The sequence below is a fragment of the Scyliorhinus canicula genome, chromosome 10 (genome assembly GCF_902713615.1).
Source record: "Scyliorhinus canicula chromosome 10, sScyCan1.1, whole genome shotgun sequence".
NCBI lineage: Eukaryota > Metazoa > Chordata > Chondrichthyes > Carcharhiniformes > Scyliorhinidae > Scyliorhinus > Scyliorhinus canicula.
Genome location: NC_052155.1, coordinates 106,770,354 through 106,990,328, shown reverse-complemented (window position 1 = coordinate 106,990,328; position 219,975 = coordinate 106,770,354). Strand labels below are relative to the sequence as shown.

The 219,975-nt window shown below is 47.7% G+C and overlaps 1 protein-coding gene across 5 annotated transcripts; it reads left to right on the top strand.

Annotated features, from left to right (window-relative positions):
* Positions 1–23,390: 23,390 nt before the first annotated feature.
* On the top strand, positions 23,391–197,866 carry mybl1 (v-myb avian myeloblastosis viral oncogene homolog-like 1). 5 transcript variants are annotated; one of them, XM_038809506.1, is made up of 16 exons: positions 23,391–23,703; positions 62,105–62,166; positions 62,586–62,657; positions 68,998–69,090; positions 89,571–89,791; positions 96,488–96,674; positions 96,808–96,876; positions 97,565–97,669; positions 127,691–127,936; positions 133,143–133,517; positions 134,446–134,588; positions 151,102–151,216; positions 166,384–166,500; positions 166,631–166,738; positions 173,050–173,199; positions 194,783–197,866. In XM_038809506.1, the coding sequence occupies exons 2-16, from the start codon at positions 62,110–62,112 to the stop codon at positions 194,906–194,908; spliced, it is 2,184 nt and encodes a 727-aa protein (XP_038665434.1). In that variant the 5' UTR covers positions 23,391–23,703; positions 62,105–62,109; the 3' UTR covers positions 194,909–197,866. The 5 variants fall into 5 exon arrangements, with proteins under 5 accessions (XP_038665434.1, XP_038665435.1, XP_038665438.1 ...); XM_038809505.1 differs by having other exon boundaries at positions 23,392–23,703; positions 62,105–62,210; XM_038809507.1 differs by lacking the exon at positions 97,565–97,669 and having other exon boundaries at positions 62,105–62,210.
* Positions 197,867–219,975: the final 22,109 nt, after the last annotated feature.

Sequence of the window (219,975 nt, the reverse complement as noted above, 5' to 3'; positions counted from 1 at the left end):
TCAGGGCCCTAACCATAGAAATGTAAAGGGCCTTGCTACAATTCCTTGCGATTTGACCTCTACGGTCACGTGGCATTAGTGCCTCTTTGGAGATAATGAGGTTGCTGCTATTCTGAAGGTCAGAAATTGCTTTTGTATGAGTCATAGCCAGCCATGACTTCAATCGTTTTAAAGCCTTTGTCCAGTTTTTAAAATAATTTTATATATTAGCCAGCTGATATATATGTATTATCAAAGCAAAGAGCAGGGGTGGGCATCCTCCAGCCTAGGGGCTACATGAGGCCCATCAGGAGTGTGGGCCACAAGATATTTTGTTGACCGTTGCTCATGCACAGGGTTGGCACATCCCACTGGCTTCCATCCGTTGAGCGTTTTTTCTACTGAAGTGATACACATGTAAAGCAAGGGCAAGTGAGGTGCGTGCTGATTGCACACAACATTGACTGTGAGGGTTGTGTGCTCTCTGCATCCAAAGTGCAAATATTTTTTCTGTTTATACCATTAGAAGTTGATGACATATCTAGTGGTTAGCACTGTTGCTTCACAGTGCCAGGATCCCAGGTTCGATTCCCGGATTGGGTCACTGTCTGTGCAGAATCTGCACGTTCTCCCTGTGCGTGGGTTTCCTCCGGGTGCTCCAGTTTCCTCCGAAAAGTCCCGAAAGACATGCTGTTAGGTAATTTGGACATTCTGAATTCTCCCTCTGTGTACCCAAGCAGACGGCGGAATGTGGCGACCTAGGGGCTTTTCACAGTAACTTCATGTTAATGTTAATGTAAGCCTACTTGTAACAAAAAAAATTATTAATATATAAATGATTAAGCATTTTCTATAACTTATGAAATATCTGGTGTGTATTAAATGTAATCTTATTCAAGGGTCATATTTAGTGAACAAGCCTGATTTCAATCTTGCGGCCCACTGATATGAAGGATGGTCACTCATGTGACCCCTCACCAGCCTAGGTTGGGCAACACTGCTATAGAGTGAGGTCTTAGCTCCAGGACAATGTATACTTGAAAAATAAAGCAATTGCAAGGCAATGGAGAAAATGTAAGCCGACTTGTAACAAAAAAAATTAGGGGCAGCACGGTAGCATGGTGGTTAGCATAATTGCTTCACAGCTCCAGGGTCCCAGGTTCAGATCCCGGCTGGGTCACTGTCTGTGCGGAGTCTGCACGTCCTCCCCGTGTGTGCGTGGGTTTCCTCCGGGTGCTCCGGTTTCCTCCCACAGTCCAAAGATGTGCGGGTTAGGTGGATTGGCCATGCTAAATTTCCCTTAGTGTCCTAAAGATCGGTTAATTGGGGGGGGGGGGGTTCTGGTATAGGGTGGATACGTTGGCTTGAGTAGGGTGATCATTGCTCGGCACAACATCGAGGGCCGAAGGGCCTGTTCTGTGCTGTACTGTTCTATGTTCTATGTACGGGTCTTCAGAATAGCAGCAACCTCATTAAATAAACCAAAGTTGTTATTCTTACTCTCTTTGGGCTCCCCAGGTCCTTATTGAAGTGACCATCCTGCAGCCCTACTTCCACAACCATACCTTAAGCGTTGTCCCACATTGTATAATCTTACAGTAGAGAAGGAGCAGCCAATCACACCTCTACGTTATATACAACTCGGTAGACTACTGGGTCTCTCCTCAGTCGGTGCTTTACTGGCTGACCTTTTATACATAGTTGAATGGAGTTCCCCCGCTTCTCAGCGGTGGAGCTCGTACTCTGCGAAAACTACGGGGATAATCATTCCCATCCTGTAAGTCCTGTGCGGGATATTATATTCCTCCCCTACAAAGTCCGAACACACACTCGACGGCCGATAGGGTGGAGAAGGAGGAACAGGTGAAGGACATTGGACCCTCTTTGGCTCCGGTGAAATGTCAAGCCCGAAGCGCCTGATCAGGCGGCGTATACATCGAAGAGGAACGTCTGCGGCAGGAATGCCGTATGGATATTAGTCACTTTTTCGTGTTGACCAGGACACCAAGAAAGTTCCCTGCTCTTTGAAAATAACATGGTCTCATTTTTAAGTTGATCATAAACAATAAACAAACATAAATCTCATCCAAGGGATGACACTTCTAATAATGTCGCATTTCCTCAATACTGCATTGAAATAACCTAAGCTATTTACTCCAGTGCTGGACTTGGCAACTGATTTACTCTTGTATGTCTGCAAAGTATGTCCCTTTGTCCCTCCATGTTCTCTCCCCTCCATTTTGTAGTCTCTCTACTTTTGCATCATTCACTTTTCGCTACTTCTGTTTCTCTTTCCTACGCCGCTCTGTCACATTTCTTTCACTTCTAGCTTGCTATGTTCTCTTTTTTTTATACTTGCCCTCTTTCCCCTATGCTTTTCAGTCTCTTTCATCTTGGTTTACAATCTCTTTGCCAGAACATACAGATTGAAATCAGACCTTAGAATCATAGAATTTACAGTGCAGAAGGAGGCCATTTGGCCCATCGAGCCTGCACCGGCTCTTGGAAAGAGCACCCTGCTTACGCCCACGTCTCCACCCTATCCCGGTAACCCCAGGCAACCTTTTTGGACACTAAGGGTAATTTATCATGGCCAGTCCACCTAACGTGCACATCTTTGGACTGTGGGAGGAAACTGGCGCACCCGGAGGAAACCCACGCAGACACGGGGAGAATGTGCAGACTCTGCACAGACAGTGACCCAAGCTGGGAACTGAACCTAGGATCCTGGAGCTGTGAAGCAACTGTGCTACATTCAAATTATGACCTTGAGCCATATTCAAATTAGATTGGCAAGTTTCAGCCACCTGTTGTGTGCCCAGAGGCAGCATGCTGGGAAAATGGACATCACGATCAGGTAAGGTGACCGAATTTACAGGTCAGAACCAGGACACCTTGAAAATAGTTGGGAAGGTGCTGCTCCTTGATAGGCGATAAATGCAGGACTCTGGGGGAGGAGTATTTGAAGTTACGAGGTTAGGTGATGGGATTTCCTGGAACATGTCTGGCCAAGGTACCTAATTATTGAAGATAGCAGTTATGGACCAGAGACTTTGTTTTGATTGAATTTCTGCCTCATTTGCTTGATAAAAGGAACCAAGGCTTTGTTTGCCACAAAATTCCAGAATCCTGTATTCTAACTACTGTGCAACGCATGATGGTAAGATCAATATCCATTTAAAAGTCGTGTTTATTTTCATTTGCACACTGGCTCTAACAATAGATGTTTTCAGCCAGGGTTGGACTTTAAACTAGCAAACACACCTCAAGTGGGAGATTTTGTTTGCACCAGAGCTGCAAGCAGGTGAACATGCGATCTTTCAATGAGATGTTTGGTCGACATGTCACAACTCAACAGAACTTTCCCGTCACCTTCCTCTGTGCTGATTAGAGGTTTACTGATGGGCGTTGTCTAACTACCTTTTGGCTGATTCCCTCCCAGGTGGACAAGGAGAAAATTGTAGTACGTCATGTGGGTAAATTACCCCAAGTAAATCATATAATTTACCCCCTGAAACTCCTATAAATTATGCCCATGCCTCTTATAAATCAATGCATCGCCCATTGGCCTCCTGCTCTCTCTCACTTCCTCCATGGAAAGCATGATTTGCCAATTGGAGCATTCTGACAGAATAACGAATCAGGGCACTGGAAGGCAAAACAACCAGGGCATTGAAAAACTGTCCCATTGAGAACTAGTTCATTTTGAGGGAAATAAAAGTTTGTTCCAGGTGCCAAATTTAGTAGCGGTGAGAAACATTTCTGAGCACGTGGGAGCATCCCAGCACAGCCACTTAACACTTAATCATCAGTGATTGGGCAGTATTGTATGCTCAAATACTAGTGCTCCGAGTGTTATGTCTTTATTGAACTGACTGCAAAATGGCTCCCCCAAACCTGTGCCTTATGGCAGAGGTCACATGACTACAGCAAACCAAATAAGACGTCATAATGATTGCATTTTGAAACCCAAACATCCCCATTTTCAAAATAACCAAATTACAAACTTGCATGCGCTATTTCATGTCTAACTGTAACATGTGAGTTACCCATGTGACCCTTATATCATAACCATCTTGTGCATTAACAAACTGTTCATTATTCTCGTCAATTGTTGCACACGCATTGCTTGCATAGTCGTTAAACCTTGCAAGTCTCTTAATTGTATGCGTGCATGTTGCCATTGATATTTATCTTGGTGATGTTCCCTCTCCAGGGAGTGTTGTTCCCGCAGCACCTGTTGCTATGGTAATTGTTTCTGTTGTTCCATTTCCATTGTTGGGGACCAGTGGACCTTTGGGACTGATGGTTGCTCTGTACTCTGTGAAGCTGGTGAGATCCCATTTTCCTGATCAGCCTCCTCCAGTGAGGGAACAGCTTCTGTAGTTGTTTGTATATGCCCTGTGGTTGTACACGTATATTTAGTTGTTCACTTGCCTTGCAGACAATTGAGGCGACAACTGCTTTACCCAAGTCCCAAGTTGCCATGGGGGCTGACTCCTGTTGAGAGCATTGAAGGTTTGTACCCTGACGGGCTCTCCAATGTTCAACTCTGGAAATGTTTTCGCAGTTTTGTCAAAATGATTTTCAGCTTCCTGTCATTTCACCTTGATTTTTTCACTCATGCCTGTTACTGCTACTGGTTTCAGCAGCTTTTTTGGCTCAGAAGTGTAGTTCCGGTGCAATGTAATGTTAGTCTTTGGACTGGACTATTTTTCAGGCCTTCTCTGCTAAATTTGCTCGATTTCTTGATTCCTTTGGCGATGTTCACTGCTGCTTCAGCCTCCCCATTTGACTAGTGTTGAATTTCCCAATCCTTTGTGAAGAGGCTGAATTCTCCACTCATGAACAGTGGGCCGTTGTCACTCATCGCAATGCCTGAAATATGCTTTCAGGCATTCTACAATCACACTGGTCATCGTCAAAATCAGCTGGTGTAACTCCCAGTAGTTATATTAGTAATCTACAGTGACAAGATAATCAATTTCTTCCAGAATGAAGATGTCTAATGTCTACTTCATCCATGGTCTGTCTGGGATGTTATGCACCAAGAGCGATTCTCTGGCTTGCTTAGCTAGGTACTCATTACAAGCAATGCACTGGCTGATGTGGTCTTTAATTTCACTCTTCATTTTTGGCCAGTAGCTTGCCTTCCTCAAACTTGATTCAATTCTTTGATGACTTGCATGCATGTGCTTCAGAATCTTAACTCTCAGTTTCTTGGAGACAATGACTCTATTTCCTTTGTACAAGATGCCACCTTGGGCTGTCAATTCATCTTGGTGTGCTCGGTAACCACAGGTGGGTCCTTGGATGTTCTCAGGCCATCTTTTCATCACTACTTCTTGCTGCACTTAGAGAGTTGCATCTTGTTGGATAACTTGCTTGATTTGAGCAAGGCACTTGTCGGTCAGACTAAATGTTTCTGCTGGGTTGATGACTTCCACAGCATGTTGAGCTGCTGTTTCATGTTGAACCTGGAAGATTTCACATTCTGTTGTAGCATCCTCAACTTTCTCCATTGGGAGTGCTGCTCTTAGCAGCATGTTAGCAATGTGCATCTGTTTCTCTTGCTTGTATGTCATGTCCAGATGATATCTCTGTAAACAAAGTAAAATTCTTTACCATTGCTTTGGAGCAGAGAAAAATGCTTTGAAGTGGATTGTGCTTTACTTTGTCCGTTCAAAGCAGGTATTGATGAAAATGCTCATCTGCAAATAGCCAGGCAGTCTTTCTCGATATGAGCATAGCATTGTTCAGTTTGCAAATGTGTCTGTCTTCCTTGCTGCGTTTGTGTTGCTCCAAGATCTGTCTCGCTGGCATAACACTGCAAGGTGATGTCATCATTGATGCCATAGTATTTCAGCACATGCATTGTCATCACTAGTTGTTTAACTTCTTGTTATGCACATCAATACAACTGCACATCCTTCCTTTGCAATGAGCTGGCATAATGAGTCACACTGCAGTCACAAATACGGCAAACAATTTGCGAAATAGTTAACAAATCCAACAAATTATTACACTGCTTTCGTATTTGTTAGTCACTGCATCTCATCGCTACTACAGCTCTCACTGGAACAGGGTTCACCGCTTGGGTAAAGCTCCTATACAACGCTCCCATAGCGAGTGTACGGACCAACAATACCAACTCCCAATACTTCCAGCTGCACAGGGGCACCAGACAAGGATGCCCACTGTCCCCGCTGCTGTTCGCACTAGCAATCGAACCGCTAGCAATCACGCTCAGGGCAGCAAAAAATTGGAGGGGGATCCGAAGGGGAGGTAGAGAGCACAGAGTCTCACTCTATGCGGATGATCTGCTCCTCTATATCTCGGACCCACAAAGCAGCATGGACGGAATCATCGCGCTCCTGAAAGAGTTTGGAACCTTCTCGGGCTACAAACTCAACATGAGCAAAAGTGAGATCTTCCCAGTACACCCGCAAGGGGCGGGGGGGGGGGGGGGGGGGGGGGCAGCACTAAAGGGGCTGCCGTTCTAACAAGCCCGACACAAATTCCGCTACCTGGCGATCCAAATAGCCCATGACTGGAAAGGGATCCACAAATGGAACCTCACCAGCCTGACGGAGGAAGTTAAAAAGAACCTGCAAAGATGGAACACACTCCCGCTCTCCCTCGCGGGGAGAGTCCAGACGATCAAAATGAACGTACTGCCCAGGTTCCTCTTCCTGTTTAGATCCATTCCGATCTACATCCCCAAGGCCTTTTTCAAAGCGCTGGACAAACTTATCATGGCGTTCGTATGGGGGGGTAAAAATGCTAGGATCCCAAAGAAGGTCCTACAAAAAACAAAATCCATCCCTCCCGAATCTACAATTCTACCACTGGGCGGCAACAGCCGAGCGAGTAAGGGGATGGATCCAGGAGCCAGAAGCCGAGTGGGTGCGTGCGGAGGAGGCCTCCTGCATGGGGACCTCCCTCTGGGCCCTCGCCACGGCAGCACTCCCATCCCCACCCAAAAAACACTCCAGCAGCCCAGTGGTGACAGCCACCCTCCAATCCTGGAACCAACTGCGGCAGCAATTTGGCCTGACCAAAATGTCGGACAAGGCTCCCATCTGCAACAACCATAGGTTCACACCAGCACTGACTGACGCCACCTTCAAAAGGTGGAGGCAGGACGGGGGGACACTGACAGTCAGGGACCTATACACGGACGACAGGATCGCAACACTGGACGAACTGCCAGAAAAATTTCAGCTAGCTGGGGGGAACGAGCTACGGTACCTGCAGCTCAAAAACTTCCTACGAAAGGAGACAAGGACGTACCCACAACCGCCACGACAGACACTACTGGAAGACCTACTGGACGCAAGTATCCTAGAGAAAGGGAACTGTAGCGACATGTATGACCAACTAGTAGAAAGGGACGACACCATACTGGACGCAACAAGAAGGAAATGGGAGGACGACCTGGGGATGGAGATAAAGTGGGGACTCTGGAGCGAAGCACTGCATAGGGTCAACTCCACCTCCACGTGCGCAAGGCTCAGCCTGACGCAACTAAAAGTGGTACATAGAGCCCACTTAACGAGAAACCGTATGAGTAGGTTCTTCCCGGAGGTGGAGGACAGATGTGAACGGTGCCAAAGAGGCCCGGCCAACCACGCCCACATGTTCTGGTCTTGCCCCAGACTTGTGGAGTACTGGACAGCCTTCTTCGAGGCTATGTCCAAAGTGGTGGGGGTGAGGGTGGAGCCATGCCCGATAGTGGCGGTCTTCGGGGTTTCAGACCAGCCAGATCTATTCCTGGGGAGGAGGGCGGACGCCCTTGCCTTTGCCTCCCTGATCGCCCGCCGTAGAATCCTGTTTGGCTGGCGGTCAGCAGCACCGCCCAGAGCTGCAGACTGGCTGTCCGACCTCTCGGAATCTCTCCAAATGGAGAAAATCAAATTCGCCATCCGAGGGTCAGACGACGGCTTCCATAGAACGTGGGAGCCATTCATGCAATTGTTCCGGGACCTGTTTGTGGCCAACGTACAAGAGGAAGAATAGTCGGGTGGCCAAGAATCAGGGGAAAATGGACGGGAATCGGGGGAAGGTAGCCGGGGGGGGGGGGTTACGGGTTCGTTATGGAGGTTTGATGGCAAGCTAAGGCCCAAAACCAAACTATAAATAAATGCCTATAAACATGTGCCTCAGCCATATTGGGGAATGTAAAATATGTATGCCGGCTAAAGGGGGCGGCCACAATTGTTGTTATGAAGATGCTTACCTGTAAATATACATGTTAAATTTTTGTGTTTTCTTTTTTTCTCTCTAATAATTTGTAATTTGTCATATATAAAATATGAAAACTCAATAAAAAACACTTATTAAAAAAAACTACAGCTCTCACCTTGTCAGGATCTGGCAGAAGACCTTTTGCTGTCAGTACATGACTTCAGGCATTTTCACTTTCAATGTTTTTCTTGTTTTGCTTTAGGTTCATCTGACAATCTCTCTAGCGGTCACATTAGATTTTGATGTGGCTTCTTCCATCTTGACTCCACACCCATCGATTAGCACATCATTCACCATGGCTTCCACTCTGGGAAGATTACTAATTATCTCATGCTGTATGCATTGATATTCTTTTGGAGCTGTGGAAATGCCAAACCTCATGCACAATCATCTGTATCTCCCAAACAGCATCCAGAATGTTAGAAAGCTGCTGCAACCATCCTTTGTTTCTAGACTAGAAAAGAGCTTTGCTTTGACAAGTTGCAGAAAAATTCCTTTGATGGTTGGCATGGAGTAGTGAGATAACTTTAAAGCTTTATTTAGATCCTTTGTGATTAAGCATACTCTCGGTTTTTCAGGTTGTTTCATTATTACCATGCTGCTAATCCAGTAAGTAGGAATTGTCACTTTCTTGATTACTCCCTTTTCCAGCTCTTGTGCCTTGCTTTTTTAGGCTTGACTTGAGAGCAGCTGTAACCCTTTCTGCTAGATGCCGAATTGGTCTCACATTCTCATCTACTTTGAGATGATATTCTCCTGGTAGATATCCAAACCCTGTATCCTCTTGGATCTGTTCAGCAGCCAATAGTTTAGTATGCTGTGACATATAAATCTTTTTTGGCATGTTTAGGGTTATCATCCAAGTTTCAGACTTGCTTCAGCTGAGATGAGTAGATTTTGCACATCATGATCTGGAACTTCAGATCTTCATTCTTGCCAATGCTTTGCACTCTCCGATTAATTTTTCCTCTTGGTGTGAGTGTTGTGCCATCAAGTAGACTCACTTTTACTCTGGATGCTGGTGAGAATGATTTATGTGCATGCAGGAGCATCCTAGCACAGGCACAAAGCAATCAGAGACTGGGCAGCCTTCCGATTTGCAGGATGCAACCAAGGGAGTTTGTTGGTTTGCTATGACAAATGAAAGAGATACCTGGAGTAACACACTGCAGTTTTTAAAGTTTGTAGTTTGAAAGCTTAGTTGGGAAACATTGGACTTCTCCCAATACGACCCTTAATTTTGTCATGTCGGTTTCTCTCATTCCTGGGTATCCCAACTTTGTCATCTTAAAATAATTGTTTTCAGCACTTCTTTCACTTCTCTTCACAATAGTAAAAGGAAGCATGTCGCCGATTTGGGGTCAAAAAGGGGACTTATGCATGGGGACACAGGGTACTAAATAAATACTTGGCATCTGTCTTTACCAAGGCAAAAGATGCTGCCACATCTGTAGTGAAAGATAAGATAGTTGAGACACTGGGTGGGCTAAGAATTGATTAAAAGGTATTGATGGAACCATCAATTCACTAGACACGTGCTTTAAGATATGAACAGTGGTTTTAATCTACTTACAACAGAGCCAGCCTGTTCCGCGTTGAACTCTCGATGAACTAAACGACTGGCTCTGAGCATTGGTATTTATACAGCAGTCTAGGGGGAGGAGTCATGGGCGGAGCTAAGGGTGGAGCCCTGTACAAACTCCTAAGCATTCCCAGCGCTACTCCCCCTAGTGGTCGGGCAACGCAACTGCGCTTACAAATGCATGGACTCGTGTATATACAATACAGTGTGAATTACGGAGTTAAATTCACCACATTCACCCCCGACAAAAAAATCAAGTCCGGCGGGGGTGGTGGTTCATAAATTGAGTCTATCCGGTGGTCGGACTGTCCGCTGCGATCTGCAGAGCACCGGGGTTGCAGCCTCTTACGGTGGCTGGATGGGTGTTGTGGGTTGGGGTACGATGGCGGACTCCAGGGAAGATCTCGTCCGAGCTCCATACCCGTCTGGTTCGACTGGGGACTGAGGGCGCTGGGGGTTAGCCGGTGCGGGCACGCAGAACAAATGGAGCGAGCTAGTGGGCGAGGGGGCAGCTGGGTTGCGCTGAACCGATGCAGCGAGCTAGTGGGCGAGGGAGCCCGAGGGGGCGGCAGCATAGGGTGTAGGGTGAGGGGTGCATCTGTAATGATCGAGGGGATGCTGGACCCGGCGGGTGCAAGGTCCCGGAGGGATACGGTGTCCTGACGGCCATCGGGGAACTCGACAAAGGCGTACTGGGGGTTGGAGTGAAGCAGGCGCACCTTCTCAACAAGGGGGTCGGTTTTGTGCGCCCTGACGTGCTTCCTCAGGAGTACAGGGCCCGGTGTCTTCAGCCATGCCGGGAGTGAGACCCCCATGGTAGTGCCCCTGGAAAAAATGAAGAGCCTCTCGTGAGGGATCTGATTGGTAGCTGTGCATACGAGGGACCTAATAGCGTTGAGCGCGTCTGGGAGGACTTCCTACAATGGGAGACTTGGAGATTCCTGGACCGGAGGGTCAGTAGGACGGTCTTCCAGACCATCGCATTCTCCTTCTCCACCTGCCCGTTCCCCCTGGGTTGTAGCTGGTAGTCCTGCTCGAGGCGATGTCCTTGTCGAGCAGGTACTGACGCAGCTCGTCGCTCATGAAGGACGAACCCCGGTCGCTGTGCACGTAGCTGGGGGAAACTAAACAGAGTGAAGATACTATGCAGGGCCCTAATGACTGTGTGGGAGGTCATATCGGGGCACGGGATAGCAAATGGGAAGCGGGAGAACTCATCTATGATGTTTAAGAAGTAAACATTCCTGTTAGTTGAGGGGAGTGGCCCTTTGAAATCGATCGCAAGGCGTTCAAAGGGCCTAGAAGCCTTGACCAGGTGGGCCCTGTCTGGTCTGTAGAAGTGCGGTTTGCACTCCGCACAGATCAGGCAGTCTCTGGTGACAGCTTTTACCTCCTCAGTGGAGAAAGGCAGATTTCGGGCTTTGATGTAGTGGGCGCGCCGGGTGACCCCCGGGTGGCAGAGGCCGTTGTGGACGACTTTTAGGCGGTCGATCTGCGTGCTGGCGCATGTCCCGCGGGATAGGGCATCTGGGGGCTTGTTGAGCTTCCCCGGTCGATACTTAATATCGTAGCTATAGGTGGAGAGTTCGATCCTCCACCGCAGGATTTTATCGTTTTTAAATTTGCCCCTTTGCGAGTTGTCAAACATAAAGGCAATCGATCGTTGGACGGTGATGAGGGTGAACCTCCTACCTGTGAGGTAGTGCCTCCAGTGATGAATAGCCTCCACAATGGCTTGTGCTTCTTTTTCGACTGCCGCGTGTTGGAGTTCCGAAGCGGAGAGGGTACGGGAGAAAAATGCAACTGGCCTTCCTGCCTGATTTAAGGTGGCTGCTAGAGCTACCTCTGAGGCGTCGCTCTCAACCTGAAATGGAGTGGATTCATCCACCGCCCGCATGGCCGCCTTGGCGATTTCCTCCTCGATGCAGTTGAAGGCCTGGCGCGCCTCAGTTGACAGGGAAAATAGTGTGGCCTTAAAGAGTGGGCGTGCTTTGTCCACATATTGAGGGACACACTGGGCGTAGTAGGAAAAGAAACCCAAGCACCGTTTGAGGGCCTTGGGACAATGAGGGAGGGGGAGTTCTAAGTGGGGGCGCATACGGTCCGGGTCTGGGCCCAGGACTCCGTTTTCCACGACATAGCCGAGGATGGCTAGTCTGGTTGTGCGGAAAACGCATTTGTCCTTGTTATAAGTGAGGTTTAATTTCTGAGCCGTCTGGAGAAAACGGTAGAGGTTGACGTCGTGCTCCTGCTGGTCATAGCCGCAGATGGTGACATTGTCCAAGTACGGAAACGTGGCCCGCAGCCCGTACCGGTCCACCATTCGGTCCATTGCTCGTTGGAACACCGAAAACCCGTTAGTGACGCCGAAGGGAACCCGGAGGAAATGGAAGAGGCGGCCATCGGCCTCGAATGCCGTGTAGTGGCGGTCCTCCGGGCGGATTGGGAGCTGGTGATATGCAGACTTCAGATCCACCGTGGAAAAGAGCCGATACTGGGCGATCTGGTTTACCATGTCTGCAATCCTGGGGAGGGGATACGCGTCAAGGAGCGTAAATCTATTTATGGTCTGACTATAGTCGACAACCATACGGAATTTTTCCCCGGTCAGCACCTGAGCTCTCCAGGGACTGTTGCTGGCCTCTATGATCCCCTCACTGAGAAGCCTTCGGACCTCCGATCTGATGAACACCCTATCCTGCAGGCTGTACCGCCTGCTGCGAGTGGCTACGGGTCTACAGTCCTGTGTGAGATTGGCAAAGAGGGGAGGGGGGGAGATTCGCAGCGTGGCGAGGCTGCAGATAGTGAGTGGGGGTAGGGGCCCGCCGAAGCTGAGGGTTACATTGAAAATCTAGGCCTAATAAGAGTGGCGCGCAGAGGTCGGGCAGGACGTAGAGTTGAAATTTTGCATAGCTAGCGCCTCGGATTGTGAGTGTTGCGGCGGTGCGCCCCTGGATCTGGACAGAGTGGGAGCCTGAAGCGAAAGAGATAGTTTGCTGCACGGGGAAAACGGGGAGCGAACAGCGTCTTACCAGATCTGGGTGTATGAAGCTCTCAGTACTCCCGGAGTCGAAAAGGCATGGCGTGCTGTACCTGTTGATTTGGACCTCTGTCATCGAGTGGAGTGGCCCCGTGATGACTGCCCTCTGAGTTCGTAGTCATCGAGGTAAGTTTCAGAGTTTGAAGGGGATGGATCCCAAGATGGGCGCCCCCATGAGTCGCAAATGACCGGCCGCATGGAGGAGGATTGCCAAGATGGCTGCACCCATGAGTCGCACATGTCGGGTGGGGGCGGAGTCGGCATGCAGGCTACAGCATTTCGGGGCCTGTGGGCCTGTGAATTCAGGGAACGAGTGCTTTGAGCCGTGGGAGGGTTAGAGGCTGGGTCTTTCTTTGCCAGACACACTCTGGCATAGTGTCCTTTTCGCCCGCAGCTGCTGCAGGTCGCGTTGCGGGCCGGGCAGTGCTGCCGCGAGTGCTGATTCTGGCCGCAAAAGTGGCAGGCTGGGGCAGCATTGTGGCTGGGCGGCCGCACGGCACAAGCCTGGGGGAGTCGCTGGTCGGGGGCCCATGACGGGGTCGCGGGGTCCGCGGGGAATGAGGTGAGGCTGCGGAAGGAGACCTCCATAGTGGTAGCAAGTTCAACAGTCGCTTCAAGATTTAGGGCCCCCTTTTCCAGCAGTCGCTGGCGCACGTAATTTGACCTAAGGCCCACAACAAAGGCATCGCGTACAGCAAGTTCTTTATGTTCTGCCGCGGTAACCGCCTGGTAATTACAGTCACTAGATAAAGTTTTAAGCTCTCTCAGGAATTTTGGGAGCGATTCCGTAGGCCGCAGGAGGTGAGTAGTAAACGCGTGTCGCGCGTGGACCTCATTTACAGGCCTCACATACATTTTGTCGAGTAGCGCTAGGGCTTCAGTATACGAACCGGCACAGTTTCGTTGAGTAGAGATTCTGTGGCTCACCCTCGCGTGCAGTAGGCTCATTTTCTGCTCCTCTGTTGTTTGGCTGTGCTTGCTTCCGCCAGGTAGGCTTTAAAACACCGCAGCCAATGAGGAAAAATTTATTTTGCCTCTGCATCCTGCGGGTCGAGTTCCAGTCGCTCAAGCTTGAGGGCTGATTCCATGATTGATCCTGACTGTTTCTTAAGTAGAATTAAATTGATGGAACCATCAATTCACTAGACACGTGCTTTAAGATATGAACAGTGGTTTTAATCTACTTACAACAGAACCAGCCTGTTTCGCGTTGAACTCTCGATGAACTGAACGACTGGCTCTGAGCATTGGTATTTATACAGCAGTCCAGGGGGAGGAGTCGTGGGCGGAGCCAAGGGTGGAGCCCTGTACAAACTCCCAAGCATTCCCAGCGCTACTCCCCCTAGTGGTCGGGCAACGCAACTGCGCTTACAAATGCATGGTCTCGTGTATATACAATACAGTGTGAATTACGGAGTTACATTCACCACAGGTATTGAAACAGCTTGCATACTTAGATAATATGTCACCTGGACTGGATGAGATACATCCCAGCGAACTGAAGGAAGTAAGGGTGGAAATTGTGGCGGCACTGGCCATAATATTCAAAACCTCCTTAGATATAAGGGTGGTGCCAGAGAACTGGAGAATTGCAAATTTTAAAACTTTTGTTCAAAAAACGGTAATAGTAAGGATAAATACAGTAATTACGGTCAGTTTAAACTGGATGGTAGGGAAGCTTTTAGAAATGGCAACATGGTGGGGGAGGGGCCGTCCTGAGAGCGAGTGGAAGCGGCATCCTGCAAGGGTACACGTTTGGAGGCTTTACTAACAGTGCCCCTGCCGTTCTTGCCGGCTCGGTACTTTACAAGCCCTGTGGTGATGGCAACCCTAAGGGTGTGGGAGCAATGGAGGCAGCACATGGAATTGGAGGGGGCGTGAGTGTAGTCTCCGATTTGTAACAATCACCGGTTTGTCCCGGGGAGGCTGGATGGGGGCTTCAGGAGGTGGCAGCAGGCAGGGATCGAGAGATTTGGAGATTTATTTATCAAGGAGGGCTTTCCGACCTTGAAGGCACTAGAGGAGGAGTTTGAACTACCGGGCAGGAATGGGTTTGATTATCTTCAGGTCCGGGACTTTGTCGGGAGGCAGGTTCCAAGCTTCCCTCGCCTCCCCCTGATGGGACTACAGGATAAGGTGATGTCAAAAACTTGGGTTGGAGAGGGGAAGATTTCGGAAGCATACAAGGAGTTGATGGAGTAGGTGGGGGCCCCGATCAGGGAGGTGAAGCGGAAGTGGGAAGAGGAGCTGGGAAGAGAGCTGGAAATGGAAAAGTGGGAAAAAGCCTTGAAGAGAGTTAATTCATCTTCGTCCTGTGCCAGACGTAGCCTGATACAGTTCCAAGTTATCCATAGGGCCCACATGATGGTAGCCCGGATAAGCAGGTTCTTTGAGGTGGTGGAGGATAGATGTGGGCGGTGTGGGGGTAGCCCGGCTAGCCATGTGCAGATGTTCTGGGCATGTCCGAAGTTGAGGGACTTCTGGCAGGGATTTGCGGACATTATGTCCGAAGTCCTGGAAGGGAGGATATCCCCGAGTCCAGAAATGGCAATATTTGGGTTATCGGATGATCGGGGGACCAAGGGGGGGAGGGAGGCCGATGTCCTGGCCTTCTCCTCCCTGGTGGCCCGGAGACGGATTTTGCTGGGATGGAGGGACTCGGAGCCCCCGAAGTCAGGTCTGTGGGTCAGCGATGTGGCAGGGTTTCTCAGTCTGGAAAAAAATCAAGTTCGCCTTGAGAGGGTCAACTCAGGGGTTCACCCGGAGATGGCAACCGTTCATCGACTTCTTCAAAGAAAATTGAGCGTCAGCAGTAAGGGGGGTGGGGGGGGGGGGGGGGGGGGGGGGTAGGAAAATAGGAGGCATGGCAGTGTTAGATAAGGACAGGGAACTCAGTACACGGGTAATTAGGGAATAGGACGTGGGCAGTAGGGGACATTTTTTTTTCGTTTTTTTAAAGAAATGTTAACATATTAAACATTGAAAAATACAAATGCTTCAATAAAATATTTTCTAAAAAAAAAAGAAATGACGATGTGGGACAAAATTAAGAGTCACTTGAAAAAATGTGAATTCATTGAGGAAATTAAGCATGTATTTGTTGAAGGCAAATCATGTTTAACTAACTTGATTAAGTTTTTTGATAAGGTAACAGAAAGGGTTGACGAGGGCACTGAGAATGATGTGGTATACATGGTCTTTCAAAAGGCACTTGCCATACAACAAACTTGTCAGTTAAAGTCCATGGAATAAAAGGGACTATGGAGCAAGGGTTTGCATTTGACTGAGTAACAGCTACAGAATGTAATGGTGGATGGTTGTTTTTTGGATTGGTGGAAAGTATACACTGGGGTTCACCAGTGGCTAGTACTTCGACCACAGGTTTTATTGCTCTATATTAATGACTTAGACTTGGGTGTGTAGGGCACAATTTCAAAATTTGAAAGTGACACAGATCTTGGAAGTATTGTGAACTGTGAGGAGGTTAGTGATCAACTTCAAGAGGATTTAGGCAAGCTGGTGGAATGGGTGGAAATGTAATGCAGAGAGATGCAAAGTGATAAATTTTGGTTGGAAGAATGAGGAGAGGCAATGTAAAGCTAAGTGGACAATTCTATAGGCAGTGCAAAGACAGGGAAACTTGGGGATGTATGTGCACAAATTATTGAAGGTGACAAGGAAGATTGAGAAAGTAATAGAGTATAAAAGCAAGGAAGTTATGGTGAATCTTTATAAAACACTGGTTCAGCCTCAAGTGGAGTATCCTGTCCAATTCTGAGTGAAATACTTTAGGAAGGATTTGAGGCTTTCGGTGGGAAGTTGCAGAAAAGATTTATAAGAATGGGTACAGGGTGAGGAAATTCAGTTATATGGATAGATTGGAAAAGCAGGGGTTGTTCTCCTTAGATAAGGTGGAAAAGCTGGGGTTGTTCTCCTTGGAGAAGGTTGAAAGGAGTTCACAATCATGAGCAGTCTAGATAAAGTAGATAGTAAGAAATTGCCCCCATTGGTGGAAGTGTTGAGAGCCAGAGGACACATTTAAAATGAATGGCAAAATAATTTTGTTTTTATGCAGCAGGTGTTTGGGGTCTGGAGTGCACTGCCCAAGAGCTGATTCAATCGTGGCTTTCAAAAGGGAATTGTATAATTATCTCAAGAGAAAACATTTGCATGGCTACGCAGGGAAGTGAAACTAGCGGAGTTGCACTTACAGAGAGCCAACTCGGACATGAAAGGTCGAATGGCCTCCACCTTTGCTGTAATGATTCTATTTTGTAGTCTTTTGCTCTAATCTGTCTATTGTATGTGACTGAATATTTTTGGGCATCATAACTGCTTGCTCAGCTGACATCACTTGAGATACTTTCTGTAACCAAATTTCACAAGCCTTCTTCTTTTAATTTATTTGAAATATAGAAAATAGGTGCAGGAGTAGGCCATTTGAGCCTGCACCACTATTCAATATGATCATGGCTGATCATGCAATTCAGTATCCCACTCACATTTTCTCTCCACACTCCTTGATCCCTTTAGCTGCAAGGGCCACATCCAGCTCACACTTGAATATATCCAATGAACTGGTCCCAACAGCTTTCTGTGGTAGAGAATTCCACATGTTCACAACTATCAGAGAGGAAGCCAAGAAGGTAGATGAGGGCAGTGTAGTCGATGTTGTCTACATGGACTTTAGCAAGGCCTTTGATAAGATACCGCATAGTAAGTTATTGCAAAAGGTTAAATCTCACGAAATCCAGGGTGAGGTAGTCAATTGTAAACAAAATTGGCTTGGCGACCGAAGCCAAAAGGTGGTTGTGGAGGGTTGTTTTTCAAACTGGAGGCCTGTGACCAGCGGTGTGCCTCAGGGATCGGTGCTGGTTCCACTGTTATTTGTTAAATATTAATGATTTGGATGAGAATGTAGAAGGCATGGTTAGTAAGTTTTCAGATTACACCAAGATTGGTGGCATATTGAATAGTGAAGAAGGTTATATAAGATTGCAACAGGATCTTGACCAACTGGGCCAGTGGGCCGATGAATGGCAGATGGAGTTTAATTTGGATAAATGTGAGGTGATGCATTTTGGTAGATCAAATCAGGACAGGACCTATTCAGTTAATGGTAGGGAGTTGGGGAGAGTTACAGAACAAAAAGATCTAGGAGTACACGTTCATACCTCCTTGAAGGTAGAGTCGCAGGTGGACAGGTTGGTGAAGAAGGCATTCAGCATGCTAGGTTTTATTGGTCAGAATATTGAATACAGGAGTTGGGACGTCTTGTTGAAGTTGTACAAGACATTACTCAGGCCACACATGAAATACTGTATTCAGTTGTGGTCACCCTATTATAGGAAGGATATTTTTAAACTAGAAAGAGTGCAGAAGAGATTTATGAGGATGCTATCAGGACTTAATGGTCTGTGCTATAAGGAGAGGCTGGATAGGCTGGGACTTTTTTACCTGGAGCGTAGGAACCTTAGGGGTGATCTTATAGAGATTTATAAAATAATGAGGGGCATAGATGAGGTAGATAGTCACCATCTTTTCCCAAAGGTAGAGGAGTCTAGAACCAGAATGCAAAGGTTTAAGGTGAGAAGGGAGAGACACAAAAGAGACCAGAGGGGAAATTTCTTCGCACAGAGGGTGGTGAGCATCTGGAATGAGCTGCCAGAGGCAGTGATAGAGGCGGGTATAATTTTTTTCCTTTAAATAACAGTTAGACAGTTACATGGGCAGGGTGGGTATAGTGGGATATGGGCCAAATGTGGGCAAGTGAGACTAGCTTAGTGATAGAAACTAGGCGGCATGGACAAGCTGGGCCGAAACATCTGTAAACATCTATGACTCATCTCAGTCCTGAATGTCTTACCCCTTATTCGTAGGCTGTAACCCCCAGTTCTGGACGTCCCCAACATCGAGACCATTCTTCTTGCATCTAGCCTGTGCAATCCCATCAGGATTTTATATGTTTCTATGAGACCCCTTCTCATTCTTCTGAACTCCAGTTAGTACAAACCCAGTCGATCCAGTCTTTCTTCATATGTCAGTCCTGTCATCCCGGGAATTGGTCTGGTGAACCTTCGCTGGACACCCTCAATAGCAAGAATGTCCTTTCTCAAACTAGGAGACCAAAACTGCACACAAAGCTCAAAGTGTGGCTTCACCAAGGCCCTGTATAACTGCATCCCTACTCCTATACTCATCCTCTTGCGATGAAGGCCAGCATGCTATCAGCTTTCCTTATCACCTGCTGTACCTTCATGCCAACCTCCAGCGACTGTTCCACCATGACACCAAAGTCTTGTTGCATTTCCCCTTTTCTTAAACTGCCACCATTCAGATAATAATCTGCTTTCCTGTTTTTGCTACCAAAGTGGATAACCTCATATTTACCCACATTATACCGCATTAGCTAAGTACTTACCAACTCAGCCTGCCTGTCCAAGTTACCCTGCAGCCTCTTTGCATCCTCCTCAGAGCACACAACGCTACACAGCTTAGTGCCGTCTGCAAATTTGGAGATGTTGCATGCAATTTCTTCGTCCAAATCATTAATGCATATTGTGAACAGCTGGGGTCCCAGCACTGAACCTTGTGGTACCCCGCTAGTCACTGCCTGCCACTCTGAAAAGGACCCGTTTTTTCCCACTCTCTGCTTCCTGTCTACCAACCAGTTCTCTATCCATATCAATACATTACCCTCAATACCATGAGCTTTATAATCATCGGTTGGCTCCGGGAGGGCTGGACAGAGGGGGCAGTCGGCAGGGATCAAGAGATTTGGTGAGGGTTTCCCAAGCCTGGAGGAGCTGGAGGAGGAGTTTGAGTTGTCAGGTGGGAATGGGTTCCGGTACCTGCAGGTGAGGGAATTTGTGCAGAGGTGGGTTTCGACCTTCTTGTACCTGCCGTCCCAGGGGCTACAGGATAAGGTGGTGTCGAGAACAGGAGTCGGAGAGGGGAAGGTCTTGGATATCTATAAGAAGCTGATGGAGTGGGAGGGAGCCACGATAAGGGAAGTGAAGAGAAAGGGACTCAGAGCCTCTGAAGTCAGGGGTGTGGGTTAGTGACATGGTACGATTTCTCAGACTCGAAAAAATTAAATTTGCCTTGTGGAGTTTGTTGCAGGGGTTTGCTTGGAGGTGGCAGCCCTTCATCGACTTCTTTGAGAAAAATTAAGCTGTCAGCCGGGGGTGGGGAGTGGGGGAAAGGGGAGGCCTGGGAGGTGGTTGGGGTTGGTGGCACTGTTTTTGTAAGCCATGTTGACTGGGGTTTGTCCTGGGGAGATTTGTTGGGTTTATTATTGTGGTTTTGTTTTTATTGAAATTTGATGTTTAAAATTGTTAAAATTATAAATGCCTCAATAAAATATTTTCTCAAAAAAAAACCATGAGCTTTAATTTTGCTCACTAATCACTTGTGTGGGACCTTGTCAAAAGCCTTTTGAAAGTCCAGATACACAACATCCATTGGTTCACCCTTGTCCTCTCTACTGGTCACATCCTCAAAAAATTCCAGAAGATTTGTCAAGCATGATTTCCCTTGGACTGATCCTGTCCCTGCTTTCCAAATGCTCAGTTATTTCATCCTTAATAATTGACTCCAGCATTTTCCCCACCACCGATGTTGGCTAACCGGTTTATAATGCCCCGTTTTCTATATTATGTCTTATTTTTATTTACTCACTTCCAACCTGCAACATTTATCATTTTGCCATTTCCAGCAAGTTGATACCGCTGCCGAATGTTAAGTTTATTCACACAATCTTTTAATCTTTTACTATAAATTATTGCAATCTTTTATTTTTGTTTCTCTACTGCCCAATAAACTCACTTTGTCAGTGTAATGACTGAACATCCCATGCCATTGTCACTTTAATTTATTTATTTGTTGCTTTTTCTCCCCAGTCTGTGTATCGGTGCTTTGAATTTACGAAACCCGTATATTCATTTAATTACTTTTGCTAAATTTCAGCCCCATAACTTTATCAATTTAGTGGTACCATTTATCTAATTAATATCTGATTTAACTGTATGAAGCCTGCATATTAATTTAATTAATTTGTTTGTTATGCCATGGTTCTACTTTATTTAGTTAGAGTCTCCTAATCCTGTATACGGCCAGTCTTTTCATGCCATTGTCAATGTTTTTTCATACATTTACTGTGGTATCATGAGCTTATCATGATGGCCATTATGGTTGCTTTCAGTGCAGTTAAGCCATCTGTTAATTTAATCAGTGTCACATTCCATATTTGTTTAATTATTTCCACCTGATTGTAAGATAACACAATCTTTTGGATCATTCATGTGGCATATTTTCTAAGATCATTCAGCACAATTAAAAAGTGTATTAGAAAGTCTGCAATTCTTCATTGCTATGTCACCGTTTTGAGTCACTTATTTCACCTCAACATTAATAATGGTAAAAAAATAATGGTAATGGTTGGTTCACAGCGCCAGGGTCCCAGTTCGATTCCCAGCATGGGTCACTGTGTGTGTGGAGTCTGCACATTCTCCCTGTGCCTGCGTGGGCTTCCTCCGAGTGCTCCGGTTTCCTCCCTCAACTCCCAAAAGACATGCTGTTAGGTGAATTGAAAATTCTGAATTCTCCCTCTGTGTACCTGAACTGGTGCCGGAATGTGGCGACTCGGGGCTTTTCACAGTAACTTCATTGCAGTGTTAATGTAAGCCGACTTAGAACATAGACCATACAGAGCAGAAGGAGGCCATTCAGCCCATCGAGTCTGCACCGACCCACTTAAGCCCTCACTTGCACCCTATCTCCACAACCCAATAACTCCCTCTCCCCATTTGTTGTAAGGTAGAAATAATAGTTGAAACACAACATTGTGACACAAAATCACAAAGGGCAATTTAATGGGTAAATTTTATAATGTGTTGTAAAAAAAATTGTTTCATTGTATTTTGGGCATTAAGCTCCATGTGGAGTTTACAATTCTCCCAGTGTCTGTGTGGGTCTCACCCCCACAACCCAAGGATGTGCAGGGTAGGTGGCAATTTAGCATGGCCAATCCACCTAACCTGCACGTCTTTGGACTGTGGGAGGAAACCGGAGCACCCGGAGGAAACCCATGCAGACACGAGGAGAACGTGCAGACTCCGCACAGACAGTGACCCAACGGGGAATCGGACCTGGGACCCTGGCGCTGTGAAGCCACTGTGCTAGCCACTTGTGCTACCATGCTGCCCTTGTGACAATAAAGATTATTATATTATTAACTTGTCACCATCATGTTAATAAAACAACTAAATCATTCAAACTGCTTTTTGAAAAACAAATCAGTTGTAATTTTCTCCAAATAACTGATATTTTAATGCCCTATATATATATTAATAAATTTAGAATACCCAATTATTTTTTTCCAAATAAGGATCAATTTAGCATGGCCAATCCACCTACCCTGCACATCCTTGGGTTGTGGGGGTGAGACCCACACAGACACTGGGAGAATTGTAAACTCCACATGGAGCTTAATGCCCAAAATACAATGAAACAATTTTTTTTACAACACATTATAAAATTTACCCATTAAATTGCCCTTTGTGATTTTGTGTCACAATGTTGTGTTTCAACTATTATTTCTACCTTACAACAAATGGGGAGAGCATTCAACCACATTTATGAATTCCGTACTAGTTCCTTCCCTCCCTGATCAGAGACGTCCCAATGCTCGCAGACCTCGGTCCTTCCTCATTGATACATCCAGGATCGCTTGTCTTGAGATCCCAAATTTTGGAACAATATAAATCTCCTCCTGCAGTTTTCGTGGACCCCTATGCTCTCAGAACCTTACATTCCACACGAGTACTGGATCTCTTTTCAGCACTTGTTTCTGAGGACTGTCCAGATAGAATGCTATTTTCAGGTGACAGCCAGACCGAAACAGCAACACTCCTCTCAGCCTGAAAATCATGGGCTCGGGTCGTATTCCAGGGATTTGAGAACATAATCTGCATTATAGTGCAGTACTGAGTGAATAAAAACAGAAAATGCACCCCTAATGCGTTTTTTCATCATTTTCTGTTTTTTATTCCCAATTATAGAAAATGTGGATCTCCCCCGCTCGGCATCTCCGTGTTATACAAATTAAGTCTTACAACACCAGGTTAAAATCCAACAGGTTTGTTTCAAACACTAACTTTCGGGGCACTGCTCCTTCCTCAGGTGAAGGATCGGTGCTCCGAAAGCTAGTGCTTGAAACAAACCTGTTGGACTTTAACCTGGTGTAAGACTTCTTACTGTGCTCACCCCAGTCCAACGCCGGCATCTCCACATCATGTTATACAAACATCACACAAGATGGCGCTCTCGCTATTCTTCGCAAAACGCCGGGACCCAGTGCGGGAAATACGAACTACAAGGACCACAGTGCACTGCGGTGACCACGCCCTCTTAGCGGGGCCCGCCCTCTTAGCGGGGCCCGCCCTCGTGCCCTCTTCCCTCCCCCCCCCCCCAAAACAATCCGCGCCCGCCCTCGACCGATGCCTGGCCTATGAACGGTCAGGACGCGTGCGCACATTCAAATGTTGACGGGCAATGTTTGAGAGGGAGGCTGGGCGCGAGATTTGGCGGGATATAGAAACGGAGCCGGAGAGCGGCTGAAGGAGCGGCGGAGAGCAGACACAAACACAGGCACACACCAGGCAACTGGGGATATGGTGACTCCACTGCTGGCACTCAGTCAGCGAACAGCGACCCTCAGCCGATGTACTAATTATTGGAGACTGACTATCCCGGAGCCCCCAACCGAGCGAGTGTGTGAGAGAGAGGGAAGGCAGTGAGTGAGTGTCGGGAGGTACAAACCGTCCTTGTCAATGATGGCCAAGCGAGCTCGGAGGTGAGTGAGTGAGTGCGCAGCCGGCGGCTTCTCACCAAGCACCCCGTGGTGATCAGAGCTGCCAGAGCGGAGAACTGGACAGTCTTTATTTTAATCACTGATCAAATTTGTTTTTGCTCCCTGCAGCAAGTCACTCTGGGGCTGCGATGCTGGCAGCTTTTCCCATATAATGTAAAAGAATGACTTTGATCGTTTCCTTTTTTGAAGTAATGTGCTCATGCATAATTGCAATGGCATAGTTTTGCAAAAGTAAACTTTACGCATGTTCACGTCCAGCTGGCAAAGTTGCTTGGGAGCTGTTAAACTTCGCAGTGAGATATGCAGAGCCCAGCAGGTATAACACGCGAATTAGGTTATAATTATTTTATAAACTTCGATCTGTTGATTTGTCATCCATGTGTTCTTGTAGTATAACCTGCCACATCATATCTGGGCGTGCTGCATGATACAGTATCATTGTGAAACTGATCGGAGAAGCTAGCCAAAAAATCTAATTGGCGATACTGTACTTAGCCAATGGTTGCAATTACTAGGATTCAGACAAAATCGGTGCGGTTTTTAGTTGTCTGGCTTATTGGAGAGTTAGATTAGCCATGATCTGACGTTTAGATACAAATAAAACAATAGAATAAAATTGTCCAGGTTTTCTTTTCTGTGCTGGATTAGAGTGAGGGGAGAAGAACCAGGTCAACTATTTTCAAATTAAGTCCTAGGTTTTTCTCTCTTAAATCACAAGAGGATCCCACTGTATGTATCTTGAAAGCTTGTTAAATATGCTGATCAGGATAGTTAATAAGTAGCAATTTAAGTGGGATTTCTTTAAAAAAAATAAACTTAGAGTACTTAATTCTTTGTTTTCCATTAAGGGGCAATTTAGTGTGGCCAATACAACTACCCTGTAAATATGATTTCTTAACCTGTAAAATAAACTGCAGAAATATAAATCTGAGATAAGTTTGTTGTCCCTAATCTACTCTGAGCACCTAAAATTATTTACCTGAATGATATTTATCTGAAATGATCAGTTAAGTAAACAGATTCATAGAATCAAGGAACATGATGGAAAGAGGCCATTCAGCCTGATGTGTCCAAGCTGCCTCTTTGCAAGAGCAACTTGACGAATCCCACTCCCTTGTCCTTCCTCTGTAGTTCAGCTTGGTTTACTCTTCAGGTGCTTATCCCGCTCCCTTTCAAAAGACACAACTGAACCTGCCTCCACCACGCTCCGGCAATACAGACCAAATCCTAACCATTCGTTGTATCTAAAAAAACAAATCTTCATGCTCTTTTTGGTTCTTTTGCCATTCATCTTAAAAGTGGTGTCCTCCTCCTCTGTTTCATAACTCTCCTGACATTGGGAATAGTTTCCGCTATCTACTCTGTCTCGATCCCTCATGATTTTGAACACTTGTCACACTTCCTCTCAACCCTCTCCAAGGAGAACAGCCCAGATTTCTCCAATCTACCCATGTAACTGATGTTTCTCATCCTGGGAGCCATTTTCCATGTTTTCTGTATCCTCTCTACAGCCGTCACTCCCGTCCTAAATTACAGCACCCAAAATTGGGCACAATACTGAGTTGGGCCGAGCGAAGTGTTTTATAAAGGTTCATCATAACTTGCATTTGTACTATATTGGTGGCACAGTGGTTAGCACTGCAGCCTCATAGCACCAGGGGCCCAAGTTCGATCTCGGCCTTGGGTTATTGTGTGTTGGGTGATTGCACGTTCTCCCTATGTCTGGGTGGGTTTTCCTCCAGGTGATCTGGTTTCCTCCCATAGCCCAAAGATGTGCATGTTAAGTGGATTGGCCATTATCAGTGCACAGTATTGCAGGGATAGGTTGGGGGCGTGGGCCTAGGTAGAGTGCTCTTTCGGACACGTGTCTGGGGGGGCAGGGAGGCGAGTGGGTGGTGAAGATCAACAAAGTTGGAAGGGGAGATCAATTGGGGAGTATGGAATGAAGCACTGATAAGGGTAAACAGGATATCCTCCTGTGCAAGGATGAGCATGATACAGTTTAAGGTGGTGCACAGGGTGCATATGACTCTGGCGAGAATGAGTGGGTTCCTCCAGGAGGTAGCAGATGAGTGAGAGGTGTGGGCGGGGACCAGCGAATCACGGGCACATGTTTTGGGGTTGCGAAAAATTGGGAAGATTCTGGGTGGGGGTGTTCACTGTCTTAGCCAGGATAGTGGAGGAGGAGGTTGACCCGAACCCTTTGGTGGCGATATCTGGGGTTTCACAGAAGCCAGAGCTCATGGAGAGGAGGAAGGCCAATGTTATGGCCTTCTCACAGATTGCACAGTGGCAAATTTTACTGCTGTGGTGGTTGGCATCGTCACCGGGATAGCGGCTTTATTGGGTGACCTGTATGACTTCCTGCGCAGTTGAAGACGATAAAATATGAGTTAAGGGGCTCTGCAGAGGAGTTTGAGTGTTTGTGACCGTGTTTGAAGAGCTGCTTGTCGCGGGGGGGTGGGGAGTGAAAAAGGGGAAAACTTTGTACAGACTGTATAGTTGTTGCTGGGAAGTATGTTTCCCTGGTATGTTTATGTGTTGCAACCTGTTTTGATACATGTGTGTAATAAAAGACATTCAAAAAAAGAGTGCTCTTACGGAGGGTTTATGCAAACTCAAAGGGCCAAATGGCCTCCTTCTGGGGGATTGTGGGGTAAAGCCCAAGATGTCATATGCCTTTTTAAAAAAAATACATTTAGATTACCCAATTATTTTTTCCAATTAAGGGGCAATTTAGCGTGGCCAATCCACCTACTCTGCACATTTTTTTTGGGTTGTGGGGGCGAAACCCATGCAGACACGGGGAGAATGTGCAAACTCCACACGGACAGTGACCCAGAGCCGGGATCGAACCTGGGACCTCAGCGCCGTGAGGTGGTTGTGCTAACCACTAGGCCACCGTGCTGCCCCATATGCCTTTTTTTAACCACCATCTCAACATGTCCTGCCACCTTCAGTGACTTGTGCAGACACATGAACCAGATCTCTTTTCTTACACAAATGTTCTCAAATGTTGAGAGTTCTTGTATCTACCACCCTTTCAGACAGTGAGTTCCAGATTTCCACCACCCTCTGGGTGAAAAGACTTTACCTTAAATCCCCTGCCCAGTACCTTAAATCTATCCACCCTGGTTATTGACCCCTCAATGAAGGAAAAAAGCTTCTTCCTATCTGCTTAATCTGTGTCCTTCATAATTTCGTACACCTCAATCAGGTGCCCCCAGCCTCTCTTCATAGCTGAAACATTCGAGCCCAGGCAACATCCTGGTGAATCTCCTCTGCAACCTTTCTGGTGCAATCATATCTTTCCTATAATGTGGTGACCAGAACTGCGCACACTGTTCCAGCTGTGACCTACCCAGTGTTTTATATAGCTTCATCATAACCTCCCAGCTTTTATATTCTATGCCTCAGCTACTAAAGGCAAGTATCTCGGATGCCTTTTAAAAAAAATATTTTATTCCGGCATTTTCATCTAAATAAACAGAAGCAGAAGCAAAGTTGTAATGATACAACATTTTAAATAACCAACACCTGCTCCCCACTCTCGCCCCTTCTCCTGTCCTGTGTCCCCCCCCCCCCCCCCCCCCCCCCCCCCCCCCCGCTGACTTCTCAATCCTCCTTAAAGAAGTCAATGGACGGCTTCCACCTCCGAGCGAACCTACCAACCGACCACCTCAGGACGAACTTGAGTTTCTCCAGCTTCGGGAATTGTGTCAGGGCGCTCACCCACATCCCTGCTATCTGCAGCTCCGAGTCCCTCCATCCAAGTAAGATCCGTCTCCGGGCTATCAGGGAGGCAAAGGTGAAGAGGGAGGCAAAGGCCTCTCTCGCCACCTGGACCCCTGGATCTTCCGACACCCCGAATATCGCTACCATTGGACTGGGGCCACCTACACCCCCAAGACATTAAGTCAGCAAACCCCTGCCAGAAGCCGTTTGGCTTCGGACATGCCCAGAGCATGTGGACGTGATTCGCGGGCCTCCCCATGCACCGCCCACACTGTCCTCTACCGCCTCAAAAAATCTACTCACCCGTGCTACTGTCATATGTGCCCTGTGAAGTACTTTAAACTGAATAGGGCTTAGCCTCGCACACAACAGGGGCGCATTCATTCTCCGCAGGGTCTCCGCCCAAGTCCTGGCCTCCTCCCACATACATTTTATATCCCCCACCGGGGCTCCCTACCAATCCATCAGCACCTTGTAGACCGCGGACACCTTCCCCTTCCCTATCTCCTCCTTCGACAGCACCTTTTCTTGCAACCCCAAGGGCAGTAACCCAGGAAAAGATGGCACGTCTCTCTTCACAAAATCCTGAATCTCCAGGTATCTAAAACCTTGGGCAGTACAAACCCCCCCCCCCCCCCCCCCCCCCCCCCCCCCCCTCCATTGCCAGCTCTAGCCAAGGCAAAGAGCAAAAGAGAGAGTGGGCACCCCTGTCTTGTCACCGATGCCGCCTAAAATATCTTGAGCTCCCCCACTCCGCCGCACACATGCGACCGGTGCCTTGTTCAGCAACTGGACCCACACCACAAACCCCTGCCCAAACCAGAACTGCGCCAGCACCTCCCACAAATATTCCCACTCCATCTGGTCGAATGCCCTCTTTTTGTCCATTGTCTCCACCTCCTGCCCCTCCAGAGGCATCACAATTACATTGAGCAACCTCACCTTCACCGACAACTGTCTCCCTTTGACAAACCCCATTTGGTTCTCGCCTATCACCCTGGGGTGCAGTCCTCAATTCGTGAAGCCAACATCTTCACGAGCAACTTGGCCAGGGAGATGGCTCACCAGGGGAAGGCAGCAGCAGCCAGGTTCATGGCACCGTGGCTGGCTCTGCTGCGCAGCAGGGCAGCAAGACGTATGACAGGGCTATAGTGATAGGGGACTCAATTGTAAGGGGAATAGACAGGCGGTTCTGCGGACGCAATCGAGACTCCAGGATGGTATGTTGCCTCCCTGGTGCAAGGGTCTAGGATGTCTCGGAGCGGCTTCAGGACATTCTGGGGGGGGGGGGGGGGGGGGGTGAACAGCCAGCTGTCGTGGTGCACATAGGCACCAATGATATAGGTTAAAAAAACGGGACGAGGTCCTACAAGCTGAATTCAGGGAGTTAGGAGTTAAACTAAAAAGTACCTCAAATGTAGTAATCTCAGGATTGCTACCAGTGCCATGAGCTAGTCCGAGTAGGAATGTCAGGATAGATAGGATGAATGCATGGCTCGAGAGATGGTGCAAGAGGGAGGGATTCAAATTCTTGGGGCATTGGAACCGGTTCTGGGGAAGGTGGGACCAGTACAAACCGGACGGTCTGCACCTGGGCAGGACTGGAACCGATGTCCTAGGGGGGATGTTTGCTCGAGCTGTTGGGGAGGGTTTAAACTAATGTGGCAGGGGGATGGGAACCGATGCAGGACGTCGGAAGGTAGTAAAACAGGGACAGAAACAAAAGGCAGTAAGGGGGAAAGTGTAGGGCAGAGAAGCCATAGTCAAAAATCAAAAAGGGCGCCAGTACAAGGGACAGTGACTGAGGGGAGCTTAGTCAGTAGGCCCAGTAATACTAAAAGGAATAAAATGGGAAGTAAAGGCATAAATGGTAAGCAACGTGGCAGGTTGTTACATGAAGATATGGGTTCTACGACAAGGAAAATTAGGAGAAAAATTAAGAGGAAATATAACTTGGGAGAGGTTACTGATCGAGGTGTTAAGATTCAAAACAGAGGTATTAAAGCCAACATAGGTGTACTTTACCTGAACGCTCGTAGTATTCGGAATAAGGTAAATGAGTTGATGGCGTAAATCATCGTGAATGACTATGATTTAGTGGCCATTACTGAAACATGGTTAAAGGATAGTCACGACTGGGAGTTAAATATTCAAGGGTACCAAACTATTCGGAAGGACAGAGTGGACGGTAAAGGAGGTGGTGTAGCTCTGTTATTTAAGGATGACATCCGGGCAATAGTAAGGGATGACATTGGTGCTATGGAGGATAAGGTTGAATCCATTTGGGTGGAAATCAGGAATAGGCGAAAAAGTCACTGATAGGGGTAGTCTATAGGCCACCAAATAGTAACATTATGGTGGGGTAGGCAATAAACAAAGAAATAACTGACGCATGTAGAAATGGTACAGCAGTTATCATGGGGGATTTTAATCTACATGTTGATTTGGTTTAACCGGGCAAGGCAGCCTTGAGGAGGTGTTTATAGAATATATCCGCGATAGTTTCCTAGAACAGTATGTAATGGAACCTACGAGGGAACAAGCAGTCCTAGATCTGGTCCTGTGTAATGAGACAGGATTGATTAATGATCTCATAGTTAGGGATCCTCTCGGAAAGAGCGATCACAATATGGTGGAATTTAAAATACAGGTGGAGGGTGAGAAGGTAAAATCAAACACTAGTGTTTTGTGCTTAAACAAAGGAGATTACAATGGGATGAGAGAAGAACTAGCTAAGGTAGACTGGGAGCAAAGACTTTATGGTGAAACAGTGGAGAACCTTCCAAGCGATTTTTCACAGTGCTCAGCAAAGGTTTATACCAACAAAAAGGAAGGACGGTAGAATGAGGGAAAATCGACCTGGATATCTAAGGAAATAAGGGAGAGTATCAATTTGCAGGAAAAAGCATACAAAGTGGCAAAGATTAGTGGGAGACGAGAGGACTGGGAAATCTTTAGAGGGCAACAGAAAACTACTAAAAAAGCAATAGAGAAAGAGTAAGATAGATTATGAGTGTAAACTTGCTCAGAATATAAAAACAGATAGTAAAAGTTTCTACAAATATATAAAACAAAAAGAGTGGCTATGGTAAATAATAGTCCTTTGGAGGATGAGAAGGGAGATTTAATAATGGGAGATGAGGAAATGGCTGAGGAACTGAACAGATTTTTTGGGCGGGCCTTCACAGTGGAAGACACAAATAACATGCCAGCGACTGATAGAAATGAGGCTATGACAGGTGAGGACCTTGAGATGATTGTTATCACTAAGGAGGTAGTGATGGGCAAGCTAATGGGGCTAAAGGTAGACAAGTCTCCTGGCCCTGATGGAATGCATCCCAGAGTGGTAAAAGAGATGGCTAGGGAAATTGCAAATGCACTAGTGATAATTTACCAAAATTCACTTGACTCTGGGGCGGTCCCGGTGGATTGGAAATTAGCAAATGTGACACAACTGTTTAAAAAAGAAGGTCGGCAGAAAACGGGTAATTATAGGCCAGTGAGCTTAACTTCGGTAGTAGGGAAGATGCTGGAATCTATCATCAAGGAAGAAATAGCGAGGCATCTGGATACAAATTGTCCCATTGGACAGATGCAACATGGGCTCATAAAGGGCAGGTCGTGCCTAATTAATTTAGTGGAATCTTTTGAGGACATTACCAGTGCGATAGGTAATGGGGAGCCAATGGATGTGGTATATCTGGATTTCCAGAAAGCCTTTGACAAGGTGCCACACAAAAGGTTGCTGCATAAGATAAAGAAGCATGGCATTAAGGGTAAAGTAGTAGCATGGATAGAGGATTAGTTAATTAATAGAAAGCAAAGAGTGAGGATTAATGTCTGTTTCTGATTGGCAATCAGTAGCTAGTGGCGTCCCTCAGGGATCGGTGTTGGGCCCACATAGATGACTTGGAGTTGGGGACCAAGGGCAATGTGTCCAAGTTTGCAGACGACACAAATGTGAGTGGTAAAACAAAAAGTGCGGAGGATACTGGAAGTCTGCAGAGGGATTTGGATAGGTTAAGTGAATGGGCTAGGGTCTGGCAGATGGAATACAATGTTGACAAATGTGAGGTTATCCATTTTGGTAGGAATAACAGCAAACGGGATTATTATTTAAATGATAAAATATTAAAACATGCTGCTGTGCGGAGAGACCTAGGTGTGCAAGTGCATGAGTCGCAAAACGTTGGTTTACAGGTGATTAAGAAGGCAAATGGAATTTTGTCCTTCATTGCTTGAGGGATGGAGTTTAAGACTCGGGAGGTTATGCTGAAATTGTATAAGGTGTTAGTGAGGCCACACCTGGAGTATTGTGTTCAGTTTTGGTCTCCTTACGTGAGAAAGGACATACTGGCGCTGGAGGGTGTGCAGAGGAGATTCACTCGGTTAATCCGAGAGCTGAAGGGGTTGGATTACGAGGAGAGGTTGAGTAGACTGTACTCGTTGGAATTTAGAAGGATGAGGGGGGATCTTATAGAAACATATAAAATTATGCAGGGACTTGATAGGATAGATGCGGGCAGGTTGTTCCCACTGGCGGGTGAAAGCAGAACTAGGGAGCATAGCCTCAAAATAAGGGGAAGTAGATTTAGGACTGAGTTTAGGAGGAACTTCTTCACCCAAAGGGTTGTGAACCTATGGAATTCCTTGCCCAGTGAAGCAGTTGAGGCCCCTTCATTAAATGTTTTTAAGGTAAAGATAGATAGTTTTTTGAAGAATAAAAGGATTAAGAGTTATGATGTTCGGGCCGGAAAGTGGAGCCGAGTCCACAAAAGATCAGCCATGATCTCATTGAATGGTGGAGCAGGCTCGAGGGGCCAGATGGCCTACTCGTGCTCCTAGTTCTTATGGCACCAAATCATCTCCTGTAAAAAGCCTCAAACGTCCCATTCACCTCCACCGGGTCCAACATCATCCTTCCCATTTCGACTTTACTCTGCCAATCGCCTTCACCACCTCCTGCTTCCTCAGCTGGTGGGGCAGCATTCTACCCTCCTTCTGACCATACTCGTATACTGCCCGTAAGGCCCTCCGTAGCTGCCACACCGCCTTCCCCGTGGGCAATAATCCAAATTCCATCTGGAGCCTCTGCTTCTCCTTCAACAACTCTGCCTCTGGAGCCTCTGCATACCTTCTGTCCACCCTCAGAATCCCCTCTACCAGCCTTGCCATCTCTGCCCGTTCCGCCTTTTCCCAATGCGGACCACCGCGTGGCTGCCACAGCGTGGCGGGCGTGACATCCCCAGTGCCATTGACCTCCATGTACTCCCTATTGGCAGCCCTCTCCCGCTCGCAGACCTCCTCATCTGCCAACGACCCCAGATCCAGCCTCCACTGCGGGCGCTGGACACCCTTGCCACCCCCCCCCCCCCCCACCCAGTGCGGCGTGTTGAGATCACGATCGCCAAATACCCTGAATCGACCAACGTCTTGTGAACCACAAAAAGAGTCAATCCGGGAGTACACCCGGTGCACAATCCCATATGCCTTCTTAACCACCTTATCTACCTGTCCTGCTGCCTTCAGGTCCTCTGGACATGCACCCCAAGATTCCTCTGGCCCTCTGTACCTCCTAGCGTCCTACCATTCATTGTGTATTCCTTGCCTTGTTAGTCCTTCCAAAATACACCGCCTCACACTTTTCAGGGTTAAGTACCGTTTGCCAGTGTTCTGCCCATCTATTGCCCTGTAACCTAAGGGTTTTCTCCTTCCTATTTACCACACCACCAATTTATGTTATCTGCGAACTTACTAATCATACCTCCATATTCCCATCTAGGTCATTAATGTTCACTACAAATAGCAAGGGACCCAGCTCTGATCACTGCGGTCATCGCTGGGCATAGGCTTCCAGTCACAAAAACAACTTTCACCCAATACCTCTGCCTCCTGTCACAGAGCCAATTTTGGATCCAATTTGCCAGATTCTCATGGATCCCATCAGCTCTTCCTTTTTGATCAGTCTCCAATGCGGGACTTTGTCAAAAGCCTTGCTGTGTAGACTACATCAACTACACTACCCTCATCTACACACCTAGTCACCTCCTTGGAAAGTTCAGTCAAATTTGTTAGAGATGATTTTGCCTTGCCAAAACCACACTGACTATCCTTGATTAATCCTTGCCTCCCTCAGAATTTGTTCCGATAATTTCCCGACCACTGATGTTAGACTCACCAGCCTGCAGTTACCTGGATTTTTCCTACTTCTCTTCTTGAAAAGTGATACCATATTAGCTGTCCTCCAGTCCTCTGGCACCTCAACTGTGGCCAGAGAGGATTTGAAAATTAGTGTCAGAGCTCCTGCAATCTCCTCTTTTGCCTCACACAGCAACCTAGGATGCATCTCATCTGACCTCTGGAGATTTATCCACTTTGAGAAGGCGCCGTAGTGTGGTGACTTGGGAATTTTCACAGTAACTTCATTACAGTGTTAATGTAAGCCTACTCGTGACACTGATAAAGATTATTATTTTAAGCCTGCTAAAACTGCTAACACCTCCTACCTCTCAATGCTAACCTATTCGATTATATCACAGTCTGCCTCCCTGCTTTCTATACCTGCATCATCCTTCTCCATAGTGAACACAGATACAAAATATTCTTTTAATAGCCCACCTACAACGAGGAGCTGGTTTAGCTCAGTGGGCTAACCAGCTGGCTTGTAATGCAGAACAAGGCAGAAGCGCGGCTTAAATTCCCGTAACGGCCTCCCCAAACAGATGCCGGAATGTGGCGACTAGGGGCTTTTTACAGTAACTTCATTGAAGCCTACTTGTGACAAACTATTATTATTATTATTTCGCTGCCAGACACAGGCTGCCTCTTTGTTCCCAAATGGGCCCTCTTCTTTCCTGGATTACCCTCTTGCCCTTAATGTACAAGTATAAAACACCTTTATTTTGCCTGCCAGTATTTTTTCATGCCCTCTCTTCGCTCTTCTGACTTTTTTTTAGTACCGTGCACTTTCTATACTCTAAGACATCCACTGTTTTCAGCCTCCTATATTTCTTGAGTAAGCGTTCCTTTTTTTCCCTATCCAACCCTGTATTTCCTTTGGTATTCAAGGTTATCTGGACTTTCTAGTCCTATCCTTTACAGGAACATGATGGCTTTGTACTCTCTTTATGTTTCCTTTTTGAACGTCTCCCAGTGCTCTGGTGTGGATTTTCCTGCATGTAGCTGCTCCCAGCCCACTTTGTCCGTCTTATCCTATTAAAGATGCCTTCCCCCAACTCAAACCCTTTATTTCTGATCCATTTTTGTGCATTTCCATAATTACCATAAATCTTAGAGTTAGAACATAGAACAGTACAGCACAGAACAGGCCCTTCGGCCCTCAATATTGTGCCGAGCCATGATCACCCTACTCAAACCCACGTATCCACCCTATACCCGTAAACCAACAACCCCCCCCCCCCAACCTTACTTTTTTTATTAGGACACTACGGGCAATTTAGCATGGCCAATCCACCTAACCCGCACATCTTTGGACTGTGGGAGGAAACCGGAGCACCCGGAGGAAACCCACGCACACACAGGGAGGACGTGCAGACTCCACACAGACAGTGACCCAGCCGGGAATCGAACCTGGGACCCTGGAGCTGTGAAGCATTTATGCTAACCACCATGCTACCCTGCTGCCCCAATAGTTATTGTCACTATTACCAAAATGCTCCCCCACTGACACTTTCATTGCCTAAAATTAAGTCAAGAACTACCTGCTCCCTTGTAGGACTTTCTATATGCTGGCTGAAAAAGCTCTCCTGGATGCACTTCAAGAATTCTGCCTCTCTAAGCCTTTCACGCTCTGCCTACCCAATTAATATTGGGCAAGCTGAAATCTCCTACCATATTGTTTTTGCATTTCTGAGATTTGCCTACATATCTGGTCTTCTCTGTCCCTGATTGTTTGGGGGCCTACAGTACACTCCCAGCAAAGTGATAGCCCCCTTTTTGTTTTTTAGTTCCACCCATGTGGCTTCAATTGAGGAGCCTTCTAGGATATCTCTCACTGCAGTAATTGACTCCTCCACCCCCGTCTCGTCTGTAGATTATATACTCTGTAATATTGAGCTGCCAGTCCTGCCCCTCCTTCAACCATGTCTCTGTGATAGCAATAATTTTGTATTTCCATGTGTTAATCAATGCCCTCAGTTCATCGGCCTTACCCATAAGATTCTTTGCATTAAAATAAATGCCATCCCGACTTGTCATATTCCCTTGTGCTGTAACATGTCTCTCTTTGCTCTACCTTCCAGACTGATTCAATTTTGTCCCAAATTATCTTTTCTAAAAGCTTTCCCACCTGGCCTGTGGCTGACACACATGCAATCATTTTTAAAACTTGTGTAACACTTGCAGTTCTCTGGTCCTTGGCAGTGCCATGTATCTAAAGAGGATTAGACGATCATAACTAGTGCCTCTGCTATATCCACTCTTGCTTCCCTCTTCATCCTTGGATGCATCCCACCCGGTCGGTGCTGGTGACTTATCAACTTCAAGTACAACAGCCTTTCTAATATCTTTGTCGAGTTTTAGCACATCCATCATCTCAACTTCCTCCTTCATCACTTAAGCAGCACCTTCTTCCTTGGTAAAACCAGATGCAAAGTACTCATTTAGTACCTCAGCCGTACCCTCGTCTATTTGACCCTAATTGGTCCATCCCTTCCCTTATTTATATGCCTATAGAATACTTTTAGATTCCCTATGTTAGTTACCAGTATCTTCTCATACTCCCTCTTTGCCTCTTATTACCATTTTCACTTCCCTCTGCACTTTCTATATTTAGCCTGGTTCTCATTTATATTATCAATCTGACATCATCCTCTTTCTCTACTTTGTCCGACTCTCGCTTTCATCATCTTGGGAGCCCTGGCTTTGGTTGCCTGATCTTTTTCCCCCTCATGCGAATTTACCTCAACTGTACCTGAACCATCTCCTCACTCGAGGCTAGCTGTTGTTCCTTTAATGTTTTATCTGCCAATTCCAATTTACCTCAGATAGACTTTTCTGATCCTGTTGAAATTGACACTCCTCCAAATAAGTATTTTTACTTTAGGTTGCATCTTGTCCTCTTCCATAAATAAATTAAATGATACAATACTATGATCGCTGTTTCTGTTTTTAAATTTAAAGTACCCAATTCTTTTTTTTCCCAATTAAGGGGCAATTTAGTGTGGCCAATCCACCTACCCTGCACGTCTTTGGGTTGTGTGGGTGAGACCCACCGAGACATGGGGAGAATGTGCAAACTCCACACGGGCAATGACCTAGGGATCAAACCTGGGTCCTTGATGCAGCAGTGCTAACCACTGCGCCATCCCACCTCAAATCTTTCCTAATTCTAACCAAATTGATTCTGCTTCTGACTTTTCCAAAACCGCATCTCTTCTGCTCTAATAGTCTCCACACTTTAGGAACTTTCAAGCTGTACTGTTCTATGTTCTATAATCACTGCTGCTACATGTCCCCCTTTCTTTCCTAAACACCTTGGGCTGGATTCTCTTCCGGCGGGATGCTCCGTTTTGCCAGCAGCCCGGGGGTTTCACGACGGCGTGGGGCTGGCCCACATTGGGAAACCTCGTTGACTGGCCGGCATAACGGAGCATCCCGCTGGTGGGGTGAAATAGAAATGTGGGGCGGAGAATCCAGTCCCTTGTATCCAGAAATACTTACTGGCCAATTCTATCTTTTTGTGGGGTGGGTCCCTGTTATCATCATAACATCATTCCCATGTGGCTATCTATACCTGCAGCTTGTCAACTTCATTTACCACATTTCATGCTCTGTATATGCATACACTGTATATCTAATTTAGATCTTATTGTGTTGCCTCTTAGTCTGCCCACCTAAACTATTTCTTAAACTCGTGCTACACCATCCTTCAAGCATCTAGCACCTCCTTGCGACAGTTGATGTCATCCGACCAACTCGCCCTCATGTCAATGTGAGGGAATTACAATGGATAATAGTTGCACACATTCTGCCCTCATTCTACCCAATTTACATGGTAGGAAGTATCCATTCGGGCTCATTATGTCTGTATATTTGTTACTTTGAAAAAAATATAAAGCCAGTCCACTGAGACCACATCTGGAGTACTATGTAATTATGTAAGAAACTGTTTAGCGAAGTTTCACTGGACTCATTCTTGGGATGAAGGGCTTATATTATTTAGAAAGGTTGAACAGATTGGGCCTTAGAAGAATGAGAGGTAATCTTGTTGAGACATTTAATATCCTGACGGAACTTGATGGGGTAGATATACTTATGGCGGAAACTAGAATTAGGGGACACAGTTTAAGAATAAGAGGTCTTCCATTTAAGATTCGAGAAGAAATTATTTTCGCTCGGTCATGGGTATGGGGAATTCTCTTCACCACAAAGCAGTGGAGGCTGGATCATTGAATTTATTAAGGCTGCGTTAGATGGATATTTGATGGTCATGGGGGCAGATAAAAAAAGTAGAGTTGAGAGCACAATCTGATCAATCAGGATATGTTCGACTGGCGGGCAAGCCTGAGGGGCCAAATGGCATACCCCTTCTAAGATCTATGTTGACTCAGCTTTTGTTACCCCTCCTAATATCTCATGGCTTGGCATCTAAATTTGTCTGATGTAGGGAAAATAATAGGCCATTTGACCCATCAAATCTTTTCCCTATTCATGGTTGATTTTCATCGTAACTCCTTTTACTTTCCCTATCTAATAAAAATCTATCAATCTCAGTTTTGAACTTTTCTATTCATCCAGCCTCCGCAATGTTTTGGGGGTGGAATTCCAGACTTTTAGTCTTTTGCATGAAGTACGCCTTGACATCATCCTTGAGCAGTCCAATTTTAAGGTTATGCCTCCTTGTTATCTCACCTGAAGAAACAGTTTCTCTATCTGCCCTATCAAATCCATTAATCATGTTAAATACTGTCTTTAGATCGCCGCTTAATCATCAGGTGAACACAAGTCTGGTCTATGCAATTTTCTATTATAATTTAGTCCAGTAAGCACTTTATTGAATCTGTGCAGATACTTTTGAGGTGCAGTGCAGAGAACTGAATGCAGTATTCCAGATGCAGTCTAAGCTTTCTCTAACTGTAATATAACTTTCACCCCTTTTGCATCTCAGCCCCCTTGAAATAAAAGCGAACATTCTATTAACATTTTGATTACTTTTTGCACCTATAAAAGTACCAGTTTTATACCTACAAAAAGTCCACTAGTTTTTTTGATGATTTCTGTACGTGGATCCCTTCATCACATTGCTCCTCCACAGATCCTGGCTTTTCACTATTTTAAAATTACTCTGATCTAACTTTCCTAAGCTTGAAATTAATGACTTCATGTTCCCACACTGAACTGCATCTCCAGTTCCGGGACTCAATCCATCAGTGCCCCTTTTGCAATTTGTGCTTCTAACTATGTTGTTTACTGTGCCCGTCCAACTTGATGTCACTAAACTGTTCCCTTGCTGAAACCATTGATAAATATAGTGAAAAGCTTAGGCTACTCTACAGATCACTCGGGGTCATCTCTGGTTGCTTCCTGCCAATTTGAATATATTCTCATTATTCACACACCCTGTGACCTCCGAACCAATTGCCTACCCATGCCAATAATTTGCCTCCAATTCAATTCATTTTCATTTTGAATGTTTTCTGGAATTTTATATAAATAAACATCTCTGGCCACTTCCTTATCTACCCCGCAGTAGCCCCGAACTATTCACTAGGTTATTTAGACATGACTTGCTATTTACATCTGGATACTGACTTTCTTATAGTTCATATTTGTTCAAGTGCTCAGTAATTCTGTCCCTAATGGCATGTTCTAGTAACTTTTCAACAACAGACATAAGAATAATAGACGTATAATTCCCTGAGGCTCTGTCACTAAAAAATGAGAGCGTGCATGTGCCCTGGATTGTTCCCATAGCCCCAAGGAAGTTAGTGATGGACAAGAAATGCTAAACTTGCCAGTGACTCCCGCATTCCAGGAATGATCTTTTAAAAATTGTGCAGTGGAAATTGACCTGAGGTTTAACACAATCTATCAGAGCAGTTTAGTCTTTTGTAACTGTTTCTCTGATCTAGCATTGTTCTTTTCCTTTCCCATTTCTTAATTTTTTGTTGTCCCTGCCCCACGCTACGAGAATTTCCCCCCTTGTTTTCTCTGTGCAATCAATAAATTATCATGCAAAAGGCTAAAAGTCTGGAATTTTTCCCTCAAAAACTTTGCTAAGTTTATCTGTTTCTTCTTTTTAAAAAAAAAAAATAATTTAAGAGTACCCAATTCATTTTTCTGATTTAAGGATCAATTTACCATGGTCAATCCACCAATCCATCTTTGGGTTGTGGGAGTGAGACCCACGCAGACACTGAGAGAATGTGCAAACTCCACATGCACAGTGTCCCGGGGCCGGGATTGAACTCGGGTCCTCGGCGCAGTGAGGCAGCAGTGCTAACCACTGTGCCACCCCGCTGCCCAACATTGTTGAGTCGAGATGAATAGCAAAGGTCAAAGCTGAAATTGATAAATTTTTATTAAATGGAACCATGGAAAGTAAAAGGAGTTACGATGAAAATCAACCATGATTAGGGAAAAGATTTGAGGGGTCCAATGAAAAAATGAAATGAAAATCGCTTATTGTCACGAGTAGGCTTCAATGAAGTTACTGTGAAAAAGCCCCTAGTCGCCACATTCCGGCGCCTGTCCGGGGAGGCTGGTACGGGAATCGAACCGTGCTGCTGGCCTGCTTGGTCTGCTTTAAAAGCCAGCGATTTAGCCTTGTGAGCTAAACCAGCCAATGGCCTATTATTATCCCATATCAGACAAAATTAGATGCTGAGCCATTAGATAATAGAGGGGTGACAAAAGCTGGGTCAACAGAGATCAACACCGTGGGCATGGTGGCACAGTGGGTAGCACTGTTGCTTCACAGCTCCAGGGTCCCAAGTTCGATTCCTGGCTTGGGTCACTGTCTGTGGATGTCTGCACGTTCTCCGTGTCTGCGTGGGTTTCCTCTGGGTACTCCGGTTTCCTCCCACAAGTCCCGAAAGACGTGATGTTAGGTAATTTGGCCATTCTGAATTTTCCCTCTGTGTACCCGAACAGGTGCCGGAATGTGGTGACTAGGGCTTTTTCACAGTAACTTCATTGCAGTGTTGATGTAAGCCTACTTGTGACGATAAAGATTATTATTATATCTTAGGAGGAGTAGGCATTCGGCCCCTCAAGTCTGCTCTGCCAGTCGATCATATCCTGGTTGATCAGATTGTGCTCTCAACTCTACTTTCTTGTCTGCCCCTACAAAAAAAATCATCTTTATTTGGAATTACTGTTTCAACTTGTGCAATGTTTGTGATCCCAGGTATTTATAATCTAAACTGCTTTAGAAAACTTTCTGTGTTGTGTAATCTCTAAACTTTGTGTAAACACCAGGTGGTGCTATGCTACATAAAGTAACTTTATAATTTAGTACTTTGCATGCTGCAAGTATTATTGAAATTCAATGCTGAAGTTTTATTTATTGAATGAGTATATTCCATAACATGGATGGTTGAACTTTCTTATCGAGTGATGTTATTTGTGAATTTATTTGTTTTGTGAAGCAAGCTGCGTAGTGCTTCGAGCAATAGAGTCAGGCTATTTACTTGATTTTGTTTCAAAAAATATAAATTCAACTGTCAACCATCAAGGTATCATAGATAAAGGATCCCTTTGTCAAAAAAAATTAAGCGGGAAGATTCCTCTGTTGGAGTACAGATCAGTTGGTAAATGTTTGATTTTATATTTTTTTATTGGGGGGGGGGGGGTGGTGTTGAGCACCTCCCATGGAGGCGTCACACGGATGTGAAGTTATCTTTATCCTGGTGGATTGAAGCCAGCAGTTTTCCTGGGTTAAACGTTTTTGGGTGATATAGAGAATGTGTGTACTTGGAAACCTGTTACTATGCAAGTTGGGCACAGAGATGGGGCGAGGACAGCAGCCAGTGAGGAAAGCCCATTGACATTGTAGGCCAGCAATGTGCACTGGGGCTCTATTGATCTGGGTATTTAGTGAACTCAATATTATAATAGCAGGTGTTAGTGGAAGAAATTGCTCTTTGTATCAAAGAATTGATATAAGTAATAATAAAGATGTCTCAAATATTGTAGCAGCACAGGTCAAGGGAAAAACCAGTAGGCAAGGGGTTAAAATGTTGAATCTTAAAAAAAAGTCACCTGCACTCGGGATAATTCAATCATCCTACACGGCATTAGGATAAGAATGGGGACCCACGTCACAGAAACCATGGCTCCAGCCTGTCTGTAAGAGATCCATTGTCCAGCCCAGGGCATGGAATAAAAACACATTAACACTCCATCAAGGAGTTCGGGTTAAGGGAAATAGGCTGAACAGAATCCAGGAGATTGTAAAGAAGCATTGTATTAGTTGATCGTTTTCCCATTAAAGGGCCCAGAAATATGCATATTGATCACCTAGTATCGTTCCGAATGAATCGATGACGTCAATACCTACTTGTAACTCTGAAATAACTTTAAATATATATGCATGTAACGCTGAATATGATCAGAGCTGACTTTTGCGAGCCAAGGGCAGCAGCAGAATTTGTCTCTCCTGTGTGTACACAGCAATTCCGAATAAACGCAACGTTTACAACGCCACGCGGTCGAGAAAAGACTTGAGCATTTCTTCCCTCCAACACTAGCAGGTGGGGACAAATCTGCTGAAAAATGAACTGCTTCTATAAAGCTGGGCAATGTGCCACCCTATCTACCAATAACCTAGTTTGTTTTGTATTACTGGTGCTGAATGACATTGCTTGAATCTGTTCTATGGATTCTGCAGCTTGTTATGCTGTTGGCTGTCTCATACTATTGCTGAAGTGAATTGGGCGACATAATTAGTTGAAGTTGAAAATCAGCAGCAAATTTTCAAATATTTATCTTGTGTATCCCTACTTTTTAAAAAAAAAAGATACAATTGTACAACTGCAACCTTTTATATATGTCTTGAGTGGACCACAGTCATTTAAATATTTTTAAAGTGTAGCCACTGAGTAATGTGAGGAAATAATATGCGACCTTGCCATTGCACTGACAGTAATGGAATAAATAACCAGATAAATGGTTTTGGTGGTAATGGTTGTGTGTTGAATACTCTCCAGAATACCAGAAGATGTACCTTCTGTTCTTCAATATTTCCAAGGGGGTATTTGGCATTCACCTGAGTGAGCAGATGGAAGCTTAACTTAACATCTCATCTGAAATGTGCCACGTCTGATAGTGTCGCCTGCCCTCAATACTAAAGGGAGCTTAGTGTTTTTTGTGTTCAAGTCTCTGCAGTGAACTTTAGCGCTGCAGCCTTCTAACTCTAGGGATAAATACTACCGCTGAAACATGGCTCATTAATATAAAAAACCGAAATGGGTTCAAACCAAAAAGTAAGCGATCAGAAGTGATGGAGTTTGGGATGATTCTTAACCGTGGAAATAGTGATATGAATGTTTAGGGAGTCAAAGTAGGAGATGATACATGGAAAGTCAGAGCCAGAGGAACACAATTTTTAGGAGCAGGAATAGGACTGAAGATTGCAGAAATATGATCGATATTTGTAGATTAGTACTAAGATTTAGCATTTATTGCTTGGGGATTGAGAAGCAATGCAGTATAGAAAGCATGGAGGTGTTGACGAGCAGGACTTGATTGGGACAAGATAAACAAATTCGAACTCGTGGGAGTGAGTGATTCAAAGACCCCCCCTCTCCCACCAACTTCTCCAACATACTCGCCACATAATTTGCAGTTTGCGTTCCTTCGATCCCCTCGGGTAGCCCCACGATCCGGAGATTATGCCTCCTGGAATGGTTCTTGATGTCTTCCACCTTGTGAGATTCTGTCCAGTAGATAAACTGCCTATCTGAGTCTGGCTGTCTCTTACTTTGTTTTTTTTAAATCTTCACAGTTCACTTGCCAGCAGTTGGAAAATGGAAGCAACACTGCTCCATAATTTAATGCCAAAAGCACATATGTTGGGTTGCTTTTAAAAAGTTTTTTTTAAATTCATTTTATGGGGATGTGGGCATCCTTGGTTAGGCCAGCATTTATTGTCCATCCTAGTTACCCTTCAGAGTATGGCGGTGAGTTGCATTCTTGAACCGCTGCAGTCCTTGAGATGCAGGTACACCCACTATCCTGTGAGGGATAGAGTTCCAGGATGTTGCCCCAGCGACAGTGAAGGAGCAGCGATATATTTCCAAGTCACGGTGGTAAATGACTTGGAGGGGAACCTCCAGGTGGTGGAGTTCCCAGGTATCTGCTGCTCTTGTCCTTCTAGGTGATAGTGGTCGTGGGTTGGAAGGTGTTGTCTCAGGAACCTTGGTGAGTTATTGCAGTGCATCTTGTAGATGCCGCACATGAGAATTCGAGTTCTTTTTGCCCTCAGTCTGGTCTCAGTAAAAATACCAAGTCGGATTGTAGGTAACAACTTTAATTTAATTGCGCGTCTTGCAAGTTGACTCACTCTGCCTGGGTCTTGTAGAGTCCCCAGAGTGAGTGAGTCACAGAACAAAGGAACTTGGTCTCATGTACATTGGTAAAAAAAATGAGGTTACACACACGACCAAATAAGATAACTTGCCAATTGTAGGGTTTCTATCGGTTCCCTTACATTCCTTAACCTAGCCATATAAGGTATTCTTAGCAATTACTGGTCCCAATAGGCTGCCCTCACATTCCTTTTGCCTGAGGCCCCTGTGATCATCCATCCCCTTCCCCATGATGCTCCTGACTTAGCCTGACTTCCCACAATGCTTCAATGCCATCCCCTTGTGTTAATTTCCTCATTCCCTCCTTTTATCATTCCATGATAACTACTGATCCACCCCATCCTGCTGAGTGGCCCCGGTTGGGCACTAGGACCCGGGGTTTTTTCCAGTTCTCGCAGAATTCGGCTGAGACTGCCCGGTGTGTCAATCGATGGTGATGGGTCCTCTCAGAGGGGCAGGGGACTGTGGTGGGGACTAGAGTTCTGATAGCGGTTTGTTGGCGAAATGGGGGTGACAAAATATTGGTCGCTGTGCCATTAAAGCAGAAGCAGTATCTTGTCTGTGTACAAGCTAGCATCACAGCCAGTGTACCGGTTGATCAGGGATCTCCCAGTGGCCCAGTTCATCCAGCTTCTGGATGCCCATTCGGCCTCCCAGGCAATGCGGAAGTACCTACTTCCAGCACTTATGTGAGAGACATTTGCCCAACCACAGAGGAGCTGGAGGCCTGCACTCAACGGAACGCAGGTGGTGTTGTCACAGACGCATTGGCCTAATGTCTGGGTTACACGACACTTCCGTTCAGTACAGGTGGAGAACAGACATGTTATATCCTCTTCCACCTCTACCACCATACATCCGTATCCCTTATTAACGAAACAGTTTTTGTATGACCTGGGGTGTCTATTGGGAGAGAAGTGGTTGGGTATGTATGCCTTCCACCTTTGGAGCTTGTCATAGTGTGAATGGGAATTATCCCGGGGAAGGTGAAGGCAAATTGCTGGTGGGGCTGAATCAGTGTCATAAGGGAGAGTAACCTGCTCGGGCGGTGGCTGGGAACTCTGGCAGTGAACCACCGCTTGGGGAGTTCCCCAGAGTGGTGAAACCGAAAATAATCTGGCCACTGAGGTGAGGTCTGGGCAACGGTCAGCCCGTCATACATGGCCATACATGCGGTGATAGGTCTGGAGGAAGAACATAGAACATAGAACAGTACAGCACAGAACAGGCCTTTCGGCCCTCAATGTTGTGCCGAGCCATGATCACCCTACTCAAACCCACGTATCCACCCTATACCCGTAACCCAACAACCCCCCCCTTTAACCTTACTTTTATTAGGACACTACGGGCAATTTAGCATGGCCAATCCACCTAACCCGCACATCTTTGGACTGTGGGAGGAAATCGGAGCACCCGGAGGAAACCCACGCACACAGGGGGAGGACGTGCAGACTCCACACAGACAGTGACCCAGCCGGGAATCGAACCTGGGACCCTGGAGCTGTGAAGCATTTATGCTAACCACCATGCTACCCTGCTGAAGAGATTCATGGTCCCCTTCTTTTTGGGTCCCAAGTGGAGTGAGTAGGCTTTCCGATACCCCGCGTTCCAGTCGTGCCTCCCGCTTTACCCTTTCTGTCTTATTACGATTTTCCCTTCACCCCATGCAGTCTCCACCTATCCCCTCCTCTTGGCATGATTTTACCTTTATGGTACCAGTCTCGTTACATCTAAAATCAAATTTACATTTAGTCCAAAAACAGGGCTATGTCCATACAGCTTTTCCTTCCAGTCGTCTCAACCGATGGAATTGTTTCATTAGTCCCTCATAGTTCGTTAACCTGGTGACCTTCCATGAGCCGGTATCATGCCCCCGTACATGAGGGCAGTGGAGAACGTCACCTCTGCATAGGTGAAATGCCCTTGAAGATTGGTCCCGACAACAGGATGAAATAATGTTGCCCCTCCCCATTCCTTCCTGTGGGAGTACGACGATCGGGACGAGGTAGAAGACGGCCTAGGCGGCCCGCATCCAAACTGACATGCTCCAAGCCTGTAAGACAGTGTTGGAGAAAGGAGGCACTTTAGTGACCGACCTTCTTGCTGTGGTGGAGGTGGACTCAAGCACTCCTCCCTTCTACTTTAGCTGCAGTGGGGGTAGTAAGGAGAACTTGGAAGGGCACATCCCACCGAGGTTCCAACCCTTTCCGAACCCAATTTTTTACCATGACATAACTTCCAGGCTGCACTGGAGGCGAGCTAGACAATAGGGTCAGTGTCAAGTGAGCCGTTTTAACCTGGCCATGGAGTTCCTTGAGAGCTTTGGTGAGGGATAAGGCATAAGTCGTCATTTTTTCAGTCATGTGGTGAAACTGGACCAGTTTGGGGACGTTTTGGTTCCAGGGGGTTTTGAGGGGCCTACCGTAAAGGTTCTCTGCAGGAGAGAGTCAGGCCAGTCCTGCAGGTGTAACCCGCAGCTGGAAAAGGGGACAGGGAGCAACTTAAGCCATGTTAACCCCGTTTCCGCTCTCAGTTTAGCTAACTTGGATTTGAGAGTCTGATTGTGTCTTTCAACGAGCCCGGCGGCCTGTGGCCTATATGCACAGTGTAACTGTTGGTGTATGCCCAGTTGGGAGCAGAACTCCTTGTTAATCTGACCGATAAAGTGGGACCCTTGTCGGAACCTAAGTGAGCGGGTATTCCGTACCGGGCAATGATTTCTCTCATTAGAACCTTAACCGCAGTAGCAGCTTTGTTATCAGTAGTCGGATATGCCTCAATCCATTTTCTGAATACGTCCACAATAACCAAAACATCTTTATAACATTGACATCTTTCCCATCTGGAGCGTTTCAAAGGGACCACTGGGCACCGGGGTTTTCCCCATCTCACGACGGATACCCTTGCCGGTGTTATACTGCTGGCAAACCAAACACCGGTTACTTACACGCTGGGCAAGCACCTGTATTTTGGGATGCCACCAAGTGTCCAGAAGCAAGTCGCTAGTCTTCTGAGCCCCACAGTGAGTTGCAAAGTGTACACATTCGATGACCCACAACGCTAGAGTATCGGACAGGCAAGTCTGATGTGCTGGAATGGTCCATAAACAAGATACAGGATCATATGTACAGCCTAACTGTTTCCCCATTTGCTTATCACCCTCGGGAGCGTCCTCCTGTAACCTTATGACGTCTTGGATGGTTGGCATTGGCTTGTCAGAGGCAGACTTGTGTCTTTCAGAGCTTTTGGTCTGGCTCATCATCTTAGGCACCACCACCTGCTGAGTCTGCGCGGCCGTCCGTGCCTCAAGATCTGCGTGTCCGTTACCAACATCAACCGGGATCTTACCGTTCGTGTGGGAAGCGCATTTAATAACAGAAATCTGCGCGGGCAAAAGGAGGGCCTGCAGTAGGTCATTAACTAACCTTCGGTGGGAAGTCCCCGCTGAGGTGAGCAATCCCCTATTTTTCCAGAGTTGTCCGAAGTCATGGACTACCCCGAAGGCATACCATGAGTCGGGATAAATATTCACTCGACGGTCCGTCCCGAGTATGCAAGTGCGGGTGATGGCAAAGAGTTCAGCTTGCTGGGCAGAGTAGGGGGTTTGGAAAGCTGCCGATTCCATGATCAGACCGTCCTGATCCACTATCGCATACCCTGACAGTTTTTGGCCGGGCGGGCTGACCAACGCGCTGCCATCGACATACATGATCATGTCAGGTTGATCTTTTTAAAAAAAATAATTTTTACAAAATATAAACAACTCAACTCTATTAACAAACCAACTGCGGTAACACCCCAAGAACAATTCCCACTCAACTTCAAAAGCAACTACAAACAAAAGAAAAAAAAAGAACAAAAGAACACCCAACAACAAAAGGGAAAGAGATAACACCCGCCACATCCCACAGACCCATGTACACAGTGTCTCTCCCCCCCCCACCCCCCTCCATGTCAGGTTGATCTAATGGGGTATCGGTCAAATCCTCCCGTATTGTCGTATCTTCCTGAATCAGTGTCAGACAGTCATGGCCAGGCGCTTCTTCATGATCGGGGGCTGCCAAGAAAGCAAGCTGGGCTGATAGTGGTACAATATTTAATTCTCAGCCGAGGATTATGTAAGAGATATATTTTGTACCTATTCTGACGAGCCGTAGTGAGATGCTGAGTCTGCAACTGCCCTAACGGTGCAGTGACCGAGTGGGAACTGTACACAGCAATGTCTTGTTGGAGTGTTATATTGGCGGCGGCCTGTATATGGCTGTCAGAATCTGGGTGCAAATAGGGTGACCCTGCGCCACCGGATCAAGTTTGGAAGAGTAGTATGCCACCGGCTTATCTCCATGTTGCTGGATTAGTATCGCCATTGAGCACCCCTCCAAAATAGTACAGTACAACTGGAACGGTCAGTCATATAAGTGCCTGCCCAGGGCTGGGGCTTGTAATAAGGCTTGCTTTAAGAGGCGGATGGCGTCGAGGGCCTCAGTAGTGAGTGAAAGTGCCTTCCCTGCTGGTGTAAGACGTCAGCAGCTTCGTCTAGACAGCGATATTTGGTATCCACTGCCTACAATAATTTACCATGCCCAGCCAGTGACGGACCTCCTTTGCTGTGGTAGGAGCGGAAAATTAGCGTATCGCTTCAATTCGACTGGTTTTGAGACTTCTTTCTGTGGCTGTGAGTAGGACTCCCAGGAACTTGACCTTTATCTGGGCCACCAGTATCTTGGATTGCGAAACAACATAGCCCAGTGAGGACAGGTGGTTTAATAATTATATCACGTCCTCCCTGTTACTGGGCACATCGGGACTGGCTATCAATAGGTCATCTACGTACTGTACGAGAGTAGAACCATGTTTCAAATTCAGAGTCTGGAGTTGAGTCTGCAGACATCTGGAGAAGAGCGTGGGCGAGTTAACAAATCCCTGCGGAAGTCGGGTCCAGGTATACTGCTGTCCATTGTAGGTGAAGGCAAATACTGGCTTTCAGGTGCGAGTGGGAGAGCAAAGAAAGTGTGTTGGAGGTCGACTATGGCGAAGACCCGAGCTTGGGCTGGGATTTGAGCCAGTATGTGGGCGGGATTAGGGACGAGGGCATGTAATGGCTGCGCGATGGCATTAATTGAACGCAAATCTTGTACTGGTCTGGTTTGCATGGTTTGGGCACTTGCAAGTATGGGTGTGTTACATTCTGATTGGCAAGGGACCAGGGTACCCTGTTGCAACAGTTCTTAGATGAATTTGGCTATTGACGGGATGGCTTGGGGTTTCAGGGGGTATTGCCAAATGGAGGGCAGCGTCACATGGTTCTTAATCGCTACCTTAATTTATTTTTAAAAATAATTTTTATTCAATTTTTTCAATAACAAATTTTCTCCCCACAATTTTTAAAACAAATAAGGTGTGTTTCCACACCAACTCAAGAAAAGAACTCACCCCCCAAATAAATAATAACAAAAAACCAACAGCAATGCAAGAAAGAAGAAAATAACAACATAGCAAACCCACCGCCGCAAAAACGAACCCCCAAACCCCCCCACCCCCCAAGTTGCTGCTGAGACCGACCACTCTCTACCCCTTCATCAGGAAGTCGAGAAAGGGCTGCCACCGCCGAAAGAACCCCTGTACCGACCCCCTCAGGGCAAACTTCATCCTCTCCAACTTAATGAACCCAGCCATGTCGTTGATCCAGGCCTCCGAACTCGGGGGCCGCTTTTCCCTCCATTGTAACAGAATCCTGCGCCGGGCTACTAGAGACGCAAAAGCCAGAATGCCGGCCTCTCTCGCCTCCTGCACTTCTGGCTCCGAATCTACCCAAAAGATCGCGAGCCCCCAGCCCGGCTTGACCCTAGACCCGACCACTTCTGACAAAGTCCCCGCCACCCCCTTCTAAGACCTCTACAAGGCCGGACAAGCCCAGAATATATGGGTGTGGTTCGCCCGGCCTCCCGAACGCCTGCCGCACCTGTCTTCCCCTCCGAAGAACCGGCTCATCCTTGCCACTGTCATGTGAGCCCTATGCAGCACCTTCAGCTGAATTAGGGGGGTGCTCCAGATGTCTGAATTAGAGCCGTGCGCAAGAGGAGGAGGAATTCACCCTCTCCAGGGCGTCCGACCACATTCCATCTTCAATCTCTTTCCCCTAGCTCTTCCTCCCACTTCGCTTTGAGCTCTTTTACTGAGGCCACCTCCTCCTCCTGCATCAGCTGGTAAATAGCCGAGATCTTTCCTTCACCGACCCACGTCCCCGAAAGCACCCTATCTTGCACCCCCCTTGGCGGCAGCCGTGGAAACTCTGCCACCTGCCTCTTAACAAATGCCCTGACCTGCATATACATAAAAGCGTTCCCAGTGGGGAGGTTCCACTTCCCCACCAGCTCCTCCAGAGTTGCGAACTTCCCATCCAGGAAGAGGTCCCCAAACTGTCTGATGCCTGCCCTGTGCCAACTCCCAAATCCCCCACCCGTTCTCCCCGGCACAAAACGGTGATTGCCCCGTATCGGGGCCCAAACTGAGGCCTTCACTTCCCCCCCCATGCCACCTCTACTGTCCCCAGATTTTAAGGGACGTAACCACCACCGGACTCGTGGAGTACTTTGCCGGGGGGAGTGGAAGTAGGGCCGTCACGAAAGCCTCCAGACTCGTACCCTCACAGGACGCCACCTCCAATCTCTTCCATGCGTCACCCTCCCCTTCTGTCACCCACCTGCGAATCATCGCCACGTTCGCCGCCCAATATTATCCACACAGGTTGGGCAGCGCCAGGCCCCCTACCTCCCTTCTTTGCTCCAAAAATACCCTCCTTACTCTCGGGGCCTTCCGCGCCCACACGAACCCCAGAATCGACTTAGTGACCCTTCTGAAAAAAGCGTTTGGGATCAATATGGGGAGGCACTGGAAAAGAAACAAAAACCTCGGGAGCACCGTCATCTTAAGCGACTGGACCCTGCTCGCCAACGAAAGCGGTAGCGCGTCCCACCTCCTAAACTCCTCCTCCATCTGCCCCACCAGCCTCGAAAAGTTAAGCCTATGCATGGCCCCCCAGGTCCTAGCCACCTGGACCCCAAGATACCTAAAACTCCTCTCAGCCCTCTTCAACGGGAGTTCACCTAGCTCCCTCTCCTGATCCCCCGGGTGCAGGACAAACAGCTCACTTTTCCCCATATTGAGCTTATAGCCCGAAAAGTCCCCAAACTCCTCAAGTATCTTCAGCACCTCTGGCATCCCCTCAGCTGGATCCGCGACATACAACAGCAGATCATCTGCGTACAGCGACAACCGGTACCCCCCCCCCCCCGCAACTCTTCGAGTCCCTCAGCGCCATGGCTAGGGGTTCAATCGCTAATGCGAAGAGCAGGGGAGACAAGGGGCACCCCTGCCTCGTCCCCCTGGAAAGCCGGAAGTCCGCCGACCTCCTCCCATTCGTCACCACACTCGCCACCGGGGAGCTGTACAGCAACCTCACCCAGCTGATGAACCCCTCACCAAACCCAAACCTCCGCAACACCTCCCACAGGTAACTCCACTCCACCCTATCAAAAGCTTTCTCCGCATCCATGGACGCCACTATTTCTGACTCCCCAGCCGCCGGCGCCATCATCATGACATTAAGGAGCCTCCGCACGTTGGCATTCAGTTGTCTCCCCTTTACAAACCCCGTTTGATCCTCCTGAATCACCGTTGGGACCAAATCCTCCACCCTCCTGGACAGCACCTTTGCCAACAACTTGACATCTACATTAAGGAGTGAGATCGGCCTGTAAGGCCCACATTGAAGGGGGTCCTTGTCCCGCTTCAGGAGCAATGAGATAATTGCCCTGGACATCGTTGGGGGCAGAGCCCCCCATTCCCCAGCCTCATTCAGGGTCCTCACAAGCAGAGGGCCCAGCAAATCTGAAAATTCCTTGTAAAATTCCACCGGGAACCCGTCAGGCCCCGGCGCTTTCCCTGTCTGCATACTTCCCAACGCCTCCACCAGCTCCTCCAACTCGATTGGGGCCCCCAAACCCTCCACCCGCTCGTCCCCTACTCTTGGGAACTCCAGCCTATCCAAAAAGTGGTCCAACCCACCTGCTTCTCGGGGGGGGGGGGGGGGGTACCGCCCGGTACAGCCCCTCGTAAAAGGATCTGAACACCCATTGATGTCCTTTCCACCCCACACCAAGTTCCCTCCTGCATCCGTGGCTCCCAATTTCTCTAGCTGCCTCCCGCTTCCGGAGTTGGTGAGCCAACATCCGACTTGCCTTCTCCCCGTACTCGTATACCGCTCCCTGCGCCCTCCTCCACTGCGCCTTCGCCTTCCGGGTGGTTAAAATGTCAAATTCCGCTTGGAGATTGCGCCGCTTCCTCAAAAGCCCCTCCTCCGGGGTGTCTGCATACCTCCTATCCACCCTTACCATTTCCTCCACCAGCCTCTCCCTCTCAACCCTTTCCCCCTCTCCCTGTGCGCCCGACTAGATATCAGCTCCCCTCTGACTACTGCCTTTAGCGCTTCCCAAACCACCCCAACTTGCACCTCCCCGTTATCATCGGTTTCTAGATACCCCTCTATGCCCCTACAGATCCGCCCGCACACTTCCTCCTCTGCCAAAAGCCCCACATCCAGCCTCCACAGCGGGCGCTGATCCTTCCCCTCCCCCAGCTCCAGATCCACTAAATGTGGGGCATGATCAGAAATGGCTATTGCCGAATACTCCGCCCCCACTACTCTCTGGATTAGCGCCCTGCTAAGCACAAAAAAATCGATCCGGGAGTACGCCTTATGAACATGGGAGAAAAAGGAGAACTCCCTACCCCTGGCTCCAAAAACCTCCATGGGTCCGCCCCCACCCCCCATCTGATCCATGAACCCCCTCAGATCCGAGGCCGCTGCCGGCCTCCTGCCCGTCCTAGACTTTGAGCGATCCAGAGCCGGATCCAGCACCGTGTTAAAGTCCCCACCCAGGATCAATCCCCCTGTCTCCAGGTCCGGGATCAGGCCCACGGTGGCAGACCCCCCCCCCAAATCACCATCCATTCCCTCACAGTCCCTGCAGCAACAACCCGGTACCCCCAGCTGCGCTACCCCTAGCATTGTGCTTCCGTGAGTCAGCTGACTTCTGCTGACCCCGGCTACTCCCGCCATAACCACGACCCCCCCCCGACGCAACACAGCCACCAATCCCTCCCTACCAGCGCCGGCCCCGCCCCCCAATTCCTCTGGCGCGGGAAGAAAGCCGAGCTCCGCCCCTCAACCCAACACGCGGGAAAAAGACAGACACATGAGCCATCGGGACCCCAAACTACTCCCCAACCCACCAGTGGACAAAACAAAAAAAAAAAAACCACAGTAAATAAACAGCCCAGAAAGCAACCCCGAAAAAACCAAAATAGCGAAAACGAACAGGCAACATCAATCAGCAAACACAGCCAATATAAACGACAGGATACCCAGGAGGGCAAAGCCTCCAAACAAAGTACATTTTTCCTCAGTTCGAGTCCAAGTTCTCTGCCTGGACAAAAGCCCAGGCCTCCTCCGGAGAGTCAAAATAGAGCTGGCGGTCCTTGTAATTGATCCAGAGGCGAGCCGGCTGTAGAAGGCCAAACTTCACCTCCTTCCTATGAAGCACTCCCATTGCTCGATTGAAGCCAGCCTTTCTCTTCGCCACCTCCGCGCTCCAGTCCTGATAAATCTTAACGTCCGTGTTCTCCCACCTGCTGCTCCTCTCCTTCTTCTTCGCCCAATTCGACACGCACTCCCGGTCGACCAAGCGGTGAAAATGGACCAGTACCGCCCTGGGCGGCTCGTTTGGCTTCCGCTGCAGCACTCGATGGGCGCCATCCAGCTCCAGGGGACCACGAAACGATCCCGCACCCATCAGCGAGTTCAACATTAGGACCACATAAGCCCCCAAATCCGAGCCTTCCAGCCCTTCCGAGAGGACCAAAATCCGCAGATTCTTCCGGCGGAAGCGGTTCTTCATCTCCTCCATCCTCGCCAGCTATTTCTTGTGCAGCGCCTCGTGCGACTCCACTTTCACTGCCAGGCCCAAAAGCTCATCCTCGTTGTCCGAAGCATTTTGCTGCAGCTCCCGAATCTCCACGGCCTGGGCCGTCTGAGGCGCCACCAGCTAGTCCAGCGAGGCCTTAAACGGCTCCAAGAACCCAGCTTTGAGCTCCTTGAAGGAGCGCTGAAGCAGCTCCTGCTGCTCCCGCGCCCACTGCTGACACGCTGCTGCTGCTTCCCCGCCTGCCACCATCTTGCTTTTTCTGCCTCTCGCCTTCCTCTGTTGTAAAGCCGACTTTTGGACTGCTCCACTGCGAGTCCAGTCCATCCACCAGTCGCTGGGCACACTGGCTGTGTTTCCCCCCGGGGAAAAGTCAAAAAAGCACCGTTGCAGGCTCTTAAAAGAGCCCGAAAGTCCAAAAAAAGCGTGAGCTGCCGAACGTGCAGCTTAGCTCCGTATCGCAGCCACCGGAAGTTGGCAATCGCTACCTTAATGAGTGTAACCTTCGCTTGTCTCACCTGTGAAGGGTGATCTGCCCAAACCTGTGGGTTGACATATTCCAAAACGTCGCGCCCCAGATGATGCTGGAGTCGGGTGTTAACCGTCTCAGGGGCCTCGGAGTACCGTATAGAAGTGCAGTCTGGCCGTACTTGGAGTGCGTACTCTGTCGGATCCGATTGGTCCACTGTCCTCCTTACCATAGGCCCCAGATCCTTGGCCTGGTATTGGTCGTGGACTTGGCGTGTAATATGGGGGGCCACGGAGGCTGATTGTCGCCATAAATGTGGTGGTATTGTAACAAAGTCGGCTGTACCTTCTTGTCCCGTGACTGTGGCTGTAATAGTGATTGGCCATTCGGTCCCAATTAACGATCAATATTTGTCCTCTAACTCCCGGCTCTGTCATAAGCTAGGGTAACGTGGTGCAGCGAATGTTCAATGTCCAACGTCCACCTCTGGGGTGTAGTAGAGACATAGCACTGTTGTCTCGGCCTCCATGATTGAGCCGTTACCCCCTTGTCCCCGCATTCTAGCAGTAGCTGGAAGATACACAGATCTCGGGCCAGCAAATTACAGTCCAATCCGGTGGTGACCACAAATTGATGATCTGTCGACTCATTCTCAGAAGTTACCTTCACCGGTTCAGAAATGGGATACTGACACACCTGGCCTTGGAATCCCAACAAATGCTGGGTGTGGTCGGATAGTGGTAGTTGGAGTTCCAATTGCACCAAAGACATGGCTGCTCCGGTGGCGATCATAAATGGGTGATGTTGATCTCCTATCTGCAGAAAAACGATAGCTTCTCTGTCTGAATGGAGAGTCCATATGACTAAATTGGCTAGTCAGTCTTGTGGTGGGAAGGGGTTTGCTTGGGAAAAGTCGGTGTACCTCGTCTGTCGTCCCCTCGGTGGGTACCCCCTCCTTTGTGTCAGGTATCCTGCTCCTGCCACCTGTCTTCTAAATGGGCATTACTGATGCCAGTGATCTGCGTAGCCACAATTGAAACATGCATTGTTCCCTCTATATCCCGGCCCTCTTCCCCATCCCCTTCTCTCGGTAGACCAATAGCCCCTCAGAGGGGGTGGCAGTTGCAAGGTTGCTGGTGCATACGGCGGGCCGTAGAGAAGGGCTGGAGGTCCATTTGGGTGGGTTTGATATCCTCCCCCGTGCTGATCCACCTAACCGAGGTCACAATATTGGGGTCCAGCTGGTAAGCCACCGTACCTGCATTCGGTTGGGGTCTCGGATCGTCCTTTTTCATTACATACTCAGTCTTAATTTTTGTAACTGGGCCTCCTTCTTGGCCTCCGCCCTCCTTCCAGTAAAATCTAACTGCCTGGGCCATCTGGGAAGGGTCGTTCTCTGTCCAATTCATGTTATTACATTTTACAGCGGTGGCCACGGAAGGTGGTAGGCAATGCATTAACATTGTGCAATATTGAGGGGAATTCTGACCATTTTGGTGCGGCAAGTCGCCTGACTGCCCACGGTAGATTTCATTAAAGCGTTCCAGAAATTCCTCTGGCTCCTCAGTCTTTTGGGTTTGATATACAATATTGACAAATGTGAGGTTATCCATTTTGGTAGGAATAACAGCAAACTAGATTATTATTTAAATGATAAAATATTAAAACATGCCGCTGTGCAGAGAGACCTGGGTGTGCTCGTGCATGAGTTGCAAAAAGTTGGTTTGCAGGTGCAACAGGTGATTAAGAAGGCAAATGGAATTTTGTCCTTCATTGCTAGAGGGATGGAGTTTAAGACTAGGAAGGTTATGCTGCAATTGTACAAGATGTTAGTGAGGCCACACCTGGAGTATTGTGTTCAGTTTTGGTCTCCTTACTTGAGAAAGGACGTACTGGCACTGGAGGGTGTGCAGAGGAGATTCACTAGGTTAATCCCAGAGCTGAAGGGGTTGGATTACGAGGAGAGGTTGAGTAGACTGGGACTGTACTCGTTGGAATTTAGAAGGATGAGGGGGGATCTTATAGAAACATATAAAATTTATGAAGGGACTAGATAGGATAGATGCGGGCAGGTTGTTCCCACTGGTGGGTGAAAGCAGAACTAGGGGGTGTAGCCTCAAAATAAGGGGAAGTAGATTTAGGACTGAGTTTAGGAGGAACTTCTTCACCCAAAGGGTTGTGAATCTATGGAATTCCTTGCCCAGTGAAACAGTTGAGGCCCCTTCATTAAATGTTTTTAAGGGGGAGCAATCAAGCGGGTTGCTTTGTCCTGGATGGTGTCAAGCTTGTTTAGCGTTGTTGGAGCTGCACTCATCCAGGCAAGTGGAGAGTATTCCATTACCTTCCTGACTTGTGCCTTGTAGATGGTGGACAGGCTTTGGGGGGTCAGGAGGTGAGTTACTTGACGTAGGATTCCTAGCCTTTGATCTGCCCTGGTAGCCACTGTATTAATGTGGCTAGCTCAGTTTCTGATCAGTGGTAACCCAAAGGCTGTTCATTGAGGGGGATTCAATGATGTGGGCGCGAAGGTCGGCCGGCATGGATCCCGAATGATGGCCGGTTCGTAAAAATGGGTCCCTGGCAAGAAAGTTTGAAAAACACTGATATACTGTGTCAGGAAACAGAAATAGTTTGAAGTAATCTATATTTGTATTTGCCCTCGTAGCCACAGTATTAATGTAGCTAGTCCAGTTCAGTTTCTGATTAATGGTAACCCACAGGATGTTGATTGTGGGGGATTCGGCGATGGTAATGCCATTGAGTATCGTGGATTGGTGGTTAGATCCTCACTTGTAGGAGATGGTCATTGCCTGGCACTTGTGTGGCGCGAATCTAACTTGCCACTTGTCAGCCCAAGCCTGGATATTGTCCAGGTCTTGTTTCATTTGGACATGGACTGCTTCATTAACTGAGGAGTCACGAATAGTAATGAACATTGTGCAATCATCCACAAACATCACCACTTCTGACTTTGTGATGAAAGGGAGGTCATCGGTGAAGAAGCTGAAGATGGTTGGACCTAGTACTCTATCCTGAGGAACTCCTGCAGTGATCTCCTGGAGTTGAGATGATTGACGTCCAACCACCACAACCATCTTCCTTTGTGTGGAGATGCCGGCGTTGTACTGGGGTAGGCAACGTAAGAAGTCTTACAACATCAGGTTAAAGTCCAACAGATTTGTTTGGGGTCACTAGCTTTCGGAGCACATCTCTTTCATCGGGTGATGGAGCTGTGCTACGAAAGCTAGTGACTCCAAACAAATCTGTTGGACTTTAACCTGGTGTTGTAAGGTATCTTCCTTGTGCAAGGTATGATTCCAACCAGCATAGCATTTCCCCTCTGATTCCCATTGATTCCAGTTTACCTAGGGCTCCTTGATGCCATACTCAGTCAAATGCTGCCTTGATGTAAAGGGCAGTCACTCTCCCCTCACCTCTGGCATTCAGCTCTTTTGTCCATATTTGAACCAAGGCTGTAATGATGTCAGGAGCTGAGTGACCTTGGTGGAACCCAAACTGAGCGTCAGTGAGCAGGTTATTGCTGTATGATAGCACTGTTAGTGACTCCTTCCATCACTTTGCTGATGATGGAGAGGAGACTTAGAGGGCTGTAATTGTCTGGGTTGGATCTGTCCTCATTCTTGTATACAGGACATGCCTGGGCAACTTTTCACATTGCCGAGTAGATGCCAGTGTTGTAGCTGTACTGGAACAGCTTGGCTAGGGATGAGGCAAGTTCTGGAGCACAAATCTTCAGTACTATTGCTGGGATATTGTCAGGGCCCATAGTCTTTGTAGTATCAGTGCCTTCAGCCATTTCTTGACATCACATGGAGTGAATCAAATTGGTTGAAGACTGATATCTGTGATGCTGGGGACTTCCAGAGGAGACCGAGTGTTTGTCCACTTGGCACTTCTGACTGAAGATTGTTGCAGGTCCTTCAGCCTTATCCTTTGCACTGATTTGCTGGGCTCCTCCATCATTGAAGATGGGGATATTTGTGAAGCCTCCTCCTCCAGTGAGTTGTTTAACTGTCCTACCTTCTGTGCCCATGCCACTATCAGTGCTTCCTATAATCAGGAGTACTGATTCACCAGTTGAGGGTGACAGAAGTTTCTGTGCCCATGTTTGACCTGGTGCCATGAGACTTCATGGGGTCCAGAGTCTATGTAAAGGATTATCAGGGCAACTTCCTCCTGACTGTATACCACAGTGCCACCACCTCTGCTGGGTCTGTCCTGATGCTGGGTGTGTGTACGTGTACGTGTGTGTGTACGTGTGTGTGTACGTGTACGTGTGTGTGTACGTGTACGTGTGTGTGTACGTGTACGTGTGTGTGTACGTGTACGTGTGTGTGTGTACGTGTGTGTGTGTACGTGTGTGTGTGTACGTGTGTGTACGTGTGTACGTGTGTACGTGTGTGTGTGTGTACGTGTGTGTACGTGTGTGTACGTGTGTGTACGTGTGTGTGTGTGTACGTGTGTGTGTGTGTGTGTGTGTGTGTACGTGTGTGTGTGTGTGTGTGTGTGTACGTGTGTGTGTGTGTGTGTGTGTACGTGTGTGTGTGTGTACGTGTGTGTGTGTGTACGTGTGTGTGTGTGTACGTGTGTGTGTGTGTGTACGTGTGTGTGTGTACGTGTGTGTGTGTGTACGTGTGTGTACGTGTGTGTGTGTACGTGTGTGTGTGTACGTGTGTGTGTGTACGTGTGTGTGTACGTGTGTGTGTGTGTACGTGTGCCTGTACCTGTACCTGTGTGTGCGTGTACCTGTGCGTGTACCTGTACCTGTGTGTGCGTGTACCTGTACCTGTGTGTGCGTGTACCTGTACCTGTGTGTGCGTGTACCTGTACCTGTGTGTGCGTGTACCTGTACCTGTGTGTGCGTGTACCTGTACCTGTGTGTGCGTGTACCTGTACCTGTGTGTGCGTGTACCTGTCTGTACCTGTGTGTCTATGTGTATCTTGGTGTGTGTCTGCGTATCTTGGTGCGTACATACGTGTGTCTGCGTATCTTGGTGCGTACGTACGTGTGTCTGCGCGTATCTTGGTGCGTACGAACGTGTGTGCGTGCACGTTCGGGCATCGTTGTGGCCAGTGCCTCCTGGGCGCTAGGATAATACAGCCGCGTATATCTATATGAGCCTCATAGCTAGTACTGTTTCAAGGTCCCCTTTAGGATTTGAGAAATTTGGCACTTATCTGGCATGCCATAACACATTTAAGGCCGAGATGATGAATTTCTTCTCTTAGAGGGTCGTTAGTCTTTGGAATACTGCAGGCCACAGAGCAGTACTGGGCCATTGAATATATTAAAGGCTGAGTTGGACAGGCTTTTGATTTACAAAGGGTTATACGGTACAGGCAGCCAATCAGGTATCCGGTAACGTCCGGTATCAGGTAATCCGGTATGACCACAATCAGATCGGCCATAATTGCATGTCAGAGCAGGCTGGATGAGACAAATAGCCTACTCTTATTTCTTGCGTTTTCGGTTGAACATCTTGTCTGAAAGATGATATCTGAAACCACAATGCTCAAATGTTGCAGAAATGAGAGTGCTCCCATTAAGCGATTGTAACCGACTTTGTATTCATTCTTATCGTGGAGGAAAATGTTAATATATCAGCATTACAAGGGAACCAAAAAATGATTAATGGGAAGGAAATGGTTAATTCAATTCAAGAAAGAGCATGCCAATAGACAAAGTAATGGGATTGGAGATGAAAGAGTCTTCAGGACCTGATGGCTGGGACTTCAAGTCCTATTCCAGGACTTGAGCGCAGAATCAAGGCCAGAGATCCAGTGCATTAATGGGGGAGTGCTGCACTGTGGAAGTGCTCTTTTTCAGAGGTTCCCTCTTGGTGTAAAAGAGCCAATGGCACTATTTTAATAATATTCTTGATCAGTGTCACTAATAGGCCTACATTAACACTGCAGTGAAGTTACTGTGAAAATCCCCTAGTCGCCACATTCCGGTGCCTGTTAGGATACACTTAGGGAGAATTCGCCTAACAAACACGTCTTTTGGGACTTGGTGGGAGGAATCCAGAGCACCCAGAGGAAACCTACGCAGATACGGGGAGAATGTGCAGACTGCACAGACAACGACTCTAGCCGGGAGTTGAACCCGGGTCCCTGGTGATATGAAGCAACAGTGCTAACCACTGTGCTACAGCATCAGTAAAACGTATCAAATTGCTGTTTGTGAGAATTGTTATGTACAAATTGGCTGCGTATCCTACATTTCTACAATGCTTAAACTTCAAACTACTTAATTGTCTTTAAATGCTTTGCTATATCCTGTTTGTAAAAAGCTTACATAAGGTCAAGCCTATTTTTCTGCGGTATTGTCTGGAAGCTGGGCCATTTGGGAGTGAAATTTTTCATGAAGGGTAGTGGAAATTTGGAAATCTCTTCCTCCAAAGAGTTGTGGGTCACAGATCATTTGAAATTTTCCTGACTTAGACTAGCAGATTTTTATTTATAGTTAGAATATCAACAAATAGGATAAAGGTGGGTGAGTTGAGGAGATGTACAGATTGACTGACTGATCCAATCGAATGGCAAAACATGCTTGCAGTGCTAAATGACTAGTTCCTCTTCCTATTATCCCTGTTAATTTCTCGGCTTATTGGTGAAGAGTGGCCACTTGTTCCCATTCCCCAGGAAAATCGGACTTAACATCTGCCTATCTATCCCATAAATGGGCAGCACGGTAGCATTGTGGATAGCACAATCGCTTCACAGCTCCAGGGTCCCAGGTTCGATTCCGGCTTGGGTCACTGTCTGTGGGGAGTCTGCACATCCTCCCTGTGTGTGCGTGAGTTTCCGCCGGGTGCTCCGGTTTCCTCCCACAGTCCAAAGATGTGCAGGTTAGGTGGATTGGCTGTGATAAATTGAACTTTGTGTCCAAAATTGCCCTTGGGTGGGGTTACTGGGTTATGGGGATAGGGTGGAGGTGTTAACCTTGGGTAGGGTGCTCTTTCCAGGAGCCGGTGCAGACTCGATGGGCCGAATGGCCTCCTGCACTGTAAATTCTATGTAAAGATGAAAAGACTCTTTACAATCTACTGCGGATCGTTCGATTGCCTTTTGGCCTCATAAATTGTGAATTATCTGGTTATCTGAGTTAAGCAATGTTTTTAATAAAGTAAGAATTTAGTGCTGAATATAATTGGTAGATAATTTGATACAAGCATTTTTAAATTAAGAGAAAATGATAAGCATTTCTTATTTTCTAGTTTATCCTGTATTAATGTTATGAAAGTTTGGAAAGACCTGACTTTTACATGGTTGATGGATAAATCCTAAATTAAAGCACTTAGTATTAGTGACTTGAGATATTTGCAATTGAATGGAAACATGGATGTAAACATTAAACTCAACTCCCAGGTACACATTTATGTGGCTTAGATAAAAATCTTGAACAACTTTGTTCTAAGCCTGTTTATATACATGGAAACTTTTCTATTCATTTTTTTGATTCTTATGCATCTTTAGCATTGTTTTGGGGTGAGAAGGTGAAACCTATTACATTTTAATTGAATTTAACTTTCATTATTGTCAATGCAGACTTGAATTGTCTTGAAGACTTTTGTGACTAATTTTAATATAATAATGTATGAACATCTATCTTTTGGCAACAGTGAAGATGATGATGATGAACATCTGTTCCAAGAACGTGACTATGACATGCCTCAACAGAAAGGTACAAAGAAGCTCTGTAACAAAGTTAAATGGATACCTGATGAGGTAAATCTGGTCCTAGTGGAATATGCGCACTTGTTTTATTATTTCAATAATCTTTAATATGTGCATGATTTTAAAATTTTTTATAATCTTTCATTTGGCTCTCGCAGTACTAAATGAGGATCATGTTGTATAATTGTAATTAATCATCTTGACGAAATAATTTTATTGTTTAAATTTAATTTGACTGCAATGATAAATTGCTGAAGAACTAAAGATTTAACTTAATTTCTGTTCGAATTCTCTTGATTGAACCAATTAATAGCTACTTTCAACCAAATGAGCTAAATTCTTGGCTGTGTTAGGTTGTATCGTAACCTGCAGTTCTAGTCTACGTATAATGAATCCTCTATTTATTCTCTCATTTGTAATAAACAGGATGAAAAGTTAAAGAAGTTGGTAGAAGAACATGGCACAGAAGATTGGAATTTCATTGCTAATCATTTTCTTGTAAGTGAAAGTATCCATATTTTTATTTTATTCTTTCATGGGATGTGGATGTTGCTGCTAGGACAGAATTTATTGTCCTTGAGAAAGTGGTGGTGAGCTGCCTTCTTGAACTGCTGCAGTCCACCTGTTGTAGGTCCACCCACTCTTCTGTTAGGGAAGAAGTTCTAGGATTTTGATCCAGCAACATTGAAGGAATGGTGATATAGTTCCAAATCAGGATTGTGTGTGGCTTGGAGGAGAACTTGCAGGTGGTGGTATTCCCGTGCACCTGCTGCTCTTGTGCTCTGAGATGGTAGGGGTTGTGGGTTTAGACGGTGCTGTCGATGGAATATATGATCAGTGAGGCCATCTGTAAAAGGAAGATAATATTTCTGCTTACATGGTAATCAAATAAACTTTTAGCAGCCAATATTAAATCCTAGCCTTAGAGGGTACTTATTTTGTGGAACCTATATTCACATTAAAAAAAACATCTGTCATACTTTGCTCAGAAGTTATTTTATTGCCAGCTCATATTTCTTAGGCATTCAGAAAAAATAAGACTTTAAAAAATAATTTAATGGAATGTGGATCTACCTGGCTAGGCCAGCATTTCTTGCCTGTCCCTAATTGCTCTTGAGAAGGTGGGGGTGAGCTGCCTTCTTGAACCGCTGCAGTCCATGTGGCATAGTGTAGTTGGTGAAGATATTCCAGGATTTCGACCCAGCCACAGTGAAGAAACAACAATATATTTCCCAAGTCAGGATGGTATTTGGCTTGGAGGGGAACTTGCAGGTTATGGTATTCCCATGTGTTTGCCTAGATGGTAGAGGATGTGGGGTTTGGCAGGTGCTGTCTCAGGAGCCTTAGTGAGTCCCTGCAATGCATATTGTCGATGGTATATGCTGCTGCTACTGTGCGTTAGCAGTGGAGGGAGTGAATGTTTGTGGAAAGGGTGCCAGTCAAGTGGGCTGATTTGTCCTGGTTGGTGTCAAGCTTCTTGAGTGTTTTTGGAGCTACACTCATCCGGGCAAGTGGAAAATATTCCATCACACTCCTGACTTTTGCCTTGAAGATTGTGCACAGGCTAGGGGGAGTCAGAAAGTGAGTTAGTTGCTGCAGAATTCCCAGTCTCAGATCTCTTGACGCCACAATAATAGGTCCAGTTCAATTTCAAGTAACCCCCAGCATGCTGATAGTGGGGGATTCAGCAATGGTAATGCCATGGAATGTCAAGGGACGATGGTTAGATTCTCTCTTGTTGGAGATGGTCATTGCCTGGCACTTGTGTACTGTGAATGTTACTTGCCACTTGTCAACCCAAGCCTGGGTATTATAAAGAAAATCAGTTATTTCCTGGTGTTTTTTCAGTTTTCAGAAAAGGAGAGAAGGCTGCTTATCTTAAACAAGAATTGACTTCTCTAATTTACCTTGGGATATATGTATTTACATCAATTAGAGTTTGTTACTTTAAAGGGAAAATCCCCAACGGCCCCGGGGAGATACTCAGGGAGTCCGGTAGTAATAGCTCTGTTGAGAATTTGGAGGCAGTTTCGACAACACTTCGAGTTGGGGACAGGGTCAAGGGAAATGCCAATTCAGGGAAACCAGAGATTTGAGCCAGGGAAATGGGATGGAAATTTCTGGAAATGGGAGGAGAAAGGAATTAGGACACAAGATTTGTTTCTTGGGGGTCATTTTGCAGGATTCAAGGAGCTGGGAGCGAAGTATGAGCTAGAGCAGGGGGAAATATTTAGATATATGCAGGTTTGAGACTTTGCCAGAAAGGAGATAGAGTTTCCCAGTAGAGCTGGCTTCCACATTGCTGGAGGAGGTGCTGACAACAGGAGGCCTGGAGAAGGGGGTAGTATCGGCAGTTTATGGGGCTATTTTGGAGGAGGAGAAGGCGCCGCTTGAAGGGATCAATGCAAAGTGGGAGGAAGAGTTGGGAGAGGGTATGGAGGAGGGGGTCTGGTGTAAGGTGCTCCGGAGGGTGAATGCCTCCACCTCGTGTGAGAGGTTGGGGCTGATACAGCTGAAGGTGGTTTGTAGAGCCCACCTTACAAGGGCGCGGATGAGCCGACTCTTTGAGGGGGCAGAAGATGTGTGTGAACTTTGCGGGGGGAGGGGCCCATAAACCACGTTCATATATTTTGGTCCTGTCCAAAGCTGGAGGATTACTGGAAGGAGGTGTTTAGGGTAATCTCTAAAGTGGTGCACGTAAAACTGGACCCGGGCCCTTGGGAGGCCATATTCGGGGTGTCGGTTCAGCCGGGGTTGGAAACGGGCGCGGAGGCTGATGTTGTAGCCTTCGCCTCGTTGATTGGCCGAAGCCGGATCCTGTTAGGGTGGAGATCAACCTCTCCACTCTGTGCCCTGGTGTAGCGGGGGGACCTGCTGGAATTCTTGACTCTTGAAAAGGTCAAATTTGAACTGAGGGGAAGGATGGAGTGGTTCTACAATTCATGGGCGTTATTCATTATGCACTTTCGAGAATTGGATCACATCGAACATTGGGGGTGGGGAGGGTTGGGGGGTCGTGGGGACTGTATGTGTTAATGGTGACTATGGGTGATTCCTGATTCCTTTTTGTCATTTGTTTGTTAACATGCGGGCTAATGTCTGGGGTTTGGTGGGAGGATGGGATCATTGTTATTGATATGGGGATTGACATTACATTTGTTACTGATTATTGTTTATTGTTGGGTGTAAATTTGGGAGAAAATGTGAAAAAGGAGGAGAATAAAAAATATTTTTTTAAAAATTAAAGGGAAAATCTCCACTTAGTAGAAGAATAAAACATTGATAATAAGTACATTGGCTCTGAATTTCCTGGACCAGGGAGGGCATCTTGCTTGAGCAATTAGAATTAAGGATTGAGAAAGAAACCGAGGAATGACTGAGAATGCCACAGTGTGAATTAGTCAAATCAGCAACAGAAAAAGAAAACGCCGATTTGAGAGGAAAAAGAGGCAGAAGGGAAAGTAAGAATTTAATATTAATTCTCGCAAAGAACAACTTGCAGGAATGAGGCTCCACAGTTTCAGTTTGTGCCTTTTCCAAGCTGGAGAAGTTGACTGGCATTCCAAGAAAACAAATATCTTCATTGGTAGGGTTCTTTTAAGTTGTTAAGTTCCAGCCAAACATTATCTAGCAATTTGTGTCAATTCCTCATCACAAATTGCAGGACAATTTACAAACTAATAATGGGGCATTAAAATTGCTGTTATTTTGCCAGGAAATTATGACCCATTGTATAATGCTCCCATTTTAAAGCATTGCAGGGTTAAATTTGTGAGCGGGTCCAGAGGACATGAATAAGTGAGGGAAAGCGTGTGGAAAGAGGTGCTGCTGAGTGATTGAGGGACGTGGCGAGTTGGAAAACGGTGTGTGCATGTATTTGTGCATTGTCGGGGAAAATAAGCTGATTACAATGCATGTGGGGTTGGGTAGAATTTTGAGTTTTCGTTCACTGTGGAATATGGAGAGCTTGGCTGAAGCCAGGCATCACTGGCAAGGCCAACCTTTGTTTCCTATCCCTAATTGCTCTTGGGGTAACATTGGAAAATGGTTTGCGAAGCTCTGCTGTAGTCCTTTGATTTGCTTTGCATATATGTAACCCAACAAGGTCATGTTCTGCGGTTCGTCTGGAATTCATCCTGGATTACATGCACTAACTGTATTGAATGGGGAATTGTTGAGGTCACATTGGTGATTGTATCCAAGTACACTGGTCCACAGTCTTGACAGTGACAGAACGTAAACAAAGGGAATATTACTAATAATAATAACCTTTTATTGTCACAAGTATGAAGCTACTGTGAAAAGCCCTGAGTAGCCACATTTCGGGACCTGTTCAGATAAGCTGGTATGGGAATTGAACCCGCGCTGCTGGCCTTGTTCTGAATCACAAATCAGCTGTCTAGTCCACTGATCTAAACCAGCCCTACTTGAAATCTAATAATTTCACCTCTTCAAAGTGCCCTGGAAGCATTTGCACTTCACTACAGATCATAAAAGTGTTGGAATTATATGATTCCTTGTTATAAATGACATTAGATCCCTTTATCTTTGGCCACCAATTTTCAGTATTTTTTGTCTTTGACTGCACTCATCCCAGCTAAGGTTACAAAGGGGAAGGAAAGCTAAATATGAAAGAATGGACCAAAACTAATGTGGTTATTGTTTGTGTTCAGAAGCAATACACCAAATTTGTGAGGAGAATCAAGCAAAATTATTTGAAAAGGTCGGTTTTCCGTTTAGCAGTAAGAAAAAAATAGAACTCTAGAAACTTTTCTAATATATGAGTGAACTAAAAGGGACAGAAACCGAAAAGTGGTGGGAATGGTTTTGGCACCCTAAAGAGCGGAGTATTTGTATCAGAGTTGACCAGACGCCAAACCAGGTGTTGTTGGTTGGTCAGTTGAAAAGGAACTCTGGAAATCTATGCCATCAGGATTAACGTGACTCAAGCGAGAGAGTGAATAAAGAACAATACAGCACAGGAATGGGCCCTTCGGCCCCCAAAACCTATACCCGTCATGATACCAACCGTTGCCAAAACCCTCAGCACTTCCTTGTGCGTTTTCCCTCCATACCCATCCTATCCATGTGTTTGTCAAGATGCCTTTTGAACGCCATTAATGTATCAGCTTCCACAACCTCCCCAGGAAACGCGTTCCAAGCACTCACCACCCTCTGTGCAAAAAACCTGCCTCGCACATCCCCTCTAAACTTTGCCCCACGGATCTTAAACCTGTGCCCTCTGGCAACTGATCTTCCACCCTGGGAAAGAGTGCCTGCCCATCCACTCTATTCATGTACCTCATAATCTTGTAGACCCCATCAGGTCATCCCGCAACCTCCGTCTTTCTAATGAAAACACACCAAGTCTATTCAGCCTCTCCATGTAGCTAACACCCTCTAGACCAGGCAACATCCTGGTAAACCTCCTCTGCACCCTCTCCAAAGCCTCCACATCCTTCTGATAGTGTTGCGACTAGAGTTGTGCACAATATTCCAAGTTCTGCCTTACCACGGTTCTATAGAACTGTAGCATGACTTGCCAGTTTTTATACTCGATGGCCCGTCCAATGAAGGCAAGCATTCCATATGCTTTCTTGACTGCCTTGCCCACTTGTGTTGACACCTTCAAAGATCTGTGGACATGCACGCCCAGATCTCTCTGACTTTCTATATTCCCAAGCGTTTTGCCATTTACGGTATATTTCCCTTCTATTTTAGACCTACCAAAATGCATTACCTCAGATTTGTCCGCATTAAACTCCATTTGCCATTTCTCTGCCCAAGTCTCCAACCTATCTATGTCCTGCTGTATCTTGTGACATTTCTCAACACTATCTGCCACTCCACCAACCTTGGTATCATCCGCGAACATACTAATCAGAGCGGCCACATTTTCCTCTAAATCGTGTATGTACACTACAAACAACAGAGGCCGAAGCACACATCCCTGTGGAAAACCACTAGTCACAACCTTCCATTCAGAAAAACACCCTTCTACTGCTACCCTCTGCCTTCTGTGACCGAGCCAGATCTGTTTCCAGGTTCTTGAGCGTATACTTGGCAGTATATCTGGGAACCTTGGTTAATATGCAATTGCTGGTGAAAGTGACTTGAGGGCCAAACTCATTGAGCGGGAAAAGTGAGAGATTTTACACACTGGAGGCAGAGTTGGAGGGACTGAGTTTGCATATGTGGCACCATATTTATGCAAGAATTGATGCAAGTGCTTGTAATTACGTGAGGTTTATCTTCATTGCATTGACTATTAAAAATGAAATTCATCTTTTCTAGTCTAGTACCATTTACGGTTAAGGCATGCTTAATTTTACGTTGATTTTGGGTTTGGCTCTTGCAATAAAAGTTTTTAAAAGTGAAATCTTGTTCTTCGATTCCTTTGATCGGTGTTGTTTAGGGATTCCTTATTTTCAGATTATTAGTTTCCACATAGGGATCTTCACAGTGGATTTTAAGGAGTGTCATAGGAGAAAAGCGAGATAGAAAGCCAGAGATGCAGGGAGAGTATTCCAGAGTTTGGGCTGCCAACAGTGTAACCACCAGTGGTGGATTGATTAAATTAGGGATGCACGGGAGGCTAGAATTAGAGGAGTGCAGATATCTGAAGGTTGTGGGGTTGGAGGAGATTGTTGAGATCAAGCGAGGTGAGGGAGCAACACAAGAGTCCTTCTAGCATGTTATTAAATTACTTCATGCTTGTGTGACTTGGATATTTAATTGTAAATGCATGTGAAAAGTGCTTTCTGGTTAATGTAACTAATTTAAAATTTGGTACATTTCTTGTTTATATTGCTAATCAAGGACTTTGGAAATGTTGCAGAACCGAACAGATGTTCAATGTCAGCATAGATGGCAAAAAGTTTTGAATCCAGAACTAATAAAAGGACCATGGACTAAGGAGGAAGATCAAAAGGTAAGCTAATTAGAAACCTAAAACTTCTAAAAATTATGCTGTTGTTAGTAACTTTTCCATGATACACTTCTATCATCTCTCCCCTCAAACTCCTTTTGCCTGAAAGAGAACAACCCCAGCTTCTTCACCCAATTGTGCAGGTAAAAAACCTAATTCCTGTAACCATTCTGGTACATGTTCTCTGCCCCCTTTCAAGTATTCACAGCCTTCCTAAAGTGTGCCAACAGGACTGGATGAAATACCCTAGTTGGGGCCTAACCCAGTGTGTTAAAAAAGATGTCATTGTGAGAGCAAAATGCTCTTGTCATTAATGGCTGAACCATCGAAAGGTTTTCTAAAACCGGCCAGGTACGCATTATGTCACAACTGATGTCACATTTGAAGTCATTAGAAGCACCTCCGGGTGCTCCGGTTTCCTCCCACAAGTCCCGAAAGACATGCTGTTTGGTGATTTGGACATCCTGAATTCTCCCTCAGTGTACCCGAAAAGCGCCGTAGTGTGGCGACTCGGGATTTTCACAGTAACTTCATTGCAGTGTTAATGTAAGCCTACTTGTGAAACTAATAAAGATTATTCTTATTGAAAGTAGACAATGATTAGAATCATAGAATGGTGATAGCACGGGAGGCCGTTTTCTTCACCATCTCTAATGCCTTCACGTTCTTTCTAAAGTTGATGCCCAGAACTGTTTAAAATATTCCACTTGAAGTGGAACCAGCATTATATACATAGAATCCTACACTGCCGAAGGAGACTGTTCGGGCCATTGAGTCTGCATTGACCTCTGAAAGAGTGCCCTATCCCTGTAACTTAACTGGCACATCCCATGTCCTAAGGGGCAATTTAGCATGGCCAATCCATCTAACCTGCACATCTTTGGCCCTTGATTTTCTGCTCCGGATCCCATATGCTTAATTAATTGCTTTCTCAACCTGCTCTGCCATGTTCTGAGTTGTGCACATGTATTCCCAAAATCCCCTTGCTCCTGCAACCCCTTTAAACATGTGCCTTTACTTTTTTGTTTGCCTCTCCTTGTTCTTCTAACCAAAATTAATCACTTTACACTTCTGACTTAAACTTTATCAGCTGGTCCACCTATTCCATCAATCAGCCGTTTGAAGTTTATCAATATCCTCACAGATCACAATATTTCCAAGATTTGTATCATCTTAAAAATGTTTAAATTGTGCTTTGTATATCCAGGTCTAGGTGATTTATACATCAAGAAAATAAGTCGTCCTAACACCAACCACTGGGGACTCCCTGTTCCTCCAGTTGGAAAAACAATCATTAACCTGTTTCATTCAGCCAATTTTATATCCATGCTGCCACTGTCCCTTTATTCCTTGAGCTTTATTTTGCTGCTAAGCATGTTAAATGGCACATTATCAAATGCCATTTGGAAGTCCATATATATCACTTCAACTGCATTATTCTCATCAAGATCTCTGTTACCCTCTCAAAAAGAACTCAACCAAGCAGCCTAAACACGACAGTCCCTGCTGGCTTCCTTAATCAATGCACATTGTCTATGGGACTGTTAATTTTGTCCCAGATTATCATTTCTAAAAGCTTTTCTGCCATCAGGTTAAACTGACTTGGCTTTTAGTCACTCTGTTTATTCTTGAAGCCTTTATTCTAACAAGGATGTAACATTTGCAATTCTCCTGTCCTCTGCCACTACCCTTGTATCTAAGGAGGATTGGAAGGCTATGGCCAGTGCCTCTGCAATTTGCGCTCTTGTTTCTTCAGTAGTTTGGATGCATTCCATCTGGTCCTGGTGAAGAAAAGAGGAAGAGAGAAAATGGAGAATTGCAGGACTATTGGGAAAGTGCTGGAATCTATTTTTGACAAAGTCTTTCAATGATTTTTTCAATGAATTGTTATGACCAGACAAAGGCTGTGTTTTGGAATCTACTGGGAACCAGCTACTTTAGACCTAGTAATGTGTACTAAGATGGGATCAGTTAAGGACTTCATATTAAAGGTACCTCCAGGCAAAAGTCATCAAGACATGATAGAATTTCAAATTCAGTTTGAGAGCAAGAAAATTGGACCTAAAGCTAGTGTCTTAAAGTTGAATAGACAATTACAAGTATATGAAGGCACAATTGTCAAGTGGACTGAAAAAGTAGGTTAAAAGGTAAGACAGTGAGAGGACTTCGGTGGCGGCAATGTGCTGATCAGTTGCACACAGGGTAGCTCCTTGAAGATTTTAGTTTTGGCCCTTTATGCCACATTAATGGGTGCTTTGGTTGGAAAATTCGTTGAATAAGAATTAGCCTCCAAAGTGGATAGTTGGTGGGTTACTGCACATGGCAGAGATCGAATAAGGCGACGATGTTGGAGGTGGAGGGTCTCTGTGGCAAAGTTACTGAAGGCATGGAGGAGGTTGGAGCGGTTTGCAGCAGAATTGACCCCACATCTGGAGATGTTTTCGACTCTTTGGCACGAGGGGAACTGCCGGCCACGCCGGTGCAAGCATCGATTTTGTTAATACTCAAGAAGGATAAAGGCCCGGTGGAATGTGGGTCGTATAGCCCATCTCCCTGTTAAACACTGACGTGAAGGTGCTGGCGAAGTTATAGATGAGGAGGTTGGAGGAGCGATCAAGGTTGCGTGATGTTGCAGAATTCCTTAAACTGCCGACGATTAAATTCACCCTTTGGGGCTCGGAGGAGAAGTTCTGGGTGAGAGGGTCCCTTTTTGAGCACCTGTTCATTGCCCGTGGGGTAGGGGAAGGGAAGGAGGTTAAAGAGAGAAAAGGGGGAGGAAATGTCAACCTGAGGATTGTTATGCGTTCAATTGATTATGGGTTTATGTTTATGTATGCCCTCGTTTGAATGAAAAAAAATACTTCATTTAAAAAAAAAAGGTAAGACAGTGCCGATGCAGTGTCAGACACTTAAGGAGATCTTTATTTACATTTTACATCTTGCATTTAATTAGATCATTGCACCTGAGGAAGACATCTGTAACTAACCAAGGAAGCTAAAGGTGGCGTCAAATTGAAAGAAAGGGCATACAATACTGCAAAGATTAGTCATGGGGTGGAAGATTGAGGAAATTTTAGAAACCAGCAAAGGGTAACTTTAAAAAAGAGAGTTAGTTTAAGTATAAGTGAAAACTAGCAAGAAATATAAAAACAGTCAAAGCTGAAGGGGGAGATGATGGTGTAATGGTATTGTCACTGGACTGGTGATCCAGAGACCCAGGATAATACTCTGGGGACCCGGGTTTGAACGCCACCACATCAGATGGTGGAAATTGAATCCCCCAAAAAATGATAACCATGAAACCATTGTCGTTTGTTGTTTTTTTAAAAAAAACCCAGCTGGTTCACTGATGATCTTTAGGGAAGCAAATCAGCAGTCCTCGCCTGCTCAGACCTACATGTGACTCCAGATCCACAGGAATGTGGTTGACTCTTAAATGTCCTCTGAAATGGCCTCGCAAGCCACTCAGTTCTATCAAACCACTACAAAGTCTAAAAAGAAAGAAACCGCATAGACCACTAGATAACACAAATTAAATGAAATGAAAATCGCTTATTGTCACGAGTAGGCTTCAATGAAGTTACTGTGAAAAGCCCCTAGTCGCCACATTCCGGCACCTGTTCGGGGAGGCTGTTACGGGAATCGAACCGTGCTGCTGGCCTGCCTGAGTCTGCTTTCAAAGCCAGCGATTTAGCCCAGTGTGCTACCCAGCCTTTCGATCATGCAAAGTCACCGTACTAACATCTGAGGCTTGTGCCAAAGTTGGGAGAGTTGTCTCACAGACTAGTCAAGCAGCAGCCTGACATAGTCATACTCACGGAATCATACCTTAAAAATAACACCTCCGACATCACTATAACTATCCCTGGCTATACCCTGTCGCACCAGAAGGACAGATCCAGAAGAGGTGGTGGCACAGTGGTATACAGTTGGGAGCACAAGACTTGTGCTCCAGAACTTGCCGCACCCCTAGCCAAGCTGTTCCAGTATAGCTACGACATTGGCATCTACCCGGCAATTTGGAAAATTGCCCAGGTATGTCCTGTACACAAAAAGCAGGACAAATCCAACATGGCCAATTACCACCCCATCAGTCTACTCTCAATCATCTGTTAAGTGTTGGAAGGGGTCAACAACAACGCTTTCAACATCACTTAATTCGCAATAACCTGCTAAATGGTGCTCCGTTTGGGTTCTGCCAGGGTCATTCAGCTCCCGACCTCATTACCAGCTTAGTTCAACCATCGACAAAAGAGCTGAACTCAGAGGTGAGGTGAGAGTGACTGCCCTTGGCATCAAAGCAGCATTTGATCGCGTATGGCATCAAGGAGCCCTACCAAAACTGGTGTCAATGGGGAGGGGCAGGGGTGGGAGGAACTCTCTGCTAGTTGGTGTCATACCTAGCACAAAGGAAGGTGGTTGTGGTTGTTGGCGGTCAGTCATCTCAGTCCCAGGGCATCACTGCAGGAGTTCCTCAGAGTAATGTCCTAGGCCCAACTATCTTCAGCTGCTTCATCAATGACCTTCCTTTCAACATAAGGTTAGATGTGGGAATGTTCACTGATCACTGCATAATATTCAGCACCATATACAGAAGCAGTCCACATGGAAATGCAGCAAATCCTGGACAATATCCAGTCTTGGGCTAACAAATGGTCAGTAACATTCATGCCACACAAGTGTCAGGCAATGGCCATCACCAATGAGTGAGAATCAAACCATCAACCCTTGACTTTAAGTGACATTACCATCACTGAATCCCCCCGCTATCAACATCTGGGGGGGTTACCATTGACCAGAAACTGAACTGGACGAACCATATAAATATTGTGGCTACAAGAGCAAGTCAAAGACTATATGAATCCTGTAGTCAGTAACTCTCCTCCTGACTCCCCAAAGGTCGTCAACAATCGACGAGACACAAGTCAGGAGTGTAATGGAATATTCTCCCATTTGCCTGGGTGAGTGTAGCTCCAACAACAAGAAGCTCGACATCATCCAGGACAAATCAGCCCACTTGATTGGCACATCTTCCACAGACATTCACTCCCTCCACCATCGATGCACAGTAGCAGCAGTGTGTACCATCTGCAAGATGCACTGCAGGAACTCACCAAGGTACTCCTGAGGCAGCAACTTCTAAACCACACCCACTGCCATTTAGAAGGACAAGGGCAGCAGATACATGAGAACACGACCACTTGGAAGTTCCCCTCCAAGTCACTCACCATCCTGACTTGTAAATATATTGCTGTTCCTTCGCTGTTTCTGGGTCAAATTTCTGGAACTCTCTCCCTAATAGCACAGTGGGTGTACCTACACCTCATGGACTGCAGCCATTGAAAAAGGCAACTCGCTCTCAAGGGCATTTGAGCAAACAAAGTAAATGCTGACCTGCCAGCGAAGCCCACATCCAATAAAAATTATTTTTTTTAAAAAGGAAAAGAGTATCATAAGTGAGCATTTGACCCTTAAGAGGGTGAAACTGGGGAATTAATGGGGAAATGAGAAAATGGCACGTGCTTAGAACAAGTATTTTGTATCCGTCTTCACAGTCGAAGATGAAAAAGCATCCAAGCATAGTTGAATATTCAGGCAAAAAGGAAAGAGGAACTTGGAGAAATCACCATCATTTGAGAAAACGAAACTAGTGGGATTTGAGACCCTGGACCTGATGACCTGCATCTTCAGGTCGAAAATGAAGTGGCTTGAGAATCATTCACACATGTTCTGGTCTTGTCCCAAGCTACTTGGGTTCTGGGTCTCATTTTTTTGAGATCGTGGGCGAAATTCTCCGACCCCCAGCAGGGTCGGAGAATTGGCTGGGGCCGCCGAAAATCCGGCCTCCGCCGTGGCAGAGATTCTCCGCCACCCGGGAAGTGGCGGTGGCGGGAATCTCGCCACTCCGAACGGCGAGGCCCCTGCGGTGATTCTCCGGCCCAGATGGGCCAAAGTCCCGCCGCTGGGAGGCCTCTCCCGCCGCCGAGGTTTGAACCACCTCTGTAACGGCGGGATCAGCGGCACGAGCGGGCCCCCGGGGTCCTTGGGGGGGGCGAGCGATCGGACCCCGGGGGGTGCCCCCACGGTGGCCAGGCCCGCGATCGGGGCCCCCCGCTCAGACTCCGGGCCAGTGCCCTGGGGGCACTATTTCTCTTCCGCGGCCTCCGCCATTGCGCATGCGCCGGTGGTGACGTCAGCGGCAGATGGCCGCTGACGTCACCGCCGGCGCATGCGCCGCCCGGCGAAAGCCTTTCGGCCAGCCCCACTGCCGTGGGCGCCGGTTTTTTGCGCCAGTCTTCTGGTGCCAACCGCTCCAGCGCGGGGCTGGTCCCCAAAGGTGGGGAGAATTCCCCACCTTTGGGGAGGCCCGACCCCTGAGTGGTTGGCGCCACTCCCCTACGCCGAGACCCTTCGTCACGCTGGGTAGGGGAGAATCCAGCCCCATGTCTGAGATTGTTGGGGTCAAACTAGAGCCGTGTCCACTGGTGGCAATCCTTTTGGGTGTAAGATTCCCAGAGCTCCTTGAGAGGGGAGGGGGAAGGCTGACGTCTTGGCCTTTGCCTCCTTAGTGGCCGAGAGGCGAGCCCTGCTTGGATGGAAGTTGGCGGTGCCACCCAGGGGCTCTGCATATTTGAGTGACCTGGCAGAATTCCTGCGATTGGAAAAGATTAAATATACCCTGAGAGAATAGTCGAGGGGGGATAGGGGATTCAAGGTTGTTGCTGTTACTTTGTTAAAATAAAAATGACAAACTGTTTGTATGTAAGAATTTGATAATGTTTGGAATAAAATATATTTTAAAAAGTGGCTGCAGAGATAGTTGATGCATTTGTTAGAATACTACAGTGCTGGTGATCAGTCAGCCCATCGGGTCTACACTGACCCTCTACAAGAGCACCTTACCTCTGCCCACTCCCCCATCCTATCCCTGTAACCCCACCTCACTTAACCTGCACATCTTTGGGTTGTGGGAGGAAACTAGTGCACCCAGAGAAAACCCACACAGACATTGGGAGAACATGCACATTCCACACTGACAATCGCCCAAGGCCAAAATTTAACCCAGTGCTAATCACTGTGCCACCGTGCCGACCCAATCGTCCAAAATTCCATTGGTCCGGAAAAGTCCCAGTGGATTTAAAAACTGCAAATGTAACACTCTACTTGAGAAAGGAGGGAGGCAGAAAGCACAAAATTAGGAGAGATAGCCTGGGGATTATCATTGGGAAAATGCTGCGATCCATTATTGATGGGGTAATAGCAGGGAATTTAGAAAATCATATTACAATCAGGGAGTACTAACATAGTTTTTTTTTACTTTAAAAAGGAAAATGGTGTTTGAGAAATTTCTTTGGGGATGTAAAAAGCAGAGTAGATAAAGGGGAACCAGTAGATGTCATGTATTTGGATTTCCAAAAGGTGGTCAATATTGTGCCACAGAAAAGGTTACTGCACAAGTAAACTTGTTGGGGGTGATTTTTTTTTAGAATGGTTAGAGGACTGGCAACCTAACAGGAAATGGTCAGGATAAAACGGTCATTTTCAGATTGATAAACTAACTAGTGAAGTGCAGTAGGGGTCAGTACTTGGGCATCAACTATTTACCATCGATATTAAGGACTTGGAGCTACATTTTCTGATAATCCAAGTTAGGTAGGAAGGCAAGTTGCGAGGAGAATATAAACAGTCTGCAAACAGATATAGATATGTTAAGTGAGTGGAAAGCATTTAGCAAATGACGTATAATGTGGATAAAATTGTGGTTGTCCACTTTGGCAGGAAGAATTGAAAAGCAGATTATCATTTAAATGGAAAAAAACTGCAGAATGCTGCAACACAGAGGGACTTGGGTGTTCTTGTACATAATAACAAAATGTTAACATGTAGGTACATCAAGTAATTAAGAAGGAAATTGAATGTTTGCCTTTATTGAAAGGTGAAAGTATAAAAGTAGGGAAGTCTTTCTAAAACTATATTAGGCATTGGTGAGAACACACCAAGAGTATTGTGTACAGTTTAAGTCACCTTATTTAAGGAGGGATATACTTGCATGGGAGACGGTTCAAAGATGATTCACTTGGTTGATGATGAGAGGTAATCTTATTGAAATATAAGAAAGAGACTGAGGGGTTTGACAGGGTAGACCATAAGAGGATGTTTACGCTTGTGAGAGAATCTAGAACTGGGGCGTGCATTTTGAAAATAAGAGGACTGGCATGAGGAGGAATTTCTCTTGGAGGATGCTGAATCTTTGTAATCTCCACTCCAGAGAACACTATTGGTTAGGTCATTGAATATCATCAGGGCTGGCTTCGGCAAATTTTTGATTGACAAGAGTCAAGGGTTCCAGGGAGAGCCAGGAAAGTGAAATTAAGGTCACAATCAGACCAACCATAATCTTCTTGGCTGGCGGTGCAGGCTCGGGAGGCTGATTAACCTATTCTTATTTCTTATTTCATAAAGTCAGCATGGTTTTACAAAGGGAAATCATGTTTGCCAAATATATTAACTTTTTTTGAGTAAATTACTCGTGGAGTAGATGAACATAAGAACATAAGAACTAGGAGCAGGAGTAGGCCATCTGGCCCCTCGAGCCTGCTCCGCCATTCAATTAGATCATGGCTGATCTTTTGTGGACTCAGCTCCACTTTCCGGCCCGAACACCATAACCCTTAATCCCTTTATTCTTCAAAAAACTATCTATCTTTACCTTAAAAACATGTAATGAAGGAGCCTCAACTGCTTCACTGGGCAAGGAATTCCATAGATTCACAACCCTTTGGGTGAAGAAGTTCCTCCTAAACTCAGTCCTAAATCTACTTCCCCTTATTTTGAGGCTATGCCCCCTAGTTCTGCTGTCACCCGCCAGTGGAAACAACCTGCCCGCATCTATCCTATCTATTCCCTTCATAATTTTAAATGTTTCTATAAGATCCCCCCTCATCCTTCTAAATTCCAACGAGTACAGTTCCAGTCTACTCAACCTCTCCTCATAATCCAATCCCTTCAACTCTGGGATTAACCTAGTGAATCTCCTCCTGCACACCCTCCAGTGCCAGTACGTCCTTTCTCAAGTAAGGAGACCAAAACTGAACACAATACTCCAGGTGTGGCCGCACTAACACCTTATACAGTTGCAACATAACCTCCCTAGTCTTAAACTCCATCCCTCTAGCAATGAAGGACAAAATTCCATTTGCCTTCTTAATCACCTGTTGCACTTGTAAACCAACCTTCTGTGACCCATGCACTAGCACACCTAAGTCTCTCTGAACAGCGGCATGCTTTAATATTTTATCGTTTAAATAATAATCCCGTTTGCTGTTATTCCTACCAAAATGGATAACCTCACATTTGTCAACATTGTATTCCATCTGCCAGACCCGAGCCCATTCACTTAACCTATCCAAATCCCTCTGCAGACTTAAAGTATCCTCTGCACTTTTCGCTTTACCACTCATCTTAGTGTCATCTGCAAACTTGGACACATTGCCCTTGGTCCCAAACTCCAAATCATCAATGTAAATTGTGAACAATTGTGGGCCCAACACGGATCCCTGAGGACACCACTAGCTACTGATTGCCAACCAGAGAAACACCCATTTATCCCAACTCTTTGCTTTCTATTAATTAACCAATCCTCTATCCATGCTACTACTTTACCCTTAATGCCATGCATCTTTATCTTATGCAGCAACCTTTTGTGTGGCACCTTGTCAAAGGCTTTCTGGAAATCCAGATATACCACATCCATCGGCTCCCCGTTATCTACTGCACTGGTAATGTCCTCAAAAAATTCCACTAAATTAGTTAGGCATGACCTGCCTTTAACGAACCCATGCTGCGTCTGCCCAATGGGACAATTTCTATCCAGATGCCTCGCAATTTCTTCCTTGATAGATTCCAGCATCTTCCCTATTACTGAAGTTAAACTCACTGGCCTATAATTTTCTGCTTTCTGCCTACCTCCTTTTTTAAACAGTGGCGTCACGTTTGCTAATTTCCAATCCACCGGGACCACCCCAGAGTCTAGTGAATTTCGGTAAATTATCACTAGTGCATCTGCAATTTCCCTAGCCATCTTTTTTAGCACTCTGGGATGCATTCCATCAGGGCCAGGAGACTTGTCTACCTTTAGCCCCATTAGCTTGCCCATCACTCCCTCCTTAGTGATAACAATCCTCTCAAGGTCCTCACCTGTCATAGCCTCATTTCTATCAGTCGCTGGCATGTTATTTGTGTCTTCCACTGTGAAGACCGACCCAAAAAACCTGTTCAGTTCCTCAGCCATTTCCTCATTTCCCATTATTAAAACTCCCTTCTCATCCTCTAAAGGACCAATATTTACCTTAGCCACTCTTTTTTGTCTTATATATTTGTAAAAACTTTTACTGTCTGTTTTTATATTCTGAGCAAGTTTACTCTCATACTCTATCTTACTCTTCTTTATAGCTTTTTTAGTAGCTTTCTGTTGCCCCCTAAAGATTTCCCAGTCCTCTAATCTCCCAGCAATCTTTGCCACTTTATATGCTTTTTCCTTCAATTTGATACTCTCCCTTATTTCCTTAGATATCCACGGTCGATTTTCCCTCTTTCTTCCGTCCTTCCTTTTTGTTGGTATAAACCTTTGCTGAGCACTGTGAAAAATCGCTTGGAAGGTTCTCCACTGTTCCTCAACTGTTCCACCATAAAGTCTTAGCTCCCAGTCTACCTTAGCTAGTTCTTCTCTCATCCCCTTTATTTAAACACAAAACACTAGTATTTGATTTTACTTTCTTACCCTCCATCTGTATTTTAAATTCCACCATATTGTGATCGCTCCTTTCCGAGAGGATCCCTAACTATGAGATCATGAATCAATCCTGTCTCATTACACAGGACAAGATCTAGGACCGCTTGTTCCCTCGTAGGTTCCATTACATACTGTTCTAGGAAACTATCGCGGATACATTCTATAAACTCCTCCTCACGGTTGCCTTGACCGGCCTGGTTAAACCAATCGACATGTAGATTAAAATCCCCCATGATAACTGCTGTACCATTTCTACATGCATCAGTTATTTCTTTGTTTATTGCCTGCCCCACCATATCGTTACTATTTGGTGGCCGATAGACTACTCCTATCAGTGACTTTTTCGCCTTACTATTCCTGATTTCCACCCAAATGGATTCAACCTTATCCTCCATAGCACCGATGTCATCCCTTACTATTGCCCGGATGTCATCCTTAAATAACAGAGCAACACCACCTCCCTTACCATCCGCTCTGTCCTTCCGAATAGTTTGATACCCTCGGATATTTAACTCCCAGTCGTGACCATCCTTTAACCATGTTTCAGTAATGGCCACTAAATCATAGTCATTTACGATGATTTGTGCCACCAACTCATTTACTTTATTCCGAATACTACGAGCATTCAGGTAAAGTACACTTATGTTGGTTTTTTTACCTCTGTTTTGAATCTTAACATCTCCAGTTTTATTCCTTTTGTTATTACTGGGCCTATTCACTGTGCTCCCCTCAGTCACTGTACCTTGTACTGTCGCCCTTATGGATTTCTGACTATGTCTTCTCTGCCTTGCACTTTTCCCCTTACTTCCTTTTGTTTCTGCCCCTGTTTTACTACCTTCCAACTTCCAGCATTGGTTCCCATCCCCCTGCCACATTAGTTTAAACCCTCCCCAACAGCTCTAGAAAACACCCCCCCTAGGACATCGGTTCCAGTCCTGCCCAAGTGCAGACCGTCCGGTTTGTACTGGTCCCACCTCCCCCAGAACCGATCCCAATGCCCCAGGAATTTGAATCCCTCCCTCTTGCACCATCTCTTGAGCCACGCATTCATCCTATCTATCCTGACATTCCTACTCTGACTAGCTCGTGGCACTGGTAGCAATCCTGAGATTATTACCTTTGAGGTCCTACTTTTTAGTTTAACTCCTAACTCCCTGAATTCCGCTTGTAGGACCTCATCCCGTTTTTTACCTATATCGTTGGTGCCTATGTGCACCACGACAGCTGGCTGTTCACCCCCCCCCCCCCCCCAGAACGTCCTGCAGCCGCTCCGAGACATCCTTGATCCTTGCACCAGGGAGGCAATATACCATCCTGGAGTCTCGATTGCGTCCACAGAACCGCCTGTCTATTCCCCTTACGATCGAGTCCCCTATCACTATAGCCCTGCCATTTTTCTTCCTGCCCTGCTGTGCAGCAGAGCCAGCCACGGTGCCATGAACCTGGCTGCTGCTGCCTTCCCCTGGTGAGCCATCTCCCTCAACAGTATCCAAAGCGGTATATCTGTTTTGCAGGGAGATGACCGCAGGGGACACCTGCACTGCCTTCCTACTCTTGCTCTTTCTTTTGGTCACCCATTTGCTATCTCCCTCAGTAACCTTCACCTGCGGTGTGACCAACTCGCTAAACGTGCTATCCATGACCTCCTCAGCATCGCGGATGCTCCAAAGTGAGTCCATCCGCAGCTCCAGAGCCGTCAAGCGGTCTAACAAGAGCTGCAACTGAACACACTTCTTGCACGTGAAGGAGCCAGGGACAGTGGACGTGTCCCTGAGCTCCCACATCGCACACGAGGAGCATGACACGGGTCTGGGATCTCCTGCCATGTCTTAAACCCTTGGTAAACTTAAACAACTACAATTTCAAAATAAAAATAAATAAATTAGACAATGAAAAGAAAAAGAGAGACTACTTACCAGTCACTTACCAGGGTTAAAAAGCACCTCCTCACACTCTGCACCGATTTACCTCACTGCACCAAATTACCAAGTTTAAATCTCTCACTCTGTATGAGTCTCACTCCGGATGTGTCTCCTGGAAAAGTGCTCGCTTACTGTGTGCGCTCTCTGTCTGTCTTTTATACAGACCTCAGCTAACCGATGACTCAAAAAAAAAAACCTTACCTTCAAAGAGAATAATACAATGTGCCCCTAAACAGGCCTCAACAGGCCTCAGGTGATTGACAGATAACTGCCTCTCAGCAATTAGGGTGGGCTTCAACCAATCAGACACTAAGCTCCACACTGCACTTTTAACTGAAAAACAGCAGAATTAGATTTTCCACTTACCTTTGCTGATTTACCTCACTGCACCAAATTACCAAGTTTAAATCTCTCACTCTGTATGAGTCTCACTCCGGGTGTGTCTCCTGGAAAAGTGCTGAAGAACCACTAGTAGATATAATTTACTTGGATTTCCAAAGTGCATTCAATGAGGTGCCAGAAAAAAGGTTAATGCACAAGACAAAGGCTCACGGAGCTAGGGATAATATCCAGCATGGATAGAGAATTGGTTAATGGACAGGAAAACAGGTGGGATAAATGGGGCATTTTCAAGTCGGCAGGCTGAGCCCCTGGTACAGGGGTCATTGCTAGGGCCTCCGCCATTTTCAAACTCTATTAATAGCTTGGCTTGGACGAAGCATCAAGAGTAATGTATCTAGATTTGCTGATGATGCAAAGCTAGGTGGGAATGTAAACTGTCAGGAGGATACAAAGAGGGTGTAAAGAAATATAGACAGGGTAAGTAAGTAGGCAATAAAGTAACAGTATAATATGAGGTTGTTCACTTAGGTTATTCACTTTGGTAGAAAGAATAGAAAAGCAGGGCGGCCGCGGTAAGAGGAGCTCCCGCCGGTGGCCACGATTTGCCGCGATTTCGGGGATTTCCCAGAGTCTTCACTCACCCCCTGACTATCGTCGACCTTTGGGACCGTCACGGGCAGCGCGCGGGCCGGTTTAAAAACCGGCGAAGAACCTCGCGTGCGTGTCGGGCGACAGGATCTGAGGCGCTGGGCCCAGCGTGTGTGTAGTTCGGAGCAGCGGGGACGGAGCTACTAGGAGGCCGAGGCAGCAGGCCCGAGACCAGGGCACGATGTAGGTGGGGTGTCCCACATCGGATGGCTCCCACCTAGAATGAAGGCTGAAGTCTGGTCCCAGGGGAGGTCTGGGGGAATGTAGAGGATAAAGAAAGAAGGTTTAAAGAAGTTTGGTGAAAGTTTTTTTCTCTCCCTGTTTCCCTTTTTTTGTGTGTGAAGGAAGAAAAATTGTTTTAGAATAATTCAGATTGATGAAGGACAGGAGGGTGGCGGGGGAGAGAAGAGAAAAGAAAGAAAAAACAATAAGCCACTGAAGGATGCGAAGAGCAGCATCGAAGAAAGGAGGAAACGTGGGTTCGCCGCTGAATGAGAGGATGAGCAAAAGTGCTGACAGGATGGCGGAAGCCGAACCACAAGACGGGGCTGCACTACTTATGGTGGAGAAGATGACTGAGGTGATGGCAGGGGAGCTGGAAAAGCGGCTCGCGAGGCACATGAAGGCCTTGAGGAACAAGACGATGGTCGCATTGAAGTTATTGGTGGAGAACGCAATCGCCCCGGTGAGGGTGGCGGTGGCAAAGGCATTGGCCGAGGCGAGAGAGCAGGACGAGAAGATGAAGGAAGTGGAGGTGGCCGTGTCACGACACAGCGAGCAGGTCACCTCGATGGGGGACGAGCTGCGGCGGGTGGTGGAGGTCAACAGAGGACTCCGAGCAAAGCTCGAAGACTTGGAGAACCGCTCAAGGCGGCACAGTTTGAGAATTGTGGGCTTGTCCGAAGGGACAGAGGGCCCAAGGCCAACACAATACTTCGCAAAGTTGGCGGAGCTGATGTGGGAGGGTGAGAACCCCTCCCGGTACGAACTAGACTGAGCTCATCGGTCATTAAGGCCGAAGCCCAAAGTGAACGAGCTGCCAAGAGCAGTAATTATCTGCTTCCATAAGTTCTGCACGAACGAGAAGGTATTAAGCTGGGCGAAGCAGAAGCGTGAGTTGCTGTGGGATAGTACTGCGGTTCAGATCTACCAGGACTTGACGGTGGAGTTAGCAAAAAGATGAGCGGCATTTGGGCGAGTGAAGGCAGCATTGTACAAGGGGGTGTGATTTGGTTTGGTGTACCCGGCGAAGTTGAGGGTAACATATGGTGCCAAAGACTTTTATTTTGAGACAGCGGAGGTGGCTGAGGCGATCGTGAGGGCAGAAGGCTTGGGACAGATGTGAGGAGTGGAACTGGAAGAGAGACTGTAGACTGTGTTTCAGCAGCTGGAAAATATATAAATGCTACAACTTTCTTTTTACTGATGTGTATTGTAATTTACTTCTCTTTGCATTGTTACAGAGTTCAAGTTAATGGTGGGTTGATTGGCGTTCTATGTTGTGATGGTTAAGTGTTATGTTCGTGAATTGATTGGATTGGATTGTTGGTTTTGTTTTTTTTTGTTTGTTTTTTCTTTCTCTGGGACTGGGTGGAAGGAGACGATATATCTTGGCGGGGGAGCCACCTGCGCTAGCTAACTACAGTCAGCTAGTGAACGGAGTTGAGGTGAGAGGAGGGCTGCGGACGTTGGAGCCTGGGTAGCAGGCTTCAATGGGCCTACGAGGCGAGAAAGGGGGGGGGGGGGGGGGGGGGGTGGAATGAAATGGATGCTGGGGGATGTTGTTTCAGGGGGAAATGTGGGGCAGGGCCCGGTGGTAAGATGATGGTGGATAAGAAAGGTGGGGGTGGGGTGAGAGACCCCCAGTATGGATAGTCATGTGGAACGTGAGAGGGCTAGGAGGTCGGGTCAAGAGGTCAAGGGTGCTTACGCATCTTTAAAGTTTGGAAGCAGATGTGGCAATGCTGCAGGAGACTCACCTGAAGGTGAAGGACCAGGTGAGACTTAAAAAGGGCTGGGTTAGCCCAGTGTTTCACTCTGAATTTGATGGAAGGGCTCGAGGGGTAGCGCTGTTGGTCAGCAAAAAGGTACGCTTCCAGATGGGGAAGGTGGTGGCAGATCAGGGGGGGTAGATATGTGATTGTGACGGGGCGCTGGAGGGGAAATTAGTGGCGCTGTATACCGTCTGAATTGGGACGATGTGGGATTCGCGAAGAAGGTATTTGGGGCCATTCCCGACTTGGACACACATGAGCTGATTGTTGGGGGGGGGGGGACTGGAACTTGATGCAGGAGTCAAGGTTGGACAGATCACGGCCACGCTCGCTGGTCCCATTGGTGGGGGCGAAGGTGCTGGCTGGGCTAATGGTGAAAATGGGAAAATTGGGTTCCTGCACCCAAGGGAACGGGAGTACACGTTTTTCTCAGCAGTCCATAAGGTATACTCACAGATCGACGTTTTTATGATGGGAAAAGCTTTGCTGGCTGGGGTCAAGGGGTCGGCATACTCTACAATAGCAGTGTCAGATCACGCTCCGCATTGGGTGGATATGGTACTGGAGAAGGGGGTAGCGCAGAGGCTGGGGTGGAAACTGGATGTGGAGCTTTTGGGGAACCAAGTGTTCTGTGAGAAAATTGAAACGGTAAGTAAGGAATATGTAGGTTTCAACTGTACGGGTGAGGTGTCGAAGGCAGTTGTCTGGGAGGCTCTAAAGGGAGGGGTGAGGTAATTTTGTTTAAGGCCAGGGTGGACAAAGAGGAGAGTTTGGAGCGGCAGAGGGTAACAGATGAGATGTTGGAGGTAGATAGGAGTTATGCAGAAGATGGGGACCCAGTGAAGCTGGAAAAGAGGAGGGAACTACAGGTGAGCTTCGACTGACTGTCCACCAGGAAGGCGGTGCGCCAGCTGAGACGAGCAAGGGGTGCTGTTTATGAATATGGAGATCAGGCCAGCTCTGCAGGTCAGCTCCGGAGGGAGGCAGCGGCAAGGGAAATTCTTCAGGCGAGGGATAGGGAAGGGAAGTTGGTGGTGGCGCCGGAGCTGATTTACAAGGTTTTTGAGGAGTTTTATGAGAGGTTGTACAGGCCAGAGCCACCCGGGGGAGACCGTGAGATGCAGGAATTTCTAGATGGGTTGGAGTACCCGAGGCTAGGGGAGGGGGACAGGGCTACATTAGAAGGAGCGATAGTGGAGCAGGAGATAAAGGATGCGACTGGGAGGATGCAGTCGGGGAAGGTGGCAGGGCCGGATGGGTTTCCGGTGGAATATTATAAAAAACTCAAGGATAAGTTGGCACCCCTGATGGTGGCGATGTTTGAAGAGGTGATAGGGAAGGGGGTGCTGCGACTAACCTTGGGGCAGGTATCGATTTCACTGTTGCTAAAAAAAGATAAGGATCCGATGGAGTGTGGGTCGTATAGGCCCATATCACTTCTGAATGTGGGCGCAAAAGTATTGGTGAAGGTACTGGCGGGTAGGCTGGAGGAGTGCCTCCCGAAGGTGATAGGTGAGGATCAGACGGGGTTCGTGAAAGGGAGGCAGCTCTTTTCAAATGTTAGACGGGTATTGAATGTGGTTATGGCACCGGCTGAAGGGAAGGAAACAGGTGGTTGTGGCATTGGACGCTGAAAAGGCGTTTGACCGGGTAGAATGGGGGTACCTGATGGCAGTTCCGGTTTGGGATTGGACCAAGATTTGTGAATTGGGTAAAGCTATTATATCAGGAGCCGAAGGCGAGTCTCCGCACAAACAATATCTGCTCGAGGTACTTTTCTCTCCACCGCAGGCAGGGATGTCCTCTGTCCCCCGCTGCTGTTTGCAGTTGTGATTGAGCCGTTGGCCATCGCATTGAGAAGCTCGGGAGCATGGAAAGGAATAGTGGGGGGGGGGGGGGGGGGTAGAGCATAGGGTGTCCTTATATGCCGACGATTGGCTGCTGTATGTGTCGGAAACCGAGTTGGTCGATATGGGGAATATTGGAGCTACTGCGAGTGTTTGGGTCTTTCTCAGGGTACAAGCTGAACCTGGACAAGAGTGAGTATTTTGTGGCGTCTCGGGTGGGGGGCTGCCATTCCGTAGGGAAGGGACTCGCTTTAGGTATCTGGGGGTGCAGGTTGCCCGGGAGTGGGGGAGGCTTCGCAGGTACAACATTTCTAGTTTGGTGGGGAGAGTGAAAGCCGATCTGGCAAGGTGGGATGGTCTCCCTCTGTCACTGGCGGGTCGGGTACAGGCGGTTAAAATGAATGTGTTGCCACGATTTCTGTTTATTTTTCAATGCCTACCGATTTTCCTGCCAAATGCTTTTTTCAGGGAGATTGAGGGAAGGATTACCTCGTTCATATGGGGAAGAAGGTGGCCAGAGTGAGAAAGGTGCTGGTACAGAGGGGAAGGCGGGCAGGGTGTTTGGGTCTCCCGAACCTGATGTACTACTACTGGGCGGCGAATGTGGAAAGGTGCGGAGCTGGGTCAGAGGTGTTGATTCCCAGTGGGTCAGAATGGAGGAGAGTTTGTGCAGGGAGTCGGGACTGAAAGCACTAGCAACAGCACGCTCCCAATAGCTCCGGGGAAATACTCAGGGAGTCCGGTAATAATAGCTTAATTGAAAATCTGGAGGCAGTTTCGCCAACACTTCAGTTTGGGGGCAGGGTCAAGGGAAATGCCGATTCGGGGGAACCACAGATTTGAGCCAGGTAGGTGGGATGGAAGTTTTCGGAAATGGGAAGAGAAGGGTATTAAGACGCTAAAAGATTTGTTTCTTGGGGATCGGTTTGTAGAATTGAGGTAGCTGGAAGTGAAGTATGGATTGGAGCAGGGAGAAATGTTTAGATACATGCAGGTTCAGTATTTTGCCTGGAAGGAGATACAGAGCTTCCTGGAGGACCCGGCCTCCACATTGCTGGAGGAGGTGCTGACGACAAGGGGCCTGGAGAAGCGGGTAGTGTCAGCAGTGTACGGAGCTATTTTGGAAGAGAAAATGGCACCACTGGAAGGGATCAAAGCAAAGTGAAGAGTTGGGAGAGGTTATAGAGGAGGGGGTCTGGTGTGAGATGCTCCGGAGATTAAATGCCTCCACCTCATGTGCGAGGTTGGGGCTGATACAGCTGAAGGTGGTGTACAGGGCGCACCTCACGAGGGCAAGGATGAGCCGATTCTTTGAAGGAGTAGAAGATGTGTGTGTCCAAAGCTAGAGGAGTATTGGAAGGAGGTTTTTTGGGGCAATTTCCAAGGTGGTGCACGTGAAACTGGACCCGAGTCCCCGGGAGGCCATGTTCGGGGTGTCAGACCAGCCAGGATTGGAAACGGGTGCGGAGGCAGATATCGTAGCCTTCGCCTTATTGATCGCCCGAAGGCGGATCCTGCTGGGATGGAGAGCAGCCTCTCCACCCTGTGCCCTGGCGTGGCGGGGGGACCTGTTGGAATACTTGATCCTTGAGAAGATTAAGTTTGAACTGAGGGGAAGCTCGGATGGGTTCTACAAGTCATTGGTGTAATTTATTGTGCACTTTCAAGTACTGGATAATATCGAACATTAGTTGGGGGAGGTGGGTGGGAGGGTTGGGGGAAGGGGGGTATATTAAGGATGACTATGGGTAATCCCTAATTCCTTTTTTGTCATTTGTTTATGTAAACATACAGGCTGATGTTTGGGGGTTGGTGGGAGGATGGGATCATTGTTATTGTTATGGGGATTGACATATCTGTTGCTGATTATTCTTTATTTTTGGTGGGTGTAAATTCGGGAGAAAATGTGAAAAAGGAGAATAAAAATATTTTTAAAAAGAAAGAATAGAAAAGCAGAATATATTTTAAAAGGTCAAACTTGTAAATGTTGATGTTCACTAGGCTTGGATGTACTTTTACAAGGAATACTTAAAATTCGTATGCAGTTGCAGCAAGCAATTGGGAAGGCAAATGGAATGTTCTTTATTGCAAGGGGATTGGAGTACGAGAATAACTATGATTTACTGCAATTGTATAGGGCTTTATTGATCCCAAACTTGGAATACTGTGAGTTGTTTTGTTCTCCATATTTAAGAAAAGATGTACTTGCATTTGAGCTGGTACAGCATAGGCTCACTAGATTGGTCTCTGGGAAGTGGGGGTTGTCTGACGATGAGAGGGTGCGTAAATCGGGCTGATATTCTGGTTTATTGGAAAGATTAGAGGTGATCGCATTGAAACGTTCAAGATTCAGAAGGATCTTGATATGGCAGACAGTGAGAGGTTATTTTTCCTGACTGGGGGATCTAAAATACAGGGTCACAGCCTTGGGACTAATCATTTTAGGCCTGAGATGAGGAGAAATTTCTTCACTCTGAGGGTTTTGAATCTTTGGAATTCTCTACCTAGGGTTATGGATGCTCCATCGTCGAATATATTTCAGGCTGTAATAGGTAGATTTTGGGGTCTTGGGGAGTCGAGGTATATGGGGAGGATGCTGGAAAGTGGAGTTGAGGTGGGGATCAGCCATGATGGCATTGAATGGTGTGGAACAGGCACAAGGAGCTGTATGATCTAATCCTGCTCTTGCTTCTTATTTTGTTATTATGAAATTAAAACAGAAAATGCTGAAAATACTCAGATCAACAATGAAGAAGGGAGCTATTTATGTTTCCGTTTGATGACTGATCATCAGACTTTCTTAGATTTTTTATGTGTTTGTGCTTTAATTTTTGCAAAATCTAATTTGACCATTATTTAATTCAATGTATGAAGTATGGAATCAGTTACTTGTGATGTGTTAAAAGTTTTGACTTTTTTTTTTCTTCACTGCCAATAGGTAATTGAGTTGGTTCAGAAATATGGTCCAAAACGATGGTCACTGATTGCCAAATACCTAAAAGGCAGGATTGGAAAACAATGTCGGGAAAGGTGGCACAATCATTTAAACCCTGAAGTAAAAAAATCATCTTGGACAGAAGAAGAAGACAAGATCATTTATGAAGCACATAAGCGTCTGGGAAATCGCTGGGCTGAGATTGCAAAGCTGCTTCCTGGAAGGTATGTTAAATCTATGTCTACAATTTTTAAATGCCCTGATTGGACCAAAAACGTTAAAGGAAATCATTATTCGTTTGACCTTGCCGACGATGTGATTGATGTTGAAGCATGGAATATCAGCGCAGAAAGCAAAGAGGTGGGATAAAGGGAAGTTTTCTCATTTTTCTTGCATGATGCATTATCTCACTTCTTTCAATGCTGAATTAGATCTGACATCTGTCTGTCCATTTGGTTAGCTTGATGTCTCCTTCAAGCATTCACAATTTCCTATACTCCAGTTTGGTGTCATCAGCAAATTTAAGTATGTTCCGTCTATTCCTAATCTATACATATCCATGTGGAACACTACTTTGTGCATATTTATATTACCAGTAACTTAACTTCCCTTTTTTCCATCCGCCAGTCACATGTATGTCCATGTTACCACATTCCCATTAATTCTATTTGCTGTTATCATCACCGTTGTCACTTTATGTGGCACTTTACCTGAATGTTTTTTGGTGGTCTATATAAATCTCATACATGACTTCACCTTTACCAATTCTTTGTTATTTCTTCAAATAATTGTATACGGTTGGGCAAGCATGTCCTGAGCTTTAAAAGTCTCTCTACTTGATCAGCTTTTGTTTCTTCAAATACTTTGTAATTTTACGATGCATTATAGACTCCAGAGGATTATCAACGACTGAAAAACTCAGTAATTTCATGTCTGATCCTAGCCTTCCTCTTTTTGAAGTAGGGATCCAATTTGTTTGTGCAACTTTGTGGGTTTTTGGGGGGGGGGCGGAAGTCTGTGTTGACTTCTTTCCGAGCTTTCCTCAGGATGTTCCAACTCAACAATTGGGTCCCAGTAACCTGTCTCCCATAAATTTAAGTGGCTACTTCAGAATGATCACTTTTTTTGAATAACAATGCCGTCAATAGAATCATAGAATCCCTACACTGCAGAAGGAGGCCATTTGACCCATCGAGTCTGCACCAATCCTCCAAAAGAACACCCTACTTAGGTCCACTCCACAGCCCTATTTCTGTAACCTCCCTCACCTTTGGACACTAAGGGGCAATTTAGCATGGCCAATGCACCTAACCTGCACATCTTTGGACTATGGGAGGAAACTGGGAGAAAACCCATGCAGACATGTGCAAACTCCACACGCTGTTACGCACCGTCAGAGTCGAACCCGGGTCCCTGGCACTGTGTGGCAGCAGTACTAACCACTGTGCCCCCATGCTGCCTTTTTAACATATATTTTTATTGGATTTAATTTTTTTTTTACAAATATCACAATGAAGGAAAAGAAAACCCCACAAAGAATCAATGCAGGATTCAGCCAACACAGATACATCATACAAAAGGAAACAAAAAAATATTCATATGTACTCCAGCACTAAGGGGAGTATGCTTGTACCCCACAGCGCAATCCAACCCCCATACAGGCCTGGGACAGAACAGACAACAGTCATATGACTACAAAATTATGAAGAGAAGACTAGAAATGGCAGCTGCAAGTTATTCCTGTGGAAAAAGAAAAAAAAAAGTAAACACCAGAGCCAACCTACCAGATCCCAGATTCAAAGCACCGATTAAATGCCCAACAACTAACGGGGAATAAACGGCCTGACTGCCAAAAAGATAACACTCCCCCAAGGGGAATGACAGGATAACAATAAGGCTAGAAATTAAAGTAAAGATAACCTCAGCCCCATCATGGGGAGAAAGGAGCAGTCAATACAACCCCCGCCCACCCCCCTCAAAAAGGGAGGGAGGGCCGACCCACCCACCCAAGGGTAAAACAGGATCAACGAGCACCCCTCAGAATCTCTCAGGGATTACAACGATCGAAGCACGAGATGCCAACACTTCCACCATGTCGTCTCACAAGCACCCAGGAGGGATGACTCAACTGGTTCGAGACCTCCAACCCCTCATGACTAACATCAAGAAGAGAACAAAACAGGAACAGTGGTAAGCGGAGCCAAACTATCCTGGGCTTTGAAGACATGATGTATTGTGATCCATCGAATCTGGTTCACAACACATGGCAAATTCTCAAACTCACACAGAGTATTCCGCTACCTCAGTGTTCTTCAAACTTTTTTTCCGGAGACCCATTTTTACCAACCGGCCACGCCGGCCGACCTGCGCGACCCACCATTTTCTTTTGCCTTGTTTGCTGCTGACAAAAATGGAGGAAATGGTTTTGGGTCCCTTTGGCCCTCGTACACGCTCCTCCAATGGAACCTGTTGGATGAAGGTGAAGCCTTCCGGTGTCCGAAAGTATGGAGTCTCCACCTGTCCAAAGTTCTGCATTTTTTCCCTGTAAAATATCAAATAAACACCAGCCGAAACTTGTGAAAAAAAAATTAGTAAAATAAATGAAAAAAACTGAATAAAACGCGCCTGGACTTGTAAAAAAAAATTAAATGAATAAAAACCACTACAAAACTTGTAAAACAAAAAGCTGCAAACGTTTAAAACAAATAGCAGCCACACTGCTCATGCGTGCCCGATTATCGTGCGCGCATGCGCAATGTGGCCAAATTTTTTTTAACATGCTTGCAGCCGGCGTTATGAAAAGCTGGCTGCTGCGCGGGGATTTGCGCGAGCGGGAGTGCTGCAGACAACGGCTCCGCGACCCTCCCGACACCCGCCCACGACCCATCCGGAGGCCGCGCCCCCGACTTTGAAGAACACTGCGCTACCTGGCACACATGGCGGCAAATTCTCACACTCACTTGGGGAGTCTTCCACTACCTGTCGCACATGGCTGCAAATTCTCAAACTCACTCAGGGAGTCTCGCATCGAGGACCAGGCCAGGTGGTGCACCCCTCCCAGTCCTCTTCTCTCTTTCCCGAATCCACCAGGATGGGCAATAAACTATGCAGCAGGGTCTTGACACTGCTGAGGCAGGCCCTCGCCAGGGACAATGCTCTCTATTGCAAAAACCTCCTTGTGCGCCTCCATCGCCTCCACAAAAATATCCCACAACTCTTGGAATTGAGCCCTGACGACTGTAGATTCAAGGATTTTAAACCAGAGAGCATCATCATTCGTCTCTGCACACAGCATCGTCAAAACGGGAGCCCGCTCAATAGCAATTGCGCCACTGAAAGCCCGGCCACACCCCAGTCCACTCCAGCCGCCACAATCAAAGGATTTGAGCATTTAATCTTGACTCTTTCAGATAGAGACACTGGCCAAATACCTCTTGGGACATGGCACAAGCTATGTACACCAAGAAAACACAATTACAAAGCATGCACTGGGATGAAAAGGTGGATTAAAAGATTAGCCGAGCCGAAGCTCGTGAAAATGCAGCCGCTCCTACACTCACATCACTTGACCCCCCCTCAAGCCAATAATACTCCTTTTGGTAACTATATTATCTAGTTATGTTTAGTTTACTTACTGTAACAACAGGTTTATTATTTGAATTGTAGGTTAGCTTCACATTCAGACGTTTCTTCTAGCTCATATCTCTCTTCATTTTCTAGTGATATTGGTGTCCTTGAATTTAATGTGTGTGTAATTGCTAGTGTGGCACACTAACAGTCTTGATGCTGCCTCCTCTAGTCAAGAAGTTTAAATGTGACCAAATAAGGCAATCATAAAACAAAATTAATTTGGCAGAGTCCTCTAAAAGATGAGATAAAATTCTTACAATGCCATTAACCAGTATTTTTTTCACATGAAGGTGATTAATTAATGATTGGCATCAAGGCAACATTTGACTGAATATGGCATTGAGACAATCTAGTAAAACTGAAATCATGGAAATTGGAGGGGGAAATTCCCCAGTAGCTGAAGTCAAACCTAGTTGGCTGTGGTTGATCAGGGGCAAATGTCACGGCTTCAAGCATCACTGCAGAAATTCCTCAGAACAGTGTCCTGGGGTCTACCATTTTCAGTTGCTTCATCTTCCCTCCATCATAAGGTTGGAAGTGGGAATGGTCACTCATTTTTTAAATTAAGGGCAATTTAGCATGGCCAATCCACCCACCCTGCACATCTTTTGGGTTGTGGGGATGAGATCCACATAGACACTGGGAGAATGTACAAACTCCACATGGACAGTTACACGGGGCTGGGATTGAACACAAGTCCTTGGTACAGAGGCAGCAGTGGTAACCACTGCACCACCGTGCCACCCCTGGGAATGGTCACTCATGACTGAACAGTGTCCAGTTCAATTCATAACGTCTCAAATAATAAAATACTCCGTGCCAGCATTCAACAAGACTTGGCCAAAATTCAGGCTTGGCATGTAAAATCTTTGCCATACAAATGTGACCATTTCTCACTAAAGAATTTAAATATCTTCCCATGACATTCAATGGTGCTCCCATCTCTCAATCCCCCACCATCAGTGTCTTGTGGGTTGCCATTGACCAAAGATTTAACTGGGTCAGTCACATAGCTTCTGACAGGCCAGAAATCTGGAAACCTATGGAATTCTGAAGTGTCAAACTTGCCTCTTGACTCCCCAAAGTCTGCCTACTATCTGTAAAACACAAATCAGGGGTGTGATAGAATACTCTCCACTTTATTTTTTTCTATAAATTTAGACTACCCAATTATTTTTTTTCCAATTAAAGGGCAATTTAGCATGGCCAATCCAGCTAACCAGCACATCTTTGGGTTGTGAGGGTGAAACCCACGTAGACACAGGGAGAATATGCAAACTTCACACGGACAGTGACCCAGGGCTGGGATTCGAACCCGGTGCCTCAGTGCCGTAGTCCCAATGCTAACCACTGTGCCGCCATGCTGCCCTAATACTCTCCACTTTCGTAGGGTGTGTCTCCAATAACACTCAAGAAGCTCAACAGTGTCCAAGGCAAAGTCAAATGCCTGATTGCCACCCCATCCATCACCTTTAAACGCTTACTCAACAGATGGCGCACAGTAGCAGCAGGATATACTATTCAGGTGCTACACTGCAGCAACTTGCCACGGCTCCTTTGTCGGCACCTTCCATACCCGCAGCCTCTAACACCTAGGAGGTCAAGTGCAGCAGGTGATCGGAAAATCTTCCTCCTGCAATTTCCCCTCCAAGCCATTTACCATCCTAATTTGGAAATATATTGCTGTTCTGTGTCGTTGAGTCAAAAATGTGGAACTCCCTGTATGTTCACTTTAGATGTACTGACACCACATAGACTGTAGCAGATCAAGAAAGCAGTTCTACCATCTGATCAAAGGCAGTTAGGGATGGGCAACAAATGCTTGCCTTGTTGATGACATTTACATCCCATGAATAAATAGAACAAATACGGCCAGGTCAATGTGCATGTGGATATCATGGGCGGGATTCTCCAATAATGGGGCTATGTCCCCACTCCAGCATCAAAACATGGGCGTTTACTCTGGGTTTTTCTTCAGAAAGTCCAGAGTGAATCTCCAATTTGCAGGGGGCTAGCAGAGCCCTGGAGTACTACTAGCAGCTCTGGCTGCCGATATGGGGCCCTTCACTTCACTGGTCGGGAGTCTGCTCATGGCTGCGCTGTGTGCAATGGCGGACTCACCGCGGACCGGCCCCGAAAATATAGGCCCCCCCCCCCCCCCCCCCCCCCGAGATTGCGCACGCCCGCGGATCGGTGGCCCCCGATCGCTAGCCTGGCCGTCCGTGAGACCCCCCCGCCCCCCACCATGGTGGCCGTGGACTGACTCTGCAGCCACCACTGGCCGTTCCCGACAGGCAAAACATGGTTAGCACCATGCCGTCAGGAATCCGGCCAGTTTTTGTTGGAGAATGGCCGCGGAGGCCTCTGTCAATGGCCCCCTACCCGTGCCGTGTAGACCGCACGCTCCCGATTCGCGGCGATTCTCCGGGGACTGCAGAAACGTGGGAGTGGTATCATGCCACATTTTGGCGTTAACACCCATTCTCCGCCCCCGCGCCGATCGCGATTTTGGCTCGGTGAATCCCGCCCTGTGCCTGTGGTAGGCAATCTGACATTCTTAAATTGAAATTGGAATGGGTTTGAGTAATCCTGTTGGTCCTTATTTTAACTGCCCCATCTGATAGAAACTGGAAAGGGACACAGTTAACCTAATGAGAGTCACTTATCCCACAAATCCAGCTTCACTCCTGCCCTGTGCCAATATTAACCTGCCTTTTTGAGGATGACATCGACAGGGAGGAAGCCCAGGTTCTTTTTAAATATGCAAATAGTCTGATAATACCATCTGGAAAAATAACCAATGGGCTGAGCAGTGCTCGTTCGTTTATTTTTTTAAAAACTCCTGCCCCCCCCCCCCACCCTTTCGAAGTATTGTCGCTTGTTTGCATTCCCATCAACTGTCCGAGAGACTGCAGTGTGCTTAAATGAGACCCTGCTGTTTAGATCAGCATAACCTTCAGATGGCTGAACTTTTCTGGCATTTCCAGATGCTACCATGCTTTTCCGTACTCTCCTGCCTTCCTACAATGATTCTGGCTCACAAGTATGTGCATATTTTTTAAGAATGATTGCCATTTAACTTTGTTTTTGTACAATTCCTATATTTAAGGTGATATACACCTTTTGTCTTGTCATTTTAAAACTATTTGGTGTGAATGCTCCATTCTTTCACCTAAAACTCATTTCTCTGTGTTCTATTTACTGTCACGAGCTGATCTTTGTTTACTTTAGCAATAATATACAGAACTTTGTCTGGTTTTTATACAAATATTTCTAATAAATTCATGCAGGACAGATAATTCAATCAAGAACCATTGGAATTCCACAATGAGAAGGAAAGTTGAGCAGGAAGGATATCTGCAGGAGGTTCCCAAATGTGACTTGCTTCCAAACATACAGCAACAGAAAGTACCACCTCGGACACCTCTGAACACCGTGCAGTTCCACAACCAGTTTTTCATTCCTGTGTCCACGCAAGTAAATCACTTGTACTTTTTTTAACTGAGTAATTCATGAATTCAAATAAAATTGCATATTTGATGTTGGTTTGATATTGAATCTTGAAAAGTTTTGAAATCTAAATTGAGATATTGTGTAATGTCTTTTTCAGGCCCTCAGACATCAGTACTTGGGTGCTGAAGAATCTTGCACAGAAAATACGACAACAGGTTTTACTCAAGTAAGAAACTGACTTTTCTTTCTTTAATTTGATTTTCGTGAGGTTTAAGAGTACATACTACTAGTTTGGTTTTTATACATGTGTTGTAATGAAGGCATCGTCAAAGATATTGTAAGGTTTAAACTTGGACATTTCGGAAAATATATTTCTGTTTGTCACATTACAATGCATTGAGCATTATCTATTTAAATTATAATGTGTTCTGTCTTTGTTATCCATGATACCTCATACTATGTCTGGATTCAGAAATGTGTTTTCAAAACTCCATTTACTCTGCTTCAACGTATACTTTGATCAATATGGAACAAATATAGCAAATTTTAAGACTACTGGTTTCTTTTAATAAAGATCAAAAATAGTTAGCGTTCTGCTTCAAAGCTGTGATTCTGGTTGCACTGGTCTGAGGCACTAGGGCTGTCCTATAAGTAAAACAGAAGTCCACAGTAAAATATTTTGCGACCATTTTAATGTGGTTGATTGATTGATCTTGTTAAAAGGTCAGTTTAATCCATTGCACCAGAATATTAAAGATTGTGTTATCATTGATAACCTTGCAATAGTTCATGCACTTGAATGAAAGAGTAAACATCATCTCTCTCTCCCTCTCTCTCTCTCTCTCTCTCCCTTCCTGTCACTCTCCATTTTGTTCTTTTCCTTTTTTTGTTCTCTTGTTACATGTTCACTTCAGCAACCATATGTTGATGATGATCCTGATAAAGAACAAAGAATAAAGGAACTTGAACTCCTCCTAATGTCAGCAGAGAATGAAGTCAGAAGAAAACGAGCAGGAGCTGTAAGGATTCTGTGCACTCACAACCTTTAGATTGCTTAGCTTTTTTCATCTTAGACTTGCTATTTCATCTGTGCTTTTTTTCTTATTTTAGCCTTTCATTGAGATGCTGTGATTCCATTAACACTTAGAACTGTATTTTAGAAATTAGTAAAATAACATCTTTATGTCTTGGTTGGAAGTCCTTTTTCTCTCGAGCTCTCTTGTAGAAGAAACAATCATTTGTCACGCCGAATGTTAGAATCTTTTCTCCCACAGCATGCACTTTATGGTGGCATTTATTGTGGTGAGTTTTTTTGAAAAAGTGGTATTCATCATTGAGCACGACTTCCATGCCTTCCTGCAGCAAATTTACATCTTTGCTTTTAAGGCTGAACATTATTCATTTCTTAGTTACCACTCTCTCCATGCATGACGCTGAACAATGGAAATTGGTTCTACTCAGTGACATTTGAAATGTCTGCTAGTGTGTGATGCCAAATGCTAATCCTGATAACCTACTTGCCACTGAGGATCTTACTTTGCTCCTGAATGGCTGGCTAGTGATGCTTTACGGAAGGCACAGTACACAGCTCAGCATGAAATTTGTTGCACTCATTGACCTGGGTAGTGGAAAGCAATGGCCTTTGTGAGTTGGATTGTGTCAAGGATTGTAATGCTATGAAAGCGATGCTTTGGCACATCTCCTGAGACCTCAGTGGGATGATACCGACTAGACCATATTTCTCCCAAATGCCAAGGTAATGCAGGACATAGACTTGGCAGCCTTCTGCCAAATGCAGGATCATGAGTGTTTGTAAATAAACAAACTATGATTCTGCAGAGCCACTCTGAGGACAATGCAAACATAACTCGCACTTTTGAGCACATGTAGAGGAATAGGTCACTGTGTCTTGATGTCCCGTGGCATATTGGGGCTCATTTGCAAGATGAAGTCTCTGCATTAGTCATCCATGAGAGCAGGCGTTTGGGGAGATAGTGCTGTCTGAATGTTGCTCCCTCTTGAGACTGTCAAGTGCTAACCATTGACTAATGCTTTTCCTGTTAGTGGATTCTTGCTAAGCTACTGGCATAAATGCATCCATATGTGCAATGGCGTTTCAGCTGCTTGAAGGCTGCCATACACACTGACATGTTGATGCCAGGGTTGAAAGGAATGTACTATGTGTAATTGCCTAAAGTGATGCATAGTGGAGTGCTAATCATATTGCACAGTGGCCACATGTTCCCATGGCTACTGAGTCTTCCAAGGATGACCCTATCGTTATTGCTGAAGTTGACTTGCACTACTTCCATGATCATTGTGAAATTGAAGACCTTTCTGAAGTGTTGATGCTGGGAATGAAGATTTTGTTGTGTCCCCTATATGGAAACCGGGGCGATACGGTGGTACAGTGGTTAGCACTGCTGTGCCTTGGTGTCAGGCATCCGGGTTCAATTCCGGCCTTGGGTGACTGTGGAGTATGTACATTCTCCCCGTGTCTGCATGGGTTTCCTCCCACAGTTCAAAGATGTGCAGTTTAGATGGATTGGCCATGCTAAATTGCCCTTTAGTGTCCAGAGATGTGAACATCGGGTGGGGTTATGAGGATAGAGTGGGGGAGTGGGCCTAGGTAGAATACTCTTTCAGAGGGTCGGTGCAGACTCGATGGGCCGAATGGCCTCCTTCTGCTCTGTCGGAATTCTATGGAAACCTTAAGAGAACTTTGATTCTGAAAACTTCCCTTCACCTTATTCCGTTTGAAATTTTGTAGCTATGAAGTTGTCATGGACATGTCTGCCACGTGTCCCCATGCAGTAGCATTCTCACATCTCCTCTGAATCCTGAACCTCCTCAGTCATCATCTATGGAAACATCAAGCTCCTCAATGTCTCCCTCAAACAACACATTGCACTCTCACCACCACCACCTTTGCAACGCTAGGTTGTGCCCGGCGCAGCAAACAAGAATGATGTCTGATATTCTGTGGTGAATGTTCAGAACTCCACCTGACCCATCAAAACATCGTGAACATATCTTTAATTTGCTCTATTAAAGACCTTTTGGTGGAATGTGCTGCCATCTCTTTAAAATACATCCACCTCCAGGAGAAATCTGACCGATTCAACAGATTGATCTGCATATCAACAAGCAGAAAAATGACAACGGTGCTAAAAAGAAATAAAGCTAAAGATGCATTTAGCAAACTTCAAACCATCTGGAAGTCCAAACAATAGTCACCACCGTTGTCATTGCTGACATGGCTCATGAGGTAAGTGAAGTCTTCAACCTATATTGTTTCTCCATCAAAGATAATTGGAGGTGCTGTTGGTGTGTTGATGTTCATGACTCGCTTTTTCTGCTTGTTGATATGCAGATCAATCTGTTTGCGTACACGTTGAATCTGTCAGATTTCTCCTGGAGGTGGGTGTTTTAAAGAGATGGTAGCACATTCCACCAATACAGTCTTAAGACCAAAATCAGACTCTGCAACAGTAATGTAAAGTTAGTCCTGCTGTATGGAACTGAATGCTGGAGGGGAGTGAAGACAGAAATGGGCAAGGTCAACACCTTTCATAATAGTTGCCTTCCTAAGAGGTATAATATCTATTGGCCAAATAAAATTTCCATTGAAGACATGTACAAGATGACTGGCTGTCACAGCATTTCATTGAGATCTAGAAGCGCTGGATAGGATGGCTCGAACAGATACTAGGGATGTTCCAAGAACACATAGCTTGCTCTAAGATGGCTGAGAAAAGTAAACTTTGCAGGCCAAAAACAATATGGTGTCGGACTGTGGACTGAACAGGAAGTGATGGGGGGCCTACATGGGGAGAGGCACAAGCCATGGCACAAGATGTGGACCCAATGGAGAAACCTTGTTGCAGCCTTATGTCCCATCTGCGATTAGGAGGATAACTAACTAGAAACATCTTTAGAAAAGCGAGGGTGCCTGTGGCACTGTCTTTTTCTCATCTCCACGTATGAAGTGCATTTTCGGTTGATCTTTGGTCGCAGCAAGTGTCTTCGCAGATTTGTCCCCTCCTCCTCAGCATCTGGGACTGCCTGGAGCGCTGCTGACTCTTGGTCTTCGGGCTGATGGTCTTCCCTGAGCAGTGTCAGTCGATGATTACCTCTCTTATTCTAATCACAATTGCCACCAAGGCAGTGTTGCCTGCAACCTGCATTCTCCTCGCCTTGTATCTGTAAATGGATACAATTGAATTATCAATGGCAGCTCCCCCTGAATGGTCTCCCTCCACATAGAAGTCTATATCCAGTCTCTAGCATTTACCTTGACCTACCAAGGCCACTCCTTGCAGGATGATATCATCCTGGAGGATGACTGATGGCTGCGCTTTCCCCACAGACATCACTGCATTCACAAGGGCCTTAATTAGGGCTAAAAGACCCATGTCATGTAAGTAAGAGTCAGCTTTTGGTGGTTGTGTTCCAATGTCCTTTACAATAACTATGATTGCCCAATCCTTGCACTTGCATCATAGCTGCAAGCACAGTGCCTTGGATGCATGACTAGTAACTGGGGATATGGAGGCTCATTTACTTCTTCACAACAGCCATGACCTTTAATGTTTTTGACCATTCTCACATGCCTCCGAGGATCAGGCGCCAATTAATACCATAGGCACTACAGCACCTAAATTTAATAGATGTATGTCTAAATTGCAACATTAGTAAAGGAATCAAGCTCGTTCATTGTGCATCAGACCCTCGAGTCCTGCACTCCGATTTCCATGGTTTCAGAAGGAAAAATATAGGTGCTCCTTCAATCAACCCAAAAAATGTTTGGCTGAACCTCTCCCACACGTCCAGAGATTCCTCCCCAATTGTCATTTTTTGTTTTCTCTAGCTTGATTTTCAAACTGCGTCTTTCTTGGGTGAATGCAGAAATGGTACTGTTGACTTCCATGAGGGAGACCAGCTTCCAACCTCCGCTATCACCCACCAAGTTCCTCCATAGCCACTGTCTCCTAATTTCCCTTCTTCCTTTCATTATCCAGCCTCCCAGTTAGCCTTGAGCCCAACATTGTTCATTTGGATATTCCTGTTCTCCCCAAAACATTCAATGTTGATGCCCCAATGCCATTTGTAAACCTGATTCCTCCCCTTCTTGAAGCCACATTCACACTTGCTTTTCAAGACCCTCCCCCTTTCCCTCCCCTTGCATGTAACTGAATACCTTCCCGTGACTTTAAAGCTACAAACATACAGGATCCAAATGCCTCCCCCAAATGTTACTGTGCCCTCTGTCACAGTACCATGACTCGAATCCCTAGGACCAAATTCTTTAGTGCTTGATTGACCGTGCCCTGCACACCATCCTGTCCTCCCTTGGATGTTACTGTGCCCTTTCCCTCACAATACCATGATTTTAACCCCTAGGACCACATTCCTTAGGTGGTTGGCCACATCATGTTGTGCCCGATCGTCATTGCACAGAGATCTTTCCCCGCCCAAGACATGTATGCCATACAGAGCCTTCCTAACGTGGCCCATTCAGCCCTAGGAAAGTCTCTTCAATATGCACTCGGCAGTATGACCTCGGCCCCAGGGCAGTCTATGACTCTTCCTTGAACAGCCTTATAACTCTTGCCCCAGGGTAGTCTTTCACTACTCCACAGTTCCCTGACTATCCACTAGTTCTAGCTTTGTGTTATCCTTCCCATCTTGTACTCCTCCACCCACCCCTTAGTCTCACCCCTCCCCTCTTGTGTCCCAACCCCACACCCCTGTTGTCACCCAATATTTTGTAGATTCAGTCTGAAAAGGATGGCAAAAGCAGTGTCTTCTCAGTGTGAACTGAAGCTTGCCAGATGTCCACCACTCGTATACAGCTGTAAAACAGACCTTTCTAGTTATCCACTGGCAGGGATCATAATTCTGGTCAGTTGTCCTTTTAATGAGCATTTGTGAGATGTAAATATGGTGCCGGTGTAGATCATCGGGAAGCTCTACTCTCCTTTAACCCGCCATCAAAGTCGGGGAGAATAAAAATTACAAACTAATTTTCCACTGGCAGAAAAGTGACTTTTTCTTTTTTTTTAAAAATAATTTTAATTCAAATTTTCAACAAATTTTAACCAACAAAACAAAGAAAACCAGTAACACACCCCCCCCCCCCCCCCCCAAATACAACAGCAAGAAATTAACACAAAGAATGAGCATGAAACCATAAAACTACACCCCCATAGCAAACACGTAGCCCCCCCCCCCCCGGTTCCTGCTGAAGTTGACCACCTCCTAACGCTCCGCCAGGAAGTCTAGAAACGGCTGCCACCGCCAGAAGAACCCTTGCACCGACCCCCTTAGGGCAAACTTGACCCTCTCCAGTTTGATGAACCCAGCCATGTCATTGATCCAGGATTCCGCGCTTGGGCGCTTCGCATCCTTCCACTGTAAAAGAATCCTGCGCCGGGCTACCAGGGATGCAAAGGCCAGAATCCCGGCCTCTTCGCCTCCTGCACTCCCGGCAAATTGCGAGCCCCCAGCCCGGCTCCACCCTGGAGACAACTACCCTTGACAAGGTCCCCACAACACCCCTCCAACGCAGGACACGGCCAAAACATGTGGGTGTGGTTTGCTGGGCACCCCGAACACCTGCCACACCTGTCTTCTCCCCCAAAGAACCGGCTCAGCCTGGTCCCAGTCATATGCGCCCTATGCAGCGCCTTTAGTTGGATTAAACTAAGCCGTGCGTAAGAGGAGGAGGAATTCACCCTCCCCAAAGCATCCGCCCACGTCCCCTCATCGATCTCCTCTCCCAGCTCCTCCTCCCTCTTCTCTTTCAGCTCTTCCACCGAGGCCTCCTCCCCCTCCTGCATCACTTGGTAGATTGCCGAGATCCTCCCCTGACCGACATACGTCCCTGAAAGCACCCTGTCCTGAACCCCCCTTGGCGGCAACAGTGGAAACTCCGCCACCTGCTGCCTAACAAACGCCCTAATCTGCATATACCTGAAGGTGTTCCCTGGGGGGAGACCGAACCTCCCTTCCAACTCCTCTAAGGTCGCAAACTTCCCATCGAGAAAGAGGTCCCCCAGCCGCCTGATACCTGCCTTGTGCCAGCTCAAAAACCCTCCGTACATTCTCCCTGGTACAAACCGGTGGTTCCCCATATCGGGGACCAAACTGAAGCCTTCACCTCCCCCTATGCCGCCTCCACTGCCCCCAGATTTTGAGGGAAGCCACCACTACCGGACTCGTAGAATACCTTGCTGGAGGGAGCAGCAACGGCGCCGTCACCAGCGCCTCTAAGCTCGTGCCCACACAGGATGCCGCCTCCAACCTCTTCCATGCTGCCCCCTCCCCCTCCATCACCCACCTACATATCATTGCCACGTTCGCAGCCCAGTAGTACCCACACAGGTTGGGCAGCGCCAACCCGCCCACTCCCCTGCCCCGCTCCAGGAATACCCTCCTCGCCCTCGGGGTCTTCTGCGCCCACACAAACCCCGTAATACTCCTCCTGAAAAAAGCCTTCGGGATCATGATGGGTAGACACTGGAATAGGAACAGAAACCTCGGGAGCACCGTCATTTTGACCGACTGGACCCTGCCCGCTAGGGAGAGTGGCAACACATCCCAACTCCTAAACTCCTCCTCCATCTGCTCCACCAACTTCGTAAAGTTGAGCCTATACAGGGCCCCCCAGCTCCTTGCTATCTGGACCCCCAGGTATCTGAAGCTCCTCTCTGCCCTTTTCAGCAGAAGCTCCCCCATTTCTCTCTCCTGGTCCCCCAAATGCACCACGAACAGCTCACTCTTCCCCACGTTGAGCTTATACCCAGAGAAGTCCCCAAACTCCTCAAGAATCCTCATCACCTCCGGCATCCACCCCCCGCCGGGTCTGCAACGTACAACAATAAATTGTCCGCGTGCAAAGACAGCCGATTCTCCTCCCCCCCCCCCCCCCCCCATCCCCGCATTATCCCCCTCCTCCAGTTCCTCGATTCCCTCAGCGCCATGGCCAGGTGTTCGATCACCAACGCAAACAGCAGGGGAGACAGGGGGCACCCCTGCCTCGTCCCCCGGTACAACCGAAAGTTCTCCGACCTCCTCCCATTCGTCACCACACTCGCCACCGGAGCATCATACAGCAGCCTCACCCACCTAATAAATCCCTCACCGAACCCGGACCTCTTCAAAACCTCGCACAGGTATCTCCACTCCACCCTGTCGAAGGCCTTCTCCGCATCCATCGACGCCACTATCTCCGCCTCCCCGTCCACCGCCGGCATCATTATGACATTAAGAAGCCTCCGCACATTAACGTTCAACTGCCTCCCTTCACAAAACCCGGTTGATCCTCGTGAACAACCTGCGGCACCACATCCTCCACCCTCCTGCCAATATCTTGGCCAGCAGTTTTGCATCCAAATTGAGGAGTGAAATCGGCCTCTCTGATCCACACTGGAGGGGGTCCTTATCTCGCTTCAGAATCAGTGAAATCAACGCCCTGGACATCATCGGGGGCAAAGCCCCCCCCCTCCCTTGCCTCATTCAAGGTCCTCACTAGCAGCGGGCCCAGCAGGTCTAAAAACTTCTTATAAAATTCCACCGGGAACCCATCGGCCCCGGTGCCTTCCCTGACTGCATGCTCCCCATCGCATTGACCAGCTCCTCCAGCTCAACTGGCGCCCCCAGACCCTCCACCTGCTCCTCCCCCACTCTCGGGAACTCCAGCTTGCCCAAAAAGCGGTCCATTCCTCCCTCCTCCCCTGGGGGCACTGACCGGTATAACTCCTCGTAGAAGGTCCTAAACACTCCATTAATGCCCCTCGCACACCGCACCAGACTCCCTTCTCCATCCCTAACTCCCCCTATCCCCCTCGCCGCCTCCCGCTTCCAGAGCTGGTGCGCGCCAGCATCCGACTCGCCTTCTACCTGTATTCGTATACCGCCCCTTGCGCCCTCCTCCACTGCGCCTCCGCTTTCCTGGTGGTCAATATATCAGATTCCGCTTGGAGACTACAACGCTCCCTCAATAGCTCTTCTTCCGGGACCTCCGCGTACCTCCTGTCCACCGTCATCATCTATTCCACCAACCTCTCCCTCTCCCTTTTCTCGCCCCTCTCCCCATGTGCCCTGATGGAAATCAGCTCCCCCCTAACCACTGCCTTCAGCGCCTCCCAGACCACCCTCACCTGCACCTCTCCATTATCATTCCTTTCTAAATACCCCTCTATGCACCTCCGGACCAGCCCGCATACCTCCTCGTCCGACAGCAGCCCCACCTCTAACCTCCACAACGGGTGTTGGTCCCTTCCCTCCCCCAGCTCTAAATCCACCCAATGCGGGGCGTGATCAGAGATGGCTATCGCTGAATATTCCGCACCTACCACCCTCGGAATCAACGCCCTGCTAAAGACAAAAAAGTCAATTCGTGAGTAAGCCTTGTGGACATGGGAGAAGAACGAGAATTTCCTACCCCCCGGCCTCAGAAACCTCCATGGATCCACCCCTCCCATCTGGTCCATGAACCCCCTCAGCACTGTGGCCGCCGCCGGCCTCTTACCCGTCCTAGACCTGGAGCGATCCAGTGCTGGGTCCAGCACTGTATTGAAATCTCCTCCATTTATCAACCCCCCCCCCCCCCCCCCCCCCCCCCCCCCCCGCCTCAATGTCTGGAATCCGGCCCAGCATATGCCACATAAAGCCTGCATCGTCCCAATTTGGGGTGTACACATTAACCAGCACCACCCGCTCCCCCTGGAGCCTACCACTCACCATCACATATCTGCCACAACTATCCGTCACCACACTCGACGCCACAAACGACATACTGTTCCCCACCAAAATCGCCACCCCCCCTGGTTCCTCGCATCCAACCCCGAATGGAACACTTGCCAAACCCACCCGTTCCTCAACCTTACCTGATCTGCCACCCTAAGGTGCGTCTCCTGGAGCATAGCCACATCAGCCCCCAGCCCCTTCAAATGTGCAACCACCCGGGCCCGCTTGACCGACCCATTCAGCCCCTTTACATTCCATGTGACCAGCCGAATCGGGGGGTTATTCACCCTCCCTCTCCGCCGATCAGCCATAACTCTTCCTCGGCCAACCACGTGCCCGCAGTCCCCGCAAGGCCCGTTCCCCACAGTGGCAGATCCTCATCCCGACACCTCCTAATACCATCAGCTCCCCTTTGGCCCTTCCAGCAGCAACCTGGTCCCCCCCCCCCCCCCCTCCCCCCAGCTAGGGCCCCCCTAGCTGCATTACCCCTCTCGTTGTACTTCCTTCCATAAGTCAGCTAACTCCTGCTGACCCCGGCTGCTCCTGGAAAAGTGACTTTTTCAATCATGCCAAATTTATTGCTCCCGCTTGCTGTGATTCCCACCCCAAGCGGGAGCGGTAAATTCCTCCCAAAATTAGTTCTGGAGAGGCAGTATTTCCTGGAGGGGTCGGTGATAAAATCTATTTGGTTAGCGTTCAGAAAAAATAGAGGTACCATTACACTCCTGGGTGCATCTATAGGCTACAAACTAGTGAGGAAGACAAAATGGAACAAATTTGCAGGAAAATTACAGATGCAAATATTAGAGTTGTGAAAATGGATGACTTTAATTATTATAATATAGACTGGGATAGAATATAGACTGGGATAGTAACAATGTAAAGGGCGGAGATAGGGGGAAGATGTCAAATGTTCAGTAGATTTTTCTCTTGATCAGTATGTTTCCAACCTAAGTAAGGAAGCTTGGTTTAATTTGGTTCTGGAAAATGCAGTGGGTCGAGTGGATCAAGTGACAATAGGGGAACATTTGAGAAACTGATCATAATAACATGAAACTTGGGTTAGCTATGGAAAGGGAAAAAGAGCAATATAGTGTAAAAATACTGAATTGGTGGAAGGCCAAATTCAGGTGAGAACACATCTCGCCTAGGTAAATTAGAATTAAAGTTTGGCAGGCAAGACTCTAATAGAACAATGTGCTGCCTTTGAGGAAGAGATGGTCTGGATTCAGACAAGGTACATTTCCACAAGGGGAACAGTGCAACCAAAGCCAAAGATTCCTGAATGTCAGAAGAGGTGAAAGTAAAATGAACCGGAGAAAGGGTGCATATGTTAGATGTCAAGTAGATTATACAAGTGAGAACCAGGCTGAATATAGGATGTTCAGAGAGGAAGTGCAAAAAGTAATGAGAAGTAAGGAGACAATGAGACTGGCAGCTAATGTAAAAGGGAATCCCAATGTCTTCGATAAGCACATAAACATTTTAAAGAGTAATATAAGGAAGGGTGGGGCTATGTACAGACAAAAAAAATCTAAACGTGGAGGTATCTGTCTTTACCAAGAAAGCCGATGCTGCCAAAAGAAGAGTGAAAGAGGAGGTAGTTGAGGTGCTAATTGGGCTAACAACTGATCAGAGGTATTGGAGCGATTACAGTGATGGGCAGGGACAAATCCACGGAAGGATTTGAATGCGATGACGATTTTAAAAGCAAAGCATTGCTTGATTGGGAGGCAACACAAAGTTGATAAGTGAATAAGACTTGATATAAGGTCACAAGCAGCAGAGTTTTGAATGACCTCCAGTTGATGGAGGTTAGAACATCAAAGGAGTATGTGGGAACAGTCAACTTTTTTTTTAAAGAATTAGAGAGCACAATTCATCTTTTCCAATTAAGGGGCAATTTAGCATGGCCAGTCCACCTACCCTGCACATCTTTGGGTTGTGGGGCGAAACCTACGCAAACATGGGGAGAATGTGCAAATTCCGCATGGACAGTGACCCAGAGCCGGAATTGAACCTGGGATTTTGGCACCGTGAGGCAGCAGTGCTAACCACTGCGCCGCCGTACTGCCAAGGGAATGGTCAACTCTAATGGTAACTAAGAAGGGTGAGGGGTTTAGCAGCAATGAGCAGAGCCAGGGTGGAGATGAGCAGTGTAAGGCAAGGGGGTTGTGTGCTATGGGGGATAGGCAGGCAAGTAGTGTTAAGGCCCCAATCAGATCAGCCAAGACTTTATTGAATGGCAGAGCAGTTCAAGAAATCTATTGGCCTTCTGCTTCTAGCATTGTGGATAGCACAATCGCTTCACAGCTCCAGGGTCCCAGGTTCGATTCCGGCTTGGGTCACTGTCTGTGCGGAGTCTGCACATCCTCCCCGTGTGTGCGTGGGTTTTCTCCGGGTGCTCTGGTTTCCTCCCACAGTCACAAAGATGTGCAGGTTAGGTGGATTGGCCATAATAAATTGCCCTTAGTGTCCAAAATTGCCCTTAGTGTTGGGTGGGGTTACTGGGTTGTGGGGATGGGGTGAAGGTGTTGACCTTGAGTAGGGTGCTCTTTACAAGAGCCGGTGCTGACTCGATGGGCCGAATGGCCTCCTTCTGCAGTGTAAATTCTATGAATCTGTAAATTCTATGAATCTTGGGGTCAACTATGAAACCAAAGATGTGGGCAACTTCGGGCATTGCCAGATAAAGGAATCAGTGGCTAGGGAATGGAGTTTGTAAAGGGGACTAAAGGCGATGGCTTTGGTCCTCCCAATATTTAATTGGAGCAAATTTCTGCTCATCTAATACTAGGTGCTGGAGAAATGGTAATCAATTAACCACCGTGGAGGTAGCAAAGTAGAGCTGGATGTCGTCGGTGTATACAAAATCTTGCTTTAAAGGATCGGGTTGCTGAGGAGTAGGTAAGAGTTTGGACTGAGACCAAGGATTGATCCTTGGGAGACACCAGAGCTAATGGTGTGAGAGCGGGGAGACAAGCCATTGCAGGTGATATTTTGACTACAATTAGATAAGAATGGAACAAAGCATGTGCTGTCCCACCCAGCTGGGGGATGATGGAGTGGCATGGGGGGAGTGTAGTGTGGTCAACTATTAAAGGTTGCAGGCAAGCAGCGAAGGATGACGAAGGTTAGTTAACCTTTGTCATAGTCACATGCTGTTTGCTGCTGATTGTTTAAATGAAGTGTATGATGAAAATTCTGAACGAATTAGTCCAATGGGGAAAAAATGTCAAATTTGCATTTTGGACAACAAAATCCGTATATTTACATAATTAATTGGACAGACAAATCTTTGGGTAAGATTGAACTTGCTACTATGGGTGTTGTGCTTCCTTTTAGCCGCTAACTCTGACTTTTGGTAGTTAGATAAGTAAGCATGTAAAGCACCTTCAGATGTTACAATTTGAATGTGAAACTGAAGGGCAGTGTTGCATTTTCACACATTAATTGAAATAAGAATGACTTCAGAAAAGCAGCTATTGGCAATTAGACCCTTGGCAAGTCTGAACATAGATCATACTGTGCAGAAGGAGGCAATTCGGCCCATCGAGTCTGCACCGACCCACTTAATCCCTCACTTCCACCCTATCCCCATAACCCAATAATCCCATCTCACCTTTTTGGGCACTAAGCGCAATTTAGCATGGCCAATCCACCTAACCTGCATGTCTTTCGGGATTTGTGGGAGGAAACCGGAGCACCCGGAAGAAATCCACACAGACACAGGGAGAACGTGCAGACTCCGCACAGACAGTGACCCAGCGGGGAATCGAACCTGGGACCCTGGCGCTGTGAAGCCACAGTGCTAGCAACTTGTGCTACTGTGCTGCCTGAACGTGTCTGGTTGTGCTACCGTGCTGCCGCAGTGTCTGGTTGACACTGTGCTGTTTAAAGAGTCTAGCACACTAACTAGTCTTGTACTGATGACAAAATATTTCCCAACTTTTGCAAACATTTATGGTGATTTATCTAGTATATTTAGTAGCTGCATTTGAAGATTTGTTGTGAAAGATATTGCAAGTGTGTGTAGATTTTCACACACACCAGTTTTCAAATTGGGCTGAGGAAATTGAAACTTTCTAAACCATATTATATAATTAGAATTTCAGTTAAGAAATATTAAGTCTTTAAACTTTTAATTACATTATGGAGTTACACTGACACTCTTGTGGTCTTAATTTTAAGACATACCTGTACAAATATTGAACATAACACCAAAACAATTTTATGATTTGACAAACAGAGCATACTTTAAATTTCATGGAGGTAGCTGTTTTAGAAGCATAAACATTTTTGTGTTCAACTGTATAACATAGAAATTATTTTGTTTTAAATTTAGAGTACACAATTAATTTTTTCCAATTAAGGGGCAATTTTGTGTGGACAATCCACCTAGCTTGCACATTTTTGGGTTGTGGGGGCGAAACCCACGGAAACATGGGGAGTATGTGCAAACACCACACAGACAGTGACCCAGAGCCGGGATCGAACCTGGGACCTCGGCGCCGTGAGGCCGCAGTGCTAACCCACTGCGCCACCATGTTGCCCTATAACATTCAAATTATGTTGGGGAACTTCCGGTGGCATAATGTAGGGGGAAGACACGCACAAGGTGGCTCTGATAGAGTACTGTACCGTTTGCCTCTTTTTCTTAGTATTGGAGTGTATTCTTTAGAAAACCCAAATAGCTAATGGAATAAGGATCCTGCATGACTGAAATACCCAGAAAAGGCAGGGGAAAGAATGTGGACAGCAGATGTTCATCAGCGGATTGATTGATTAATTTATTATCACATGTACCGAAGAACAGTGAAAAGTATTTTTCTGCGACCAAGGGAACGTACGCAGTACGTACACAGTAGACAAAAAGAATAATTGACAAAGTACATCGTCAAATAGTGATTGGTTATAGTGCGGAATAAGGGCCAAACAAAGCAAATACATGAGCAAGAGCAGCGTAGGGTGTCGTGAATTGTGTTCTTAAAGTGAACCGATCAGTCTGAGGGAGAGTCGTTGAGGAGTCTTGAAGTCATTCCTATGTCTGGATGTGCAGTTATTCAGACTTCTGTATCTTCTGCCTGATGGAACGTTCTGGAAGAGGGGAAAGCCTAGGTGTAAGGGGTCTCTGACAATGCTGTCTGCCTTCCTAAGGCAGCGGGAGGTACAGACAGAATCAATGGGAGGGTGGCAAGCTTGTGTGATGCGTTGGGCTGAGTTCACCATACTCTTCAGTTTCTTAAGATCTTGGGCCGAGCAGCTGCCACACCAAGCTGTGATGCAACCGGATAGGTCTATGGCACATCTGTTGAAGTTTGTGAGAGTTGATGCAGACATGCTAAATTTCTTTAGCTCCGTAGGAAGTAGAGACGTTGTTGGGCTTTCTTGACTATTGCATGAACGTGAGTGAACCAGGACAGACTGTTGGTGATGGTGACCCCCAGGAACTATTGACCATCTCCACTTTGGAGCCATTGATGTTGACGGGGGTGGGAGGGTGTCGTAGTTCCTGAAGTCAATGATCAGTTCCTTGGTTTTGCCGACATTTAGAGAGAGGTTGTTTTTGGTACGCCATGCAACCAAGTGATGTATCTCCCTCCTGTAGTCTGATTCGTCGTTGTTTGAGATATGACCCACCACAGTCGTATCATCCGCAAACAGCGAGATCGAATTGGAGTTGAATCTTGCCACACAGTCGTGTGTGTATAGGGAGTACAGTAGAGGACTAAGCACACATCCTTGCGGGGCCCTGGTGTTGAGGACTATTGTGGAGGAGATGGTGTTACCTAGCCTGAGAGATTGTGATCTGTTGGTAAGGAAGTCAAGGATCCAGCTGCACAGGAAGGGGTAAAGTCCAAGATTGCAGAGTTAGGTTATTAATCTTGTCGGGGTAATGGTGTTGAAGGCGGAGCTGTAGTCTATGAACAGCAGTCTGACACTGTGTACTTGTTGTCGAGGTGTTCGAGTGTTGATTGTAGGGCCAGGAAGATAGCATCTGCTGTGGACCAGTTGTGACGATGGGTGAACTGTAATGGATAGTGACCATCTGGGAGGCTGATGTTGATGCATCTCATGACCAGCCGCTCGAAGCATTTCATGATAACAGATGTCCGGGCCACCTTGTTCTTCTTTGGTACTGATATTATGGTGGTCTTCTTGAAGGAGGTGGGAACCTTGGAGCGGAGAAGTGAGGTGTTGAAGATGTCTGTAAATACACTCGCCAGCTGGTCTGCGCAGGATCTGAGTGCTCGCCCAGGTACTCCGCGGGTTCGTTTTCAAGAAGGCAGCTCTTACCCACTATTACAGCCTTAGAGGGAAGGGGTATGGGTGTGTTCAGGGCTGTTAGGGCAGGTGGTACTGATGTATTGGCTGTCTGTTCAAAGCGCACATAGAACTTGTTCAGTTCATCGAGGAGGGATACCCCAGCCCCAGTGTTTCCACCTGGCCTTGCTTTGTAGCACGTAATCTCGTGTAAGCCCTGTCATAGACGTCGTGAGTTTGTGTCATTGGCCTGGGACTCTAGTTTGATCCGGTATTGTCTTTTGGCGTCCCTGATGGCTTTACATACGTCGTGCCTGGATTTCTTACATAGGTCAGGGTCATCAGACCTGAACGCCTCCACCCAGGACTTCAGCAGAGTGAACCCTTCGGTTAAGCCAGGGTTTCCGATTGGAGAACACGCGTATCGTTTTCTTTCGGGGGCCTCTCAGAATTTGTTGGCAGGTAAAGTGGCAGAGTCAGTGTCTTGAGGTACCAGCCACTCCATTAACAGCCGAGGTGCTTTGTGTAGTACCATGGCCAAGGAATTTGAAAATCACTGATGGATTGTGTCAGGGGACCTCCGGGAATAAATAGAAGAGGCCATGGCCCGCATCCAAGCGGCTCTGGAGAAAACCAAATAAAACAGTGGAAGCCCATGGGACCACGATAAAAGATATGGAAGTAGCCTTCTTGAGCCGGATTGGCTCATTGGAATCAGAGCTGGCTTCGGTGCCGAAGCAAACAAGTCTCTGAAGGCCAAGGTCGGTGACTTAGTGAATCAATCCAGGAGGGAAAACATTTGATAGTGGGGTTCCCGGAGGGGATGAAAGGCCCAATTCCCATTAAGTATTTCTCAGATATGTTCAGGAAGATGGTGGTGAGGGTGGACTCTCATCTCCTCCTGAGTTGGACCGAGCCCATCATACACTCTGGCAGAGGCCCCGTCCTGAGAATCCACTGCGTGCGGTAATAGTGAAGTTCCACAACTTCAAGGAGGAAGAGCGGGTTTTGAGATGGGCGAAGGAACATCGGGACTCGAAATAGGATGGCCACGCAATCAGGCTCTACCAAGTTTTGGGAGATAGCTGGTGAAGAAGAGGGCTGCGGTCAATGGAGCCAAGGCCTCCCTAGTCCGTTTGGGTGTCGCCTACCCTGGATAGAGTAACTTTGGATGGAAAGGGCTATTTATTCGACGTCCTGGGAGAAGCAAACTTTTGTTTAAAAAAAACACAAGTTGAGCATGTGTAACTGAGTTTTTGGTTTCTGGGGATGGACATGTTGAATTGTTGCATTGTTGGGTTTCCATGTGTTTTTTTTCTTCTATTCTTGTTTTTGGTGGGTACAACGTATACAGTTCTGGTTTAGATTTGGGGTTTAGTTCTATGTGGGGCTCCTGAAGTATACAACTCTATTTTGGAGCGCAAGGTTTATGGGGTTTTAGTATTTTGTATCCATTTTTCTTAATTCTAGTTGCGAGCCTTCCTTCTAACTTTTAAAAAAAATTTAGAGTACTCAATTATTTTTTTTCCAATTAAGGGGCAATTCAACGTGGCCAATCCACCTAACCTACACATCTTTAGGTTGGGGATTTGGATTTTGTTTATTGTCACGTGTACCGAGGTACAGTGAAAAGTATTTTTTTGCGAGCAGCTCAACAAATCATTAAGTACATGAAATGAAAATACATAATAGGGCAACACAGGTACACAATGTAACACCGGCATCGGGTGAAGCATGCAAGGGTGTAGTATTATTGAGGTCCATAAAAGGCTCGTTTAGGAGTCTGGTAACAGAGGGGAAGAAGCTGTTTTTGTAGTCTGTTCGTGCGTGTTCTCAGACTTTTGTATCTCCTGCCCGACGGAAGAAGTTGGAAGAGTGAGTCAGCCGGGTGGGAGGGGTCTTTGATTGTGCTGCCCACTTTCCCCAGGCAGCAGGAGGTGTACATGGAGTCAATGGATAGGAGGCATGTTCGTGTGATGGACTGGTCTGTGTTCATGACTCTTTTTCTTGTGGTCTTGGGTTGAGCAGTTGCCATACCAGGCTGTGATGCAGCCAGATAGGATACTTTCTATGGTGCATCTGTAAAAGGTGGTAAGAGTTAACGTGGGCATGCCGAATTTCCTTAGTTTCCTGAGGAAGTATAGGCGCTGTTGTGCTTTATTGGTGTTAGTGTCATCATGGGTGGACCAGGACAGATTTTTGTAGATGTGTACCCCATGGAATTTGAAACTGCTAACCATCTCCACCTCTGCCCCGTTGATGCTGGCAAAGGTGTGTACAGTACTTTGCTTCCTGAAGTCAATGACCAGCTCTTTAGGTTTGCTGGCATTGAGAGATAGATTGTTGTTGCTGGGGGTGAACATGCAGACTCAGCACAGATAGTGACCCAAGCCAGGAATTGAACCCGGGTCCCTGGTGCTGTGCAGCAACAATGCGAACCACTGTGCTACCGTACCATCCCCGGACAGCTACAAACACAATCTGGGCTATTGTTGCCAGGCAGAGCAGTAGGCCAGCTGCGATACTCAAAGGGCCTGTTTTACGAATACTGCGAGAAGGCCAGTCGCCTTTTGGTTCACCAGATTAATTGGCAGGTGGCCTTCCAGGAAATTATACAAATATGCAATTCGAGCAATAATCTTGCTTCCGCCCCATCTCGGGTTAATGCAGCTTTTGAATCGTTCTTTCGTGATCGTTGTAGATTGGAGCCTTCAGGGAAGAATTGGTTATGCCTGACTTTTTCGACAGCCTTTCTATTCCAGCTATGGAGGCAAAGAGGAGCGATGAGTTCGAATCTTCATTACACCCAGATGAAATTATAAAATGCATTGGTTTGATGCAGACTGGCAAAGCCCCTGGTCTGGATGGCTTTCTGATTGAATTTTATAAGAAGTTCTCAGGGCAGCTGGTGCCTTTAATTCTGGACATGTTTAATGATTCCTTGACCTGGGGGTTGTTGCCTTCTGCCCTCGCACAGGCCTCTATTTCCTTGATTTTAAAGAAGGGCAAAAACCCAACACAGTGTGGGTCATACCGACCAATTTCATTTTTGAATGTGGATGTCAAGTTACTTGCCAAGGTGTTGGCACGATGGCTAGAGCCCTGCCTCATCGAGGTAATATCAAAGGATCAGACAGGCTTCATTTTTTTAAAAAATAATTTTTATTGGAATTTTTTACAGAAAATATAAAAATATAACAAGTATAGCAACAAGCAGCAATATGCAACTAACAGCCCCATAACACCCGCAATTCCCCCCCATACCGTAACATCACATGTATCACCACCCCCCCCCCCCCCCCCCCCCCCCCCAACAAGAGAACTTAACCATAAATTAAAATTAAATAAATCAAATTTAAATAAAATAAGCAAACATAATCAACGTCCCCCACCCCCCCGGGTTGCTGCTGCTACTGTCCCAGTACCCTATCGTTGAGCCAGAAAGTCGAGGAAAGGTTGCCACCGTTTAAAGAACTCTTGCACCGATCCTCTCAGGGCGAATTTAACCTTCTCAAGCTTAATGAAGCCCGCCATGTCATTGATCCAGGTCTCCACGCTTGGGGGCCTCGCGTCCTTCCACTGTAGCAAAATCCTTCGCCGGGCTACTAGGGACGCAAAGGCCAGCACACCGGCCTCTTTCGCCTCCTGCACTCCCGGCTCTACCCCAACCCCAAAGATCGCGAGTCCCCATCCTGGCTTGACCCTGGATCCCACCACCCTTGACACTGTCCTCGCCACCCCCTTCCAGAACTCCTCCAATGCCGGGCATGCCCAGAACATATGGGCATGGTTCGCTGGACTCCCCGAGCACCTGACACACCTATCTTCACCCCAAAAGAACCTACTCATCAGACAGGCTTTATTAAGGGTCAACAATTGTCGGCCAATATTTGTCGACTGCTAAATGTTGCCCCTTATCCCTCCTCGATGCACGAACCAGAGGTGATTGTGTCCCTGGATGTTGAAAAGGTATTTGATAGAGTGGAGTGGGACTATCTATTTGAGATTCTTGGGAGGTTCGGTTTTGGCCGCAAGTTTATTTCCTGGATTTGACTAGTACAGGGCCCGCACTTCCACAGTTCATCTGAATGTCCTGAACTCTGGATATTTTGTGTTGAATAGGGGTACAAGACGGGTGTCCACTGTCCCCTCTCCTGTTTCCATTGGCAATAGAACCGCTTGCTATAGCACTGAGGTCTTCTATTAAGTGGAGTGGGATAATTCTGGGAGGGATGGAGCACTGGGTGCCCAATGCAGTGTATTATGATGGGCCCAGTACCCTCCATGCACAAGATTTGGCTCCTTCTCTGGTTCCAAGTTGAACTTGGACAAGAGCGAATGTTTCCTGGTCAACCCCTATGGAGAAGAGCCCAACTAGGGCTGTTACCATTTCGCCTGGCCAAGGCTAGTGTTTGCTATTTGGGGGTCTGGGTGGTCCACAATTGGGCCTCGATTCATAAATTAAATTACAATAATCTGGTTGACAATATCAAAATAGCCTAGCAGAGGTGGGATAACCTCACCCTATCCTTGGCAGGTAGGGTTCAGACTATTAAAATGAACAAGCTCCTAAGATTTTTATTTCTCTTTCAATGTCTCCCCCTTTTGCTCCCCAAGCTATTTTTTCTCAAAGTTAACAAATTAATATCTTCCTTTTTTTGGGCAGGAAAGACTCCCAGAATTTGTTGAGCTTTGCTCCAAAAAGACAGACAATCGGGGGGCCTAGCCCTATCCAATTTATTGTTTTACTATTGGGTAGCCACCCTCTTCCTTGTTGAAGAAGATAGTGTTGTGGTTTAGTGGTCCTGGTTACATATGGAGACCAATGGAAGTGAGCTCCTGCACTGTTTCTAGCCTTTGCGCAATAGTTACTGCACGTTGCCTTTCTCCAGTGAGATTTTTTTTATTTCAGTGGTTATCTCCACCCTCAGAATTTGGAAGCAGTTCAGGCAACATTTCATGCTCTGTTCCCTGTCTTCACTAGCCCCAATCTGCAACAACCACCGTTTTCTACCAGCGGGTTTGGACTTGACGTTTAAGCCTTGGAAGGAGATGGGTCTGGAGAAGTTGGGAGACCTGTTCATGGAGGGGAGGTTTACTTGTTTCAAGGAGTTGGCTGAGAAATTTCAACTGCCTGGTTCCAGTCTATTCAGCTGTATTAAATTTGCGATTTTTTAAATTAAAAAATTTCCCTTGTCGCCACCCTCTTTCTTGTTGAAGGAGATCTTGCCTTTGGCCGGCTCTGACATATATGGCCATATCCTTTCAACAGTCTGCTGAGTGAGGTGAAGATGAAATGGGAGGGTGAATTGGATCCCATTTTGATAGTGAGGTGTGAAATGAGGCCCTTCACGGTCAGTTCCATGACTTCAAGTGCTCAGCTAAGTTTGATTCAATTCAAGGTTTTGCACAGGACACATCAGACTAAAGCAAGGATGAGCGAACTCTTCTCCAGGATGGAGGATGTGTGAGCGATGCTCTCTGGGGCCGGCTAACCGTACACATTTCTGGTCCTGCCCTAAATTGGTACGCTTTTGGGCCTTTCTCTTTAACACCATGTTGGAAATACGCTGTGTAGATTTGGAATCATGTCACTGGTGGCCACATTTAGAATGTCAGGCTCGTCGGGGGTGAAGGTGGATGCTCTCACCTTTGCCTCATCAATAGCCCGGAGACGGGTTCTGCCTGGGTGGAGGTTTCCTAATCTGCCTAGTGCCTCGGCTTGGTTGGGTGACCTCGTGTCTTTTCTACATTGGAGAAAGTTAAGTATACCATTGGAGGGGTTCTACCTAAGATGGCAGCCATTAATTTCCTGCTTTATTTTTTTTAAATTTAGAGTAACCACTTTATTTTTTCCAATTAAGGGGCAATTTAGCATGGTCAATCAACCTAGCCTACATATCTTTGTGTTGTGGGGGCGAAACACACGCAAACACGGGGAGAATGTGCAAACTGCACATGGGCAGTGACCCAGAGCTGGGATCGAACCTGGGACTTTGGTGCTGTGAGGCTGCAGTGCTAACCAATGCGCCACAGTTCACCCTGACTTTCCTCCTTTTAAGGAGCTAGTCACTGTCAACTGTTAAGTGTTTGGTTTAGTGTTTGTATTAAAGTTAAAATGTGCTTTTGTTTTGTTTTTGTCTTTTTCTCATATTGTGTATTTCTGTTTGAGTCAGGTAGTTTTGTTTAATATGAAAATCCTTTAATAAACGTTCTTTCAGAAAAACATCCAAATTAACTTTTGGTTGCAGCATGAAGTGCAGGTCACATGTTTGTCGCTTCCACGAGAGTTGTCTTTTTCAGACTCTTTAACCCAGGTTTTGGGGGAAATTCGTATGTGTGAAGTTGTGGGAAGGTCTGTGGCATTGCAAGAATGTCAAAAACCGGGGGGGAAAAATCCAGGGAGAAAAGGAGTGAGTGAAAGTCTGCTGTCAAATGTGGTGAGGAGTTCAGCGGGAGAAAAGATGGCAGGAGAGCTTGTCAGGTGGGGCAACGCCCATCATGGTGGAAAAGTTGGCTGAACATATGGCTGGGGAGTTTGAGCGGCTGTTGTCAAAAAATTTTGGCAGGCATGAGATGATGACCTCACTTAAGGAGAGGGTGGGTGAGAACAGTGCCCTGACGAGAGGAATTGATGAAGACCGATACGAAAGGGAAAATGCTGGAAAATATCAGCAAGTCTGGCAGCATCTGTAGGGAGAGAAAAGAGCTAACGTTTCGAGTCCGATGACTCTTTGTCGATGACCTTTGTGGCGGTACGGGAGCAAGGAGAGAAAATGAAGGGGGTGGAGGAGGCAGAGGAGGCATTGTCGCAGCATAGCGACCAGTTCACCTCGATGGGTGAGAAGTTGTGGAAGGTGCTGGAGATCAATAGAGGGCTGAGGGCCAAAGTGGAAGACCTGGAGAACAGGTCACAAACCTGAGGATCGTGGGTGCACCTGAGGGGGTGGCAGGCCAGAGGCCTACAGAGTAGTTTGCTGAGATGCTGGCGATGTTGATGGGGGAGGGGGAGGACCCCATCCACTATGAGTTGGACAGGGGCCACCGGTCATTCTGGCTGAAACCAAGAACAAATGAACCGCTGAGAGCTGTGATCCTCTTCCATAGTTTTCAGGTGAAGGAGAAGGTGCTGAGGTCGGCGAAGCAGAAGCAGGAGGTGGAGCGGGACGGCAGCGGTATACATATATACCAGGATCTGATGAAGGAGCTAGCGAGAAGATGGGCAGCCTTCAGTCGGGCTACGGCAGCCTTGTGTAAAGGCAACGTGCTGTTTGGTGTGGTCTAACTGGTGAAGTAAGGGTCACGCATAACAGCACTATTACTTCAAGATGGCGGCTGAAGTGGAGGCGTTTGTGAAGGCAGAAGGCCTAGGACTGGACTGAGTTTGGACTTTTTTTGCTGGGTTTTTACTTTATGTTCTTTCCTTTTATGGATGCTATGGTTAACTGTATTATATAAAAGACATTTGGGCTGGGGTGATTTGGGTAGGATGGTGGGGATTTATGGTTTAAAGACTGAATAAAAGAAAATTACTGCAGATGCTGGAATCTGAAAGCAAAAGAGAAAATGCTGGAAAATCTCAGTAGGTCTGGCAGCATCTGTAAGGAGAGAAAAAAGGATTTATGGTTTGTTGGGTCTGGGGCTTTGTTCTGATGTAGGGTGTTGGGAGTTTGGTGGGTGTGGGGGCTTTGGAGTTCGAGTGTTTTTTCTATGTCGGGGAGGGGACTTTGGCAGGAGCCACCATGCTAGCAAATGCAATGTTGGCTAGTGACCGTGAGTGGGGTGCGGGGAGGGGCCATGGTCGTTGGAACCTGTTTGGGCAGGTTTTCATGGCCTGGGAATTGTGGCTGGTGGGGGGATGGGGATGATATTGGGTGAGGAGTTTTCAAGAGGAAGTGGAGGGGGGATTCTAGGAAGGGGGAGGGGTGGGGTGACGGTGGGGGCCGGGTTTGGGGTCTCGCCTGCCAGGCAGGGCCGGGGGGGGGGGGGGGGGGGATGAGAGATCCCCAGTCAGAGTGGTGACATGGAATGTGCGAGGGTTAGGTGGACTGGTGAAGAGAGCGTGGAATATGGGGAATAGGGTGTTGGACCTGAAGGTGGGCAGGTCCCGGCTACTCTCGCCGAATCCTTCCGGGGAGGCAAAGGTATTGACCGTGTTCATGGGCGGGATGGCCCATGGAGGTTTAGGGAGTTTTTGGCCGGTACATAAGGTGTACTCCAGGATCGACTGTTTTTGTGGTAGAGAAGGCGCTGCTAGCTGGGGTAAAGAAGGCCGAGTATTCGGCAATCGTGATATTAGACCATGCTCCACTGGGTGGATGTGGATTTGGAGAAGGGTCCAGCCCAGAAGCTGGAGTGGAGGCTAGATTTGGGTTTGATGGCGGACCCGAACTTTTGCATCAAAATGGGGAAGGTGATCGAGGAGTAGGTGGGGTTTAACCGGAATGGGGAATGAAATGAAATGAAATGAAAATCGCTTATTGTCACGAGTAAGCTTCAATTAAGTTATTGTGAAAAGCCCCTAGTCGCCACATTCCGGCGCCTGTTCGGGGAGGCTGGTACGGGAATTGAACTGTGCTGCTGGCCTGCCTTGGTCTGCTTTAAAAGCCAACGATTTAGCCCAGCGTGCTAAACCAGCCCTGATCTATCTATCTGTCGCTGGTCTGGGAGGGTTGAAGGAGGTGGTGATGGGTCAGGTCATTTCATTCAAGGCGGTAGATTGAGAGGCGGGGGAGGAGTGGCAGCGGTTGATGGAGGTGATTTTGGAGTTGGATGGGTCATATTGGAGGATCCGGAGCTGGGACTTTTGGTGAGGAGGAAGGAGTGCAGGTGAAGTTTGGTCCTCTATCCATGGGGAGAACGGTCCCATAGCTGAGGTGAGTGAGGGCGATCGTCTGCGAGTATGGTGAGAAGGCCAGTCGATTGCTGGCAGGCTAGCTCCGTCGGCAGGCGGCATGTGGATTAGCGGGCTGGTCGTGGTGCCGGAGCAGGTGAATAAAGTGTTTGAAGACTTTAATAGGGACTTGTATAAGTCGGAGACGTCAGAGGATGAGGGTATTAGTGTCCAGAGGTGGAGGGAGGGGGGTGTGGAGGAGAAGGCGGGATTGGAGGAATCAGTGGGGGTGGAAGAAGTGCCTGTAACAATCTGGAAAATACAGTCAGGTAATGCGCTGGGCTGGATGGGTTCTCAGTTGAATTTCGAAAACTATTCAAGGTCAAGCTGACACTGGTGATGGTAGAAATGTTAGTGGATGCAATGGTTAGGGGAGTATTGCTGGAGACCATGAGGCAGACATCCATCTCACTATTCCTTAAAAAGGATAAGGATCCGGTTGAGTGTGGGTCATACAGGCCCATTTCTCTACTGAACCAGGCTGCTAAGATATTGGCCATGGTGCTAGTGCTGAGGTTTGAGGAGTGCCTTCTGAAGTTGGGAGGATCAGACGGGTTCATTAAGGGCAGGCAGCTGTCATCAAATGTGCGGCGGCTGCTGAAAGTGGTGCTTTCTCCGGCAGAAGGCAGGGAGGCGGTGGTGTCATTAGATTAGGTTTGACAGAGTGGCGTAGAGTTATTTGTTTGCGGTGTTGGAGAAATTTGGTATTAGGCCTAAGTTTGTGTCAAGGGTAAAATTGTTATACAAGGATCTAACAGCATATATACAGATGAACGATATGATTTGCTGTACTTTCCACTATTCTGGGGAATGAGGCAAGGGTGCAACATGTCCTCCCCCATTTGTTCGCTCTGGCAATTGAGCCTTTGGCCATTGTGCTGAGGGGTTCGGACATATGGAAGGGGATAGTGGGGAGGGTGAAGCATAGGATGTCTCTGTACCCGGGCGTTCTGCTGTTGTACATCCCGGACCCAAGCTTGTTGGTGAGGGATCTAATGGGGTTGTTAAGGAAATTTGGGACGTTTTTGGATTTCAAGTTAAATTTAGGGAAAAACAAATATTTAGTGGTATCTTCTCCAGGGGTGGGAGTGGGAGGGTGCCATTCCGGCGGCAACTCATTTTGGGTATTTTGGGGTGCTAATGGCGCGGGACTGGACACCTGCTTCGAAAGCTCAATTTCACGACCCTGGTTAGGAGAGTGAAGGAGTTCTTGTTGCAATGGGATAGTCTCCCCTTGTCGCTGGTAGGCCCGGTGCAGGCAGCAAAGATGAACAATGCGCCAGGGTTATTGTTTCTGTTCCAGTGTCTGCAGTCTTTTTACCAAAGTCATTCTTTAGCGACAGGCTGGTCTCATCGTTTGTGTGGGCAGGGAAGGTGGCCAGGATAAGGAAAGGGGTGCTCCAAAGGGGGAGGGGAGAGGGGTTGGTTCTTCCGAATTTGTTACACTTACTGGGTGGCGAATGCAGAGAAGTTGCGGGGCTGGAATAGGGAGATGGATGCTTTATTGGTACAGACAGAGGCGAGTTCCTGTAAAGGGTCGGGGTTGCAGGCGCTGGAATGGTGCCACTACCCTCCGCCCCAGGGAAGTACTCTGGTAATCCTGTGGTGGTAGCCACGCTGAAGAATTGGAGACAATTCCGACAGCACTTTAAGTTGAAGGCAGGCTCGAGGCTCAGGCCGATAAGTCGGAACCATGAGTTTGAGCCAGGTGGATGGATGTGAGGTTCCAGGGATGGGAGATGGGGTGAAGGAGATAAAGGATCTGTTTTTGGAAGGTGGTTCGCTAGCTTGGAGGAGTTCGGGGTGATGTTTGGGCTCCAGCATGAGGAGAGTTTCAGGTGTATGCAGGTGTCTTTCCGAACGTTCCGGTGGCACAGTCCTTGCATTGTTGGAACAGGTGCTGTCAGTGGTGAGGTCGTTTCGGCGATTTATTTTTTAAAAAAATGTATTTTATAACCAACATGTATCAAATCAGGTTACAGCACATAAACACCCCATGAAACATGCTTCCCAGCAATCAACTATACAGTCTGTACAAATTCCCCCCCCCTGCGATGAACAGCTCCTCAAACACGGTCACAAACATCCCCCACCTTTTCTCAAATCCCTCTGAAGAGCCTCTTAACTCCTATTTTATCTTCCCCAACCGCAGGAAGTCGTACAGGTCACCCAACCAAGCCGCTACCCCCCCGATGGCGATGTCAACTGCCACTCCAGTAAACTCTGCCGCTGTGCACTCGGAGAGGAGAAGGCCAAGAAACGGTCTTCCTCTGCTCCATGAGCTCCGGCTTCTCTGAAACCCCAAATATCGCCACCAAAGGGTCCAGATCCATCTCCTCCTCCACTATACTGGTTAAGACCGTGAACCCTCCCAGAGTCTTCCCAATTTTTCGCTACCCCAAAACATGTGCGTGTGATTCGCTGGCTCCCGCCCACACCTCTCACACTCCTCTGCTACCCCCCTGAAAGAACCTACTCAGAACCCGGAGTCATATGCACCCTGTGCACCACCTTAAACTGTCTCAAATTCATCCTTGCACAGGAGTAGGTCTTGTTTACCCTACGCAGTGCCTCACTCCATACTCCCGAATTGATCTCTCCTTCCCGTTTCTCCTTGATCTTCGAATCCACTCGTCTCCCTGCCGCCCCAGCCACTTGTGTATATATCCCCAATTCTTCTTCCACATCTGGAAGCAGCAGTCGCTCGAGCAGGGTGTATCTAGGCGTACACCTAGGGAATCCCCTCCAGACCGTTCGTGCAAAGTCCCTAACCTGCAGATACCTGTACTCCCTCTAGGCAGCTCTAACTTCTCCCTTAGTACCTCCAGACTGGTGAACCCTTCCTCCAAATACAGGTCCCTCACCTTGGCCAGGCCCACTTCCCTCCACCTCCTGTTTTGACTATCCATCCCCCCCCTCCGGCTCAAACCCATGATTCTCGCAGAGTGGTGTTAACACCAACATCCCTTCCACCCAAAGATGCCTCCTCAACTGATTCCATATCGTCACTGGACTGTACCACTGGGCTCCCTGAATACCTACTCGGAGCCATTGGCAACGCTGCCGTCACCATAGCCCTCAAAATAGACCCTTCACAAGATTCCTTCTCCGTCTTAATGCACTCTACCACTTCTCGTTCCCACCATCGCCGCACCTTACCCACATTCACCATCCAATAATGACCCGTGCTGCCTCTGACTCTGTAGCACGGTCCTCCCGACCCTCGGCACCTTCCCCGCCCATACAAAGTCCAAAATGATCGTGACCAAGTTCCGAAAAAAGGCCTTTGGTATAAAGATCAGGAGAGCTTGAAAGTAAACAGGAACCTCGGCAGAATATTCATTTTCACTATTTGGACCCTACCCGCCAACATCAACTACAGTGCATCCTACCTCTTAAGATCCTCCTTGGCTTCCTCCACCAGCTTCGTTAAGTTCCACTTATGGAGCCTCATCCATTCCCTCGTTACCTGAATCCTTAAATACCTAAACCTATCCCTCGCTACCGTAAATGGCATCACCCCTAAATATGCCCGCCGCCCCAACTCATTCACTGGGAAAACCTCGCTTTGCCCTACATTCAGTTTATACCCTGAGAACCCTACAGCAGGATCATAATATTTCCCTAAATCTCCAGCGGATCCAAAACATACAGCAACAGGTCATCGGCTTAGAGCGACACTCGATGCTCCCTCTGTCCCCTCATAATGACCTCCCACTATGCCGACCCCTTGAGAGCCATCACCAACGGCTCTGTGGCCAACGCAAACAGTAACAGCGACAGCGGGTACACCTGCCTCGTACCCATGTGTAAGTCAAAGCTCCGCAAACTCATATTATTCGTCCTCACACTCTTCTTTGGTGCCACATACAGCAACCACACCCATGCCATAAATCTCGGCCCAAACCTTCCCAAAACCTCGCACAAGTACCGCCATTCCACCCAATCAAATGCCTTCTCCACGTCCATGGACACCATCACGTCCGATACCAGAGACCCCGACGGATTCATCACTACATTCAACAGTCGTCTTATATTACTCGCGTGCTGCCTGCCCTTCACGAAGTCTGTTTGATCTTCTGCAACCACCCCCAAGACACAATCTGCCATCCTCCCCGCCAACAACAGTCAATACTTTAGCCGTGTTTAATAGTGATATGGGCTTATATGGCCCACAGTCCACCGGGTCCTTCCCTTTTTTCGGGATTAGCGTGATTACTGCCTGCATCATCGCCTCTGGCAGCTCCCCTTTCTCCAGCACTTAATTAAACTCCCCCAACAGATGTAGTGCCAGGTCCGTCACAAATTCCTTATAAAATTCCACCGGGTACCCATCCGGCCCTGGGGCCTTCCCCGACTTCATACCGCTGATACTATCCAGCGCCTCCCTCAGCCCCAGTGACTCCTCCAACGCCTCTTTTCCTCCACCTGGGGAAACTCTCACCCCATATCCCCTCCTCTCCCCCAGGGTCCGCCTCGTACAGTCCCTGGTAATACTCCCTAAACGCCTTGTTTATCCTCCCCGGCTCCAACACCAGACCCCCAGCCCCAGTCCATATCCGCAACATTTCCCTGGACGCGACCTGCCTCCGCAGCTGGTGCACCAGCATGGGACTCGTTTTGCCGATTTACGGTAGGATCATGGAGGAAGATAAGATGTTCATGGAGGGGATGAAGGCCAAGTGGGAGGAGGAGCTGGGATGGCGTTGAAGGTGGGATCATGGTGCGAGGTGCTGCGAAGGGTCAATGCCTCATTCTTGTGTGCGAGGCTGGGATTGATTCAGTTAAAAGTGGTGCACAGGGCGCACTTAATGAAGGCGAGATTTTGCACGTGGATTTGGAACTGGGTCCCCTGGAGGCTATATTCGGGGTGTCAAATCTTTTTTTTTGTAGAAAATATTTTCTTGAGGCATTTATAATTTTAACACTTCAACAATAATATCCAACAGAACCCACTACGAAAATAACCATCATCTCCCCCCAAACACAGACCCCAACCAACATGGCCTAGAACGGCACACCGCCGGCCCGCCCGCCATTGGTTTTCCTACCCATATCCGGCACTTCCATGCGCCCCCCCCCTTGCTGACAGTCTAATTTTTCTCGAAGAAGTCGAAGAACTGCTCCAGCTTCTCTTCTCAAGTCTGAGAAACCCCGCCATATCGCTAACCCAAACCCCTGACTTTGGGGGCTCAGAGTTCCTCCATCCCAGTAAAATCCGTCTCCAGGCCACCAGGGAAGCAAAGGCCAAAACGTCGGCCTTTCTCACCGTCTGGGCTCCCTGGTCTTCCAACTCCAAAGATCGCCACCTCTGGACTTGGCACCACCCTCCCTTGCAGGACCTCTGACATGGCGTCCGCGAATCCCCGGGGTGTCAGATCTGCCAGAGTTGCAGACAGGTGCAGGGGCAGAGGTCTTGGCCTTCGTCCCGTTAATCGCTCGCAGACGGGTCCTGTTGGGGTGAAGGTCAGCCTCTCTTCTTCTCTCTCTCTCTCTCTCTCTCTCTCTCTCTCTCTCTCTCTCCCCCCCCCCCCCCCCCCCCCCCCCCCTGGTGCCTTGGTGTGGCTGGGAGAGCTAATGGAGTTCCTGTGCTTGGAGAAGGTTAAATTTGCTCTGAGAGGGGCCGATGAGGGATTCCACAGGAGATGGGGTTTGTTTATCTTAAACTTTGGGGATCTGGTTGCCGTCAAGGGTGAGGATTGGGGGGGAGAGGGGAGGGGAGTGGAGGGAGGTGAGGGTGTGTTTATTTGTTAAAATGTTGAAAATATTTTTCAAAATAAAATTCAAAGTTTGTTTATATAAATTCTATTTTGTGATTTCAGTGATCGTTTATAACTAAATATTTTGTAATCAAAACCCTCTTTTTTTAAAAGTGGGACTTTTTGGGATTTGGATGGTTAATAACATGATCAACTACACCATTGAGATATTAATCTACTTCGATTGTGATGCTTCCATGTGGATTAATTTTGTCTTAATGGCAAACTATTTTGGAGGTTTGGCTACAATGGATCAAATAATTGCTTCTGTAAAGTCTTAAAACCAATTCTGTTTAAAATAGAATTCTGAACTTGATTGCAAGCCTATTTACTTTAGAGTAAGCTGCTTTTTGTTTAATTGCTTTGTTTAGTCACAAGAGCCTACTGACTTTACATGCTGGTCAAGAAGTTTTTTTGGCGATGAAAGTTTATCCAGTACCTTGAGTAGCCTTGAGGATAAAGCAACTGAAACTTGTTCCAAGGAGCAGCCCCAGGGGACAAGCACACCTGTACAGCAGGCATCCCTCAACCGCTTCTTTGCACAGGAGGAGAATTCAGCCCTCAATACACTACATTCAATTCCTGATTTTGCAAAGACATTTGAACTAATTGAAGCAGTAAGTTTGTCATCTCCTATAATTAAATGTAGTAACGTGAAATTAATTTGGCTACCATATAATTAATAATATATTTTGCAATGGTTTGTGCACTTTTAATACTTATTTCAATTTACAGTTTCCAGCTGAATTATGCAAAGACCCTTAAGCTTGGGCAGAATTTTTTGTTTCCTCCGTAGTTTTGTAGTCTATCTGCAGTACAAATCGCACCATCTCCACTTCAAAACTTTAATTTAAAATTTCTGTATTTTCAGTCATTTTCATTATTTAATTTTATTTTCCTTTGCTTTCAAAAATGCTTTTCTTGTGGTTGGATATTTTTCTCTACCTGTTATTTATTGAATTATCTTGCTTTCCATAATGTAACATGAACAATCATGTAGCATGGATCAGGATGAATTAGACATAATACTCAAAGAAGGCTCAATGTAATTTAATTGCCAATGCTGACTATTGTATGCTCTCCTATTACATCAATGGCAATCGTTTTCAAAATAAGAGAACCTCCTATGTTGGTTGTTGTGAGCAAACCTCTTTAGTAATACGAGAGAACATGGATTATTATGTGCCCTAGGTAAGGGGTTTTAACCTCTGCTTTAATGAGCCAGCTACTCCTAGCAAGAAATGTGAGCACAGAGAGGTATTTTGAGGGCAGGAGCAGCAACTTTTGAGTGAAAAAAGAAAAAGGTGCAGTGAAAACTTCTCCTCTAACTAATAGAAAACTAGAGGAAGTAGAGATGGGGAAGTTGATTACTTGGCAACACGGGTAGGGACCGAGAGGGCTGTGCTGAAAGAATAATTGTGATGGGAATACTCTTGGTGAGAGATTACATTTCCCACTGTACAGTGAGCAAGTCATTGAGAAAATTCTGCTCACATTCACATATTGTGATGAATGGGTAATGTGCCTTTGAGATCATGCATGTAATGTCCCTTTAAGACCGGGTTTGGAACCCCAGGGGACTCCGCCTCCAACTCCCAGGGGCCGGATATAAGGTGACATCCTGTGGGCGGCGCTCAGTGAGCACTCATCTCCCCGGTTGCCGAAGTTCTCTGTTTATTAAAGCCTTTGTTTTACGAGTACACTCTCTCGTGTCATAATTGAGGGTATATCAATTTAATAAACAGATTACGATAGGATGGATAGCGGTCTCAAGCCAGAAAAGCTCGACCAGGACGCACGTACGCCGGAAACCAAAGACATTTTTGAACACTGGCTTCGGTGTTTTGAGGCCTACCTGGACTCCTCGGCAGACCCCATTGCCGAGCCTCGCAAGCTGCGCCTACTCCACGCCCGGGTGAGCCACGGAATCTCCAGCCTGATCGAGAATGCTGCCAACTACAGCGCGGCGATCGAGATTCTGAGGAAGCGTTTCGTAAAACCCACCAATGAGGTACATGCACGGCATCTATCTCTACTCGCCGGCAGCGCTCGGGGGAATCGCTGGACGAGTAATTGGAAAAGCTCACCATGCTCGCTAGAAACTGTAACCATCAAGATGTGACCAGGAGGTCCACATGAACCTACACATCCGCGACACCTATGTGTCTGGAATCCGAGCGAACTATATTAGGCAGCGACTCCTAGAAAACGGGGCGAAAGATCTGCAGGAAACGTTAACACTCACCACCTCCCTGGAGATGGCCCATACTGCTTTTGAAGCAGCCGGCCGGTTTTTCTACTTCCTTAGGATCCCCTTCGGCGTTACTAATGGGGTCTCCGTCTTCCAGAGGACGATGGACCAAATGGTGCACCAGTACGGGCTGCGGGCTACTTACCCGTACTTGGACAATGTCACCATCTGCGGCCATGATCAGCAGGACCATGACGCAAACCTTGAAAAGTTTCTCCAGACCGCCCGGGCCCTCAACCTGACCTACAACAAAGAAAAATGCGTTTTCCACACAACCTGACTAGCCATCCTCGGCTACGTTGTGGAAAACGGGGTCCAAGGGCCCGACCTCAACCGCATGCGCCCCCTCAAGGAACTCCCCCCTACCCCATAGTCTCAAGGCCCTGAAACGGTGCTTGGGGCTTTTCTCCTATTATGCCCAGTGGGTCCCCAAATACGCGGACAAAGCCCGCCCACTCATAAAGACCACGATTTTTCCCCTCACGGCTGAGGCCCGGTCAGCCTTCAGCCGTATCAAGGCCGACATCATCAAGGCCGCTATTCACGAGTTGGACGAAACCATTCCTTTTCAAGTCGAGAGCGATGCGTCAGACGTCCTCCTGGCTGCTACCCTCAACCAGGCAGGCAGGCAGGCCAGTAGCATTCTTTTCCCGAACCCTCAACGCCTCCGAGATCCGGCACTCTGCAGTCGAGAAGGAGGCGCAAACTATTGTGGAGGCCGTGCGGCACTGGAGGCACTACCTAGCCCGTAGGAGGTTCACTCTCGTCACTGACCAACGGTCGGTTGCCTTCATGTTCGATAACGCGCAGCAGGGCAAGATCAAAAATGACAAGATGTTGAGATGGAATCGAGCTCTCCACCTACACGTATGATATTAAGATTCGTCCAGGGGAGCTCAACGAGCCCCCAGATGCCCTATCCTGTGGCACGTGCGCCAACGCACAGGAGGATCACCTGCAGGCTACCCACAATGATCTCTGTCACCCGGGGGTCACCTGGCTTGCCCATTAAGTCCCGCAACCTACCCTACTCCACCAAGGAGGTCAGGGCCATGACCAAGGCTTGCCAAATCTGCGCGGAGTGCAAACCACACTTCTACCAACCAGGCAAGGCTCACCTGGTAAAGGCCTCTGGGCCCTTTGAGCGACTAAGCATGGACTTCAAAGGGCCCCTCCCGTCCACCAACCGCAATACCTATTTTTTAACCGTCATCGACGAGTTCTCCCGCTTCCGATTCGCTGTCCCCTGCCCCGACATGACCTCGGCCACCGTTATAAAGGCACTGCACAGCATCTTCACCCTGTTTGGTTACCCCGCTTATATCCTAAGCGCCGGGGTACATCGTTCATGAGCAATGAGCTGCGCAGTACCTGCTCAGCAAGGGCATCACCTTGAGCAGAACGACCAGCGACAACCCACGGGGTAACGGGCAGGTGGAGAGGGAGAACGCAACAGTTTGGAAGGCTGTTCTTTTGGCCCTACGGTCGAGAAGTCTCCCAACCACCCGCTGGCAGGAGGTCCTACCTGACGCACTCCACTCCATCACCTCTGGACCGCCACGAACGAGACCCCTCACAATCGCTTGTTTGCCTTCACCAGGAAGTCCACCTCCAGGGTCTCGCTTCCACCTTGGCTGACGACTCCGGGACCTGTCCTTCTCCGGAGGCACGCGAGGAGCCATAAGACGGACCCTCTGGTCGAGAGGGTCCAGCTGCTACATGCAAACCCCCAGTACGCCCACGTCGCACACTCGGACGGTCAGCAAGATACGGTTTCCCTGCGGGATCTGGCACCCGCTGGTTCCCCTACTGCGCTTTCTTCCCCCCCCCCCTCGCCAATGTTCCCCCTTGCACCCCCACACCGCCTGTCGCAACCAACCTATTTCTCCCCCCCCCTCACCCCTCACGCCGCCTCCTCCTTCCTCCACGCCGGCGATGTCACCGCCATCCCCAGCTACCCTTCCTATTCCCCAACCCCCTACCCTGCACAAAAGCTCCAACCACCGTGCTCCCGGATGTACCCTCATTGAAGACATCAGTGTCCACAGCACCACTGCCCGAGCTGAGAAGGTCGACAAGGATGATCAGGCCTCCAAAGAGAATGGACTTGTAATCCCACTTCACCCCCGACGAACTCTGCGTTTTTCTTAAACGGGGTGAATGTGATGAATGGGTAATGTGCCTTTAAGATCATGCATGTAATGTCCCTTTAAGACCGGGTTTGGAACCCTGGGGGACTCCGCCTCTGGCTCCACCTCCCAGGGTCCGGATATAACGTGGCGTCCTGTGGGCGGCGCTCTATGAGCACTCATCTCCCCGGCTGGCGAAGTTCTCTGTTTATTAAAGCCTTCGTTTTACGAGTACACTCTCTCTCGTGTCATAATTGAGGGTATATCAATTCAATAAACAGATTATGATAGGATGGATAGCAGTCTCAAGCCAGAAAAGCCCGACCAGGACGCACTTGCGCCGGAAGCCAAAGACATTTTTGAACACTGGCTTCGGTGTTTTGAGGCCTACCTGGACTCCTCGGCAGACCCCGTTGTCGAGCCTCGCAAGCTGCGCCTACTCCACGCACAGAATCTCCAGCCTGATCGAGAAGGCGGCCAACTACAGCGTAGCGATCGAGATTCTGAGGAAGCGTTTTGTAAAACCCATCAATGAGGTACATGCACGGCATCTGCTCTCTACTCGCCGGCAGCGCTCAGGGGAATCGCTGGACGAGTACTTGGAAAAGCTCACCATGCTCGCTAGAAACTGTAACCATCAAGATGTGACCGCGGAGGTCCACATGAAACTACACATCCGCGACGTCATAATTGAGGGTATATCACATATTATGCACATTATCTGTTTACATCCACAGGGGTCAAAGTCCTTTTCACCATCTCTGGAATTCTTCTTTATTCCAGGCATCTTTCTGCATCTCTGCAGTGTTGCTTTATTGGCCCAGCACAAAAAGTCATCTACGCTTTAAGCTGGTGCAAAATCTTAACCTGCAGCAGTGCATAATTTCTCACTCCTAATTGCTGAGCAGTTTATGGGAGGCAGTTTTAGTGCTGTCAGTTTGCCTGCCACATGCAATTGAGCGCAACCTGAGAAATTCAAATAAATGTATAACTTTCCTTATTAATTAAACTGCAGTTAATTATTTGACTTCTTAAAAATTAAATACTTGTTTTCTTGTGCTTCTATTTTTCTTCAAAGGTTTCATTGTGTATAATCAATTATGTGTGGAACCTGAAGATTTTGAGTTTTGTATATTTATCACCAACAGACCTCTATCTTCAATAATAATGTAGAACTAAACAAGTACTGTAACCATAACAATAGAATATGATGACATCAATCTACTTCAAATTGCAACAACCTTCATTCTCTCTATTTCTTATACACCAATAAAATGACTTGCATGATCTAGAAAATATGTTGAAGAATGCTAAATAAAAGAGGTTATGTATCCTGCACCATTATTTGATGACCATTCTGCTGTGTCTAAATGTGAATTAAAATGAAACCTTTTATTGTTGATTTTGTGGTTTGAGTGTAACAAGATTTTTCCTTTTTCTCAGGATTCTGTCGTGTGGAATGAGCTAACTAACTTTGACTTCTCTGAAGTCAATGAAAAGACACCTGCTAAACAGACTCCAGCTAAATTTGAACGTTTGCATCGCAGAGGTGGAATAGGTTATCGCTTTGATGGCCATGCCATTTCAGATCTGAGCAGAAGTACTTGCAGTAACAGCAGTGGGCAGGGTGAACTCATTCCTATCACGTCCCCTATTGTTGCCAAGTTCAGTACACCACCAACTATTTTGAGGAGGAAGAGGAGACTTCGGCTTGGCCCGTCCCCATCTAGTGAATGTAACAGTGTTTCATTCATGGAAATCAGCACAACGAGCCCAAAAAGTACTCCAGTAAAAGCGCTGCCCTTTTCTCCTTCTCAGGTGAAACTTAATATACTAAGCAGACATCACTGTTTACATTTAGAATCCTTTGTCGTTTTAGCTTTTAGCATTATTCAAATTTTGTGTTTAGATATGGTTTAGTTTAGTTTAAAAAAAAGTGTAAGGGTAGCATATTTAAACTGACATTTGTTAAACATCTAAGAATTATACAATAAAAATTGCTGGATTACTTCAACAGGTCCGGCCGCATCTGTGGCGAGAGGAACACAGTTAGCGGTTCTGTAGAAGGGTCTTGGGACTCAAAACATTAACTCTGTTTCTCTCTTCACAGAAGTTCCAGACTTGCGTTTATCCAACATGTTCTGTTTTTATTTCATATTTCCAACATTTGTGGTACTTTGCTTTTACTTAAAAATTGTACAAGATTCTTTTAAGATTAGGAAAAGACTAGCCAAATAAGTAGGAAGAAATGTTATACATGCAGTTGATTTATGAATAAGTTGCTATCTAGTGCGGTAACTGATCTTTAGAAGCATTCAAAAGGAATTAGATGAATATTGTCAGGTTAAAAGCTTAAGATGGAAATGAGCTTGTGGCTTTTGACTATGATATGATTTGAAGAAGCTCTTAGGCTAGGTATTCTTTCCTTATTCAAAGTAGATTTATTGTAATTGAAAAGCAAAATTTCTGGAAATAACAACAACAGGTGTGGCAAGTACAGGTTAGTTGTCATTTCAGGTGTTAACCGTGTATTGGAAACAGTTGTGATGAAATCTTTAACTTAAACGATTAACCAGTCTTTTATAGATGCTGACACACTTGCTGAGTACTCCCGACAATCTGTTTTATAGTTCTGATTTTTATCTGTCATTTTGTCATAATTGCAGTTGTTTGTAAACATTTGAAAATCTCAAAACTTGAGTATTAAGTTGTTGTAATATTTTATTTTCTTGCCCTGAAATTCCAGTTTTTTAATATCTGTTCTGGCAATGATCATCTGAACCTTGATAATCCAGCACTTACTTCAACTCCAGTTTGTGGACAAAAAGTTCTGGTCACAACTCCATTACGGAAAGAACAAACACCTAGAGTTCAAAAAGAAAATGCAGGGTGAGTAGTTATAGGTAGGTCTTCCCTCCTCCTGAAAGACGATTATTATTTGGAAAAAATTATTTCTGAAAGATTTTGTTTTTCTCCATCTCTACGTCAAACTGCCTTTTACAAAACCTTACATTCACAATATGCCGTCTTCATATTATTAACCATACAGTATTTAGAATGCATGTATAATATTCGAGGAGCTTATTGTTATAATGTGGTTCTATACAAGCTTTTATTTTAATCAAATAGGAGCTCTAGATGGGAAATGGCTTGGAGGGTTGATTGGCTTAATTTTGTCCTGGGTTGTTTTGTGTTTCTGATAAGTGGATCCAAAAATTCAGATCAAAATTTTATTTTGTCCATTAAACTTTTTATATCTCTATTTCTGTTTTGCCCTGCACCCCGCAGAAGACAAAAGGCTGGCTACTCTTCTGAATCAGTACCTGTTTTGAAATGGATTTGGGCCTCAACAGAGTTAAATGTATTCAAGCCTATCTCTCAAAACAGCCACAGGAAAGTACCTGCGTTCCCCACCAATTTTTTTTAAATCACCAATTCCCTTATTACCTCTCAAACTGATTCAGTTATATTTAAAGCAAGGTTTGCCTTGTGCCTCATTCCTCTCCATTTCCACAATAATGATCAGCATTCTATCAATCGTGGCAAGGGTTGCTGCAAGCCATCCCTGAGGAGGATGCAACATTGAAGAGCCATTTTGTGTGCTATAATTGAAGGTTAAATTAGAAGTTCTTGAGGGTTGAGTCAGGAATTTTGCTACTCCCTTTGCGTAGTCTGCTCTAGGCACTGTAGTCATGAATTTCTCAATAGCACTACCTTTGCTTTGATATGGACAGAAGGATTAAAAAAAAAACAAAGGTCTAGTTAGAGCCTCTTGAAGTCATGGCCAAAGATATCCCTAACTGCATATAGGCATAGTTCTCCAGGAATCACAGATCTAGAATGTCTTACTTATGTGCAGTGTTCCCTCCATCAGGTGTTCAAAACATTTAAGGCAGCCAAACACGTGAACAGAATTTCCTGCGAAACCCACTAAACATTGGAGGGAATGTTGTTTATGCATCCCACAGAAGGGTACACCAGGAATGAAGTGGAATAGGATAGAAAGCTGTCAGAATAAAAGTATGGCCTATAATTTGCAGTAAATAAAGGTTGATTCACTAAGCAAAGTAACCACACCTGCCTGTTCTCCCCGATCCTCAAGTTACTCACTTTTTGATACTTCTGCCACTGTGGCAGGGAGGGACAGAGCTTACAAATTTAAGTGTGTGCTCGCATATAAGGGTAGAGGTTGTGAAAATACAGGTTTAAAGATACACTATCTAAATGGGCATAGCATTCGCAATAAGATTATTGAATTGACAGTGCAAATGGAAGTAAACATATTACCTAATTGCCATTACAGAGACTTGGCTGCAGGGTGACCAAGGTTGGGAACTGAATGTTCAAGGGTATTTGGCATTTAGGAAGGATAGACCGAAAGGAAGAGGAGGTGGGATAGTGCTATTAATGGGGAAAAAAAGGATCAATACATTAGTGAGAGAGGATCTCGGATCAGAAGACATGGAATCAGTTTGGATGGAGCTAAGAAACAGGAAGGGGCAGTAAACATTAGGAGGAGGTGCTTGAGAGGCCACCTAATAGTGGTAATGTATGGCATTGGATATATCAGATTGGATATATCAGAAAATTAAAAGTGCAAGTAATATGGGTAATACTGTAATAATGGGGGCCTTCAATCTACCTATAGTTTGAAAGTGATGTGGTTCAATTCAGAATTAGGATCTTAAATCTAAGCAAAGGAAAACATGAAGATATAAGGGGCAAGTTGGCTGTGGTGGATTGAGAAGCGTCATTAAGAAATATGATGGTTGTCAGGCAATGGGGGGCAAAAAAAGGTACATAAATTTACATTCCTTTGAGGCGCAAAAACCCAACAGGGAAGGTTTACTAACCACATCAAACAAGAGATGTTAAGGATTATATTCGATTGAAAGAAGAAGCTTATAAAGTTGCCAAAAAAAGTAATAAGTCGGAGGATTCGGAACATTTTAGAATTCAACAAAGGAGAACCAAGAAACTTATAGAGAAAATATAGTATGAAAATAAATTGTCAAGAAACATGAAACAGACTGTAAAAGCTTCTGTAGGTATGTGAAAAGAAAAAGCTTAGCATAGACAAATATGCGCTCATTACAGAAGAGACCGGAAGATTTCTAATCGGCAATAAGAAAATGGCAGAGAAACTAAATTAATATTTTCTGTGGAATTCTCTGTTCCTGAGACTAAATGTTGACGCCGTGGCAGGATTGGCAAACTGGCGCCGCACCTGGACCGATTCAGCGACTGTTGAGGGGCTAGCACCGGCACCACGTAGAACACAATCGATTCCAGTAAGAAATGGTGCCGATTCGTGATCGATACTCAGGAGGCTGACGAGCTGCAGCCACATATACGTACTTCACTCCCCACACACAGCATCCCAGCCAACAAGATGGCAGCAAGGAGAGCGGAACCATAGTTCATGGATGCCGAACTTGAAACACTACTGGACACCGTGGACGGTGACCTGTACCCCAGCCCGGGATGGAGGCTGCCAGCCGCCGCGTTTGCCGTGTCTGGGTGCAGGTGGCAGAGGCAGTAAGTGCCATCAGCAACACCACCTGGACCGGCCAGCAATGCAGGAAAGAAAACTGCACGATCCCCTCAGGGCAGCCAGGGTGAGTAGGCAGCACTGTGCCCATGGGACCAACCCATACTCGGGTTATCTCAAGCATACTAATTGAGTTGACTGTGAGCTTCCCTGGCAGCTAAGTGAACAGCTGTAGGTGCGCTGGCCATATCAGGATCCTCCTCCTATTGGGGCTGCAGAGTGATCATTGCCATTCTCCTCCTTCCGCTCCAGTCCTCTCTGAAGTGCAATTTTGTACAAGGTGCAGCAGACCCCATATCATTCCAGACACTCTACCTGGTGCATATTGAAAGGCTGCCTCCAAGTCTGACCAGGTACCTGAACTGCACGTTCAGCAAACCTTTTCAATCAACAAATACCCCATGATAATCTGACGGTGCCTTAATGTGCAGTCTGATTCCCTCTACCTGTGGGAATCCAATCACGGCAGGAAATAGGAGAGCCCTGGGTCTGAATGATCTCCTCAGTATCAAAGTGGACCCAAGTGGTAGCCTTGAAAAACATTACATCAGTCACCTGGGAGATGCATTTGCAGGCACCTTATTGTGAAATCCTGGATAAGTAACCAGCAGACCCCTGGATGGAGTTGAATGGCTATTGGTAATGCATGCCGATCTAGCCCTCTTAGAAACAGGCCTTGTTCCAGGAGGCTGCAGATGTCAGCAGTGACCTGCGCAAAACCCTGAGGCTCCTGTTTCTCATACCAAGAAAGCTGACTCTCTGAATGTATAACCTGTGTTGGTGCCTGAATGTATACTCTGTGTTGGTGTCTGAATGTATACCCTGTGTTGGAGTTATCATCTCCTTTTGATTTGTATCTCCTTGCCCATCTCTGCCCTATAGAATGGTATGTTGACGCATATGGCAGTGGCTGTTGGTGTTGCAGATCAATTTGTTCCTCGTTGGATGTCCAAGGTAGAGCTGCAGAAGTTGCCTTGGTTAAGTAATGAAGGGTGACAGCAGAGAAATGCAGATCAAAATTGACTAAGTTCAAAATAGGTGGAAATCACATTTTGAAAGCACATTCAGAATGAGCCCTGTGAACACAAACTTTCCACTTAGACAAGGAAGTAGCAGTGTCCATCGAAGAAGAATCCATTGAATCCCTACAGTGCAAAAGGGGGCCATTCAGCCCATCAAGTCTGCACTGTCCCTCTAAAAGAGCCCCTCCTAGGACCATTCCCCCACCCTATCCCCATAACCCCACCTATCGTGCACATGTTTGGACAATAAGCGGAAACTTTGCATGGCCAATCCACTTAACCTTTACACCTTTGGACTGTGGGAGGAAACCGGAGCACCCGGAGGAAACCCACACAGACATGGGAGAACGTGCAAACTCCACACAGACTGTCACCCAAGGCCAGAATTGAACCCGGGTTCCCTGGCACTGTGATGCAACTGCTAATCACCGTGCGGTCCAGTCTGTTCATTTCTTCATCTAAGTTCTTCCCCTTGATATCATCTTTTGCAAACTTCTGTGTGTATTCTACTGACACCTATTTTGTTCCATGATCTTGTCTTGCAATGAATCTACAGAACTGCTGGTGACTTAGCCAGAACTAGGATTTATTAATGTACACGTAGTAAGGTAACGATCAGATACAGACCAAGTTATCATAGAGTTACTTTAGACTCTCCTGCAATTAACCTTACGTACGACTGTCCTCATGTATGCCTTACAATCTTTTGCTGGTAGCTAGATGGCACCTGACATATCTGACGCCACCTGCTGGTGGGAGGTCATACTGCTGAGTACATGGTCACCTGCGAGTGGGAGATCACACCGCTGAGTACATGTAATAATATCTACAGGCATATCACAACAACACCTAGTTCTACCTCCAGTACACTACGAGTCTTAGTACCCGATTTGACCGTGAGCTGATATTCTGATCCCAAATACATTCCATCATAAAGATGCCCATATTAACTTCCCTAACATTACTCCACCATTCTCTCAACATATCCACATCACTGTTAGCTCCAGGCCCAACAATTCTACTCGCTCCATTTTAGCTCATCAAAAATTCTATTGCCTATGGCATATTCCATTCAACAACCATCTTTTGGGGCATTTTGCTATCAAAAATAAATACAAGACACTTCATATTGTTACTCCTGTCCTTGCTGACCAGCATAGACTTCCGATTGTTCCCAATGCCTCAAATTGAAAATTCTAATCCTCCTATTTTAAATCTCATGACCTTTCTCTTTATCTCTATAACCGCATGCAGCCTATAATGACCTTTCTTTTACATCTCCGCTGTTCCCCATTCCTCTGACTTTGGACATAGACATGTTGGTGGTGTGGGCAGATAGGTGAGAGATGAAGTTCAATGCAGAAAAGTATGAGGTGTTGCATTTTGGTAGGAAGAACATGCAGAGATGATATAAAATACAGAGTAAAACTCATAAAGGGGTGCAGGAGCAGAGCGACCTGGCTGTATATGTGCAGAGATCATTAGGACACAGGAACAGGCCCATTGGCCACCCCAAGCCTGCGCCAACCATGGTACCTGCCAAAACCAAAACAGCCTGCACTTACGGAGTCCGTGGCCAGGATTTTCCGAATTCCTGGCCAAGTGTTGACACTGGATTGATGTACCCCTCCTGGCCCAGCAATTCACTGCTGTTCAGGGTGAAGCAGGGCGCCGGAGAGCTGCGTGCTGCTCCGACGGTGAAAGACGACCCTGCACAGCCGGTGCAGGTCCGCGTCGGCGCATGCGCGTGGTTGCCGTCTCCGCGCGGAGCAACATGTCGGGAACTTTACAGCGGGCCACGCGGAAAGAGGTGGGCCCCCCATCCAGATCACGGCCGCCGATCGGATGCCCCCTCCAGATCGCGCCCGCCCGTCAATCGAATACCCCCGATCGCGGGCCTGAACCCCATGGAGGCCACCAAAGTCAGATCCCCCCCCCACCAGGATGTCCACAGCGGTCGCGGGTCCGAGCTCCCACCGGGTGGTACCAGGTTAGAACCACGCCAGCAGAACTCACTGGGAGTTCGGGCTGTCGCCCGCGGAGAATCGCCGCGGGGTCCTAGTTCAGTGGCCCCCGACCGACACCACGCAGGCGCGATTGCCGCTGATTCTCCGGTCGCCGGAGAATCCGCGGCACAGTGTCGGAGCGGTGTGGCGGGAATTTCCCACGCACCCAGCGATTCTCCAACCCGGCACGGGATCGGAGAATTCCGCCCTTTATCCTTCACATCTGTTTGTCTAGATGTCCCTTAAATGCCACTATTGTGCCTGCTCCTACCACCTCCAGGCAGCGCGTTCCATATATTTACCACCCTCTGTGTAAATACCTTGCCTTGCACATCTGTTCTAAACTTTTCCCCACCACTTTAAACCTATGACCCTAGTAGTTGACTTTTCTACCCTAGGTAAGAGCATCTGACTATTAAAGGTGTCAGAACTGGTGGAGAGAGCATAATAAAGCATACAGTATCCTAGGCCTTTTTTGTAGGGACATGGGGTCCAAGGAGGTTATGCTAAACACTGGTTAGACCTCTGCTGGAATATTGTGTACAGTTCTGGGCACCATGCTATAGGAAGGATCTGAACACATGAGAATAGATTGGAGAGGTTACCATTGTTGTCCTTGGAGAAAGACGGCCAAGGGAGATTTGATAGATCATTATAGGCTGCATGTAAAAGGATCAAGAGCAGGGTACAGATTTAAAGTGGTTCGGATCAGGAATGCTCTGCCTGGAAGTGTGGTGGAGGTGGATTCAATCTAGACTTTCAAGGGAATTAGACGATTACTTGAATAGAAACAATAAGAAGGGGTACAGAGAAAAAGCAAGGGAATGGCACAAAACCATGGGCTCATTTGGACAGTTGGTGCAGAAAAGATGTGCTAAATGGCCACCTTCTGCACCATAACAATTCTGTTCGTACATACCCCTCGCTTTGCATCTCTATTGAAGGTGCTCCATACTTATTTGAATTCCCTCTCTAAACTCTCAACCTCTCCTCCATTCTCTCCTCCTTTCGAGCTCTCCTTAAAACCCTTTGACCAAACCTTTGGCCATCGCTCCTCCTGACCTCTATTTTGGGATCAACTTCAAGCAAATCGTGGAGCCATTCTTACACTTGTCCAGACATTCTATGGACATTTGCCTTGAAATTTGGAGTAATTAAAAATGCAATTCAGTACAGCAAATCTGTGTGCAAAGGGCAAGCAACTGTGTCTGAGTATCTCTTTAACCAATCTGAATTCTTGATAAAACATGCAAACTCTGAATCAGGAAATATAAATCAGAACAATTAATGGCAAATCATGTACAGAAACATAATATAGACAAGTAAAGAAAGGTGGGAATAAGGATGAGATAAGTAACAGAAACAATTTTTTATCATTTTAAAATCTCCAACAATAACTAAAATCTGAAGGAATAAGCATCCATACTGGTAAAAAAATAATTTTCAATGCCATGAGATGTTGTTTGACCAAATGAATGATGCTATTAAAAAAGCGCTTGCACTGTAATGAACGAGTCCGATCTTTATATTGATCATTTATCATGTTGTTCTGTGCCGTACTGTTCTATGTTAGTGCTGCAGCTACATGCTATTGCATGGATGGGATTCTCCATCGGCTGACGCTAGAATTGTGCAACGTGATTGGGTGGAAAATTGGTTTTGATGCAGAAATTGTGGCGGGGCTGATTTCACGGCAAATTACAATTCTCTGGTGCCTCAACAGCGACATCAATGAGTTCCACTCCACACGTATAGTAAATACCGTTGGCATGTCATTAGCGGGCCTGACCAGTATTCTCCGGGGCCTCTGTGACTCTCGGGCTCCACTGGAGGGAATTCCCGATGGGGAAGTTCACTTGTGCTTTTAGAAATCGAGAAACAGGCACCGTATCTGATGAGGGAGAGAGAAGAGGTAGTAAACGGAGAGGTGTGACTGGGCTGCCAGTCCTGACACTGGCTCGGAGGGGAGCGGTGGGGGGCAGGAGGGGGGGGGGGGGGGGGCGACGACGAAGAGATGGGGATGGGCCAGGGTGACCCCCCTCCCCCCATGTGGTGTTGCCACAGCCTGCGAGGCAGCCATCTTGATGCGCACCCCACTGACCACCTGCCTTGACCCCTCGTAATGCAGACTGACTCTGGCTGTATGGGTGTCCGTAACACAGTCACCGCCTCCTCATTCTGGCCCCACCCTCACCGTACAACCTCTCCCCCGCACACCCCAAACCGGCCGCCACCTGCTGGCGGAGCCTCACATGACCCACCCAAGGGCAATGTGCACAGTAGCCGGGGGGGGGGGAGACAGGGGCCGCAGAGCTCATTGCTGGCAAGGCCAGTGCCAGCCGATAGTACCCCTGGCAGCAGGGACGGGTGCCAGGGCCAGAGGACCACCCCACCCCCCAAATTGGGGCTCAGCACCGACGGGGCCATGGATGCAGGGATGGGGGAGGGGATGACATGCGGGGATAGAATCAACTGTGACAAACAGGGCCACCCTGTACCTCCTGCAGACAATGGATATTGGAATACAACCAGCAATGGTGGCCTTCCTCCTAGTTGCCGGAGCCCTGTGGGATGCACTGCGACTGTACGAGCTGATGTTGCTTGAGGAGGAGGAAACTGCAGCAGCGGAGCATACTCCAGAGGAACAGGAGGCAACCGCTGAGAGTGGAGAGCCAGCCGCCCAACAGGCTGAGGAGTTGTGGGTGTAAAAGAGGCGCCGCCTGAAGCCTCGTGTGTATCGGCAGTGCCTGTTGAAGATGACAGCTGAAGAGGGGGACAGAGCAACGTCACTGCCAGATCATGGTGCACCTGACACCACAGGGGCTTGGAGGAAGGACACCTGCTCCCGGTGGCCCTGAAGGAGAATCTTTACTCCACAGGCTCCTTCCAGGCACTGAGTGGGGACCTGTCCGGGATCTCCCAGTGCACAGGTGCATCCTTGCTGTCACAGACGCCCTAATACAGTAGTCCCCCTTTATAACGCGGGTGTTGGGGTCCAAGACCCCAACCCGCGTTGTAACCGAGCCGCGGAAATCCATGATGGGGGTTTTAAATTTATTTAAAAATCTATGCTTGCGCTTCCCATTGTGAGTCTACGGGGGGGCGGGGGGAGAGGTCAGACCCCCGTAGACTCACAATGGGAAGCGCAAGCATAGATTTTAAAATAAATTTAAAACCCCCATCGTGGATCCAATTAAAATTTCAGCGGCCGGCTCACTTTGATCCGGAGAAGGAAGCTGCTCTCACTGAAATCAGCCGGCCGCTGAAATTGACACTGCCCGCTGCTCTCTCCCTCCAATCCAACTTTTAAGTTTTAATGTTTCTGATTGGAGGGAGAGAGCAGCCGGCAGTGTCAATTTCTTTTTTTTTTCCTCCGGCTTGCCCCCTCTCCCCCCACATTCTCCAACTAGACCCCTCTCCCCCCCACACCCTCCGGCTCGCCCCCTCTCCCCAACACCCACTGGGCTCTGCCTCCTCCTCTCCCCTCCCCCACCCACCTCACACCCTCCGGCTAGCCCCCTCTCCCCCCACAATCTCCAACTAGCCCCCTCTCCCCCCACACTCTCCTGCTCGCCCCCTCTCACCCCCCCCCCCCACCCTCCGGCTCGCCCCTCTCCCCACACCCTCCTGCTCTTCCCCCACAGCGTCCAGCTCGCCCCCTCTCCCCCCACACCCTCCGGCTCGCCCCCTCTCCTCCCCCGTCCCCCAACACCCGCAGGGCCCTCCTCTCTCCCCCAACACCCGCAGGGGGGTCTCCCCCAACACCCGCAGGGGGGTCTCCCCCAACACCCGCAGGGGGGTCTCCCCCACACCCGCAGGGGGGTCTCCCCCACACCCGCAGGGGGGTCTCCCCCACACCCGCAGGGGGGTCTCCCCCACACCCGCAGGGGGGTCTCCCCCACACCCGCAGGGGGGTCTCCCCCACACCCGCAGGGGGGGACCCCCCACACCCGCAGGGGGGGACCCCCCACACCCGCCCCCCCTCCTCTCCCCCAACACCCGCCCCCATCCTCTCCCCCAACACCCGCCCCCATCCTCTCCCCCAACACCCGCCCCCATCCTCTCCCCCAACACCCGCCCCCCAACACCCGCCCCCCCTCCTCTCCCCCCCCCAACACCCGCCCCCCCTCCTCTCCCCCCCCCAACACCCGCCCCCCTCCTCTCCCCCCCAACTCCCGCCCCCCCCTCTCCCCCCCCAACACCCGCCCCCCCTCCTCTCCCCCCCCAACACCCGCCCCCCTCCTCTCCCCCCCCCAACACCCGCCCCCCCTCCTCTTCCCCCCCCAACACCCGCCCCCCCTCCTCTTCCCCCCCCAACACCCGCCCCCCCTCCTCTCCCCCCCTCCCCCCCAACACCCGCTCCCCCTCCTCTCCCCCCCTCCTCTCCCCACCCCCTCCTCTCCCCCCTCCTCACTCCCTACCCCCTCCTCTCCCCCCCAACACCCGCCCCCCCTCCTCCCCCCCCAAACACCCGCCCCCCCCCCTTCTCCCCCCCCCCAAACACCTGCCCCCCCTCTTCTCCCCCCCCCAAACACCCGCCCCCCCTCTTCTCCCCTCCCCAACACCTGCCCCCCCCTCGGCAGTGTCAATTTCAGCGGCCAGCTGATTGTTTCAGTGAGAGCAGCTTCCCGCTCTGGATCAAAGTGAGCCGGCCGCTGAAATTGACACTGCCGGCTGCTCTCTCCCTCCAATCCAACTTTTAAGTTTTAATGTTTCCGATTGGAGGGAGAGAGCAGCCGGCAGTGTCAATTTCAGCGGGGCTCACTTTGATCCAGAGAGGGAAGCTGCTCTCTCACTGAAACAATCAGCCGGCTGCTGAAATTGACACTGCCCGCTGCTCTCTCCCTCCAATCAGAAACATTAAAACTTAAAAGTTGGATTGGAGGGAGAGGGCAGCGGGCCGTGTCAATTTCAGCGGCCGGCTGATTGTTTCAGTGAGAGCAGCTTCCCTCTCCGGATCAAAGTGAGCCGGCCGCTGAAATTGACACAACTGACAGTTGGGGTCCATCAGCCCCCCCGCGGTATATCGCGAACCGCGGTATTGCGGAGCGCGGTATAACGGGGGACTACTGTACATCATTTTAAACATAGACTGAGCGCACCAGGATGCCAGGGCAGCGGGGTTCGCCGACATTCCCCCTCGTCTAGCGGGTGATCGATGGGATGCATGTTGCCTTATGAGCACCTGCAGATGACGGACTGCTCTGCACAAACCAAAAGGGGTTCCACTCAATGAACTTGCAGCTGGTGCGTGACCATCAGATATGCATCATGCACCAGGGCAATGTGCATGATGCCTTCATCCAGGCACACTCGCTGATTCCCAGCCTCTTTGCGGAGCACCCATGGTTGGGGGGTTGTCCCCTGGGCGACCGGGGTTACCCACTGCGGTTGTGACTAATGACATATCCGAAGGCCACAGACCGACGCGGAGACACGCTACTTCAACGCCCATACAGTAACCAAGGGCGTGATCGAGCGGCGCTTCGGCATCCTGAAGATGCAGTTCAGTTGCCTGGACCACTCTGGAGGGGCCCTCCAGTATAGCGCTGGAAGGGCCTCCCACATTGTGCTGGTCTGCTGTATCCTCCACAACAACGTGCAGCAGAGGGGCGACGTGCTGGAGGAGGAGGAGGAGGGCCAGCCCTCGTCCGACGAGGAGGATGCGGGGTAGGGAGAGGGTGGACAGGACATAGAGCCCAGGCAGACAAGGGAGGCCGCACAGCGTGTGCACCAGGGCCAACGCGCATGGGACGCTCTAATCGTCTCCAGATTTAACTACTGGGGGGTCTGGCCAGGGGCACGGACACCACGTCCCACTGCCACCCCCACAGCCAGCAAACCACCTCCATGATACATAACTGACGCACTATGGGTTGCGGGCCCTGGGTTGGCAGTAACAGTGGGTCTGGCCCATGGGATGGAGGATGATGACAACCCGCTCTGTGCTGGGCTCTGGTGCCCCACGTCGTTTGACAACGCCTGACTCCTGCTCATGAGTGCATTTTCTACCGTCTACCTGGGTGAGCCCTGCATGCGAGCTGGTCATTCTATCACACGCTCCTATCGAATCCCCTGGAGTGTCCAGTGGTGGGCATGGTGGGATGGGGGGACACCGGAGCGGTGAGTGCTGGCTGAACTGCGATCCCTGAGCCAGGCCCACCCGCACCCCCTCTGAGGCCAACCCAGCCCATCCCACCCCTCACACCCTTCTGACAGAGCTCAGAGGCAGGTTGTAACATTGTGAACAGGTGTTTAATGTGCAAACATACATACAGATATGTGCCCTAGCTCGTATCATTAAACTGTGCCCTGCACCCGTGTCAACTTAACTGGTGTCTAATTTTCTGGCCTTGCGAGCCCTAACGCAACATCTAGGTGGATCCCTAGGATCCTGAAGATGGTACTTCAGGAGTGGAGGCAGCCTGCTTCGGGTGTCCCAGGTGGCGTAGTATCGCTCTGTTTTGCCCACTGCCCACCAGATGCGCCAGGACCATGAGGGGCAGTAGTTTGAGGTGCTGCAGTGTTCCGACACCTGCCCTGCGGGAGTCATCAGCACAGGCCCCATTGCCTCCTCTTTCCTCAGGGTGCCCGATGGCCCCGAGGCTACTCCATGGGATGGGGGTGAGAGCGAAGCTATCCCCTGAGGCTCCCCTGATGCTCCCCCAGCATCTGGCGCTGAGAGTCCTGGAGGCCCGCTGCCGTCTCAACCAGGGTCTGCATGCTAGTGGCCATGGAGCACAAGGAAGTGCAGCAACTCCGTCTGGGGCAGCGCCACATCACGCTGTGACTGTCATCAGCTTCTGAGTCTGTGTCACATAATAATCTTTATTTGTGTCACAAGTAGGCTTACATTACACTGCAATGAAGTTACTATGAAAATTCCCCAGTCGCCACACTCCGTCTCGTGTTCGGTACACTGAGTGAGAATTCAGAATGTCCAATTCACCTAACAAGCATGTCTTTCAGGATTTGTGGGAAGAAAATGAAGTACTCTAAGGAAACCCACGCAGACACGGGTGAACGTGTAGACTCAGCACAGACAGTGACCCAAGGAGGGAATCGAACCCGGGTCCCTGGCACTGTGAAACAACTATGCTACCCACTGTACTACCGTGCCGTCCATCAGCCAGTGAATGCACTATCTCCCTTTGGGACCGAGCCAACCTCTCTGTCATATTGGCCAGTGCCTGGACAATGCTGCCGACACTCTTAGCCATGGACCGCTGTGACTGAGCCATGCTCAGGAGCGCTGCTGCAATGTCCAGGTGGCTCTAACATGGCTGCCTGTGAGAGTGCAGCCCTGTCCTGGGCGTCGGCCAACGCCTGGACACATTTCCCCAGGCCTTGGACATTCTGATCCATGGCCGAAATCCTTGCCCCCAAGGCCTCCACCGTGGACTCCACCAGCGCGGTGTTGGCCTGGGTGGCACGTATGGTTGGCACCACCACCTCCCCTGCACGCGGTTGGACTCCTCCACCTACAGATGCTGGATGCTCGCCGACAACTCCTGATGTAGTCCCTGGCTCTGCGACTGCATCTCCACGATTGATGGGACTGTGTGTTCCAGAAATCCGTCTGGATGACAGCTAATCCCTGGGTCGGCCCGCCCTCTGACCGTCCACCACTTCAGGAGTTCCTACTGTCATAATGTACACCAGTACATGGTGCAGACACACACTGATGGACACACAGAGGGACCAATCAACATGTACAAACACCGCAGCCAATCACCAGTTAGAATACACACACTATAAAGGCAGAGGGCACCACGGTTCCCGCTCATTCTGGGTGCTGCCTCTCAGTGTAACAAGAACTCATCCAGCCCAGCACAGACTCACACCACGTGCTGAGAGAATCAACTGGTTCGGACAAGGCTTCGGTCTCTAGTTTAAGTTAGCATCATTAAGACCCACAGTCATTGTGTGTTAGTTAGAAGTAGTTAATAAAATTGAGTTGAACCTTCATCAGTGTTGGAAGTGTCTCTTCATCTCTCAAGTCTACACTAGCCAACACTTCACCTACCTCCACCTGATGTACTGGAGCATTTGTGTGGTGCGCACCAGATAAGAGTCCCTGGAGCCTCTTCACTAAAGTGCCCAAGCAAAGTGAGTGCCTCTGGGATGGTGGAGGGCGTTGGAGACAGCTGTGCCAGGAAATCCGAGTCATCCTCAGACTCCAGCTTCGGGGTGTCCTGAGTCTCTGGTATATGAGTCACCTCCATGTCGGTGTCCTCGTCGCTGCTCGGTAACCTGAGGGCTGGCTCTGGCTGGGGATAAGGGACACCAGAAGGTCCTGCTCCATCACCAGTAGATCCTGCAAGACACATGATTAGATTGCTGTGGGGGTGGGGGTTGCAATTCTCGCAACCACGATGGGTGGGAGAATAGCGGGAGGTCCGCTCCCGCACCTCGCGCTATTCTCTCCCCCCCCCCCCCCCCAAAATGGCGTGTCCGGTTTTGCGACACGCTGCTTGGAGAAACGCGGGCCGCCGTTTTTCATGGTGGCCTGCGATTTTCCGGCCCGGATGGGCCGAGTGGCCTGTCGTTCCCGACCTGTTCACGACGGCAGCAACCACACCTGGTCGCTGCCGTCATGAACATGGCTCGCCAGGTAAGTGTGGGGCCTGTGGGGGGCGGATCGGGGATCGAGCACCACGACCGTGCTCGGGAGGGGACGGGCCCGCGATCGGTGCCCACCGATCGTCGGGCCGGCGTCTCAAGGGGACGCACTCTTTCCCCTCCGCCGCCCCGCAAGATCAAGCCGCCACGTCTTGCGGGGCGGCTGAGGGGAAAGAAGGCAACCGCGCATGCGCGGGTTTGAGCTGTCCAACCCGCGCATGCGCGGCTGACGTCATTAGGCGCCGCCGAGCCGTCATTTTTGGCGCTCCGGGCCTTGAAGCCAGGGACAAGGCCCGGCGACCGAGTTTCCCGGTACGGCCCTCCTATCCCCCCCGGGGAGGGGAGAATAGGGGGCCGCGAGAGGCTTCCGACGCCGTTGTGAACCTCTCCGGGTTTCATGACGGCGTCGGGCCTTGCCGAGAATTCCGCCCATGATGTCTGATTTTACTTTTTATTAATGTTGTCCTTGTTATTTCTCCCACAAAATCTGGGCTATTATTTCCTCCTGTCTCTTTTTCCCTTTATGCCACTAAAAAGCAGCTTGTCACGGACAGAGTTTGTGCTTTATTGTTTTCTGTGTGTAAATTTTCTTATTCAGAGTGGTTTGTCCTAATTTAAATAGTTCCAGCAGCAAGCATTTTGTGAATTTACTAAATAAAGAAGGTTATTGTTTTAAACATACTATCACACACACAAAGACTAGAAACAGATAAATTAAAAAATTATAGCAATCTGGAATTAATTTGTTCTCCTTCGGAGCAGGCCTTGCTTTCTTCGGTGAATTGATATTTTAGCAGGAATGGAGGATTTTCAGTAAGTTGTGAGGCTTCTTGTGGCTGAATTGCCAAGAGGTTGGCTCGAAGGTGAAGTTGATGCAAATTGGGCCACGGGTCTCTTGCTCATTTTAAAGCAACAACTGTATGTTACCTTGGCTGCGTAGTTCTCTTGAATCTGGATCGATGGCATAGATTGTTTTTCTGATATCTGTTTTTGAACAGCTTCTGTTTTTTTAAAACGGTAACAAACTTGGCTGCCTTTCCCATGTGATATATGACAAGTCCACAGTCCTTTCCCAGTTAAGGTGATGTGCTAGACTGGTAAACATCCTGGGTAATGGCTTTTCACGCCCTAAGAATTTCAGAGTCAATGTGTTACAATGAGGAGCCATCACAATAAAATAAAAGGTGGATGAGATCCATTTCTCATTCATCTGGCATCCATTGAGTTTTGATTCCTCTATTGTCCATGGTCTTTTCTGATGCCGGTGCATCCTTAGCAAAGGGCATGTGTGAATTCACAAGTGGCGGTGATTGTCCATATGTAATTAGATGTTTGCTTGAATTTCAGTACTATCTGGAGCTATATACTGCCAAATCACATGATACGGTACAGCCACCTTAAACAGCTTTTGGTGTCCACTTTTTTTTAAAGGTGTTTTTAATATCTTCATGCAGAACAGTCTTGGGACTTTGTTCTGTATTAACAGGTGACATAAGTGCAAGTTATTGTTACAATGCTCACAAATAGCATATAAATTGGGAGGGTAGATTCAATATTTCCTTCCAATATGTTGATAGATTGTAAAATAATAGAGCCAACTTGTATATGCAGGTCATCAATGTAATCATAGGGTCAATAGATAGCAAATTGAATCTAGTAACTATTTGGTTTCGAGAAACTATTCATGAGTAACTCCTTGGGGACATCAGCTAGTATCTGAATAAATCTATTTATGCATCTCTTGAACTTGACTGAATTGATTATTATACATAGAAAGTTCTCACTTTTATTAACATGTAAATTTATCAGCTTGATGTCAGGAGATTCAAAAGGATGCTCAGCTTTTCCAGAAAATATGACGCATAAATCTAATCGTCAAGCCAAATTTTGTTGCTGTTGAGTAGCTAGATTAAAATACACAAGTACATAATTTGATTTCTCCCTTTCCTCTCCCTCACTTCAAAAACAAATGCTTTTTTCCACCACAACAAAAAACAGAAAATACTGGACAATCTCAGCAGGTCTGACAGCATCTGTGGAGAGAGAAAGAAGCTCGTTTCAAGTCTGGATGACTTTTCCCCCTTTTTTTCAGCTTTATCTAACTTGGTCTCAAGTATTATAACTAAAGTGATTAGAAAGTGTTCTTTACATCCTAATGAGGTTTATTTAATAGTTAACACTGCAATCTGTATGTCTTGTAGATTCAGGACACCCACAATAAGACGAACAGTCTTAGACAGCACACCAAGGACACCTACCCCTTTTAAAAATGCACTTGCTGCCCAAGAAAAGAAATATGGGCCTCTAAGAATGGTGGTAAGTGCAGTTTTATAGATTTGTTGGCTTAGTTTTGTTCAACATGTATTTGTCTGTCTTGAATTCTTTCACTTTATGAAGTGTCCCTATGTAAATAGCTGAGTATTAGTATACATTTGACTTTCCAATGATGCCTACCATCTTCCAATGGAAGACTACACAAACCTGATAAACCCAGAAACCACGTCGAGATCTGGCAGCATAAAAATACTTCATACAAAATAAATTTGGAAAGTAATTCTATGCTATAAATTAAAGGCGGTGTTGCTCTGCATGCCCAATTATGTTGATGGTATACCCAGGTTAGTGGCCACCATTATTATAAGGGACAATATGCAGAAGGGTGCATGTGCGATTGCCATCTTTGTCAGGGGTATGCAGAGTGCATGCATGGCTGCCATCTTTAAATCGGGCAGTGTGCAGCATGGCTCATTTGCAGTCAACACTGTTCCTGGCAGCAGGAGAGAATGTTGTGAATTTCTATTTTGGACTAACAGTGCGGGGCTTTGGAAAATCCATTTTACAGGGGGTTAGAAGGGAAGGATTTGCACACAGGGAAAGTAATCTCTTTTCCTTGTCGGATATTTTGCTGCTGTCTATCTCACTATTCCAATAGGATAAGTGGATTGTAGGTTAGAATCATGGAGTTTTTAGAGCGCGGAAAGAGGCCCTTCGGCCCATCGTGTCTGCATTGGCCATCAAGCATTTATTTATTCTAAAGCCATTTTGCAGTACTTGTCCTATGGCCTTGTATACAATGGCATTTCAAGTGCTCATCTAAATACTTCCTAAATGTTGTGAGGGTTCCCACCCCTACCAATCTTTTCAGGCAGTGAGTTCCAGATTCCAACCACCCACTGCCTTAGCATAAATCTATGCCTCCTGGTTATTGACCCTTCCGCTAAGGATGCCCTCATAATTTTCTGCATCTCAATTGGGTCCCACCTCAGCCTTCTCTGCTCCAAGGAAAACAACGGCAGTTTATCCAGTCTCTCTGGATAGCTGAAACGCTCCAACCCAGTCAACATCTTGGTGAATCTCCTCTGCACCCTTTAGAGCAATTACTTCCTATATGTGACAACCAGAACTGCACACAGTACTCCAGCTGACTCCCCAAAGGTTGTCAACATTCGACAAGGCACAAGTCAGGAGTGTGATGAAATATTCTCCAATTGCCTGGATGAGTGCAGCTCTAACAACACTCAAGATGCTCAACACCATCCAGGACAAAGCAGCCCGCTTGATTGGAACAGTCCACTTAATTGGAATCCCTTACACAAACGTTCACTCCCTCAAACACCAACAAACAATAGCATCAGTGTGTCCCATGTATAAAGTGCACTGCAGGAACCCACCAATGCTCCTTCAGCAGTACCTACCAAATCCATGACCACTAGAAGAACTATCTCACTATCTAGCCCATCTAACAGAAGAAGGGAAGCAGATACAAGGGCGGCACAGTGCTGCTGCCCTCACAGCTCCAGGATACCGGGTTCAATTCCAGCCTCAGTGACTGTGTGGAGTTTGCAAATTCTCCCTAAGTCTGCGTGAGTTTCCTCCGGGTGCTCAGATTTCTTTCCCTAGTCCAAAGATGTGCAAGTTAGGTGGATTGGCCATAATAAATTTCCCCTTAGTGTCAAAAAGGTTAGGTGGGGTTACCGGTGGAGATGTGGGCTTAAGTAAGGTGCTCTTTCCAAGGGCCTTTGCAGACTCGATGGGCTGAATGGCCTCCTTCTGTACTGTAGGAATTCTGTGACTTCTCACATGAGAACACCATCACCTGGAAGTTGCCCTCCAAGTCACTCATTTCCTGACTTTGAAATATATCGATGTTCCTTTACTGATGCTGGATAAAAATCCTGGAACCCCCTCCTAACAGCACTGTTGCTCTTTTATCTTTATTAATAAGAACCACAAGACGCGCGTATGTACCTTGTATTGGACAAATGACCACTCAACCAATATATTAGTTGAATTATTGTTTATTATTAAACACAGGCTTGGTTCTATGCGTAATAATCTACATGCAGCTACACTTTAAACTATACCTAACGGCTTAAAAGACCTTTACTTAACTTTCAAGTGGCCGGCTCTGTGCAGGTTAGACAAGGCCTTTGTCTAAATCCCCACGTGTGGCGGCTGGAAGTTGTCAGGTGCGTCTAGGCTGCGGCTCGTCCTTCAGGTAGCGATTGTGGGTCCTTGAACTTGGCTGGTCAAGGTGTTGCAGTTGGTAGGGGCAGAGGCCGATCCCAAAAAATAAAGAATGTTGGTCGCGCAGTTCTTCTTATCCTCCGATCTTTCGCGCTCTTTTGGGCAGTCCCAACTCGGGATCCAGTGGATCGGTAGGATTCCGATAACCGTAGTCGATTCTGCCCAATTAGGGGCGGGTACCTTGATAGCTGGGCGAGTCCTAGTTGTTATTGTCCAAGGCACGTAGGCACTCCTAAATAAGGTAAATAGGCGCCCCAAGTCTGTTACTGCTGCTATGTTTCAATCTGTGACCCATTGTCCTGGGGAAATCGGTGATTGACCTTTAACGGGTACAAGTATCTGTATAGGTCTGGTTTCCTCTGCACAATACACAGGGGCTGTGTATCGTCTGTGCCCAATCTGAACACAATTTCCATTATCCTTTGCGGGCGGCCATTTTAAATGGCCACAGTACCTGCACTACAGGGACTGCAGCAGCTCAAAAAGGTAGCTCACCATCTTAAGGATAATTAGGAGTGGGCAATAAATGCTGGCCTAGCCAGCGACACCTACATCCTGTAAATGAATTAAAGAAAATAATTTGTATTATATAGTACTTTTGACGTGTACGGCATTCCGATGAACTTCACAGGAGCATTATCAAGCCAAATAATAAACCGAGCCACATGAGGGGAATATTAGGCGAGATGGATAAAAGCTTGGCCAGAGAGGTAGGTGGAGGTCTTGTGGTGCAGTGGGTTACGTGCCTGCCTCTGAGCCAGAAGCTCTGGGTTAAAGTCCCACCTCAGGACATGATGGCGAAGGAAGGTGCATTCAATAACAGGTTGTGGATCAACCTTCAAAACCGTACCACCTGCCATTGGTGGAAAGAGTGGGAGAGACTTCTAGACAACCATGCTTGATGTGGAGTAGTCCCCCTCCAGCTGCAAGCCCCTGGTGAGTGGGTCGGAACCCGTTCCAGAAAAAACTTTCCTATGGGAACAGATGAAAGTCTACCTTGTGCACCACGAGATGTGGAAAAGAAAGAACAGCAAATAATGAGGTAGGTTTTAAGGAGTGTCTTAAAGGAGAAAAGAGAAGTGAAAATGTTTAAGGAGAGAATTCGGAAGCTGAGGCCTAAAGAAGCTACGGCCACCAATGGTGGAGCAATAAAACTGAGGATGCTCAAGATGTCAAAATTAAATGAATGTTGGTATCGTGGCAAGCTGTGGGGTCAGAGAAAATTCGTGTAGGGAGGGGTAAGACCACAAAGGAATTTGAAAACAGGGTGACAAAGACACCTCCAATGCTGCCAAAGTTAGGAGGAGGAAGTCTCAAGTCTAGAAAATCTCTGCTAATAACTAGGCTGGGAGCAGGCTTGGGTGAGACGCCACTCATCCCATGGGGACGGCGCACTTTGCTACTAAATGCTTGATGGAGCCACTGTGATCAGTAGAAAGGGGAGCAGTGGAACCAGTCTCAACGAGGTTTGGTGGAGAGGAGGGAGCAGTGGATCTTGGTGGGTTTCAGCAGGGTGGCGCTGGGCAATTTGTGGCTGCTTACTGAGAATTTGGAGTTGAAGGATTTTGGGTTGCTGAGAGATATCTGAGGGGGCAGAGGTTTGGTAACAGGAGCCTGTGAATTGGTTGGGGGGTGGGGGAGAAGGAGGCTTGGGAAGAGGGAAACCTGAGTGAGGGGTTGAGAAGAGGAGCTGTTGTGAATGGAAGTAGTTGGGAAGAGGGGCTTCTGGAGATGGGGAGGAAATGGGTTGGGGAAGAGGGGCGGCTGTGATATCAGAGGGAGTTGGGAAGAGGGGCTGCTGTGATTGCAGAGGGAGTTCGAAGAGGGGCTTCTGGGAGTGTGAGGGGTTGGAAAGGGGTTTGGGAATAGGGGATAAGTGGGTTGAGGAAGAGAGGCTGCTGTGAATGGAAGGGGTTGGAAAGAGGGGATGCTCGGAGTGGGGGGATAAGTGGGTTGGGGCCTGCTGTGATTGCAGAGGGAGGCCATGGCATAGTGATATTGTTACTGGACTAGTAATCCAGAGACCCAAAGTACTGCTCTGGGGTCCCAGGTTCAAATCTTACCACTTCAGATGATGAAATTTGAATTCAATAAAAATCTGGAATTAAAATCACCATGAAACCATTGTCGACTGTGTTAAAAAACCCATCTGGTTTACAAATGTCCTTCATGGAAGGAAATCTGCCATCCTTACCTGGTCTGGCCTATATGTGATTCCAGACTCACTGCAATGTGGTTGACTCTTAACTGCCCCTTAAGGGCAATTCAGGATGGACAATAAATGCTGCAATGCCCACATCACAGGACCAATTTTTTTAAAAAGAGGGAGTTGGGAAGAGGGGCTGCTGGGAGTGGGAAGGGTTGTAAAGAGGTGCATGCTGCTGGGAGTTGGAGATGTGGGCTCGGGAAGGGGGGCTACTGGGGCTGGGGGGACTTGGGAAGTGGTGCTGCTGAGTGAGTGAGTATATGGGGGAATGGGGTTGGAGAGAGGCCCTGCTGAGTTTCTGGGGTGTTTGTGAAAGGGGTTGCTGAGTGAATGTGTGTCAGGAAGGGTTGGGAATGTCTTTATTGATGATACATTTTCCTAACACGAACACTCATCTGAAGCCTTATCTGACTGTTCCTGGCATGAGCCATCTGACCTTCAACCCCCAGGTAAGGTGACCTCATATGTAGTACAGAGTATATTACATAGTATCTAATACCGAGTCCACAATTGGCTATTATCACAACATTTCCCCTTTTTCTTTCACCACAAACACTAGTTTCTGTTAGAACAAAACAAGCTGTGACTATCACCAAATCAAGTAGACAAAGTATTTTATCTATTCTTTCTCACTCAATTTTGATCAGTTTGTTTGTTCTTTAACTAATCTTTGTGGCTCTTTATTTCCTTTTTTTCACAATTCTTCCACTGGATATTCTGATTGGTGACAGATGTGATTTTGAAGAACAAGGGACCTTCTCCAGCTCTGTGTCAATTTAACTCCTTAGATTGTTTCAAGGACTTTCAGGCTTTGTCAGGTTATTTGTGGCTTCACTGGCGAATCCTGGTTCAGAGCAGAGTTGCGTTTCATTTTTTTTCCATTTTTAAGACCTTGGGCGGGATTCACCCAACGGGAGACTAAGTGCCGACGCCAGAGCGAAAACCGGAGTCGGAGGTCGCTCCTCGCCCCCTATTCTCCCACACCCGGGGGGCTAGGAGCGGCGCCACGTCATTTACGCGCGGCGGGCCTTGGCACCGTGTAAATTACGCGGCGTAAATGCCGTCACCCGCGCATGCGCAGGTTGGCCGGTGCAAACCCTGCGCATGCGCAGTTGCCGTCCTCCCCGCAGGCGCCCTGCAAGTAATGGAGGAGTGATCTTGCAGAGCGGCGGAGGAAAGGAGTGCATCTTTCAGAGAGGCCGGCCCGCCGATCGGTGGGCACAGATCGTGGGCCAGACCCCTTTTGAGCCCCCCCCCCCCGCCCCACAGGCTGCCCCCGCAGTGTTCCTGCGCTGTTCACACCTGCAGCGACCAGGTGTGGTTGGCGCCAGCGTGAACACGTCGTATTGGGCAGGGCGCTCGGCCCATTCGGGCCGGAGAATCGCCGCTCGCCCGTTACGATTCTACAAGCGGCCTGCCGTAAATCTCGGCGCACTGGTTTAGGGGGGTGGGAGAATCGCGTGTGGGTGCCAGGGCGGCGTGGCGGGACTCAACCGGCGCCCCCGCGATTCTCCCACCTGCCGTTGGGGGGGGGGGGGGGGGCAGAATTGCGCCCCTTGGCTCTCCTGTGACAACAGCAGGATTCCAGGCTCATTTTTGCTGAATCCTCTCTGACTCTCCCATGTTCAGTTTAGAGGTTGAGTGTCTTGATCAGAGTACTGTTCCTGCTTCTGCTGTAACTGGTTGAGCCGGGCTGGCACACAGCAGCTCCTTGACTTGGAAGTACAGTTGGGCTGCAGTTGGAAGCTTTAGTTCCTAGTCTTTTTCCTGCTTTCTTCAACAAGTGTTTTAAGGCCTACATGGTATTTTCCACCATCTGTTGGATTGTGGATATTTAGGACTTTACGTATTGTGTCAAAACTCGTAATCCTGTGCATATTTGTGACACTTTGTGCCTGGGAATTGTGGACCGTTATCTGAGGTGAGTCAGATATGCAGTGTGGCGCAAAAATTGATTTCAAAGAATTTATTACAGTAATGCTCTTCCTATCATTTCTCAGCAACACAGTCTCAAATAAAACATTTGAGTAATAAGCTATGGCTAGTGGGTGCCCACTGTTGTCAAATATGAATAAGTCCACTCCAATTTTATTTCTTTCTGGAACACTGGTTGAAGCGATAATGTGATTTACTGTACTTTTGGTACACAGCGCACATTCACTATTTCCTCGATTTATGTTCCAGTTCCAGGCCAATACATTACATCTCAAGCTCTTCTCAGTATGTTTCTATGCTGACATTCATGTATGTGTTGCAGTATTTCTTTCCTCAGTGTTGCAGGAATTATTATCTTTTCTCCCTTGAAAAGTATTCCCTCTGGGATGTGAAGTTCCTCACGAAAGTTCCAGTATTCTTGTACAGCATAAGCTCTGTTCTGATGTATGGGCCAGCCTGTGTGCACAATTTGCTGCAGTTTTCTCAGGATGGCGTCGTTTTTGTTTGCTTCCCTGATATCCTCCAATTTGGTTCCAATCACGTTAAGTTTTTTGTCAGCATGTGAACCTACGCTTCCATTTATTTGTCCTCCTCTTCTGTGATTAGTAGGTGTGCACATGACACGTTGCCTATAATGTACATTTCTTTGCCCTGTTTGTATTTAACTATAACTTGGCACTTTTGCAGACACAGTAGGAATCTTTGGTTTCTTAATGGCGCAATTGCTCAGGGACTTTTTATGTATAGCTTCCAGAGGCTTATGATCAGACTCTCCCTCCATAGCTTTGCCATAGACAAACTTGTGGAAGTGTTCTAGTCCGAACACCATTGCTGGCATTTCTTTCTCTTGGGCATAAAGCAGCTGTGTTTCAGTCATTGCCTTTGAATCATAAACCATTGATGCCTCATTTTGCAAGAGGACAGGTCCCAAGCTGGTCTTTGAACCGGCGATTGATATATTGACCGGTTGACTGACATTGTGATACTTTAACACTGGTAACTGGGTCGCAGTTCTCTCTAGACTGCTCAAAGCGTCTTCACTACTTTATTCCCAGTGCCATTCCAAATCATTTTGTAGGAGCTCTCTTGAGAGGTGCTGTCAAGCCTGACATGTTTGGAATGAATTTCCCAAGGTAGGCCACCATTCCCAAAAACCTCTTGCATTCTGGAGGTGGCACATTCATAACTTCTTCAAATATACGCTAGTTCAGCTTCAGTCCCTCATTTGTTAGCACATGACCCAAGTACTTGATTTCATGAAGATCTACTTTGTATTTTTCCTTCTTCAATTTGAAGTTCCTTTCTCTAGCTCTTGCCAGCACCTGCCTCAGTCGGTGGTCGTGTTCTTGTGTGGCTCCCCAGACCAGCACATCGTCAATATAGGTTTCTATACTCTAAAACCCTTCAAACAGCTGGTTCACTGTTCTTTGGAAAATCTCCGGAGATTAATTAATACCAAACGGTTAGCCTAAAAACCTGTAGTGCCCATATGGTGTCTTGAAGGCACAAAGATAGGAGCTGTGTTCATCTAGCTTGACCTGCAAAAGCCTGAACTCGCATCCAAGACTGAATAGTATTTGCCATTAGCTAACTTGCACGTGTTCTCTTCTACTGTGGGCAACAGAAAATACGCTCTACTGAAAACAGAAAATGCTGGATAAACTCAGCAGGTCTGGCAGCATCTTTGGAGAGAAACAGTGTTAATATTTCAGATCTAAATGATCCTTCTACAAAAGGACGCTCTGTACTAACCGGTTTACATCTCTGGGATCCAAACTGACTTGCAGATTTCCCGAGACCTGATTTTTCTAGTTAGGATTGGACTAACCCACTTTGTCAATTCTTCAATTTTCGTGATGTGAAGTTTCTCCATTCTGTCCAAGTCTGCATTCAGACAGTCTCTCAACATTGCTGGTACCTTCCTGGGCTGGTGCATTTTGGATGTCACCGTTTTCGTCAATCTTGATGGTGTGTTCTCTTTTTAGGCAACCAATCCACTGGAACATATCTTGTACTTACTCAGGATGTCATCAGTGGTGACGGTCATTATTCGCCATGAATGGAAGTGCTTCAGACTGTCTTTTGTAGTTCACTTTTAGTGTGCATTTGTCTTCTACAGCAGTTTCTTTATCTGTATAATGAGACAGCTTCACTTTTTTTGTTTTCTGTTTTCCTTTGCATAACGAATGATGCAGGCTTGCGGCAATGACAATCGCTTGTGCACCTGTTTTTAAGCTTGAAATTCACCATCACGGGCAATTTTTAAACCATTCATCTTTGGAAATTGTTGTTACTCATCTGCAATCGTGTGCACTTTCTTTGATTTACACATCTTGGCAAAAGGATTTAGTTTATCAGTTTTTACACTGCTATCTGTAGGCTAGACAATTGTAAGTGCTCTGTGATGTGCCATCAATGATAACAAAGACAAGTTGTGGAACAAAACTGTGGCTTTAATAAGCTAAACGAGAACTTGCTGGCAGCAGATCCCGAACTGGGGCAGGGCCAGAGGTCGGCCACCTTTATACAGAGCCTGAGGGGAGGAGCCACAGGCGGAGCCAGCAGAGACAACAAACAATATATACAATACAGTAAGAGTGGATTACCATAATATATATGATACTGTCAGTGGTTTTTTTTTAATAAATTTAGATTAGCCAATTATTTTTTCCAATTAAGGGGCAATTTAGCATGGCCAATCCACCTACTCTGCACATTTTTTTGTTTTGGGTTGTGGGGGCGAAACCCACGCAGACACAGGGAGAATGTGCAAACTCCACACGGACAGTGACCCAGAGCCGGGATCGAACCTGGGACCTCAGCGCCGTGAGGCGGTTGTGCTAACCACTAGGCCACCGTGCTGCCCCTGTAACAGTGGTTTACCACACTCTGTCTGCACCAACTGCATTTAAATGTTTTAATAGCAGTTTTGTTCTTTGTATTTTCAGGCTATCTTTTTCCCGGTGCTGTTTCTGTTAACTACATCTAACTGCTTGACTGTATGCAACTTTTGTGAACTGTTTAATCTGGCATTTTGTTGACTGTCGCTCTGCAGATATTTATTGCTTTCTCCAGTGTGAGATCAACTTCTCTCAAAAGCTGTTCTCTCAGAGAATCATTTGCGATTCCACAAATTATTGGGCAGAAGGTTGTGTGTGGTGGGTTGAGAGAGGCTGATTACAATATGCATGTGGAGGAGAGAGCTTCACTGAGTCTTTTAACAGGGAATTATGGAGAGTGTATTTGAAACCTACCTGAGGATATAAATAGAAACATTCTTACAAGTACTTTAAAAACATATTTTTATATTTGTGTGTCGAGCTTTAATATGTGAACGTTAATTATATGCTGAATGTCACAATGCAGATTTATTGCTTTTTGTATTTGCTGGCATCCGGGGTCTTGTTACAAGTCTTTTTGTCAATATGGATTATTTCATGGCATGTGTGCACTGCTGGCGAGGCAAGCATTTGTTGACCATCTCTAATTGGCCTCGAGAGGATGTTGGTGAGGTAAAATGGGGTCACATTTGAAAATAGTTTGTGGACCACTGTCCCAGTCCTTTGCCTCGCTTTGTCTGTACATAATCCAGCAGGGTCATGTTCTGTTGTTCATTTGAATTTCATCCTGTATTACATGCATCAGTTGACATAACCTGGAATTTTCCAGCCCACTGAAATCAATGGGCTTTTGGCTGGCTTGCAGCATCTGCCACAGGGGGATCCACTGTGGCACGGCTGGCCAATCCCAGCCTAGGTAAAGCGGATTAGAAAATTAAGCGTTTGGCTCAGAGTGGTGTAGGAAGAAGGGGATTCAATTCATGGGGCACTGGCATCAGTACTCTGAAGAGTAAGCTGTTCCATTGTGATGGGCTCTACTTAAACTGGGCTGGGACCAATGTCCTGGGCAGTTGTATAAATAGGGCTTTGGACAGGGCTTTAACCTAACATAGGGGGAGTGCTCAGGTGAACGGAGATTTAGAAATCCAAAGCGAAGGGCAGCACGGTGGCGCAGTGGGTTAGCCCTGTTGCCTCACGACGCCGAGGTCCCAGGTTCGATCCCGGCTCTGGGTCACTGTCCGTGTGGAGTTTGCACATTCTCCCCGTGTTTGCGTGGGTTTCGCCCCCACAACCCAAAGATGTGCAGGGTAGGTGGATTGGCCACGCTAAATTGTCCCTTAATTGGAAAAAATGAATTGGGTATACTAAATTTATAAAAAAAAAAAAAAGAAATCCAAAGCGAAACACCAAGGCAATGTAACAGGATAGCAATGTGGGTTAAGACGTGCAGAGAGGGCAGGAAAGGACAGTAAATTTAACATAAATTGTGCGTTAGTGAATAAAACCATTGCAAGAGAAGTGAAAATGAAATTAAAATGTATTTAATTGAATGCCCAAAGCATCTGCATTAAGATTGTGGTACAAGTCGAGATAAATGTTTTAAATGTAATTGCCATTCCACAAAAATAATAGCAAGATGACCATTGTTGGAAAATAAACATTTCAGGATACACAATATTTCAGAAAGACAGATTGGCAAAGGAATTTCAGTTCCTGGGACACTGGCATCAATACTCGGAAGAGTGAGCTGTTCCTTTGGAATGGACTCCACTTTAACTGGGTTGGGACTAGTATCCTAGGCAGTGGTATAACTAGAGCTATGGACAGGGCTTTAAATTAACAAAGTTGGAGGGTGGTATGTGTGAAGAATGGCATGAGGACATTGGTGAGGCAGGATCTGGCCAAAAGATTATGAAGTAGAATCAGTATGAGCGGAAATTAGGAATAGAACGAATCAGAAAACATTGATGGGAGTAGCTATACCGTTGGACAGAATATTGAACAAGAGCAGCATGGTGGCACAGTGGTTAGCACTGCTGCCTCACAGCTCCAGTGGTCCTGGGTTCAATTCCAGCCTCCGGTGACTGTGGAGTTTGCACTTTTTCTTCGTGTCTAGGTCGGTTTCCTCCAGGTGCTCCGGTTTACTCCCACAGTCGACAGATTGAATGGGATTCGTGTAGTGTTGGAGCGTAGATGGAGCAGAGTTTGTAAGGAGCATCCAGGAGAGTTTTTTAGAGCAGTATGTAAATAGTCCAACTCTGGAAGGGGCCATACTGGATCTGGTATTGGGGAATGATCCTGGCCAGGTGGTTGATGTTTCAGTCGGTGATTACTTTGGGAATAGCGATCACAATTCCGTAAGTTTTAGAATACTCATGGACAAGGACAAGAGGGGTCCGAAAGGAAGAGTAATAAATTGGGGAAAGGCAGAGTATAATGAAATTCGGCAGGAGCTAGGGAATGTAGATTGGGAGCAGCTGTTTAAGGGTAAATCCACATTTGAAATGTGGAAGTCTTTTAAGGAAAGGTTGATTAGCGTGCAGGACAGACATGTTCCTGTGAAAATGAAAGATAGAAATGGCAAGATTAGGGAACCATGGATGACGGGTGAAATTGTGAGACTAGCTAAAATGAAAAAGGAAGCATACATAGGATCGAGGCAACTCAAAACTGATGAAGCTTTGGAGGAATATCGGGAAAATAGGACGAATCTCAAACTCGCAATAAAGAGGGCTAAAAGGGGTCATGAAATATCTTTGGCTAACAGGGTTAAGGAAAATCCCAAAGCATTTTATTTGTATGTAAGGAGCAAGAGGGTAACTAGAGAAAGGATTGGCCCACTTAAAGACAAAAGAGGGAATTTATGCGTGGACTCAGAGGAAATGGGTGAGATTCTTAATGAGTACTTTGCATCGGTATTCACAAAGGAGAGGGACAAGACGGATGTTGAGGCTAGGGATGGATGTTTAAATACTCTCGGTCAAGTTGTCATACGGAAGGGGGAAGTTTTGGGTATTCTAAAAGACATTAAGGTGGACAAGTCCCCAGGACTATCCCAGGTTACTGAGGGAAGCGAGGGTCGAAATAGCTGGGGCCTTAACTGATATCTTTGCAGCATCCTTGAGCACGGGTGAGGTCCTGGAGGACTGGAGAATTGCTAATGTTGTCCCTTTGTTTAAGATGTGTAGCAGGGATAATCCAGGGAATTATAGACCTGTGAGCTTGACGTCAGTGGTAGGCAAACTGTTGGAGAAGATACTGAGGGATAGGATCTATTCACATCTGGAAGAAAATAGACTTATCAGTGATAGGCAGCATGGTTTTGTGCAGGGAAGGTCATGTCTTACAAACCTAATAGAATTCTTTGAGGAAGTGACAAAGTTAATTGATGAGGGAAGGGCTGTAGATGTCGTATACATGGACTTTAGTAAGGTGTTTGATAAGGTTTCCCATGGCAGGTTGATGGAAAAAGTGAAGTCGTATGGGGTTCAGGGTGTACTAGCTAAATGGATAAAGAACTGGCTGGGCAACAAGAGACATAGAGTAGTGGTGGAAGGGAGTGTCTCAAAATGGAGACGGGTGACTCGTGGTGTTCCACATGGATCCGTGCTCGGACCACTGTTGTTTGTGATCTACATAAATGACCTGGAGGAAGGTATAGGTGGTCTGATTAGCAAGTTTGCAGATGATACTAAGATTGGTGGAGTTGCAGATAGCGAGGAGGACTGTCAGAGAATACAACAAAATATAGATAGATTGGAGAGTTGGGCAGAGAAATGGCAGATGGAGTTCAATCCAGGCAAATGCGAGGTGATGCATTTTGGAAGATCAAATTCAAGAGCGGACTATATGGTCAATGGAAGGGTCTTGGGGAAAATTGATGTGCAGAGAGATCTGGGAGTTCAGGTCCATTGCACCCTGAAGGTGGCAACGTAGGTTGATAGAGTGGTCAAGAAGGCATACAGCATGCTTGCCTTCATCGGACGGGGTATTGAGTACAAGAGTTGGCAGGTCATGTTACAGTTGTATAGGACTTTGGTTCGGCCACATTTGGAATACTGCGTGCAGTTCTGGTCGCCACATTACCAGAAGGATGTGGATGCCTTGGAGAGGGTGCAGAGGAGGTTCACCAGGATGTTGCCTGGTATGGAGGGTGCTAGCTATGAAGAAAGATTGAGTAGATTAGGATTGTTTTCGTTGGAAAGACGGAGGTTGAGGGGGGACCTGATTGAGGTCTACAAAATTATGAGAGGTATGGACAGGGTGGATAGCAACAAGCTTTTCCCAAGAGTGGGGGTGTCAGTTACAAGGGGTCACGATTTCAAGGTGAGAGGCAGAACGTTTAAGGGAGATGTGCGTGGAAAGTTTTTTACGCAGAGGGTGGTGGGTGCCTGGAACGCTTTACCAGCGGAGGTGGTAGAGGCGGGCACGATAGCATCATTTAAGAAGCATCTAGACAGGTATATGAATGGGCGGGAACAGAGGGAAGTAGACCTTGGAAAATAGGAGACAGGTTTAGATAAAGGATCTGGATCGGCGCAGGCTGGGAGGGCCGAAGGGCCTGTTCCTGTGCTGTAATTTTCTTTGTTCTTTGATGTGCAGGTTAGGTTGATTGGCCATGATAAATTGCCCCTTAGTGTCAAAAAATTTAGGTGGGGTTACTGGATTTTGGGGATAGGGTGGAGGTGTGGGCTTACGTAGGGTGATCTTTCCAGGGGTGGGTACAGACACGGTGGGTCAAATGGCCTCCTGCACTGTAGGGATTCTATGAATTATTGGAGCTTGTAATAAAGGCCATATAATAATTGTTGGGGACTTTAATCTTCCTTTAGACTGGAGCAATCAAATTGGTAAGAGTGGTCCAGAGATATTTTCATGAAACTTTCTGGGGCAATAGGTTGTGGGAATGACTAGGGATAAAGCTATTTTAGACCTAATATGATGTAATGAAGCAGGATTAATTAGTGATGTCATTGTACAACTTCCACTTGATTGTAAGACCATTGAATTCCATGTTTAGATTTGAAAGTGACATACTCCATTCACAGGTAAACAAAGGGAATATTAATGTTCCTACCCACTTGAAGTCTAATAATTCCACCTGTGTGAAGTGACTTTGAAGCATATGATTTACTACAGATCCCAAAAAGTACTGTCATTACAGTATTCTTTAAAACGATATTTTCAGATCTTTGTCTTTGGCCACTAATTTTACAGTCTTTTTGTTTTCTGTCACCCTAATCTCTGAATCAAAGTATTGCTTAACCAGAAGCCAGTTGTAAGTCAGTAAGTAAGCAAGCACAGGGACTTCTGCAGGCAAGGCCACAGTCAGCAGACCTTTGGACGGCTCCCAGTTTACGGAGAGAACTTGAAAGGCCGAATAATATAATTCTGCTCCTATGTCTTGTGGTCTTGGGAGGCTGCCAGAATTGTGTTGGAGTAGCTAAATCCATAGAAAATGAGGTTCGGGTTTCAGCAGCAGATAGCTGAGGTAAAAGTGGAGTCCGGCAATACCACAGAGGTGGAAATAGATGGTTTGAATGATGGGCAATGGACATCAAGGTTGTGAACATTCTGGTTCAGCCTCAGTTGTCTGGGAGAAGGGTAGAGTTGATAGTTCTGTAATGAAGTCTGTGGCACGCACTAAAGTTAATTAATGTTTTACTAAGTATTTTCCTGCCTATTTCTTTAGTTTGGCTCCTTTCTAAATTATTCTAACGACAATTCTGTGGAATCACAAATATTTTTTAAAATATTTTACATTTTGAGGACCTGCATTGTTAAAACTATTAAAACGAGAAATTAATTCTTGGTCCTTTTCTACCTGCTATCCTTTATAAAGAAACCAATGAATTTTAACACAAAAGGAGGTTTTAACGTAATTTTAAACAATAATAGTTCCACGCTGTTTGAACAGTTTAAACACCCGTATTATTTTAAATGAAGAAAATGTAATCACTCTTTTGTCCATCCAGCCACAGTCACTTGCGCACTTAGAAGAGGATATTCGAGAGGTCTTGAAGAAGGAGACTGGCACTGACATATTACTTGGAGAAGGAATGGATCCCATCTTCAAAATTTGTGAGCAAGAGGTGCTAATATAGTTTCTCTTGTTTCTTCTTGTCGCCTTAATATTTTATGATCATGGCTATTCTGATTGATTTGTAAATTCCTGGTATTCATCTTACTCCTGTTCTTTTCCCCACCCTTAACAAATCACAGCATACTGCTCCTTTCAAGAAAGTTCGAAAATCTCTTGTTTTAGACACATGGATCAAGGATGACCTTGGTATTCAAAAGTTCACACCGACCACTGTTTCAGATGTACAGGTGAGTTTACTTATGCGTATTGCAAACTTTGCAAAGTAGTCATTTTTAGAAGCAAATTAATTTTACATTGTAGGGCCCTGAAGACCGAATTTTTGCAATTAGCTACAAAAACTTATTGCGATTAGCTACAAAGTTTAACCTCATATTCATTGTCATTGCTTCACATTTTAAGGAACATGCACATGATTTCTTTCACATATCTGCATGACTAATCATTTAAACAGTTTTATTTAAATCAACAGTTCATATTGTGTTACAATGAGAACGATCTGTGATCTAATAAAATTTCACATTTATAATTTTCCTGAGATTATTTCTATCAGTGGAAAATTCAATCTTTTAAAATGTTCTCCTTCTGACCACCTCTTTCTTGGTTTTATTCTCATGTTTTCCCCCATAATTTATTTTCCTCTGACAAAGATGATTTGAGATCCTTGCTGTTTTTATTCTTTACCTGAACTCCAAAGAGATCAGCCAAACAGGGTTTAGAAAACTTATCCATTGACTTAATTTATTTACTTTCTTTCCCAGCTCTCAATCTTCTTGTAAGGAACTAATCATTCTTCACTCAGCAAGTTGTCCTATCAGTATAGCCTTAAAAAATACAAGCTGTCCATGAAACCGCCGCACCTTACACAATGAAAATATATGCTTCACTAACAGACTGCAGCATAGATTGTGTTCATATCGAGCTTTTTGAATCGAATTATAAACCTTGGCAGTGCCATATAGCAGTTACCATACTGAAAACAAGCATGTTGCCTTATTTTTAGTGTCAGTTAGCTAGATAATATTTTATTGATTCAAACCCAATTCCATAAATTGAACTGATACTTCATTGCAGTTCTGAGGGAATGTTGTTTTGTCAGAGGTACTATCTGTGAAGCTGAAGATGCTTCTTGCCTGCTCTTTTGTTCTCTCAGTGGCTTGGCATATATTTATTCCTTAACTCATGCCATCAAAAACAGATTATCTGGTTATTCATTTTATTCATTCATGTGGGATCTTGCAGTGTGAAAATGGAGGATTGTGTTGGATTTAGTGCAGAAAAGTCAACGTTGGCTTTTTATGTATATTGAATTAAATTTGAAGGGGTTCACTGCGAAATGTTTTTTAAAAACTTTCTGAATAGTATTCCTCTTGCGGCTGATTTAATTATAGTTTTTAGTAGCATCAATTTCAATATGTGTTTTAGAATTAGTAGAGCTATTCAAATGAAATATTTGTGATTTAAGATTTCTGTCTCTGGAGAATTATCTGGAAGGAAAATCTTTTTAGCTGTTTAAAGAATTGATGATGCCGTAATATTTCTTTAAAACTTACCCTTTAAAATATAATTCCTTTTAAAGCCATTTATTCACATTGAGTATTGTGAGAGCTTTTGATTCAATTCCAATAATGGTTGCTTTTTTTATTTTGAGGTGCATTGTTCATTCAGCATTGTTCATTCAACCTCCACATACAAACGGAATTGTGAATAAAGGTTCAGCTAATCGGTGACAGTTTCATCCTGTAAATCTTGATTCCTTATTTCTTATAAGTGTGCACTATTTCTAACCATTTGTTCTCCGCAATGTGGGTAACAGATTGGTTCTCGAGAATAGGATAAAATTGCTCACTAGTCTGGAGCATTAAGATTCAGTTGCTTCTTCTGAGGCTTTGGCAATGGGAGGAGTCTTGAATTATCTCTGTTGTGAGGAGTGGAATTACTTAATAGGGTCAAAATTTCAAACTGCTTCTCGGGAGAGGAGTTTTGGATGGGGAAGAGATTTTGAATTACTTGTCCATGTGGGGTGGGGTAGCTGGATTCCAAGTTGCATCTTGGTAATGGAAGGAGAACTGAGGTTTTTGGTACATTGTCTATTTTTTGCCATCTCCACAGGACATTCTTAGCCCTTGCTCATTAATTGTTGCCAAAATATGTGATGGAATTCTCTCCACTTGCCTGGATGAGTGCAGTTCCAACAACACTCAAGCTCGGCACTATCCAGGACAAAACAGCCTGCTTAATTGGCACCCCATCCATTACTGTAAACCTTCCTTCCAGAACTGGTGCAGCAGAGTGTACCATTTACAAGTGCAGTGCAGCAATTCACTAAGGCTCCTTTAACAGCATCTTCCGAATCTGTGACTTCTACCATCTCAAAGGAAAGGGCAGTAGATGCATGGGAACAACTTCACCTTCAAGTTTCCCTCCAAGCCACACACTGTCCAAGGACATGCAAGTTAGGTGGATTGGCCATGATAAATTGCCCTTAGTGACCACAAATCTCAGGAGGGTTTATTGGGGTATGGGGATAGGGTAGAAGTGAGGGCTTAAGAGGGTCGGTGCAGACTCGATGGGCTGAATGGTCTCCTTCTGCACGGTATGTTCTATGTTCTGTCTTGACTTGGAACTATATCATTGCTCCTTCACTGTCGCTGGGTCACAATCCTGGAACTTTCTCCCTAAAAGTACTGTGGGTGCACCTACACCACATGGACTGCAGGGGTTCAAGAAAGTAGATCACCACCACCTTCTTGAGGCCAATTGGGATTGGCAATAAATGCTGGCCTATAGGAGGGGTGCTGCCCCCGACGATGTCACAGGCCACGATTTCGCTGATTCTGAAGCGGGACAAGAACCCGGAGCTGTGTGTGTCCTACAGGCCGATATCCCTGTTAAACGTGGACACCAAACTGCTGGCCAAGACTTTGTCCTCCAGGATTGAGGATTGTGTTCCGGATGTTATTGGGGAGGACCAGAGGGATTTGTTAAGGGTAGGCAGTTGGTGGCCAATGTAAGAAGGTTGTTAAATGTGATCATGATGCCCCCAGAAGATAGGGAGGTGGAGGTAGTGATCACAATGGATGCAGAAAAGGCTTTTGATCGGATAGAATGGGATTATCTGTGGGAGGTACTGGGACGGTTCGGATTTGGGCGGGGCTTTATTGACTGGGTCAGGTTGCTGTATCAGGCTCCTGTGGCAAGTGTACGGACGAATAGGACAATATCGGACTATTTTTGACTGCACCGGGGGGCGAGACAGGGATGCCCCTCTCCCCACTGTTGTTTGCGCTGGCTATAGAGCCGTTGGCAATTGCTCTGAGAGCCTCGAGGGGCTGGTGGGTGGGGGGGGGGGGGGTGGAGCACAGAGTCTCGCTCTATGCATACGACCTGCTTCTGTATGTATCGGACCCATTAGAGGGGGATGGAAGAAATCATGAGGATTCTAGGGGAATTTGGCCGGTTTTCGGGGTATAAGCTAAATATGGTCCAGGCGAGGGGACAGGAGAGGCGATTGGGGAGCTGCCGTTTAGATTAGTAGGGGGAAGCTTTAGTTACCTAGACATGCAAGTGGCGTGGGAATGGGACCGGCTGCATAAATTAAATCTGGCCCTGCTAGTAGACCAAATGAAGGACAATTTTCGGAGATGGGATGCGCTCCCGTTGTCATTAGCTGGGAGGGTGCAGACGGTGAAGATGACGGTCCTCCCGAGATTCCTGTTCATGTTTCAATGTCTCCCCATCTTTATTTCGCAGTCCTTTTTTAAACGGGTCAGCAAAGTGATCTCTGGCTTTGTTTGGGCGGGTAAGGAAGGTAATGCTTGAGCAGAGACGGGGAGAGGGCGGGCTGGCGCTGCCAAATTTTAGTAACTATTACTGGGCGGCGAATATAACCATGATCAGGAAGTGGGTGGTGGAGTCGGCATGGGAGTATATGGAGGCAGCTTCATGCAAGGGCACCAGTCTGGGGGCATTGGTAACTGCACCTCTGCCGTTCCCGCCGGCATGGTACTCCACCAGCCCCGTGGTGGCGGCGGCCCTGAGAGTCTGGAGGCAATGGAGGAGACATGTGGGAGCAGAGGGAGCATCGGTCTGGTCCCCAATCTGTAATAATCACCGGTTTGCCCCAGGAAATATGGATGGGGGGTTCCGGATATGGCGGAGAGCAGGGATTTAGAGGATGGGGGAAATGTTTATAGAGGGGAGCTTTCAGAGTATGAGGGCGCTGGAGGAGAAGTTTGGGTTGGCGAGGGGAAACAAATTCAAGTATCTGCAGGTGCGGGACTTCCTACGTAAACAAGTGTCAACCTTCCCGCTCCTACCACCAAGGGGGATTCAGGACAGGGTAGTTACGATGTCACAGGCCACGATTTCGCTGATTCTGAAGTGGGTGGGTAGGAGATGGGAGCGTCTCGGACATTTACAACGAACTTATGGGGTCAGAGGAGATGCAGACCGAGGAGCTGAAGCGCAAGTGGGAGGAGGAGCTGGGAGGAGAGATAGAGGATGGGTAGAGTCAAAACATCCGCAACATATGCCAGGCTCAGCCTGATACAAGTTAAGGTTGTTCACCGGGCTCACAAGACAGTGGCCCGGATGAGCAGATTCTTTGGGGTGAAAGACAGGTGTGCAAAATGTGCGGGAGGACCAGCGAACCATGTCCACATATTCTGGACATGTGCGAAGCTTAGGGGATTTTGGCAGGGGTTTGCAGATGTCATGTCCACGGTGTTTAATAACAAGGGTGGCGCTGAGTCCAGAGGTGGCGATTTTTGGGGTGTCGGAAGACCCGGGAATCCAGGAGTAGAAAGAGGCAGACGTTCTGGCCTTTGCTTCCCTGGTAGCCTGGAGACTGATACTATTAGCTTGGAGGGACTCCAAGCCCCCGAAGTCGGAGGCCTGGCTATCGGACATGGCTAGCTTTCTCTGTTTGGAGACAATCAAGTTCGCCTTGAGAGGGTCACTGTTAGGGTTCACCCGGAGGTGGCAACGGTTCATCGACTTCTTTGTGGAAAATTTATCGTCAGTGGGGGGGGGGGGGGGGGGGGGGATGATATGTATAGGATTGGAGTACATGGAGAAGGAGGGATCCTGGGGGACTTTAGTAATAGTACATGTTCTGGAAGGTTCTGTAGATGTTTTGGGTTTGATTGGATAGGTAAGAGTCCATCTGTGAACAAGTTCCACTGAGCTGGACAACAGAGCAGGATCATTGGAAAAATATGGGGCTGGATTCACTGATTTTGAGGCCCATGTCGGCAGATACGACAGATAAAATGGCCGATTTCACCGTCTGCGATCGTAGAATCCTGCCCATGGTGTTTTTGATCATTTTATAAACTAAGATCAGTTGAGGATGAAGAGGGTTTGTGACTTCAGTAGGGCAGTTTGTGCCATGGCAAGGGTGAAAATCTGATTAGAGAAATTCGCGATGGAATGCAAGAAAGATGGATTTCTCTAAAATTAACAGCCAAATTTATTTGCAACATTTGTAATACAAAAGTAAAAGAAAACGGCAAAATATGCGGTGGTCTACATAACTTGAAAAGAAATACAGTTTGTGCAACATACGCGTGGTTGTATTCTTCTTTGAAAGAAGTTCGATTTGCATCTACAGAACACTCATGTAGCCTAGTTCCTGTTCCTGCATTTAGGGAGAATGCAAAATCAGGTAAGATTGCTTTTCCTGATTTGCTGTCGGTGACTCTTGTTGGATTTGTGTGCCTGACCTTTTAACACCTAACATGAGACAGCACCTTCAGGAGAGAATGGGAAAAAGTGGCAAAGCATAAAACTATCAAAGTAAATATTGTCCTCGTCAAAAGATACATTTTTTAAACTTGCAGTTTGGAGGCTTCTTACTTTCCACAGGGAGGGGAAAAATTACAGGTGAGTCAATCTAGATTTGTCTTGCCTGTCCACTGGCATTTGGTATGAGTCATTGGATGAAGGTTTACCAAACTGATTCCAGGAATGGCGTGACTGTTTTATGAGGAGAGATTGACCAGGTTGGGAATGTTCTCGCTGGAGTTCAGAAGAATAAGGGGGGATCTCATAGAGACTTATAAAATTCGAACGAGACTAGACAGGGCAGATGCAGGGAAGATGTTCCCAATGGTGGGTGTGTCCAGAACCAGGGGCCAGTCTGAGGATTCAGGGTAAACCATTTCGGGCATATATAAGGAGACATTTCTTCACACAAAGAATGGTGAGCCTGTGGAATTCATTACCATAGGAAGTAGTTGATGCTAAAACATTGAATATATTCAAGAGGCGGCTAGATATAGCACTTGGGGAGAATGGGATCAAAGGCTATGGGGAGAAAGCAGGATTAGGCTATTGAGTTGGATGATCAGTCATGATCGTGATGAATGGCGGAGCAGGCTCGAAGGGCCAAAAGGCCTCATCTGCTCCTATCTTCGATGTATGTATCTATGAACTTAGAAGTTGCTTGCTTATAATGCCCTTTTCGTTGGGAAAGAATGTGGGAATCAAATGGGGGGGAAAAAGTAAATGGGGGAAATAAGTTGCCTCTGTGTTACAGTCTGAAAGCTTGTTGACCAGCTCGTTACTGAGGATACTTTTACCTGAAAAATCGGACATCACCAGAGGTACATGGGGCAGAAATGTTATCTTGTCTGAGATAAAGCAGCAAAAGACTTCAAAAGCTATATTGTTTGAAACTCCAATACAGGTAAGCTGTGGCTTTGGTCTTTTTGAAGGTCTGCATGCATTAAAGGAAAAACAAATATTCGTTTCACATCATCCATATCTCAACGAAGTAATTAAACAAGGCAACTGGGAGAATCTGATTATGTTCTTGTGTTAAGAAATTTAAACTTCAGGGAAGACACTCTGCTTCAGACATGTTACTTGCTATTTGTTAATTTGGTTAATGAATCCTTCTTGTAGTTTAGTATTTTTTTCACTTTAAAAAGGGACAAAAGTCAGAAATGACGTTTTTGGTTGCAACCTTTTTGGAAAAGCTACAATTTGATCCTGTACCTCCGATATACCTTCAATTCTGGCTACTTGACCCAACACGAATGGCAGACAGAATTTTACATTCGAGAAACAGGCAGATGTCCCAATCCAACTTAAATTTGTGTATGATAATGTCAGATCAGTCGGATTCCTTTATTATGGAAGGAAAGCAGGTCCAAAAGTCCCGTCTCCTTCCAACTCAGGCCAATACACATCATTGAGGCAATTAAATTGCCAATTCCCTGTTATTTTGCATAGTTCATGCAGGGGCAGCACAGGCAGATGGGAATCGTGCAGAATGTTCCAAAGGGCTTCAGGTCAGGTAAGAGCCAGCACCTTGGAAGTAGAGGGCTGTATCCAAGTCTACAGGGGAAGTCGGTGAAATTATCTTGTGTTGTGCACAAGTTTGCAGTTATGCCAATGAAGATGTCAACTGTGGGGCTAATTTAGGAAGAATATCATCAACCAAAGAGGGGCAATTACAGGGCAGGGTGCAGCAATAGAAGCCAAAGGTGCCATGGGAATAGTCCACTCCTGTGGAGGCTCCTGTAATTGAAGATGAGAGGAGGGTTGATGGCCAACGGCAATAACAATCACCTATCAGCACTACGAGCATCATGGTGACTTCCAAGGCCCAGAAGCTGAGTGAAGGGAATGTTGGAAAGTACAAGGAAGGAGAAGACACTACCCCGAAGGGTGTACAGGCATCACTTCATAAGACTGTGCATCAGTGATGCAGCAAACTATGTATCTCCAGTTAGGCAACGATGTCCACCTGTGGCATGATTTCTGGGGCAATAAGTTCCAACTGTTTGGATGGCAATTCAACACCTGTGGCACTGAAGGATTTTTGCAGCATCTTGTAATCTTCAGCTCATCACTGTTTCAAACTAGAGATGGATGCATTGTTCAGGAGAATAGAAATCTTAGGCAGAATATTACACTCTCCCAAGGTTGGTTCTGAAGGCCCCTCCGAGTTGGGGCACCCTCCCTCCCCTGGCCATTGGAGCTTTTGGACCCCCCCTACCTCTGCTGCAATCACTCCCATCCTGCCACAGGACTTGGTCCCAGACAGAGCACTGCAGTACTACTTCTAGTCACTGCAGCACTGTGTCTGATCTAGGATTGGCCGACATCTAATGGGGCGGGACCTCCTTCCAAGGATGAACAAAGTCTTGCCCACTGCCAATCAATGCCCAAGTGAACGTTAAATGGCAGTGGGGGTTAGGGAGTCAGATGCTGCATGTTAGCATCGGCGACACGGTAGCATAGTGGTTAGCACTGTTGATTCATAGCGCCAGGGTCCCAGGTTTGATTCCCAGCTTGGGGCATTGTCTGTGCACGTCTGTACATTCTCCCTGTATCAGCGTGGGTTTCCTCCAGGTGCTCCGGTTTCCTCCCACAAGTCCCGAAAGACATGCTTGTTAGGTAAATTGGACATTCTGAATTCTCCCTCAGTGTACCTGAACAGGTGCTGTAGTGTGGCAACCAGGGGATTTTCACAGTAACTTCACTGCAGTGTTAATGTAAGCCTACTTGTGACGCTAATAAAGATTATTTTTATTGTTATTGGGTGCAGAATTTCGGGCTCGCCATCCTTAAAATTCTACCCCTTCATACAGTTCAACCACTGATGATGAGAGATGGGCTGAGAGAGTGAGAGACTTTGGTCGATTGTGTGCTTTTCAGTACGTGATGTAGCTTTACTTAGAGTTGGTGTACTTGGTCACCGCTTTTGTTTCCTCCTACGCGACATGCTTGGCCAGTTCCCCAGGCAGCACAAACGCATGGCAGTCTGGATCGCCTGGAAGCTGATAGTGTCTCTCTTATTGTAATGGACCAGACGTGGGCGACTTGGTGTTGCAGTGGTTAGCACTGCTGCCTAGGGCGCTGAGGACCTAGGTTTGATTCCGACCGCGGGTCACTATCTGTGTGGAGTTTGCATATTCTCCCAGTGTCTGTGTGGGTTTCACCCCCCCCCCCCCATAACCCAAAGATGTGCGGGTTAGGTGAATTGACCACGCTAAATTGTGCCTTAATTGGGGGAAAAAATGATTAGGTACTCTAAATTTATAAGAATAAAGAATCGATGGCAAGGGACTGCATCAATCACCTTCAAAGATCAAGGCCATTGCCAAGGCACCTGCACCTCAAAATATCAGCCAACTTCAATCTTTCTTAGGCTTACTAAATTACAATGGAAGGTTTACCCCTACTCTGGGGATTATTCGGAAATCCCCAATCTACTGTGCCAGAATAAACAAAATGGAAATGGGATGAACGTGAGAGAGCATTCGTGAAAGCCAAACTCAAGTCAGAAGTCCTGTCATATTTTGATCCAAATGGACTCCTGCAACTGGCATGTAATGCATCATCTTATGGGGTTGGGCAATGGTGTCCCACATAATGCCCACTGGTGAAGAGAAGCCGATGGCCTTCATGTCGAGGACCTTGAATAAAGCCAAAAGCAATTATGTGCAGATCGAGAAAGAAGCCCCTGGGAATCATTTGTGGAATTAAAATGTTCTACCATTTCATATATGGGAGGAAATTCACTTTATTGATGGACCATCATCCACTAACCAGGATTTTGGACCTCCTACTGGGATTCCATCAATGGCAGCGAGCAGCTGCAGAGGTGGGCATTGCTCCTGTCAGCACACATAGATGATCGAGTATCGTCAGTCAAACCTTCATGAGAATGCAGATGGACCCTTACCAAATAGTTTGTCAATAAGCAGTTAGTGTGGAAACATTTTCTACTTTGAGCAAGTAGATAACACTCCCATAACTGCAGGGCAGGTGAAGAAGCATACCTGAAGCGATCCAGCATTGTCGGAGGTCATGGGCATGGTGCTTCAAGGCAAGACTTCAGGAGCAAACCCCAAAGCCATATTCCTCCCGAAGACTTGTTATCTATGCAGGCAGGTTTCTGCTTTGGAGAATGAGAGTCATCATACCACTATTACTAAGAAAATGTATTAAAGCAATTACAGAAATGCCACTGTGGTATCGTAAGGATGAAGGAGACAGCCAGGAGCTATTTGTGGTGGCTGGGGCTAGATGTCAAAATCAAGGCGAGAGCGGGAATCTGTTTGTCTTATGTAAGGTTGCGGACCTTTCCGCCGTTAACCCCATAGCATCCGTGAGAATGGGCAGATGAGGCCTGGCAACAGGTATATGTTGATTACACTGAACCATTGGAAGCGCGCATGTTTCTCATTCTATTTTCTAAAAATATTTCATTCAGACATTTTCATAAAAACAAACCAAAGCAGAAGATAAATCATATAACATTATAAATCACCAACACCCACTCTTCCCCCCCCCCCCTCCCCCACCTGCTCCCCGCCCTCATTCCCTTCTCCCATCCTGCCTTCCCCATTTTCACCCTCTTTGCTGACCCCTCAATCCTGCTAAAAGAAGTCGATGAACAATTTCCACCTCTGAGTGAATCCCTGAACCAACCCCCTCAGGACGAACTTCACCTTCTCCAGCTTCAGGAATTCTACCTGGTCACTCACTCACTCACCCCTGCTTCAGCGGCTCCGAGTTCCTCCATCCCAGCAAGATCCATCTCCGGATTATTAGGGAGGCAAAGGCCAAAACATCGGTCTCTCTCGCCCCCCGGACTCTCGGGTGTTCTGACACCCCTAATAACGCTACTTCTGGACTCGGGGCCACCTTCACCCCCAGCACCTTGGACATTACGTCCGCGAACCCCCGGCAGAACACATTTAGCTTCCGACATGCTCAGAACATGTGGACGTTATTCGCGGGCCTCTCCACGCTCCACCCACACCTGTCCTCTACCCCCTCAAAAAAAACCTACTCATCCGCCCTACCGTCATGTGCTCTAAGAATTACCTTAATCTGAATGAGGCTTAGTCTCTCACACGACGAGGACGCATTCATCCTCCTCCCACATCCCGGTCTCCACCACCCCTCCCAGCTATTCCTCCCACCTGTGCTTTATATCCCCACCAGGGCCCCTCCCAAGCCATCAGCTCCTTGTAAACCTCAAACACTTTCTCCTCCCTCCTCTGTCTCCTCCTTCGACAGTACCTTATCCTGCAATCCCAAAGGTGGTAGCCCAGGTAAAGACACCACCCCTCTCCTCACAAAATCCCGAACCTGCAGGTACTTGAAACCGTTCCCCCATGGCAACTCGTACTCTTCCTCCAGGTCCTCCAACTTCATGAAACTGCCCCATAAACAGGTCTCCGAATCGCTCGATCCCTGCCTGCCGCTACCCCCGAAACCTCTCATTCAGCCCCCACCGGTACAAACGTATGGTTGTCACAAATTGGTGCCCACACCGGACCCTCCAGTCCTGAATGTTGCCTCCACTGCTCCTACACCCTCGAGGCTGACACCACCACTGGGTTCACAGAGTGCCTGGCTGGCGAGAATGGCAGAGGTGCTGTTAACAACATCCTTAAGCTCGATCCCCTGTAAGAAGCCGCCTACATCCGCCCCCATGCTGACCCCTCCCCAATTACCCTTTTCCTAAACATGGCGCTGTTCGCCGCCCAGTAATAGTTCATTATATTTGGCAACGTCAACTCCACCCGCTCCTAAAAGCCCTCCTGACCCGGGGGTCTTCCCCACCCACACAAACCCACAAATCAGTGCACTGACCTTTTTAAAGAACGCCTTTCAGGACAAAGATTGAGAGGTTCTGAAATACGAACTGAAACTTTCGCAGCACCGTCATTTTTACGGTCCGCAACCGTCCCGACACCAGCGACAATGGCAGCATATCCCACCTCTTAAAGTCCCCCTTCATCTGCTCCACCAACTGGTCAAATTCAGCTTGTGCAACTGTGCCCAACCCCGCATCACCTGAATGCCCAGGATATCTAAATCTCACCCTCACTACCTTAAACGGCAGCTCCCCTAACCTCCTCTCCGGCCCTATAGCCTCAACCAGGAATGCCTCGCTCTTTCCCATAGAACATAGAACAGTACAGGCCCTTCAGCCCACGATATTGTGCTGACCATTTATCCTAATCAAAGATCAACCTGCCCTACACCCCTTCAATTTACTGCTGTCCATGTGCCTGTCTCAGAGTCGCTTAAATGTCCCTAATGACTCTGACTCCATCACCTCTGCTGGCAGTGCATTCCATATACCCACCACTCTCTGTGTAAAGAACCTACCTCTGACATCCCCCCTATACCTTTCTCCGATCACCTTAAAATTATGTCCCTTCGTGACAGCCATTTCCACCCTGGGGAAAAGGCTCTGGCTATCCACTCTATCCATGCCTCTCATCGCCTTGTACACCTCTATCAAGTCACGTCTCTGCCTCCTCCAGTCCAGGCAGAATCCTGGTAAATCTCCTCTGTACCCTCTCCAAAGCATCCACATCCTTCCTATAATGAGGCGACCAGAACTGGACAAAATATTCCACGTGTGGTCTAACTAGGGTTTTATAAAGCTGCAGCAAAACCTCGCGGCCCAGCTTGTATCCAGAGAATCGGCCAAAATCCCCATAATGCCCCAAATACCACCCAATGGGTCCGAAATGTATAACCGGTCGCCCGCGTAAAGTGAGACCCTGTGCTCTCCTCCCCCCCCCCCCCCCCCCCCCAAAGTGCCATTGCCAGCGGCTCTATTGCCAAGGCAAAGAGCTTGTCCCCCAATACAGCTCAAGATATCCGGAACTCACTCGGTTCAACCGCCGCTTGCGACCAGTGCCTTGCACAACAACCGGACCCAGTCCACAAATCCCTGCCTGAACCTGACCCGTTCCAATACCTCCCACAGATATTCCCACTCCACCCGGTCGAACGACTTCTCTGCTTCCACTACCACTTCCATCTCCAGAGGCATTATAATTACATTGAGTAGCCACCTTACATTCACCGACAGCTGCCTCCCTTTCACAAACCCCATTTGGTCCTCGCCCATCAGCCTGGGTGCACAGTCTTCAATTTACAAAGTCAACAGCTTCACCAACAACTTGGCGTCTATGTTCAGTAATGCTATTGGGCAGTACGACACACACTGCTCTGTGTCCTTGAACTTTTTCAATATCAGAGAGATGGAAGACTGCAATAGTGTAGAGGGGAGATCCCCCTCTCTCTAGCCTCGTTGTGTGCCCTTACCAGCAGTGGCCCCAGGTTCTCTCCCGCCCCCCCCAAATTATTTATAGAACTTCTCCGGAATCCCATCCGGCCCCTGGGCCTTCCCTGCCTGCATTGCTCCCATACTTTCCATCACCTCCCTCAGCCTGATTTGGGGCCGCCCAATCCCTGCTCCAACTCCTCGTCCACCTTGGGAAACTCCAACCCATCCAGAAACCGGCACACCCCCCCCCCCCCCCCCCCAACCCCAGCTGGGGGCTTCGACTTGTACAAAAAACAATACAACACAGGAAAAGCCCCTGCGGTTGTCCAAGCTTGCGCTGACTATGGTACCTGCCTAAACTATAACCGTATGCACTTACGGAGGAGTCCATATCCTTCCATTCCCACCCTATTCGTATAATTGTCTAGATGCCCCTTAAATGCTGCTATCGTACCTGCTCCCCAGGCAGAGCGTTCCATATATTTACCACCCTCTGTGTAAAGAAAACGTGCCTTGCACATGTTCTAAACTTTTCCCCACGCACTTTAAACCTATGTCCCCTAGTGCTTGACTCTCCTACCCTAGGAAAGAGCATCTATCAACTCTGCCCATGCCACTCATAATCTTGTAGACCTCTACAAGGTCGCCTCTCAACCTCTGTCATCCCAGTGAGAACAGACCGAGTTTATCTAAACTCTCGTCATAACTAATGCCCTCCATACCAGGCAACATCCTAGTCAACCGCTTCTGTACCCTCTCCAAAGCATTCACATCCTTCTGGTAGTGTGGCGACCAGAATTGGACACAATATTCCAAATGAGGCCTGTACAGCTGCAACAGGACTTGCCAATTTTTATATTCAATGCCATGACCGATGAAGGCCAGCATGCCGTATGCCTTCTTGACCACTGTATCCACATGCGTTGCTACTTTCAGTGATCAGTGGACATGCACGCCCAGATCTCTCTGCTTGTCAATACTCGCAAGAGTTCTACCATTTACTGTGTAATTTAACACCACCCTTGCTTCCCATCTCGTCCTTTACCCTGCCAATCTCCCACACCACCTCTTGCTTACTCAACTGGAGGGCCTGCATCCTGCTCGCTTTCTCGTATTCATATACTGCACCTCTGGCCCTCCGTATCTGCCCCACCTCCTTCCCCGTGGACACTAATTCGAACTCCATCTGGAGCCTCTGCCTCTCCTTCAACAGCCCTGCCTCCGGGGCCTCCAACTACCTTCTGTCCACTCTCAGGATCTGATCTACCAGCCTTGCCATCACCGCCCATTCTGCCTTTTCCCAATGTCCTCTAATTGAGATAAACGCCCCCCCCCCCCCCCCCCCCCAACCACCTCGTTGAGTGCTTTCCACAGGGTGGCGGCCATGACCTCCCCCCCCCACATCATTTAGCTCCCAGATGGCTGCTCTCACCGGCTTGCAAACCTCCTCATCCACCAACAACCCCACATCTAACAACCACCCCCCCCCCCCGGTCTATTCGCAGATCCACCCAATGTGGTACCTGGTTGAAGACCACGGTCGCCGAATACTCCAAACATATCACCCCTGTCAGCAACGCCTTATTCAGCCCAAAAAAGTCAATCTGGGAGTACAATGGGAGATGTATAAAAATTCCTTTGCCCTCACAGGTCCACCCCCGTGTGATCCATGAACCCCTTCAGCTCGTTCGCCACTGCCGACACCTTCATCAATCCCAGGCTCAACTGGTCCAAATCCAGCTGTTAAAATCCACCTCCATGATCAACCGGTGTACGTCCAAGTCCAGAAATCTTCTACAACACCCACCTCGTAAAATCTACATCATCCTAGTTTGGGACATAAACATTTACTAGGACCACTGGCATCCCCACCAGCTTCCCACTCACCATCATGAACCACCTCCTCCCCCCACCAAATCTGCCGCAATGTTCCCCACCTCAAAGGCCACCTGCTTATTCATCAGCACTGCCACCCCCTTCATCTTCATCTCCAGTCCCAAGTGGAACACTGTCCCACCCATCCTTTCCTCAACCTTATCTAGTCCCCTATCTTTAAGTGCGTCTCCTGCAAAAAAGCTACGTCCGCCTTCAGATGGGTCAGGTGCGCAAACACACATGAACATTTGACCAGCCCATTCAACTCCCTCACGTTCCATGTGACCAGTCTGGCCGGGGGCTCCCCCTTTTTGAACCAGCCCCGGCCTGTGTCACGCAATACTCCAGGCGCACCCTCGGGTGTCCACTGTCATTGATCCTTTTCCAACTGCGCCAAATCAACCACACCCTTGCCACCCCCCCCAAACAAAACATCAACTCCTTCCCCCTCCCCTACACCTACCTCCTGACAAACCCCACTTCACTCCCGTTAACTAGCTCACCCAGCTAGCATCGTGGCCTTCACCCAAGGCTTCCATCCTCCCTTCTCTTCCCCCCCCCCCTCCCCTTCTCATCCACAATCCCCTAAAATGCAGCCAACGGTGCACTTGCCCTTAATGTTCCCCCATGAAAGGACTGCCCTCCAAAAACCCTGCGATCAAAACAAAATAAACACTACAAAGGGAAAAGTTTTCTGAGAACAAACAAAATCTTGCACAAACTCCTCCAAAGTTCAATGTCCTAACTCTCCTGCCAGTCCATTGTCCCTCATGAACTCCATTGCCTCTTCTGGCGTGCCAAAATAATATTCACGCTTCTGGAAAGTCACCCAGAGGCGGGCCGGATACAGCACGCCAAACTTCATCCCTTTCTTAAAGAGGGCAGCCAGGACCCAATTAATCCTGAACCCCTCTTCGGCAGTTCTGCACCCAAGTCGTGATACACCTGCAGCTCGTTTCCTTCCAGGTGCACTTCCTCGTCTGCCTTGCCCACCGAAGGATCTTCTCCTTATCCAGAAAGCGGTGCAACTGCACCATCATCGGCCGTCTGCGGCCTCATCAGTGCCCTGTGCACTCGATTGACCTCCAGGGGCCGGTAAAAGGCCCCTTCCCCCATCAACTGCTCCAACATTTTGGCCACGTACAGGCCGGCCTCTGCATCTTCGATGCCTTTGGGTAGCCCCATGATCCTCTCATTTTGTCTTGGATTCTCCAGATCCTCCATCTTCTCCTTCAGCCTCTTTTCGGTCTCCTGCATCACTCCCACCTCAGCCACCAACGAGGCCAACTGCTCCTCGTGCTCCCCAACGCCTCCTCCACTTTCTGGATCCCCCGTCCCTGGGACTCCAGCCTCTGCTCCACTCTCTCGGCCCTTGCTTTGATCGGCTCCACCACTTGGCCAGGTTTCCCAAGGCTTCCAACCTTTGCTGTCTGAACGTAGTGTTCAAAACTCCACTGGGCGGGGAAAAAGACCCCCTTGCCCTCCGCCATCTTACCCTGTGACCGCACCACAAAGTCTTTCCTGTTCCAGAAGCTCTTTCTTCTCGCCCCACTCTTAGTTCGTGAATCCATCCACCAGCCACACTGGAGGCATAACACCTTCTCCGGGTGCTCCTGCACCTCTTTCCATCAAAGACTTCACCCTTCGAAAATAAATATTCTGCTGAGTTTCTTGTTTATCTTTCAAGCTCTCCCGATCTTCAAAGGCTTTTTTTTTTGGAAAGTGGACACGATCATTTCTGACTTTGTACGGGTGGGGAAGGTGCCGAGGGTGGGGAGGACCCTGCTGCAGAAGCAGCAGGCGGGGTTGGCGTTGCTGAACTTGCTTCATTATTATTGGGTAGCGAATGTGGACAAAGTGCGACGGTGGTGGGAAGGAGAAGGGGTAGAGTGGGTTAGGATGGTGGAGGAATTTTGTAAGGGGTCTAGATTGAGGGCTATGGTGAAGGCAACGTTGGCAATGGCTCCGAGTAGGTATTCAAGGAGCCTGGTGGTGCAGCCCACAGTGAAGATATGGAATCAGCTGAGGAGGCATTTTAGGGTCGAAGGGATGTCGGTACTAACGCCGCTTTTCGAGAACCATGAGTTTGAGCCGGGGGGATGGATAGTGTATACAGGAGGTGGAGGGGAGTAGGGCTGGTCAAGGTGATGGATTTGTATTTGGAGGAAGGGTTCACCAATCTGGAGGAGCTAAGGGAGAGGGTGGAGCTGCCGAGGTATCTGCAGGTTAAGGACTTTGTGCGAAAGGTCTGGAGGGGGTTCCTAGGTTGCCGGGATACACCCTGCTGGAGCAACTGCTGCTTCCGAATGTGGATGGGGAGGGAAGAATTGGGGATATATACAAGTGGTTGGGGGAGCAGGGCGGCGAGCAGGTGGTGAAGATCAAAGAGAAATGGGAAGCGGAGTTGGGAGGGGAGATCAATTGGGGAGCATGGAGTGAGGCACTGCGTAGGGTAAACGGGACCTCTTGTGCAAGAATGAGCCTGATACAGTTTAAGGTGGTGCACAGGCTGCATATGACTCGGGTGAGAATGAGTGGGTTCTTTCATGGGGTAGCAGATGAGTGTGAGAGGTGTGGGCGGGGGCCAGAGAATCACCCGCACATGTTTTGGGGTTGCGAAAAATTGGGAAGATTCTGGGTGGGTGTGTTCGCAGTCTTAGCCAGGATTGTGAAGGAGGAGGTGGATCTGAACCCTTTGGTGGAGATATTTGGGGTCTCATAGAAACCGGAGCTCGTGGAGAGGAGGAAGGCCGATGTCTTGGCCCTTCACCTCTCTGAATTTTGCTGGAGTGGCGGTCGGCATCGCCACCGGGGTAGCAGCTTGATTGGGTGACCTGTACGACTTCCTGTGATTAGAGAAGATAAAGTATGAGTTAAGGGGCTCTTCACGGGGGTTTGAGAAAAGGTGGGGGATGTTTGTGACCGTGTTTGAGGGGCTGTTCGTTGCGGGGGAGGGGGGGTGAAAAAGAGGAAACATCTGCACAGACTGTATAGTTGATTGTCGGGAAGCATGTTTCCCAGGGTGTTTGTTCGCTGTACATGTTTTGATACATGCTTGTAATAAAATACGTTTCAAAAAAAGACTTCACCCTTCGGACGGGGAAATGACCAGAAAATACTGCCTTGGTTGCCACCTGAAGTCCCCATGTTTTTCATTCTAGTTGATGCTCACTCGAAATGGCTTTAAGTTGCCATCATGAAGTCAACGTCATTGGAGAAAACAGTTGAGAGATAGGGTGAAATCTTCATATTCGGTTATCCTGAACAACTGGTGACTGATAATGGGCCACGGTTCATATCTCAAGAGTTCATAACCCACTTCAGGAACGAACCTCACTTTGCCACAAATGGGCTGACTAATCATTTTGTATAGATGATGAAGAGGTGTAAGCATGCAGGTACAGCAAGCGTTAAAGAAGCAAATTGTATGCTGGCCTTCATAGAAAGAAAATTAGAGTACAGGAGCAGGGATGTCTTGCTGCAATTATACATAAAGAAGTCTTACAACACCAGGTTAAAGTCCAACATGTTTCTTTCAAACACTAGCATTCGGAGCACTGCTCCTTCCTCGCCTGAGGAAGAAGCACTGCTCCGAAAGCTAGTGTTTGAAACAAACATGTTGGACTTTAACCTGGTGTTGGACTTTAACCTGGTGTTGTAAGACTTACTGTGCCCACCCCAATTCAACGCTGGCATCTCCACACCATGGCAATTATACAGTGCCTTGGTGAGACCACATCTGGAATACTGTGTGCAGTTTTGGTCTCCTTATCTGAGGAAGGATGTTCTTGCTATAGAGGCAATGCAGCAAAGGTTTAACAGACTGATTTCTGGGATGCAGGACTGTTGAATGAACAGAAATTGAGTTGGTTGGGATTGTATTCACTGAAGTTCAGAAGACTGAGGGGGATCTCATAGAAACCTATAAAATTCTAACACGACTGGACAAGGTGGCTGCAGGAAGGATATTCCCGATGGTGGGTGTGTCCAGAACCAGGGTCATTCATTCAACCAGAGAATTCGTCCTTTTAGGACCGAAGTGAGAAATTTCTTCACCCAGAGAGTGCTAAGCCTGTGGAATTCTAACCACAGGAAGTAGTTGAGGCCAAAACATTGTGGGCGGGTGGCCACTCGGCCCATCGGGGCCCGGAGAATTACCAGGGAGGCCGCTGCCAATGGTCCCCGACCAGTGTTGCGTGATTCCCGGCCCCGCCCGAAAACCGGCGCTGGAGAATTCGTCAGCAGCCAACGTCGGGGCGGGATCCAGGGGGTCGGAGAATCCCACCCTGTATGTTTCCAAGAAGAGGTTAGATATAGCACATGGGGCATAGGGGATCAAAGGATATGGGTACGGTGGGATTAGGCTGTTGAGTTGGATGACTAATCATGAATGGTGGAGCAGGCTCGAAGGGCCGAATGGCCTCCTCCTGCTCCTATTTTTATGTTTCTATGTTTCCCGAGAACCTGGGACATCACCAACCCAATTGGGGAAAATAGCATCTCAATTGCAAATCAAAAGGGGTGGCGCAGTGGTTAGCACTGCTAACTCTGCGCTGAAGACCTGGGTTCGATTCCAGCCCCTGGTAACTGTTCATCAGGCGTTTGCACATTATCCCAATGTTTGCATGGGTTTCACCTCCATAACCCAAAGATGTGCACGGTAGGTGGGTTGGCCATGTTAAATTCCCCCTTAAATTGGAAAAAAAAGAATTGGGAACTCTATAAATTGCGAATCAAACATCGAATCAAACACCGATCCCGACATCAACTCTAGGGTTAGAAGTGGGCAGCCTTCCATTGTCGCTGGTGAGCCGAGTTCAGTCTTTTAAGGTGAGCATTTTGCTGCGATTTGTGTTCTTATTTTAATGCCTCCCAGTTTTTCTGCCAAACGTCATTTTTCCAGGAGATGGAGCGACTCATATGTGGGCGGGGAGAATACCTCATATTCAGAGTGGGGTCCTACAGATGGAAAGGCGGGGGGGTAGGCAGTACCAAATTTGTTGTATTATTACTGGGTGGCCAATTAGGAAACGGTAATGGGGTGGTTTGGTGATAATGAGGTTTGTTGGGTACAGATGGAGTCGAGGTCATGTAGAGGGACAGGTCTGGAGGCCCTGGTGACAACATCTCTGTCGTTTTCACCAGCAAAATATTCTTTGTTTTTATAAATATTTTTATTCTCGTTTTTCACGTTTTCTCCCAAATTTACATCCACCAATAAACAACAATCAGTAACGAATACAATGCCAAGCCCCATATCAATAACAACGATCCCATCCTCCCACCAAATCCCCAAACATTAGCCCGCATGTTAACATAAACAAATGACAAAAAGGAATCAGGAATCACCCATAGTCACCATGAATACATCCAGTCCTCTTCCCCGCCCCTAATGTTCGATATAATCGAATTCTCGAAAATCCATAATGAATAATGCCCATGAATTATAGAACCCCTCCATCCTTCCCCTCAGTTCAAATTTGACATTCTCAAGAGTCAAGAATTCCAACAGGTCCCCCCGCAACGCCAGGGCACCGAGTGGAGAGGTTGCTCTCCACTCTAACAGGATCCAACTTTGGGCGATAAACAAGGCGAAGGCTACAACATCTGCCTCCGCACCCGTTTCCAACCCCGGCTGGTTTGCACCCCCCGCCCCCCGGCAACGCTCACGCAAATATAAATATAAATTTAGTGTGTCCAATTAATTTTTTATAATTAAGGGGCAGTTTAGCGTGGCCAATCCACCTAACCTGCATATCTTTGGGTTGTGGGGGCGAAACCCATGCAAACATGGGGAGAATGTGCAGACTCCACAATGACAGTGACCCAACCACTGTGACACCGTGCTGCCCCACACACATCTTCTACCCCTTCAAAGAGCCAGTTCATCCTCGCCCTTGTAAGGTGTGCTCTATACCACCTTCAGCCCCTACCTCGCACACGAGGTGGAGGCTTTCACCTTCAGGAGTACCTCACACCAGAACCCCTCCTCCATATCCTCTCCCAACTCTATCACCCACTTTGCCTTGATCCCTTCCAGCAGTGCCTTCGCCTCTTCCAAAATAGCCCTGTAAACCGCCGATACTACCCCCTTCTCCAGTCGCCCTGTCGTCAGCACCTCCTCCAGCAATGTGGAAACCGGCACTACTGGGGTGCTCTGTATCTCCTTTCTGGCAAAGTCTCAAACCTGCATGTATCTCAACATTTCCCCCTGCTCCAGCCTACACTTCGCTCCCAGCTCCTTCAATCCTGCAAACCGACCCCCAAGAATTAAATCTTTTACTATCCTAATTCCTTTCTCCTCCCATCTCCGAAGAGTTCCATCCCACTTCCCTGGCTGCCAGTGAAATATTTTGGGAATCGGTGGTAGTCTCCACTTTGAAAATATGGCGACAAATCCATCAGCATTTTAAGTTGAGGGCAGTGTGAAGGTGGGCCCCAATTTGTAGGAACCATTTATTTGAACTAGCGAAATTGGATGTTACATTCGGGGGGGGGGGGGGCGGTGGAAAGGCAAGGGGCTCAAGAGGGTGAGGGATTTGTTTCTGGAGGGGCGATTTGCAAGTTGGGAGGAGTTGAAGGAGAAAGGGGAGCTTGGGGGTGGGGGGTGTCAGATATGTTCAGATATTTTCAGTTGCGTGACTTTGTTCGGCAGGCATTTCCAACTTTCCCGGAGGCACCCCCATCTACCTTGCTGTGAAGGATACTCTTGTGTGCAGGTTCGGAGGAGGGCAGCATGCCTGGGATATATGGGCGGATCATGGGTAAAGAGCAGGTTTCAGTGGATGAGGTGAAGGCCAGGTGGGAGGAGCTGGGACCTGTTTTGGAGGAGGAGGTGTGGAATGAGTCCCTGAATAGGGTGAATGCTATGTAATGCTTGATACAGCTGAAGGTGGTATTTAGGACTCGCTTCACCTGGGCCGGGATGAGTCAGTTTTTTGAGGGGGTTGAGGATAAGTGCAAACAGTGTTCTGGAGGGCTTGTTCACCATGCACACATATTCTGGTCCTGTCCAAGCTGGTGGTTTTTCGGGGGGTCCTTTTTCTGCACCATGTCTGCAATCTTGAACATTGACTGAGAGCCCTGTCTGTTAGTTACTGTATTTGGGGTGTCAGACCAAACAGATTTGAGGGGGGGGGGGGTGGATGCTTAGGCATTGCTGTTGGCCCGGAGATGAATGCTGCTGAGCTGAAGGCAGACGATGCCACCCAGTGCCGAAGATTGGCTCAGTGATTTGATGAAATTCCTGTACCTCAAAACAGTCAAGTTTATGGTGAAGGGGGGTCGATCGATGGGTTCGAGCGTAAATGGCAGCTTTTTATTTTGCACTTTAAAGATCTGGTCGGGCAGCACGGTGGCACAGTGGTTAGCATTGCTGCCTCACGGCTCCGAGGTCCCAGGTTCAATCCCGGATCTGGGTCACTGTCCGTGTGGAGCTTGCACGTGCTCCCCGTGTTTGCGTGGGTTTCGCCCCCCACAACCCAAAAAATATACAGGGTCGGTAGGTTGGCCAAATTAAATTGTTGTTTGGGAGTTTATTAAGGGTTATCTATAGAGTACTGTATTCTTTGGGGGTTTATTGGTGTTGATAGTTGTTAAGTTGTTTATTGTGGATTTATAAAGTGTTAACTGGTTTCATAAATAAACATTGCTTAATTTAAAAATACTGTAGATTTCTGTTGTATTACACATGCAGAGTAAGCCCGTGTGTTCCCCATAACCACGATCTATTAAAAGTTGTGGGTCAGGTGAACTCCATGATACACTTTGGGGTTCTCTAAACCCTGGCCCATAACAAATTAGGGGCTTGTCTGGGATGAAAGTCTTATCTATTGGGTTGGCTTTGTGAACTTAAAGTCAGTGAGGGGTGAGCATATTGTGGTTGCTTTTCAGGTGTGGTATTTCAGTTTAAGTAGGGAGTGTGTTATGGATAAAGGCTCTTTTAGAGGCTCGGAAGTTTTCATCTCTTGTTCTTTTGCAAATCACCATAAATTTGTGCCCTCAGATTATTGATCCACCCGACACTGAAAACAGATAGTTCTTATTTAACTTATGAAAGCTTTTCATGATTTTGAACACCTATCAGAGGTGTTCCTCGAAGAATTGTGTCCCTTCAATCAGGAAATTCCTCCAAGTAGGTCTCTTCTTAGCAAGGGTCTCCTAGGCATTGACGCCGATGTTACATTTCTTGTGGTAAGCCTTCAGGATGTCTTTGAAGTACTTCCTTATCTTCATCTTATTTGGAAGCTTTCCTGGAGCTGGGCAAAGAGGATTTGCTTTGGCACTCGAGACTCTGACATCCTAAGCACATGGCCAGCCCAGCAGAGTTGGTTTTGGATGATAATAGCCCTGATGCTGATACTCTTGGCTCCTTTAAGGACACTGATGTTAGATTGCCTGATGTTGTCCCAGCTTCTGCGGAGAATCCATTTCAGAGTTGATGGTATCTCTCCAGGACCTTGAGGTCTGTACGTAGTTTCTGAGCCATATAGAAGAGTTGGGAGGAAGACCACCTTGTACAGCAGGATCTTGGTGTTGGCACAGATGTCACTGACGTCAATGACTCTCATCCTTGGGCATCTGAAGAAGGCGCTCGTGAATTGGGTACGATGTTTAATCTCTGCATTCAATGTCAGACTTAGAGGAGAGGTGAATCCCCAGGAATGGAAAATGTTCCATGTTTGGTAGGGTTTCTCCATTGATTTTGATGAAGGGAGAGACCGGATCATGCCCTGGGGTGAGTTGGTAATGGGCTTGAGTCTTCTTGGGGTCAACGGTGAGACCGATTCTTTGGTATGCTTCTGCGAAGGTTTCAAGCATGGCTTGGAGATTCTTTTCTGAGAGAGTGGAGATGGCAATGTCATCCGCATACTGAAGTTCCACGAGCAATGTCGGTGTTGTTTTCTTGTATTTCAGCCAGTTGAGGTTGAACGGTTTTCTGTCCATCCTGTAGATGATATCCACTCCACTGGGAGGTTTGCTCTTGACAAGTGGAAGGATGGCAGCAATGAAGATGAAGAAAGAGTTGGGGCGATGACACATCCTTTCCTGGACTCCAGTCTTGAAGGTTTCTGTCTTATTTCCGTCATTGAGGACTGTCGGCAATATCTTATGGAGGAGTGGGAAGTTGATTAATTTATCTGGACAGCCAGCCTTTGACAGGGTCTTCCATAGCACTTCACTTTCTGATTGGCTGAGTCAAAAGCCTTGGTCAGATCGATGAAGTCTATGTAGAGTGGTTGATGTTGCTCTTGGCATTTCTCTTGAAGTTGCGAAGCAGTGAAAATCATGTCCTCTGTTCCACAATTTGGTTGGAAGCCACACTGGCTTTTTGGAAGGATTTCTTCAGAGAATGGAAGAAGGCGGCTAGCGAGGATTCAGGTGACGATTTTCCTGGTGTTGGAGAAAGGGAGATTCCACGGTAGTTCCCACAGTGTACTTTGTCTTCTTTCTTGAAGATGGTGGCGATAATCTCTGAAAATCTCTGCTGGGATCCCGTCCACTCCTGTGTTTTTTCCATTTATTAGTGTGTGTAATGGCAGTTTTGACTTCACGTTTGGTGAGAGTCCAAGATCATCATTGATGGGTAGTTGGGGGATTTCCTCAAACACATCCTCGTCTATGGATGTATCACGGTTTAGGAGTTCTTTGAAGTGTTCTCTCCAACGCCTCCGCCTTGGCTAATTGATGAGCTCGCCTCTTTGCCAGGTGCAGAGAGCTTTCCTCCTCTTGTCGATGAGATCTTGGATGGTGTGGTAGTCTTGGTGTTTCCTGATCTTGTAGTCGATGGTTTCTTCACAGCTTGCGATGTTGGCTGTCTTCAGCTCTTTCAGTTTTCCTCCACTCCATTAGAATGAACACTTTGGAGATTTTGGAGAAGACATTGTTGGAAGTTCACAAGAATGCTTGGCTTTTAAAGTCGCTCAACATTGATCTTTTTTCTGAGCTGTTTCTTCATCTTCTGCTGCCTCTGATGGAGTTTGATGGACATGGAGGAGCCGGTGGTCTGTCTAACAGTCACCTGCACCGGTCGTCTGTCTAACAGTCACCTGCACCGGTCATCACTTTGATAATGAGGGCATCCTTTTGTCTCGGGAGCAGATGATGACAAAGTCGACCATGTGCCAGTGCTTTGAACCTGGATGTCTCCAGAAAGTCTTGAATTTGTCTTTTTGACGAAACAGTGTGTCAGTGATGACAAGCTGCTGTTCTGCGTATTTGGCGATCAGGAAATTCCTGTTTATTGTTGCAATTCACAATTCCTTCCTTTCCAATGGTTCCTTTCTGGATTTGGGAGTCCTTTCCAACCCTGGTATTAAAGTCCCCAAGTAGGATGATCTTAACTTCCTTAGAAATGTTGGAAAGTATGGTATCCAGGGTGGAGTAGACTGATCACTTGCATGAATTGGGGCGTAGGCACTCATGACCGTTGCCTGCTGGCTGTTGACAAGTCATAAATGGAGGGTCATGAGGCGCTCATTTGTGCCAACAGGGAGCTTCGCGAGTCGGTTGACCAGTTCATTCGTGATCGTGAAATCAATCCAATGCGTCCTGGGCTAATTCTCGGGTTTTCCTCACCAGAGGAAGGTGTAATCATCGCCATCTTCCCTCAGATGTCCTTCACTTGCTATTCAGGTCTCTTGCAGGGTAGCAATGTCAATGTTGAATTCATGGGCAACAAGGGCAGTTCTCTGTTTCGGTTGATTGTTTTGCTCATTATCCATGAGGGTTTGTACATTCCTAGATTGGTTTAACTTTGATTTTCTGACCCAGGTAGATGAGCCTGCTGGATGTGGTTTTCCAGCAAGGTTGGGAACAGACTATTTTAGGGCACCTTTTCTCGCCCTTTCCTCGTGCGGGCTGAGCAGAGTGGATCCTGAAGAGGACTGCTCAGGCGTGAAGAAAACTGCTGAACTGCTCTCCTAATCCAAGTCCAAGAGCAAGACGACTGAACCAAATTCCACTGCCTATGTGCCAGTCCAAAGCTAGGGACTTTCAGATCTCATGGTCCTGTCTCCGTCACCTCTCACCAATTGTCACAGGGCTTCTCTGTTGGGCTGCTGGTTTCCTCTGGGTAGACTCCTGGTGCAGGACATCTTTTAACATGGGTATACTGTTGCACATCAACAGACATAACTGTCCTTGACAGAGGGTAGTCCAGTTTCAGTGGCAAGGGAACCTCGACGACTGGGGATCTTCCTATTGACGCAGTCTTCATCCACATTGTAGCTGTTGATACCATGAGTATCTTCCGCCTGATCCGTCGCTGAGGACCTATTTTGGATAATACACTGCCCAACCCATAAAGGAAGTGTGAGAGGGGGCACTTCATTCAGGGGCACCTTCCAGTTCCTGCCATGCTGTCTGCGCTCCACCCTCTCTTCTGCCCTGCGCCCCCTTCTCGGCTCGCGGACCTCTCTCTGCCCTAAAACCCTTTCTGAGGCAACCAAGATATTTTTGTCCTCCTTCCTTCAGTCCCGGCAGCACCCAGTACTTTGAGGAGGATAGTGTAGAACTTTAAATGGACGTAGACAAGTTCTTGGGATATGGAAACAGGTGGATGATGCAGTTCAATGTAAAATAAGGGGTACAACTCTAAGGAGGTGAGGGAGCAGAGGAACCTGGGTATTTATGTACCCAAGTCATTGAAGCTAGCAGGATAGTTCAAGAGAATGGTCAATAAAGCATACAAGCCTAGGTTTTATTAATAAGGGCATACAGGACAAGAGCAAGGAGGCTATTTTGAATTTGTGTGAGACATTAATTCAGCCTCAGCTGGAGTATTGCCTTCAGTTCTGGGTGCCACAAGTTTGGAAGGTTATGAAGGCATTGGAGAGAGTGCAGAAAATATTAACAAGAATGGTTCCAGGGATGAAGAATTTCAGATTGGAGAAGCTGGGACTGTTTTCCTTCAAGAAAAGAAGGCTGGTAGGAGATTTGATAGAGATATTCAGAATCACTTGCGAAAGGATCAAAACGAGATGGCATTGATTTAATGTAATTGGCAAAAGAAGTTGAGAAAATACTTTTTCCACACTGTTTAAGATCTGGAATGCGTTGTCTGAGAGTGTGGTGTGGAGACCGGTTCGATCGAAGCATTCAAAAAGGAATTAGATAGTTATCTGAAAAGGACGATTATGGGAAAATTGCACAAAACAAATTACTCATTCGGAGACCGGAGCAGACAATATGGGCTGAATGGCCTCTACACTACAATTCTGTGAAACAAAGCTGATGCATTAAGTAAGAAATTAAAAATAGAACAGATAAAAGTTATAAGTTGACCAGAACAAATAAAACCAAAGAAAGTTTTGTTGCTGCTAGAGTCCTGTGCTATTTTCTTTTTGTGTATGCCAATTTCTTTTTGTGAAATAAGTCAGAATTGCTACTAAAGTTAATTAATTTGTGTCGACCTTTGTTAGTCCAGACCAGGTAGGTATGGTAGATTTCTTTCCTAAATGGACATTAGCAAACCAGTTTAGTTTCTGTGACAATCTGATAGGAAGGTTACTTTTTTTATTATCGATACCAGTTTTGGTCTCTAGATCGGTGGCTCAGTTGCTAATGCTCTTTCTCCTGAGTCACAAAGCTCCAGATTCAAATTCTACTCCAGGGTATCAGTAGAAAATCGAGGCTTACATTCTAGTCTCTTGCTTCCTCAATCAACATCACAAAAGATAGATTATTTGGTCATTATCACATCACTGTTTGTGGGAGTTTGCTGTCTGTAAATTAGCTGCTCTGTTTCCTATATTACAACAGTCACTAAAATTCAGAAGTACTCCATTAGCTGTAAAATGCTTTGTGGCAGGAAAAGCACCATAGAAATGCAAGTCTTTTTTTCTTTTAAAATTCAAATCATAAAACATTCATGGTGACATTTACATTTGTAATCTCTGAATTATTAGTCCAATTAGGATTAAAATCTCATTAACATAAGAGTACACTACTGTACCCATATAAGTAAATATTGGGCCTGATTCTGTCCCCAATGCAAGGTATGTAGGATCTCTGCTTATGGGAGCAACTGATTCCACTGAACATAGGAAGGTTGTGACAGCAAATTGGAAAATTGTAATATAATGTCCTTTTCATCACTCCACAATGTAATCTGTGACATTGGTAGGCTCTTTGAGGGTGGAAGCTTCTGCCGAAATTTGAATGGAGAGCTTTACAAAGCTATAAAATGGTAATTGGAAGAATTAATGAATTCAACAAAATGGATAACTGACTATTCTGGATGCTTTTTAAGTTGTCAGAAATCTCGGGTATCATTTTAGAGAAACTTGGAGAATGCCTTTTTTTTCAATGTATGATTCATTTTGTTTTGCACGATATGCAGATGAGCAGTGAATGGGAAGCAGTAGCTTGTGGAAAGACTGAAGATCAGCTAATAATGACCGAACAGGCTCGGAGGTACCTGAATGCATATAATGGCAGCAACACAAGCAGGAGTCTGATCCTATAACTGGCCACTGATGAAGAAGCCTTATCGATAAACACTAAAACTGATTCAGATTTTGAGCTGAAGTATTTTATCACAAACATAACTCCTAACCCATCTGTGTGTGATTTCTAAGAAGAGGTTAGAGTCTGTTAAAAATTTTGATGTATACAAAAAACCTAACCAAAACTAAAATGAAGCTGCTTTTGCTAAATGTAATATGTGCTTATATTTAAAGCCAAATGAAACACAATGGATGTAAAGTTGGAGAAAAGTACTGTCTTGAGTTGCACTCTTTTGTCTTGAATATACTGTAAAAAAAACAGACTAAATGCTATTGATGGATATAATGCCATATAATGGGTAATTGTCATGTAGTTATATTTTTGCAACTGATCCAAATTCTTAACAAAACAGTGACCAATTAGGATTTGTTGCTTGTGATCAAGCATGAAAAATTAAACCAACTAATATCAGACATTTGGCAATTGACAAAACCTAGAGAATTTCCTATTGTATGGTATCCTTTATTTTGAACATATGTTAATATATGATCAAATAAATGTAAGTGAAGCATGAAACCAAGTGTTTTTATAATGTAAGTAGACAGGATGAAGATTTTTTTCCAGTATTTAACGTAAGTCTCTGAAACGTGAAATAGCATATTGAATGTATTGTATGTAGAAGCAGGGAAAAGTTCTTAATTGAGAGGAAAGGGTACATTTTCTTAAATTATTTTCAGCTTAATAGTATTTATGTGTATGGATCGAGCAACCAGGAGACGCTGTAGATTCCTGTTTATAAGAAATGATTACTGCTGGTTACACAAAGCAAAATATGCACATCTGTTAACATGCATTTTCTTCATATTTAGATACTTAAATGCAAATATCTTGCAATATAACCATCAAAATGGACTGGTTGATTGGGGGTAGGGAGTTGTATTCACTTTCAGTGGTCTCCTTACTCTTTTGAGTTCTTGGATACAAGGCATGGGCAGGAGGGAGAAAACTTTTCTAATCTTTCTTTGCAAAAAAAACTGCTGATTAATGCTCTTGCTTAAAGCTGCTCTTGCACTGCTTCCCCCTTCTCATCATACCTTCGTGAGGAGAGAAGGTGGGTGAAGAAACAACCCAAACTGCACAGAAACTTGTATCTTAAGCATTTTACAGTATCAAATCCTGTCTCTGTAGGTATAGATGAATTAATACCATTACACGTCCCAATCGATAGTCACAATTGCAATATCATTCATGTTCTTCATTTAAATGTTTCACCAATAATGGATATGCACAAATGCTGCCTTGTTAAATTGAAAATTGACTAAAAAAAACAAAAGGCATGAAATGCTGCTGTTGATCTAGTCTGCTGTTTATTTTTCTTTAGCAAGATATTGCATGCACGTCCATTATTAGTGAGTTGCACCTTAAGATTGCAATTCATAATTAACCAGTTTTTCACAATATATATGCTTCCATAAATGTACTGTGAACAAAGATGTTCTACTTAATACAAGAAGCATTAACTCCACCAATTGCAATCTACTTTTGGTGAAGAAGATTGCAGTTTTGGGAAGAGGTAGAAGCCCAGAAGATGTTTGTCCTTTTTTGATCTCATGACATCACATCCAATTGGTATCCTTTTCATGGCATTATGATATAATTCTCATTACAATATATATTTATAAATAGTGGTGAGAGGAACCTTTTCAGCAACTTTAAAGCAGTAATAAAATGATATATAAATATATCGCGCTACAACTTCCAGCTGACCACAGACAATCTTTTAAACTCTATCAGATTAATTTGATTTTGGTTATCTTCTGCATGTTTTGTTGTAGAAACCTAATTAAATGACCATTTTTTTAATCTATTGGGTTAAATTTCTAGTGCATATGTTCATAGTGACTCACCTTATTGCAGTTCATGCAACAATAATAACATGTCACCTTCATAACACTGAAGTTTCTTCAACGTCATTCATGGTATCAGCATTTTGCAGCAAACTGGAGGGGAATAAAACTACCGTCAAGTTTAGTATTGATTTTTCAAAAGGTTCAGTTTGTTTACTTCATAAAGATATATGCTTAAAACCAAGCAATCTGATCTCCGAAGAAAGGAACAACTTCTTTGATCTCATTGAATGTTTAAAAAAACTGATTTCCCATATTTAAAATGAACCTTTGGTTCTATGCCGAGATAAAACATTGGCTTCAACTTTCCTGAACTGAAGATATTTGCACTTTTATTTTAAAGAAATTTGTGTATGCATTTTTTTTTTGTAGAACAGTTCGTTATGTGGATCTGCAGAGTACAAATGTGTGCATGGAGATGTAGCACTGACATGTAAAAAATACCAAAATAGTACATAGTTATTAAATAGCTATAAAATATTTAGACACTCTTTCCTCTCCTGAGTTGTACTGCTATGCACAATAGCAGGATTATGCTTGCTGCTACTGAGAGATGGAAAAGGGAGCATCTGATGCACTGTGTATAGAATGTACATAGTTTGTATGATGGAAACAGTGATTCTGTAACATTTAACAGCTATTTTGTGTGATGGTTCTATCTTGCATGCTGTGTTGGCTAAGCACATTTTAATTGGATACTTTTTGAAAGTTGTGTTTTTGTTTTTTTTTATTTTTGGTGTGTTTTTAGGTGGTTGTTCTGCAGGGTTGAAGTTTTGAATGTCATACATGTAGCAGTTATATAAATCCTGCAGCTGCTCTGATTGTGTCGTCTCTACAGATTTTTGTAACACCATTTTTGATTATCAGTCTTACATTATTCACAAATGCTGCATAAATATGGAAAAGTTGTTTCGTAATGCCATTATACTGCCATGTGGGCTAAGCTTCTGCAGTGATCTGTCACCGTTATTCGACTGGTGCACGTCCTTCCTTTGCCAGGATCAGAAAATGATGCACCAACTATCCGTGTAGAGCATATGTATGTTGTCAAAATAAATTGCTGTGTGCTATCATGCAGTTGTGTACTTTTTTAAAACTTTAACTTAAAAGAAAAATAAAAGTGAAAAATAGCTAAAATCAGAGCAAAATTAAATTGGCGCCTGAGCTCACTGTCCCAACATCATACTACACTGACTCACTAATCACATAATGCAGGCTTCACCTTCTGAGATTATTAAACAGGACATGAGTGTTTTAACATGCAAGGGAAATTTCATCACATTGGACTCCAGTTCTTCCTCACAGCCAAGTTTAGTATTCTAGTAATGGGCAATGTGGTACTGTAAATCAAAAAATGGAGGAAATAGTTTGCAATACTGGGGCTAACTGAGTAGCTTCACGAGGGTCGGTGGGTGGCAGGAAGAGAGCTTGGTTGTCATTTGTTTCTATTAAAGAATTTGAAAACCTGCATCACATGTCAATTAACTACAAACCAAGAATTTCCATGTGTGTTGCCTGGTCTGCGTTGAATTTCTTGATTTTGGCATGTATAGTGAGGACACAACTGGTCTCTGCTTCAAACTATGGAGGAAATCAAATGGTCTGCTCTTTGTCCAAAGAATACTTTATTCATAAACTTTGCAACTACAATATAAAACAGTTTCTTTGGACACCCCACTACACATGCATCTTGTGCCTACAGTCAGAGGGGCATTACACTGCTTCCAACAACTTGGTGTACTATGGTCTCAGATTATCTTTACCCATTAGCCCTCACGGCAGCTGCCTCAAGCTTTTGTACTTCCTCAGCTCTTGAGATACAGTGTGCCGAAGCAATGAAGCTATGTCTTGGTGCTTGTTTGAAAGTTCTGCCATTAAGGCATTCTGTCAAATAGCTTAGATAGTATGCTCAGGGAATCATGCGAAAGCATCTCCTTTGCCTGCAGGACCTCAAGGATATGTGCACAATCATTGCCTGATGGATTTGTCATCAAAGGTGTGGCCTCACCTGTTCTTTGCAACAGCAAGGACAGATAGAACCTCAGCACATAGTAAGACTTGGTGCTTGAATACCAAGATTCTACGCACAGCTTGGTGCAGCCACGCACAAAGGTAACCATCAGGATGAGAGTGGCGTTGGGTATGTTTTCTTACCCACTTGGATTTAAATAGCGTGTCCCTACAGCCAAGGTCCATTTTTGATCGGCAGATAAAGCTGAAGATGGCTTGGGTGACTGCCACAATGCAGGAGTAGGGTATGGACCATGAAGCAACAGTGAGCACCTTACACCTAATTACCAGATTCCTATCTGTAATAGGACAGTTCCTTTCACATGCCCTGTACCTTCCAGTTTTTGGCACATGTCCTGGCCCTTGCGAATTATATCCCCAGCATCTTGTCTGACGTGGCTGTAAAGGGGACAAAAGATTAGTCAGCCCAGTTCCCTCACTTATGCCACAATTTACTTTGGCTTACAAGGCCTGTTTGAACCAGTTGCAGATGTTCTTAAGTCTGTGAACCAACAGCATAAATGATTGGAAGACAGTAATGTCGTACGGGAGGTTTTGACTCATGTGCCTCCCATGTCTGGGGCTCTAACCCCTCTTAAATCCACATCCTCCCTCAGACTCAGCAAAAGATTTTGATACAACACAAACGAGACGGGGTAGTGAGGACAGCTCTGCTTAGCTCCAGGTTTGATCAAAAAACCTTGATTCCCACCCGTTGTTTGAAACTGCTGCCGCTGTTTGTGCAGAGCAGTTGGATCCAATTACAGATTCTCTCCCAAAACTCCATTTTGGAGACCATGGGCTGGATTCTCTGTTATTGGGACTATGTCCCTACACTGATGTAAAGACTGGACTTTCACGCCAGAAAAACTGGCGTGGAAGGGCCACATATTCCAAGCCCTGCAGGAGGCTAGCAGGAACCCTGCGTAAATCTAGCAGCTTTTGCTGCAGATACAGGCCCCCGCAATTCCGGGTCGGAGGCCGCGTATGCGCACGGCAGTTACCTCCAGCGGCCATGCCGTGCTTCATGGCGCATTCAGACCGCAGAGCTGGACACTTAAAATGGACCCCCCCCCTGATTGGCCACCCGCCCGAACATTGCCCGACCGCTTATAAGGGACACCCTGCCCTCCGATCGTGCCCCCCCCCCCCCCCCCCCCCAAACCAGGGTGGCCGCGGACTGAGTCCGCAGCTGCCACGCTAGTATCCCGACCGGCCGGACCATGTTAGATCCACGCAGTAGGGACTTCAGCTGGTTGAGGGTGGAGAATTGCGGAGCGGGCCTCTAGGAATGGCCCCAGGTAGGCACGGCGTACTGTCTGAATATGCCACTTTTTGGGGCCCACCGAATCGGGGAACTGGTCCCAATTCCATGCAAGGCAATGGATTCTCCACCCCGTGCCGCCTGCGATTTCGGCGTCAGGTGCGGAGAATCCAGCCCCACATCCATCATTAAGGAGAGCAACATTCAGACAGCACTGTGGTGCAGTGGTTAGCACTGCTGCCTCATGGCGCCAGGACCCGGGTTTAATCCCGGCCCCGGGTTACTGTCCGTGTGGACTTTGCACATTCTCCCCGTGTCTGGATGAGTCTCACCCTCACAACCCAAAGATGTGCAGGTAAGATGGATTGGCCATGCTAAATTGCCCCTTAATTAGAAAAAATGAATTGTGTGCAAAATAGAGTGCAATATTCTGTTAAAGGCCACCCCTGTTCCAAGCTAATGAATCGGGTGTCCATTCACCATCCCACACATCACCTCAGAATACTCACCTAACAGATCTTCCTGTCGGATGTCATGCTGTCCTAGTCAGGATGGATCACAACCTCTGGAGCAGACTTGACTCAACTGACGATGCCCTTGGACAGAATTTTGTAGTCCATGTTAAGCAATGAAATGGGCTCCAATTCCTGATTTCTTCCTTCCCCTTTTGTGCTGCTGGGTGCGTGAGGGCATCTGTCAGGGCAGCTGGGAGTAGTGGGGGGGGGGGGTGGGTGCAACCAAGACATGGATCATGGGACTGGGGTGTCCCTTTGGGACTGGGGGGTCCGAGCACAGGCAGCCATCGCCACGACCTGACTGCACACCACTGACTGCGTACTGTGTCCCGTAGATGTGCAAAGCGCTCCCCTAGGCCACCCCCCCCCCCCCCCAAGAAGCCCACAGACCCCATTAACAGGATGGGCGTGACCCACTACAGCCCGTGGCGGACCAGGTGTTGGCACATCCCAGTGCACCCATCTAAGGCGTTGCCCCACTGCAGGGGAGCTGCAGAGCACACCCCAACCAGCAGGTGCATGTACCATGACAATCAACACCCACCCTGCATCCTGACACATTGCCCCTCAGAGGGCAGACATCCTGCCAGTGACACCCTCAGCTAGCCCACCAAACAGCCACCTGCTGTCACCAAGTCCTGCCTGCCCACTGCGCCCCTGCTCCCATCCATCCTGCCACCAGATAAGTAGGCACAACTGCTGCATCGCACAAAGGACCCATGGCACACCGCTACAGTCTCAACAGATGCTCCTGGCCAAAGTCCACCCATGGGCCCTGCCTGCATGCATGCCACCAAGCATGGTGCCAGTTGGTGGTGCACTACACCCACCCCACCCCCACAATTGGCACCACCCTGCTGGCAGGATACCACACGGCCCACCCAAGAAGGATCCCCACAGTAGATTCCACAGGAGGGCGCAGGGTGGGGCTGCAGAGCATACCGCTGGCATGGGTAGCGCCAGCCATCAGTACCCCTGCCGGTAGGGACAGGTGGCAGGGTTAGAGGCCCCCTCCCGGTGCCTGGCATTGACAGGGCCAGAGGTGCGATGCGGCGGGCAAAGTGTTTGGGGGAATAGATAGGGATGGGAATGGGCATGTGGGGTGCAGGGGCTGCAGTGCAGGCCAGGGCCACCTGTTGGACCTGATTGGGCGAGTACTCACTGTGCTAACATATCTAACTGTTACCCCTGCAGAGAATGGATATTGGTATCGAACCAGGAACGGTTGCCATCTGCCTAGCCACTGCAGCCCGAGCAGATACATTGAGGCACCATGGGCAGAAGCTGCTCGGGGAGGTCCCAGCAAAATAGGAGCCTGTCCCAGGGGAGCAGGAGCCAGCTGGGGAGGTTGGAGAGCCAGCCGCCAACAGGCCAAGGAGGAGGTGAGATGGAGGCGTTGCATCAAGCCTTGTGTGTGTCAAGCAGTGCCTGTCGGACAAGTACCAGCCTGACCCAACATGCCGCCGCTGACTACAGCTGAGCAGGAAGACTGTGAGACATCTGTGCCAGATTGTGGTGCATCTGGAGTCGTGGGGGGGGTAAGGGGGAGGACATCTGATCATGGTGACCGTCAAGGTGGCAGTCGCTGTGAACATTTTCGCAATGGGGTTGTTCCAGGCGCCGTGGGGCCGCCTGTCCAGGATCTCCCAGGCCTCCGTGCACTGGTGCATCCATGCCGTTACGGAGGCCCTGTATGCCCGGGCAGCGCAGTATATCCACCAGATATAGACCAAGCCCATCAGGTTGCACATGCAGCACGATTCACCGCCATTGTTGGGATGCCCCAGGTCCAAGGGGTGATCGACGAGCACTGCTGCATGCGAGGGTGCCCTTCACAAACTGAAAGGGGTTCCACTCACTGAAAGTGCAGTTGGTGTTTGACCACCGGCTGCACATCATGCACGTCAGCAGTGTGTAGAATGCCTTCATCCTCGTACACTCGCTGCTACCTGACACTTTTTGAGTTGAACACCCGGGTGAGGGGTTGGCTGCTGGGTGACAGAGGTTATCTACTGCGGTCATGGCTGATGACGCATATCCGGAGGCCAGAGACCAATGCGGAGAACTGTTAGAATGATCCCCATACAGCGACCAGCAGGTTATTGAGCAGTGCATCGTCATGCTGACGTTGCGGTTCAGATGCCTGGACCACTCTGGTGGGACCCTCCAGTACAGCCCTAGGACTGTCTCACAGATCGTGGTGGCGTGCTGCATCCTCCACAAAATTGTTCAGCAGAGGGGTGACATGCTGGAGGAGGAGGATGACGCCAGGCCTAGCCCAACAAGGAGGATGCGGAAGAGGGCCAGGAAGCGCAGGCAATGGGGCCCGGGCAGCGACAGGAGGCTGCATATTGTGCGCACGTAACAATCTGATCACCTCCAGATTCACCGAATAGGGGATCTGGCCACCAGTAGGTCCCCCCCCCGCACACACCTCCCCCCCCCCACCTGCACCGCCCTCCGTGCTTTCCACCTGAGCAGGGTGCTGGCCCTGGGTTGGCAGTATCAGTGGTCTGGTCCATGGGACAAAGGATGATGACACACTCCACGGTGATCTGTGGTGCTCCAATTTGTTTGACGAGGTCTGCCTCCTGCCCTCAGGAGCACTTTCCATTGTCTGCACAAGTGATCCCTTCATGTGTGCTGGCCATTTCATCTCATGGTCCCGTCAAACCCTGGGGTGGCAGGGTTGGGGAAAGGGTCCGGGTGGGGGGGCAGATTTGAGCCATAGGGCAGTATGCGGTGTTGGGTCACTCACCGGTTTGCCCCTACCACAGGGCGCCCCCACCCAACTGGCCCCATCTCTTGACGCCTCCGTGGGCGGCCCCAGGGGTGGCTTCCAACACCTGCACCCCACACCTCCGGCCTCCCACCCCTTTGCTTCACCCAGCACACCCTCTGGTCCCAGCCCACCCCTCACACCCTTGATATAAAGGACCGAGGCAGTTCGGAACATCGGTGAACAGGTGTTTATTGTGTTTTATACAGGTATTGCGCCCTAGCCCCTATTACTAACCTATGTGTTTCACCCATGCCAACTTAACTGGTGTTTAACTTTCTGACCTTATGTGCCCTAACTCTCCTTCCAGTGTATCGCTCAGGAGGTACATCAGAAGTGGAGGTAGCCTGCTGCGTATCTCGCCCTGCAACCAGGGTTCCCTTTGGCGGCCGTCCTCTGGAGCGACAGGGTCCAGATGGGCCTGACAGTCTTTACGGTGTCACCTGAAGTGTTGGCTAGTGTAGACTTGAGAGATGAACAGACACTTCCAACACTGATGAAGGTTCAAATCAATTTTATTAACTACTTCTAACTAACTAACACATGATGACTGTGGGTCTAAATGATGCTAACTTAAACTAGAGACCTAAGCCTTGTCCGAACCAGTTGATTTTCTCAGCACGTGGTGTGAGTCGTGCTGGGCTGGATGAGTTCTTGTTACACTCAGAGGCAGCACCCAGAATGAGCGGTGCCCTCTGCCTTTATAGTGGGTGTATTCTAACTGGTGATTGGCTGCGGTGTTTGTACATGTTGATTGGTCCCTGTGTGTGTCCATCAGTGTGTGTCTGCACCATGATATACTGGTGTATATTATGACATCACCCTGTTCTGTTCGCTGCCCATCGGATGCGTCAGGGATAGGTAGGGGGGATTCAGAGGTGCTGCAATGTTCCGGTACCTCTCCTGCGGGAGTCACTGGCACAAACCCCATCACCTCCTCCTCCCCCGGGGTGCCTCATGGCAACCTGGCTGCTCCCTGGGTCCGGGACGTGGCCGGAGTGAGCTCCAAGGGCTCCCCCATGACCTGGCACTGCCAGACCTGGAGGCTGCTCTCATCTCGACCAGGGTCTTCATGCTTGCGGCTATGGAGTACAGGGAGTGAACCACCGCCCTCTGGGTCTGTGCCACCTAATTCAGGGTCCAGACCATGTCCCTCTGTAACTGCCTCAGGTCAGCCAGACCAATGCCCTTGATGCCAGCAGCCATGACTCATTGTGACTGCGCCAAGCTTTGGAGTGCCACTGCAATGTCCATGCTACAGGGCAGCCAGTGCTGCCTGGGAGACAGTGGCAGCTGCCATCAGTGTGGGGGGTTCTCAAGGAGGACGTCACCCAGTGCAACAAGAAGTTCAACGACCTCCACCGGGCCGCACATGTGAATTGGCATCGGCCCCCTTGCTCGGGTCCCACCTTGTATTCCCAGCCACCCTCGGCTGTCCCCCCACCCTCCCCCACTAACCCCGAGGTTGACACCGCATCCCCCCCCCCCCCCCTGCACAATACCACACCTGCGCCCCAGCACACCCTGGCACCCACCTGCGCGCCCCAGCCATCACCAGCAGCGGTGCCCATGCCTGTCCCCACCATAGCCCCCACCTCTCTCTCTCCCTCTCCCCCCCCCCCCCCCCCAACCATGCAATGCATGAAGCGTGTGGCTCACGATGCCCTCTCTTTGTCCCCACAGAAGAACCTGGGCCATAACAGACCTTAAAGGCCCAGATGGGTGGCAGGATTCTGGATATCAGAGTCCTTGCCCCATATAAGGAACGGGCCCTCGAGCTTGCGGGGCTGGCCGAGGGCAGATCAGTCAACAACATTGAGATTGGCCTGCGCTGCAGAGGTGAATATACCACGGCCAGATGACCTGTCACTATGTTGTTCATGCCAGATCTAATAATCCTTCCCTCTCATTGACTGCATGTCCATTCTTCCGCAGGATCTCCATCTGACAGTGCCGACCCATCCAGGGTGGCCGTGCACCCCATATGGCAAGAGAAACCTCGGAGGACTGCTCCGAGATGCCTCTGTCGAGGCGTCACAGCTGCCATCCCCAATCTTCACCAGTGCAGAGACACACAGCTCGGCGGGCGAAAAAAATGGACAGGCTTCAGGGGCACAATCTGGTGAGCACCACACAGTTGCTGATGCACATCAGGCGGAGGCAGGAACATTCAGTGGGGACAGCAATCAGAGTTCTGCTGGATTCCAGGACCCAGCTGGGTCCCAGTAAGAGCCTAAGCCTCTGGAACAGGTTATCCCAGTCCTGATGCAGATGCGAGGATGTGACAGCGACACTCCAGCGGGTCCATAGCCAATTGGAGTCCCAAAGGCTGCAAGTGCAGGCAATGCGTGGCACTGAGGCCAAAACTGCTCGAGTGGCAACCACAGTGGAGAGCCTGGAGCATGACATCAGTGGTGGTGTCAAGGCATTGCTCAGTCAGTGATAGCTATGGCTGAGCACCTCAACTGCACATCACGGTTACCAAGGGATGTGTTCCTGATGCAGGTGGACCTTGCTGAGGTGATGCGGAGCATGTCCCAGTCTCAGGTGGGTATTGGTGAGGCGTTGCAGAGCGTGGCTCGCCTACAGAGGGGCATCACCAAGGGTATTGACATCATGGTCCAGATAATGGGGAGCCACCAGGGTTTGATGCAGGGGCCTCTGAAGTTCAATCCAGCTGCCCCTCCATCCCAAGGTGACCCCCAGGGCCGTAGGGGCACCGACTAGGAGGAGGAAGCGCTGGAGCCTCCTTACAGGGAGACAGCGGCGGTCACCTGCTCTCCCAAGTCCCTCCTCCTGACAAAGGTGCGTCTCATGGTCAGCGGGTGGAACAGGGTGGGACGGCAAGGCATGTGCCTCCGGCTGGGACCCTCCGGAGGATGCCCACCAGGGGCATCAAAGGCTACAGGTGTGAGTAAGCAGCAGACTGCCTCCACCTCTGATGTCCTGGGGACACACCTAGATGCAGCAGCAGAGCACGGAGGGCTAAGAAGACTGAGGATCACTGAGAGGGCCTGTGGGGAGGGGGGCCCGGCACCATTGGTAGCAAGGGACAGTTAGGGTCAATATTGTATACCATTAAAACACGTTACACCCAAGATATATGAAGCATGTGTGGTGATATGAGTGGGAGCACTGCCATTGGTGCAGAGCATTGGTTTCCCATTGGCTCTGGCTGGTCATGTGCCTCTCATCTGATTGGCTGGGACTAGTCATGTGACTTCTCACCAATTGGTCGAGAGGCAAGTAGACCCCGCCTCTGAGGCCGGGTATAAGTACCCAGGTTTCCCGGCGGTCGGCCTTTCTCTGTCGTCGGCCACCGGGCTAACAACTAGCTGATTAAAGCCACAGTTTGGATCTTCATCGTGTCTTGCGTCCAATTGATGGTACATCAGCATGTGTCACGTTATTCCGCACTGCAGGCCAGCCTGCATCCCCCACCCCCGGTTGCCCTCCTCCGGCCCCAGACCTCCAGTTCCTCCTGGTCCAGCTCCTCCTTGTTCTCCTCCTCTGACAAGGCCGCATGGTCCTCCTGCTCCCCCTTCAGGAAGTCGCCCCGCTGCTGTGGCAGGGTCATGGAGGGCACAGCAGACCACCACAATGCGGGCGACCATCTGGGGGGGGGGGGGGGGGGGGGTGTACTGCAAGGCACCACCAGAGCGGTCGAGGAATCGGAACCGCATTTCAAGTAGTCCAATGCGCCGCTCAATAACAGCACGCATGGCCACACGGCCTCGTTATATTGGGGCTCCGCTTTGGTCACCGGCCTCGGCACTGTGTCGTTAGCCAGGACTTAGGTGGGTACCCCTTATTTCCCCAAGAGCCAACTGTTCATCCTGGGGTGTCCCTCGAAGATGGCGGGGATCTCCGACTGTCTGAGTATGTAGCTGTCATGCACACACGAGCATGATCGCATACAAGTTGAATATTTAGGGTTATCGCAGGGCGCTCCCAGACCACCAGGTGCGCACAACGCAACATCTATTACCCACTGGACCTGGGTATCCGGGAAATGGCGGAGAATCCTGCTACCAGTGATGGGTTTGGGTTAGGTCAAAGTTTATATAGTCAGCTGCCAGGTGAACAGGGCATCCGTGACTTGATGGATGCACTTGTGGGCTGTTGCTGAGGATCTGCGGCACTGGCTCCGACCTCGAGCCCTGGAATTAACTTGAGGCACAAATGTTCAGGACTGCGGTGACCTTGATAGCCACCAGGAACGGGTATCATCCTCCACGTGGTGCCAAGTCTGCAAGGACAAGGCACAGGTGCCACACCAGCCTCTTGTTGAGGAGCTGCCTGCGGCAGATGCTGTCCGATATCTCTTCAAACGACCAGTGATAGCACAGTAGCTAGGTGGTTAGCACTGCTGCCTCACGGCGCCAAGGTCCCAGGTTCGATCCCAGCCGTGGGTCACTGTCCGTGTGGAGTTTGCACATTCTCCCCGTGTTTGCGTGGGTTTCACAGCCATAACCAAAAGATAGTAAGTAGTCTGACAACACCAGGTTAAAGTCCAACAGGTTTGTTTCAAACACGAGCTTTCGGAGCACTGCTCCTTCCTCAGGTGAATGGCAAGGTATGTTCCAGAAACATTTACATAGACAAAGTCAGAGATGCTGGACAATGCTTGGAATGCGAGCATTTGCAGGTAATCAATTCATTACAGATCCAGAGAGAGGGATAATCACAAGTTAAAGAGGTGTGAATTGTCTCAAGCCAGAACAGTTGGTATGATTTTGCAAGTCCAGGCCAGATGGTGGGGGGTGGATGTAATGCGACATGAATCCAAGATCCCGGTTGAGACCGCACTCATGCGTGCGGAACTTAGCTATAAGTTTTTGCTCGGCAATTCTGCGTTGTTGCGAGTGCTGAAGACCGCCTTGGAGAACGCTTACCCGGAGATCAGAGGCTGAATGCCCTTGACTGCTGAAGTGTTCCCCGACTGGAAGGAAACATTCCTGCCTGGTGATTGTCGCACGATGCCCGTTCATTCGTTGTCGCAGTGTCTGCATGGACTCGCCAATGTACCACGCTTCGGGACATCCTTTCCTGCAGCGTAAGAGTTAGACTACATTGGTCGAGTCGCACAAGTATGTGCCGCGTACCTGGTGGGTGGTGTTACCACGTGTAATGGTGGTATCCAAGTCGATGATCTGGCATGTCTTGCAGAGATTGCCCTGGCAGGGTTGTGTGGTGTCGTGGTCGCTGTTCTGAAGGCTGGGTAATTTGCTGCAAACAATGGTTTGTTTGAGGTTGCGCGGTTGTTTGAAGGCCAGTAGTGGGGGTGTGGGGATGACCTTGGCAAGATGTTCATCTTCATTGATGATGTGTTGAAGGCTGCGAAGAAGATGTTGTAGTTTCTCCACCCCAGGAAAGTACTGGACGACGAAGAGTACTCTGTCAGTGGTGTCCCGTGTTTGTCTTCTGAGGAGGTCGGTGCGGTTTTTGCTGTGGCGCGTTGGAACTGTTGATTGATGAATCGAGCGCCATATCCTGTTCGTACGAGAGCATCTTTCAGCATCTGTAAGTGTCTGTTACGTTCCTCCTCATCTGAGCAGATCCTGTGTATACGGAGGGCTTGTCCATAGGGGATGGCTTCTTTAATGTGTTTAGGGTGGAAGCTGGAGAAGTGGAGCATTGTGAGGTTGTCTGTGGGCTTGCGGTAAAGCGAAGTGCTACGGTGACCGTCCTTGATGGAGCCGAGTGTGTCCAAGAATTCAACAGAATTTGGAGAATAGTCCATGGTGAGTCTGATGATGGGATGGAATTTATTGATCTCATCGTGTAGTCGTTTCAGTGATTCTTCGCTGTGCACCAATATGCACACCAAAAACAGGAAGCTTGTGAAACTCGGCATCATCACCAGCAGCAACCAAGCCTCACCCAGTACCACAGTCGAAAACAATACAGGGAAATCTATTGTCAACTTATCGGACTACACCAGGGGTGGGCAAACTACGGCCCGCCAAAGGTCTTTATGCGGCCCACCAAGATCAAGTCATAAAAAAAAAACATTTTAAAAATGTATTATTATTTTTTTTATAAGGTTAATGGGGGGGGGCTGTTGGGTTACTGGTATAGGGTGGATACGTTGACTTGAGTAGGGTGATCATTGCTCGGCACAACATCGAGGGCCGAAGGGCCTGTTCTGTGGTGTACTGTTCTATGTTCTATATGAGGCGCCCAGAATCATAACCGGGTGAAGCGCCATTTTTGAAAAGTAGAGAAAAAGAGGGCTAAAGGCAGGATGCCGCCGGGGGAAGCGCTGAGGTATATGCCGCACGCTAATTGGTTACAACCGGGACTATTAATTAATATACTATGCGGCCCTTTAAAATTGTGAATTTCTGAATGTGGCCCTTGCACGGAAAAGTTTGCCCACCCCTGGACTACACTCTTCAACCAGATGAAATCGAAGTCCTCAGCAGAGGGCTCAATTTCTGCACCACCACCAAAATGGACCCCATCAGTCTCTCGGCAGACACGGAGGAATTCATCAGGCGAATGAGGCTCCGGGAATTCTTCCACAGACCCCAAGAGGCCGACAGCGAACCCAAGGAGACGACCAATGAACCGGAACAGCAGACCGCGAGATCTGCGGTGCAGCAAACGAAAAGGAAAGAGTCGAATTGGACCCGTCCGGAAGGCCGCTGCCCTATACTCGACATGTATGCTGAAGCCGTCAGAAGTCGTGTCAATGCCAGACACCTACAGATGCTGAAAGATGCTCTCGTACGAATAGGATATGGCGCTCGACTCATCGATCAACAGTTCCAACGCGCCTGGTACACGGCACATACTCGTGCGACTCGACCAATGTAGTCTACCTCTTACGCTGCAGGAAAGGATGTCCCGAAGCGTGGTACATTGGCGAGACCATGCAGACACTGCGACAACGAATGAATGGGCATCGTGCGACAATCACCAGGCAGGAATGTTCCCTTCCAGTCGGGGAACACTTCAGCAGTCAAGGGCATTCAGCCTCTGATCTCCGGGTAAGCGTTCTCCAAGGCGGTCTTCAGCACTCGCGACAACGCAGAATTGCCGAGCAAAAACTTATAGCTAAGTTCCGCACGCATGAGTGCGGTCTCAACCGGGATCTTGGATTCATGTCGCATTACATCCACCCCCCACCATCTGACCTGGACTTGCAAAATCATACCAACTGTTCTGGCTTGAGACAATTCACACCTCTTTAACCTGTGATTATTCCTCTCCCTGGATCTGTAATGAATTGATTACCTGCAAATGCTCGCATTCCAAGCATTGTCCAGCATCTCTGACTTTGTCTATATAAATGTTTCTGGAACATACCTCTCCATTCACCTGAGGAAGGAGCTGCGCTCTGAAAGCTAGTGTTTGAAACAAACCTGTTGGACTTTAACCTGGTGTAAGACTACTTACTATGCTCACCCCAGTCCAACGCTGGCATCTCCACATCATAACCAAAAGATGTGCAGGGTAGGTGATTTGGCCACGCTAAATTGCCCCTTAATTGGAAAAAATGAATTGGGTACTCTAAATTAAAAAAAGAAAAGACCAGTGACTCCTGTACAGCTTCGACTGTCACTGCTGGGGCCTCCCCCTCTGGGGCCCTCCCTGGCCTGTTGGGCGGCTGGGCCCTCAGGGTGTGGGGTGGGCTCCTGCATATGGCTGCTGCATCAAGCCTCTGTCGATGCTGCTGCTGCTGCCTTCTCCAGCGACTGGCCACACACAACCACCCACTGGTCGCGGGGATGTCCCCAGCATTGAAGCACAGCTGTTGGGTGTTAGATTGTTGTCTGCTGCCCCTGAGGTGTTGAAGCCTCCAGTGTTTCAGGCAAAGTGTTCAGGCCTCACAGTCTGATTGGGCTGCAAGGCAGTAACACCCGTGGGAATCCACTTGGGAGCTGTGAAATGCTCACATTGTCAATTCCCTATTAGTGATAGCCTTCAGCTGTGTGGCCAGAGGCTGCCACGGTCAGTGGGGGTTAAAGTGACCTTCACCATATTACCATGGTCGGGGCTCCATCCTGGAGGTGTTTGGTAAGGCAGACAGGCAGCAGCTGGAGTTGACCCGATTATGGGAATACACGATCCGGAGTGTGGGGGGGGCATGGTGCCCCCGGGCTGTTTGCCTGATTGCCAAGATGGCTTCTCACCTCCTCCGATCCCCACAGCAGCCATTTTTCCAGCTTCCTGTTTATAAATAGGTGTGCTGAAGGGTGCCCACGTGACTGCTGGAGAGCCGGTTAGATCACGGGAGGACGTTAGATGGGGTGTCCTTCCTGTTAATGGGATGGTTATGCTCAGATTCTCGCCATACTGTGGCTGGATCCAGATCTTGCCAATGGGACGGGCCGGTTAGATTGAAAACCAATCGGTGCCCGGCGTGGTTCCTGATTTCAGACTCTCCCGCAGTCTAAAGGGCTCGCTCGGATTAATGCCAGACGTAACGAGGGCGTTAGATCGCGCACTTTGTTTAAAATGGCACAGAAAGGTTCACCCTAATAAAACAGGGCGAAGGAATCCCAATAGAGAAGGAAGTAACCTTGGGCTTTAACCTCAAGTCTACAATTCTACAATTCAGCAACCTAGCCAATACTTTCACATCCGTGTTCAATAGTGATATGGGCCTATATGATCCACATTCCAGTGGGTCCTTCCCCTTTTTTGGGATTAGTGTGATTACTGCTTGTGTCATGGTCTCCGGCAACTCCCCCCTCTTCAGTGCTTCAATAAACGCCCCCAACAGATGTGGTGTCAGATCCGTCGCAAATTCCTTATAAAATTCTGCCAGGTACTCATCCGCCCCAGGGGCCCTCCCCGACTTCATACCCCTGATACTATCGAGCACCTCCCTCAGCCCCAGGGGCTCCTCCAACATCTGCCTCTATGCTTCATCCACAGGGGGAAATTCGTCCAGAAATCGCCTCATGTCCCTCTCCTCTCCCCCTGGGTCTGCCTCGTAAAGTCCCTGGTAGTACTCCCTAAACGCCTCCTTATCTTCCATGACTCCAACACCATATCCCCAGCCCCAATCCGTATCTTCAATATGTCCCTGAACGCAGCCTGCCTCCGCCCTTCCCGTTGTCAGCCTGTCAAACTGCCCCTGCAACATTTTCCTCCTCGCCAATCACTCCGCGGTGGGCACCCTCGATTATTCCGTGTCCACCTCCACTATCTCGCTCACTAGACGGTCATGTTCCTCTCTCCTTTCCCTATCCGCACGAGCCTTAAACAAACTAATTTCCTCCCGGACCACTGCCTTTAGTGTTTCCCAGAAAATGGCTGCCCACCCCTCCCCAATCTGATTCAACACCACATACTCCTTAATCGCTGCCCGCACCTTATCACAAAAACCTCCATCTGCCAACAACCCCAAATTAACCTCTGCCCCAGCCTCTGCTGAGCCTCAGCTCCCTTGCCATTCGTACCCTAACCATCGACCTGGAGCTCAACCTATCCACACTCAGCTCTAGGACACAGTTAAAATTTCCTCCCATGATCAACTGGTGCATGGCCAAATCCAGGATCGCTGCCAGAAACCCTCTCATAAAACCCACATCATCCCAATTTGGGCCATACACATTTACCAACACTACCAGTGCCCCTTCCAATACCCCACTCACAATTACATATCTCCCACCTGGATCCCTCACCTCCTTCGCACGAACAAATCCCATTTTTTTGCTCATTAAAATCCCCCCTCCCCTTGATTTCGAATCAAACCTTCGAGTGGAAAACCTGCCGTCCTTAACCTAACCTGGTCTTTCACACAAAGGTGCTTCTCCTGCAGAAAGACCACCCCCCGCTTTCAAGCTCCTGAGCTATGCGAACACCCACAACCTTTTCACCGGCCCATTCAGTCCCCGGACGTTCCACGTTACCAGCCTTACCGGAAGCTTACGCCTCCAATCTCCTCTACCGTCTGTCACCTTCCCCACTTAATTCCTATCCCTTAATTCTACCCTCTACCTAGCCCTTCCCAGGTGGTCCCCTTCTCCACCCTGACCATGTCATCTCTCGCCACCTTTCACTTCGCAACAAGCTCCCCCTCCCAGCCGGCCACCCCTCTCGGACTTCTCCCCCACCAATTCATGTCCGTTCACCAGCATAACCTGTTAGCGCGGCAGCCCCTGTCCAAAGGCACCTCCCAATGACCCGTCCCCCCCCAACTGCTCAGCTCCCCCCCCCTCACTGTTCATCTCAAGGAGGAAGGCTCCCTGCTGACCTTACCCTCCCCCAGCAAACAAAGATTTCTCCGGGACGCCAATCAGCCTTCTCCAAAAGCAAACAAACAAATGTTAAAAACAAACAGTCCCATAAAACAGGAAGGAGGGGGGGGGGGGGACATCCATTCCCACATAAACCTTTCACCCCGATGGGGGGGTTGCGAACCTGATTAATTAAAGGGTACAATTTGAGGTGGAGGGCACAGTCATGGATAGGGGTGGCAGGTTTGTTATGGTGAGGGGTAAGCTCGAAGGGGTGAGAGTAGTCCTGGTCAGTGTGTATGCCCCTAATTGGGACTATGTGGATGTGGTGAACCACTGTGCACCTGTATTAGGGGATGTACGGTAGGACAAATTCGCCGGTAGCCCCTGCTGGCTAGCTCCGCCCACAAGTAGCCGTATAAATATGCGTGACCTCCTCCTGATCAGCCATTTCGCCAGCTGCAGTAGGGGGCCACGCATCTGACTGTAATAAAGCCACAGTTCTCCCTGATCACCCGCCGTAGAATCCTGTTTGGCTGGCGGTCAGCAGCACCACCCAGAGCTGCAGACTGGCTGTCCGAACTCTCGGAATCTCTCCAAATGGAGAAAATCAAATTCTCCATCCGAGGGTCGGACGACGGCTTCCACAGAATGTGGGAGCCAATCACGGGACTGTTCCGGGACCTGTTTGTGGCCAACGAACAAGAGGAAGAATAGCCAGGTAGCCAAGAATCAGGAGAACTTAGTCAAGAATCAGGGGAGGGTAGCAAAGGCATGAAAGGGAGAGAGGGACTGGGAGGGAGGGGGGGGCGGCTAAACCTGAAGAAAGAAAGGCGAATCACGGGGGGGGGGGGGGGGGGGGGGGAGGAGGCAGACAGCTGAACTTGAGGAGGGAGGGGCGAACCGTGGAGGGAGGGGGGACAGGAGAGGAGAACCAGCGGGATGGGGCGGGGGGCAGGGAAACGGGAGTCGGAAGGAAGGCACGGGATGCCAAAACGTGCATGACATCTCCAGGAGCGGGGAACGAGGAGGTTGGGGATGGAGGACGGGAGGAGCAGCGGAGGCGAGCGGGGGACGGCGGCGAGAACACTGTGGTTATCTCCCCGGCACCCAAATGTATATTTGCCCCCCCCCCCAGTCCCCGCCACCCCTGCCCCCCCCCCCCCCCCCCCCCCCCCCCCGCAAACATCGCGTACTTACGTGGTGTAAATAATTCAGCCAGATGCACAGAGCTGCCGCTGTCGAGCTGGTGCACAGTACCCCACCAGTTAGTCTATTTCATATTTTATTGTATTCTATGTTGGGGTGTGCCCTTCTCTTCTAAATATGTGTATATATATAGATATATGTTTCTTATTCTGTGTACATAACGATAATTATACCTTGTTCAAAAACCCAATAAAAACATTTATAAAAAAAAAATAAAGCCACAGTTGTACCAATTTAAGCCTTTTGTGCAATTGATCGTGCATCAATTTATTACAGTCAGATTTTTCTACATTATGCACATCAGGATCAAACCAGATCGCCTGCAGCTGGATCCGCACTCGCCAGATGCCAGAAAGGACTTTAATCACTGGCTGGCTTGTTTTGAGGCCTACATCAACGCTGCGACCCCCACGCCGACGGAAGCTCAGAAGATCCAAGTTCTATACTCCAGGTTGAGTTTCAGCGTGTTCCCATTGATCCAGGATTCCCCAAGTTACGCGGAAGCAATGACACTCCAAAAAGAGAACTACGCTCAGAAGACAAACACACTCTTCACAAGGCATGGAACTCCATCCGACAACGACTGCTGGTCCGACATCCCAACCGCCTAATCAATGTGCCTGCGCCGCCTGCCACGCCACGCACCCTGGGGGTCCCCGCTGCTACTTCTGCAGCCAGCAGAAACACCCCCGCAAACGCTGCCCAGCCCGCACCGCCACTTGCAAATCCTGCGGTAAAAAGGGCCACTTCGCAGCTGTGTGCCAGGCCTGCGCAGTCGCTGCTATCGAGCCCGCAATCGCCCCCCTCCCCCCAGCCGAACGCACATTGGGCGCCGCCATCTTCTCCTCCCCGGGCCACGTGTGACCAGTGCGCGCCGCCATCTTCTCCCCACAGGTCCGTGTGCGGCCCGTGGGCGCCGCCATCTTGCCCTGCCCCCACAACGGGCGCACCACGGGCGCCGCCATCTTGCCCCGCCCCCACAACATGCACTCCATGGACGCCGCCATCTTGCCCTGCCCCCACAACGTGCGCACCATGGGTGCCGCCATCTTGCCCCACCCCCACAACGTGCACTCCATGGATGCCCCCATCTTGTTCCCAACAGGTCCTCCGGACGCCGCCATTTTGTCTCCCCCACGGGTCTGGAACGCTGGATCCGGGTCGCCGACGCTCCCCATCTGAATCCTCGGACGACCACCTGCAGCTCGCCTCGATGACACTGGACCAGTCCCGTCCTCACAACCTGCCCACCACTTTGACGACAGTGAAAATCAATGGCCACTCGACCTCTTGCCTGCTGGACTCCGGGAGCACCGAAAGCTTCATTCACCCAGACACTGTAAGGCGCTGCTCCCTCGCGGTCCACCCCGCCAACCAACGGATCTCCATGGCCTCCGGATCCCACTCTGTCTCGATCCGAGGGTTCTGTGTGGTCAATCTCGCTGTCCAGGGCGAAGAATTCAGCGGTTTCCGCCTCTACGTCCTCCCCAACCTCTGTGCTGCACTAATGCTGGGTCTGGATTTTCAGTGTAATCTCCAGAGCCTCACCCTCAAATTCGGCGGGCCCCTATCGCCACTCACCGTTTGCGGCCTCACGACCCTCAAGGTTGACCCCCCTCCCTCTTTGCCAATCTAACTGCGGATTGCAAGCCCGTCGTGAAGGACAAGGCCTTCATCAGGTCCGAGGTCCAGCGGCTGCTTCGGGAGGGTGTTATCGAGGCCAGCAATAGCCCCTGAAGAGCCCTAGTGGTAGTGGTTAAAACTGGGGAGAAACACAGAATGGTCGTGGACTACAGCCAGACCATCAATCGGTACATACAGCTCGACGAGTACCCCCTCCCACGCATATCTGATATGGTCAATCAGATTGCACAGAACCGGGTCTTCTCAACAATTGACCTGAAATCTGCCTACCACCAGCTCCCCATCAGTAAATCGGACCGTCCATACACTGCCTTCGAGGCGGAAGGTCGGCTCTATCAATTTCTTAGCGTTCCCTTCGGCGTCACTAACGGGGTCTCGGTCTCCCAAAGGGAGATGGATCGAATGGTCAACCGGTACGGACTGCGGGCCATGTTTCCGTACCTGGACAACGTCACCATCTGCGGCCATGACCAGCAGGACCACGACGCCAACCTCTCTAAATTTCTCCGCACCGCCACTCTCCTCAATCTTACATAAAACAAGGAGAAGTGTGTGTTCCGCACGACCCGTCTAGCCATCCTCGGCTATGTAGTCCAAAACGGACTCCTGGGGCCTGATCCCGACCGCATGCGCCCCCTCATGGAGCTCCCCTTCCCTACTGCCCCAAGGCCCTCCAACGCTGCCTTGGGTTCTTCTCCTACTCCGCCCAGTGGGTCCCAAACTAAGCGGACAAGGCCCGCCCACTCATACAGTCCACCCAATTTCCCCTCACGGCCGAGGCACAACATGCATTCACGCGTATTAGAGCAGGCATATCCAAGGCCGGGATGCACGCAGTAGATGAGACACTGCCCTTACAAGTAGAAAGCGATGCTTCAGATGTCGCCCTCACCGCCACTTTAAACCAGGCAGGCAGACCCGTGACATTTCTTTCCCGCACCCTTCATCCGTTGAAAAAGAGGCACAGGCTATCGTTGAAGCTGTGCGGCATTGGAGGCATTACCTGGCCGGCAGGAGATTCACTCTCCTCACTGACCAACGGTCAGTAGCTTTCATGTTCAACAACACGCAGCGGGGCAAGATCAAAAATGATAAAATCTTGCGGTGGAGAATCGAGCTCTCCACCTATAATTACGAGATTTTGTATCACCCCAGCAAGCTCAACGAGCCCCCATATGCACTCTCCCGAGGTACATGTGCCAGCGCACAAGTAGACCAACTCCGGGCCCTGCACGTCACCCGGGGGTCACTCGATTGTACCACCTCGTCAAAGCCCACAATCTGCCCTACTCCGTCGAGGACGTACGGACAGTCACCAGAGACTGCCAGGTCTGTGCGGAGTGCAAGCGGAGTGCAAGCCGCACTTCTACCGGCCGGACCTGGTGAAGGCCTCCCGCCCCTTTGAAAGCCTCAATGTGGATTTCAAAGGGCCCCTCCCCTCCACCGACCGCAACACATATATCCTCAGTGTGGTCGATGAATTCTCCAGGTTCCCCTTCGCCATGCCATGTCCCCATATGACGTCTGCCACCGTCATCAAGGGCATCAACACCATCTTCGCTCTGTTCGGTCTCCCCGACTACATCCACAGTGACAGGGGATCCTCATTCATGAGCGATGAGCTGCGCCAGTCCCTGCTCAGCAGGGGTATCGAGTCCAGCAGGACGACCAGCTGAGTCTTTTGTGCAATTGATCGTGCATCAGATTTTATTAGGAGGATGCTAGGGAAGATCCCCGACTTGGACTCGCGTAAGTTGATCGTGGGCGGGGACCAGTCATGCTCAAGAATGGGCAGGTTGCCAGCGATGGCAAAGGAACTGAGAGGGTTCATGGAGCAAGTGGGGGAGCAGATCCGTGGAGATTTAGCTGGCTGACGGCGAGGGAGTTCTCGTATTACTCCCACGTCCACAAGGTATATTCCCGAATTGACTACTTTGTGGTGAGTAGGGACCTGCTGGCTGGAATGGTGGGGGCAGAATATTCGGCAATTGCCATATCGGCCCATGCTCTGCACTAGGTAGACCTGCAGTTTTGTAAGGATAGCTTTCAGCGCCCACCATGGAGGCTGGAAGTTGGATTGCTAGCGAACGAGGCGGTGTATGAGAGGCTGAGGAAATGCATTCAGAATTACCTGCAAGTGAACGATACCAGAGAAGTCTCAGCGCTGGTGCTCTGGGAGGTGCTGAAGGCAGTGGTGAGCGGGGAGCTGTTTCAATCCGGGCGTACAGGGACAGGACAGATAGGACAGAGACGGACCGACTGATTAAGGAAAATCTACGGACGGACAGGAGTTACGCGGAATCCCCCAGGCCAGAGTTACCCAGGAAACGACAGAGGCTGCAGGCCGAATTTGGGGCGCTGACTACAGGCAAGGCTGTAGAGCAGCTTAGAAAGGTAAAAGGCGCGATTTATGAACATGGGGAGAAGGCCAGTAGAATGCTTGCGCAGCAACTGAGGAAGAGGGAAGCGGCTAGGGAAATAGGGGGGGGGGGGGGGGGGGGGGGTAGTGGATGGGGAAGGTAATCTAGTGGGTGACCTGGCAGGGCTGAACAAGGTCTTTAGGGACTTTTATAGGAAGCTGTACACTTCGGAACCACCTGGGGGACCGGGAGGGATGAGGCGATTCCTGGTCGGACTGACCTTCCCAAGAGTGGGGAGGGGGTTGGTGGACAGACTGGGGGTCCTGGTCAGGATCTAAGAGGTATTGGGGGGCCTGAAGGTCATGCTGTCGGGTAAAGCCCCAGGGCCGGACGGGTATCCGGTGGATTTTTACAAAAAATTTGCCGAGATAGTGGGGCCGGTGCTGGTCAGGGTCTTTAACGAGGCAAGAGACAGAGTTTACCCCCGACGATGTCGCAGGCCACCATCTCGCTCATTCTGAAATGGGATAAGGACCCGGAGACCTGTGGGTCATACAGGCCATTCACCTTGATCAACGTGGATGCCAAGTTATTGGCCAAGATTTTGGTGGCCAGAATTGAGGACTGTGTACCGGATGTAATTGTGGAGGACCAAACCGGGTTTGTAAAGGGGAGGCAGCTGGTGGCCAACATAAGAAGGCTGCTCAACGTGATTATGATGCCCCCGGAGAGTAGGGAGGTAGAGATAGTGGTAGCCATGGTTGCTGAAAAAGCTTTTGACGGGGTCGAGTATGATTATCTGTGGGAGGTACTAGGACGGTTTGGGTTTGGGGTGGGATTCATCGACTGGGTTAGGCTATTGCATTAGGCCCCAGAGGCGAGTGTAAGGACGAACAGGACGACATCGGACTACTTTAGACTGCACCGTGGGACAAGACATGGCTGCCCTCTCTCCCCACTGCTGTTTGCGCTGACCATAGAGCTGCTGGCAAATGCACTGAGAGCTTCTCAGGGCTGAAAAGGGCTGGTCCGGGGGGCAGTGGAACAAAGAGTCTCGTTGTACGCGAATGATCTGCTGTTATATGTATCGGACCCAATGGTGGGGATGGACGGTTATATGGCAACCCTGAGGGAATTTGGCCGGTTCTCCGTATACAAACTGAACATGGCTAAGAGCGAGTTGTTTGTAATTCAGGCGAGGG

What these genes read in the sequence shown, in the direction of transcription:
- mybl1 (XM_038809505.1), top strand. Translation starts at nt 23,681, where the DNA reads ATGATGGCCAAGCGAGCTCGGAG. An exon ending in TCATTGCTAATCATTTTCTT is followed by an intron (nt 62,658 to 68,997) that starts GTAAGTGAAAGT and finishes GAAATGTTGCAG; the next exon opens with AACCGAACAGATGTTCAATG. An exon ending in GTTCAAAAAGAAAATGCAGG is followed by an intron (nt 134,589 to 151,101) that starts GTGAGTAGTTAT and finishes TATGTCTTGTAG; the next exon opens with ATTCAGGACACCCACAATAA.